This window comes from Mustelus asterias, chromosome 17, assembly GCF_964213995.1.
Source record: "Mustelus asterias chromosome 17, sMusAst1.hap1.1, whole genome shotgun sequence".
Taxonomy (NCBI): Eukaryota; Metazoa; Chordata; class Chondrichthyes; order Carcharhiniformes; family Triakidae; genus Mustelus; species Mustelus asterias.
Window position 1 is genome coordinate 73,158,655 of NC_135817.1, and position 288,358 is coordinate 73,447,012.

At 45.7% G+C, this 288,358-nt stretch overlaps 2 protein-coding genes across 2 annotated transcripts; both read left to right on the forward strand.

Moving 5' to 3' along the window:
• Positions 1-3,725: 3,725 nt before the first annotated feature.
• On the forward strand, positions 3,726-129,509 carry fstl1b (follistatin-like 1b). Its single transcript, XM_078232976.1, has 11 exons — positions 3,726-3,927; positions 4,038-4,094; positions 79,681-79,782; positions 90,282-90,411; positions 91,096-91,131; positions 100,168-100,298; positions 109,548-109,666; positions 111,219-111,331; positions 121,685-121,795; positions 123,621-123,724; positions 126,232-129,509. The coding sequence occupies exons 1-11, from the start codon at positions 3,925-3,927 to the stop codon at positions 126,274-126,276; spliced, it is 951 nt and encodes a 316-aa protein (XP_078089102.1). The 5' UTR covers positions 3,726-3,924; the 3' UTR covers positions 126,277-129,509.
• A 25,988-nt stretch (positions 129,510-155,497) lies between these two features.
• On the forward strand, positions 155,498-218,994 carry lrrc58b (leucine rich repeat containing 58b). Its single transcript, XM_078232975.1, has 4 exons — positions 155,498-156,269; positions 200,353-200,481; positions 211,273-211,550; positions 217,155-218,994. Exons 1-4 carry the CDS (start codon positions 155,794-155,796, stop codon positions 217,346-217,348), a joined length of 1,077 nt encoding a protein of 358 aa, XP_078089101.1. The 5' UTR covers positions 155,498-155,793; the 3' UTR covers positions 217,349-218,994.
• The last annotated feature ends 69,364 nt before the right edge of the window (positions 218,995-288,358 follow it).

The following is a 288,358-nucleotide window of genomic DNA, read 5'->3' on the forward strand; positions in this document are numbered from 1 at the left end:
GTCCGTCTCTCTGTCGTTCCTACCTATCCCTGACTCTCTGTCCTGCTCCATCACCTCCCTCCAACCATAAAATCCATCCCATCTCTACCTCTGTTCAGCTCTGAAGAATCACACAAACGTGAAAGGTTAATTCTGTTTCTCGCTCCACATACTGACTGTCTGTATGGAGTCTGCACATTCTCCCCATGTCTGTGTGGGTTTCCTCCGGGTGCTCCGGTTTCCTCCCACAGTCCAAAGATGTGCAGGTTAGATGGATTGGCCATGCTAAATTGCCCCTTAGTGTCAGGGGGACCAGCTAGGGTAAATGCATGGGGTTATGGAGATGGGGCCTGAGTGGGATTGTGATCGGTGCAGACTCGTTGGGCCGAATGGTCTCCTTCCGCACTGTAGGATTCTATGATTCTATGTTCAGTAATATCGCCTCTCAGTGGGTTATAGCACCGACCTATTCAACTTGTCTTCATAAGATGAACCCTTCATCCCAGGAATGAGTCACGTGAACCTTTTCTGAACTGCTTCTAATTCAATTTTTGTTTGAGAGTAAGACGTCTGAAAAATCTGAGCAAGAGGTGAAGCTAGCCGTTTCACACAGCCACTCTGCAACATGAACGGTATTTCTCACTAACAGCACGCTGCAGCAGTAACTGATAATAAGAATTTCAGTGCTGGTGTGATGTCAGGTGTGTGGGCTGTACATCCCAATGGTTGGGGGATTGTATCAAACAGCAGGTCCCTTCAGCTGTTCACAACACTGACTGTGCTTGCAACACACAGAACATAGGGGGCAATCTTGAGCCCACACTCACCGTCCGCGAGAATGGCAGTGGCAGCTCAAGATCCGGCAAAACCTGGAGGTTACGAGTCTCCCTGGCAAGATCACGACTTCCGATTTTGCCATCCCTCGCTGGCAACGTATGAGATTCACACACACAATGGACACTAACCTGATTTAAATACAATACAATACATTTACATCTTTCTAAATCTGTGCGCCCCCTCGCCCCCTGGATATTAATCTCTTTGCCAAGGGAAATTGACTCTTCCTCTCTATTCCAGCCCATCATAAATTGAATAACCTCCCCTTAGTCTCCTCTGTTCCAAAGACACAACCCCAGCTTTTCCATTCTTTCCTCATATCTAAAATTATCCATTCCTGCCAACTCCCTCATAAACCGTTATTGGTTCCGGTGTGCGATCACATCTAGGGCACACTGTCGCTTAACTAGTGTTTTTCACAGTGCTAGCAGAACCACTATCCCCAGCCAACTCCGCTCCCCCCCCCCCCACTACCAAACCTCCCCAACCCTCTTATATTTCATGCCTTGGCAAATAAAGGCAAATATCATGTATACCTTCTTAACCACTTTATCTATCTATCCTGTTACTTTCAAGGACATACAAGCTCCTTCTGTCCTTCCACAGTTCTCAGTATCCCATCATTGACTGTATATTCCCTTACCTTGTTTGCTCTCCCCAAATGCAAACCTCACAATTCTCCAGACTGAATTTAATTTGCCACATTTCTCCCGAATCTTCATTGAAAAGTCATTTTTTTGGTTTAACATCTCATTCAAAGAATATCAGCTCTGAAAACATGAGCAATCATGTCTATTGTATTCTCTGCACCCAATGCAGTCTCCTCTACATTTTTTATTAGAACCATAGAATCCTCAGAGTGCAGAAAGAGGTCCATTCGGCCCATCAAGTCTGCACTGACACTCTGAAAGCACATCCCACCTAGGCCTTTCCCTCCACCCTATCCCCGTAATCATACAATACTACCATGGCTGATCGCTTTAACCTACACATCTTTGGATACTAAGGGAGAATTTAGCATGGCCAATCCACTTAACCTGCACATCTTTGAACTGTGGGAAGGAAATCGGAGCACCCGGAGGAAACCCACGCAGACACGGGGCAGGGGGAATTTTCCCGTCCGCCACAGGATTCGTAGCAGGTGAGGGCGGGAGGGTCCGTTGACCTCGGGTAGGATTTTACGGTTTTGGGGCAGAAATCCTGCACAGGACAAACTTGCAAACTCTGCACAGACAGTGACACAGACAGTGACCCAAGGCCGGAATTGAGCCCAGGTCCCTAACCCTGTGAGACAGCAGTGGTAACCACTGTGCCACCATGCCAACCAGTGTGTCACTGTGCCTGGAGTGACGCTTAGATTCTACACCCCTCGATATTAAAAAGGTGGTGGGGTGGAGTGGGGAGAGGTGGAGATGCTGACACTGATTTGAATGATATTATGGCCTGTTTCTGTGATTTGTGTGTGGAGGTTGGGACTTCCCATGATTGCAATCAGGGTGATTTCTCTCATTCCAAGCTGACGGTGGTAATCCGGGAACGGTCGAGCTGAATGTCATGTTGTACAAGCTGTGGGGGCAGAGATGTCGAAAGAAACCAACATGCCTAACCAGCTAGGTAAACCACACCATGTCTTATACTAGCCAGTTTAAGAAATAACTGCTTCCAGCTTTACATGAAGCATGCAGAACAGAACCTCGGCTGTCAAAATAATAAATAGGAATGGGGACAATGACAGGAAACAGGTTATTATGTGAATAAAGTGATAAAGGTCAAGTCTTAAACATAACTTAACATTAAATTCGTTTCATGGATTACGTGCAGCAGAAAATGTCGGCACCAGACAAGAGTGAGAATCAACTCAATCCTCAACTAACACTTTCACGGTAACACGGTGGTTAGCACTGCTGCCTCACAGTGCCAGGGACCTGGGTTCGATTCCTGACTTGGGTCACTATCTGTGTGGATTGTGCATGTTCTCCCCATGTCTGCATGGGTTTCCTCCAGGTGCTTCGGTTTCCTCTCACGGTCTGAAAGACGTACTGGTTTGGTGCATTGACCTGAACAGGCGCTGGAGTGTGGCGACTCGGGGAATTTCGCAGTAACTTCATTGCAGTGTTAATGTAAGCCTTACTTGTGACCAATAAATAAACTTTTCCACAATATTTTTTTTAACTAAACATGATGGTGGTGTGTCGGCCTTTCTGCAATTTACTAAAGAATTCTTTCTAGCTATTGGATCTACTCAGAACCAAGACTGGATAAGTTTTCTTTAAATCAGGTTGAACCTTCTCAGAAGGCGGATTGTGTTTTTTTTTACAACTCTGATTTCACTCCAGTAAGCGGGAGTCAAGAAAGAAAATGACAGTGAAATGACATTGATTTCAATTCTAAAAAAGTTGCATTTGAAGCACCGAACACAAGCCTCAAATCCAGCCCAGGGAGAGAGAGAGCAAAGTCGAACTTTTAATTCAGGACAGAGAGAGAATCCCAGGAATGTGGCAACATCCTGAAGGAGAAAGACATTTGCAAAGTAGGGAGGGGGTGGGGGGTAGTTTGTTTGTTCCCTCGTTATATATTGTGAGAAAATAGTGGGGCTGAAAGAGCTCCAAGTGCTTCAGACACCCAAAGCTTCCCGTTAGCTGCCTGGCCTCTTACTGATCTATAAGAGTGAAAAATAATAATAAGAAGCTTGTTCTCGCTTTGATGTTCTCAACTTCAAACCCATCACGTGAGCTCGATTCCTCCAATAACAACTGCAAACTCCTGCAGCCATTCCTTTAATCTGACCTCCCCCCCCCAGTTTGATTTACTCCAAAGAAAAAAATAGATCAGAGGGGTTAAAATTCCCAATCTCTGGGAGGAGGACACTTGCTCAGTTGCCAGCTTTAGGGTTGGGGGGGGTGCTTTGTGACTGGGGCTTGGAAAAAGCTTTGTGTCACTCTGAAATCTTGCTGTTTCTTCCCAGCCACGTCACAGGGGAGTGAAACTGCTTTAAATCCCGGAGTCCTGATCAAATTTCCTGCAATTTCACCCTCTCCCCTCTGAGTGCACTGAATTCCTCTCTCTCTCTCACACACACACAGCTCTTTCAACCAGAATCGCTCCAAGATGGTAAGAAGGTCATTCCTTTCTCTGTCTTTAGCCTCCCCTCCTCCCTCCTTATGCATCCAAGATGTTTTGCTGCATTTACAATGTACGTTTTTCTTATATATTTTGTACAGGTATTCAAAAGTATTCCGATTTTTCTACTCCTGGCCATCGTCTCGATAAATGCTGAAGTAAGTTTGATCTCTTATTCCACCACCCCCCCCCCCCCCATCCTCAAGCTTCTGCCTAAACCAAAAATGGACCGATTTTTTTTTGTGTGTGTGCTTGTTTTGCAGGCTTGGGGCGTTTACAGCACCAATTTCCCAGCACAAACCTGTCCCGGTTTCATTTTTTTATATATAGCGGGACTTTATCGGACAGTTAGATTTCAGAGGGGAGTCATGTTGGTGTTTTTTTTTTGTTGCTCTGTACGTGGCGGATGGCTGGGATGTGGCTGCATCTTTTGTTTCTGGCTGGGGAGGTTTAACATTTCATTTTGCTTGCTGCTTGATTAGTTTGAAAGGAGGTGGGGAAAGGCATGTGGGGAGAGAGTGAGTGAGTGAGAGAGGAGGTGGGGGGAAAAAGGGTTAATGATCTGCTGGGGGGGGGAGAAATAAACTCAGAACCGAACCCCCACTGACAGGTTTTGTTCTGTTTAACCGGGGAGTTGTGTGAAGAAGTGTGATAAGTTGTCCTCATGTCAATAGTTTGAGATGTGGGGGTAATATAAAAATATAACATAAAATAGATCAAATTTAGGAAGCTTTTAAGAATTAATAGGTAGGAAATTTTGTAAGAAAATCTCAGTTAGTTTCTAAGCCATTCGGGAAAAAAACCTGCTCCTGGAAAATAAGGATCACTCTGTAAGTGAGGAGGGTCTAGTTCTTTAAGCGACCCCCCTCCTACCCCAGTTACATGTCCTTCCCTCCCCGAGTTCTGTAGTTTAAATCAGTCCACCCAGCACTGAGTACTTGGCTTGTCGGGGGGGGGGAGGTGGGGAACTGCTTACCTTGTCTCAATATTGCCAGAAGCCCCGTTTCAGATGCTCACGCTTCGGGTTTGTGCTAAATCGATTGAGAGAAGGTGCTGTTTATCCAGCAAAAGGTACAAGACAAAAAAGTTTGGTTAACCGGACTAATATTAAAGTTGGACAGTGTGTGATCATTCTCTAAAGATAGGCCTGTCCTGTTAGACCAATCCTTCAGTTTTGTGGGTTTTTAAGGGAGGGGGAGGCAGATATTTGCCGATTAACTGTAAAATAAATCCCATCATCATCATTATTAGCACGTTGACTATGCTCTAGTTTCACAAGGACAGAATAGTTTCCCTGGTTGCACGACTAATTTCTAATGTAAAAATTCTCCTCTGTCAATTGAATCTGATTAGATTATTAATCCCTTACCATGATTTTACAACATTTGTTAATTTTTTGTTTGTATTAGTGCCTGATAACGCAGATTGGTATATTGCTTGGGGTCATGGATAAAGGGTTCATTCTCTAATTAGTGGGATCTGGCGTGTGGTGTTCCCCAGGGATCAGCACTGGGGCCTCAGCTTTTCATTATATATGTTGACTTGGATAAAAGAATACAGATTTGTGTATCCATTGCAGATGACCTTCTGTTGGGAGGCACGGTAAATTTTGTGTGGGTGGGAGCCGCAAAGGGACATAGTTACAAAGGGACATAGCTCATGGCTCCATGTGAGGGGCAGATGGATTCAGTGTGCAGAAGTGTAGGTCATCTATTCTGGAATTGAGGAAATACTTAATTTTCTTAATGGCGAGAGACTAGATGCCATGGAGAAACAAAAGGTTAAGGGATCTATGTACACAAATCACTAAAGGTTAGTTCATCAGTACAGAAAGTAATCAACATGATGAATAGAATCTCCAGGGGGCTGGAAGTGATGCTTCAGTTGTACAGGGTGTTGGTCATACCAAGGCTCAGTTTGGAAAATCTTTGGCCTTGGGGTAGGTTCAGTGTAGATTCACTGGAATAATATTAGGTCTTAATGAGTTAAATTATGACGCTACGTTTTATAGGCTTGGGTTATCTTTTGTTATCGAATCCATAGAATCCCTACAGTTCAGAAGGAGAGCATTCGGCCCATCGAGTCTGTACTGACCACAGTCCCACCCAGGCCCTATTCCCATAACCCCACACATTTACCCTGCTAATCCTGCTGACACTAGGGTCAATTTTAGTATGGCCAATCAACCTAACCTGCACATCTTTGGAGTGTGGGAGGAAACCGGAGCACCCGGAGGAAACCTACGCTGTACTTAAAAGATTGAGTTGCATTGTTGTATTTAAAAGATTGAGGAATGATCTAATTGAGATGTTTAGAATGGCAAAGTGATTTGAATAGGGATACAGATACTTTGCTGGCAAATAAATCTTGATAAGAAGCACAACCTTCAGCAGCATGTAAGAGTCAAATCAAAAGCAATTTCTGACAACAAAAACTAGTGGATATCTGGAACTCGCTTCCCCAAAAAGCCATGGAGACTGAGTCAACTGAAGTATGCAAGACGGATATTGATATCTAAAATCATAATGACTTTCCGGAGCAGCATAACTGTAATAGACCCACTCAACCGTGGCATTGTTTTTGACAACATTCTTCCCACTGAAAATGGCACACCATTTTTCAATCCCAAATCTGTATATAATTCATTCTAGAATTTGTTTTTGGTAAGTCATTAGTTGTTACATCACATGGACTGTGGTGGATCAGCAAGGCAGCTCGCAATCAGCTTCTTGAGGGCAATTAGAGAAGGGCAATAAATGCTGGCGTTGCCAATGACGTCTGTATCGCATGAATGAATGAATGAATCATGAAGAAAGCACCTCTGGCCATTGAAAGGTTCCTTTGAATTGCCACTTTGCATTAATCTTCACCATAGAAATTGATGCTGAGTTACCAATAATACATTGCCACTATCATCTTTAGCATCAACTCTACATAGTGCATGTGGTAAAGTATTGATCTATTTGGGAAATTGGCTAAGTGGCAAGAGGCAGAGAATAGGGATAATGGACAGGTACGCTAATTGTTAGGATGTGGCTTGTGTGACCTGCAGAGATCTATGTTGGTGCCTCAGTTACTAACTATCAATGTGGATGATGGGATAACATACAGCATAGCTCATGGTTCCATGTGAGGGGAAGATGGATTCAGTGTGCAGAAGTTTAGGCCATCTGTTCTGGATTTGAGAAAATACATATTTTCTTAATGGCGAGAGACTAGATGTCAAGGAGAAACAAAGGGATTTAGGGATCTATGTACACAAATCACGAAAGGTTACTCCATCAATACAGAAAGTAATCTAAGTTTGCCAATGACATAAAATAGGAGAAATTGTAAGCAACATAGAGGCATAAAAATATAAAGCCATATCGATAGACTAATTAAATGGGCAACATTGTGACAACTGGATTTCAACGTATGCAAACCCTTCATCATCCACTTTTAAAAAAATAGTAAAATGGAGGTCAAGTTCTGGAGATACTGGGGGGTCCGGCAACATAGATCATCCGAATGCCAGGAACAGGCACAGATAATACTGTAATCAGCAAAACTAATGGATGTAATGGAATAAAATACAAGGGAGTAGGAATCATGCATCAGCTTTACAGATCCCTAATTAGACCACACGTGGAGTCTGTGAGTGGTCCTGGGGATCACACTCCAGGAAGGATAAATTGAACTTGGAGCGATTGCAACATAGATTTATCAGAATGATGCCCGGGCTCCAAGGGTTAAAGAACAGGGATTCTGCAAACTAGGGTTGCATTCTTTGGAATGTAGAAGGTTAAGGCATAATTGAAGTTTTCAGGATATTAAGGAGAACAGGCAGTCTGGGGAGCCCGTGACGAGGGACATGGCCCAAAAATTAGAGCCCAATCTTTTGGGAGTGAAATTAGGAAGCATTTCTGTCACAAGGGGTGGAATCTAATGCTCTCTTCTGTGGCAGCTTTGGTGTGGAGTGGCATTGGATCAGACAGGGGTGGGGTGACCAGTGGGGGCACATCCACCTTCTCACCCCCTGCCTTGAGTAATGGCAGGAAGACTCGCGGACAGTCTTCCACCTCCAGCACAAGGTGAAGCTCTTAGAGAGGAACTAACTGCTGCTTCAGGGCCTCTTCCCGCTGCTCCTGTCATTCACCCAGCAGCGGGCAATGGACTTACTCTGCAGAAGTCCAGAATTGAACCATGTCTCGGGGAGGGGAGTGCAGGGGTTGGGTGCACATTATGGCATTTAAAGTGCATATTCAAATATATTTTAAATGTGATGTGGGTTTTTGCCTCTTCAGGCAGTGAGCTCCAGAACTCAGCCACCCTCCGGGTGAAAAGGTTTCTCCTAAATGCCTTCTAATCCGACCACTTAGTCTAATCCTATGCCCAGGTTATTGGCCTCTCTGCTAAGGATATACGGGATCTTCCTATCCACTCCAGATACTTCATAATCAATGAAATCTCTCCTCAGCCTCCTCTGTTCCAAAAAACAATTCCCGCTTATCCAATCTTTTCTCATAACTAAAATACTCTGCTACACCTGTGATCACCATCCTTCCTATAACGTGGCAACCAGAAATATACATTGTACTCTTGCTGTGACCTAACTAGTGTTTTATATGGTTCCAGCATAACCTCCTGGCTCTTATGTTCTCTGTCTTGGCTAACGAAGGAAAGGGGGGAGGAAGAACTGCACAGTGATACTGTTAATTTAGAATCATAGAAACCCTACAGCATAGAAAGAGGCCATTCGGCCCATCGAGTCTGCACCGACCACAATGCCACCCAGGCCCTACCCCCATATCCCTACATATTTACCCACTAACCCCTCTAACCTACACATCTCAGGACACTAAGAGCAATTTTAGCATGGCCAATCAACCTAACCTGCACATCTTTGGACTGTGGGAGGAAACCGGAGCACCCGGAGGAAACCCACGCAGACACGAGGAGAATGTGCAAACTCCACACAGACAGTGACCCGAGCTGGGAGTCGAACCCAGGTCCCTGGAGCTGTGAAGCAGCAGTGCTAACCACTGTGCTACCGTGCCGCCCATTTATTGGACTAGTAATCCAGATCTTAGACAAATGAGTTCAAATCCCACCACAACGACTAGGGGATTTTACATTCAATTAATTAATAAATCTGGAATCAAAAGCTAGTCTCAGTCATAATGATTGTGAAACTATTGGATTTCCATAAAAACCTCAACTGATTTATGAATGTTCTTTAGAGAAGGAAGTTTGTTGTCCTTGCCTGGTCTGGCCTATCTGTGATTCCAGACCCACAGCGATGTGGTTGAATGTTAACCACTCTCTGAAATGTCCTAGCAAGCCATTTAGTCATAAGAAGCCGCTACAGAAAATTGGATGGGTCACCTAGTGTCGACCTAGACATCAGAAATGACAAAGGCCAGTCGACCCTGCAACGTCCTCCTCTCTTAACACTGGGACACGGGTCTAAATTGGAAAAGGTTTGTCCCACTGACTGGTCTAACAACAGTTTCACACACTCACTGAATCACATCAGCTAATCGATGATCCAGGCTGCTTCATCGCTACCCTTGAGTGTATCCTGTTCCAAGATGGATGCACCAGAGGTAGCAGCACAAAGGTATGGGACCAGGTGGGAGTGACCCTGGGAGTCCTCAACGTTGACTGCTGCCTCCATAAGGGGTGGCACAGTGGTTAGCACTGCTGCTTCACAGCACCAGGGACACAGGTTCGATTCCCGGCTTGGGTGACTGTCCATGTGGAGTTTCCACGTTTTCCCTGTGTTTGCGTGGGTTTCCTCCGGGTGCTCCGGTTTCCTCCCACATTCTGAAAGATGTGCTGGTTAGGGTGCATTGGCCATGCTAAATTCTCCCTCAGTGTACCCGAACAGACACCAGTGTGTGGCGACGAGGGGAATTTCACAGTAACTTCATTGCAGTGTTAATGTAAGCCTACTTGTGACTAATAAATAAACTTTAGTTTTACTTTGCTTAAATGTCTCCTGGCATCAGGTCAGGCATGGGCAAGAAAACCTCGTGTTGATTACCATCTACTGCCCTCCTTCAGCTGATGAATCCGTTCTCCTCCAGGCTGAAAACCTTTTAGAAGAAGCACTGAGGCTATCAGGGGCACAGAATGTACTCTGGGTGGGGAATTGTAATGCCCATCACCAACAATGGCTTAGTAGCATTATTACTGAGTGCTCTTGCCGAATGCTGAAGGACATTTCTGCCAGACTGGACCTCTGGCAAATGCTGAGAGAACCAACAAGAGAGGTAGAATCATACAGTGCAGAAAGAGGCCATTTGGCCCATCGAGTCTGCACCGACAACAATCCCACCTCAATCCTTTCCCCATCACCCCATGTATTTACTCTAGCTAGTCTCCCTGACACTAAGGGTCAATTTAGCATGGCCAATCCACCCAACCCGCACATCTTTGGAGTGTGGGAGGAAACCGGAGCACCCGGAGGAAACCCACGCTGACACAGGCAGAACATGCAAACTCCATAGAGATAGTGACCCAAGGCTGGAATTGAACCCGGGTCCCTGGCGCTGTGAGGCAGCAATGCTAACCACTGTGCCACCGTGCCGCCCTACAGATGTATCTGCAGATGCAAGCTGAGGTGTTACGGACCTTCAGCAGAAACAGAATTGTTTATCCCTCATTCTACAATTACCATCAAATCAGGGGACCAGTGAAGGAGTGTTCGGAAACATGCCAGGGGTAGCTTCAGGCATACCGTAAAATGAAGGGCCAACCTATAACACAGGACTACATGCATGCTAAACAGTGTGTAAAGGTAAGCAATTCAAAAACCAGCAGGTCAGGTCTAGGCTCTGCCGACTTGTTACATTCCCTCGTGACTGGTCGTAGAAAATTTAAACAACCAACTGGAGGAGGAGGCTTCACAAGTACCCCAACCTCAACTATGGAGGAGCCCAGCATGTCAATGCAAAAGATAAGGCTGAAGCATTTGTACATCTGGAAGTGCTGAGTGGATGGTCCATCTCGGCCTCCTCCTGAGGTCATCAGTATCATAGATGCCAGTCTTCAGCCAATTTGATTCGCTCCACATGATGACAAGGAACAGCTAGCTGATGCACCGGACACAGCAAAGGCCACGAGCCCTGTCAACATCCTGACGGCAGTTCAGAAGACTTGTGCACCCTTAGCCAAGTTGATTCAGTGCAGTTACAAGACTGGCATCTACCATATACTGTGAGAAAATTGCTCATGTCTCTCCTGTCAATACAAATCTAATCCAGTCAATTGCTGCTCCATCAGTCTACGCTGTCTTCAGAAAAACAATGGAAGGTGTTTGTTAACAGTGCTATCAAGCAGCAATTACTCAGCAGTAACCTGCTCACTAATGACCAGTCTGCATCCTGCCAGGGCCACTCAGCTGGTGATCATATGTTTCAGTCCGAACATGGACAAAAGAGCTGAGTAAAAGAGAGGTGAGATGAGAGTGACAGCCCTTGACATCAGGGTAGCATTTGACCGAGTGTGGCATTGTGGAGTCCTTGTAAAATTGAAGCAAATGGTATTTGAGAGGAAAACTTGTTGGAGTCATACCTAACACTCAGGAATATGGTTGCGGTTGTTTAAAATAAAGTTTATTTATTAATCACAAGCTTACATTAACACTGCAATGACGTTACTGTGAAAATCCCCTAGTCGCCACAGTCCGGCACCTGTTCGGGTCAATGTACCTAACCAGCACGTCTTTCAGACTGAGAGGAAACCGGAAGACCCGGAGGAAACCCACGCAGACACGGGGAGAATGTGCAAACTCCACACAGACAGTGACCCAAGCCGGGAATCGAACCCGGGTCCCTGGCACTGTGAAGCAGCAGTGCTAACCACTGTGCCACCGTCTCAGCCCCAGGACATCACTGCAGGTGTTCCACAGGGTACTGTCCTGGGCCCAGCCATCCTCCGCTCCATCATTGGATCATTAGTGATCTTCCCTTCTACATAAGATCAGAAATCAGGATGTTCGCTGCTGATTGCACGATGCTCCGTACCATCTGTGACTCCTCAGATACTGGAGCAGCGAATTCCCAGATGCAGGAAGACCTGGAAAGCATTAGGGCTTGGGCTGATAAGTGGCAAGTAACATTCGCTCCACATAAGTGATGGACAATGGCCGTCTACAACAAGATAATCTAATTACCTCCCAGTGACATTCGGGTGTTATCATTGCTGAATCCCCTGTCCTGAGGGTTACAGGTCAGAAGCTTCCTGCTTTCTGCCTCCTTCCTAAAGGTATTTGCTATTTTTTAATCTGCTGGGCAATTCCAGTATCTAAGGAAGTTTGGAAGATTTTGATCAATGCTTCTGATATCTTTGTAGCCACTTCTCTTCAGACCCTGGAACGCAGGCCATCAGTTTCTGGGGACCTGTCCACCTTTAGGTCTAATAATTTTCCCAATACCTTTTCCCTGGTGAAGGTTTTTAAGTTTCTCCCTCCCTTTCACCTTTTGATTTTGAAGCATCTTTAGGTAGTTTTCTAAATCCTCTGAAGAAAAGGCCAGGACAAAAACCAGGGTGGCACAGTGGTTAGCACTGCTGCCTCACAGTGCCAGGGACCTGGGTTCGATTCCTGGCTCGGGTCACTGTCTGTGCGGAGTCTGCACATCCTCCCTGTATCTGCGTGGGTTTCCTCTGGGTGCTCCGGTTTCCTCCCACAGTCTGAAAGATGTGCTGGTTAGGCCATGCTAAATTCTCCCTCCGTGTACCCGAACAGGCACCGGAGTGTGGCGACTAGGGGATTTTCACAGTAACTTCATTGCAGTGTTAATGTAAGCCTACTTGTGACTAATAAATAATAATATTCAATCCTTCCACAATTTCCTTATTCCGTTATTATTTCTCCGGAGGACTAACACTTGTTTTAGTTACTCTTTCCCTTTTTAAACGCTTGTAGAAACTCTTAAAATCTGTTTCTATATTTCCAGCTGCTTTCTCTCATGCTCTTAATTTCTCTCTCTTTATTATTTTGTCAGTCATTCTTTGCTGGTTCCTAAAATCTGACGTGCCACAGATCTTCATAGAATGGGACAGTGTGTCTTTGATTCTGTGCGAAATAGACCGTAAGAAGTAGGGGCAAAAGTGGGCCAATCGGCCCATCAAGCCTGCTCTAGATGAGTGTAGCTCCAACAGAACTCAAGAGGTTCGATACATCCAGGACAAAGCAGCCCACCTTACACTCCGTCCACCACTGATGCACGGTGGCAGAAGTGTGCACCATCTACAAGATTCACTGCAGCAACTCCCCAAGGCTCATTTTCAGAACCTTCCAAACCCACAACTTCCGAGGAGAACAAGATCAGCAAACACATGGCAATGCCACCAACTGCAAGTTTACCACCAAGTCGCACACCATCCTGACTTGGAATTGTTCCTTTTACTGATGTTGGGTCAAAATTAAGGAGCTCCCGCCCTGTGGGTGTGTCTACACCAGCTGTTCAAGAAGGTGGTTCATCACCACTACCTCCTCTAGGCCTGTTAAGGATGAGCAATAGATGCTGGCCTGGCCAGTGACACTCCCATTCCACAAGGGAATAAAACAACAAATCCCTCCTTGCCCTATCAGCTTTAGGGACTTAGGGACATGGATCCCAAAGTTCCTCTACATTGTCAGTATGTTACTACTTATTGTATATCTTCCTGTTTGTCTTCTCCGAATGCATTGCCTGACACTTCTCCAGGCTGAACTTGATTTGTCACTATCTTCTCACTGTACCAGTTCATTGTTACTTTCCTGTAGTCTACACCTTCCTTCCTCACTATCAATTGCACAGCCAATTTTTGTATCTTCTGCAAGTTTCTTAACATTTAAAACTAAATAATTGATATGTACCATGAAAACCAGTGACCTAGTACTGGAGAGACCCTTCTAGTCACAGAAACACCCATCAATCTAACCTTTTCCTGATGCTGATCATTTTGGCTCCAACTTGTCACCATCTCTTGGGTGACGTGGGCTTTTGCTGTTCTGACCAGTCTACCAAAAGCCTTGCTAAAATCGGCCTAGACTAAACCAAGCACACTGCCTTCATCGATCCTCCTTTTAAAAAGTTCAATCAGTTTTGTCACACACAGCTCTACCTTCTCAAATCCACGGTGCCTTTCTGTGGGACGATTAACGATGTCTCTCAAAAATGATTCCAAAGTTTCCCCGCCACCGAGATTAAGTTGGCCGGCCTGTAATTACACGGTCCATCTCGTTCTGCTTTTTTAAACATCGATACATCTTTAGCTGTCACTAGGTCTACATCCGTAGCCAAGGAGGATTGGCAAATGATGGTCAGGACCTCTCTCTCGTTTCTCTTAACAAGCTGGGATACATTTTGTCTGGGCCTGGACATTTATTCATTTATGCTAAACCCCTTAATATCATAGAATCCTACAGTGCAGGAAAGAGACCATTCAGCCCATCAGGTCTGCACAGGCCCAACTCTCCTCCATAGCAATGGCTTGGTGCACTTGTCCTTAATTGCAAAACTATCATTTTCTAAACCAGGGTTGCCACAGAGCATGTGATGAATTAAAGTGACTGGAAAATTATTTTCATTGTGTGCGATTTAGATCCTTCTCATGGGGGTGTGGGGACAGCATTCTGCAAATCTGTCTATTTTGCTGTTAAAACAATACACCTTGATTATAGGGGATCATTCTATTACTCTTCAAGGCTCTGATGCAAACCTATCTTGTGTCCTAGCAGCTACTGCAGTCAAATTCACTCATTGTTTGGGTTGCAATTGCTGCCTCCACTTCACATCAGTGCTAAAACTGTGCAAATTCAGAATTAGATCCTGATGTGCCTCTATACAGAAACAGTATGATGCTCTCTCAAGCCCACTTCTGCTTGACACCACATGGAGTTCAAACCAAGCATGGTATTAAGCCAGGTATAAAAATAATGTACCTCTTGAACATTGTAGTCATTTTGAGCATCTACTTATAATTTGTTAAAATTATTTAACTGTCCTCGCATTTGCATTGACCAAACACTGAACACCTAATTATTTCAAAAGGAACTCTGTGTGTCATGTGTAGCTTTCCTAGGCAACAGAATTCATTTTCGCCCAGGCTGTGTAAGCAGGGCACTTCCTGGTTGAAACTTGTATTTCACCAATAACTATTCAAAGACCGTAGCTTCAGAATAATGCACCCTTAGTTAATTCCTTCTCAACACAACAGTGCGTATCATGTCAGGCACCCTGCAATCAACTCAACTCCCCTGGCTCCCAGTCCTCAGTAACATTCTGCCCCTCACATAAGAGGGGGGAAGGTCCTGGAGAAGCTTTACGTCAACCCTGGCCTGCTGCTACACAAGGACCTTACTGATCCACCTGTCACTCCCCTCCCATCACCCTGGCCTGTATGGTCAGACCAGGGGAGAGATACAAAAGGGTCCAGAGGGGCAGATTTTTCACACAGAGGGTGGTGAGTGTCTGGAACAAGTTGCCAGAGGTAGCAGTAGAGGCGGGTACAATTTTGTCTTTTAAAAAGCATTTAGACAGTTACATGGGTAAGATGGGTATAGAGGGATATGGGCCAAACATGGACAATTGTGACTAGCTTAGTGGTTTAAAGAAAAAGGGCGGCATGGACAAGTTGGGCTGAAGGGCCTGTTTCCATGTTGTAAACCTCTATGACTCTCTGACCACTGTGCCGGGATATAACAGCAGAGGCCTTATGGCAGCAGGAATAGAACCAACACACCACCACTAAAAACCTCCTCTTCATCACAGATCCCCACAGACCACCCACCTGGCTTCAACCTGCCATGCCAACACTGGGCACTCCCTCAACCATTTCCGCACATGCCAGGGCCTTTGTGCAGTAAATTGGCACAAATGGGGTCTTGCAGGGAACCCGCACTGCACCCCAATCAATGACTCACATCATTAAAGACTATCCCCCTGAGAGAATTCAGTGGCGAGTTCAGAGATGTCCTTTTAGCCACTGCAGAAGCTATTGCCTGGTGATTACAGCACACATGAAAAAACATCCTTCAAATTGTAATCTTGCCTCATGACAGAAAACCAGGATTAATGGTGTACAAGCAAAAGAGAAAATGCTGGAAAATCTCAGCAGGTCTGGCAGCATCTGTAAGGAGAGAAAAGAGCTGATGTTTCGAGTCCAGACGACCCTTTGTCAAAGCTAAAAGGCATAGAAAATGGGCGATATTTATACTGCAGGGTGAGGGAGTGAAAGATGAGTCATAGCCACAGAAACCAGGGAAACCAGTTAATAGCTGTCCACAGAGAGAATAAAGGGTGTGAATGGCCAAACGGCAGAGAAGCTAAAATGAAGATGTTGAGGGAGGGAGGAAAATGGATGGGACAGAGGTAAGATTTAGAAAAGGAGAAGCAAAGGGGGAGAAAAGATAAGGGAAGTAAAGTAGGGGAAAAGAGTGGAAAGAAAAATGAAGAAAGACAATAAAGAAATAAAAGGTAGAGAACAGTAAAAAATTAAATAAAATAGAATGAAAACAAAGGGGTGGAGGTGGGGGAGAGCAAATCATCTGAAGTTGTTGAATTCGATGTTGAGGCCGGAAGGTTGTAAAGTGCCGAGCCGGGAGATGAGATGCTGTTCCTCAAGTTTAATGATGTACATTTGTATATGTAAAACTAAAGTAAAGCAGCAACACCTATGTAACTATAGCAAGGCAATCCAAGAGCAATGTGATTAGTGGCCCGCTGGGAGCACAAATAGCTTAATGTTTGTTGACAGATTATGAGGATTTCACAAGTTTAGTCGGAGGAAAATCTGTTGGTGTTGGTAGAACGAGATGTTGGATTAGTGTGTAATTAACACGATGCCTCTCTGCCCTTCAATCACACTGTTATTGGAGGAGGGTGAGTGTTTCTGAACTATTCTCATCTCTGTGGGAAGAGGAAAGATGAGAGGGGATTTGATGACAGAAAGCGTGATTGAAATTTAACCTTGCTTGCTCTTACCGCTGGATATTTTAACTGCTGAGAACGTACACATTTGGAAGCATGTCACATCTGTAAAGGTTGTAACCAGCACTCAAACATATATAATTGCAGAATATAGGGCACAGAATGTAATGAAACTGTCCTACAATGCAAATCTGTTCCCTTGTTGCTTAGTCCAGTCAGGAAACTGGAGCGTTGTCTGATACCACAACCCCCCAGCGAAAGGCATTCGAAATGTAAAGTTTCAAAAAGGCCAATGCTTTGAACTCATTGCTTTTATCTTCCTGTCAAGTCTCGTGGCTTGAAAGGGTGTAGCGTTATTTTTGATAAAATCATGCCGTCTAATTGAATTTCACAAGCAGCTTCCTCCAGTTTTCAAACAGAATCAGTGCTGAAGTTGCAGAGAAGCAGTAAAATAAGTGGTGAAAATGAGCCATTCGCCCACTAGATTAGATTTCATAGTCAGTATATCACCTGGCAGTAACTGGTGCTACTAAGAGGCAATTTGAAAGGATGAGGTTTGTTCGTGACAGTCTGGTCTGGGATAGCAAATTTCTCAAATAAACATTTCCCTTTTGTCCAGTAAGACTATTTGTTTCACATCTGATGTGTAGATACTTATTTCTTTCACTTTAATATCATCAATTTATTTTAATGTCCAGCGTAGCAGTATACAGTACATTGGATTTATTAATTCAACAGAGAGAAAACAAAATTTGACCTAAAGAAAATATGACTTGCGACTTGAAGCAAAATTGATTAGAGAGATCAAAGGGACTGTAGTAAATGACCCATAATGGGACAAGCCAGATCTTCAGAGAGTTGGACAATCAGGCCAAAGCCTAACTTGCTATTTTCTTTTCAGATCTGGGAAATCATTTTCACCACATTGCTGTTCTCAGTGTGGCTCTACACAGGAAAATGGGCGTTTTGTATATTTACAAACATACCAGAATTGTGCATTTGATTTATTATTGTCACATGTATTAGCATGCAGTGAAAAGTATTGTCTCTTGCACGTTATACAGACAAAGCATACCGTTCATAGAGAAGGAAAGGAGAGGGTGCAGAATGCAGTGTTACAGTCATAGCTAGGGTGCAGAGGAAGATCAACTTAATGCAAAGTAGGTCCATTCAAAAGTCTGACGGCATCAGGGAAGAAGCTGTTCTTGAGTCGGTCGGTACGTGACCTCAGACTTTTGTATCACTTTCCCGACGGAAGAAGGTGGAAGAGAGAATGTCCGGGGTGCGTGGGGTCCTTAATTATGCTGGCTGCTTTGCCAAGGCAGTGGGAAGTGTAGACAGAGTCAACGGATGGGAGGCTGGTTTGCGTGATGGATTGGGCTATATTCACGACCCTTTGTAGTTCCTTGTATTCTTGGGCAGAGCAGGAGTCATACCAAGCTGTGATACAACCAGAAAGAATGTTTTCTATGGTGCATCAGTTGGTGAGAGTTGTAGCGGACGTGCCAAATTTCCTTAGCCATCTGAGAAAGTAGAGGCTTTGGTGGGCTTTCTTAACTATAGTGTCGGCATGGGGGGACCAGGACAGGTTGTTGCTGATCTGGAGACCTAAGAACTTGAGGTCAATGGTGATGAGGATTAGGGGCAAAAGTGAATGCTGAGATCAAAGATCAGCCATGAGCTTACTGCAGGCTGGTGCAGAAGCCACATGGCTTGCTCCAGCTGCTATTTCTTATCTTCAGAGTAGGAGGTCCAATTGACTCTCATAGAACATTACAGCCCAGTACAGGCCCTTCGGCCCTCAATGTTGCGCCGACCAGTGAAACTAATCTAAAGCCCATCTAAACTACACTATTCCAATATCATCCATATGTTTATCCAATGACCATTCAAATGCCCTTAATGTTAGCGAGTCCACTACTGCTGCAGGCAGGGCATTCCACGTCCTTACTACTCTCTGAGTAAGGAACCTACCTCTAACATCTGTCCTATATCTATCACCCCTCAATTTAAAGCTATGTCCCCTCGTGTTAGCTATCACCATCCGAGGAAAAAAGGCTCTCACTATCCACCCTATCTAATCCTCTGATCATCTTGTATACCTCTATTAAGTCACCTCTTAACCTTCTTCTCTCTAACGAAAACAACCTCAGCCTTTCCTCATAAGACCTTCCCACCATACCAGGCAACATCCTAGTAAATCTCCTCTGCACCCTTTCCAATGCTTCCACATCCTTCCTATAATGCGGTGACCAGAACTGTACACAATACTCCAAGTGCGGCCGCACCAGAGTTTTGTACAGCTGCAACATGAACTGAACTGCATTACATCTGAATCAGCCCCTGCAGGTCGTTAATTTGTGAGATGAATTGATTTGAAACCAAGAGCAGAATTCAGCATGTTTACGCAAGCATCGGGTTTAACCTGGATAGTCAGAGGCTTTTTCCCAGGCTGGAAGAGTCAGTTACTCGGGGGCACAGGTTTAAGGTGCGAGGGGCAAGGTTTAAAGGAGATGTACAAAGCAAGTTTTTACACAGAGGGTGGTGGGTGCCTGGAACTCACTGCCGGTGGAGGTAGTACATAAGAACATAAGAAATAGGAGCGGGAGTAGGCCATCTAGCCCCTCGAGCCTGCCCCGCCATTCAATAAGATCATGGCTGATCTGAAGTGGATCAGTTCCACTTACCCGCCTGATCCCTATAACCCCTAATTCCCTTACCGATCAGGAATCCATCTATCTGTGATTTAAACATATTCAACAAGGTAGCCTCCACCACTTCAGTGGGCAGAGAATTCCAGAGATTCACCACCCTCTGAGAGAAGAAGTTCCTCCTCAACTCTGTCCTAAACTGACCCCCCTTTATTTTGAGGCTGTGCCCTCTAGTTCTAGTTTCCTTTCTAAGTGGAAAGAATCTCTCCACCTCTACCCTATCCAGCCCCTTCATTATCTTATAGTTCTCTATAAGATCCCCCCTCAGTTTTCTAAATTCCAAGGTAGTGGAAGCAGATACAATAGTGACTTTTAAGGGGCGTCTCAACAAATACATGAATAGGATGGGAATAGAAGGATATGGTCCCAGGAAGGCGAGGGGATTTTAGCCCAGACAGGAGCATGGTCGGTGCAGGCTTGGAGGGCCAAAGGGCCTGTTCCTGTGATGTAATTTTCTTTGTTCTTTATGTACTGAGTCTGTTCTGATCTCTGATTTGTTGTGTAGATGAAGCCTCCGGTCTGGTATCAGGCTTCTCGCAGTTCATGGATTCTGCAGCAGTGTATAAAAACTCCGAGGGGTTGAAGGGAATAAACTTGGTCAGTGCCACTAGTGCCAGGCAGGCTGGCAGTGAATCGGGAAGCCATTTCCATATTCACCCCTTTGTTTCTCGTGCAATAGAAAGGAAACTAGTTTGCGATACGCGATGGTTTCCTGGTTTGCCGCTGACACATTCCACTCTTGAAGGAAGCTCTTGGTACTTAAAGGGTTAAGATTAAACAAGACTAAGTTGTAAGCAGCTTGGATCGGGAGCTTGCTCCAGGCAAAATGTGCTGTCAGTATACGAACCCAGGTCACTTGATTAAATTGAAGGAACTATGGGCTTGGGCTAAACCCAGGGCTTCTGTGGTGGTTCTTTAATTTCATGTCAGTCCACATCACCATCAAATAAAAACAACAAAATGGGTATGTTCTGGGCGAACAGCAGATAGCTTAGTAATTTCAATAGTGAGGAAGACCCACCAAACCAACTATTATATTAAACTGCTTGCTGTCCCATGGCATTTCACTGAATAAAACAGCGCAGGTCTGTGCGTTTCCTGCTTCCGTGCTTTTTTCCCTCCTTTATGCAGTTCACATTCTGATTCTTGTCTTATTTCCTTTCAAGTGGATGGTGTGGTGTGACATAAAAGGATTTGATTTGATTTATTATTGTCATATGTATTAGCATACAGTGAAAAGTATTGTTTCTTGTGCGCGATACAGCCAGAGCATACCGTTCATAGAGAAGGAAACGAGAGTGCAGAATGTAGTGTTACAGTCATAGCTAGGGTGCAGAGAAAGATCAACTTAATGCAAGGTAGGTTCATTCAAAAGTCTGATAGCAGCTGGGAAGAAGCTGTTCTTGTGTCGGTTGGTACGTGACCTCAGACTTTTGTATCTTTTTCCCGAAGGAAGAAGGTGGAAGAGAGAATGTCCGGGGTGCGTGGGGTCCTTAATTATGCTGGCTGCTTTGCTGAGGCAGCAGGAGTGTTTTCAGAGCCAATGGATGAGAAGCTGGTTTGCATGATGGATTGGGCTACATTCACGACCTTTTGCAGGCTTGGGTAGGGCAGGAGCCATACCAAGCTGTGATACAACCAGAAAGGATGCTTTCTATGGTGCATCTGTAAAAGTTGGTGAGAGTCATAGCTGACATGCCAAATTTCCTTCGTCTTCTGAAAAGTAGAGGTGTTGGTGGGCTTAACTATAGTGTCGGCATGGGGGGACCAGGACAGACCTGCATCTGGAATCCTCCAATTCGAGTTGGAGACTGTGGATGGTTCCAATTTAGTTATCCAAGAATAGTTAGAAGGATTAAAACCAGTTCTAACTATTGGGTCGCTATATTACCACCCCTATCAACCAACAACCACCACCACTGCCCTGACTAGCCCCCCCCCACACCCTCGCCCACATACCTGTCACCCGACCCCCTCATGCACTTACTTACCTTACACACTTACCTACTCTCCAAACTTGTCAAAGAAACACCTTCAGCTTACTGGAATACCGCAGCTGGTGCTGTAAAAAGGAGGCACAGCTTGACTTATTCCTCCTCCAACGATGGGAGGACTCCAGAAGCCTCTCCACATTTCTCACGAGGCCTTATTCAGAGGGCTGGGTGATAAATGTGGAGTTCCTATGCGAGGTAAGTAACGAGGTGACCCAAGGAGTGTGATTGACATTCCTCAGAAGATTCAACCCTTATACACTTTCTTTAAACTCCAGTTTCTCTCACACCTCCCTCTCCCAATCTTAGCTCTATTCCAGCTTAATAAAGTTTTTATAATGAGCAGAAAAGCTGCAGAAAATAACTAGAATCAAACTGCTGTACCTCTCCCCCGCAGTTTGTTATAAAAGGTTTCAATATGAAATTGCCTTATTAAAGTGTTTAAAATTTCACCTTTTTGTTTTTCACAATTATTTGAACAACAGCCAGAAACTCCTGATGGGACAGCTGAGGGGTACTAATGCATGTTAGGAAATTAGATAACGAGATATGCTTTGACCTCGCAATCTCAAGTTTCAGAATCACAGCTCTCAGTAAAGATATTTGAGTCCAAACCAGTCAAAGGCCAGCAGCTGTCCATTGCAAGGAGAGGGCAGCCAGGGACAGGCTTTGGATTGTCAAGGGACCTGGGCCACAGGTGAGGGATGGGGGTATCAGGGTGAAGTTGCTGGAGAGTGGGTGGTGTGGGTTCGGCAGCAGGGGTAGGGAATGGCTCTCAGGAACCACCCCCTCCTTCCCAAAGCTGGGCCCTCGATGGGACACAGATGTCTTTGTAAAAGGGTCCCCGGGATGCCCCACAGGTAACCTTGACAGGGTCGGCTTTTCGGGTTTCCTACCTGGTGACCGCCCCGCCCTCCTGGTTGAATATCAGCGGCAGTGGGATGAGGCACTTCATTCTGCCCCCAAATGACGTTACGATATAATCTGAGTATTAAGTGATGCGCGATAAATCACACGGGAGGCTGGATGTACCCGGGAAATAAAGGCTTTTATTGCCAACAATAACGGAGCTACTATATACAATATGCAATCCCAGACTAAAGGGTCACCAGGCAGAGCAGTGACCTTTATACCTCTCCCGGAAGGCGGAGCCAACTGGGGTGTACCATAAGGACTATATTAACAGGTAGAACAGCCCAACCCTAACCCCAACAGTAACATATCTACAGACTCATAGTGCTGGCCAAACCATGGCTCAGCACTCCTGGTGGTAACCAACAATGGTTCACCACATTAAGCAAAGGAGGAAGAGGAGTCTTCAGTTAGAAAGCAGCTGCATCTTTTCCACAGCTCCCCGCCTTAGTGAATTCGGAAGACTTTACTGCCCCTGTACAGTCTGTGCACATGCGCCAAATTCAATAGCTCCGAATTGGCCAGGTCCCATACTTTTAAAGAATTAGTCGAAAGAAATACGTCTCTTATTTGTGTTTCTACAGAGAGACTGGGAATGTTTCCTGTGTCGTTACGTAGCCCCGGGGAAATGTTAAATGTCTAGACGGCGCTGCTTAGCATTGCATTCTTTCAGGAAAGTGTCTAATTGTTTCACTTAGTGTTTCAGAATAAGGGTTCAAAAATAGTCGTTGGTCCAACTTTTATTTAAGCAGCTTGCAGGTTATAATGTATAATGTAATATATAAACTCATGAAAACCAATTACTTCTCAATCCTTGTGCATTCCTTTGTAAGTGAACCAGGATTGAACATTCAGATTTCAAAACTGCTTTAACAGGGGGAGTACTCTACATTATAGATCTAGTGAGAAGTCTCTCTGCAACCAGAGTCTGAAACTTGGTTTATTCGTGTAAAATAAAGTCCTTTTAAGAGAGATTAGGCTTCTAAAATTGCATGAAATGGGCTTCTGTCGTAGCATGAGCTGGGTGTTGTTAATTATACATCTGTTGAGTTCAATTAAGTATTGTAAGATAAGATTTACTAGGATGCTACCGGAGCTTGATGGCTTGAGTTATAAGGAGAGGCTGGATAGACTGGGACTTTTTTCTCTGGAGCGTAGAAGGCTGAGGGGTGACCTCATAGAGGTCTATAAAATAATGAGGGGCACAGATCAGCCAGATAGTCAATATCTTTTCCCAAAGGTAGGGGAGTCTAAAACTAGAGGGCATAAGTTTAAGGTGAGAGGGGAGAGATACAAAAGTGTCCAGAGGGGCAATTTTTTCACACACAGGGTGGTGAGTGTCTGGAACAAGCTGCCAGAGATAGTAGTAGAGGCGGATACAATTTTGTCTTTTAAAAAACATTTAGACAGTTACATGGGTGAGATGGGTATAGAGGGATATGGGTCAAATGTGGGCAATTGGGACTAGTTTAGGGGTTTAAAAAAAAGGCGGCACGGACAAGTTGGGCCAAAAGACCTGTTTCCATGCTGTAAACCTCTATGACTATGACTCTGAGTCTTACAAAACCAAGTTACATTCCAACAGGTTTATTTGGTATCATGAACTTTCGGGGCGCTGCTCCTTCACCAGGTGAGTGGAGAGTTGGGTTCTTAAATAGGGCATACATAGACAAAGACTCAATTGCAAGATAACGTTTGGAATGTGAGTCTTTACAATTAAGTATTGATGGAGAGCATTAATTGAGGTTTCACTTGAGCCGATATAAAGAGACACTCTGAAACTGGGCTGGTAATTGAATTCGGAGGTATACGCTTGCAATGTTTCACTCTGTAAATAATTGTTAAACTGAGAAAAGATTGGCTCTGTTTAAAGTTTATTTATTAGTGTCACAAGTAGGCTTACATTAACATTGCAATGAAGTTGCTGTGAAAACAACAGTTCGGGTACACTGAGGGAGAATTTAGCATGGCCAATGCACCTAACCAGCGCGTCTTTCAGACTGTGGAAAGAAACTGGAGCATCCAGAGGAAACCCACGCAGACATGGGGAGAACGTGCAGACTCTGCACAGATGGTCACCCAAGCTGGGAATTGAACCTGGATCCCTGGCGCTGTCACAGTAGTGGGGATATAATAGACAATAATGAATCTGCAGCCTGCTTTACACCCACATATGATTTTACTTTGAAGAATATTACTTCAAATCAATCCACAGCACAAGAGGGTCAGGTTCAGGTTAGTGAATGATGAGTGTAAGGCTGATGTTATGAAATTATATCTTTACTCGGTGAGTAATAAACCTTGGAATAGGCCTCGGGTAGGACAGTGGATGCTAAAACTCGAGAATCACTTATGAAACAAATGGAAAGTGAGGCCAGAAGAGTCCCCCCCCCCCCCCCCCCCCCAGCATTCCTCCTGTGTAATCGGAGACGGGACTGAATTGGTGCTGTGTAAATGAGAAAGTGACTGAGTCTACTCTGTTTTAGTGAAAAGATAATTAAATTGCCCCGTGTGTGAATACAAAAGAGGGGCTCTGTTTTGGTATGAATGGAATGGAGACTGAGCTCCTCTTATTTGAATAGACAGGGACATAATTCGATGGTACGTCAATAGAAAGTTGACCGAGATCTTCCTACGTAAATGTTCGGACAGCCGTTGTCCTCCCAACTGGCAACCACCTCGTGCTTTCTTGTTTTCCTGTTGAATTGTACAATGTACTCGACTCCATGTAGGCCTCTTTTGTGGAGCTTTGATATTTCTAAGGTTTCCTCTTTCAGGCAATCTGTCTGTGATACTTGTAATTGAGTGGGCCTGGCAGCCAGATGCTTGAATTTATGGAGAGTGCTTTGAACTGAATTGCAGATAAATCCTGCCTCTTTGTGCTAGTGTCCTTCACTTTTTTTGTTCAGCTCCTCAGTGCTGCTAGCCGTTGAATTGACGGATATAAATAGATCTGAAACATTAGCGTGAGGTTGGAGGTACATCATCATCTGCCATCAATTTAATTTCTCTCTAGGTGCGTCGCCTTTACCCTCCAACTGCTTATTTGCTAATCTTGGCTTACATTAACATCAAATGGAGGAGCCACATCACAGAGACTGCAATACCTTCTCATTGGGTAACAAAGAGCCTTTTACAAAGACGTTGGGGCCGATTCTCTAGCCCTGCTCGCGCAGGCTAAGATCCCATTTTGGCAGGAGACTGGCACTAGAGAGGCCCAGATCGTGATTTGCGCCGGGGGCAGGGGAACTAATTTTGAGATTCTCCTCCCATCCCGCCAGCGATGTGACCTTCTTCACACCCAGTGAGGGTGTGGACCAGATTAGCATATTTAAATCTTCATTTAGATGTGCAGGTTCTGTTGTAAGCCTGATTCACCCGGCTCCTGGAATTCACCCACCCGCCAGCGGCACCCTCTCCTTTTCTTCTCCCCTCTGTACTCTATGAACGGTACGCTTTGTCTGTATAGTGCACAAGAAACAATATTTTTCACTGTATCCCATTACCTGCGACAATAATAAATCATATCAAAAAAATCACTACTGATCTCCACAAACGGGACCAGGCGTGATGACCGCACCGGGGGCTTGGAGGCTGTAGGAGTCCCTAGGTGTTCCAGCACATGGCAGGGCGCTGTACCCTGGCAGTGCCAACCTGATTGCCGTGGGCAGTGCCAGGTTGGGACTTTCACATTAAGTTGATCTTTCTCTACACCCTAACTATGACTGCAACACTACATTCTGCACTCTCTCCTTTCCTTCTCTATGAACGGTATAGGGCGCAAGAAACAATACTTTTCACTAATACATGTGACAATAATAAATCAAATGGCAAGCTCAAAGCATCCTTTATATTAATGCTGTTGTTCTGTCATCACAATCAAAGTACTCAAAGGATTAAAAAGCTCTTTGTTATCTGAAACTTATCCGCTGAAGACAGGGCAGGCTTGCAATTACTGTAGGCCCCGGTTTGTGGAGTTTCAAAATGGTGGTACCAGTAAAATGCATTATTTCATAGCAATTCATGAGACCAATACAGATATTATACATATATTGGTTACACAAGTGAGTCTCTTGTGCTTGCAGCTGATGAGCCTTTTGAGTTTGGGGAGGGTAAGGAGGTTGTTTGGCTTTGCAGGTTTGCATCTTTTGCTTGCACATCAAAGCAAAAAAAAAAGAAAATGGGTAGTCCCGTTCCCCGCATTTCCAGCTGTGATCAGTAGCAGAGATTCAACCTTTTGTCATGTATGGTTGGTTGTGAGGACAGGCGTGTGAGAATATTGCATTTGAAGTAAACCCAGCGCACTGTAACCTGTCACATCAAAAGCTAAACCTCCCCTTTTTTGAGATCTGAACGTTGCTGTGTTTTTCTGAAGCGTATAAATGTATTTATTATACAGACACATCTTCTTGGCACTCTGCACTTCCAATGGTGCCGGGATGTAACAATATTAAAAATCTTCATATCACCCGTATCCGGCAGGAAAGCAGGATTACGGAAGATGTTCGGTCCTGGCAGCTCGCGTGGCACTTTTAACACGACAGGAACAGTTTAATTGCGTCTGGCGCAATTATTGTGATAGACTTTAGTTCAGGTGGAAATTCCGCTTGCTGTTTCCAGGTTAACAGTAATTATTGCATCTACTCTCAACTTGTTGACCTCCTCTGAGCTGGCGTGTGTGTATATGTTCACAACATTTCCGTGAACCCATGTTAAATTGCCCTGTGACAACTGACTTCCAGGAAAGGAAAAGAATCCAGTTATTTGGCTCAAAATTAGCCCAGAAATTAATGCTGGCAACAATGATTAGCTCACTGGCAAACGATGACAGTGCAATAGTAGACACTAAGGTGCGCAGTATTGAACGTGGTTATGCTACTGTTCTTAAGTCACGCATTAAAAAGCAAGAATTTGTATTTATATATTGGGCGGAATTTTCTCAGAAACATTCCATGTGTCGAACGGGTGAGAAAACGGGAGGTTTTCTCGCCCGTTTTTCCAGCAAGTTACATTATGTGAGTTTATGGCACTTTGTGCAATACAGAGGCTGCAATCTAATTCCCGCCAGTAGGTGGAGTGGGCAGAGCCTATTCACACTGGGAAGCCGGCTGCAGACTGCTAGGTGCGCTATTGCGCATGCGCCCTGATCTCCCAGTATACTGTGTACAAGCAGAACAGACTGGCAATATTGCGAGAGGCGAGAGTTTTTACCGCTCACTCATATTTCTCGGTGCGCTACGCTACTCGACCAGCACAGCAGGGTGGAAATATCCCGCCCATAATATTTTTCAATATCTGCAGATGTCCCAAAAACAAGTATTTTTGCCTTGTTACAGAAGCTGTTGCCAGGATAATTATTCATTAAACAAGACTACACTTCAGATATCACACATACGGTGCACTCCAATCACCACAGAAATCGGGCATAGCAGCTGAAGCAGGTTCTCATTGGGATTCTAGAGGAAATGTTTTTTCACAGAATGTCTGCTGACGGAAAGCTCATTAAAATGGATCTTGCTTTTAGTGCTCTCCTGGCATTAAACCAAACTGAAAAATAACAGCAAGAATAGGAATGGACTGTCAAAATGTCAGGGGCTCCACATGAGTCACAGTACAGTACAGGTCGCAAGTTTTTGAAAGATCGCCTTTATTCACTGCTGCCTATAGCTTTGCTCTTACATAGAGGATGAAGCCAATTCAGAAACAATGACAATGCCCAGGAGACATTGGCTCCTGACCCACCAACATTCTCTGATTTAAAATTCCTATCCTTGTGTTCAAATCCCTCTGTGACCTTGCCCTTCCCTAGATCCACAACTTCCAGCCTTATAACCCTTCACATACTCTACATTCCTCCGATTCTGGCCTCGTGTGGATCCCCAACTTCCTTCACCCCACCATTGGTGGTCGTACTGTGAGCTGTCTAATCCTCAAGCTCTGTAATTACCTCTGTAAATCTCTCCATCTCTCCACCAGTTGCCTTTTACGAGATGCTCCTTAAAACTTACCCTTTTTGACCAAGTGCCTGGTCACCTGCTCTAATAGCTCCTTCGTCTTTTGCCCCGTGTCCATTTTTTTGTCTGGTTGCTCTCTTGTGAAGTGCCTTGGGACATTCAATGACATTTAAAGGCACTTTACAAAAACTCTTTTTGCGAAGTCCAAAAGACGCACTCTCCATAGAACCATAGAAAATTACAGCTCAGAAACAGGCCTTTTGGCCCTTCTTGTCTGTGCCGAACCATTTTATGCCTAGTCCCACTGACCTGCACTTGGACCATATCCCTCCACGCCCCTCTCATCCATGAACCCGTCCAAGTTTTTCTTAAATGTTAAAAGTGACCCCGCATTTACCATTTTATCCGGCAGCTCATTCCACACTCCCACCACTCTCTGCGTGAAGAAGCCCCCCCTAATATTCCCTTTAAACTTTTCTCCTTTCACCCTTAACCCATGCCCTCTGGTTTTTTTCTCCCCTAGCCTCAGTGGAAAAAGCCTGCTTGCATTCACTCTATCTATACCCATCAAAATCTTATACACCTCTATCAAATCTCCCCTCAATCTTCTACGCTCCAGGGAATAAAGTCCCAACCTATTCAATCTCTCTCTGTAACTCAGCTTCTCAAGTCCCGGCAACATCCTTGTGAACCTTCTCTGCACTCTTTCAATCTTAATCTCGCCCTTCTTGACCCCACAAAGGAAAAATTGAGTTTTCAAGCTTCCTTTGCCTTCTAATTCTCTTATGCACTGGTTCAGCCTGGCAAGAAACCACAGATATTTACCAACTCAGAACTATGTTAAAATTATAGCAGAGTCTATTGCTGTCATTGGAGCCCCCCCATTTGAGGAAGGATCCTGCTAGCTGTGGGCAAATGGCTGTAAATGTCAGTCCAGTTAAGAATTGGAAATAATAGGATTCCGAATGGACATCAGTGGGTCTTTCCACTGATAGATATTGACTATTTATCTATCTGGTTCCTACTGACTTCATAGGGTTAAAATCCACCCATGGCTTTCTCTCTTCCCCTGGTGTTTCTGCCTTTCCATTCGGCTTTCCTCAATGCCATACCACCTGGTTTCAGGACAACACGGCACCAGTCCTAAAAGGGAACATTCTGATGCAATATGATACATGTGACTGTTGGGTTTACAGATCAAGCCATAAAGCAAGCATCTTACTTCCTCTACTATCATGCCTTTACACATGTGAACCACTTTTTGTTCCACCCTTTGTTACCACACATCTTGGACTGGATTTTCACAGCCTCCAGTCAGGTCTGTTTTTGGCAGCGGGGCATGTAAAAGATGACAGGTGATCAGTTCACCGCCTCCCTCCAACCCACTCCCCATAAAACGATAGGCAAACGGGCGCCAAAATTGGCAGCCTACCCACCATTCTTTAAAAAAAACCTGCCAGGTGATTGAGCTTTTTAACATGTCTGAACATTACGTTGCCCATCTTATAATATGTTTAGCATGGGTAGGGGGCAGGACTTTCTTTTCACTCAGCTGATTAAAAAGGTGTGAAGAAAGGGTGTACGTGTCAGAGGACCCTCCTTCCCCCACCCACCACAAGATGATGCAACCCCTTTGTGTCTCCATGCCTGGTCTCCAAAATGTGGAGATGCCAGCGTTGGACTGGGGTAAACACAGTAAGAAGTCTCTCAACACCAGGTTAAAGTCCAACAGATTTATTTGGTAGCAAACGCCACTAGCTTTCGGAGCGTGCTGCTCCTTCGTCAGGTGGAGTGGGAGAAAGCTAGTGGCGTTTGCTACCAAATAAATCATAGAAAATCATAGAAACCCTACAGTACAGAAAGAGGCCCTTCAGCCCATCGAGTCTGCACCGATCACAATCCCACCCAGACCCTACTCCCATATCCCTACATATTTTACCCACTAATCCCTCTAACCTACGCATCTCAGGACACTAAGGGGCAATTTTAACATGGCCAATCAACCTAACCCGCACATCTTTGGACTGTGGGAGGAAACCGGAGCACCCGGAGGAAACCCACGCAGACACGAGGAGAATGTGCAAACTCCACACAGACAGTGACCCAAGCCGGGAATCGAACCCAGGTCCCTGGAGCTGTGAAGCAGCAGTGCTAACCCACTGTGCTACCGTGCCGCTACAGTCCAAATCTGTTGGACTTTAACCTGATGTTGTTAGACTTCTTACTGTGGTCTCCAAAACCCATCCCCTGACCCTCAACAAACCCCTTCCCACTCTGAGCCCAGGAATGACCTCAGTCAAGGGCCTGCGTATAGTCCCAGCAGCACCCACTGCTGAGATCTGGGGCGGCCAAGATGGCTGGTCGCTCCGGAGAGACACATACCCCCACTCTCTGCCTCTTCACCGTTTTCTGCTGTGACAGCATTTTAAGTCGGTCAATTTGAGACCAACTTTTATAACGGGGGGGTGGTGGGGCGGACGGCGGGGGAGCAGAGTGAGCAATAGGCCCCCCCCCCCCTCCCCTGTAAAATTCAGCCCATTTGGTGAAGTGAGTGTAACCCAGGCAGACAGACTACATGCAACAGAAAAGCGAATGAGACCACACTGAAAATTCAACTAACCCTCAAAGCGGCTGTCATGAGAATTGTGGCCCGGTGAAGTTGTCCAGTTCAGAAGTGGATACTTGGCAGTGACGCATACACGAAGCCAGTGGTCTTCGTGTTTTTTCTATGTTATCCAAAAGTACAAATAAAAACCTTGTGTAATGGGGAAACTGAATCCTATTTGCGTCAAAGCTGGACTGTGTTCAGGAATTTTCCCTTTGTTCTTCATTTTATGAGATTGAGTTTCCACACAGCTTTCAGATCCGCAGGTTGGCCTGATTGACTCTTAACACCACCTGGAAGATGATAAAAATGGATGGAAAATCTTGGGGAGTCCATCTTTATTCTTGAGCATGTTTAGCCTCATTGGGTTGCACCATCTGATGTGGAACTTAGCCAGACAGATCACGACGGTTCCAACCCACAGCGCCAGGGACCGAGGTTCGATTCCCGGCTTGGGTCACTGTCTGCGTGGAGTTTGCACGTTCTCCCCGTGTCTGCCTGGGATTCCTCCGGGTGCTCCTGTTTCCTCCCACATTCTGAAAGACGTGCTGGTTAAGTGCATTGACCCGAACTGGTGCCGGAGTGCGGCGACTGGGGGTATTTCACAGTGACTTCATTGCAGTGTTAATGCAAGTTTGACTTGTGACTAATAAGTAAACTTTAAAAACAAAACTTTTAGTTAGGGTGACAGTCGGGTACATCAGCTCTCCTGGAATCCTGTCAGTTTGCCACTCCAGACTTCTTCTATGTGCTTTTTAAAAATTCATTTGTGGGACATGGGCGTCGCTGGCTGGCCAGCATTTATTGCCCATCCCTAGTTGCCCTTGATCTGAGTGGCTTGCTAGGCCATTTCAGAGGGCAGTTGAGTGTCAACCACATTGCTGTGGCTCTGGAATCACATGTCGGCCAGACCAGGTAAGGACAGCAGATTTCCTTCCCTAAAGGGCATTAGCTTGTTAATGTAGGGTGAGCAGCGGGGTAAGTTTGGCTGTGTTGAAATCTCGGTCCAGCAGCCAAAAAACCCGACTCCCAATTCAATGATAGCTGGGCTACAGGAAGAGCTATATATGGAAACATTCAGGAGGAAAGAAGTGATGAAAGTTGAGAACAAAGAGGCTTTGACCCTGCATGATCGAGCAGAAGGCAGTGTCAGGAAAATGTTTCGAGCTACAAATTACAATGCTCACTTTGACATATCCAGACACACACACAGTTACGAGGGGCCTTGTTTATGAGGATCGCAGTGAGGTGACAGCAGCTGTTGGGCGGGCCTGAAGCTGAATGCTGTTCCAAGTCTACTTTAATATAAATTACACCAGGATTCTGAACAAGCTTCATTTTGTTCAGTGTGTTGCAGATGTATATTTTTTTAAACTCATGTGCACACGTCACAAGCCCATTCAGTCAGTCCATTGACAGCACCCTTTTTTACTCTTGTATATTAAACCGTTTTGTCCTGTGAAGGGTTAGTAGTGAGTCTGTTTCCAATGTCTGTAATCTGAACTCATTGTCATTATATTGGAATGTGCCGTTAAGTTCTGCGTCTGTTTCACATCAGTCTGGCTGGCTAATGCATGTTGAGATTACAGTCCCCAGAGACTCTGGGCTTGAGTGTTGTGTGAGGCATGGTGTAGTGTGGTGTTGTAAGAGGAAAGAAAAAGTGGGGGTGGGGCGAGGCCACTTTAAGCTAGCAGGGCATGCATTTAAAATGCTGCAACTATTTACTTCTGACCATCAAGAACCCAATGCACACAATTTTAGTCTTCTCCCCTGAGGCTTTTCTTTTAGATGCCAACCAAATTAAAGAAGCTTGAGGACCAAGCAAGGACGGCAGTCCCCGAAATGAGGCCCATTAGGCGGCACAGTGGTTAGCACCGCTGCCTCACAGCGCCAAAGACCCGGTTCGATTCCCGGCTTGTGTCACTGTCTGTGTGGAGTCTGCACGTTCTCCCCCGTGTCTGCGTGGGTTTCCTCCGGGTGCTCCGGTTTTCTACCACAGTCCAAAGATGTGCGGGTTAGGATGGATTGGCCATGCTAAATTGCCCCTTAGTGTCAGGGGGACTAGCTAGGGTAAATGCATAGGGTTATGGGGATAGGGGCTGAGTGGGATTGTAGTCGGTGCAGACTCGATGGGCCGAATGGCCTCCTCCTGCACTGTAGGAGTCTATGAAAAAGGGAACTGCCCGAACCAAAAGACAAAGTGGAAAGGAAACTTAAAACATTCAGTCAAAAGGTGATTAATGGGGCCAATAATACACCCCAGTGCCTGCTGTGCCCAACGGGCATGGAAGGCCTTGATGATGTCCGTGGACACCCCATGCTCCCTCTCCGGGGACTCCTGACCGCAAATATAGCCATGGTAGAAGGGCAGACGGTCGGGCTGAACCACTCCCACGGTTGCCCGCTGCCTGGACCTATTTACGGCAAGCTTGGCCATGCCCAAGAGCAGGGTCATTAGGAGGTCCTCTGCCTTGCCCGCCCTCCTACGCACCAGGTGCCCATAAATCAGGAGCGTGGGGCTCAAGTGTAAACAGAACATCAGTAAAAGATTTTTTTTAGATAACTTAAAAGGTCAGGCAGCAAGGAAATCCACTCCAAGCAGGCACGTCCTTATTTACATGTACATATTGGCGCTGATGATGTAATCGGGACCCGTAAAAGATAACTGTAGCAGTGCTTCTGTGAGGAAAGCTTCTGCTTCCCCTACCCTGGACTCTCTCCCCTCAAGAACGTGAAGCCCTTGTCAAATGTTTCTCAACCTGCTTCTCAATATAGAAACCAAATCTGTACAAATAATGAAGTATTCTTTAAACATAAGCCAGCACAAGGCCTTCAAAAAAATGAACTACATTCTTTATTTTATTGCGACACTAACATTTTATGTGAAGGTTTCCTCAACCCCAGGGGAATGGAATTTCAGGAACGCTCGACCAACATAATTCATCCAGTCCCACTACAGTCTCCTTCATTTTAACGCGCCTGAAGGTATAATATTTTTACAGCCATGATTGGAAGATCGATTCCGTGTGTATGTGTGAGAATGGCAAAATCGATGCGACTTACATTGGCAGCTGAGGGTGGCTCACAACTCATTCTACGATAAGAGTGCTTATCTTAACAGTGCCAGCACGCACACACGAGATTTTGGCCCAAGTATATGTGACCGTTGCACATAAAGTGCAGCATGAAGACGTACAAAGGCATGGGCGGCACAGTGGTTAGCACTGCTGCCTCACAGCGCCAGGGACCCGGGTTCAATTCCCAGCTTGGGCCACTGTCTATGTGGAGTCCGCACATTCTCCCCGTGTCTGCGTGGGTTTCCTCCGGGTGCTCCAGTTTCCTTCCACAGTCTGAAAGATGTGCCGGTCAGGTGCATTGGCCATGCTAAATTCTCCAATGTACCTGAACAGAATGTGGCAACTAGGGGATTTTCACAGTAACTTCATTGCAATGTTAATATGAGCCTACTTGCAACACTAATAAGTAAACTTTTAACTTTCACCCCTGCCCCTTGAATGGGGCACGAATGGGTACCATAAGGAAAATGGCATCACTTCCTGCCTCATTCCAGCTGGTGACCAGGTTGGCACCATGTTGTGTCTGTTAGGCAGACAGCAAGCTCAGTGCACCTATACTCTAGCCAGTGGCAGCGTATCTTCAAAATTAATCATATACATTATCCCATTATGATATTATTATGATCATTCCCAATGCAGGCTAGGAACAATATGGCAGGATCTTTATCCCTGTCTCATTTGCTGCTCTTTTGACTGCTCTTATTTTGCTGTTGACTTCACCTCAGTCCCTGATTTGCTCCCTTTCCGGTTTTGAGTCAGTTGCTCTCGGCTAAGGCAGCTGCCGTTTGCCGCAGCTCTCTCGCGTGTCTCTCACTGGCCTAGTGACACGCAGAGTCAGGTGGATTTCCATTTGGCATGGCATTTGAGGGTTGCTGGGGTGGAAATGTGAGTCATCTTTGGAAGCGAAGGAGAGGATATTAGGTTGTGGGGGAGAGGTAGTGTCATAGGGTTGAATGTTCGCCATCCTCCACCATCGCCCCCACCCCATCCACTGCAGTGGGCCTAGTGTAGGCACTTCTGAGGCACCAGTAGAAACAGAAAACACTTCACACATCGGCCATCTTTGTTTCTGATCTAAGTGAGAGTATATGAGCCAATTTCTTCCAAATATACAGTTTTCTAAGATCTTTTCCACTATTTCACTTCATTCTTCCTTGAGTCCCTTTACAGGCAGCAAAAAGAGTGACAGAAAATGCTGGAAAATCTCAGCAGGTCTGACAGCATCTGTGGGGAGAGAATAGAGCCAACATTTCAAGTCTAGATGACCCTTCATCAGAGCTGTTTATCCCTGCTTCAGGAGCTCTGACTAATTTGTTCCTTTTAATTAATTACCTTTAACTAACATCCCTATTTGTTCATAGGATGTGGTGTCACTGACTATGCCAGCATTTCGTGCCCATCAGTTTCCTTTGAGAAGGTGGTAGTGAGCTGCGTTCTCGAACTGCTGTGGTCCATGAAGTGTAGGTACAACATCAGTGCTGTTAGGAAGGGAATTCCAGAACTTTGACTCTGATAAATGAAGGTACCATGATTCATGTCTGAGTCAGGATGGTATGTGACTCGGAGGGGAACTTGCAAGTGGTGGCTTTCCCATGTCTCTGCTGCCCTTGAATTTCTCTAGGTGGTAGAGATTGCGGGTTTGGGAGGTGCTGTGGACAGATTGCTACGCTGCATCTTCAGGATGGTACGCACAGCAGCCATAGTGCTTTGTGGTGGAGTGAGTGAATATTTAGTGTGGATAGGGTGTCAATCAATGGGCTGTTTTTGGCTTGAACGGTGTCAAGCGCGAGTGGTTTTGGAGCTGCACTCCTCCAGGCAAGCGGAGAGAATTGCATCACATTCCTGACATGTGACTTTTAGATGGTGGAGCGTTTGGGGACTTTGGGGCGTTAGGTGGTGGGGTTACATGTCACAGAATACCCAGTCTCTGACCTGCTTTTGCAGCCACTGTATTTACGTGGCTAATTCTGTTAAGAACAAGGCAAGGGTGACATCTGCAAGCAACATATTGATGGTGGGGAATTGGGTAAAGGTAATGTGGTTGGACTGTATTTTGTTGAAGTTGGCTATTGTCTGGCATTTTTTGTGGTGAGATTGCCACTTCATAGCCTAAGGCAAATGTTACCAAGATCTTGCTGCAAGTGGATGCCAACTGCTTCATTGTCTGAGGAATTGTCTGTGGAACTGAATGTGCAATTAGTTGATATCCTTAATTCTACATTTATGATGGAGAGAATGTCATTAACAAAGCAATTGAAGATGGTTCAGTTGCTTCATTCATCCCTGCAGTGATGTCCCGTGGCTGAAATGATTTGGCCTCCAACAATAACAACCCTAACCACCTTCCTTTGAGCAAGATATGATTCCAACCCACAGTGAGTTTTCCCATTGGTGTCAGTTTACAAGGGCTCCTTGATGCCACACTCGGGTCAGTTGCTGTCTTGAAGTCAAAGGGCAGTCACTTTAACCTCATGTCTGGAATCCAGCTCTCTTGTCCATGTTTGGATCAAGGTGATAATGAGGTCTGGAGCCAAGCATCCCTAGCAGAACCCAGATGAGCAGATTATTGCTGAGTAAGAACCTCGTTAATGACACTTTTCTATCACTTTGCTAATTATTTAATTTATTAGTCACAAGTAAGGCTCACATTAACACTGCAATGAAGTTACTGTGAAATTCCCCGAGTCGCCACACTCCGGCGCCTGTTCGGGTCAATGCACCCTAACCAACACGTCTTTCAGAATGTGGGAGGAAACTGGAGCACCCGGAGGAAACCCACGCAGACACGGGGAGAACGTGCAAACTCTACACTGTGATCCAAGCCAGGAATCGAACCCAGGTCCTTTGTGTTGTGAGGCAGCAGTGCTAACCACTGTGCCACCCATACAAAGCCAGTGGCAGGGCATGAGTGGGTGGATTTCTTCACAGGCCTTATCCACCCCACCACCTCAGCCCACATCCCTTTGTCATTCTCTAAGATTCAGCTTTTTGACATTTTATTTCTCACTTCGGATTTTCCTCTCTCTCTCTCCCTACCTAGGGGTCTTGTGTTTAATTCTGGTTTCCAACACAATTTGTGTTCAATGTTCTGAGATTAGAAGGAAACAAATGAAATAGGATTGCGCCGACTGGATTAATACTGCAATTTGGCAGCAACAGTAACCAACGTGATGTGAAACTTGATAGAAGTCCTCAGACAGCCTCTCAGTTCAGTGATATGAATAATTAAATCAGCACCTTTAACTAACAGACAGATTTCTTCATGCATACAGAAAGCTCTGTCTGTCCATCTCGCCTCCAACAGATCTACTTGAACTGAGATGAAATGTCAATAGTTAACTGTTTCAATCTCATGCCATTACTTTCGGTACAAAATGGTCAGAGCTGCACGCTGAACCCTAACACCATTGGCAAACATGTTCAGCACAGTAACAGTCTCAGAGCTGTGATTCGGCCCTGCCAGCCCAGCCTGGATATAGAATCATAGGATCCTACAGTGCAGAAGGAGGCCATTTGGCCCATTGAGTTTGCACTGACCACAATCCCACTCAGGCCCGATCCCCATAACCCCATGAGTTTACCTTAGCTAGTCCCCCGAGGGACAATTTAGCCTGGCCAATCCACCTAACCCACACATCTTTGGGCTGTGGGAGGAAACCGGAGCACCCGGAGGAAACCCACGCAGACACGGGGAGAACATGCAGACTCCGCACAGACAGTGACCCAAGTTGAAAATCGAACCCGGGTCCCTGGCGCATGTGAGGCAGCAGTGCCAGCCACTGTGCCGCCCGCACGCCCCTGTCAGTGAGTTCACTCACCGTCAGTCACGCCAACACTTGAGGTTGTTCAGTACCGAGTGAGGTCAATTATATTGTTTCAGAAATGTGTATCTTTCCCAAGATAATGGAGGGAAACAATCCTGACAGATCCAAGGAAGGGTAAAAGTGGACCCTGCGTCCTTTTAAAATCTCACAGATTGCTTTTAAATATCACCAGCTGATTGATGCCAATTCAGGAGACTCCCAGCTGCTGCATCACAGCGCCTATATTAGCATACAGTGAAAAGTATTGTTTCTTGCGCGCTATACAGACAAAGCATACTGTTCATGGAGAAGGAAATGAGAGTGCAGAATGTACTGTTATAGTCATAGCTAGAGTGTAGAGAAAGATCAACTTAATGCAAGATAAGTCCATTCAAAAGTCTGATGGCAGCAGGGAAGAAGAGATTGAAGTAAAGCCATTGTTAGAGAGTTTAAAAGAGTTACAATGAAGTTTTAGAAGCATGGAAGGAGAGTAAAAGATAGCCATGCTCCGGTTCCATCTTGGAACTATAGATGAGGAATCGGGTAAAAGGCAGCGACCAGTGGGAGAGGAGTTGGGTTACCCACTTGTCCTTGGGTCTATTGAGCCAATTAATGGCTTATCATAACCCACCAGTAGGGGGAGGCCCATGCCATGCAGAATCCTGGCAGCTTTAGCTGTTGCGAGTGAGTGGGTGGGTGGGGGGACCCTCATTTGCAGGCACCCTGGGCGAATCGGAGGCAACCTCCAGAAGGCCATTCCCCTTTTTAACTATCCCTTCAGACTCTTGAACCCAGGTCCCCATCCCTTCACTCCCTCACTGGGACACTTGATCCTGGACTAGCCTAGGCTTCAGGGTGCGGTGACATTCTCTCTCTATTTCTGCAGTGGCCATCACTCCAGGCTGGGGCTCCAGAACTGCTGGCCAACTGAATTGGCCTGAGGAAAGGGTGGAAATCTTAAAGTAATGGACGCTGCTCCCAGTATGAAGTTGCTGTGGGATAGCTGTCAGGGTCATGGGCGATTCTCCCACCACTGCTGACATTATGGTCCTGTATAATCCAGGTTGTGATTTCTGATCGTGTCCCAACCTTTCTAACCTCTGTATTTTATTGATATCACTATACAGAGTGCCACACTGCCCTTCTCAATTCACAGCACAGTTAGATTTAAAATGCTTGTTCTTTCATAAATCCTTCAAAGATCTTGCTCCACTGTTATCAATGCAGTCTCCTCCAGTCCATCAGTAGTCCATACTTCAGACTCTTTGGGAGCGATCTTGCCAAAAAAATTCTAAGTGCCGAATGAGCGTGAAAACAGGAGAGATTCAGACCTGCTTTTTCAGCAAGAGAAAAAAAAATCAAATCTTGTGACACTTGGGAAAGAATGAGGCAAAGTGTGATTCTCGCTCGTAGGGGGAGTGGGCAGAGTCTATTCACGCCAGGAAGCTGGCTTCTGACTGCTAGTAGGCGCTACTGCGCATGCACCCTGATTTCCCACTGCACTGTGTCAAGAGTACGTAGTGCATTAGGAGATTGTGTGTGTGTGTGTGTCCCCCACCCCTCCTCATCCCCTCTCGCCCCACCACACCGATCGCATGACGAGCTGGCAAGACCGTCCCTTTTGCCTTTCCTTCATCCTTGGCTGCTCCGCAATTTCTGATTCAAATTTGAGGGCAAGTCGTGCCTCACAAATTTGATAGAATTTTTTGAGGAGGTAACTAAGTGTGTTGATGAAGGTAGGGCAGTTGATGTCATATACATGGATTTTAGTAAGGCGTTTGATAAGGTCCCCCATGGTCGGCTTATGATGAAAGTGAGGAGGTGTGGGATAGAGGGAAAGTTGGCCGATTGGATAGGTAACTGGCTGTCTGATCGAAGACAGAGGGTGGTGGTCGATGGAAAATTTTCAGACTGGAGGCAGGTTGCTAGCGGAGTGCCGCAGGGATCAGTGCTTGGTCCTCTGCTCTTTGTGACTTTTATTAATGACTTGGAGGAGGGGGCTGAAGGGTGGATCAGTAAATTTGCTGATGACACCAAGATTGGTGGAGTAGTGGATGAGGTGGAGGGGTGTTGTAGGCTGCAAAGAGACATAGATAGGATGCAAAGCTGGGCTGAAAAATGGCAAATGGAGTTTAACCCTGATAAATGTGAGGTGATTCATTTTGGTAGGACTAATTTAAATGTGGATTACAGGGTCAAAGGTAGGGTTCTGAAGACTGTGGAGGAACAGAGAGATCTTGGGGTTCATATCCACAGATCTCTAAAGGTTGCCACTCAAGTGGATAGAACTGTGAAGAAGGCCTATAGTGTGTTAGCTTTTATTAACAGGGGGTTGGAGTTTAAGAGCCGTGGGGTTATGCTGCAACTGTACAGGACCTTGGTGAGACCACATTTGGAATATTGTGTGCAGTTCTGGTCACCTCACTATAAGAAGGATGTGGAAGCGCTGGAAAGAGTGCAGAGGAGATTTACCAGGATGCTGCCTGGTTTGGAGGGTAGGTCTTATGAGGAAAGGTTGAGGGAGCTAGGGCTGTTCTCTCTGGAGCGGAGGAGGCTGAGGGGAGACTTAATAGAGGTTTATAAAATGATGAAGGGGATAGATAGAGTGAACGTTCAAAGACTATTTCCTCGGGTGGATGGAGCTATTACAAGGGGGCATAACTATAGGGTTCGTGGTGGGAGATACAGAAGGATATCAGAGGTAGGTTCTTTACGCAGAGAGTGGTTGGGGTGTGGAATGGACTGCCTGCAGTGATAGTGGAGTCAGACACTTTAGGAACATTTAAGCGGTTATTGGATAGGCACATGGAGCACACCAGGATGATAGGGAGTGGGATAGCTTGATCTTGGTTTCAGATAAAGCTCGGCACAACATCGTGGGCCGAAGGGCCTGTTCTGTGCTGTACTGTTCTATATTCTATAAATTTTTCTCACTCCCTTCTCAAAACTCACCTCACGGCTCCTGCCTCGCCTCTCCCAGTCTGGCTCAGTGTCTCTCTCTACCCATGCAGATTTATATAAATGTGAACTGTTTTGTTGTCCTTGATTTTATGTTAATAATTTACGTGTTAGCATTTTACATTTTGTGGGTTACTTCTACTGTCTTACTTTATTGAAAATCCTTGCTGAACACGACAGCATGAACAAATTAAGGCAGCTGAAAATTCTTGCTCACAGATGTTTCTTTGTAGTGGAGGGTGTATCTACTCTGGTTAAAATACAGAAAAAGAAAGCTTGAGGTGTCAGTTATTTCCTCAGGACTCTCCTGCACCGTGATGTGAGCCTGTTCGACCGAACATCGGCACATGGGCCTCTTCCAGAAAATCTATCTGGCAGCTCCTTATTGGCCATGGCTATTTTCTTTTCCAGTTAGTTGGCTAAACAGTCTGGATTATTTAGTCTCCAAATGTTGAAACTGCAGCTGCACTACATTCTTGTAAGCTGAAAGCTTGCTGTCACGCGAAAAAGATCCTTCTTTGTGATTCCTCTGTTCGAAGGAAACAGTAAATGGAGGGGGAGAAAAACCAGGAAAGTTGAGGAAGCGCAAATCCTGTCCACTCCCACCCCCTTGTTTTTGAAAGTTAGTATCTGAATGTTAGCATTGTATGTCTGTGGGATAACATACCTCACAACTGGATTAAATGTGTTCTGAATGTGGTCATTCATTTACAAAAAAAGGTTTTACTAAGAGATTTTTGGATTTGATTTATTATTGTCACATGTATTAATGCACAGTGAAAAGTATTGTTTCTCGCACGCTATACAGACAAAGCATACTGTTCATAGAGAAGGAAACGAGAGAGTGCAGAATACAGTGTTACAGTCACAGGGTGTAGAGAAAGATCAACTTAATGCGAGGCAAGTCCATTCAAAAGTCTGATTGCAGAAAGGAAGAAGCTGTTCTTGAGTCGGTTGGTACGTGACCTCAGACTTTTAGTATCTTTCTCCCAAAGGAAGAGGTGGAAGAGAGAATGTCCGGGATGCGTGGGGTCCTTAATCATGCTGGCTGCTTTGCCGAGGCAGCGGGAAGTGTAGACCAGAGTCAATGGATGGGAGGCTAGTTTGTGTGATGGATTGGGCTACATTCACAAGAGATACAGTCTTGTGCGGACGTGTTTGACTTCAATGTTAGCCAGAATACAATAGAATATTTTTATCGTAGCTTTAGTTTTCAGCGCAAAAGAAATCCCTTAACTACAAAGTGGTATCAACAAGGTTTCAACGTCAAGTGGTATATTTCTTTGGTGAGTTTTGAAGAGGAGATATTGTGTAAAGAGGTCACTGCAGTGATTGCTGCAATATTGCTCAGTATTTGTGTTTCTGTCATTTCTAATGTGTTCGTACCTCTGGGCGGCACGGTGGCACAGTGGTTAGCACTGCTGTCTCCCAGCGCCAGGGACCCAAGTTCGATTCCTGGCTTGGGTCACTGTCTGTCTGTGCAGTTCTCCCCGTGTCTGCGTGGGTTTCCTCCGGGTGCTCTGGTTTCCTCCCACAGTCCGAAAGATGTGCTGGTTAGGGTGAATTGGCAATGCTAAATTCTCCTCCGTGTACCCGAACAGGCGCCGGAGTGTGGCGACTAGGGGATTTTCACAGTAACTTCATTGCAGTGTTAATGTAAGCCTTACTTGTGACACGAATAAATAAACTTTGAACTGATCGATGTGAAAACATTGCTAAAAGGTTTGTATCAGAAAGTGGTATGAAGGAGGCGACCTGTTTATAGGAGTCATCGATTAAAAGTTACATTGTTTAATGAAGATTAAGTTGATGTGGTTGGAACTGCAGAGGTTTAAGTAGATCGCAAATTACATTTACCCTTGCCCTTTTAACTCAATTGCAGTGTTAATGTCAGCCTTACTTGTAACTAATAAATAAAACTTTTAACTTTTCACTATCTTGAGTTTTGGTGGAAATCCTGGTGGAGGTTCCATCAGACCAAGGAATGGAATTTCTTTTCCAACATCCTGTACTATCTTCTGTAACTTTCTATGCAGTGCACTCCATCAGCTTTGCCTGGAACCAGATTAATTGGAAAATGGTTCACTGCAGAGGGATAATGCATGCTCCATGCTGAGTCAAAGCTTGAATTCCTTTCTTTAAGTAATGGCTGCAGGGATGGTATGACATCGTCAATCTTTTCTGCAGCATTCCTTTTGAGATGGATCTCGGATTGTGGGTAAAGAATGTCTGTGCTGTCACTTGGTATTAGGTGCAATGAGGTTTTTTTTGACCTTTTTTGGACCTGCTCCAAGAGACTGTATTCCATTCTAACGGAACAAACTGAGCTGGGGCAGCATGGTGGCACAGTGGTTAGCACTGCTGCCTCACAGCGCCAGGGACCCGGGTTCGATTCCCGGCGTGGGTCACTGTCTGTGTGGAGTCTGCACGTCCTCTCCATGTCTGCATGGGTTTCCTCCAGGTGTTCCAGTTTCTTCCCACACTCCCAACGATGTGCGAGTTAGGTGGATTGGCCATGCTATATTGCCCCTTTAATGGCAGGGGGACTAGATAGGGTAAATGCATGGGGATTTGGTGTGTGTGGGATTGTGGTCTGTGCAGACTTGATGGGCTGAATGGCTTCTTTCTGTACTGTAGGATTCTGTGATTAAAACCTCGAAGGTCAGCCATTCCCCAGCTCATTCCCCATGGCAGTGCCTGGAGCAATCAGAGTCAAGCCACCTGGTTTGAATTTGAAACAAAAGCTTGGCCGTTAATAATAAACTGTCCTTTGCTGCATTCTTCAAGGCAATGCCTCAACCAATCAGAGTTTGCTTGCCAACCAATCAGCACTCTCTTCTCATGCAGTTTAGATAGTTCCCTTTACTATTGGTTTATCTTGCACAGCTGTCCTGATGCGTGCAAGATAAAAAACTTTGATAGCAAGATTCCACTTTGCAGCCAGATTCCATTTTTCTCCTTGAGCTCCTGTCTCTGTTGGTATTGGCTTTATGGCCAATGGCCTCCACTTGTTTAATGTCTAACATTCCCTTTGATACAGAGCTCCAAAGTCTGTACTCCTGACATGCTCACTTCTCGTGCTTTTGAACAGATTGGTGTTTGGCTTGTTGTTATTTTTCTTCACATCAACTCTATGATAACATGATAGAAATATTTGGATGTTGCTTGGCTGCTGTTGTATTATTCTCCATGTAGTTTAAACATTAATGACCAGAAGAAGAAAGGACAACTGGCACTACTGGTCAAACATCACGTTTGAGAATGCCAGACTTCAGTGTTAGGCAGCTCTATGATGATGAACGGGTGGCCTGGTGGCACAGTGGTTAGCAATGCTGCCCCTCAACGCCAGGGACTCGAGTTTAATTCCCGGCTTGGGTCGCTGCCTGTGCCGTGTCTGCATGTTCTCCCCGTGTCTGCATGGGTTTCTTCCCACAGTCCGAAAGACGTGCTGGTTGGGTGGAGTGGCCAAGCTAAGTTCTCCCTCGGTGTACTCAAACAGGTGTGGCGACTAGGGAGATTTTCACAGTAGCTTCATCACAGTGTTAATGTAAACCCACTTGTGACACTAATAAATAAACTTTAAAAAAAACCCAACAAGATTCTGTGGGTACAATCAGGTCTCTTAATCACCTGAACTGCTGAGCCAGTCATGTCTTGCCCTTTTAAATGGACAAAAGAAAATCTAGTTGTAGTGACCCATTGCCCTTATCAAGTGACTCGTTCTCAGTGGTAGTATTAATACTAGTTTTGGCACAATGAAATTTGTCATTGTAGTTTGTAGCACATTGCTACATGGGAATTTCACAGTAACTTCATTGCAGTGTTAATGTAGGCCTTACTTGTGACTAATAAATAAACTTTAACGCGTGACAGTATTGGGAGACTAAAAGAGCTATATTCTCCAATAATTTTATGGGAAGATGTATAGGTTTAAATCACAATCCATTTATTCTAACGATTGTGTTGTTCATGTTTCCTTTTTGAATTTGAATTTTCGTTTGCTGGAACCATTTTATTCCCAATCGGAGGATAGAGCATTGGCCATAGGCAATAAAATAGTTGAACAGATCGTTTGGATCATTGTGCGGACTCCGACAAATACTCTGACAATAATCATTACCGTCAGTACTCAGCTGTAACATTGTGCAGCTCTCTACAGTTTGGGTTTTATTTATTATTGTTACAAGTAGGCTTACATTAACACTGCAGTGAAGTTACTGTGAAAATCCCCTAGTCGCCACACTCCGGTGCCTGTTCGGGTACACTGAGGGAGAATTTAGCATAGCCAACACACCTAACCAGCACGTCTTTGGAGTGTGGGAGGAAACCAGAGCACCCGGAGGAAACCCATGCAGACACGAAGAGGAAGTGCAAACTCCACACGGACAGTGACCCGAGCTGGGAATCGAACGCAGGTCCCTGGCACTGTGAGGCAGCAGTGTTAACCACTGTGCCGCCGATTTAGCATAACAAAATGGAGAAAGAGCAGGCCCCAAAATTTGTAATTACCTGCGTTGCCAACTAATTTAAAAAAAATTATTCTGTTGCGATCCATTTACAGATGGTCCCGAATAAACTATTTTGCGTAAAAGTTACAGCCTGGTTGAATCTGAATTTCAAAACTGGCTTTAAATGAACAGAACAGGTTGTGTTCCTTGGCCAGTCTTACCCAATGGATTTCAGTATAGCTGTCCTCACCACCATGATGTGATGGATTTCTGTATATCCAGTGATGTTGTTTGGATCCAAAAATGCTGCATTTTAATTAACAGCGAGAATAGGCGGCATAATCCATTAATTTGGATTCTAGAAATTATAATGGATGACTTTTTAACTGTTAGCAGGTCGGGAATGGAACGAGTGCGTTCTATTCCTGCTGCTGGCAGATTGAAACCTGGCTGACTTCTCTGGGGTGAGGAGGGGGGTTGGGGAATGGCCAATAAGTACACACTCCATCAAAAACAAGTGACAGAATCACCTGCCTGACTATCCATTGTCCCAAGGTCAGGAGGGAGGGCAGGTTCACGGTAGGGGAGGCCTGAGCTTTCCTGTGGGGCACAGACATTCTCTCGGCTGGTCCAACTGAAAGGAAATTACAATCTTGTGCCTCTTCTGGTTCGGGTCTTCTTTGGCACTGGGTTGGAGTGCAATCCACAGTGCCATCTTCCTTGGACCACCTGGTACAAACGACAGTCAGCTACTGAGAGAGGGGGGGGTCATCAGGAAACAATATGTAGTGATGACATTGGAGGCAGCCTTTGGGGTGGGGGGATAGGTAAATGGATTTTTAACTGCTTGTTTTGCCAGGCAGGCAAGATTCCCCAGTGTATTTCAGAACTCCAAAGATGTGTGAGTTAGGTTGATTGGTCATGTTAAAATTGCCCCTTAGTGTCAAGGGGACAATGTAGGATAAATGCATGGGGTTACAGGGATAGGGCCTGGGTGGGATTGTGGTCGGCGCAGGCTCGATGGGCCGAATAGCCTCCTTCTGCACAGTAGGGATTCTAAGATGATTCTAACTCATCCAGTTTTGAATTTACGACGGCTGTTTTCAGCGATTTCTCAGCAGTAGAGGGTTAAGAAGTTTGGAATCGGGTGTTTGTGAACAAAATGGCTGCAGGTTCAAATAACTTTCTTAAAAAGGAATCCCGTGGCTGGAGGCGATGCTGTCTGGTTATCAGGCCTCATTACGTGAAGGGCACCTTGAATGTTGTCGTCATGGAAACCAGCAGGAGGTCAAAGAGGTACCACAGAGGGGCAGTTAGATTGTGATAGATTGAAGTTGCCTGCAAAGTAGGAGTCCCGGCTCAAAGAATCTATCCTTAATAAACAATCTCTGGCATTTCCGAGAAAAATTATGTTCACGAGATTTTTCTTTCGGTTGTCATAGCAACTGGCTTGCCGTAATAGAACTTGAAATGAATTACACATGTAGTGGTTGGGCCCCTCTATGTCAATGGGTTAGACCGTATGGGGAATTTTCGACTAGAAAGCTGCCTTGATTGCAAGCAACATTTTCCTAGCCTCGTCCCCGTAGAGGCATGTTCTATCTACATGAACCTTACCATCGAGTAAAATTTTCCACAATCTTTTTATGTTGCTTCTGTTGCTTTTTTGTCTCATGGGCCCAGCCTTTGGAGGAGAGGGCACATGTAGTAACAGTTAGAGCAAAAGGTTTGGCAGGAACCCCAGTAAAAATGCAGTAGGACTCCAAATGTTTCAATAGTTTTGTGCAGGATTTTCCCAGTGGTAGGTATGAATAATAGAGTTATTCACAACAATCAGTATTATTTATTAAAGAGGCATTGTTCACATTATTCGTGGACATATGTCTTCTAATCATTAGTTTTTTTATGACAAGATGCAGTCAAACATGAACAATTATTCTCTTCAAAAGTCCATGGTCCTTGTAAAAATGTTTTGGTAAAACTATTTTATTTTTTATTCATTCGTGGGACATGGGCGTCGCTGGCTGGCCAGCATTTATTGCCCATTCCTAGTTGCCCTTGGAAGGCCGTTGAGAGTCAACCACATTGCTGTGGCTCTGGAGTCACGTAGGCCAGACAGGTAAGGATGGCAAATTTCCTTCCCTCAAGGACATCCTTGAACCAGATGGGTTTTTGCGACAATCAACAATGGTTTCATGGTCACCAGTAGATTCTCAATTCCAGATATTTTTTATTGAGTTCAAATTCCACCATCTGCCGTGGCAGGATTCGAACTCAGGTCCCCAGAACATTAGCTGAGCTTCTGGATTAATAGCCTCGTGATAATATCACTAGACCAACACCTTTCCCACTCCTAACCCAACTACCCACCATGATCATTTAATTTCTGTCAGAACACTTTGTTGTATCGTTTGGGATGGTTTCCTTCCAATCCCTGTGACCCCCACCCCCCCTTCCAAAAGTTTTATTCATCCCTTTTCCCACAAAGATGTTGCACCCTTCCAAAACAGACAAAAGGCGCTTCGCCCCAACCAGCTGCTTCCTCCATTGACACATTCCATTGAAGGAACTGTGTCTGAGAGAATGTGAAACCTTCTAGCTCAATATTACACATTCGTTTGCACTATTATCTCTTTTTACCTGTTGACTTGAAGGGAGAGGTATACTTTCTGAATTTTATACCTGAAGTGACCGAGCTTTCAGGCTGTAGTTACTTGACTGGGTCGGAGCTGACATCCTGGCACTTGTCATGGGCCATATTCAGGAAACATTACTCAGACACATCTGGGGTACAAATTGGAATGTAGTTTTCCCATTTGTTGAGGGGTGTAAAAGTAGAGAGAAGGCTTACAAATTTTCAACTGCACGAGCATGTGTGTAATCTGTGCCAGTGGCATGGCTGCCGCCATATTGGTCCTTATTGTTTTAGATGGCCCTGGTGCCTGCCTCAAATTGGCAATGGATCAATTCGCATTTGCAAAGATTGGGTCCTACACCTATTGCAGCATCTTTCTGCACATTGGGTTGAACCTGGGGGAACGGACATCTTTAACAAGGATCAAATGGGACTTCCACGCCTCACTGGAGAGGAAGCCCCACTGCCCGGAGCTGCCAGCCAATCCAATTGGCTGCAGCTCCATCAGTCCTGGCAGCGCCAAGAGCACGTCAGTGGCAGTTGCCGGAACTGCAGGAGAAGGAAGAAGTCCATGGATCCCCGGGGCAGATTTGGGTCTTGAACAGGGAGAGTTTGGGTAAGTCAGGGAGACGGTAGTGTTTGGAGGAGGGGTTGGGTTTAAGGTTGCAGATGAATAAGAAGGAAGGGAAAATTCAGTCTTGACCCCCCCCCCCCCCCCCCCCCCCCCCCCCCCCGATTGGCAAAGGGCAGCCCCTGATGAGCGAATCTTCCTACCCTTTGAAGAACTTCCTTTAAAATTCAAGTTGCCCATCCCACCCAGCTACCCACACCAAACGTTTTATGGCGTTGTAATAAGTCCTTGGTGGCAGAAGTCCCTTCACCAAAATCCCTTTATTTATAAGTCTGGCAACAGCATACAGAGTGCTTTCAGTTAGCAGTCTACACTAGGAGTCCTAGAGGAATTGACACGCCTGGTTAAGTACAAAGCAAGAGGCTCCCTGACAAGCCCAATTTGGCCCTTAATCAGGGAGTTCATATTCTAACAGGCCCACCTCAATTGCCTGACTAAACTCATTACGGGCGCAGGCAACACATTATCATGGTCAGTTTGGCTTGAAAACAAGCCTAATTGACCCCTGATCATTGATGTCAGTAAGCATAGGAAAGACCACTGTTGAAGGTAATAATGTGAATTCAATACTGAAGCATTCAAATTGAACCTTAGGATTTGAGAATGAGAATTTTCAGATATACATTCAGCTCCTTTCATTTCTTTGACTGAAATGTTCATACCCCTTCGCAGATCCCCCGTCCTGGCACCAGGGACGTGTCTCTTACTTAGACGGGACAGGTGACCCATTCTCGAGACGCCCGCGATTCCGCTGTGGAATCAGGAGCACACGAGAAATGCCGATGAATTGCTTTTTGATTGAATTTTTCTCGCCTGCGGGAGAGTTCCTCATCTTCATGAGGTCAGCAACATGATATTTAGGGATTGCAGGCATGAATTTGGATCCCATCAATTTGTAGTGTAAGCCATTAAAATTCTCCAGTAACCACACCTCGAGGCCATCTCAGACTGTCTCACACTGGGCTGAAAACAGACTGAAGATCAGAGGAACAACAGAGTTGGGCCTCTCAGTGCGAGACACTTGTCTTTATTACAGTGTCGAAGTGCTCAATAGTGTAATGTACGTTGTTCACTTTCCTCTGACATCATTTCCTGAGCATTAAAACGCTCTAAGATTCAACAGACAATAACCATGAAATCCCAGAGTGCAGTGTTATGTTGAAAAGTACCAACGCTGTTGTTCAAGCTTTGAGTCATTTATACCGTGGTTTCAACATATAAACTTTAACAGATGTCTTGACTATTCTGTCTTAGCCTAAAAGCAATGAAGATCCTTTCATCTGGACATTGGCTGTTGAGCAAGATTTCAATCTCCAACCCTTCCAGTAAAACCTGTGACTTCCCCCTCCCTATATCAAGGAACAAGGCTTCAGGCAGGAGAAGCATTTTGGTCGTAAACTCACCCTTTCCCCGCCTGTATAGGCCATGATTCCCCAAGGGGAAAGCAAATGCTGCCGCCAGCGGGAAAACCAGTGTGTTTCCGGCTGACAGCTCCTCCCAGGTGGGATTCATCCACCTTTAGCATGTAAAAATATGCACAGGCCCCCTCCCTCCTACCACAGAAATAGTGACACCCCCCCCCCTACCCCCCAACTGACAAGGGAAGCATCAACAATCCCTCAGGAAATAGGAGCATCCTCCCCACATCTATCTGGCCACATGGAAAATTGCCCTGGTATGTCCTATGCACAAAACAGGCCAAACCCAACCTGGCCCATTATCACCCCATCACTCTACTCTTGATCATCAGTTAAGTGATGGAAGGGGTCATCGCCAGTGCTATCAAGTAGCACTTATTCCACAATAACCTGCTCACTGACACTCAGTTTGGGGTCCACCAAGTCCGCTCAACTCCTGACCCTTTTACAGCTTTGATTCAAACATAGACAAAAGAGCTCAACTCCGAGATGAGGGAAGAGTGATTGCCCTTGACATCAAGGCAGCATTTGACCAGGTGAGGCATCAAGGAGCCCTAGCAAAACAGGAGTCAAATGGGAATTGGAGGAAAACTCTCCACTGGAGTCGTACCAAGCACAAAGGAAGATGGTTGTGGTTACTGGAGGTCAGTCACCTCAGTCCTGGGACATCATAGAATCATAGAAATCATAGAAACCCTACAGTGCAGAAGGAGGCCATTCAGCCCATCGAGTCTGCACCGACCACAATCCCACCCAAGCCCTACCCCCACATATTTACCCGCTAATCCTTCTAACCTACACATCTCAGGACTCTAAGGGACAATTTTTAACCTGGCCAATCAACGTAACCCGCACATTTTGGACTGTGGGAGGAAACCGGAGCACCCGGAGGAAACCCACGCAGACACGAGGAGAATGTGCAAACTCCACACAGACAGTGACCCGAACCGGGAATCGAACCCGGGACCCTGGAGCTGTGAAGCAGCAGTGCTAACCACTGTGCTACCGTGCCGCCCCCATCGCTGCAGAAGTTCCTCAGGCAGTGAACTAGGTCCAATCTTCATAGTAGATGCAGAGTCAAGGGGCATTATTCACAGCATCATAGCTAGTGAACAGAATAATTGAGCTTGTGATGGCGTCTATCTCAATGGAAGTGTTCCAAAAAGACATCTTGGACCAACCCAAAGGTTACACCATGGAAGCACTGGTACAAAGCAGACACACGTACGAAGCCACACTAATAAGCAGAGTCAACATGCAGTGCATAATTCATCCACCATTGACATAATAGCAATGAAACCAAGCCCAGTAAGCCATGCAGGTGGTGTGGCCTCAGACGTGCTCCAGAGGACACTGGCAGAACCAGAGGACACTGGCAGCCCCAGAGGACACTGGCAGCCCCAGAGGATACTGGCAGCACCAATAAAAAAAAGCAAAGACCAAAGCAAGTGGTTCAATGGCCTGCCAAGTCGCAAATGGAAACCAGACTGTTACAACATTCTAACCAACCAAGAGTGTGCACAAAGCAGCATCAAACATAGACTCTACAGTGTAGAAAGAGGTCATTCAGCCCATCGAGCCTGTACTGATCACAATCCCACCCAGGCCTTATCCCCGTAACCCCAGTATTTACCCTCCTAATCCCCCTGACACTATGGGGCAATTTAGCATAGCCAATCAACTTAACCCGCACATCTTTGGACCTTGGGAGGAATGATGTGGAGATGTCGGCGTTGGACTGGGGTAAACACAGTAAGAAGTTTAACAACACCAGGTTAAAGTCCGACAGGTTTATTTGGTAGCAAAAGCCACACAAGCTTTCGGAGCTGCAACCGCACAACCTCAAACAGACCATTGTCCGCAGCAAACTACCCAGCCTTCAGGAGAACAGTGACCATGACACCACACAACCCTGCCACAGCAATCTCTGCAAGACGTGCCGGATCATCGACACAGATGCCATCATCTCACGTGAGAACACCATCCACCAGGTACACGGTACATACTCTTGCAACTCGGCCAACGTTGTCTACCTGATACGCTGCAAGAAAGGATGTCCCGAGGCATGGTGCATTGGGGAGACCATGCAGACGCTGCGACAACGGATGAATGAACACCGCTCGACAATCACCAGGCAAGACTGTTCTCTTCCTGTTGGGGAGCACTTCAGCGGTCACGGGCATTCGGCCTCTGATATTCGGGTAAGCGTTCTCCAAGGCGGCCTTCGTGACACACGACAGCGCAGAGTCGCTGAGCAGAAACTGATAGCCAAGTTCCGCACACACGAGGACGGCCTCAACCGGGATATTGGGTTCATGGCACACTATTTGTAACCCCCACAGAGTTTCACTGGCTGTTTTGTCTGGAGACAATACACATCTTTTTAGCCTGTCTTGATGCTCTCTCCACTCACATTGTTTTGTTTCTTAAAGACTTGATTAGTTGTAAGTATTCGCATTCCAACCATTATTCATGTAAATTGAGTCTGTGTCTTTATATGCTCTGTTTGTGAACAGAATTCCCACTCACCTGAAGAAGGGGCTTGCAGCTCCGAAAGCTTGTGTGGCTTTTGCTACCAAATAAACCTGTTGGACTTTAACCTGGTGTTGTTAAACTTCTTACCTTGGGAGGAAACCAGAGCACCCGGAGGAAAACCACTCAGACAAAGGGAGAATATACAGATTCCACACAGACAGTCATAGAACATAGAACATAGAACATTACAGCGCAGAACAGGCCCTTCGGCCCACGATGTTGCACCGACCAGTTAAAAAAAAAAACTGTGACCCTCCAACCTAAACCAATTTCTTTTCGTCCATGAACCTATCTACGGATCTCTTAAACGCCCCCAAACTAGGCGCATTTACTACTGATGCTGGCAGGGCATTCCAATCCCTCACCACCCTCTGGGTAAAGAACCTACCCCTGACATCGGTTCTATAACTACCCCCCCTCAATTTAAAGCCATGCCCCCTCGTGCTGGATTTCTCCATCAGAGGAAAAAGGCTATCACTATCCACCCTATCTAAACCTCTAATCATCTTATATGTTTCAATAAGATCCCCTCTTAGCCGCCGCCTTTCCAGCGAAAACAATCCCAAATCCCTCAGCCTCTCCTCATAGGATCTCCCCTCCATACCAGGCAACATCCTGGTAAACCTCCTCTGCACCCTCTCCAAAGCCTCCACATCCTTCCTGTAATGTGGGGACCAGAACTGCACACAGTACTCCAAGTGCGGCCGCACCAGAGTTGTGTACAGTTGCAACATAACGCTACGACTCCTAAATTCAATCCCCCTACCAATAAACGCCAAGACACCATATGCCTTCTTAACAACCTTATCTACTTGATTCCCAACTTTCAGGGATCTATGCACACATACACCTAGATCCCTCTGCTCCTCCACACTATTCAAAGTCCTCCCGTTAGCCCTATACTCAACACATCTGTTATTCCTACCAAAGTGAATTACCTCACACTTCTCCGCATTAAACTCCATCCGCCACCTCTCGGCCCAACTTTGCAACCTGTCTAAGTCTTCCTGCAAACTACGACACCCTTCCTCACTGTCTACCACACCACCGACTTTGGTGTCATCAGCAAATTTGCTAATCCACCCAACTATACCCTCATCCAGATCATTAATAAATATTACAAACAGCAGTGGCCCCAAAACAGATCCCTGAGGTACACCACTTGTAACCGCACTCCATGATGAATATTTACTATCAACCACCACCCTCTGTTTCCTATCCGCTAGCCAATTCCTGATCCAATTTCCTAGATCACCCCCAATCCCATACATCTGCATTTTCTGCAGAAGCCTACCATGGTGAACCTTATCAAACGCCTTACTAAAATCCATATATACCACGTCCACTGCCTTGCCCCCATCCACCTCCTTGGTCACTTTCTCAAAAAACTCAATAAGGTTAGTAAGGCACGACCTACCTGCCACAAAACCATGCTGACTATCACCTATCAATTCATTACTCTCCAAATAACTATAAATCCTATCCCTTATAATTTTTTCCAACATCTTGCCGACAACAGAAGTGAGACTCACCGGTCTATAATTCCCGGGGAAGTCTCTGTTCCCCTTCTTAAACAATGGGACAACATTCGCTAACCTCCAATCTTCTGGTACTATACCAGAGGCCAACGACGACCTGAAGATCAGAGCCAGAGGCTCTGCAATCACTTCTCTTGCCTCCCAGAGAATCCTTGGATAAATCCCATCCGGACCAGGGGATTTATCTATTTTCAGACCCTCCAGAATATCCTGCACATCCTCCTTATCAACTGTAATACTGTCTATTCTACTCCCCTGCAACCCAGTGTCCTCCTCAGCTATATTCATGTCCCCTTGCGTGAACACCGAAGAGAAATATTGGTTCAATATAGACAGTCACACAAGGCCGGAATCGAACCGGGGTGTCTGGGCGCTGTGAGGCAACAATGTTTGCCACCATGCCGCCCAAGACAAGATGCCCGACAATGGGATGTACATGAAGGCCCGATTTGCCCCACACCAGATTCTTCGGGGTGCTGGCGGGAGAACACACAGAAATACATCTGGGACAATGTGGCATGCAGATATTGGGACCCATCTGAACAGTGTCTGGAGCTGCCTCCAAAGTTCAGGATGGAAGGTGCCCACAACCCTGGACCCAGCAGTGGGTAGAGGGAGCAGCTGTAGGTGGACCTTCCAGATTAGGAGGGCATTCCAGAGGGGGTCCATCTTCCAGCCTCCGAATGTTCCTGGAGATTCAGCTTCATTCTCAGGAGGTCCACCTTCTCTTTATCAACAGTGAAGCAATGCTGTTGGACGCCTTTTCACTATAGTGGACTATGTTGTTAAGCCCCTCAGTTGCAGTCCAGTAATAAAAAATGTGCAAGTCCAGCTTCTTCACAAACTCAATTATTCTCTTTTACAACTCCACACACTCAACACGCAGTGCCACCTCTAACCCCTTTATATATCCCAGTGAGTACTACTGAACAATTAACATACAAATTTTGAGAGGGTACAGCTTTGGAGAGGGTACAGAAAAAATTTACCAGGATGTTGCCTGGTATAGAGGGCATTAGCTATGAGGAGAGGTTGGAGAAACTTGGGTTTGTTCTCATTGGAACGACAAAGACTGAGGGGCGACCTAATAGAAGTCTACAAGATTATGAGGGGCATGGACAGAGTGGATTGTCGAAAGCTTTTTCCCCAGGGTGGAAGAGTCAATTAGTAGGGGGCACAGGTTTAAGGTACGAGGGGCAAGGTTTAAAGGAGATGTACGAGGCAGATTTTGTTACACAGAGGGTGGTGGGTGCCTTGGAACTCGCTGCTGGGGGAGGTAGTGGAAGCAGATACGATAGTGAGTTTTAAGGGGCGTCTTGACAAATATTTGAATAGGATGGAAATAGAAGGATATGGTCCCCGGAAGGGTAGGGGGTTTTAGTTGGGCAGCATGGTCATTGCAGGTATGGAGGGCCGAAGGGCCTGTTCCTGTGCTGTAATTTTCTTTGTTCCTTTTAAAAAAAAAATTAGGTCTAAAGTGGAAGGTTGCAGTTAACCCATTTCTAACATATGTACCATTCAGGCCTGCCCCACTACGGAGTATGGCCTAAAACATCCGGGTATGTAATTAATTAGGTCGGGCTCGGAATATTCCCGCTCAGAATGCAGCGGGAAATAGTCCACACTCCCGCCCCTCACTACGGCACTTTGTCCCCACCCAATGTCGTCTTGCTTTACTTTCATGTAAATCTTTCGTTAGAAAAGAGGGGGATGTGCTATGATGCGCATAATCCATTTATGGACGACGTAACTTAAACGATTGTCCATCATTACCGCATGACAGGATATGATGCATTCGTCCATGACCTGTAGACAGCGGATGAGGTCACACATGTACCTCACAGCCTCCCGATGCACATTGTCTACATATAGTCTTATCTTCAAATGAAAACAACCCATAATATTGTTCCACCAAGCCTTGTGTATGATTGGTACATTTACAACAAAGAAAGGGACATAACACTCAGCTGCCAAGTTTCCTACATTACGGCAATAATTACCCTTCAAAAGTGCTTTATTGGTTGTTGTGAGGTTGTGAAAAGCACAGTGTAAATGCAAATCTTTTCCCTTTCAGCTCTCTCTTTCCTTTTGTTTTCATGTTAGATTCCTGCACTGTCGATCTTCAGAATGCTGCTGTGACGATGTGACTTGCTTTAAGTAAAATAGTGTCATTTAGAACCGAATCTGCGAATATGTTTATCTCCATCACTGGGACTTGTTTAGCAGACAAAATTCACACGCTTACAACTTTTTAACAGTTAAAACCTTCACCTCCTTTGACTAGGCAGCACTTATAGAATCATCGTAGAACCCCTACTGCGCAGAAGGAGGCCATTCGGCCCATCAAGTCTACACTGACCACAATCCCATCCAGGCCCTATCCCCGTAACCCCATACATTTACCCTGCTAATCCCCTGACACTAGAGTCAATTTATCATGGCCAATCCACCTAACCTGCATATCTTTGGACTGTGGGAGGAAGCCGGGGCACCCGGAGGAAACCCACGCAGACACGAGGAGAATGTGCAAACTCCACACAGACAGTGACCCAAGGTTGGAATTGAACCTGGGTCCCTGGCACTGAGAGGCAGCAGTGCTAACCACTGTGCCACCGTGCTGCCCCAGATTGGAAATGAAAGAATGTTATTTTGACCCGTTGTACCACAGAATAGGCTTCCATCCTATCCGACTATGTGTGGAGTTTACGTTCTCCCCGCGTCTGCGTGGGTTTCCTCCGGGTGCTCCGGTTTCTTCCCACACTCCAAAGATTTGCGGATTGGCCATGCTAAATTTCCCCTTGAAGTCAATGGGATTAGCAGGGTAAATACATGGGGTTACGGGGATAGGGCCAGTGTTGACCAGTGCAGGCTCGATGGGTCGAATGGCCTCCTTGAGCACTGTGTAGGGATTCTGTGATCCATTCCTTAAGCCATGGATATGGTTTAGGTCAGGGTCAAATTGGGTCGCAAGCTTGCACTATGTGGGAATCACCCAGAAGTGATTTTCCTGACATCAATTAGAGACTAGAGGGTGGACTCCACTTTGAATTAAGGGGAGCAGGCAGGTTGTCAAAGCCGGAGAGCCATTAGGAGACCGGCCAGCTCAGGAGGAGCAGCTGGCTGCCTTTGTAGATAAGAGAGCAGAGGGGAGGCCTCCATCTTGAGGAACCCTCTCTCCAACTTCTAAAATGTTAAATGAAAAGATGGAATAATTAGCTCAGTCTCTGCAGGACAGACAGTGAGCAGAGATGAAACCAGATCGATAGGGAGGGCCTCGAAGCCTTCCTGGAGTGCTGGACAACCTCCCTCCCCCTTCCATCTGCTGCACCTCCAGTTGGCTGTACTAGGCCCTGACACCACTAGGGGACACCACTAGAGCAACTGGAAGTCAGACTCGTGACAGTGAGCCTCAATAAGCCTTTAATTCCCTTTAATTGGGCACATGCCGCTAGGGGGGGGGTGGGGGGGGGGGGGGCAGGTAGCCCCGCAGATTCCGATCCTGCCTCTGGGGAAAATAGCCTGGGGTTAGGATGCTGATGGCAAACTGGAACCGCAAAGAGCAGGACTTGACATCCAGACCCTCCATCCTTGCCCTGGGAGCGCTCAGAAACCCAGTCACCATCCCAGGCCCCAGGCTGGAAATACTTTCCACTGTTTACAGTGCTCATAATTAGAGAAGCCGGGGACAGCAGAAACAAAAAGTATGGACTAATTCCAAAGGAATACGAGTGAACGAGCCGTGGAAAGTCAGCTGGGGTACAAAGCAATCACATCTTTCAATTTATTCAGTTAATTTTGTTTGTGCTAAACGTGCTTTTCATTATTGAATTTCCTATTTGCGGATATTCGTCTCAAATCATAATTAAGCACCACTAACATGAAGGGAAATTGAGAATTATTAGTTTACAGGCCTCAAATTCCTGCATGTAAAGGTGGCTGGAGCATATGGCAGCAATAGGGCTTGGAAAGCCAGTCTGACACTGTTGGATTCTAGCCTGACGTGAATTACAAACTACTGAGTAATGTTTGGAAGCTGTACTTTCCCCAGCAGCTTCACACTTAGAAGCAGCTGTCTCCTCCAAGTCTGGATGTGGAGCGGTGATTAGGAATAAATAACCTGGATCCATTTCAAACGCAAAACATTTCCGTCCAGAACTCCCAACAAGAAAGTCAACTCAACAAAGAACAATACAGCACAGGAACAGGCCCTTCGGCCCTCCAAGTCCGCGCCGCTCCTTGGTCCTAACTAGACCATCACAATTGTGATGTGAAATAAATTAGAACTGGGTGAATATGGATCCAGCATTTTGAGGCCATTCAATCCTCATCCCCACCACATCTTTCTCAATAAAACCAGTGCAGCTAAAGGCATCTGCTTCACTTCAGATTGCGCCACCTCTTCACCAGTACCTCTTTTTTTATTCATTCATGGGACATGGGCATCGCTGGCTGGCCAGCATTTATTGCCCATCCCTCGTTGCCCGAGGGCAGTTGAGAATCAACACCAAAAAGTCTACTCATTATTAGTCACAAGTAAGGCTTACATTAACACTGCAATGAAGTCACTGTGAAATTCCCGTAGTCGCCACACTCCGGCGCCTGTTCGGGTCAATGCACCTAACCAGTACATCTTTCAGAATGTGGGAGGAAACCGGAGCACCTGGAGGAAACCCACACAGACACGGGGAGAACATGCAAACTCCACAGTGACCCAAGCCGGGAATCGAACCTGGGTCCCTGGCGCTGCAAAGCAACAGTGCTAACCACTGTGCTATTGTGCTACCCTCAACCACTGTGCTACCGTGCCGTCCACCATTGCTGTGGGTCTGGAGTCACATGTGGGCCAGACCAGGTAAGGACGGCAGATTTCTTTCCCTAAAGGATATTCGTGAACCAGGTGGGTTTTCTGACCATTGACAATGGTTTCAAGGTCATCAGTAGATTCTCAGATTTTTTTTTGAATTCAAATTCCACCATCTGCCGTGGTGGGATTCGAACCCGGGTCCCCAGTTTCTGGATTGACAGTCTAGCGATCATACCACGAGGCCATCTCCTCCCCTCATGGCAGCTGCTAGCTGAGGTTTGCGACCAAAACCAACAACAACAACTTAATGTTTATGTAGTGCCTTTAATGCAATGAAGACTTCACAGGAACATTATAAAACCCACGCGTGACACCGAGCAATATCAGTTCCTATGACCAAAAATCTGGTCAAAATGATGGGTTTTATGGAATGTTTTAAAAGAGGAAGGTGGGGCAAAGAGACAGAGAGGTGTAGGGAAGGTATTCCAGAGCAAGGGGCCTTGGTGATCGAAGCTGCAGCCACCAATAATGGAGCAATTGGCAATGCACAAGTGGCCAGAATTAGAAGAGTGCAGAATTCACAGAGGGTTGTGGGATTAGAGGAGATTACAGCGATAGGAAGGGGCAAGGACACGAAGGGGCATTGTTACAAATGTTATTTTTCTCTCTGCCTCCCCTGAGGGTCAGCGTGTTATGCCTCAATACAGCTGAAAGGATGCTGATAGTTGTCTCATATCTCAACCAAGCAGCGTTTCCTTCAGCTGGGAGAGTACATGTTGACGAGCTATTTAACTATCCGAGAAGGAAGGAACCCTGATCCTTTCCTCTGTTGTGGAGATGCCGGCGTTGGACTGCGATAAGCACAGTAAGAAGTCTCACAACACCAGGTTAAAGTCCAACAGGTTTACCAAATAAACCAAATGCTACCAAATAAACCTGTTGGACTTTAACTTGGTGTTGTGAGACTTCTTACTGTCCTTTCCTCTGTTCCCAGCCGAGTCATAACGAGGCCAACCATCGTGCACAACCTTATTCTTTTCTATCAATGATTAAAAGCTTGACTTGCTCTAATTCAGCCAAGCCTCTCAAAGAACAACAAAGAACAGTACAGCACAGGAAACAGGCCCTTCGGCCCTCCAAGCCTGTGCCACTCATTAGTCCAACTAGACCATTCGTTTGTATCCCTCCATTCCCAGACTGCTCATGTGACTATCCAGGTAAGTCTCGATTACATCAGCTGGGATTTTCCGACCCTTCCCGCCAGTGGAATCTCCTGGGTGAAGGTCCGCCACCCCGCCCCTCCCCTGCACGGCAGGTTCTCAGGCGGTGTGGCAGGCACACAATGGCTGTTGACTTCAGCGGAACCACAAGACCCTGTCGGTGGTCAATGGCGAACCTAACCCACCATGGGGGAGGGAGGGGGGAAAGGGGGTATATTCCCAACATTGTAACTAGCCAACAGATATTGTGGGATATAATAGCGTGAAGAGACCTGCCCAGAGGAATTCCTTGCAGAGATTGAGCTCCAGGAATCTGCCATTGTGGCCATTGACATTATGGGCTGTCTGCTCCTTCCAGGAGATTGCATAATATGACTTAAATCTGGGTGTGAGCAATGGGTGTGATGGCAGGTGAATGTGCCATTCACTTAAAGTGTATGGCAGGTTTTCAATGGAGTGTTAGGCTGTGAGGAATGGAATATTTGCAGCTAATGATGCTGGGAGCCGGGAAGGCTGGTAAAATGTCAGTGTTGCCTCAGGATATTGCAAATGGGCTGCAGCTGGTCGCCCACTGTCCAGGGGCAGGTAGCCAATTAAGATAATTAGCTGCTATATTAAGGTCCATTTTATGCGCATGCTGGTATTTTGCTGGTGTCTGAACAGCCCACTGTGCATGGGGAGAGTGCCAGGTACGTCAGAGAAACTGAGAAATAGGGAACCATGATCCCAGACTTCCAGAGAGGAAACCTTCAGTTATGTATCTGTATTGACTCTGGAGAAGCAGCTCTGGAGCTGCACTGAGCACTGTGTGATGATACAGGCCCGATGTCACTGGAAGTGACGTCACCAGTTGCTAGTGTGGGTAACTGTGCAGAGCAAAGAAGCCGCCTGCACTGAATACACCTCATTGATAAAGCTCCTTTAGTTAGTCAGTCTCTGCACCTCCTACCATCAATCCGTGGATACAATATCTTCCTTCCCAGGGGGCTGTACCCCATGGGGTGGGGGGTCTCTCTGTGGCTCTATCACGCTGTTTGGAGGATTCATCCTATGATCACTGGAGGCTGACAACTTGACCCCAGAACTTAAAGAGAAATTCTCTCTGGCCCTTCGAGTGCACCCAGCTGAACTTGGAGGCCCCTGCAGCCTTGGCAGCGGCCACTCCTATTGGTGGCAGCTGATTGGGCTGTCAGCTCCGAGTGGCCAGCCGCTGTCTATGGTCAGTGGTCCTGGTGACGGCGGATGACATCTTGATAGATTATCACTGGTCAACGCCTCTCTGTGGTCCTGCCCATTCACCCATGAGGCTCACATTTGACCCATGGCGTGTCAGTAAAATTACAGCCAAAGGGCATCTTGAGCACCATGTTACTTCCTGGGTCTTGATGTTATTCCTTCATTCCCTTCAACACAAGAGTGAAGGATAATCATTGTAAGCGACTGGCATAGTGTGGCATTGCCTGATGCTGCTGATTCTTCTTACTCTGCCTGTCCTGATCTGATTGAGCCAAAGGATAAGATAAATCCAGAAAATTATTTCAAATTAAAAATTGCTGGAAGTAGGACAAAATTTCAAACTAGTAAAAGTCCTATTCCAGACTGATGAAGTGGAAATGGTCGAGAGCTTCAAGTTTTCAGGTGTTCAGATCACCAATAACCTGTCCTGGTCCCTCCACACTGACGCTGTAGTTAAGAAAGCCCACCAACGTCTCTACTTTCTCAGAAGACTAAGGAAATTTGGCATGTCCGTTACGACTCTCACCAACTTTTACAGCTGCACCATAGAAAGCATTCTTTCTCGTTGTATCACAGCTTGGTATGGCTCCTGCTCTGCCCAAGACTGCAAGGAACTACAAAGAGTTGTGAATGTAGCCCAATCCATCACGCAAACCAGCCTCCCACCCATTGACTCTGTCTACATTTCCCACTGCCTCGGAAAAGCAGCCAGCATAATTAAGGGCCCCATGCGTCCCACACATACGCTCTTCCATCGGGAAATAGATACAAAAAGTCGGGAGGTCACGTACCAGCCGACTCAAGAACAGCATCTTCCCTGCTGTCATCAGACATTTGAATGGACCTACCTTGCATTAAGTTGATCTTTCTCTACACCCTAGCTATGACTGTAACACTACATTCTGCACTCTCTTCTTTCCTTCTCTATGAATGGTATGCTTTGTCTGTATAGCGCGCAAGGAACAATACTTTTCACGTGACAATGATAAATCAAATCAAATGATATCAGGATGTTCCTCATCATTCAGGCTGTGAAACGGGTAGAATAGGTTTCCAGATAGAATAGTGGAGTCAAAAACTCTGGAATTATTTCAGATAAAATGGGGAGAATTTAGAATCATTCTGATGGAAAATAAGATGGGCCAAATGGCCTTCCTGATTTGTAATTTTCTCTGGTTCAGGATGTATGTGCAACCTCCATGAGGGTGGGCACAGGAGGTGAACTGTGATGGTTAAGAGAAATGCAAGCTCCAAGAGGGGACACAGCACATTTCAAAGCCAACCTTTCCTCATCTCTAAAACCTTTCACATTAGGCATTAACGTTGTGGCTGTTCCTTGGCTCTAATACTTGGGTGTATTGCTTGCCACTTGCTGAGCTGCACACGACAGTCAGAATGTTATCAGTGTAGCCAGCATCTTATTGATGAACCCAGAAGCCAGGGACACCCCCACTTCAGCTGTTTGTGGAATCCGCTGACGTATTTTCGGCCACCTGGAAATAACTGGTTGCAGTCTGAGCTCCCGTCCCTCTAAAGGATGGGCACCCACTCCCAAGAGCTGCCAACCAATCAGAGGACCGGCAGCTCAACAGTGCCCCAGGGTATGGTGGTCACTGCTGGAACTGTGCTTAACTGAGAGTATGCCATGGGAGCAGGCCATCCTCCCATTCAGATAAGTGGGGAAAGGGGTACTTATCTGAGGAGGGTGAGGGAGGGGCTGTCTGGCCATGGGGTCAGCCATGGCTGTCGGGGTCCCGTCAGTGGTGAACAAATAGGAAGGTGCGTTCCCTCTCTGAGCCTGCAAGGTGGTTGCCAATGTTCGCAAAGTGATTGCCACACAGAGCAAGGGACCTACCCACCTGCCATGGGTTAAAGTTCATCACGGTCAGGAAGAGGGCCTTAATTGGCCTGTAAAGGTGGCACAGTTGACATCTGGACATGAGGGTATTTCTCCATCCTCCCTGATATTGCTAAAATGCCAGAACGATGACAGCCACTCCACACCCCCCCGTCTTCATGTGATTTTTATTGGGTCATTAATGATGTTTCACGGCTGCACTCGTTACAATTTAAAGGGCGGCAAAAGTAAGACCCAACTTGGTCAGTTAGCCTCCGCTCTGGCTCACAAAGGGAATCCTGGACTTTTACAGGTCTGTGTGGGGTGGGGGGGCGGGGGGTGCCGAGGTCAGGGCTAATGTGCAATATTTTCAGGGTAGGATATTTGTGTCGGCAATAATGGAAGTGTGGCGGCCCCAGGCTCTGTACGCCTGCGACTGAAGCCTCATTACCTCACCAGTGTCTGAATATGCTGCAAAATAGCAGATGGGCAAATGTGAGAACAGGCTTTGCTGAAATGGTAAAACGAAAAATGGTAAATGAGCTAAAAAAAAAAAAGCATTGTATTACAAAATTAGGCCAAGTACCATTTCTCATCAGTTTGTACCTGGTGTCTGTTTATCTCCCAGGTGCAGTTGAATAGAATATGATTTCCTGTTAATTGGATATGACCCTGCTGGTTACGTCTTCGGATGTTCCCAATAGGGAGAAAGTGTACCTCGTTATCCTGAGTGACGGCTGATGAGAAATAATGCACTTCGTTATTCCGATTGTCAAGAGGCTTGGTGCCTTCTCTAGTACCGCCGCTCTCGTATAGAGCAGGTGCGATAGGCAGCAAGGGAAAGGAGCTTGTGTGAATACTGAATTGCTAACTGTAACAGAGCAGTTTCCACAGTGCAGAACAGGCGCTTCAACCCAGGATAATGAAGCGATGAATTTGGATTCAATGTGGCATTATTTATATTATGAATTTGTTTCTCGAATCTTTGGGCGACCTAACTTTTTTTTTCATTTTAAATATCATTTTGCTATCCGAGAGGCTTATTTGTTCTAATAATTTTAACAATGCTTTTTTTTTAATTCATCCGTGAGACATGGGTGTCACTGGCTGGGCCAACCTTTGTTGTCCATTCCTAACTGCCCTTGAACTGAGTGCCTCGTTCGGCCATTTCAGAGAGCAGTTAAAAGTCAACCACATTGCTGTGGCTCTGGAGTCACGTGTAGGCCAGACCGGGGAAGGACGGCAGATTTCCTTCCCTAAAGGACACGATGGCACAGTGGTTAGCGCTGCTGCCTCACAGCGCCAGGGACCCGGCCCCGGGTCACCGTCTGTGCGGAGTCTGCACGTTCTCCCCGTGTCTGCGTGGGTTTCCTCCGGGTGCTCTGGTTTCCTCCCACGCTTCAAAGATGCGTGGGTTAGGTTGATTGTCCGCAGTGAATTGTCCCGAGTGTCAGGGGGATTAGCAGGGTAAATGTGTGGGGTTACGGGAATAGGGCCTGGGTGGGATTGTGGTCGGTACAGACTCAATGGGCCGAATGGCCTCCTTCTGTACTGTAGGGATTCTATGACATTCGTGAACCAGATGGGTGGACGGCGACCTCTCGACGCTCTTTCATATTCCATTCTCTACATCTCATTAATGGTGCTCAGAGGCTTAAACGCTGCATAAGTAAGGATGGATTACAGATAAACATTTGGGAAGTTACCATCCATTAAAAAGGCACTGCAGGCACCGATAGGTTTGTTCCAAAACTTTATTTAAATCATCATAGAATTATAGAATACTACAGTGCAGAAGGAGGCCATTTGGCCCATCGAGTCTGCACCGACCCACAATCCCACCCAGGCCCTATCCCCATAATCCCATACATTTATCCTAACTAATCCCTCTGACACTAAGGGGCAATTTTAGCATGGCCAATCAACTTAACCTTCACATCTTTGGACTGTGGGAGGAAACCGGAGCACCCGGAGGAAACCCACGCAGCCACAGGGAGAATGTGCAAACTCCACACAGACAGTTACCCGAGGCCAGAATTGAACCCGGCCCCTGGCGTGGTGAGGCAGCAGTGCTAACCGCTGTGCCACTGTGCCGCCCCCAAATTCTTTGGTTTGTTCCCAAACATTAGGCAAAAATTGTGTTCACGATTGCGCGTCACTTGTCCATGACTCCACTCTGAGGGAAATGATGTCTAGCTTTTGATGTTTTTCCATCCATAGCTAGAATAATTGCCAATTTTATAGACTGTGTCCACTTAACACAGTCTGACAGTGGGTGCTGTTACATTCGCTCCGCTGTGAAATCTCATTTGTAAGAGAAGATTAAAAATGTTAAATACCATATAGGGGTGGCACAGTGGTTAGCACTGCTGCCTCACAGCGCCAAGGACCCGGGTTTGATTCCTGGCTTGGGTCACTGTCTGTGTGAAGTCTGCACATTCTCCCCGTGTCTGCGTGGGTTTCCTCCGGGTGCTCCGGTTTCTTCCCGCAGTCCAAAAGATGTGCTGGTAGGTGTATTGGCCATGCTAAATTCTCCCTCAATGTACCCGAACAGGCGCCAGAGTATGGCGACTAGGGGATTTTCACAGTAACTTCATTGCAGTGTTAATGTAAGCCTACTTGTGACAATAATAAATAAACTTTTAAAAAATTCTTGCCATGCTCAACATTGTTTAGCAAGTGTTGTCCAATTGCGAGATTGCAACTAACATTAGGCATTATGTCCTGGGTTTTTGCAGTGGGTTGGTTAAGTACGATCAGTGCTCCACCTACTGCGAACAGCCAAAAGAACGAGTTGTTTCATACGACCTGTTGATCACGCAAAATTCAAACACCAACATTATGTACAGTCAACTCCCGGAATTCGCGACCCCCTCTGTTATGTATTTGTTGACTCATGCGACTGTAGTTGTACGCATAATGTTTGCAGCCCCAAACTTCATTCATCCGTAATTTAGAATATTAAACTCTCTCCTTCACATGTCATTCCCGTGTAGAAAGTGCGCACTGCGCATGTTCAGAGTCAGCAAGTCGGCCATTTGCAATTTTACACCGTGTGAATTTGCGGAACTGGAACCCCCATGAATGGTGTTACATAGTTCAGTGTGTGGGACTTTATACAAAGAAGCCAATATGAAGTGCGCTGGAGACTGGATTGTGGCTTGTAATCGGTCGGTTGATTAAGTGTATCCGAAGTGCATAAATTCAAGCCATTGAACTATAAGTGCAGGTTCTAGCATTTAAGTCTGAGATCTGTGACAGTGATTCCTCTTTTCCTGAATTCTCTTCCTTTACGGAAGACGTTGACTCATGCTAGGATAGACACTCTTCATACTTGGATCTAGACAGTGAATGTTAGCGGGCTTTGATTTGATTTATTTTTGTCACATGTATCAGTATGCTGTGTAAAGTATTGTTTCTTGCGTGCTATACAGACAAAGCAAACCATTCATAGAGTACTTAGGGGAGAAGGAAAGGAGAGGGTGCAGAATGTAGTGTTACAGTCATAGCTAGGGTGTAGAGAAAGATCAACTTATTATAAGGTAGGTCCATTCAAAAGTCTTGATGGCAGCAGGGAAGAAGCTGTTCTTGAGTTGGTTGGTACGCGACCTCAGACTTTTGTATCTTTTTCCCGAAAGAAGAAGGTGGAAGAGAGAATGTCAGGGGTGCGTGGGGTCCTTGATTATGCTGGCTGCTTTGCCGAGGCAGCGGGAAGTGTAGACAGAGTCAATGGGTGGGAGGCTGCTTTGCGTGATGGATTGGGCTACATTCACAACCAGACTGGGCTACGTTCACAACCCTTTGCAGTTTTTTGCGGTCTTGGTCGGAGCAGGAGCCATACCAAGCCATGGTACATCCGGAAAGGATGCTTTCTGTATGGTGCATCTGTAAAGACTGGTCAGATTTGTAGTGGGCATGCTGAATTTCCTTAGCTTCCTGAGAAAATAGAGGCGTTGGAGGGCTTCATAACTATAGCATCAGCATGAAGGGACCAGGACAGATTGTTGGTGATCTGGACACTTCGAAATTTGAAGCTCGACCATTTCCACTTCATCGCTGTTGATGTAGACAGGGGAATGTTGACAGGGGAATGTCCTCCACTGTGCTTCCTGAAGTCGATGACCATCTCCTTCATTTTCAGTCATGAGTGGAATTGCAACTAACCCCTAAACTTGTCCTTTGACCAGTGTCCACCATGTCTGTTTTCAGCAGTGTTTGCTGAACAAAAATCACAAGCAGAAATGCTTGCCAAGGATAAGAATACTGACCTTAATAAAGGTTTTCCAGCCGAGGTTGGCTAACTCGGCAATAGATCAATTAATGAACCCAGAACCATCCAGGTCTGTATGACACCTTCCCAAACTGGGTAGGGCGTTTCGGGTCCCATGAATGTCCATTTAATTAAATTTCATCAAGTGTTGCATATTTGCTTGGAAATGCTGAGGTTATCATTGGATTTTCATTCTGCCATCTCTGTGGGAAAGCTAAATTGTTCTAACCTAGATCTGGGGGCAGCACGATGGCACAGTGGTTAGCACTGCTGTCTCAGAGCGGCAGGGATCCGGGTTCGATTCCGGCCTTGGGTCGCTGTCTGTGTGAAGTTTGCACATTCGCCTCGTGTCTGCGTGGGTTTCCTCCGGGTGCTCCAGTTTCCCCTCTCGTAGTCCAAAGATGTGCGGGTTAGGTTGATTGGCCATGCTAAAAAATTGCCCCTTAGTCTCAGGGGATCAGCAGGGTAAATATCTGGGGTTACGGGGATAGGGCCTGGGTGGGACTGTTGTTGGTGCAGGCTCAATGGGCTGAATGGCCTCCTTCTGCACTGTAGGGATTCTATAACCGTGTGGGTTGTCATCTTTCTGACAGGAGGACAATGCTTCTTTAAATTTAGCACAGTAACGTTTGACAGAATCGAGGAGTTTAAGAGTCAGCACCTCAACTACTGATGAATTTTATTGCAATAAATTGGTACTCTGACTGGGAGAGCCCAAGACTCCTCTCTCAATCAAAAGGGACTGATTCGATGGTCAGTAAAGCCAGCTAAACCCGAAAGCTCGTGCTACCAAATAAATCTGTTGGACTTTAACCTGGTGTTGTGAGACTTCTTACTGTGCCCACCCCAGTCCAACGCCGGCATCTCCACTTCTTTGAATTTATCACATTTGACTCATGCTATTGCTTTGCCGTTCTTGTGCCTGTTATCACTAAGAGGTAAATGATGCGAAACAGAATGCGTGACATGAACCCCACATTTACTTCTCATGAGAGAAAGGACAAGCTTTCTGTCTTACACTCGCCAGAACAGATTGCGAGATTACCAATAGTAAAGAGAGCAACAATTTGTACCGCGTAAGAGAGGGCTGATTGGCAAGTGTACTCTGGCCGAGGCGTTGCCATGGAGAATGCAGCGGAGAACAGTTAATTCGTCCCTCATCCTAATGCCTTGACCAATCCGATTCAATCTGCCTGATTTGAATCTGAACAATTGCTTGGTAGTTAACTGCTCCCTGCTGCATTCTCCATGGCAACACCTCTACTGATCGGATCCACCTGCTGAGCAATCGGCGCTCTCTTATGCTGTGTAAATTGTTGTTCCTTTTACTGTTGGTAATCCTGCAATCTGTCCTGATGAGTGCAAGATGAAAAACTTTGACAGCATGTCTCTTTTTTCAGCAATACTCAGTACTGTACCACAAGTGACTATCGATATTAGATTTTGGGTATGAGCCTTTTCAATATTAAGGGATAAGGGGGAAAAACATGGATGATGTGTTTGAGTATTCAGCAACCCTGAAATGGAAGAGGATCGTAACTAGTAATCACAGGACACACATTATCCATTGATGCTTTCTTTAATTACAGGGCCTCGAAGTTCCAGTCTCCCTGTATTTAGCAGATGCTTATTACAGGCGGATTACCGTCTAGAACTCAAATTCTGGGGCCTTAATTACGACGTAGGAGATTGGAACACTGAAAACACTGCCTCTTTCTGTCTTTGCCCTTGTTAGAACACAAAACTTAGAGATTTTCCAAATATTTGGAGGCTGTTGGTCCTCTAAACACACTCTGCTCAGCCCTGCACTGTTATCAACATGAGAGTGATAACTACCGACTGTCTAACTGGCTACCAACATAGCTGCCCTTTATATTGCCTGTCTCAAAAACAGGATACAACAATGTCGGCTTGCGTATCAAATGCTATAGGAACAGTAATGCCACCTACAGTGGTATTTTTTGTGAAATCTGCTCCCTTTATACACTTGAATCCAATATTTGGTGTTCTGTAAAGGATTGTAGAATCCCTACGGCACAGAAGGAGGCCATTCAGCCCATTGAGTCTGTACCAACCACAATCCCACCCAGGCCCCATTCCCGAAACCCTCATTTACCCTGTTAATCCCCTGACACTAGAGTCAATGGCCAATCAACCTAACCCGCACATCTTTGGATTAGTTTAGTTTATTTACTGTTGTCGCAAGTAGGCTTACAATGAAGTTACTGTGAAAATCCCCTAGTTGCCACACTCCGGCGCCTGTTCGGGTACACAGAGGGAGAATTTGGCATGGCCAATGCACCTAACCAGCACGTCTTTCAGACTGTGAGAGGGAACCGGAGCACCCGGAGGAAACCCATGCAGACACGGGGAGAATGTGCAAACTCCACACAGACAGTGACCCGAGCCAGGAATCGAACCCGGGTCCCTGGTACTGTGGGGCAGCAGTGCTAACCACTGTGCCACCATGCACCATTTCTTATTAGCAATCCTGACTTAAAGTGTAATACTCAAGTTGTTGTTGCAAGCATTTAGTTAGCAGCCTTTTTGTTTTGCTCAGTGAGTTAACACCAGTCCATCCAAACTTACTGTTAAAACGGGTTTTGTTTTCCTTAATACTCCTTCCACCTTCTCAATTCAGAAGTAAGATTTCACTGTCAAGCTATACTTCCTGTGAATAAAAGTGAAGGTTCTGTGTTAAAGTTCAAGGATAATGTAGGAGAAATGTCCTAAGAATTACCTTATTTCATACCCTCAAAATGACGTCTGTAGTCAGACTGAATATATTTTTTTATTCATTCATGGGACATGTGTCGCTGGCTGGCCAGCATTTATTGCCCATCCCTAGTTGCCTTTGAGAAGGTGGTGGTGAGCTGCCTTCTTGAAGCGCTGCAGTCCATGTGCTGTGGGTTGACTCTTATAGTAGACTCTTTGGGTCAATATCTTTTCCCAAAGGTAGGATAGTCTAAATCTGGAGGGCATAGGTTTAAGATGAGAGGGGAGAGACACAAGTGTCCAGAGGGGCAATTTTTTCACACAAAGGGTGGTGAGTGTCTGGAACAAGCTGCCAGAGGTAGTAGTAGAGGGGGGTACAATTTTGTCTTTTAAAAAGCATTTAGATAGTTACATGGGTACGATGGGTATAGAGGGATATGGGCCAAATGGGGGCAATTGGGATTAGCTTACGGGCTTTAAAAAAAAAAGGGCGGCATGGACAAGTTGGGCCGAAGGGCCTGTTTCCATGCTGTAAACCTTTGACTCTATGACTCACAATGCCATTAGGGAGGGAATTTCAGGATTTTGATCCAGCGACTGCAAAGGAACGGCGATATATTTCCAAGTCAGGATGGTGAGAGGCTTGGAGGGGAACTTGCTGGTGGTGGTGTTCCCATGTGTCTGCTGCCCTTGTCCTTCTAGATGGAAGTGGTCGTGGGTTTGGACAAAGTAATACAAACAAAACATTTCTTAGCGGGGATGGAAATCAAGACGTTTCTTAGAAATTGAGGTTATATACGATGGTTTGTGATACTAAACTCAAGTCTTCAGTGCTTAGATCTTGGTTTTCATTCTTGTAGTAGTCTTTATAGTAGGAAGTACAGGAGTTCTTTGGTAACATGTGTAGAAGGGTGTCTGTAAAATCGGAAAGCACATCTTCAGAAGAGAGAATGGATGGTGACACAAGTTAGGATTGTGTGGCTGTACCTGCCAGATACAGACAGGTAGATGTGTGTCACTCGGATGTGACATCAAGCAGGGTGAGATTTAAAGTAAAGTTTATTTATTGGTCACAAGTAGTCTTACATTAACATTGCAATGAAGTCACTGTGAAATTCCCCTAGTCGCCAACACTCCGGCACCTGTTCGGGTCAATGCACCCTAACCAGCACGTCTTTCAGAATGTGGGAGGAATCCGGAGCATCCGGAGGAAACCCACGCAGACACGGGGAGAACATGCAAACTCCACACAGACAGAGACCCAAGGCTGGAATGGAACCAGAGTCCCTGGCGCTGTGAGAACAAAGAACAAAGAAAATTACAGCACAGGAACAGGCCCTTCGGCCCTCCAAGCCTGCACCGACCATGCTGCCCGACTTAACTAAAACCCCTACGCTTCCGGGGACCATACCCGTCTATTCCCATCCTATTCATGTACTTGTCAAGATGCTCCTTAAAAGTCACTACCGTATCCGCTTCCACTACCTCCCCCGGCAACAAGTTCCAGGCACCCACTACACTCTGTGTAAAAAATCTACCTCGTACATCTCCTTTAAACCTTGCTCCTCGCACCTTAAACCTGTGCCCCCTAGTAATTGATCTTCCACCCTGGGAAAAAGCTTCTGACTATCCACTCTGTCCATGCCTCTCATAATCTTGGAGACTTCTATCAGGTCTCCCCTCAGCCTCCGTCGCTCCAGTGAGAACAACCCAAGTTTCTCCAACCTCATAGCTAATGCCCTCCATACCAGGCAACATCCTGATAAATCTTTTCTGTACCCTCTCCAAAGCCTCCCCATCCTTCTGGTAGTGTGGCAGCCAGAATTGAACACTATATTCCAAGTGCAGCCTAATAAGGTTCTATAAAGCTGCAACATGACTTGCCAATTTTTAAACTCAATACCTCGGCCGATGAAGGCAAGCATGCCGTATGCCTTCTTGACTACCTTCTCCACCTGCATTGCCACTTTCAGTGACCTGTACACCCAGATCCCTTTGCCTATCAATACTCTTAAGGGTTCTGCCATTTACTGTATATTTCCTATCTGTATTAGACCTTCCAAAATGCATTACCTCACATTTGTCCGGATTAAACTCCATCTGCCATCTCTCCGCCCAAGTCTCCAACTGATCTGTATCCTCTGATGGTCCTCATCGCTATCCGCAAATCCACCAACCTTTGTGTCATCCGCAAACTTACTAATCAATCCAGTTACATTTTCCTCCAAATCATGTGTGTATATATATATATATATATTACAAACAGCAAAGGTCCCAGCACTGATCCCTGAGGAATGCCACTTGTCACAGCCCTCTATTCAGGAACGCACCCTTCCACTGCTACCCTCTGTCTTCTTTGACCGAGCCAGTTTTGTATCCACCTTGCCAGCTCACCTCTGATCCCATGCGACTTCACCTTCTGCACCAATCTGCCATGAGGAACCTTGTCAAAGGCCTTAGAGAAGTCCATGTAGACAACATCCACTGCCCTATCCTCATCAATCATCTTCGTCACTTCCTCGAAAGTTCGTGAGACATGACCTCCCCTTCACAAAACCATGTTGCCTCTCACTAATACGTCCACTTATTTCCAAGAGGGAATAAATCCTGTCTCGAAGAATCCTCTCCAATAATTTCCCTACCACTGACGTAAGGCTCACCGGCCTGTAATTACCTGGACTATTATTGCTACCCTTCTTAAACAAAGGAACAACATTGGCTATTCTCCAGTCCTCTGGGACCTCGCCTGTAGCCAGTGAGGATACAAAGATTTCTCTCAGGGTCCCAGCTTTATCCTCCCTTGCCTCTCTCAGTATTCTGGCGTATATCCAATCAGGCCCTGGGGACTTGTCTACCTTAATGTTTCTCAAGAACCCCAGTACCTCCTTTTTGATCTCAACATGGCTCAAACTATCTATACATCCTTTCCCAGACTCATCATCCACCAAGTCCTTCTCTTTGGTGAATACTGACGCAAAGTACTCATTTAATACCTCGCCCATTTCCTCTGGCTCCACGCATAGATTCCCTCCCTTGTCCTTGTGAGGCAGCAGTGCTAACTGCTGTAAATTTAAAATCACTGAGCAGCTAATGTTAAATTACTGTAATGTAACTGAACCCTTTTTTTAGTTGCCATTTTCGTTGTCAATTGTTAGATCCGTACAGGGCGTTTAACAATATGGCTGGTTTAAAAACAAATGTTAGTCCATGGCTGCGTCTGACTTCATCGCTAGTTCAATGTGAAAGAATTAATTAATTTTGTTAGTCGCTGTGCAGGCCCCAGACTGAGAGCTAGTAGAATAAATGCCAAGATAATCCAAACAGTTCACAGTGGCACGGTGGTTAGCACTGCTGCCTCACAGCGTCAGGAACCCGGGTTTGATTCCCGGCTTGGGTCGCTGTGTGGAGTTTGCACGTTCTCCCCGTGTCTGCGTGGATTTCCTCCGGGTGCTCCGGTTTCCTCCCACAGTCCGAAAGACGTGCAGGTTAGGTGCATTTGCCGAGCTAAATTCTCCCTCAGTGTACCCGAACAGGCGCCGGAGTGTGGCGACTAGGGGATTTCCACAGTAAACTTCATTGCAGTGTTAATGTAAGCCTACTTGTGATACAAATAAAGGAGCTTTAACATTTTAGTAAGCCAAATCATTAACTCCTTTGAGTGATAAACCCTGGATGCTTCTTCAATGGGGAGTGGAGGCGATGGGTTTAAGGATTTTTCTGCTGATGAGAATTCTTGTCAGGATATTGATCCTAGTGTTCTTACAGTAAGGATGCCACAGGGTGAACTGAGAGCAGCTTGGCTTATTGGAGAATGAACTGGCAATAGAGCCGCTACAGGCTTCTTTCATCTCTCTCCGGGCTGATTAGAAAGTACAGCTCGGAATAAAACCACTAATCTGTGCTCATTAAAACTAAGGGGAAAATAACATCAGTGGAATGAAATCAAACAGGTCCTATAATGGGCAGATAATTCGCCAACCATGCAGTGAATACAGAAATGTAGTCTTTGTCTGCCATCACCAGAATTATTTATCGAGGTTATAAGTCAGATATAGGCTTCGAGGCAGAGTGGAATTCTGGCTCAAAATGTTCAACGTGGAGCAAATTGCTGAACTGTGTGAATTACAGTGGTTGGCAACAGGTCTTGTATTAGTTCCCAGCTTTAAGCTAGTTCTGGCTACAGACCTGTCAGTCAAAATCAGAACAGAAACATAATAGTTGCGTGCGCGCTGATTTAGGAGCAGGAATAGGCCATTCAGCCCCTTCCACCTGCTCCGCCAATGGATCAGATCATGGCCGATCTGTATCAAGTGTTGTTTTTGGTCTTGGCCGATGAGGTTAAACTGAGGCTTCACCTGAAGCAAATTTTTCAAAGCCACCGGGCCTTTTGGCTAAGGTAAAATTCCGATTGAGCCCAGGAGGGGGTGCAATGCCTCATCCGGTCAGTTTGGATCTTGTTTGATCGAGCCCAAGATGGGAGGAATGACCTATCTTGTCAGCTCGGACCTGTTTTGAATTGGACTTTTTAAAAAAATTCAATCATGGGACATGGGCGTCGCTGGCTGGCCAGCATTTATTGCCCATCCCCTAATTGCCCGAGGGCAGTTGAGAGTCAACCACATTGCTGTGGCTCTGGAGTCACATGTAAGCCAGGCCAGGTAAGGACAGCAGAGTTCCTTCCCTAAAGGATATTAGTGAACAAGCTGGGTTTTTCCGACAATCGACAATGGTTTCATAGTCAACAGTAGATTCTTAATTCCAGATTCTTTTATTAAATTCAACCATCTTGCCGTGGTGGGATTCGAACCCGGGTCCCTGGAACTTTAGTTGAGTTTCTGGATTAATAGTCTAGCAATAATACCATTAGGCCATCGCCTCCCCATTTTGATTGAGAATAAAGTACCAAAAGGTACGAAAAACCCCCCCGCTTTCCTGTCAACCCCTGATAACCTTTGTCTCGGTTCTTAATCAAAAATCTTATCTCACTCGGACATAAAAACATTTAATGACTCTGCCACCATCACTCTCTCAGGATGAGAATTGCGTACATTAGCAGCCCTCAGAGGAGAAAGTTCCCCTCGCCTCCATCTTAAACTCGTTGCATTCTGGGGTAGTGCCGGTTGATTGGAAAACGGCTAATGTTACGCCGCTGTTTAAAAAAGGAAGGAGACAAAAGGCGGGTCAGCTTAACGTCTGTAGTAGGGAAAATGCTGGAATCCATTATTAAAGAGGAGATAGCAGGGCATCTGGATAGAAATGGTTCGATCAATCAGACGCAGCATGGATTCATGAGGGGAAAGTCGTGCTTGACGAACATGTTGGATTTTTATGAAGATGTGACTAGGGCGGTTGATGGAGGAGAACCGGTGGATGCGGTGTTTTTGGATTTCCAAAAGGCGTTTGATAAGGTGCCCCATAAAAGGCTGCTGAAGAAGATTAGGGCACACGGAGTTGGGGGTAGTGTGTTAAAGTAGATTGGGGACTGGCTATCCGACAGGAAGCAAAGAGTCGGAATAAATGGGTGTTTTTCTGGTTGGAGGAAGGTAACTAGTGGCGTGCCGCAGGGATCGGTACTCGGGCCGCAACTGTTTACCATTTATATAGATGATCTGGAGGAGGGGACGGAGTGTAGGGTAACGAAGTTTGCAGACGACACAAAGATAAGTGGAAAAGTGAATCGTGTGGAGGACAGAGAAGATCTGCAGAGAGATTTGGACAGGCTGAGTGAGTGGGCGAGGATATGGCAAATGGAGTATAACGTTGAGAAATGCGAGGTTATACACTTTGGAGGAAATAATAACAAATGGGATTACTATCTCAATGGAAACAAATTAAAACATGCTACCGTGCAAAGGGGCCTGGGGGTCCTTGTGCATGAGACGCAAAAGCCCAGTCTGCAGGTACAACAGGTGATCAAGAAGGCAAATGGGATGTTGGCCTATATTGCGAGGGGGATAGAATATAAAAGCAGGGATGTCTTGATGCACCTGTACAGGGCATTGGTGAGGCCGCAGCTGGAATACTGTGTGCAGTATTGGTCCCCTTATATGAGGAAGGATATATTGGCATTGGAGGGAGTGCAGAGAAGGTTCACCAGGTTGATACCGGAGATGAGGGGTTTGGATTATGAGGAGAGGCTGAGGAGATTGGGTTTGTACTCGTTGGAGTTTAGAAGGATGAGGGCGGATCTTATGGAGACTTATAAGATAATGCGGGGGCTGGATAGGGTGGAGGCGGAGAGATTCTTTCCACTTAGTAAGGAAGTTAAAACTAGAGGACACAGCCTCAAAATAAAGGGGGGTCGGTTTAAGACAGAGTTGAGGAGGAACTTCTTCTCCCAGAGGGTGGTGAATCTCTGGAATTCTCTGCCCACTGAGGTGGTGGAGGCTACCTCGCTGAATATGTTTAAAGCGCGGATGGATGGATTCCTGATCGGTAGGGGAATTAAGGGTTATGGGGATCAGGCGGGTAAGTGGTACTGATCCACGTCAGATCAGCCATGATCTTATTGAATGGCGGGGCAGGCTCGAGGGGCTAGATGGCCTACTCCTGCTCCTATTTCTTATGTTCTTATGTTCTTAAACGGGAGGCCTATTTTTAAACAGTGTCCCACAAGGGGAAACATCCTCTCGGCGTCTGCCCTGTCAAGTTGCCTCAGCATCTCTCAATTGACCAAACTCCAATAGATACAGATCCAACCTTTCCCCATAAGATAACCTCGTCATCCCAGGAATCAGGCGAGTAAACCTTCTCTGAACTGCTTCTAATTCAGTTGTATCCTTTCTTAAGGAGACCAAAACTGTCGTCCAGGTGTGGTCACACCTTGCCCCAGCTGGAGCAAGACGTGCCCACTTTTATATATTAGTTCAACTGACTACAGAATTTTGTAATCCTGAAGAACCACCAGTCGAGAGCCTGCATTCAAGTTGCATCTCTTATTTAAGGGAGATTGTGCAATCTAAAACTGTTTCACAGCAACACATTGGCATTGTGTTTGAGATGTATTTTTACGGAAATCGTGCCCAGGCTGCATGCTGTGGTTTGGTAAAGATATTGAGGATTATGAACCAAGCTGTGTCGATGGAGTTAAGATACAGATTAACCACGAGAATCCGAACAGTCTCTCCAGGGTCTGGGTAGGGTCGTCCTGGTCCTATTTTCTTGTTCTCTCGGGTAATAATCATTGTTACACATCTTTTACCATCTATGAAAATATTAAGGGAAACAGGTAAGGAGCAGCTATTTCTGTTGGTTCAGGAGTCTGAGGCTAGGGGGCGCAGTCTTAAAAATAGAGCAGACCTTTCAGGAGTGGACATTGGAAACACGTCTACACACAAGGGGTGGTAGAAGTTTGGCACAGCAATCGGTGTTGGATTATTTCTTCATTTTAAGCTGGAGATGAGTAGATTTTTGATAGCTCCATGGCTACGGTTGGTATGGAGTTAAGATCACAGATCAGATGGGATATTATTGAATGGCAGAAGAAGTTTGAGGGACCAATGGCCTCCTTCTGTCCGTATGTCCCTGTTGTTGGATTGGTTTTCACTGACTTTGAGCCGGATACTACACTTGACGTGCCCCATGTTCCGTTATCAGAGGCGTCCTTGGCTTGAAACATTATGGCCGGAATTTTACCGGCACGCCCATCCCGATTCCAGGGGCGGGCAAGGCTGGGAGAATGGCATTCCCCGTTGGCCTCGGGTGGGAACGTACGAAACTCGGGCGGACATGCCAGTAAAATTCCACCTTATGTTTCTCTCTCCACAAATGCAATCAAATCTGCTGAATATTTCCAGCATTTTCTGTTCTTTTAACAGATTTCCAGCATCCGCAGTGTTTTGCGTTTGCTTTGTTGCTGTACGGTCTATTGCTGCCATCTAGTGCTGAAAACTTAATAATTCAGCCTTGAAAATGACAAAGCCTCCCCTGGCTCTCCCAAATAATGATGTGGAGATGCCGGCGTTGGACTGGGGTAAACACAGTAAGAAGTCTCACAACACCAGGTTAATGTCCAACAGGTTTATTTGGTAGCAAAAGCCACTAGCTTTCGGAGCGCTGCCCCTTCGTCAGGTGATTGGGAGTTCTGTTCACAAGCAGAGTATATAAAGACACAAACTCAATTTACAAAATAATGGTTGGAGTGCAAGTCTTTACAGGGTAATCAAGTCTTAAAGGTACAGACAATGTGAGTGGAGAGAGGGTTAAGCACAGGTTAAAGAGGTGTGTATTGTCTCCAGCCAGGACAGTTAGTGAGATTTGTCATTACAAATCACAAATAATGCCCTCACTAAAGAATGCTGCTTTCAACCACCCCCCAGTCAAGTTGGAATGGGAGTTACAACAAAGTATGGTTTGTGTTTTGCATAGCTGTAGCCTGCCAAGTCAACTTTGGCTGATTTTTGTTGGCACTCTTTCTTCTTTTGTTTCTCACGTGAACTTTATTCCCATCGCTACTTGAGTGGAAAAGGAAATGAGCTGACTGTGGCATAAATATCTCTCCAGTTCATAGGTCACGGCGGGGGAAGCTCATGCGAACATGAACATGTAACAACGAGAAGTAAAACCTCTGACAGCCGAGAGCTGTTCGCTGTCAGCGTAAAGTACATTATGATGCTACTTTTGGCCCTCTTGTGTGGGGGCGAGGGCTCGAATGATAAAAGTAGCCAGCTTCAGTCATTGCGCCTCAGCCTTTGTGTATAAAAAAAAAATCAAACCATGAGGGAAGAGGAGCTACAGCCCAGAATGGACAGGGATCAAACTGGGCACTTCCTGATTCATTCCGTTCAGTGCCACAGCACGGGGTTGGAGTTTCTGCCTGCCATATTTTAACCTGTTTATTTTAATAAACTCGATTAAATAGCTTACACGGGACATGGGCTTTGGCAAGTTATTTTCTTTTGGCAAAAACAGAGGCACAACTCTTCTCTGTGTAGTTTCTAGGCCTGTGATAATCAAGAATCCCCCAGTTTGGTCAGCTCCAGACACTCCGGACAGGGTTCTCCGGCCACGCTCGCCCTGAAACCGGAAAATCCCGCCCGAGGTCAACAGATCTTCCCGTGGTCCGCCCCTCGCCCGCTCCGATTCCCGTGGCGGACGGAAGGGGAAAATTCACCCCGCTATTTTACAAAAGCTTTGCATGAAAATAGGTGGCACGGTGGTTAACACTGCTGCCTCACAGCACCAGGGACCCGGGTTCGATTCCCGGTCTGTGTAGAGTTTGCACATTCTCCTCGTGTCTGCATGGGTTTCCTCCGGGTGCTCCGGTTTCCTCCCACAGTCCGAAAGACGTGCTGGTTAGGGTGCATTGGCTCAAACAGGTACCGGACTGTGGCGACGAGGGGAATTTCACAGTAACTTCATTGCAGCGTTAATGTAAGCCTTACTTGTGAGTAATAAATAAATTAAAATGTTTATGTGATATGATTTCAATTGGACCGATGGAAATGTACGGAAACAAAAATGTAAATGTAATGTGTCAATAATTATTTTTTTGCATGATTATTGTGACTGACTGGATGGTTGATTCTTTTTTTAATCACAGGAAATAAATAGCAAGTCCAAGATTTGTGCCAATGTGTTCTGTGGTGCTGGCAGGGAGTGTGCAGTGACTGAGAAGGGAGTGCCCACATGCCTGTGCATCGCGGTAAGTTGTGTTGCCCAGTTCCCAGAGTGGAAGCAAAATGAATGTCTCCATTGTCAGGTGGCCAGTGCTCGCTTCGATTTTCCATCCGCACCACAATTTCCTCGAGTGTATTCACCACATTCCCCTAAGGACAATATTTTTAAAAATTCATTTGTGGACTGTGGGCATTTTCTGCCCATCCCTAACTGCCACGCTACCCACTTCAGAGGGCAGTTGAGAGTCAACCACGTTGCTGTGGGTCTGGAGTCACATGTAGGCCAGACCGGGTAAGGACGGCAGATTTCCTTCCCTAAAGGACATTAGTGAACAAGATGGGATTTTTCTGACAATCAACAATTCCAGATTTTTTACTGGATTTAAATTTGATTGGGATTTGAAGCCAGGTCTCCAGATCTTGCCCTGGTCTCTAGCTGACTAGTCTAGTGACAATACCACTGTGCCACAACCTCCCCTCGTGTTCAGCTCCGACTGGTTTCACTGACACAGGGGGAAGCCCATATGAACATGTATGCGTAACAACTAGAAGCAAAACCTTTGATGGCCGAGAGCTGTTTGCTCTCAGCGTAAAGTACATTATGATGCTACTATTGGCCCCCTCGTGTGGCGGGGAGAACTCGAATGATAAAAGTAACCAGTTTCAGTCATTGTTTGTGCCTCAGCCTTTGTGTATCCAACATTAGCAAACCATCAGGAAAAGGAGCTATGGCCCAGCTTGGAGCAGGGTTCCATGGGGTAGCACAGTGGTTAGCACCGCTGCCTCACAGCACCAGGGACCTGGGTTCGATTCCCGGCTTGGGTCACTGTCTGTGTGGAGTCTGCACGTTCTCCCCGTGTCTGCGTGGGTTTCCTCCGGGTGCTCCGGTTTCCTCCCACAATCCAAAGATGTGCGGTTTAGGTGGATTGGCCATGCTAAATTGCCCCTTACTGTCAGGGGGACTAGCTAGGGTAAATGCATGGGGTTATGGTGATAGGGCCTGGGTGGGATTGTGGGTCGGTGCAGACTCGATGGGCCGAATGGCCTCCTTCTGCATTGCAGGATTCTATGAAACCTGGGAGCTTATTGATTTGTGCCGTTCTGTGCCACAGCACAGGGTTGAAGTTTCTGCTTTATTTTAACCTGTTTATTTTATGTGAGTTAATATCTTAATCAAATAGCTTACATGGAACTTGACGTCAATGCATTCACCAAGGGGGAGAAATCCGAGGAATTTAAAACCCAGCAGTGTCATGAGGACAGCTCTGGTCATTGTTTGAATCTTATGACCTGGCAGATTTTTCTCAGTAATTAGCTTTGTTTGGCTGTCCACCACCTCCAGGGGATTGCCTGTTTCTGGGTGGGAAGGGGAGGGTCTGTATTATGGTGCATATTCCATCATGGCTATATTATTCAGGCCGAATGGATGGTGAGTCTTTTCTGTCTGTTGTTTCTCGATCTCTGTGTAAATTTATGGAGATTCTGTATTTATAGCAGATGCTATCAAGGAGCCAGTGGCTGGAGTTTTACCGCCCCACGGGGATCGGAGCGGGTGAGGGGCAGACAATGGGAAGGTCCGTTGACCTCGGGCGAGACTTTACAATATCAGGACGAACAAGGTCGTAAAATCCGGCCCAGAGTTCAGACCCTAAGCAACTTAGTTGAGTCTTAACATGCCCTCTGAAGTGGCCTGCAGGCCACACAGTTATACCAAACTGCTTCGAGATAGTAAGAAAATAGGATGGACCATCCGGACCATCAACTTAGCCAGATGTAGTTCTACTCTCAGAATCAAATCTTTCAGCTAATTTCCCAGGCTCCTCTGTCTGAATCCCAGCGTATGCCTTATCCCACTCGCAGAACAGACACAGCAGAGGAGGCAGTGACCCTGATAGGCATCTGACCCCCATGGTCAAGCATGGGCAAGGAAACCTTCTGCTGACCTTACCCTCTTCTCTCAGCTGATGAATCAGTACTCCTCCACTTTGAACTCTTGAGGGTGGCAAGAGTGCAGAATGTATTTTGTGTGGGTGAGATTTCAACAACAGTGGCTCTGTTATAACTAAGGACCCCACGCCCCCCTGACATTCTCTCTTCCAGCTTCTTCTGTCGGGAAAAAGATACAAAAGTCTGAGGTCACGCACCAACCGACTCGAGAACAGCTTCTTCCCTGCTGCTGTCAGACTTTTGAATGGACCTACCTCGCACTAAGTTGATCTTTCTCTACACCCTAGCTATGACTGTAACACTACATTCTGCATTCTCTGCTTTCCTTCTCTATGAATGGTATGCTCGGTCTGTATAGTGCGCAGGAAGCAATACTTTTCACTGTATGCTAATACATGTGACAATAATAAATCAAATCAAAATGTAGCACCACTAACTGAGCTGACCAAGTACTGAAGGACAGAGTTACCTGGCCAGCCCTGCCTGCTGCAAGTAGTGGGATAGCGACCATGAGGAATAAACCAGCTTGACCTCATCATCATCAATCTACCTGTCATGACACATCTATCCATGTTTGGTTTTGATAGGGGTAACTAATCCTCAGTCCTGTTTTCAGAGGACAGTACCGCCATGCTAAATATGGGATAGAATCAGGATGGAACTAGCAGTTTAAAATTTTACATCCATGAAGCCCTGGGGCAGCAAAATTATGTCAATTGCTAACCTCATGGCACAATGTCTCCATGACTCTTGCCATTACCATCAAGCTAGGGTTCAATGAGAAGATTAGAAAAACATGCCAAGAGTTCTTAAAAATGATGTGCCAGGTGTCAACCGGCTGAAGCTAAAATAAAGGACTACGTACATGTTAGAAAGAGGAAGCAGCAAGCAATAGACAAAACACAGTGATCCCATAACCAAAAGCTTGGATCGAAGCTCTGCAGTCCTGCCACATCCAGTCGGGAATGGTGGTGGACAATTAAAGAACTCGCTGGTGGAGCAGTCTACCCAGCTATCCCCATCCTCAATGATGGTGGAGCCCAGCACATCTGTGCAAAAGGCAAGGCCGAAACATTTACAATCAGCTTTAGCCAGAAGTGCCGAGTGGATGATCTAACTCGGCCTCTTCCTGGGGTCCCCAGCATCAGAGAAGCCAATCTTCAGGCAATTCGATTCACTCCACATAATATCAAGAAACGGTTCAGTGTACCGGATGCAATATAGGCTCTGACAATATCCTAGCTGTAGGACTGCAGACCTGTACTCCAGAGCTTGCCGTGCCCCTGGCCAAGTGGTTCCAGCACAGCTACAACATTGGCATCTGCCCAGCAATGTGGAAAATTGCTCAAGCATGTTAATTAAAACAGAATAAATCCAATCTGGCTAATTACCAGCCTGGGGTTTGCTCAGTCACCAGCCAAGTGATGGACGATGTCATCGACAATGCTAACACACAGCACTTTGTTACTAATAACCAGCTCTCAAGAGCTCAGTTTGAATCCCACTGGGGCCATTTAGCTCCAAACCGCGACACAGTCTTGGTCTTGACTTTGGTCCAAACACGGGCAAAAGAGCTTAATTTCAGAGGTGAGATAGGCGCATCAATACTTTGGACATCAGGGATACATTTGACCGAGGGTAGTTGATCCGGAAGGAACTCTTCCAGTGTAGACAATAAAAAATAAAGCAAAACTTACTCCGACTTATAAATCAAAGAAAAGTTGGGCAAGACATCTTTAACAGCATTTTTCAAACCTGTGACCTTTACCGCCTAGAAGAAGGGCTGCAGGTGCACGGGGACACCATTTGTTAGATCCTCTCCAAGCCATCCCAACTTATAACTATATCATTGTTCCTCAATTATCACTAGGTCACAATCCTGGAACTCTCTACTTAACAGCAATGTGGGTGTACCTACACCTCACGACCCTTGGCAGCTTCCCACAACTTTTTTGAGGGTAATTAGGGGAAGGCAATAAATGCCTGCCTTGCCAGCAATGCTCACAAGCCATGAATGAATAAAAGAAAATCTTGTGTCAGGTCCAGTTCAGATTGGAGTGGGTTATTTTCTATCCTCTGACAAGGGATGTTTGAGTCAGTCACGATTGTCACTCGACAGTGTGTTATTGCTGCTATTTCCTTGTCCCTTTCCCATTTAATTAAACAGTTTGACAGTTTCTAGCCTAAGTCATGACTTAATAAGAGTATTTATTCCACTGCCTTCCAGTGTCAAGGAGGATCACTTGAGGCAATGTGATGTAACCAGTAATTAAAAACTGAAGGGAGTCCATGTGATCGCAGCCGGCAAAAGTTTTAGGTTTGATTTCTAGACTTGTTCCAATTGTAACTCGAAGCACACTAATTCACAGGCTCATTCATGGGATTGACCTGAGATGCTGAACCCGAGAAAAATACCGGGGGTAAAAACTCCAAAACAAAACAACTTCACATAGCATTCCTGCTGTGAATCCAACAAAATAAATATTCAGAACTTAAAAAGCTGCGATTAAACCTTGGAGTCTGTGATTAAACTTTTGTAACTCATGTAGTTGGAATAAGACTTTTTTTTAGTCATTCATGGGATGTGGGCATCACTGGCTGGGCCAGCATTTATTACCCATCACTAATTGCCCCTGAACTGAGTGGCTTGGTCGGCCATTTCGGAGGGCATTTAAGAGTCAACCATTTTGTTTGGAGTCACATGTAGGCCAGACCAGGTAAGGACAGCAGATTCCCTTCCCGAACCAAATGGGTTTTTACAATAATCAATGATGGCTTTATTGTCATCATTAGACTGGCCATTCCAGGTTTCTTTTCTTATTGAATTCAAATTCCACCATCTGCTGTAGTGGGATTCGAACCTGGGTTTTGATTTGATTTTATCATTGTCACATGTATTAGTATACAGTGAAACGCATTGTTTCTTGGGCTATATACAGACAAAGCATGCCATTCGTAGAGTACATAGGGGAGAAGGAAACAAGAGAGTGCAGCATGTAGTGTTACCATCATAGCTGGGCGTGTGGAAAAAGATCAACTTAATATAAGATAGGTCCATTCAAAAGTCTAATGGCAGCAGGGAAGAAGCTGTTCTTGAGTCAGTTGGTACAAAAGTCTGAGGTCATGTATCTTTTTCCCGATGGAAGAAGGTGAAAAAGAGAATGTCCAGGGTGTGAGGGGTCCTTGATTATGCTGGCTGTTTTTCTGAGACAGCAGGAAGTGTAGACAAAGTCAATGGATGGGAGGCTGGTTTGTGTGATGGACTGGGCTATATTCACAACCCTTTGTAGTTTCTTGCGGTCTTGGACAGAGCAGGAGTCATACCAAGCTGTGAGAAAGGATGCTTTCTATGGTGCATCTGTAAAGGTTGATGAGACTCATAGCAGACATGCCAAATTTCCTTAGCCTCCTGAGAAAATAGAGACATTGGTGGGCTTTCTTAACTATAGGGTCGGCGTGGAGGGACTAGGACAGTTTATTGGTGATCTGGACACCTAAAAACATGAAGCGTCCCCAGAGCATTACTCTGGGTCTCTGGATCTGTATTGTCCAGTGACAATACCACTGCCTCCCCAGACTGTGAATATTTGTGCGAAAGTTGCAGAGTAACTGGTTCAGTTGGCAGAATAAGGAATGTGCAACAAGGAGAGATGACATCTAAAATAAGTGTCCTGATTTCTCCAAACAGTAATTATCAGGTGACTTGGCTGAACATCAAGGGAAAGAATTGTTTTTAAAAGATTTGAAAATTCAAAATGTAGACAGCTCCCTTTGGAAAGTGTGACCGAAATGAGCTGATAAATATTGTTCCTGACAGCTTTCACTGAACTCCTGAGGAATAGAGCAAGTGAGTCGCCCCTTTGAACATCAGGATGTCCTGTGGAGTGGATTTATTGAAATGTTATTCCTCTGAACTTCAAAGGATTGAAGAAGTAATCATAGGATTAGATATCAGAAAAAAACAAAAAAAGGGTCTGTGCTTCTCAAGAGGACCGGGGCCTGAAAGGTTAGGGCCTATTATTATCCACCCTGAAGATACCGATCCTTGTCAAGGGTTGAAAGCTTCAGTTTCCAAAATAACAAGGAGTGGTTCACACTCGAAGGTTGTGCTAAAAATCTACCCGGGGAAAGGTTAATATGCAATAGACGTTACAGCCATTACTGTGGCCAGTTTGTCTTTATTCTTTCCTGGGATGAGGACATCGCTGGCTTGGCTAGTGTTTCTTTTTGCTCCCTATTTGCCGATGATGGTAAGCTGCCGCCTTGAACTTCTGCTTCCCATGTGGTGTCGATGCACCCACGGTGCTTTTAGGGAGGGAGTTTCAGGATTTTGACCCAGTGACTGTGAAGGAACGGTGATATGTTTCCAAGTCAGGATGGTGAATGAATTGGAGAGGAACTTGGTGGTGTTCCCATGTGTCTGCTGCCCTTTGTGCTTCTGGGTGGCAGAGGTCACATGTTTGGAAGGTGCTGTCAAAGAAGCCTTAGTGAGTTGCTGCAGCATATATTGTGGATGTTTCTATTTATTAGTGTCACAAGTAGGCTTCTATCAACACTGCAATAAAGCGTATGTGAAAATCCGCTCGTCGCCACACTCTGGCGCCGGGTCGGGTACACCGAGGGAGAATTTAGTACAGCCAATACACCTAATCAGCACGTCTTTTGAACTGTGGGAGGAAACCGGAGCACAATGAAGAAACCGGGACAACGTGCAAACTCCACCCAGGTAGTGACCCAAGCCGGGAATCGAACCCAGATCCCTGGCGCTGTGAGGCAGCAGTGCTAACCACTGTGCCACCACGCTGCTGCTAATGTGTGTTGATGATGGGGAGAATTAGTTTTTAAGATGGTATATGGGGTGTCAGTGAAGCGGGCTGCTTCATTCTTGATTGGAGTCGCACTCATCGAACCAAGTGGGAGTATTCCATCATGTTCGTAACTTGTGACTTGTAGACAGATTTTAGGGAGACAGGCGGTGAGTTACTCAACACAGAATTCCCATCCTCTGAACTTTCTTTTGCAACCAAGTATTTATATGGTTTGTCCAGTTCCGTTTCTGGTCCAATGGTAACCTCCCCTGGAAGCTGATAGTTGGGGATTCAGTAATGGTGATGCCGTTGAATGTCAAGTGATGATGGTTAGATTCTCTCTTGTTGGAATGGGTCATTGCCTGGCATTTATGTGGTGCAGATATTACTTTCCAGTTATCAGCCCAAGCCTGCATGTTGAGCAGTTCTTGCTGCACATGAACATGGTCTGCTGTAGTATCTGAGAAGTTGTGAATGGTGCTGAATATTGCACCGTCACCAGTGAACATCCCCACTTATGATGGAGGACAGATCATTGATGAATCGGGGGAGGCGGTGGCCTAGTGGTATTGTCACTGGGCTAGTAATCTGGAGACCCAGGGTAATGCTCTGGGGACACAGGTTTGAATCCCAGATGGTGAAATTTGAATTCAATAAAAAATCTTGAATTAAAAGTTTAATGGTGAACATGAAACCATTTGGTTCACTAATGCCCTTCAGGGAAGGAAATCTGCCGTCCTTACCTGGTCTGGCCTACATATAATTCCAGACTCTCAACAATGTGGTTGACTCTCAAATGCCCTCTGAAATGGAGGGCAGTTAGGGATGGGCAATAATTGCTGGCCCAGCCAGTGATACCCACATCCTGTGAATGAATAATTTTTTAAAAATCAGCTATAGATGGTTGGGCCTGGGATACTCCTAGGGTGATGTCCTGGGACTGAGATAGCTGATCTCCGGGAAGCAGGACCATCCTCATTTGTTCTCGATAGGACTCCAATCAGTGGAAATTTTTTCCCAATCCCCACTGACTTCAGTTTTGCTAGGGCTCCTTGATGCCACACTTGGTCAAGCGGTGTATGATGTCGAGGGCAGCCACCCTCACCTCTTGCGTTCAACTCTTTTGTCCATGTTTGGATCAGGGCTGTAATGAGGCCCAGGACTGAGTGGCCCTGTCGAAACCCAAACTGAGCATAGAACCATACAGTGCAGAAGTGGCCCTTTGGCCCATCGAGTCTGCACTGACAGGTGAGAAACACATGACCTCCCACCGAATCCCATTTACCAGCATTTGGCCCTTGGCGTTGAGTAGCAGTGAGCAGATAGCACTGTCAACAACACCTTCCATTACTTGGCTGATGATTGGGATTGTTGGGATGATAATTGGCCGGGTTGGGTTTATCTGCCTTTTTGTGTACAGGACATACCTGGGCAATTTTCCACATTGCCGGGTACATACCAGTGTTCTTGCTGTACTGGACCAGCTTGGCTGGGGGCACAACTCTTCAGTACCATTGCCAGAATGTTATCAAGGCCCACGGCTTTTGCAATATCCGGTGTCTTCAGCCATTTCTTGATATCACGTGGATTGAGCCAAATTATCTGATTACTGGCATCAGTAATGCTGGGGGCCTAAGGAGGAGGCCGAGATTGACCATCCACTTGGCACTTCTTGGTTGCAAATGTTTCGGCCTTAACTTTTGCAGCAGATATATGTAAAGACATTTAACTGTTTAATGTGTTTGCATGGCATGCTTCTGTGTATTTAAATTAAACCGATTAATGGCTTAGTTAAAATAATGGAAAGAGAAATGGTTGTGTGAACATTCAAGTTATAGTTAACAGTAACTAAACTAAAATTTGCTGCAAGGGTTTTTGAAACGTGTATTTGTTCTGTTAGGTCAGGAGTACTGTAGAGCCATTGTCATATTGTGGGTGGCTGGTAATGTGATGTCCATGTTCAGGGGGCAGCATGGTAGTATAGTGGTTAGCACTGCTGTCTCACAGCACCGGGGACCCGGGTTCAATTCCCGGCTTGGGTCACTGTCTGTGTGGAGTCTACATGCTCTCCCCGTGTCTACGTGGGTTTCCTCCAGGCTCTCCGGTTTCCCCCCACAGTTCAAAGATCTGTGGGTTAGGTGCATTGGCCATGCTTAATTCTGCCTCAATGTCCCCGAACAGGCGTTGGAGTGTGGCGGCAAGAGGAATTTCACAGTAACTTCATTGCAGTGTGAATGTAAGCCTACTTGTGACTAATAAATAAACTTTTTCATACCTTTGGTTTCAGACTAATTCCACATGAAATGATGACCCGACACTAGGGTTGCCAACCCTCCAGTTTGTTCTTAGGGTCTCCTGTGATTTGAAAGTTAATCTCCTACATGTTGCCACTGGCAACCCAGGAAAATAAATCGTCGGGGTGTTGAATGTAACTCCATATATTTTTCATCTTTCTTTGAATCTTTTTATTTCGTGATTATCAAAATATTGAAAATGGGGGAAGAAAGAATCACCAACTGTCACATACTTAAGAATAAGTGCCCATCCACCATTGGTAAAATGCCAGCAGTAGTGGAAGGAGCAACTTAATTGGTCATTGTTCACTCCAGGGCACAGTTGGTCTAAGAGTGGGTGAGCCACCCTCCGACTCCCACACTGTTGGAAAAGTGCCAGTGGAGACCGGTGTGATTCATCCCAGCATCCTCTCTGATTTTACACCCCCCCCTGCCACCTCCTAAACCACTAATTGGGTAAGGGGGGTGGGGGCAAGGGGAGGGTGGCATGAAATTCTGGTCAATGGAAAAATAATGAAAAAACAAAATTGTACATTATAAAATGTGCAAATTTAATCGTGCATTGTCATTTTTATTCTCTCATGGATGTGGGTGTCACTGGTTAGGCCTGCATTTATTGTCCATCCCTAATTTAATGAAAGTTTTAAAGAAAATTTATTTATTCGTCACAAGTAGACGTACATTAACACTGCAATGAAGTTACTGTGAAAATCCCCTAGTCTCCACACTCCGGCGCCTGTTCGGGTACACTGAGGGAGAATTTAGCATGGTCAATCCACTTAACAGGTTCTTGGATAAATTAATAAACTGCTGCCCCACATTGCCAGGGACCCGGGTTCGATTCCGCCTCGGGTCACTGTCTGTGTGGAGTTTGCATGTTCACCCCGTGTCTGTGTGGGTTTCCTCCGGGTGCTCTGGTTTCCTCCCACAGTCCAAAGATGTGCAGGTTAGGTGGATTGGCCATGCTAAATTTCCCCTTAGTGCCAGAGGGATTAGCAGGGTAAATATGTGGATAGGGCCTGGGTGGGATTGTGATCAGCGCAGACTCGATGGGCCAAATGGCCTCCTTCTGTACCGTAGGGATTCTAAATGCGGGTTAGGTGGATTGGCCATGCTAAATTGCCCCTGAGTCCCAGGATGTGTAGGTTAGTGGGGTAAGTATGAGGGATTGTGGCGATAGGGCGGGGATGGCCCTAGGTAAGATGATCTTTCGGAGAGTCGGTGCAGACTCGATGGGCCGAATGGCCTCTTTCTGCACTGTTGGGATTCTATGAAATCTAGGTTGTTGAGCAGATTGAATGGGTATTTCAGAATTATGTTGGCTTATTAAAAAATACGATGGTGCTGTAACCTCAGGTGTGGGTCTTGATTCTGATCTCCATTGTAAAGACTGAAACTGAGCTTGGTGAGCCAGACTACACGCACCCAGATTTCACTAATGCAGCTGTGTGTGTGTGTGTGTGTGTTCTTTCTTAGGAATGCAAACATCACAAGAGGGTGGTGTGCGGAAGCAACGGGAAGACGTACCGCAACCACTGCGAGCTTCACCGCGATGCATGCCTAACTGGCATGAAGATTCAGGTCTCTCACGATGGCCATTGCGAAGGTAAACCAGGAAAGACATTGTTTTCTGAGTTCAGCATCTCACAGGGGGGCAGCAACTCGCTGCCCATTCACTGAGTAAAGGAGGAATCTGGAGCCAGTCTTTGTTTAAGATGGGTATAGTCACAAACCCCCGAGAACGCAGGCACAGACTCTCTCTTTTCCTTCCCCCACACAGGTGGAAATCGGTTCTTCTATATTCTTAAGAATAATGCCCCAACCTTTCCCTGGTTAGTAACAGCTGCTCCCACTTACAACTACAGCATGCACTTCATTGTGAGAGGATTACAACATAAGACTTAGGAGCAGAAGAAGGCCATTCATCCCATCGAACCTGCTCCACCTTTCAATGAGATCATGACCGATCTGATATGATAACCCTCAAATCCACTTTCCCATCTTATTCTCGTAATCTTTGATTCCCTAACTCATTATTCAGTCAATTCAGACTTAAACATATTTAATGACCCAGCCGTCTACAGTAAAGAATTCCACAGATTCACTACCTTCTGGGAGAAGAACTCCCTCCTCATCTGTCTTAAATGGGTGACCCCCTTACTCTGAGATTATACCCTCTGGTCCTAGACTCTCCCACAGAGGGAAACAACCTCTCAGCGTCTTCGTTAGTAGCATGTCCCGTCTCACGATGTACAACTTATTCATGGATTGTTTTCTGTTTCTTTTACAGAAAAGAAGAATGAAAAAATAGCAGCCAGTAGCCCAGGTACAGGATAGCTAAATATGTTCTATTACTGTGAGACTTTACTGTCAGTATGACAGTCTGTGTCTATGGGTTTAACTGAGCCAGCTTATGGCAACATCCTCTATAAGGTTGAGGGTATGTACCATCCAAGCTCTACCACGGGACTATTACGGTACGTGGCAACAATGACAGCTTCATGTTCATATTCACTGCTTGGATTATTACAGTGCAACAATAATATGGATTACAGTTATGTTGTTTGATAGGAAAGTTTAGAATTCAGTTTGGTTCAGTCTGACTGGGAATATTTGGTTGCACTCGAATATTTGGTTGGATAAGTGTGCTCCCAGTTGAAGCAATGTCATGGGAAAAGGTTACGCATGTGCTTATTTAAAAGCCGAGTACACTTGACAGTCCCGTGTCCCATAACTGCTCAAGAAAAAGAATCAAAAACCCATCAGGAACAGCAGATTTCTATTAAGTGATGAACTGGACCTTGCCTTCTGGGAGTGGAGAGAACTGGACCTGCGAGGGACACCGTTATCTCAGGATTACTACCAGTGCCATATGTTAGTCAGAGTGGAAACAGCAGGATAGATAGGGATCAATACGTGGTTGAAAAGATGGTGTGAGGGGCAGGGCTTCAGATTCCTGGGGCATTTGGACTACACTTGATGTGGAGATGCTGGCGTTGGACTGGGATAGGCACTGTAAGAAGTGCAGCACTTCTGGTACATGGGCAGCACGGTGGCACAGTGGTTAGCACTGCTGCCTCACAGCGTCAGGGACCCAGGTTCGATTCCTGGCTTGGGTCACCTCTGGGTTTCCTCCGGGTGCTCCGGTTTCCTCCCACAGTCTGAAAGACGTGCTGGTTAGGTAGGTGCATTGACCCGAACAGGCGCCGGAGTGTGGCGACTAGGGGAATTTCGCAGTAACTTCATTGCAGTGTTAATGTAAGCCTACTTGTGACTAATAAATAAACTTAAAACTTTTACTTTACTTCAAGTCTCACAACACCAGGTTAGAGTCCCAACAGGTTTATTTGGAATCACGAGCTTTCGGAGCGCTGCTCCTTCATCACACTCACCTGATGAAGGAGCATTGCTCCGAAAGCTCGTGATTCCAAATAAACCTGTTGGACTTTAACCTGGTATTGTGAGATTACACCAGGGCAGGACCAGGACTGATGTCCTGCGGGTGGGGGGTGGGTACTTGCGAGAGTGTTTGGGGAGGGTTTAAACTAATATGGCAGGGAGATGGGAACCAATATAAAGATTTAGAACACGGTAATCAATAACAAGAGAGAAACAAACAAGGAGAATAAGAAAAGTGATAGAGAAATCAAGGGCCAGAATCGGAGAAGGACACAGTACAAAATAGTTGGAATGGGGCAAGGAATGTTGAAAGGACAGCCTTAAGGTTTTGTACCTGAACACCCAGAGCATTCAAAATAAAATGGATGAATTAGCTGCGCAGATAGATGTAAAGGAATATGATAGAGTTGGGATGACAGAGACGTGTCTCCAAGGTGAGCAAGGACGGGAACTAAACATTGAGGGCTATTCAGTGTTTAGGAAGGACAAACAGAAAGGAAGAGGTGGTGGAGTTGCATTGTTGAATAAAGTTGATACGATATTGAAGAAAGATATTAGCATAGATGATGTGGAAACTGTATGAGTCGAGTGAAGAAACACCAAGGGGAAAAAGTGTGTATGGGGGTGGTATACAGACCACCAAACTTAGTGGTAATGTTGTAGACAGGAAATCAGAGATGCATGTGATAAAGGAACATCTGTGATTATGGGTGACTTTAATCTGCATATAGATTGAGAGCGTCAAATTAGTCACAGTACAATAGAGGAGGAATTTCTGGAGTGTATACGGGATGGTTTTCTGGAGCAATATGTTGAGGAATCAACAAGGGAGCAGGCCATCTTGGACTGGGTGTTGTGCAATGAGAAAGGATTAGTTGGCAATCTAGTTGTGAGAGAATCCTTGGGGACAAGTGACCATAATATGATAGAATTCTTCAGTAAGGTGCATAGTGAGATAGTTGATTTTGATTTGATTTATTATTGTCACATGTATTAATACAGTGAAAAGTATTATTTCTTGCACGCTATACAGACAAAGCATACCATTCATAGAGAAGGAAACAAGAGAGTGCAGAATGTAGTGTTACAGTCATAGCTAGGGTGTAGAGAAAGATCAACTTAATGCAAGGTAAGTCCATTCAAAAGTCTGATAGCAGCAGGGAAGAAGCTGTTCTTGAGTCGGTTGGTACGTGACCTCAGACTTTTGTATCTTTTTACTGATGGAAGAAGGTAGAAGAGAGAATGTCCGGGGTGTGTGGGGTCCTTAATTATGCTGGCTGCTTTGCTGAGGCAGCGGGAAGTGTAGACAGAGTCAATGGACGGGAGGCTAGTTTGCGTGATGGATTGGGCTACATTCACAACCTTTTATAGTTTCTTGTGGTCTTGGGCAGAGCAGGAGCCATACCAAGCTGTGATACAACCAGAAAGAATGCTTTCTATGGTGCATCTGTAAAAGTTGGTGAGAGTCATAGCTGACATGCCAAATTTCCTTAGTCTTCTGAGAAAGTAGAGGCGTTGGTGGGCTTTCTTAACTATAGTGTCGGCATGGGGGGACCAGGACAGGTTGTTGGTGATCTGGACACCTAAAATCTTGAAGCTCTCGACCCTTTCTACTTTGTCCCCATTGATGTAGACAGGGGCATGTTTTTCTTTACGCTTCCTGAAGTCGATGACAATCTCCTTCGTTTTGTTGACATTGAGGGAGAGATTATTGTTGCCGCACCAGTTCACCAGATTCTCTGTCTCATTTCTGTACTCTGTCTCGTCATTGTTTGAGATCCGACCCACTACGGTGGTGTCATCAGCAAACTTGAAAATCAAGTTGGAGGGGAATTTGGCCACACAGTCATGGGTGTATATGGAGTATAGTAGGGGGCTGAGAACACAGCCTTGTGGGGCACCGGTGTTGAGGATGATCGTGGAGGAGGTGTTGTTGCCTATCCTTACTGATTGCAGTCTGTGAATTAGGAAGTTCAGGATCCAGTCAGTCGCAGATTCTGAGACCAGGGTCCTGAATCTCAATAAATTTAACTTTGATGGTATGAAGCAAGAATTGATTATAATTGAATGGGGAACATTACTGAAAGGAAAGACAGTGGACAGGCAATGGCAGCATTTATGGAACGAATAGGTGAACTCCAAAAGTTGTTTATTCCTATTTAGCGCAGAAGTGGAAAGGGAACTGTGGCCAGACCTGGCTTACAAAGGAAATCCGAGATAATATTAGACTCTAAGAAGAGGCATACAAATTGGCAAGAACATGCAATAGGCTTGGGAAGCAGTTTAAAATTCTACAAATAATGACCAAGGGATTGATTAAGAAGGGAAAATAGAGTATGAAAGTAAGCCAGCGGGGAACATAAAAGCTGACTGTGAAAGTTTCTATAGATATGTAACGAGAAAAAGATTGACAAGAATGGGGGAATTCATAACTCAACAAAGAAATGGCTGCGGAACTAAATTCGTACTCTGTTTCTGTCTTCACAAAGTAAGACATGAATAATGAACCACAAGTTTCAGTGAGGAGCTGAAAGAAATCAGTATTAATAGAGAAATGGTTTTGGAGAAATGAATGGGATTGAAGGCGGATAAATCTCCAGGGGCTGCTAATCTTTAACTTAAGGAAGTGGCCCTCGAAACAGTAGATCCATTGATGATCATTTTCCAAAATTCTTTGATCTCTGGAATAGTTCCTACAGATTGGAGGGTAGCTAATGTAAGCCCGCTGTTCAAAAAGGGAGATAGGGAGAAAACAGGGAACTATAGACCAGTGAGCCTAACGTCGATACTGGGGAAGTTGCTGGAGAAGAGTCCATTATCCATTATCAAGGATTTCATAGCACAGCAATTGGAAAGCAAATCAGACAAAGCCAGCATGGATTTACAACAGGGAAACCATGCTTAACAAATCTGGAATTCTTTGAGGCTGTAACTAGCAGAGTTGGCAAGGGAGAACCGGTGGATGTGGTTTATTTAGACTTTGAGAAGGCTTTCGGCAAGATCTCACATAGCTGACTACTAGGTAAAGATAAAGCACATGCGATTGCAGGTAGTGTCTTGCGATGATTAGAAAGCTGGTTAGCAGATAGGAAGCAAAGAGTTGGAATCAATGGATCTTTTTCTGATTGGCAGGTAATGACTATTGGGGTTCCGCAAGGACCTGCGCTGCGACCCCAACTGTTCACGTTATATATTAATAATTTGGATGAGGGAACTAAATGTATTATTTCCAAATTTGCAGGTGATAAAATGTTGAGTGGGAGTGTGAGCTGTGAGGAGGATGCAGAGATGCTTCAGCATGATTGGGACAAGCTGAGTGAGTGGGCGTGTGCAGTATAATGTGAATAAATGTGAGATTTTCTACTTTGATAGCAAAATAGGAAGGCAGATTATGATTTGAATGTGTGTAAATTGAGAGAGGTGGATACTCAGCGAGACCTTGGTGTCTTCGTGCATCAGGTAGTAGAGAAGGCAAATGGTATGTTGGCCTTCTTGGCAAGAGAATTTAAGTATCGGAATAGGGAAATTTTACTGTAATTGTCCAGGGTGTTGGGGAGGCCTCACCTGGAGTATTGTGTGCAGTTTTGGTGTCCTTGTCTGAGGAAGGATGTTCTTGCTCTTGAGGGAGTACAGCGAAGGTTTACCAGGCTGATTCCTGGGATGGCAGGACTGTCATATAAATCGGTTAGGATTATATTCATTGGAGTTCAGAAACATGAGAGGGATCTCATAGAAACTTATAAAATTCTAACAGGATTAGACAGGGTCGATTCAGGAAGAATGGTGGAGAAGTCCAGAACTAGGTGGTCATAGTTTGAAGATAAGGGGTAAACCTATTAGGACTGAGGTGAGGAGTAATTTCCTCACGCAGAGGGTGGTGAATGTGTGAAATTCACTAGTTGGGGGCAAAACATTGGGCCCGATTTTACCAAACCTTCACATCCGTTTTCGGGCACGAAATGGCAGAAAAGTTGGGCGTCGGGCCTATGCCGCAATCCGCACCCGATTCCTAGCGGATCGCGCCTTTACCAACAGCCGATTCGGGCAACGTTCCGGTGCGGCCCAAATCAGCCGGCGCGACGATTTGAATGCATTTGCATGCATTTAAATCGACTTAATGAAGCTCGCGCCCAACTTTACCATCAATTCCCCCTTTACCAGCATTCGGCCCAATTCACGTCCGCGCCTTTACCAGCCTGATAAATAAAAGTCCAACTTGTACTTTTATTCGGCAGGGGAATCGCCGAGGCCCACCCTTTGCGGACACCCCCGGGATTGGACCCCTCTGAGAGGCAGGCCGCCCCCCCCCGGATCGGACCCCTCTGGGAGGCAGGCCGCACCCCCCCCCCGGATCGGACCCCTCTGGGAGGCAGGGGAATCGCCAAGGCCCACCCTTCGTGGAGGAGGCACTAAGCCTCTGGACCAGCGCCAGAAAAAAGCGTATGGGCGCACTGGAGCGCGGCCTCCGGGCTCTGATCTATTTGACGCCCGCACCTGGCACTTAGTCTCTAAATGGTAAAATCGGGCCCATTGTCTGATTTCAGGAAGAAATTAGATCTAGCTCTTGGGACTAAAGGGATCAAGGGATATGTGGGGAAGGTGGGATCGGGGTATAGAATTCGATGATCAGTCATGATCAGAATGAATGGCGGAGCAGGCTCGAAGGGCCTAATGGCCTAATCCTGCTTCTAGTTTCTATGTTTCTATGTATTAAGCTGAATTTCTTGTTGATTCAGATAGTGTCCTGCTTTTGTTGCTGCTTCTACAATATGTTGCCAGGTTCCAGAACACTTGCAGTTGGAACTTTGGTCTAGGTGGCACATCTGCAGTGCACTGCAGTAGTTTATACAGCAGGGAAGTGCCTCACAAAAATAAACTGCTTATGGCTCTGCGTCGAGACCATATTGCAGTAGTTAGGATTATAGTTGTGTCACTTTGCATTAGCATTTCTAATGCTTGATTGAACCTGGATTGAACTGCACCAGTTGTGTTGGGCAAGAATGGCTCAGATTGCAGCTCAGTATTTCCTATAATCTTAATTAGTGAGAGTTCTGTGACTCTCAGCTGTTTCTATGGAAATGACAGCTAAGTCTTTAGATATTGCTGAAATGTCTTCCTAAGGCGGCCTGTGTGGAAAGCTTGTTATAATAATTGCAGCTTATACTCTGCAAACCTGCCCAATGGCACATGACAACCTTTTGGCTTCAAGCCAGCTTCAAGAAGTTTGTTGTGGATACAAAGTTTAAAAAGTTAAATTATCGCTGCCACTCAGGTAGAGAGGGACTTTGGCATGTTGCTGGCAGCAGTCAGTTTATCGCTTTTCAAAGAAAGATAAAGAGAAACGTGAGAAAGTTTATTTGTTCTGACTTTCAACATTGTAGATTTGTATTGATGTTAGATTTAAAGGACTACAGTATGTCGTTCTATCGTTATTTTTGGGTTCCATCCAACTGAACAAATGTTGAATTAAGAAGCTGATTAGAATTTGGAACAAGTGATAATTTAGTGAAAGAAGTCATCGCAGAACAAAGGGTTCAATTTTTTAATTAATGTTTATTCCTTGTTCATGCTTACACTTATTATTCTCCTAGGATTATCAACATTACCCTCACTGCAGCTCTCCTCCAGACTTCAGGGGTGCAGAGATGAGTAAACCACTCTGCCGGTTATTGGTTTAAGGATCATTTTAAAATAAATCATTCATGGGATGTGGGTGTCACTGGCCAGGTCAGCATTTATTGCCCATCCCTAATTGCCCTTAAGTTGGTGGTGAGCTGCCACCTTGAACCGCTGCAGTGTGTGTGGTGTAGGTACACCCACTGTGCTGTTAGGGAGTGAGTTCCAGGATTTTGGCCCAGCGACTGTGAAGGAAGGGCGATGTATTCCCAAGTCAGGATGCTGAGTAGCTTGCTGGGAAAACTACAGGTAATGGTGTCCCTGTGCATTTCCTGCCCTTGTCCATCTAGCTCTAGATGGCAGTAGTTGTGGGTTGGGAAGGTGCTGTCTAAGGAGGTTTGATGAGTTCTTGTAGTGCACCTTGTAGATGGTACACACTGCTGCCACTGTGAGTCGATGGTGGAGGGACTGGATATCTGTGGATGGGGCGCCAAACAAGTCGGCTGTTTTGCCCTGGAGGGTGCCAAGCTTCTTGAGTGTTGTCGGAACTGTACTCATCCAGGCAACTGGGGAGTATTCCACCTCACTCCTGACCTGTGCCCTGCAGATGGTGGATAGGCTTTGGGGAGCCAGGAGGTGAGTCTCACGCAATGATTCCTAGTGACATATTTGGTACCATTTTTTTTTTTTTTTTTTTTTTAACTGGTCGGTGCAACATCGTGGGCCGAAGGGCCTGTTCTGCGCTGTAATGTTCTATGTTCTATGTTCTATAATATTTATATGGCTGGTCCAGTTCAGTTTCTGGTCAATGGTACCCCGCAGGATGCTGATAGTGGGGGATTCAGCAATGGTCATGCCATTGAATGTTATGGGGCAACGATCAGATTCTCTCTTGTTGGAGATGGTTATTGCTGACACTTATGTGGCACAAATGTTACTTGCCACTTGTCAGCCCAAGCCTGGATATTGTCCAGATCTGGTTGCATTTGAACATGGACTGCTTCAGTTTCTGAGCAGTAATGAGTGGTGCTGAGAATTGTGCAGTCATTGGTGAACATCCCCTCTTCTGATCTTGTGATGGCGGGAAGGTCATTGAAGCAGCTGAAGATTGTTGGGCCTAGGGCACTACCCTGAGGGGCTCCTGCAGAGATGTCCTGGAGCTGAGATGACTGACCCTCCACAACCAGAACCATCTTCCTATGTGCCTGGTATGACTCCAACCAGTGGATAGTTTTCCTCTTGACTCCCATCGACTCCAGTTTTGCTGGAGCTCCTTGATGCCACACTCAGTTAAATGCTGCCTTGATGTCAAGGGCTGTCACTCTCACCTCACCTCTGGACTTCAGCTCTTTTGTCCATGTTTGAATCAAGGCTAGAATGAGGTCAGGAGCTGAATGAACCTGTCAGAACCCAAACTGAGCGTAAGCGAGCAGGTTATTGCTGAGCAGGTGCTGCTTGGTAGCACTGTCGATGACCCCTTCCGTCACTTTACTGATGATCAAGAGTAGACTGATGGGGCGGTAATTGGCTGGGTTGGATTTATCCTGCTTTTTGTGTACAGCACTTTCTTGGCAATTTTCCACATAGCCGAGTAGATGCCAGTGTTGTAGCCGGACTGGAAGAGCTTGGCTAGGGGAGCGGCAAGTTCTGGAGCACAAGTCTTCAGTACTATTGCTGGAATGTTATCAGGGCCCATTGCCTTTGCAGCATCCAGTGGCTTCAACCATTTGTTGCTATCACATGGAGTGAATCGAATTGGCTAAAGACTGACATCTAGGGACCTCTGGAGGAGGTGCCTGAGGTAAAATTATTGTTTGTCCTTTATGGTCTTTAGTTTTAAGTATCAAAGTAATGTAAAGTCCATAATGTAATTTGGTTTATTGTTACACATTAGGCTGTAAATCAATCCCTGTGTATGAACAACCTATATCTGACTGGAATTATAACTAATATTTAATTAAAGTTTATTTATTTATAAGTCACAAGTAGGCTTACGTTAACGCTGCAGTGAAGTTACTGTGAAATTCCTCCAGTCGCTACACTGCGGTGTCTGTTCGGGTCAATGCACCCTAACCGGCACGTCTTTCAGACTGTGGGAGGAAACTGGAGGAAACCCACGCAGACATGGCGAGAATGTGCAGACTCCACACAGACAGTGACCCGAGGCTGTGAATCAAACCCGGGTCCCTGGCGCTGTGAGGCAGCAGTGCTAACCACTGTGCCACCGTGCCGCCATTCTGGATTTGATGGTATTCTCCTATTATAATACTATTGCAATGGGTCAGCGTGCTTCATGCCCGTGACTGAACACAGCTGTTGATTAACATCAAGCCTCTTCTCCTTCTAGTTGTCTGCTACCAGTCCGATCGCGATGAGCTTCGACGCCGCGTCATGGAGTGGCTGGAGACTGAGATCATTCCTGATGGGTGGTTCTCCAAGGGCATCAACTACACAAACATTCTCAACAAATACTTCAAGGTAGGTGAGGGTTTGGGCTTAACAAAATACAAATAAGTGGGCAGAAATGCTTCCTCTAGATGCAGCCACACGGCAACTCCAAGTTCCCTTGCCACCTCCGTACAAGTCAGCCTCGCGTGCACGGATGCACACAAAGCCTTTTAAGGGCCCACGCACTTTAATCAAATCAGCCACGCGCCACTAAACAACTTCTAAAAAGCTTAATACATTAATCGCTGTTTGTTATAGGTTACAATTGAGCACGATTGAACCATCATGCCATTTTATAAATCACGGGGATGAAGGGGTTGATTATGAGGAGAGGTTGAACAGTTTGGGCTTGTACTGGCTGGAGTTTAGAAGGACGAGAGGAGAGCTGATCGGAGTATATAAAATTTTAAAAGGGATTGATAAAGTAAATGTAGACCAAATGTTTCCTGTTGTGGGGCAATCTCGAACAAGAGGTCACGGGTATAGGTAAATTTAAAACTGATGAGGAGGAACTACTTCTCACAGAGGGTGGTGAATTTGAGGAACTCGCTGCCCCCATAGCGCGGTGGAGTCTGAATCATTGAATGGTTTCAAGAAGGAGATAGATATATTTCTAATTTAAAAAAGGGATAAGGGGATATGGGGAACGGGTGGGGAGGTGGATTTGAGACCAGGGAGAGATCAGCCAGGATCTGATTGAATGGCGGAGCAGGCTCGAAGGGCTGGATTTGCCCACTTCTGCTCCCAATTCCTATGTTCTCCGACCTGTTTCTCGCTGGCATGCAGTTCACCGGCAGCGGGATTCTCCAGTCCCGCTGCTGTCAAATGGCATTTCCCATTGATGTTTCCCCCAAGCCGCCAGGAAACCGGCGGGCAAGGTGTGTGCAAGGATCAGAGACTCCTGATGGCCTGAACTGCCAGAGAATTCCGGCCTACATAATTTGTAATTAGTTCAACATGTGAGTATTTCTTTATTCCCATTTTGCAGTATTGAGCACAGAGCAGTATAGGTGGCATGAAATAAGATGAAAGAGGTGCAGGAGCTAAATGTATGTGGCATCATGTGATGCAGCATAGTGAGAATCATAAAAATTAGACAGCGGAAGGAGGTTATTTGAACCCTGATGTCTCTGGCAGTGCTGGCTCCTACACTGCAGCCAACTACCACAGTGCTCTTTCCCAATATCCTTTTCTGTTCTTTCTCTTTAAATATTTGTTCAATTCCATTGAAACTTATGCCTTAATGACCACTTGCGATATAGCATTTCATTCTTTGACAGCTCTGTGTTAAGCTCACACAAATGTGTCTAAGTATCAGTTATTACAGAGTCCAATCTGTGGCCCCAGTGTTGATTTGGGCTGCAGAGTGAACAGAGTGGAGGATTTCCAGATGGGAAATGGAGGTTTATCCGGGGGTCCTGTTGAAATTCAACGCTTTTCCATCTTTTTCAGCAAATCCTGCACCTGGCAGCCAGGTGGAAAAACAGCCGTGGATTAAAATGTTTAAAAAATCATGTTTACATTGGACGCACACATCCTCTTTTTTTTTTTTATTGACCAACCTGCCTTCCTTTAGCAGATTGGCTTACCATCTCACCTTCATCAAAACCAAATGTGGGATCCAGTTTGAGATATTAAACATTTTTTACTTTCCACCCACCCATCCCTGGAGGTTAAAATTCCCTCCTCTGAATTTGTATTCCAGGCACGGTGGCACAGTGGTTAGCACTGCTCCCTCACAACGCCAGGGTCCCGGGTTCGATTCCCAGCTTGGGTCACTGTCTGTGCGGAGTCTGCATGTTCTCCCCGTGTCTGCGTGGGTTTCGTCCGGGTGTTCTGGTTTCCCCCCACAGTCCGAAAGACGTGCTGGTTAGGTGAAATGGCCATACTAAATCCTCTCTCAGTGTACCCGAACAGGCGCCAGAGTGTGGCGACTAAGGGATTTCCAAAGTAACTTCTTGCAGTGTTAATGTAAGCCTCCTTGTGACTAATAAATAAGCCTTAAATTGTTTTGGGAGTGAGTATTGATAATTGAGGTGTGCCCTGCCTGATTTTCTGTCCATTAATTCCATCAGTTAAATTGATAGGGCGGCACGGTGGCACAGTGGTTAGCACAGTACCAGGGACCCAGATTCAATTCCAGCCTGTCTGTGGGAGTTTGCATGTTCTCCCCATGTCTGTGTGGCTTTCCTCCGGGTGCTCTAGTTTCCTCCCACAGGCCAAAGGTGTGCAGGTTAGGTGGGTTGGCCAAGCTAAATTGTCCCTTAGTATCAGGGGAATTAGCAGGTTAAATATGCAGACTTATGGGGATAGGGCCTGTTGGGATTGTTGTTGGTGCAGACTCATAAGAACATAAGATCTAGGTGCAGGAGTAGGAGACTGGCCCTTCGAGCCTGCTCCACCATTCAATAAGATCATAGCTGATCTTTTTGTGGACTCAGCTCCACTTACCCTCCCGCTCACCATAACCCTTAATTCCTTTACTGTTCAAAAATGTATCTATCCTTGCCTTAAAAACATTCAATGAGGTAGCCTCAACTGCTGGGCAGGGAATTCCACAGATTCACAAACCTTTGTGTGAAGAAGTTCCTCCTCAACTCAGACCTAAATCTGCTCCCCCTTATTTTGAGGCTATGCTCCCTAGTTCTAGTTTCGCCAGCCAGTGGAAACTACTTTCCTGTTTCTATCTTATCTATTCCCTTCATAATCTTATATCTTTCTATAAGATCTCCCCTCATTCTTCTGAATTCCAATGAGTATAACCCCAGTCTACTCAGTCTCTCCTCATAAGCCAACCCTCTCAACTCCAGAATCAACCTAGTGAATCTTCTCTGTACCCCCCCCCCCCCCCCCCCCAGTGTCAGTATATCCTTTCTCAAGTAAGGAGACCAAAACTGTGCACAGTACTCCAGGTGTGGCCTCACCAGCACCTTATACAGCTGCAACATAACCTCACTGTTTTAAAACTCCATCCCTCTAGCAATGAAGGACAAAATTCCATTTGCCTTCTTAATTACCTGCTGCACCTGCAAACCAACTCCTTGTGATTCCTGCACAAGGACACCCAGGTCCCTCTGCACAGCAGCATGCTGCAATTTTTTACCATTTAAATAATAGTCCATTTTGCTGTAATTCCTACCAAAATGGATGACCTCACATTTACCAACATTGTACTCCATCTGCCAGACTCTCACTTAGACGATCTACATCCTTTTGCAGACTTTCAACATCCTCTGCACACTTTGCTCTGCCACTCATCTTAGTGTCATCTACGAATTTTGACACACTACACTTGGTCCTCAACTCCAAATCATCTATGTAAATCGTAAACAATTGCGGTCCCTGAGGCACACCACTAGTCACTGATCTCCAACCAGAAAAACAACCATTTACCCCCACTCTTTGCTCGATGGGCTGAATGGCCTCTTTCTGCACTGTAGCTATTCTATGGTTCTGAATCAGATGAAATGCACACTCGTTCATGTCCCAGTCCACAGAATTTGCGCCCTCCATAACAAGGTCTGCACTCGGAATGCTAATTCGTAAAATTTACCTCTGCATTTTTCTTTTGTGGAGCAAAGCAGTAGCTCAGCCAAGGCAAGTTTCAGGTTTTGGAGAATCTTTTTGTAAATGCTAAATCCCACACACCCATTTGTGGTTTCCTGAAAATACCCACCTTTTCCAGCATTTTTCCGTTCAGCATGGTGCAGACTGACCCTGTCCTGTTCCTTCTCCCCGCCACTTGGCATTTTTCCTTTCCTTGTGTTTTTTTTTCGAAGCTTGCGCACATGTACATTGAATTAGCATTGAAGAGGATTCATTTCATTATTGGCTCAGAGTCTGTCTGTACTGGAGTACTTTATCAGTGCTATTGATTGAGCTATGGTGAAGGAGTCAGGCTTTGTGAAACCTACAATGAGATATTGTCATCCGAAAAGCAATATTGATCATTATCGCAGTGCACAGACACCCGCTATTACACTAAATTATACAGCATCATGCAGTAAAGGGCCCCCTGCAAGCAAAGGATTGAAATGGTTATTGGCAAGGTTTTAGCTATAAACATCTGACAGAGCTGGTTTTGTGCTTACAGGACCTGATAACTTTGATCTCCCATTGTAATAATGCAGCATCATTGTACTCACAACATTAAATTTTAAAGGCAAGAGTTCAGGAGTTTTTTTTTACATGGATTATATATATTGATGGAATTTAACCCTGAAAAGTGTGAGGTGATGCACTTTGGAAGGAGTAATTTGACAAGGAAGTATATACTATGAAAGGTCTGACACTGGGAAGTTCCGAAGAACAAAGGGATCTTGGCGTGTTTGTCCAGAGATCGCTGAAGGTGGAAAGGCAGGTTAATAGGATGGTGAAAAAGACACACGGCACACTCGCCTTTATCAGTCGGGGTGTAGATTACAAAAGCAGAGAGCTCATGATGGAGTTGTATAGAACTTTGGTGAGGCCACAGTCGGAGTATTGTGTGCAGTTCTGGTCGCCACACTATAGGGAGGATGTGAACGCACTGGAGGGGATGCTGAAATGGTGCTACATCAGCTGAATCCCCCCCCTGGGCATGCTTGCTGCCAGTCACCTCTGGTGTGGCCCACACAATGCACCATCTTGAGACGGGCACTCACGCAGGCCACCCCTGCGCACATCCGAAGCAACTGGATGAATTCTAACAAGATCATAGAATCCGTACGGTGCAGAAGGAGGCCATGTGGCCCAGCAAGTCTGCACCGACTCCCCGACAGTGTATCCTACCCAGACCGCACCTCCCCCCAATCCCAGTGCTCGCAGAATGTTTTCTATTTATTCATTCATGGGACATGGGTGTCGCTGGCTGGGCCAGCATTTATTGCCCATTCCTAGTTGCCCTTGAACTGAGTGGCTTGCTGGGCCATTTCAGAGGGCAGTTGAAAGTCAACCACGTTGCTGTGGATCTGGAGTCACATGGAGGCCAGACCAGGTAAGGACGGCAGATTTCCTTCCCTAAAGGACATTAGTGAACCAGATGGGGTTTTCCAACAATGGTCATCAGCAGATACTTAATTCCATTTTTTAAAATTGAATTCAAATTCCACCATTTGCCATGGTGCGATTTGAACTCCGGTCCCCAGAACATTAACTGAGTTTCTGGATTAATCCCCTAGCGATAATACCACTAATACAAGGATATTATTAAACCAGAAAGAGTACAGAAAAGATTTACTAGGATGCTACCGGGACTTGATGGTTTGAGTTACAAGGTGAGGCTGGACAGACTGGGACTTTTTTCCCTGGAGCACCTGACCAAAGTTATCAGGTCCAAACAAAAAGTTAAAGTTTTATTTGTTAGTCACAAGTAAGGCTCGCATTAACACTGCAATGAAGTTACTGTGAAATTCCCCTAATCGCCACAGTCCAGCGCCTGTTCGGGCCAATGCACCCAACCAGCATGTCTTTCGGACTGTGGGAGGAAACCGGAGCACCTGGAGGAAACCCACGCAGACACGGGGAGAATGTGCAAACTCCAGCGACCCAAGCTGGGAATCAAACTAGGGTCCCTGGTGCTGTGAGGCAGCAATGCTAACCACTGTGTCACCCATTCAGGATCTGAAATTGTTGAACTCAGTGTTGAGTCCAGAAGGCGGTAAAATGCTTAATCGAAAGATGAAGCGCTATCCTTTGCATTGATGTTAAGCTTCGTTTTGAGCAGTGTGAGAAGTTGAGGACAGAGTGGTCAGAGTAGGAGTGGGAAGGATAATTAAGATGACAAGCAATCGGAAACTCAAGGTCACACTTGCAGTCTGAACAAAGCTTCTCCATAGACCAGTGTTTGGTCTCCCCGTTGTACAGGAGAGCGCATTGTGAGCAGCGAATACAGTACACTGCATTGAAAGCAATCCTCCTCAATCACTGTTTCACATAGAGGGAGCGTTTGGGGCCCTAGAGAACGGGAAGGGAGGAGGTAAAGAGTGGATGGTACATCTCCTGCAGCAGGGGTCGTGGGAAGGTGAGAAGTGTGTTGGGGTGAACCAGGGCATCATGGAGTGAATGGTTCCTTCAGAATTCTGAAAGGGGAGGAGAGGGGTAACTGTTTGGTGGTATCACACTGTGGGGTATTGGCGGAGGATGTTCTGACGAATGTGGAAGCTGATGAGGTGAATGATGAGGACAGGGAAATCCTACCCTTCTAGAAGGGAGTGAGAGCAGAAGTGTGAGAAATGAAACGGACTCCATTAAAGGCCATGTCGACCCTGGAGCAATGCATCCTTGGCTGAGGAAAAAGGAGGCATATAGGTTATTCTCAATTTTTCATGACACTGGGACATTGAAAGACATGAATGATCCAAACTCTTTTCTTATTTTGCATCTTGAAGGTGACATCCTGGAGCATGTGTGAGATATAAAACACAAGTTTTCATATGAGAGCTAAAATGGATGAGGTGTACGATGGGGATAGTCAACAGTGTGGCAGTAACATTTGGATGGTGAATAAGATATAGGATTATAGTTAGGTAAAGCACATTACTGCGGATGCTGGAATCTAAAACAAAACGGAAAATGCTGGAAAATCTCAGCAGGTCTGACAGCACCTGTGGAGAGAGAATAGAGCCAACGTTTCGAGTCTGGGTGACCCTTCATCAAAGGATTGTAGTTGGGTGCTGTTTTCTTTCAGATTCCTTGGAGCGCTGTCTTCTACACCATTTGGCCCAAGGTTGTGCAGATCATGTACAGAGAGCACTGTTTGCTGCTTTGTTTTCATCGGTGTTGCACTGCACTTTGTCCATGGTCCTTACTTTTTATGTCTTGGTCTTAGAATTTCAGCCATCCAACAAATGGGATTGGGAATTCTGAAATGGTTAATGAGGTAGAAGCACTTTGTTGTGAAGGAACCTCTTATATTAAATCATTAACAGTAAGAAGTCGGTGCCAGGGAATATTGCTGGAATCTGGAGCAGTTTCACAGAACCATAGAATCCCTACACTACAGAAGGAGGCACAGTGGCATAGTGGTTGGCACTGCTGCCTCACAGCACCATTGGCCGTGCTAAATTCTCCCTCAGTGTACCCAAACAGAATTCCCACTCACCTGAAAAAGGGGCTTGGAGCTCCGAAAGCTTGTGTGGCTTTTGCTACCAAATAAACCTGTTGGACTTTAACCTGGTGTTGTTAAACTTCTTACTGTGTTTACCCCAGTCCAACGCCGGCATCTCCACATCATACCCAAACAGGTGCCAGAGTGTGGCAACTAGGGGATTTTCACAGTAACTTCATTGCAGTGTTAATGTAAGCCGACTTGTGACTTAAAAAATAAATTTTAAAACTTTTTTCGGCCCATCGAATCTGCACCCACAACATTTTCCAGCTTTGCTGCTATTTGTGGGATATTGGGAAGGGGAATGATTTTAGTTGTGTACCCACAGTCACCAGCAAGCAATCTGAGGTGAGGAGTTAACACAGCCACATGCTGAATAATCTCTCCTCTGACCCCACATCATTGAAAAAGTTCAGAAACTGGGCAGTATTCACTTGCAAAGAAAGGGAAATTGGGGAGTATTTCACACAGACAGGGCTTCTTTTTGAAGATGGGTGAATCGTTGAAGCAAATGATACAAATACAGATGGGGGGAACTGGAGGTTTTAATGAGATAAGAGAGTTAATGAGGTAGGATTTCCACAGAGGCTGTTCCAATTGCCTTCTGAATCCAGCGGCGGCATTTTATAGCCTTGCTCGACCCGAGACCGGAAAGTCCCGCCTGAGGTCAATTGACCTTTCCATTGTCCGGCCCTCGCCTGCTCCGATTCCCGTGATGGACAGGGCGGTAGAAATCCGCCGTAGGGGTTCCTGCGGATCTTTTACTGCTAATCCCACTGCTGTCATAGCCCCTCCTTTAAGCAGAAGGAGTTTTTACGTTCTGCCATTCCATCAAAGTACATATTTTCCAACCACTACTTCCTCCGCTGCCCCTCCACCTCATTCACCTACCAGCCCTCCACATCCCTGTTTCTCATTTCCCACTTATATTTAAGTGGGTGGCACGGTGGCACAGTAGTTAGCGCTGCTGCCTCACAGCGCCAGAGACCCGGGTTCGATTCCGGCCTTGGGGCACTATCTGTGTGGAGTTTGCAAATTCTCCCCGTGCCTGCGTGGGTTTCCTCCGGGTGCTCTGGTTTTCTCCCACAGTCCGAAAGACGTGCTGGTTAGGTGGATCGGCCATGCTAAATTGCCCCTTCGTGTCCCAAAATGTGGAGGTTAGGGGGATTAGTGGGATAAATATGTGGGGTTACGGGTCTGGGTAAGATGCTCTGTCGGAGAGTCGTTGCAGACTCGATGGGCTGAATGGCCTCCTTCTGCACTGTAGGGATTCTATGAGTGCTGGATACCAGGAACATCAGACCATCACAGGAAACCAGTTGCTGGGCCAGACTCCTCACATGAAGTGCTTCAGATGCATGAGGTGGAGGGTCAGTGTGCATCGATCCACACTGGCAGATTTTAGGGGTTTCTCTAAGCCAGCAAACTTGTTAAATTGTCAAGCCCCTTTTAAGCTGCTGCAGCATTCCCCGTGCCTTCAGTGGCGGGTGATTTAGTCCAGTCACTCAGAAATATTATTGTGCCGGAAAATCCGAGCTGCCCAAGCACAGAATTTACAATTTGAAAAGCTGATCATGCTGAGCATTATATCTTGAGGTCAGCCAAGGTTCTGTGCAGTGGAGCCTAGAAAATCAGGACAATTTGAAGCCACATGCTTCCTGACTCAAAGTGCTGTCTGAGCAAATTATGGTCCGCTGCCTAGTTTGTGGATGTTCATCTAAATGTCTTGAAAACCACATTCTACTACCATCCATTTCCACAGGGCTCCTCCCGATTCTCCACTTTAACTTCAGCAGATCCATGGGAGACTCTCTCTTCTAGAGTTACAGATGCTTAGTGATGTTCATCTGGCAGTAAGGATATTCCATAGCAAGCAATAGAAGAACATACTTCAAAGTAAACCAAAGAAAAGATTTAATAAAGAAACTTCATAACACCGCCCCTACACCCTGGGCCACAAGCGCTCGCCGCCATCCCCATCTGCTTTCTAGTTGTACCGGGTCAGCTGATCACCACATCATGTTGCCATTGGTTACATTATCGACCAGGTCAGCTGACCCTCACAGCATGTTATCATTGGTTACATTATAAGCCAGGGAAATATTTCCTTGACGTACTTAAGTTCCAAGGGTTTGTGCCTCATAATTTGACACTTGGACATTCACGGCAAAGTTTAATTTTCTCTCTGACAGAATTACGATGATGGTGACTCCTTCCTGGATTCTAATGAGTTCCTGAAATTCGTAGAACACAACGAGACTGTTATCAACATTACCTCGTACACTGAGCAGGATGACACCAAACTTCTTCGGTGAGACATGAAACAAGGGCAGTGTTGCTGGGCTATCTGGCGAGGTTGTGGAGCTAAATGACTCGACTGGAGTTACGGGAGAGTCGGACAACTGAAAAGATTTTAAGGCATTAAGTCATGTAGCGGCAGGTGGCACGAGGGAAGAAAATAATGCGGGTGAATTTGTTTACATAATGTCACTTGAAGCGGCGCTAGGCTGATTTCCCGGGAGCAGAGGATACATGGCCACCATTTTTTTTTAATGTACTCATTTATGGGCTGTGGGTTTCGCTGGCCAGGCTAGCATTCTGGGCAGCTTGCATGGCGTTCCACATTGATATCATTGATGAAAGCCACACGTGCCACGCAAGGACTGGCCTGTGGAGCACTCTGCCCTTGGAGAATCATCTCCATGGGTTGGCACGGTGGCACAGTGTTTAGCACTGCTGCCTCACGGCGCCAGGGACCCAGCTTCGATTCCTGGCTTGGGTCACTGTCTGCGCGGAGTCTGTACATTCTCCCCGTGTCTGCGTGGGTTTCCTCCGGGTGCTCCGGTTTCCCCTCTCAGTCTGAAAGACATGCCAGTTAGGGTGCATTGACCCGAACAGGCGCCGGATTGTGGCGACTAGGGGAATTCCACAGTAACTTCATTGCAGTGTTAATGAAAACCTTACTTGTGACTAATAAATAAACTTTAAACATCATCGTAGCCTGCTTCACTTGAAGTGGCGCTATGCAAATGAACATTCCCCTTTGGAAGTTTTCGAACTGTCAGCTAGACAGGAATCCATTTATCCAGAAAATGTTAGAACCAAGGCTTTTATAAATTCATTTATAAAAATAAAATTGGACAATTCTGCAGATCATCCAGATTTACATAGCTGTGCTAATTGGCCTTGAAAAACTGTAAATCAGGTGTAATGCAGCAGGGCTTAGACAGGAACCCAGAAGCAGAGGTTTGGATCTTCACAGGGACTTGTTTGAGACGGACCACATACCCTCCGGAAACATAGTCCCCAATATCTGAAAGAGCATTAGCTGGGAAGGGGAGCTTCCGGCTCCAGAGTTGGCTCAGCCTTTGATCCACAGGTGGCCCCTGGTCAGGCACACCAGCCATTGGAATTGGGGCCCCTGTGCACCAATATCTAGAAAGAAAAAGCAGGCTGAGTTAAGGATCTCCTCCTTCACAAGGCATTTACCGACTGAAGTCTGTTTTAGTGGCAGGCCTTTGCTGCAATACCAATCCTTATTTTCCCTCCCTAACCCCTGATCCGGCCCACCACCCCATCCAACTGGCAGGTGGTACAGCTGTGCCAGCTTTCTATAAAAGAGAAACCTCCTCCTTGCTCCAGACGCTGACATGGCGAGGAGCAACCAGTCTCAGCGGGCCCACCCTGCAACTTCTCTCGGGATTAAAGACTCATCAGACGTTTGGTTCCTTCGTACACGCTTTTCTTTATTTGGGAAATTTAAATTTTAAAATTAGACATTGTGGGTGAGCTTTTAAATTGATGTGGTTGGATACAATCGGCAGTATTGCTCAGATAGACTGACCAATGCACTCTTTGTGTAGGGGTCTCTGTGTGGATGCACTGATTGAGCTTTCCGATGAGAATGCTGACTGGAAACTCAGCTTCAATGAGTTCTTGAACTGCCTGAATCCTGGTTTCGTCCCTCCTGAGAAAAGTGAGTACAAACTGACACCTTTAATGTACAGAATCACATTTGGTGTTTATTCTCTCTCCATCATTGATTTGATTTATTATTGTCACATGTATTAGTATACAGTAAAAAGTATTGTTTCTTGCGCGCTACACAGACAAAGCATACCGTTCATAGAGAAGGAAACGAGAGGGTGCAGAATGTAGTGTTACAGTCATAGCTAGGGTGTAGAGAACGATCAACTTAATGCAAGGTAGGTCCATTCAGAAGTCTGACAGCAGCAGGGAAGAAGCTGTTCTTGAGTCAGTTGGTACGTGACCTCAGACATTTGTATCTTTTTCCCGACGGAAGAAGGTGGAAGAGAGAATGTCCGGGGTGCGTGGGATCCTTAATTATGCTGGCTGCTTTTCTAAAGCAGCGGGAAATGTAGACAGAGTCAATGGACGGGAGGCTGGTTTGCGTGATGGATTGGGCTACATCACGACCTTTTGTAGTTCCTTGCGTTCTTGGGCAGAGCAGGAGCCATACCAAGCTGTGATACAACCAGAAAGAATGCTTTCTATTATGCATCTGCAAAAGTTGGTGAGAGTCGTGGCTGACATGCCAAATTTCCTTAGTCTTCTGAGAAAGTAGAGGCATTAGCAGGCTTTCTTAACTATAGTGTCGGCATGGGGGGACCAGGACAGGTTGTTGGTGATCTGGACATCTAAAAGCTTGAAGCTCTCGACCCTTTCTACTTTGTTCCCGTTGATGTAGACAGGGGCATGTTCTCCTTTACGCTTCCTGAAGTCGATGACAATCTCCTTCATTTTGTTGACATTGAGGGAGAGATTATTGTTGCAGCACCAGTTCACCAGATTCTCTATCTCATTCCTGTACTCTGCCTCATCATTGTTTGAGATCCGATCCACTACAGTGGGTTTGCTTAGACAGGAACCCAGAAGCAGAGATTTGGACCGTCACTGGGACTTGTTTGAGACTCAACTCTTGAAAATCGAATTGATGGGGATCTGTCATTGAGATTCCTCACTTTTTTCCCCCTGTATTGTGTAATGCCTGCTGGAAGTTTGGACATTGAGTTTGTCCTTTCCCTAAACCAAGTGCTAACTTAGCACTAGTGCTTGCCACTGTGTGGGCAGCACATTGGCACAGTGGTTAGCACTGCTGCCTCACAGCGCCAGGGACCCAGGTTCGATTCCCAGTTTGGGTCACTGTCTGTGCGGAGTTTGCATGTTCTCCCCGTGTCTGTGTGGGTTTCCTCCAGTTTCCTCCCACAGTCTGAAAGATGTGCTGGTTGGTGCATTGACCCAAACAGGTGCTGGAGTGTGACGACTAGGGGAATTTCACGGTAACTTCATTGCAGTGTTAATGTAAACCTTACTTGTGACTAATAAATAAACTTTACTTTAACCCGGAACTTGTGCTGACCTTATAGAAGTTAAAATGTTCAGATTGAAGTTTGATAGTTTGGAAGTTAAATTGTGTGGAAGTTAAAGTGTTCAAATTAAAATGTCATGCCTTCTCTGTACAGCAGTGGAAAATGTTTATCAGTTTACTGACCTTCAGTCTCTGCTATTTGCGTCAGCCCCATAACATTTTGCTTTTCGGCCTTCACCGGAGGGTGAACAAGACCAGATTTTTTCCATAACAAATGCCAAAGGCAAGATGTGGGGATATGCTATGCAAATGAAGGATTAGCAGAAGTCAATTTTTTATCGAATGAGGGCGGCATGGTAGCACAGTGGTTAGCACTGCTGCTTCACAGCTCCAGGGACGTGGGTTCGATTCCCGGTTTGGGTCACTGTCTGTGTGGAGTTTGCACATTCTCCTCGTGTCTGCGTGGGTTTCCTCAGGGTGCTCCGGTTTCCTCCCACAGTCCAAAGATGTGCGGGTTAGGTTGATTGGCCATGATAAAATTGCCCTTAGTGTCCTGGGATGCGTAGGTTAGAGGGATTAGTGGGTAAAATATGTAGGGATATGGGGGTAGGGTCTGGGTGGGATTGTGGTCGGTGCAGACTCGATGGGCCGAATGGCCTCTTTCTGTGCTGTAGGGTTTCTAAGATTTATTCTAAGATTTATAAGAGAAAGGGCAAAAACCTGGTATTTAATTGGCAAATATGTACATCAATAAAAGATGTGAAAAACCTCTTGTTCCTGATTTGCTGCGACTGACTATAACAGCTGAGCCGTTTCTCTAACTTCAGAACTGCTCCGACCATTTCATTGGACAGAGGGATGTTCTCCTTGTGCACAAGTAATTAAAGACCTTGCATTGGATGCATGGTGTCCAGCGCTGTTTGTGTTAAGAGTTGACTGAGTGCCTTTAGATTGCTGTTACCCAGAGAACTCTGACAAGCTGACATTTATCGGGGGACGGTGTGTAGGTGTGAGGAGCAGCAATGCTGCCTATTTCAGCCTATTGCTAACCTGAGCTTTGAGTGCAATTGGAGGCAAGTTCCCACCGCCTATGTTGTTACCTGGTAAGATGCTCTTTCGATGGCCTCCTTCTGCACTGGATTTTGTGATTCTGTTAATTTTATGAGGTGAGGGGGGAATCGATGCATATTGCTCATCCCCTTTCTCCCCCTCCCCCCATTATAAATGGGGGTTTGCAAATCCACTGACTTTTTCTTTTAGCGTGTCGTCACACCCAGACCTTTCTTGTATTCTTTGGGGTATAATGGGTGGAAGGATTCCTGAGCTGATTTATCAGCCTGTTGAAATGCGTTGAATGCTCCTTCCGTGGCCAACAAGTCCTGGTGTTGGACTCGATCCCGGATCATCTGGTCCTGAGGTAGGGACACGGGCACTGCACCACAAGGCCTCCCCATCAACTGACTTAATAAAGGTCACTCCACAGTGATGAGGTGCGGCTGGTGTAAACGGGGAGAGAGCGGGACTTCGACCCTCAGCAGAACAAAGCAGCACCTTTGAGCTGCCAGTGAATCTTACTGGCCGGCAACTCCTAGCCGCACCAGGACTCGGTTCTGGATGTTGCCGGGACTGTAGGCAGGTTCCGGGGACGAGTGCGGTGAATCATGGGCTCAGGTACATCCCGGGCTTTTCAGGAATGGTGGGATCAGGCACCCTTGGGAGGACAGCACGGGAGACAGATTTTAGAGGTCATGTGGGAGACCATGAAGCAATCATCTTGGGGAGGGGGTTTGGACATTGGGGAGAATGGGGGCGATGGTTGTTGGGGGGATTGGGAGTGGGGGTGCCCCTGATGGGCACAGGGCATCCTCATAAGATGCACATCCCCTTCCTTCCATCTGAGGTGTAAAAGCAAAATTCCCCACTCTTGCCCGCCTGCTCACACCAAACATATTACGGGCACGGGCAACGTAACACTTGGGTCAGTTGGCTTATTTGAAAGCTCAATTGCCTGTTAAACGCCAAGCAAGCTACCAATTCTGGCCATGGCCAACCTTGTCTTTTATGGTGAGCGGGTTAGGGGTGGGGGAGAAGGTGGTGGGCTAGCCACCCATCAGATCTTACGCGGCCCTGCCCCGCCAAAAACCATCCCAAGGTGGGCCATAAAACCTGGCACAGGAGAGCTACACCAATCACCTCCAGCCCTGTTCTTGAAAAGAAAAGTTCCGTTGCAAAATGTGAAGGAAGGATGTCTCATTTCTATTGGTGAGGAGTCAAAAGGCTAAAGAATTAAACATTTACCTTTGGCCACATTACAAAAAGTTAGTTGTGTTACCATGCAGTGACGCGCACACATACTACTCACCAACTATCACCATATACATCCCCCCACATTGCCCTGTGCATACATATACATCTCCCCACTGCCCTGTGCATACATATACATCTCCCCACTGCCCTGTGCATACATATACATCTCCCCACTGCCCTGTGCATACATATACATCCCCCCACTGCTCTGTGCATACATATACATCCCCCCCACTGCCCTGTGCATACATATACATCCCCCCACTGCCCTGTGCATACATATACATCCCCCCACTGTCGGTGCATACATATACATCCCCCCACTGCTCTGTGCATACATATACATCCCCCCCACTGCCCTGTGCATACATATACATCCCCCCACTGCCCTATGCATACATATACATCCCCCCACTGTCGGTGCATACATATACATCCCCCCACTGCTCTGTGCATACATATACATCCCCCCACTGCCCTATGCATACATATACATCCCCCCACTGTTGGTGCATACATATACATCCCCCCACTGTCGGTGCATACATATACATCCCCCCACTGCCCTGTGCATACATATACATCCCCCCACTGTCGGTGCATACATATACATCCCCCCACTGTCGGTGCATACATATACATCCCCCCACTGTCGGTGCATACATATACATCCCCCCACTGCTCTGTGCATACATATACATCCCCCCACTGTCGGTGCATACATATACATCCCCCCACTGTCGGTGCATACATATACATCCCCCCACTGTCGGTGCATACATATACATCCCCCCACTGCTCTGTGCATACATATACATCCCCCCACTGTCGGTGCATACATATACATCCCCCCACTGCTCTGTGCATACATATACATCCCCCCACTGTCGGTGCATACATATACATCCCCCCACTGCTCTGTGCATACATATACATCTCCCCACTGTCCTGTGCATACATATACATCCCCCCACTGTCGGTGCATACATATACATCCCCCCACTGCTCTGTGCATACATATACATCCCCCCACTGTCGGTGCATACATATACATCCCCCCACTGCTCTGTGCATACGTATACATCTCCCCACTGTCCTGTGCATACATATACATCCCCCCACTGCTCTGTGCATACATATACATCCCCCCACTGCTCTGTGCATACATATACATCCCCCCACTGCTCTGTGCATACATATACATCCCCCCACTGCTCTGTGCATACATATACATCCCCCCACTGCTCTGTGCATACATATACATCCCCCCACTGTCCTGTGCATACATATACATCCCCCCACTGTCCTGTGCATACATATACATTCCCCCACAGCCCTGTGCATACATATACATCCCCCCACTGCTCTGTGCATACATATACATCTCCCCACTGTCCTGTGCATACATATACATCCCCCCACTGTCCTGTGCATACATATACATCCCCCCACTGTCCTTTGCATACATATACATCCCCCCACTGCTCTGTGCATACATATACATCCCCCCACTGCTCTGTGCATACATATACATCCCCCCACTGCTCTGTGCATACATATACATCCCCCCACTGCTCTGTGCATACATATACATCCCCCCACTGCTCTGTGCATACATATACATCCCCCCACTGCCCTGTGCATACATATACATCCCCCCACTGTCCTGTGCATACATATACATCCCCCCACTGCTCTGTGCATACATATACATCCCCCCACTGCCCTGTGCATACATATACATCCCCCCACTGCTCTGTGCATACATATACATCCCCCCACTGTCCTGTGCATACATATACATCCCCCCACTGCCCTGTGCATACATATACATCCCCCCACTGTCCTGTGCATACATATACATCCTCCCACTGCCCTGTGCATACATATACATCCCCCCCACTGCCCTGAGCACACATATACATCCCCCCCCATTGCTCTGTGCATACATGTTTGCTGCTCAAAAGACTAGTTGGACAAGTTGTTGTCCATAACTGAGTATAGCCCTTTTTCCTCTCACCTGTGGGGAGATATTTGGCCCCGAACACCTAGGTACTGGGGAGGTGATGGCCTAGTGGTATTATCATTGGACTGTTAATCCAGAAACTCAGCTAATGCTCCGAGGACCTGGGTTTGAATCCCGCCACGGCAGATGGTGGAATTTGAATTCAATAAAAAATATCTGGAATTGAGAATCTACTGATGACCTTGAAACCATTGTCGATTGTCGGAAAAACCCATTTCACCAATGTCATTCAGGGAAGGAAATCTGCCACCCTGACCTGGTCTGGCCTGCATGTGACTTCCGAGCCACAGCAATGTGGCTGACTCTCAACTGCCCTCAGTTAACTAGGGATGGGCTGTTAACTAGGGATGTTAACTAGGGATAAATGCTGGCCAGCCAACGATGCCCATGTCCCACAAATGAATATTTTAAAAGTACAGTGCATCTAACGTTATGGAGTCAGTAAGCACTGGAAATTAGGAAACTCTACTCTGTAACATAATCTAGCGCCCACAATGAGGGCGGCACGGTGGCACAATGGTTAACACTGCTGCTTCACAGCGCCAGAGACCTGGGTTCGATTCCTGGCTTGGGTCACTGTCTGTGTGGAGTTTGCACGTTCTCCCAGTGTCTGCGTGGGTTTCCTCCGGGTGCTCTGGTTTCCTCCCACATTCTGAAAGACGTGATGGTTAGGGTGCATTGACCCGAACAGGTGCCGGAGTGAGGCGACTGGGGGAATTTCACAGTAACTTCATTGCAATGTAAGCCTTACTTGTGACTAATAAAATAAACTTTAACTTTATATAAAAAAAAGGAAGCTTTTGCGGAAAATGTCATTCAAGCCTGCTCAAATTCAATGCCATTTGCCGCCCCGTCACTCAGCTGATGTTTCTCTGGGTGACGTTCCACGGTTTATAGATTGGCACGGCCTGTCAATAGAACTGGCTTGTTTCAAATCTTTCACAGCAGCCAAGCAGCTGGGATCATTCCAGATGTAAAACGTCACAAAGCATTGTGTTTCGGGTCAATCCACTTTGCCCCAATGCAGTAATGTCTCTGCCGTCCGCTGATCGCGTGGCATCATGGCCACAGTCATCTGCGGTGTGTGCTGAAGAGCATCCCTGCCTCAGAGAGATAGAGTGAAGAGGGAAAGATGGAGGGAGTGGGAAAATGGAGAGATTGGAGGAAGGTGGGAAAAGAAAACAATATATTGGTAGAATTCCTCTTTGGCAGTGATGCAGGTTTGCATTTGTCCAAAGCTACGTACGTCTCAGCCTCTAGATGGTGCTAGATAAGAATATATGAATTCTGGCGTTCAGTTTGTTAGTAAAACATCAACTTTAAACTTGTTTGTACCTGTTGAAAGGAGTGGCTTGATAGCAAAGTGTCAGATTTAGTAATGTCATTGGCAAGGCTGCAAGCAGTCAAGTTGCGCCACTCACGATGAATTGAAGTAAACAGATTGCACAATATCGCAACAGAAGCAGTCACCCAATCCCTCGAGAGAATTAATGCAACACCTGGTATCCCAGTCATCCTTGTCTCTGTCAATGGGCCGCAATTTGCTAATTAACTAATCCACAATTTCACAATCAAATATGGCTTTGTTCATGGAACCAGTTCATCTCGCTATCCCCAAGCGAATGGAGAAGGTGACAGAGAGGTATTTTTATTCATTCAAGGGACATGGGCATCGCTGGCTGGCCCAGCATTTATTGCCCATCCGACTTGTCCTTGAGAAGGAGGTGGTGAGCTGCCTTCTTGAATCGCTGCAGTCCATGTGCTGTGGGTTGACCCACAATGCAGTTAGGGAGGGAATTCCAGGATTTTGAGGAGGAGGAGGAAGAACTCTGTGCTGAGGCGGAGGAGGAACTCTGTGCTGAGGCGGAGGAGGAACTCTGTGCTGAGGCGGAGGAGGAACTCTGTGCTGAGGCGGAGGAGGAACTCTGTGCTGAGGCGGAGGAGGAACTCTGTGCTGAGGCGGAGGAGGAACTCTGTGCTGAGGCGGAGGAGGAACTCTGTGCTGAGGCGGAGGAGGAACTCTGTGCTGAGGCGGAGGAGGAACTCTGTGCTGAGGCGGAGGAGGAACTCTGTGCTGAGGCGGAGGAGGAACTCTGTGCTGAGGCGGAGGAGGAACTCTGTGCTGAGGCGGAGGAGGAACTCTGTGCTGAGGCGGAGGAGGAACTCTGTGCTGAGGCGGAGGAGGAACTCTGTGCTGAGGAGGAGGAGGAACTCTGTGCTGAGGAGGAGCGTGAGGATGAAGCCCAAGAAGAAGGACCCCAGAGATGAGGGAGGTGATGTCACCATAGAGGCTCTGGGGTGTCCATGCAGGATGCCATTGTGGCCACAGACCTCCTGATACAATGGTGTGTCGCATGCTCGGAACAAAGGCTGGCGTGGAGTCTGATGTTTGAGACAAGGGGAAGGACCAAGGGGAAGGACATTGGAAGCATTTTGCAAGCACACGTGAAAGAGGATTGATCAAGGCTGACTGGAAGCTTTGGTCAGGTGCAGGGTGAGACATTAAGAGATTTGATTACATGGAAAGTCCAACAGTCTGCAGTTAAATTGTAAATAGTTAACATTTTGCACAGATAAAGGTTTTTGTTTAACTTTGCATGTGTTTGTTATCTCACTCTACACAACTTATTTAAATACCGCAGTGACAAAATTATTGCAGCAACCAACGTGATGTCCTCTGCCCTGGGCAGCTCCTATGTATTGTTCCCCTTGTCAGCTCAGAGGAGGTGGAACTAGGCCATGGTTCCATGGCTGTGGTGGTCAGCCTTGGCATGCAGGAATCTGCTGGGACGCTCCCTGCTACTGGATCTACCTGCATCTCTGTGGGTGCAGCCACGCTTGTCTGGATCCAACTGGCAGATGGTGCAACCAGAAGAGAAAATGATGGAAAACCTCAGCGGGTCTGGCAGCATCTGTAAGGAGAGAAAAGAGCTGACGTTTTAAGTCCAAATTACCCTTTGTCAAAGCGAGAGGGCATAGAAAGTGGGAGATGTTTACACTGCAGGGTGAGGGGATGAAAGATGAGTCATAGCCACAGAAACCAGAGGAAAGGCTGCTAATGGCAGCCCATAGAGAGAATAGAAGGTGTGAATAGCCAAGAGAAGCTGAAATCAGAGGGTAAACTGTGACAGATATGGGGGGGGGGGGGGTAAGATGGGTGGGAGAGAGGTAAAATTGGGGGAAGCAAAGAAGGAGAAAGGGTAAGGAAAGGGGGGATAAAATAGAGGGAAGGAGTGTGGAGGGAAAGAAAAATAAAGAAAGACAGTAAAGAAATAAAAGGTAGAGAAAGGTTTAAAAATTAAACGAAATGAAAACAAAGGGGTCGAGGTGAAGTGGAGCTAATCATCTGAGGTTGTTGAATTCGATGTTGAGACCGGAAGGCTGTAAAGTGCCCAGCCGGAAGATGAGATGCTGTTCCTCCAGTTTGCGTTGAGCTTCACTGGAACATTGCAGCAAGCCCAGGACAGACATGTGGGCATGGGAGTAGGACCGTGTGTTAAAATGGCATGCAACGGGAAGGTCGGGGTCAACAACCTTGAGCTAGTCTGCCTAGGTGGTACAGGGAGGCAGCCGGGGCCCTAGAGGAAACAGAATGTCCCTGTGAACCTGCAGCAGTCTGTCCAGATTGGTACAACCTGGGTACAAATCCCTCCCAAGAACCCTGGCTCCTCTGGGTGTGGGCCATCCCAGAATAAGGGAAGAGGTGGTACATGAGTCAGCATGTGAGATTGTCATGGCGATTCCGTGACCTGAACTTCATGGGATTTACTGGTCAGAAGGGGAAAGTGCTATCTGTGTGTGGCACGAGAGGGAAGGGTTTGGCTGGAATAGCCTTGGTGGCCTGTGCACTGCATTGCGAGTGTCGATGCGCTATGGTTCTGAAGGGGAATGCATTAAGATGGGTGTTGTAGGTGAGAGAGGGTCAGAGTTGGAGTGAGGGATGTAGCAGGGTGAACAGTGGTGTTGTGGCAACATGCAGAGCTATATCAGCGATGTTTCTGAACAAGTCACGCATTTTCCAGGGTGGGCAACAAACGACAGGCACAGCGGGATTCTCCGAGAGGAGAACAGAGTGGCAACATTAGCTTCGAAGAATGAACACATCAATAGATGTTGCTTTAACTAAGGGTGTGCAATCAATGGGCCAACATTACACTGCACCATACGAACCATGCAAGGGTCACAGGACAGTTCCATTGACGGGGCAGGGCTGTTCCTGGGCAGATATTTGCTCTTGATGACTTTTATTGGGCGGAGGATGGGAACTACCCCGCCCCTCCACACAGCTCTTCCGTCCCCATTCATGGTGCCCCACCCAATGAAAACACGCAAATCCCAGGCAAAGTCAGTCATGATTTGGGCGTGCATTTCTGCAAATCACTAAAATGCCTCCCATTTTGCGAGCCTAAGCGTAAAATCTTCAGCCTCCTATCCTCAGCAGGACAACCACAGGGATGATGACCACACTCAATGCAGAACATTGAAAACTGTTCATAGGTTTCCTTCCTTGACCCACAGTGTGGTGATTTAATTTTACACCCCAATTATAGCTCGTGTCCAGTGGATTTCTACAGCCATTGATGGGCAAATCAGACAAGCTTAGGATTCCTTTACATTGAGTTGTCCGGATATTGAAGTAAAAGTGACCTTCCTTTATTGTTTCCCAGAATGTGCCTTGGAAGATGAGACCTATGGGGATGGAGCTGAAACTACGGTTGAGTGTAACCGATGTGTCTGCGCCTGCGGCAACTGGGTGTGCACTGCTATGACCTGTGATGGTGAGTCGAAATATTAACCCAGAAATAATGCCCATACTGTTCTCTTCCAGGATTCTCGGCTGAGGGAGAGGTGGTGTCAGCTTCCCTTCTTCCTTCTCACGTACATTTGCATACAGAACCAACATGTGTCTGTGGTTAGATAGCTTCAGGTGCAGTAGGGAACAATGGGTTGCTTTGGAGGAGGTAAAAAAAATAAGATTTTTTTTGTGCAGATATTGAGGACTAATGAGTGCAGATGTGTTACAAATGTTTCTATTCATTTACGGGACGTGTGTGTCGCTGGAAAAGTCTTAAACAGGCTAGAAAAGCTGCCGTATTTCCCACATAACATAGATTACGCTTCAAAAGTACAGCATTGGCTGGCATTGGAGCGGCACGGTGGTTAACACTGCTGCCTCACAGCACCAGGGACCCGGGTTAGAATCCCGGCTTGTGTCACTGTCTGTGTGGAGTCTGCACGTTCTCCCCGTGTCTGCGTGGGTTTCCTCCAGGTGCTCCGGTTTCCTCCCACAGTCTGGTTAGGTGCATTGGCCACGCTAAATTCTCCCTCAGTGTACCCGAACAGGTGCCGGAGTGTGGCAACTAGGGGACTTTCACAGTAACTTCATTGCAGTGTGAATGTAAGCCTTACTTGTGACTAATAAATAAACTTTAAACTTTTACTTGGTTGTAAAGGGCCGCAACTTTCTTTCTCTCATTCCTACATAGTTAGCCACCTACTTGACGCCATAAAATGACCCAAGGTGAGACCTGACTAATGTGGCAGTTGTTTGGGACTAGCTGTGGCACAGACTTGCCATTATGTAACCAAGAGGTACTAGATATTGCATTGCAACTTTAAACCCCATGCAGCCATTCAGACTGTTACATTGGATCATCTTACATTGAAAAGGAAAAGTAGAAGAATTCTCCCCGCCCCCCTCCCCCCCCCCCCCCCCCTCCGCTTCCCCTCCATCCAAGTCACACACTGTTCCAGCCTGGAAACATTTGCTGTTCCTTCACAATCACTGGATGAAATCCTGGAACTCCCTACCCAAGAACACTGTGGGCGGGATTTTCCAGTCCTTCCCACCTGCTGTTCCCTTCAATGACGACCCAACTGTACAAAACGCCATAGACTTTGGCAGGCTGAATAGTCAGAACAGGAGTGTGAAGGATTGATCCGTGCATTTTGGGGGAATCTCACCATTCCCTCATTCATTGGCCCCCTCAGTCGGATCTGCTAGCTGGGTCCAAGCCAAGGCCAGCTGCCCCTGCAGAGATGCAGCTAGTCCAGTACCAGGGAGGGACCCAGTGGGTCCCTGCACAATTAAACAGTGGAAGTTTATAAATGTAATCTCTGGTCTCACAACACCAGGTTAATTAGGAATCACCAATCTATGCGTGGCACGGTGGCACAATGGTTAGCACTGCTGCCTCACAGCGCCAGGGGCCTGGGTTCAATTCCCAGTTTGGGTCACTGTCTCTGCAGAGTCTGCACATTCTCCCCGTGTCTGCATGGGTTTTCTCCAGGTACTCCGGTTTCCTCCCACAGTCTGAAAGACATGCTGGTTAGGTCTTATGCTGGCATTGACCTGAACAGGCACCAGAGTGTGGTGACTAGGGGAATTTCACAGTAACTTCATTGCAGTGTTAATGTAAGCCTTACTTGTGACTAATAAATAAAGTTAAGTTGTATTACCATTTCTCTATTAGTGCATTTTTATCTTTCCTTTCCGATTATTGATGCACTCTATTGCTCTTTCTCTGTGTCGCTTTTTCCTCTGTCTTGTACAGTCTCTTTCTCGGGTGACCATTACTTTCTTCTTTGACTTTTTCATTGAAGGTAAAAACAAGGATGTTCCTGAGGAACAGACACAATCTATTGCAGCTGATGAGTTGACTGAGGAGGATTGGACAAAATACGTTCATGAACTCAACAAGCACCAGGTTAGTACAACAGCTGCCTGAGAATTATTTTTAATTCCTACATGGGACCTTGGCATTGCTGGTTCGGCCAGCTTTTATTATCAATCCTCAATTGTCCTTGAGCGGGTGGTAGTGCACTCCCAGCTTAAACTGCTGCCGGTCATGTGGTATAGGTACGTACACCCACAGTGCTGTCAGGAAGGGAGTCCCCAGGATCTTGACCCAGGAACGAAAGAATGGCTTAAGGGCAGGCTTAGTAGTGGCGGGCGGTTACCTTTGACCCGGATGTGGAGGTGCTGGGGTGGGCACAGTAAGAAGTCTCACAACACCAGGTTAAAGTCCAACAGCTTTACTTGGTGATTCCAAATAAATCTGTTGAACTTTAACCTGCTGTTGTGAGACTTCCTACTGTACCTTTGACCCATTCAGGAAAGATTGGTCCCCCCTTCTTGTATTTCAAGTCCTATTCCCACTAAATGCATGGCTGACTTATATCCCAGTCAGATCATTCCAGGTCTGTCTATAAATTGTCCTTACGAGTGACAATTCCCAATTAATACTAATCAATGTGAGAAATTAATATCAAATATGGAAATTCTACTTTGAGTAGCTCAAAATTTGTTTTCATCGGAATATTAATTACTTCAAATATTCAGTAGTAACAGCCTTCTTCTTCAAAGTCTTATACTGATGGATATCTAATAGTCAAAGACAATGTAAGTGGGTGCTAAATACTTCAATTTAATATTATTAGCTCGTAAAACCAGACAGCTATTACTTTCATGACCTGGACAAAATGGAGAATCCAGGGAAGTCATAGAATCACAGTGCAGAAGGAGGCCATTCAGCCCATCAGGCCTGCACCGACAACAATCCCACTCAGGCCCCGTCCCCGTAACCTCACGTATTTACCCTGCTAATCCCCCCAACACTCGGGAGCAATTGAGCATGGCCAGCGCACTTAACCCACACATCTTTGGACTGTGGGAGGAAACTGGAGCACCCGGAGGAAACGCACGCAGACACAGGGAGAACTTGCAGACTCCACACAGACAGTGACCCAAGCTGGGAATCGAACCAGGGTCTCTGGCGCTGTGAGGCAGTAGTGCTAACCACTGTGCCACCTTGCCGTTTTCTATGAACACCCACTGGTCAAAATAACTTTGATGTAACATAGGCATAAGCATCAATTGAAATCTTCTCTAAATCGCACTTGGTGAAAGCTGCGTGTCACCATTAACTGTGTTCGGGCAATATACTAACATGAATAGAGGATTGGCTAACTGACAGGAAACAGAGAGTCAGAATAAATGGGATATTTTCAGATTAGAAAACTGGAGGGGATGTTGGGGCTCAGCTAATGTCATGGATGAAAGGAATGAATGTATTGTAGCCAAATTTGCTGACAATACAAAGTGAGGAAGGAAAGCAAGTTGTGAGGAGGTCACAAAGTGTCCACAAATGGATATTCAACCATGATTGAATGGTGGAGTGGACTCGATGGGCCGAATGGCCTTACTTCCGCTCTTATGGTCTTATGGTCTTATGATATAGACCGATAGAGGGGCAAACGTTTGGCAAATGGAGTGTAATATGGGAAATTGTGAAGTTGTCCACTTGGGGGTGGGAAGGGGGGAGAGCGGGGTCATTGAATACATTCTAAAGCTGAGTTAGACAGATCTGTAAGGGAGTTGAGTATGGGCGTGGGGTTGGCGGGCGTGGGGTTGGCGGGGGGGGGTGCGCAGTGGTGGTGGAGGAGTGGTTGGGGCAGGCAGGAACATGGAGTTAAAGCCACAGTCCAGTCAGGTGTGATCATGTTGAATAGCGAAGCAGGCTGAAGGGATAAAAAGCCTATTCCTGATCCTGCATCTTATGAATTTATATTTTAATGTTCTTTATATCACGCCATTAGAGACTGAGTATTGTACAGTTGCAGTCGCAATTCCAATCTCCTTTTGTTGTGGTGATCTCCTTTGTGATGTTTTAAATTGCCAGAGGTTGTTCAAACTGAAAAGACACTATCATTGCCTGCAGCAACTATCATTGAACAGTTCAGCTCTGAAATTTACAATGACTTTGCTACCTTATGGGTGGCGCAGTGGTTAGCACTGTTGTCTCACAGCGCCAGGGACCTGGGTTCGATTCCCGGCTTGGGTCACTGTCAGTGCGGAGTCTGTACGTTCTCCCCGTGTCTGCGTGGGTTTCCTCCCACGGTCCAAAAGATGTGCTGGTTATGTGCATTGGCCATGCTAAATTCTCCCTCCGTGTACCTGAACAGGCGCCGAAGTGTGGCGACTCGGGGATTTTCACAGTAACTTCATTGCGGTGTTAATGTAAGCCTACTTGTGACACTAATAAATAAACTTTAAGAAACTTAAACTTAATTTCAAATGTAACTTGTCTACTTTGGCTAGACATCATGCAAATTGACTTATTTAAGGCTTTAGAACGTTGTAAATTTATCTCTGACGTTGCCAGACTTGCTGCTTAGGAAAGCGCTAATGAGCTTATTTTTCTATTTTGTTTAGGAGACTGCTGAGAAGGCTAAGAAAGCGAACGTAAAGGACATCTAAAAATATAGGGTTTGGAGGAGAAACGAAGTTGATCATTTTTCAAACCTGTTTCTCTCCATTCAGCCTACCAGTAAACACTTGGAACTTCAACAATCACTACTAAATATATATACACATTATAAACAGTATTTTTTGGGCTTTGTGTTGGGGATGAAGGGAGTCCTTGGTTTTATTCAAACAGACTTTTTGTCACGTACTGTAATGTTGAACAAGAGTTTAGTAAAAGAGCTAGCCATAAATGGTAAACTGTTGGTTAGAATTGCAGCAGCTACGTAATCCTGTGATGGAAGATGGTGGGAAACATATCCCCCCTCCCCCCCCACACCCGTCCTTTCTTATTATCCATATCCCTCTGAATTACACACACAACCAGAAGTGGAGCTTCCTCAGACAGTATTCCTGGACCAGAATTCTAGATTAAAGTTTCCCAGTGAGTCCTAAACTTCAGAGTGCAACTTTGAATAGAGTGATGGAGTAAGAATTGCTGGAAAGATCATTTTTTTTATTTGAACACACAGAGAAATGTGGATATGGAGTGACCTCCAGCTGACAAAGTTCAGTGACATGGGGCCAAAATTGTGGTCTAATTTACTGTTGCCCGTTGACCACCAAATCCTGCAATGAATCCAGAATTTTGACGCCAAAAGACCTTTAATGATAGAAGCAAGTTAACACGAGAAAAATTATATCATTGAAATAACTTTTTTTTGTATGAATAACTATCCAAAATACTAACTCATCATTATAACGTCCTTATTATTCATTTATAAAGTGATTCAAAAGTTTATAATCACTTCATTATAAAGTGTCGCACTTTGGATCCCTTCAGTATAAATACTCAAGGCACTGGCTGGAATTTACCAGCCCGTCATGCTGGCGGGATCTTCCAGTCCCGCCGATGTGAATGCAGATTTCAATGGCTCACCAGCAAGGGTTCTCCTGTGGGAGGGGTAGGAGTTGCTGGCAAATTTCAGCCTACGTCTTCTTTGTTGGTGCTCATAAATATAGTGAAATTGGAGTTCCGTCTGCCTGAGTTTGCACTGCTACCCCCCACCCCCCCCCCCAGGCAAATTCCTCAGGCCAGCATTACTTTTGGAGGGGTTTCAGCTTCTGCACAGAACACACTGAAGAGGAGGTGAACAATATTCTGCTACATTGCAAGTTCCTGGATCCTACAGCAGCTTAATGAGACTATGCCAGAGAAAAACAATTGCCTAGTTCATGCGCAAAGTGCCAATCGAACAACCCCACTCCCTGGGCAAGCCTCTTTTTTTTTTCAAAAGATCTCTTGAGCAAAGCTGGAATGATGGAACGTCCTGTCACTGCTAAACTGTTAGTATTGCCATGTTAATAAAGACAGAAAGTGTAATGTGTGATGCTGCATTTTTAATCTTGTCTTTTTTTGGTTTCCCACCCATATCTTTCTGGGATTTTTGTATTCAGCAGGAGTAACACCAGAAAGAAGGTCACTACAAGGGCAGAAATGGGTAGGTACCAAACTGTCCCTGCTGATTTTTCCATTGCTGCCAGTTTGGCTGATGCCAGGAGATATAGCTCAGAGCAGATTTCCCCCTCCCCCACAACGGTCTGTCGGTCATGCAGAGGATTATGGGAAATGTAACTATAGCCATCTTCTCCAAAGGATTACAAGCACTCTTTTGACATTTCACAGAGGTGCTACCACATTCCCTCTTTCCTTTTATATAATATATGTATAATTTTTATGTTATTTACAGGGTTTTTTTCAATAATCTCTGGAGTGTCCAAAATTTTATTTAAACCCTTGTGCGTTATGTCGAGATCCACAATGTTCAACTCAGAAGCTTGAGCGCCGACGCGTAGATTGGAAATCCTGTAGAAGTTGGCTGTGACGGGATATGATGAGGGAGCACCAGGATGGCAAATTGCCATGGGTGTAGACAAAAAGGGGGTAACTAACTGCCTTACGCCATTATACTCTGGAGCTGCTGAGATCTGTTTGTAACCTGCCAAAGGCAAGCTGTATGCCAGAAGGTGCTGAGGTTTCAAAATGCTTCCTCTGCATTTGGAAGAGAGCATTCAGCCTTGCCGTCTGAAACCCCAACCAGATTTTTGCAATAGTTAAACATTTTGATCGACTTTTCCAATACTTGCATTCCATCTCAAGCTAATGGTGGGTGTGGGGAGATCAGAATCACCTATTGCAGGTAGAAGCCATTTGATGCAATGTTTGAGGTGACCCCATATAAGGTGATAATCAGAAGGATGCTTCAGCTGGGAATATCATAATTTCAGGAATGGGGGGGGGTCGCAAGCCAAGGTTAAGATGGGAAGAGAATCAGTTTAAATGCCTTTGGGCTACTTTGTTAAAGGTGAGATCATCCAGGCATTATCCTAATAACAATTTGAGTTGATTGCTTGGGGAAAACAGTATTGTATCGCAGTTCGCTTTTCACCTTATTCTCTGAAACTGGTTTGCTGACAGTGTGGTTAATGAATCTGATTGAATATGAACAAGAACAAACCCCCCTCCAACTCCCTTGCAGATAAAGAAAGAAGACCATGCCTGAAAGATTGGTATTTAATCAGTTTCTTCATCCCAATATCAGTGTCAGAACTTCATGGAAGTGTCAGCTTGCACATATTTGCACCATGTATCTCTCTATTTCAATGTTGTTAATGGTTATCCGCTCTAAGACTGTGTTTCTGTGACCTTGTTTTGAACTGCTACCTTATTGAACCATAAGAGGAACCTTGTATACTCTGTGACCAAACTATGGTAAGAGGATTTCATGTATTGTAGTTTCTTTTTGTACTTACTGGCATTTTTGGGCTTAATGCCAATAAATTTTCTTACAAAAATGTTTTAAAAATCATGATTTCCGTTATTGAAAAGCAAAATGACTCTTTTGATCTTAAAATTTATTATTCATATACAATATATTTAGGGTAGAAATTTGTCTTGGGCAGTAGGCAGTGGGGGCCATGCGCTGTACACACTACCTGATATTCAGTTGCAGTAGGAGTTTCTATCCGGCACTGAGTATAGATATGACCAAACCCCCCAATCCTGCCCAATTTGCATCACCACCTGACACAAATTTCTACCCTAAAGTCTCTGTTTCACTTGCTGCGTATGGAGCAGTCAACATCGGCATAGCTACATTGGTAAAACTAGAAAATGTGTCCATTCTGTCTTGGTTACTCCTCTAAGCTCTGTATCATATGTTGAAGAGAGTAAAATCTGAGCTTTATGTCCCAGACATGGTTATGTCTTTTTTTCTTTAACTTTGTATCTTGGATTATTGTCAGAGGAATTCAATCCAGACTCTCCTGTGCATGTCCTTCACCAAAGATCCCACATAGTGCCAAAAGTCGTGGAAATACTGAGATCTAATAAATGGCAACAGAGAGAGAGACATTAAACTAATCATTAATGCACTCAGCAATAAACTGATGCATAGATAATCATCTATTGAGTAAAAGAAAGGGAGAGAAGACTTAAGGTCCAAAGTTACTAAAGTACATTTTGAGATCAGCGTGCCCTAAAGAAAGATTAAAAGGTCTACCTGATAAAATCAGGGTAATTTCACAAGGTCATTCCTGTACTCACTGTATACATTAACTCTTGGTCTGATTCCTGTATTCATTGGCTCTGATTCTCATTCCTGTACTCACGGTATACACTGGCTCTGGGTCTCATTCCTGTACTGACTATATACACTGGCTCTGATTCTCATTCCTGTGCTCACTGTATACACTCGCTCTGGGTCTCATTTCTGTACTCACTGTATACACTGGCTCCTGGCTGTTTAATTAAACAGACCAAATCTCAGGATGCTATCTTCCCTAAATGTGAAAATCTAGGTAGCTGCTGGCAATAGTTTGCAAAATGTGCACACGGGAAACTCCCATTAGGAAGAAAATGTCCCAAGTTCTCGTCACTGTGGGATCTTTCGATGATAATGTGGAGCATTTTGTGCCAACAAACAAAATAGCGGTGGATATCAGGGTTCCCACATTCCCGTGCACGATGGGGTGTGGAAGGGATGGGTGTTGTTCAGTGCAACCAGAGAAACATGGCAGTAAAACATGTGAACAAATTGTGGATATTCTGCAAGGAGACTATTTGCAAAGTCTTTGGCAATTGCAGCATGCTTCAGATTCCACACAAGAAATCAAGAAGAGGAAAATCAATTTGCACAATTCATGGCTGTATTAAGAACACTTGCAGAGTAAGAACAATACAGCACAGGAACAGGCCCTTCGGCCCTCCAAGCCCGCGCCAATCATGGTGTCTGCCTAAACTAAAACCGTACGCACTTACAGAGTCAGTATCCTTCCATTCCCATCCTATTCATGTATTTGTCTAGTTGCCCCTTAAATGCCGCTTTCGTACCTGCTCCCACTACCTCTCCAGGCAGTGCATTCCAGACATTCACCACCCTCTCTGTACATAAAACTTGCCTCACACATCTCCTCTAAATGTTTCCCCATGCACCTTAAACCTATGTTCCCAAGTACTTGACTTTTCTAGCCTAGAAAAGAGCATCTGACTATCTACTCTGTCCATTAACAATGGCACTCACTTGATGAAAGAGCAGCGCTCCGGAAGCTCATGCTACCGAATAAACCTGTTGGACTTTAACCTGGTGTTGTGAGACTACTTACTGTGCCCACCTCAGTCCAATGCCGGCAACTCCACATCATCACTTTGTCCAGGCCACTCATGATCTTGTAACCCTCTATCAGGTCGCCCCTCAACCTCCACCGTTCCAGTGAGAACAAACCAAGTTTATCCAACCTCATCTCATAGCTAATACCCTCCAGAACAGGCAATATCATGGTAAACCTCTGCTGTCTCATAGAATCATAGAATCCCTACAGTGCAGTAGGAGGCCATTCGGCCCATCAAGTCTGCACCGACCACAATCCCACCCAGGCCCTACTCCCACATATTTTACCCGCTAATCCCTCTAACCTACGCATCTCAGGACTCTAAGGGGCAATTTTTAACCTGGCCAATCAACCTAACCCGCACATCTTTGGACTGTGGGAGGAAACCGGAGCACCCGGAGGAAACCCACGCAGACACGAGGAGAATGTGCAAACTCCACACAGACAGTGACCCAAGCCGGGAATCGAACCCAGGTCCCTGGAGCTGTGAAGCAGCAGTGCTAACCACTGTGCTACCGTGCCGCCCCGCTGTACCCTCTCCAAAGCATCCATATCCTTCTGGGAGTACGGCGACCAGAATTGTACACAATATTCCAAATGAGGCCTAACTAAGATTCTGTACAGCTGCAGCATGACCTGCCAACTTCTATTCTCAATGCCCCGACCGATGAAGGCAAGCATGCTATATGCCTTCTTGACTACCTTATCCACCTGTGTTGCCACTGTACACTGAGAGTTTGGTGATGTGCTGAATGATACAGTTAGGGACAGGTTGGTCTGTGGTCTGCGAAGTGAGGCAATACAGAAACAATTGCTAACCCAGAAGAAGGTTACACTGAAAAAGGTCATGGAAATTGCTGTTTCAACGGAGCTGGCTGCAAAAGAAGCTCTGCAACTGATTTTGAATACTCGGATACACAAAATGTCAAGATGATCGACATCTAAGAGTTTTGAAACTTGTATGTGTCGCTGATAAGTGAAGCCAGGGTATTCAGTTGCAGAATGCTAGTGCAAGGATATGTAGACACTGTGGGGGAAAAAAAAGTCACATATAGCATGCCTGCTAGAAGAGAAAGCAAGCAACGATCAAAAATAGCAAGGAAAAGCAAATCAAAACAGCATGTAAACAGAATAAAAGAAGTGTTCATGCTGTGTAAAAGGGTCGAGAGGAATGAGGTGACTCGCAGTCACTGAATGTGCTCGTCATTGCTGGTGCCACGAATAGATACTGGGTCACTCCAGTGCTGCGTGGACAGCCAGTAAGGAGGGAAGTCGATACTGGGACAGCAATCTCTCTGATGCCAGAAACCGCATGTAAGGCAAACATGTTCCCTCAGGTATAGTGTTGAAGACAGACACAGATACAGTGGTTCCACTGAAGGGCCACATTGAAGTAGCAGTGCAACTTAACGGGCAAACTGCAGATTTGTCTTCACATGCATTAAAAGGCAATTGTCCAATGTTGGTGGCTTGAACATGGTTCGGGAAGATTCCACTGAACTGGGCCAAAGCCAACCTGATGATCAATGCAGAATCAGGTCTAAAGAGACACACAATTGTGTTTGATGGGGAATTGGGGAGTATGGAAGCAGCTGAAGAGGTGGGACACCTTTCATAAAAATGCCAAACTTGTGGGTTTTGGCACTGGAATCAATCAACTTGAAATTGATAAAAATATCTTGGGGATTTAAACTTTAAATCCTTCCATTGCCACCATAGCATACTCATGTTCCTAACGCTGTTGCTATGGTACTAATGTTGGTTAGGATCCTACAGTGCTGAAGGAGGCCATTTGGCCCATCGAGACTGCACCGACCACAATCCCACCCAGGCCCTATCCCCACAGCCCCATGCATTTACCCTAGCTAGTCCCCCTGATACTAAGTGGCAATTTAGCATGGCCAATTCACCTAACCTGCACATCTTTGGACTGTGGGAGGAAACCCACATAGACAATGACCCAAGCCGGGAATTGAGCCCGGATCCCTGGCACTGTGAGGGAGCAATGCTAACCACTGTGCCGCCCTGTGGTGAACCACTGTTACGACATGTATGTACCTGGACACACCCATGCTGCACCTGGCCCGAGACTCCTCCCTTTCCACCTGAGACCCCTCCCTTTCCACCCAGAGTGGGGTATAAAGGTGATGGTCCCTCCTCCTTGCCTCAGTTCAGACCAGGTCAGCTACAAGGGTGTGCTCCTGTTCTCAGTGAATAAAAGCCTATTAGTTTTCCCTCACTCTCAGAAGTCTCCGCGTCGTAATTGATAGTGCATCACGCCCTTTATGTGATATGTGATTACACTTTGCTCTTGGCGTGCTATTTAAATGTTCTGAGCCATATTTGGGCAGATATATTTAACTGCCGCTATAATTTTGCTCAACTAACAGAGTGCTGGTGGAGAAAGGTCCTCACTGATCTTCCACCATCGCCCATCAGAGGGATCACCTGAAACTGGACAGTAATGAACAGAAAAATCCAGAGCTTGCCAGGAAAGTTTCGCACATTCAAAGTGTCATTTATCATTTTGAGAACAAGGCAGAGAAAAGGAGCAAATTTATGGTCAGTTGGAAGGAGATTAAGACTGAGAGGTCTGGATAGACTGGAGGTGGAGAGGATGTTTCCATCAGTGGGAGAGACGAGAACTCGAGGGACACAACTTCGGAGTGAAGGGATGCTCCTTTAAAACTGAGATGAGGAGGAATTTCTTCAGCCAGAGAGTGGTGAATCTGTGGAACTCATTGCCACAGAACAGCAATGGAGGCCAGGTCATTGAGTGTCTTTAAGACAGAGATAGATAGGTTCTTGATTAATAAGGGGATCAAGGTTGATGGGGAGAAGGCAGGAGAATGGGGATGAGAATCATATCAGCCATGTTTGAATGGTGGAGCAGACTCAATGGGCTGAATGGCCTAATTCAGCTCCTATATCTTATGGTTTTATGGAAAGTGGAAGAGAGAATGTCCGGGGTGCATGGGATACGTGACACTCTAACACTACATTCTGCACTCTCTCGTTTCCCTCTCTATGAACAGTATGCTTTGTCTGTTGAGCGCACAAAAAACAATACTTTTCACTGTATACTAATACATGTGACAATAATAAATCAAATCAAATCAAATATTCACTCTTGCCTTTTAACCAGTTGGGTTTAGAAAACAGCTTCCTCACTCCCACCTGCCTAGTCATGCCAAGAGTGTGGCCTGGGTAATATTCGGGTCAATTGGGTTTTTAACATGCTTATTTTAATAATAAATTGCCCATTTATTATTTTTATTAAATGGTGGCTGGGCTATTAATTTCAGCCACTGTCCACCTATCTTTTTGTTTTAACATAGAAACATAGAACATAGAAAACTACAGCACAAAACAGGCCCTTCGGCCTCACAAGTTGTGCCGAACATATCCCTACCTTTTAGGCCTGCCTATAATCCTCCATCCTATTAAGTCCCATGTGCTCATCCAGGAGTCTCTCAAAAGACCCTATTGAGTTTGCCTCCACCACCACTGACGGCAGCCGATTCCACTCGCCCACCGCCCTCTGTGTGAAAAGCTTCCCCCTAACATTTCCCCTGTACCTACCCCCCAGCACCTTAAACCTGTGTCCTCTCGTAGCAGCCATTTCCACCCTGGGAAAAAGCCTCTGAGAGTCCACCCGATCTATGCCTCTCAATGTCTTATATACCTCTATTAGGTCTCCTCTCATCCTACGTCTCTCCAAGGAGAAAAGACCGAGCTCCCTCAACCTATCCTCATAAGGCATGCCACTCAATCCAGGCAACATCCTTGTAAATCTCCTCTGCACCCTTTCAATCTTTTCCACATCCTTCCTGTAATGAGACAACCAGAACTGAGCACAGTACTCCAAGTGGGGTCTGACGAGGGTCTTATATAGCTGCATCATTATCCCCGGACTTCTAAACTCAATCCCTCGATTGATAAAGGCCAGCACACCATACGCCTTCTTAACCACCTCCTCCACCTGCGGGGCCGATTTTAGAGTCCTATGGACCCGGACCTCAAGGTCCTTCTGATCCTCTACAGTACTAAGAGTCTATTATTGAAGAGGATATTATTGAAAATTATTAAAAGATATAAGGTGGCATTTTATGGCCTTGCTCGTATTGAGACAATAAAATCCCGTCCAAGGTCAAGGGACCTTTCCATTGTCCGCCCCTTTCCCGCTCCGATTCCCATGGCGACAGGATGGTAAATTTCCAGCCACTGAGCAGCAAACTCCCCACAGGTCACTGTCTGTGTGGAGTTTGCACATTCTCCCCGTGTCTGCGTGGGTTTCCTTCGGGTGCTCTGCTTTCCTCCCACAGTTCGAAAGGTGTGCTGGTTCGGTGCATTGGCCATGCTAAATTCTCCTTCAGTTAAAGTTTACTTATTAGTCACAAATAAGGCTTACATTAACACTGCAATGAAGTTACTGTGAAATTCCCCAAGTTGCCACATTCCAGCGCCTGTTCGGGTCAATGCACCTAACCAGCGTGTCTTTTGGATTGTGGGAGGAAACCAGAGCACCCGGAGGAAACCCACGCAGACACAGGGAGAACGTGCAAACTCCACACAGACAGTGACGCAAGCCAGGAATCGAACCCAGGTCTCTGGCGCTGTGAGGCAGCAGTGCTAACCACTGTGCCACCGTGCCCGAACAGGCGCCAGAGTGTGGCGACTCGAGGATTATCACAGTAACTTCATTGCAGTGTTAATGTAAGCCTACTTGTGACAATAATAAATAAATTTTCTCCAGCCTTTCCTGCTGGTGGGATCTTCTGGCCCTGCTGAAGGCATTCCAGCCGCACCCCCCACCAGCGACGGGACCAGCAAGCCATGCAAACCCCCATAGGTTTCAGCGGGACTGGAAGATTCTACCGGCAACTAATGGCAAGCCGCCTCCACCGCCAGAAACTGTGCTGCGGCAGGACTGGAAAATGCCACCCGGGTGGGTAAATAATAGATCTTTCTGGGTTCGTTGGGAGATCATTACATTTTCTCCATTATGAGATATACACCCCAGTTTTAGTGATTTATTGAGCTGTAAACATCAACACAGTTCAAGCTGCCTCATGAATATTCTAACAAAGGAAATGTTTGCTTAAAGAAACCAGGTTTGCTCCCCACAATTTGAGCTAGAAAATGTTCTGGTTTATCGCAACATTTCAAAAGGATTTGAAGCCCATTGCCCAGCTCTCAGCCCCGAGCTCAGTCATTGCCAAGTGTAGAGGGAGACATCCGGCATGTATCAGTCAAAAAGAAAATTCCAGAACCTGCAGTGAGCTTCAAGTTACGGACAGGAGATGTCAGACGCGATCCCATTTGCCTGTGTCCCTTTAATTATGTAATTCCACCTTGCTGAAAAGGTCTAGGCAAGCTGAACCTTTCAAATGGTGGACAAAAGTGGACAATACTAGTGATATATTCTCTATGTTTGGCTGGGAGCGGGAGAAGGAATGCTTCAGTTTGAGTGACTTTATATTTTCTGATAGCTGTGTTTACATCATAATCTGAGCCATTACCCTTGGGCTTTGACCATACGGGACCCCGAGAGGAAATCAAATTGCGTGATGCCATTAGTGACAAACCATTAGTTTAATATTCCATTAACATAAGTTATATTAAGAGGTCTTCTTGCACAAGAAAACCCCCTAAAAGCATGAAAAAGGGGAGGAGTTCCACACAAAATGTGTTTGAAACCACGCAGGTTTTGTTACAGTGTATGTTTCACTGAAATTCATTTACTTAATCACAAACGTTATGTCTTCCATAAACTTGAGCAATCAGGCAGTGTAATAATGTACTGTATAAACATAAGAAATAGGAGCAGGAGTAGGCCATATGGCCCCTTGAGCCTGCAGAAGTAGGCCATTTGGCCCCTCGAGTCTACAGGAATAGGCCATATGGCCCCTCGAGCCTGCAGTAGTAGGCCATATGGCCCCCGAGCCTACAGGAGTAGGCCATATGGCCCCTTGAGCCTACAGGAGTAGGCCATATGGCCCCTTGAGCCTGCAGAAGAAGGCCTGATGGTCCCCTGAGCCTGCAGCCTCCATTCTACTAGTTTATGTTCTTTCCATTAAAAATCTTCCTTTTCTATTTAAGATTGGTAATTAACCTGGTGCCATTTTATGAAAACAGCTGAAAATTGGTTTATCTCCAAAATAAGCGTTTTTAATGAGTGTCCAGTCCACCTCCATCTTTGAGTAACCTGATTTAAAATCATTGGAAATTACATCCAAAAATTATACTGAACCCAGAAGAAACAGAAGAAATTGTGAAATTCCCCCAGTCGCCACATTTCGGCACCTGTTCGGATCAATGCGCCTAACCAGCACGTCTTTCAGAATGTGGGAGGAAACCGGAGCACCCGGAGGAAACCCACGCAAACATGGGGAGAACGTGCAGACTCCGCACAGACAATGACCCAAGCTGGGAATCAAACCCAGAGTCCCTGGCGCTGTGAGACAGCAGTGCTAACCACTGTACCACCATGCCGCCCACGTAAATGATCACAGAAAGCACCTCTGTTAAGTGGTTTTGCTGGAACTTACGTTTCAAATTCCCTTATCTCTTGCAATGATTCAGCTGATTCTCCTCGGATTGGAGCTGGCCATCTTGCTATGTATTATTGCCCTTATTCTTTTTTGTTTATTCATTCGTGGGACATGGGCGTCGCTGGCTGGGCCAGCATTTATTGCCCATCCCCAAAGACAGTTGAAAGTCAACCACATTGCTGTGGCTCTGGAGTCACATGTAGGCCAGACCAGGTAAGGATGGCAGATTTTCTTCCCTAAAGGACACGAGTGAACCAGATGGTTTTTTCTGACAATTGACAATTGTTTCATGATCATCAGTAGATTCTTAATTCCAGATACTTTTTATTGAATTCAAATTCTATCATCTGCTGTGTCGGGATTCGAACCCGGGTCCCCAGAATATTAGCTGAGCTTCTGGATTGATAGTCTGGCGATAATACCACTAGGCCATCGCCTTCCCTCATCCTAATTCCATGAAAATCCAGGCTGTTTTATTGATATGGATTTAGGGAAACACGACGTAGGGGTTTTTGTTGCATCCCCGTTTGGAGTCAAGGGTTGCACTTGTCACAGTCCAGGCAGCTGGATGCTTAGATGTCAATGGTGGAGTGATTAAAATAGGGGGATGTACAAAAGGCCAAAATGTGAGGAGCGTGAGATCGGGAGGGGGGAGGTGAGGCAATGAAGGGGTGCTCTCTTTGGCATTCCCAGAACCCCCCCTCAAAAAGGAGTTATACAAAACTCCTGACAGCAGATATAGCACATGGTGATTGCCATCTGCAACACCCACAGGACATTTAAATAAGAAATAAAAGAACTGTTCTGCTGGTTTCCGAGTCTCCACTGCCATTACTGGGATTTCCCACTGGAAATCGCAATGGGTTCTGGACACCCAAATGAAATGTTCAATGATGTTTTTCTCTATCCTTTAATGCTTTAAGCGATTGTGTTGTACGAAAAACACTGACACCCAGCATTGCCACGGTAACACCAGGAAGAATTACATTTACAAGGAACTGTAGACTTCTCTAGAAATAACTCAGCCGCTGAAGATTGATTAGATCAGTGGTTCTCAAATTGGGAGTTTCTAGAGACCTTCCAAATCATAGAATCCCTACAGTGCAGAAGGAGGCCATTTGGCCCATTGAATCTGCACCGACCACAATCCCACCCAGGCCCTATCCCCGTAACCCCACATATTTACCCTGTTAGTCTCCCTGACACTAAAGACAATTTAACATGGCCAACCTACCTAACCTGCACATCTTTGGACTGTGGGAGGAAACTGGAGCACCCGGAGGAAACCCAGACAGACACGGGGAGAAAGTGCAAACTCCACACAGTCACCCGAGGCCGAAATTGAACCTGGGTCCCTGGTGCTGTGAGGCAACAGTGCTAACCACTGTGCCACCATGCCGCCCCGAATACTCTACAAACTCCTGTGAAGAGGACCTGTTACTGTGATGACATATAGCGGGCACAGGGTCTTGTATTTTAATGGTTTTCCTTTATTGCAGCTGTTTGCTGCTGCCTTTCTAGGGCAGCCTATGGGAGACTGGGCCTGGGAGTCTCAGTGAGGTGATTTGGTCGAGGTTGCAAGTCTATGAGTTGGCCAGCAGACAGATGATAACATTATGACTGCACAAGGCAAGTTGCAAGTCTTGGTTGCATTCCCTCATTCTCTCTGCTCTTCTGGCGACCAGCAACTGCCTCCCCCGCCCCTAGCCTGCTCAGTTGATGTCCCCTCCCCCAACTTCCCCATGGTCCCACAGTTGAGTTGGTCACCCTGGATAGGTGTGTGATATTGGCTGTGATTTTGATTGGCTGAATCCACTCAAGCAGTTCAGCTAGGAGCTCACACACCTGGGAACCTGATATCAGTCTCAGGGGTTTGGTACATTGACACAGAGAGACAGTGGTAAGTGGTCACCTGGCAGGCAGTAGGGGGCCAAGGCAGCTCTCAAATTGGACCAGTATTTAGCTTAGTTGGCCCTCAGACTAACTGAGATAGGGGGAGGTGATGGCCTAATGGTATTATCACTAGACTATTAGTCCAGAAACTCAGCTAATGTTCCGAGGACCTGGGTTTGAATCCCGCCATGGCAGACGGTGGAATTTGAATTCAATTTTTAAAATCTGGAATTAAGAATCTACTGATGACCATGAAACCATTGTCGATTGTCGGAAAGAACCAACTGGTTCACTAACGTCCTTTAGGGAAGGAAATCTGCCATCCTTATCCGGTCTGGCCGACTTGTGACTCCAGAGCCACAGCAATGTGGTTGACTCTCAACTGCCCTCGGGCAACTAGGGATGGGCAATAAATGCTGGCCAGCTTGATCAGGCTGAGCATTAGGCCTGTGACTGGATGCAGAATAAAGTTGTGCTCCTGTTACTGGCAACGTCCTGATAGCAAAGATGTCATACATCAGGCTGCGTGCCAACAATGTTCCAGCAAAGACAAGCCAGTAAACTGCAGATAGGGATGCAAATCACCCTCATCAAACCCTCAGGAATTGTGCAGTTTGTTTCTGGGCAGTGGAAGGTCAAAACCTGAACTGCCAGTATTCCACACAGGAAGTATGGTGCCTAATCCCACTGCAGGAAGAGACTGTTAGGGTGAAGCATTCCACCAACGCCTCTACTTTCTCAGAAGACTAAGGAAATTTGGCATGTCTGCTACGACTCTCACCAACTTTTACAGATGCACCATAGAAAGCACTCTTTCAGGTTGTATCACAGCTTGGTATGTCTCTTTCTCTGCCCAAGACTGCAAGAAACTACAAAAGGTCGTGAATGTAGCCCAATCCATCAGGCAAACCAGCCTCCCATCCATTGACTTTGTCTACACTTCCTGCTGCCTCGGCAAAGCAGCCAGCATAATTAAGGACCCTACACACCTCAGACATTCTTTCTTCCACCTTTTTAAAAAATCTAATTCATTTATATCAAGTCCAATTTAGAGTCTCAACAAGTGAGACATTCCTGGTCCAAGCTGACAATAAGCTGACAAGACAGGGCTCTCACCTCCTGTCTTGGGCTTGATCTACATGATCCAAGCTGATTGGAGTAGGCATTGCACCTCCTCCAAGGCTTGATCTCATTTGCATCTTAGCCAAAAGGCCGAGATACCACTTTTAAAAATTGCTTCAAATGAAGCTAAAATGTAACCTAATGACTTCAACTAAGTACAGCATGTCAACACTACACTTGATCTTAGCCCCATCTTTTTTTTAAATACTTTTCCAATTCAATCAAATCAAATCCAATTCAGAGTCTCAACAAGTTGAGACATTTCAGATCCAGGCTGACAAGACAGGGCGAGCGACCAAACCACCCTGTCCTGGGCCTGATCTACATGAGCCAAGCTGATTGGAGAAGGGGGAGGTTCCTCCTCCAAGACTTGAGCTCATTTGCATCTTAGCCAAAAGGCCGAGATGCCGCTTTTAAAAATTGCTTCATATGAAACATGAAGCTTCAGTGCAACCCAATGACCTCAACCAAGTGCAGCCGACCATGGGCTGCCGACCATACTACACTTGATCCTAGCCAAAAGGCCGAGAAGCCCCTTCTTCCATCGGGAAAAAGATACAAAAGTCTGAGGTCATGTACCAACCAACTCAAGAACAGCTTCTTCCCTGCTGCCATCAGACTTTTAAGTGGACCTACCTTGCATTAAGTTGATCTTTCTCTACACCTTAGCCATAACTAACACTACATTCTGCACTCTCTCATTTCCTTCTCTATGAACAGTATGCTTTGTCTGTATAGCGCGCAAGAAATAATACTTTTCACTGTGCGCTAATGCATGTGACAATAATAAATCAAATCAATCAATTATTCCAAAGGCACATTACTGAATCTGGAGGGTCACCTTTCAATTGAAGGAAAGATAAATGTTTTCAGATCACATCAATGTTTACCATATCAGACAGAATGTAAAATTCCATGCAAGGCACTAATGAATATAAATGTGCAAGGAGTTTATAGAATTATAATTTAGATGAGGGGTCCATGATGACTTATCCAGTTGAAAAGTGGCCCTTCAACCAAATAGTTTTGAGAACCACGGCACTAGGTCAGGGTGAATGAAACAGGAAGACACAAAGTCCTCCCGATCCTGCCAATTTTAGTCAGCTTCCTGCCAGAGTGGAAAATCCAGGCCATTAAACAAACAGAACCTTCTGACAACAAATAACACCAAGTACTGTTACAAAGGAAGTAAAGATGCAAATGCACCAGCAAGCCAGTGAGAATCCATTATGTATCAAATGAATGGGAAGCATGTGCACAAATGGTAGTGTAGAAAATAATGTTTCAGAAGTGGGGAGAAGGTTGTATCATGCAACAACAAGGCACAATAGAGTAATTCATTGTTTGGCTAATTCTACAATCCTGTGCCTCAACAGGGAACTTGGCTGGAAAACCGGATGCACTCACAGCTTTAGCTCCTGCTGCTTGTCCGGGTATGTTTCTGACTGCAATCCACCAAATTAATCCTTGCAGGAGGAGGGCTTGAGGGTTTGATGGGGCATTGTAAATATATAAATGTGTCGCGTAGTAATTTTTTTTAAGAAGATACTGGAGAAAGTGGCCAATCCTGACGACAGGACAAAGACACATTAAGAATTCTGTGAAAAGGTGTGACATTTTGGAATAAATTCCCTGAGTCAGTGATGTGGGAATGTTGCTGGATCTGCGTTGGCGGTGGGCTCTGGGTTATTGGCTGATTCTCTGTGCGTAACTGTGTGAGGCTTTTGCTTGCCTCAGACTAAAGGGACGATCCTTTAAAACAGAGATGAGGAGGAATTTCTTCAGCCACAGAGTGGTGAATCTGTGGAACTCTTTGCTGCAGAAGGCTGTGGAGGCCGGGTCATTGAGTGTCTTTAAGACAGAGATAGATAGGTTCTTGATTAATAAGGGGATCAGGAGTTATGGGGAAAAGGCAGGAGAATGGGGATGAGAAAAATATCAGCCATGATTGAATGGCAGAGCAGACTCAATGGGCCGAGTGGCCTAATTCTGCTCCTATGTCTTATGGTTTTGACCAGATTGTGGGACTGTTCTTCTAATGTTGGCACCAGTTCCCAGATGTTAGTGAAGAGGGCTTTGCAATCACCAGTCCCTGCGGCCAATTGCAAGCCCCACAATGCATAGGCATATAGCCCTTACCATCCCATCCTCCCGCCTCCCAGACCAATTTCCCCCCCCCCGGTGTTGATCCGATCACAACTGCAGAGTGGCAGCGAGCCCCCCTCCCCCCCTCGATTGGGCCGCCCCTTCATGCCCCACCCCAATAGGCCCCACCCACCATAGGCCCCTGCCCACCGGGCAGTGCCAAGGTGCCCACTGGACATTGCCTGGGTGCCAGGCTGGCAATGCTAAGGTGCCAGGCTGGCACTGTCTGGTTGGCACTGCCCAAGAGGCACCCCCCTTGCTCTTTACCTCCTGGGGGGCCTCAATGGCCTCTGATTCCATTGGCAAGGCCAACACAACTGTTCCCCATTTGTGGGGAGCAGGTGTTTTCCTCGCCGGAGAGAACCCCTCCCGGTGAGGCCATAAAGGCAAGAGAGCCTGGACGACTGAGCATCGACCTCACTAAACACATGCAAATCAGAATTCCAATATATTTAAATAAATTATTCAGCATTTTGCCCATTTCCACTGGGAGGTTGTTCTCGCTGGAAATCCGCCTCTCGTAAAATCGTGAGCTGAGAAATCGGGCGAGATCCTGATTTTTGGGCTTTCGCGCGATTGTACCGGCTCGCTCTGCCCATCGATGGGTGGGGCAAACCGGTAAAATTCCGCCCAATATGTCTACTGCCTCACAATTTATGGCATTGAAATATTCCTGTTCACAGTGTCAGATTCAATGAGGTGCAGACTTCAAGAGGTGACGCAGGGGAAGGGGACACAATATTGTCGGTGGAATAGAGATTCACTTTGGAGGAGTTAGTAATTGAATGTGATGTAATGTATCCCATGTTCAGGAATCTGGTATTGAAAGTCTAAGGGAGAATGTGGAAAAGAGGGAAATAGTTCTCGTTGTTTCCAGCCACTGTTTGTTCCATGCAGTTGGGAAAATGTACTATGTAAGATTTTGTGCAATACAACATATCGATGTTGGTGTCAAGTATTTAGTGGTCAGGGTCTCAGAAATTTAGAGGTCAGGGGGTAATAATCATAGCAGGCCAGCAGGATCCCAATGCATGCACCTCTTGTTCCACGTGGGAACTCCCAGGACACTCCATGCATCCTGAAGAACCATGTGTTCAAGGTGTGTTGCCCAAGATCAACTTTTGAGTTTCAAATCTGGACCTGAAGTTGCTATGGTGCCTCCGAGAGCCTGAGAGTTCCCTGGCTCATGTGTTCTAGGAGGTGGTCACCCCCAATGCCGGCAAGAATGTTGTTTCCCAACTTTCTCAGGATTTTGCGCCTTTGTCAATGTTTATGCTTGCAGTGAACTTGTGCTCAAAACTCTCTCCGCTCACCCCAGTAAAGGAAAATAGCAAACGTTACAAAGGAGATAGTAAGTTGCAATGAAGAATTAAGAAATTTACAAATAGGTTAGTAGAGTGGGCCAAAAGATGGCAGATGGAGTTTAACGTAGGTAAGTGTAAGGTTATCCATTTTGGTTGGAAAATTGAAAAGCCAACGTGTTATCTAAACGGGGTGCTTAGGTGGTGCAGAGATTTTTTTAGGTGTCCTTGTGCATGAGTTGCAGAAAATTGGTACGCGGGTACAGTAGAAAGTAAGGAAGGCAAATGGAATTTTGGCATTTATAGCGAAAGGAATATAGTATGAAAATAAGCAAGGTGCGGTGGCACAGCGGTTAGCACTGCTGCCTCACACTGCCAGGGACCCAGGCTCAATTCGGGCCTCGGGTCATTGTCTGTGCGGAGTCTGCACATTCTCCCCATGTCTGAGTGGGTTTCCTCCGGGTGCTCCGGTTTCCTCCCACAGTCCAAAGATGTGCTGGTTAAGTTGATTGGCCATGCTAAATTGACCCTAGTGACAGGATTAGCAGGGTAAGTAACAGGAATAGGGCCTGGTTGGGATTGTGGTCAGTGCAGACTCGATGGGCCAAATGGCCTCCTTCTGCACTGTAGGGATTCTATGATTCTACGAACTATACAAGGCATTGGTGGGACTGCACCTGGAGTACTGTGCACAGTTCTGGTCCCCTTATTTGAGGAAGGATATAATAGCATTAGAGGCAGTTCAGAGGAGGTTCACTAGATTGATTCCAGAGATGAGGGGTTTGTCTTTTGAAGAGAGATTGAACAGTTTAGGCCTATACTCTCTTCTTAAGAGTTTAGGAGAATGAGAATTGTCCTAATTGAGGTATATAAGACGACAAAAGGTGTTGACAAAGTAGACATAGAGAGGATGTTTCCTCTTGTGGGAAAATCTAGAACAAGAGGTCATAGTTTTAGGATAAGGGGTAGCAGATTTAAAACAGAGATTAGGAGAAACTACTTCTCAAAGGGTCGTCAATCTGTGGAATTCACTACCCCAGAATGCGGTGGATGCTGAAACATTGAGTAAATTTAAGGGGGAGATAGACAGATTTTTAATTGGTAATGGATTGAAAGGTTTTGGAGAAGGGTAGAAAAATGGAGTTGAGGCCAAGAGGAGATCAGCCAGCATCATATTGAATGGTTTTGATTTGATTTGATTTGATTTATTATTGTCACATGTATTAACATACAGTGAAAAATATTGTTTCTTGCGCGTTATACAGACAAAACATACCGTTCATAGAGAAGGAAATGAGAGAGTGCAGAATGTAGTGTTACAGTCATAGCTAGGGCAGAGAGAAAGATCAGCTTAATGCAAGATAAGTCCAATTCAAAAGTCTGATGGCAGCAGGGAAGAAGCTGTTCTTGGGTTGGTTGGTATGTGACCTCAGACATTTGTATCTTTTTCCTGAAGGAGGAAGGTGGAAGAGAGAATGTCCGGGGTGTGTGGGGTCCTTAATTATGCTGGCTGCTTTGCCGAGGCAGCGGGAAGTGTAGACAGAGTCAATGGATGGGAGACTGGTTTGCGTGATGGCAGAGCAGGCTCAAGGGGCTGAAATACCTACTCTTTCTTCTAGTCTCATTTTCCTATTAGGATGTCACCTGAACATTTATGGAACTGGTTGTTAAATTGTACAGTATGCCACTCCTTTCGTACAAGAAGTAGAAAAATCAGTGATGATAGGCTGATAACATATTTTAAACATTGCAATTTTGAAGTGGATGATCTACAAGGAATAGCAGACTGATTTAGGAATTCTGCTGTTCTTCAAATAATGCCAATGAATTCACCTACTTGATCAGCTCTTATCAAAGCACAACACTGCTGACAATGCAACACTCCCTCAGGACTGCACACCAGTGTCAAGCTGGACATTGTGCTGACTCTCTGGTGTAGGACCCCGAGCACACAAGCTTTTGACTCAGAGGCAGGACCACCACTGAGCTGAGGTCGACACTCTAGAAACTCTCCTCAGGCCACTGAATCGGATCAACGTGGGATATATCGCATGTCTGAACTAAAGGAACAACCATTTCTGGGGCGGCACAGTGGTTAGCTGGCGCCTCACAGCGCCAGCGACCTGAGTTCAATTCCCGGCTTGGGTCACTGTCTGTGTGGAGTTTGCACGTTCTCCCTGTGTCTGCGTGGGTTTCCTCCGGGTGCTCTGGTTTCCTCCCACAGTCTGAAAGATGTGCTGGCTAGGTGCGTTGACTCGAACAGGCGCCGGAGTGTGGCGACTAGGGGAATTTCACAGTAACTTCATTGCAGTGTTAATGTAAGCCTTACTTGTGACTCATAAATAAACTTTACTTTACTTTTACTTCCATGTTTCTTTGTGATCCCTTTGTCAGCCAAGGAAATAAGTCCTGGTATTACTTCTAGCCAAGAGATATGAGATCTGTCCCTTTATTGATGTCCAGTGGTACTTCCACGACCGGACAATGAAAAGAGGAAACTGGACAATAATAAAGAATGTGTTTGTTGCCAACTCTGGAACATGTGGCGTTCTGGTGTTTTATTCCGGTACATCATTCTGGCTGACAGAGTAGACAATGGCCCAGGAGCAAATTTGGTGCTTCTTATATCACCATGGCTGTGTTTTAGGCGGCACTCTTCAATTTCTAGAGGAGCAGATTGCCGGAGCACCTATCATTCACCGAGAGGGAGTCATTTTCTGGGCCGGAGTCCTAGCTAGACTCAGGCCTAAAATAGTCATTTGTTGAGTTTGACTTCTGCACAAATGTAACAGTAATGTACTGATCCAGATGTTAAAATGAGCACAATTATTAAAAAGTTGTGTGCGCTGTTACAGATGTTTTTGGGGCCAGGTCACATGCAACCCCACATTAAAACACCGGTCAGTGATCTTGCAATGCAGACATAAAACAATGCAAATACACAGTAGATCACTCAGCATCTGGTCACTGATTGTCACAGCAAAGATTGCTGCTTGCTTCTAATGGACGGAACAGCATATTCTGGAAACTTTACAAATATTTTATCTTTCAGTGCCAATCTTAATGCTTTTGGATTTATTTCCTTTTTCTTTTGGATTTTCCACCATTCGCACTTATTTAACTTTGTATCGGGTTGCTCGGAAAGGAAAATGTCATCTTATCCTCCCCTTGAGGTTGTGCAGAGAACTTCATAACTCGATTTGCAGAATGTTTGGGTTACATGGTTTTCAGCATGTTTTGTTGGGTAAGATTGGTTGGGTAAATAGGGCGGCATGGCGGCACAGTGGTTAGCACTGCTGCCTCACAGCGCCAGGGACCCGGGTTCGATTCCCAGCCTTGGGTCACTGTGCGGAGTCGGCACATTCTCCCCATGTCTGCGTGGGTTTCCTCCGGGTGCTCCGGTTTCCTCCCACAGTCTGAAAGATGTGCTGGTTAGGTGCATTGACCGTGCTAAAGTTGCCCTCAGTGTTACCCGAACAGGTGCTGGACTGTGGCGACTAGGGGCTTTTCACAGTAACTTCATTGCAGTGTTAATGTAAGCCTACTTTTGACATCAACAAATGAATAAAATTTTAAATAAATAAATAAGGTTGAATACATTTGGAAAAAATACCCCCTTGGTATTTTAGAGAAAAATACCAACAGTACAAAATCTTCACCAGAGTTGGGCAGATTGTAGGGCAGATTGACAGGCATTTGTCATTAAAACAGTCAGTAGAGGAGTCAGCGGTGGGGGTGTTACAGCTGTACATACTCATTTGGAGTTCACCCTTCAGACCTTGTATAATATCGTATTCCTACATTAATAAAACAAATTCAAATCGAAGTCTAACTTACAGATGTTGGTGTCACAATGTGGTGATAATAAGATGCAGCCTGAATATGCTGGGGATTTTATTCTGACATATTGCTTTGTGATTTCAGCACATTAGCTGCAGTGTTGGTGTACAGTGTGTTTTACTCCTTATTGTTGCGGTTCATTAAATGCAGCTCGAAGCTTCCACCCAAACCTAACCTGACAGCAGAATGACAGGGACGTGGGTGTCTCGCTCACCATCACACTTGATAAACTCTTCCGTTTTTAGCATCGGTGCACAGAGGCTCTGACGTTATGCTAATGGCAAACTAGCAACAGGGCAATTGACTAAAAATACTTCCATTTATATAATGTCTAAAGAGTTAATTATGAGGGGTGACTAAACATCACCTCATTCCGTGAATGGATAGAAAATCTTTCTATGCGAGGATATTAATGCACCATTTCATTACGGTAACAATTTCCCCAGAAGCAGTGCGTAAACAGGCAGATGGTGTATGTGCGCAGTGAGGTCACTGACGCATGTACACAGGGTACTCGCGCAGGCTGGACGCAGCAGAGTGATGTCAGTGGGTCTTTGCTTTGGCACGATTTTTGAACAAAAAAACAAAGAAAATTACAGCACAGGAACAGGCCCTTTGGCCCATCAAGCCTGCACCGACCATGCTGCCCGACTGAACTAAAACCCCCTACCTTTCTGGGGACGATATCCCTCTATTCCCATCCTATTCACGTATTTGTCCAGACGCCCCTTAAAAGTCACTATCGCATCTGCTTCCACTATCTCCCCCAGCAGCGAGTTCCAGGCACCCACCACCCTCTGTGTAAAAAACTTGCCTCGTACATCTCCTTTAAACTTTGCCCCTCGCACCTTAAACTTATGCTCCCTAGTAATTGACTCTTCCACCCTGGGAAAACGCTTCTGACTATCCACTCTGTCCATGCCACTCATAATCTTGTAGACTCCTATCAGGTCCCCCCTCAACCTCCGTCGTTCCAGTGAGAACAAACCAAGTTTCTCCAACCTCCCCTCATAGCTAATGCCCTCCAGACCAGGCAACATCCATTTGATTTGATTTGATTTATTGTCACATATATTGGAATACAGTGAAACGCATTTTTCTTGCACACTATACAGACAAAGCATACCGTACATAGCGAAAGAAAGATGGTGCCGATATAGTGTTACAGTCATAGCTAGGGTGTAGAGAAAGATCAACTTAATATAAGGTAGGTCCATTCAAAAGTCTGATGGCAGCAGGGAGGAAGTTGTTCTTGAGTTGGTTGGTATGTGATCTCAGAAATTGTATCTTTCTCCCGACGGAAGAAGGTGGAAGAGAGAATGTCTGGGGTGCGTGGGGTCCTTGATTATACTGCTGCTTTGCCGAGGCAGCGGGAAGTGTAGACAGAATGCATCACCTCAGCCTGAGCTGTTGTAGCCTCTGCTCATTGGATATGATTTGATTTATTATTGCCACATGTATTGGTATACAGTGAAAAGTATTGTTTATTTTACTCTATACAAAGTATACCATTCATAGAGTACACAGGGGAGAAGGAATGGAGATGGTGCAGAATGTAGTGTTACAGTCATAGCTAGGGTGTAGAGAAAGATTAACTTATCTAAGGTAGGTCCGTCCAAAAGTCTGATGGCAGCAGGGAAGAAGCTGTTCTTGACTCGGTTGGTATACAGTCATAGAGGATTACAGCATGGAATCAGGCCCTTCGGCCCAACTTGTCCATGCCGCCTTTTTTATTAAACCCCTAAGCGAGTCCCAATTGCCCACATTTGGCCCATATCCCTCTATACCCATCTTACCCATGTAACTGTCTAAATGCTCTTTAAAAGACAAAATTGTACCCGCCCCTTCTACTACCTCTGGCACCTTGTTCCAGACACTCACCACCCTCTGTGTGAAGAAAATGCCCCTCTGGACCCTTTTGAATCTCTCCCCTCTCACCTTAAACCTATGCCCTCTAGTTTTAGACTGCCCTACCTTTGGGAAAAGATATTGACTATCTAGCTGATTTATGCCCCTCATTATTTTATAGACCTCTATAAGGTCACCCCTCAGCCTTCTACACTCCAGAGAAAAAGTCCCATTCTATCCAGCCTCTCCTTATAACTCAAACCATCAAGTCCCGGTAGCATCCTAGTAAATCTTTTCTGCACTCTTTCTAGTTAAATAATATCCTTTCTATAATAGGGTGACCAGAACTATACACAGTATTCCAAATGTGGCCTTACCAATGTCTTGTACAACTTCAGTAAGACATCCCAACTCCTGTATTCGATGTTCTGACCAATGAAACCAAGCATGCTGAATGCCTTCTTCACCACTCTGTCCACCTGTGACTCCACTTTCAGGAGCTATGAACCTGTACCCCTAGATTTCTTTGTTCTGTAACTCTCCCCAACACCCTACTATTAACTGAGTAAGTCCTGCCCTGGTTCAATCTACCAAAATGCATCACCTCGCATTTGTCTAAATTAAACTCCATCTGCCATTCTTCAGCCCACTGGCCCAATTGATCAAGATCTCGTTGCAATCCGAGATAACCTCCTTCACAGTATGTGACCTCAGACTTTCGTATCTTTTTCCTGACGGAGGAAGGTGGAAGAGAGAATGTCCGGGGTGTGTGTGGTCCTTGATTATGCAGGCTGCTTTTCCAAGGCAGTGGGAAGTGTAGACAGATACTGGAATTTTACCATCTCGCCCGCCCGAGGCTTATAAGATCCCACCCGAGGCCAACGGAAAATGCTGTACTGCAGGCCTCACCCGCCCGGAATCGGGGCGAGCGTGCCGGTAAAATTCTGGTCAGAGTCAATGGATGGGAGGCTGGTTTGCGTGATGGATTGGGTTTTGTTCATGACCCTTTGTAGTTTCTTGCAGTCTTGGTCAGAGCAAGAGCCATACCAAACCGTGATACAACCAGAATGGATGCTTTCTAAAAGCTGGTGAGAGTCATAGGGGTCATGCCAAATTTCCTTAGAAAGTAGAGGCCATAGTTGGGCTTTCTTAACTATAGCGTCAGTGTGGAGTGCGCAAGTGCAGTGCGCATGCGGAGACAGGTATTGGCGACCATCTTACATTGGCAAGAGATACAGTGAATAATAAATTGCAGTATTTTTGTTCACGATAAACATTCATCAACAATAATAATTTGCATTTATATGTGCCTTTACATTGAAAATATCTCACGGTGCTTCTCAAAGAAAAGGTAAAAGTTAAATAAAAGAAGGTGCTATTAAAAGCAGTGATAACAATCCAGGTAACAGAAGCAAATTTTAAGAAACATCTTGAAAGGAAGAGAGGGAGGCAGGGAAACAGCCATTCTTGCAATATATAAACACCAACCTTTATTTGAAGGAAATAGTTTCCCACAGGAAAATATAAATTTGTTGCACCAAATTGAAATTTTAGTTTTTAGTGACATTAGAAAAGTATTATGGTTCACTGGCAGGTGTGCGGGTTAGGTGGAATGGTCATGCTAAATTGCCGCTTAATGTCAGGGGGATCAGCCAGGTAAAGATGTGGGGTTACGGGGATACGGCCTGAGTGGGATTGTTGTTGGTGCAGACTCGATGGGCCGGATAGCCTCTTTCTGCACTATAGGGATTATTTGTCCCTGTTGCACATTCGGATCTTTCTAGAATTCCTGGCCCACGCACATATATGGTAATTGCCCAAAAAGTTTAAACTTTGGATAGGCATATTTGCAGTGCTCGGAACACTATGGGTTCAATTCTTCCCCCCAAAAATTTCTAAGTGCTGAATTCGCCGGAAAAATGCTGTAATTCACGATTGTTTTTTCAGTGGGAGTTCAGACTCGAATCTCCTACACTCTGTGCAATGCAGAGGTCACAATCGTGAATATCATTAAAAGCTCAGGGGGAGCGGGGCCTATTCGCACCGGAGTCTGACAGTTCCAGAACTCTGCGCATGCGCACTGGCCCCGATCTGTCAGCCTCCCCTTTGCTGGCCAGCTCGATCGCTGACCAGCCCGGGACCCTTGCAATGCTGCCCCTCCCAATCCTCCCATGGCCTGATTGCGGCCCCCATGACCATTCCAACCTCCCCCCGTCCCGGAGCACCTTGATCTCCAACCCTGCCACCCCCCCCCCCCCCCCCCAGCAGTAATGATCCCCCCCCCCGGCAGATGCTACCCCACTCTGGCAGACACCCGCCCCCCCCCCCCAACTCGGCAGGCCCCCCCATCCCCCTGGGAGGCAGACCCCCCCCAACCCAGCAGACCACCCTGCCTCCCCCAGCCCGCCCCGATCACCGGCCTCCCTCCAGCTCTGACCAAATCTCAATGCAGAGCGGCAGCGGGACCCCCACACACCTACTGATCGCACCTAGGCCCCACCCACATTACACCCCACTCCTTGGCATTATTGCCCCATGCCTGGTGGGCAGTGCCAAGGTGCCCCCTGGGCATGGGCACTTTGCCCCTTGGGCAATGCCGGGGGCATAGGCTGGCACTGCCACGGTGCCCATGCCCAGGGGGCACCACCCCCCCCCGGTGCTTAAACCCTGGGGGGGGGCACCGATTGCCCCCCTTGACTCCAGTTGGGTCTCCCGCTAGTTCCCCGAATGTGGGGAGCTACTCTAAACCCCGGAGTGAAATACTCCTGGCGGGGTGGGAGATGCTATCGGACCCGGAGAGTCAGTTCCAGGCCCGATACTCACATTTTAAGTACATTAAGAATGGATTTAAATCACTTACCTGTCTTTCCGCCGGTTTCCAGCATGGTCTCGACTGTGCCTGCTCTCCGGCAGCTGGGGACGTGCATGCATCATGAACGCTTGCACATATCCCGCAAAATGGCCGACACGCGCATCTTCCAACCTGATGCGCCAAAAACCTAGCACATCGTGTTGGGAGAACCGGGCCCTATGAGAATATCTCCAATGCTGATCTCAATTTTGGAGACTTTGGCCTGTTTTGCACAATACTTACCCAAGTATTTTCCCACTGTGAATTTCTGGAGCAGGGAGCCCATCCTTCCACACTTCCCACAGATCCCACCACCCACCCGAATACCCCTCAATCTTACAGTTTCCCAGACCCAAATATTCCCCTCTCCTTCCCAATTATTTTTTGAATATTAATTCATGGGACATGGGTGTCACTGGCTGGCCAGCATTTATTGCCCACCCTGAGGGCAGTTGAGAGTCAACCACATTGCTGTGGCTCTGGAGTCACATGTAGGCCAGACAAGGATGGCAGATTTACTTCCCTAAAGGATATCAGTGAACCAGATGGGTTTTCCCGACAATCAACAATGGTTTCATCAGTAGATTCTTAATTGTAGGTTTTTTTTATTGAACCCAAATTCCACCACCTGCCATGGTGGGATTCGAACCCGGGTCACCAGAACATCAGCTGAGTTTCTGGATTAATAGTCTAGTGATAATACCACTAGGCAATCGCCTTTCCCACTCTTAACCCACCTACCCACCTCCCATCACTGCTGACCAGAAGATCTGGGCCAGAATTTGACACTCCACACAACCCCCCCCTCCACTTGCCCTCCCCACCCTGGTGGGTTCTGAGGTGGCATGGATGAGATTCCCACCAGGATCCTGCTCTCCCTGACCTGGCTGCAATGTTACACTGGGGCAGGCAGGACCTCAAACAGAAAGCCCACCCTAGCCCCACTTAAGACCCTTTTCTCACCCAGCCTCAACTTTTAGGCTGGCAGGCGGCGGATAATAGATCTGGAAGGAGTTGGGTAAGCGGAAATAGAACAAATTTCTATCATGAGTGGGGAGATGCATCTCCATCAGAAGTTCCTTTCTGACATGTGATGCCCTCCCAATAGGGTCTGGTGACGTCAGGACTTGCTCCCTCCCCACCCCCGCGATATTTCCCGAGACCCTGATATCCCTCTTCATGACCCTACTAGGCCTTTGACCTTTTCTCCAGTTCCCAGCATATAGTTCCAGGCAGCTAGATGCAGTGCCTCTTCTGGCCACTGCAGCACTGTTCCTGGAATGACTGTCTCTAAGGTGGGACTTCCTCCTCATGACGAGTGTAAGCCCCACCTTCTGCCAATCAACACTTATTAAAGCATGAAATGGCATTGAGCCTGCTGGAGTGGATGGGATGTGCTTCCCGAGGATGTCTCCACCATCCGGAAAATCCTGGCCCTAGTCTTTATTCCTTGAATAACACTGAGTCCATCAGATGTAAACTTGCCTTTTCAAGTTAGGGGAAAACAGTTCCTAATTAGACATTCATATTCGATAACTATAAATACTTCACAAGGCCAGACTCTTGACAAAAATTGTATTTATATTTGTAGGCCTGTTTTTACACAGGAGCAGCTTTATGTGGAGTACTGTGTACAGTGTTGGTTTTCTTATTTAAGGAAAGATGTAAATGTGTTAGAAGCAATTCGGAGAAGGTTTACTAGCCTAATACCAGGTGTCTTATGAGGAAAAGTTGGAGAGGCACAGTGGTTAGCATTGCTGCCTCATAGCACAAGGGACCCAGGTTCGATTCCCAGCTTGGGTCACTGTCTGTGTGGACTTTGCACATTCTGCCCGTGTCCGCATGGGTTTCATCCGGGTTCTCCGGTTTCCTCTCGCAGTCTGAAAGACGTGCTGGTTAGGCGCATTGGCCATGCTAAATTCTCCCTCAGTGTAACCGAATGGGTGCCGGAATGTGGCGACTAGGGGATTTTCACAGTAACTTCATTACTGGGTGAATGTAAGCCTACTTGTGACACTAGTAAATAAACTTTAAAGGTTATGTTTGTAGCCGCTATCAGAGGGATTAGCAGGATAAATAGGTAGGGTGATGGGGATAGGGCTTGGGTAGGACGGTTGTTGGTGCTGGAATGATGGGCCGAATGGCCTCCTACTGTACTGTAGGGATTTTAAGTTTATTTATTAGTGTCACAAGTAGGCTAACATTCACACTGCAATGAAGTTACTGTGAAAATCAAGTCTGGGACCCCCTGCAATACAAGATTCATGGTTAGTCATGGAAAACCATGATAACAGATCTCCTGGTAGGGGTAGCTACACGCAACAAGTGAAAGTAAGATAGAGGGGAGTGGAAGAGAGGTTTGTGTCAATCTTGAAATCTGCCTGGAAAGAACGGATGGTTAGCATTGCTGCCTCACAGCGCTGGGGACCTGGGTTCAATTCCCGGCTTGGGTCACTGTGTGGAGTTTGCACATTCTCCCCGTGTCTGTGTGGGTTTCCTCCGGTTTCCTCCCACAGTCTGAAAGACGTGCTGGTTAGGGTGCATTGACCCGAACAGGCGCCTGACTGTGGCGACTAGGGGAATTTCACAGTAACTTCATTGCAGTGTTAATGTACACCTTACTTGTGACTGATAAGTGAACTTTAAAAAATAAGGGTGTGGATGGAAAAAAACTTGAACTTGAAGGACGCAAGATAAAAGGGCTGGAAGGTGGGGTTTGGGGCTGGCAAGGGCAATGGGGGGGGGGGGGTGGTCTCCTTCTAGAACAATAATTTAATTTCTCACTGAGACTGTTCCTGTAGATTGGGAGGGGGGCACAGTTTTGTCAAGTTGTTGAATGTTTGCAAAGGAAGCAGCACCAAGTTGTTTTCGCAAGGTTTGCTTTGAGTCTTTTGGGTGTCTTTCCTGATCCACTCCCATTCGGCTGCAGTTGCAGGAAGGGCTGGTGTAGATTTCACTTTGTGGGTGGATTCACCCTCAGTCTGTGCGTCAGTGCGCAGAGACTGCCCGTCACTGCGAGCTTGTTACACTGTGTGTGTGTGTGTGTGTGTGATTGACAGTGCCTGCCCAGCCCCGGAACCTGGAGCTCTCACACTCACCGCCAGCAGTCAGCGGCGCCGCTCTGCGCCATTCAGATTCCGGGGCGCCGCCCCAGCTCGGGGAAGCGAGTGTTCCATTGAAATTCCGCGAGCAACTTGTATCACTTTTCCAGATCGGGATCGCTGCGCTGCTGCGGCCAGCGTCTGACTCCCACCACCATCCTCTTCCTTCCCCATTCCACCCCTATACCCCCCCCCACCAATCAACCATGTTCGCTCTGCCTGGCTCAGCCATGGACGTGTTGGAGAATATGGAAGGAGACAATGTGCTGAACTTGTCCAGAATGGACCTGGACACGGTGCCCCTGGAAGACATCAGCCAGGAGAAGCAGAAGGAGACCCAGCAGTTGCTGCTGACACACAACAGACTGACCGTCTTCCCGGGAAGTGTCGCCTGCTTCAGGAACCTGCTGTTCCTGGACATCAGCTCCAACGGACTCAACTTCATTTGCGATGAAATCCTGGGGCTGGTCAAGCTGAAGACTTTGATAGCCAAAAATAACCGAATGGACGAGTCCTCTCTGCCCAAAGACCTGGGCAAGATGGGGTTGGAAGTTGTCAATTTCAGTGGCAACCGTTTCGAAGAGGTTCCTTCTCAGCTTCTGGAATTGCAAAGACTCAAATCTCTTTCACTTGGGGGAAACAGACTTAGAACTATTCCACCAAAGATCGAAAACTTAATCAGGTAAACTGTGGCAAGACTTCCTTTTGGCAATAACTTTACATATAGTCTATGTTCAATCACTTTGAAAGCCATCTATTCGAGAACTAAAAGTTTAAAGTTTATTTATTAGTCACAAGTAAGGCTTACATTAACACTGCAATGAAGTTACTGTGAAATTCCCCACATTCCGGCACCTGTTTGGGTCAATGCACCTAATCAGTGCGTCTTTCAGACTGTGGGAGGAAACTGGAGCACCCGGAGGAAACCCACGCAGTCACGGGGAGAACGTGCAAACTCCACACAGACCGTGACCCAAGCCGGGAATCGAACCTGGGTCCCTGGCGCTGTGAGGTAGCAGTGCTAACCACTGTGCCACCATGCCGCCCGCATACTGGTTTATAATTTGCTTTGCACACTGGAAGAGTTTGTTTTAATTATATAAAGTTTGTGTTTTCAATCATTTACTTCACTGATCAGGGCAGCTGTGTTGAAATTTGCAAGGTCACTCACGAGTTACATTTTAAAACAAATATAATCAACAGTTACGAGGTGTTCTGGGAGGTGGCATTAGCCATTTTCAGTAACATACTGTTATCTAGTGTCCAAAATAACAGTGCCTTGGAATAAATCGTAAGCATGTATTATGCTGGCTGCATGTTATTGAGTAACAACTTGGGACATCTTACAGTTCTGTAATTTGCCCATTAGTCAAGTTTAATAATGTTACTACTAATTATTCTCCCAATAGTGACTTCACAGAAATATATTAGCCTCTTGTGACCTTGCTGCCGTGACTGTGAATAATTAACAAGCAGATCTCCTCAATTTAATGTATGTACACCATGAAGTAGAGGTGTTGAGGTGCAGTGGTATCGTCCCTACCTCTGGGCCACAAGTTCTGGGTTCAAGTCCCTTTCCCGGACTTGTTAACGATGGAAGGTCCAGTCATGATGTGGCCAGACTGAACATCAGCCTGTATACCTTTCCAATGTGTCTGATGGCAAGTGATTTGATTTGATTTATTATTGTCACATGTATTTAGCATACAGTGAAGAGTATTGTTTCTTGCGCACTGTACAGCCAGAGCATACCGTTCATAGAGAAGGAAAGGAGAGAGTGCAGAATGTAGTGTTACAGTCATAGCTAGGGTGTAGAGAAAGATCAACTTGATGCAAGGTAGGTCCATTCAAAAGTCTGACAGCAGCAGGGGAGAAGCTGTTCTTGAGTCAGTTGGTACGTGACCTCAGACTTTTGTATCTTTTTCCCGACGGAAGAAGGTGGAAGAGAGAATGTCTGGGGTGCGTGGGATCCTTAACTATGCTGGCTGCTTTGTCGAGGCAGCGGCTGGTTTGCGTGATGGATTGGGCTACATTCACGACCTTTTGTAGTTTCTTGCAGTCTTGGGCAGAGCAGGAGCCATACCAAACTGTGATACAGCCAGAAAGAATGCTTTCTATGGTGCACCTGTAAAAGTTGGTGAGAGTCGTAGCTGACATGCCAAATTTCCTCAGTCTTCTGAGAAAGTAGAGGCGTAGGTGGGCTTTCTTAGCTATAGTGTCGGCATGGGGAGAGACCAGAACAGGTTGTTGGTGATCTGGACACCTAAAAACTTGAAGTGGAGTTTCCTGGTCAGCTATCCTGCAGAGCATAATGACAAACCATTGCAGGTACTTTGTCAAGCATAAAAATGGACCAATCCAATGGAAGTCCATGGTCACCAACACCCTCTTGGGACATGGTACCTAAAGGAGCAGGTTTACAAATTACGTTCTGTAATTTGCTTTTTTAAAAATTAAGGTGTGTGTCAGATGAGCTAACAGTCTTTAAGCTATAGACTTTTAACTTATTCCCATGTAGTTGACATTGATAACATAATGTAAAGTGACCACATGCGACTATATTTCTCACTCCTGTACTTTTATTTCTGTTGTCCCCCAAGGATCTATCCTTAACAGCCACCTATTTCTCTACTGCATGCTGTCCCTTGACAACACCATCCAAAAATACAGCATGCGTTTCCAAAAGCATCTGGCCCATTGCCTCCTAACGTTCAGTCTTGGCTGAGTCAACTATTGGAAAGACCAGAGCCATTGTTTTGTTCACTCCCACAAACTCCATTCCCTAGCCACCCATTTCATTTCTCTTCCTGGCCACTTAAGCCAGACTGCTTCAACTTTGTTATTTTTTCCCTCAAGACAAGCTTCTGACTACACACCCCCACCACTAACACCACTTACTTTCACTTCCATGAACATTTCCCAATTCTATCCCTGCTTCAGTTCATTTGCTGCTAAAGCTCTTCTCCATGCCTGTGTTACCTCTGGATTTAACTTTCCCGATGCAGATTTGGCCTGTCTCTCGTCCCTCATCCTCCATAAACATGCGGACATCTTAAAACACTGCTGTCCGTACCCTAATTCTCACCGTCCCTTTCACCCAGCCTCGCTGCACTCACTGTCCTGCATTGAGTTCTCATTGAACCAGGCCTCAATTTTAAAAATCTAATCTGTGTTTTCAAATCCCTCCAAGGTCTGTGCCCCTCTAACTCTGTAAGCTGCTCTTGCTCCACAATCCTCCGAGATAGCTATGCTCTTCCAATTCTGGCATCTTCCCCATTCCCAATTTTAATCGCTCAACCGTTGATGGACATGCCATCAGCTGCCTAGACTGTAAACCCAGGCATTCTCTCCCTGAACCTCTCCATCTCCACCTCTCTTTTTTCCTACCAGGACACTCTATGTCTTCGACCAATCCTTTGGTCACGTTCGCTAAAATTGCACTGTGTGACTCGTGTCAAATCCCGTTCTGTAACACTCCTGTCAATTGCCTCGGAGTGTTTTATTACCTTAAAGATGCGATATTAATGAAAGTTGTTCCTGTTTTTATGCCTCTTTTGTAGCAAGATATATTCCAAGAGTAATTAGTAACATTCTCCGACCAAAATTGTGTTTAAAGGATCTTTACTTCAGTAAAGTGTGAGTTTACAGGGGCAGCACAGTGGTTAGCACTGCTGCCTCACAGCACCAGGGACCCGGGTTTGATTCCTGCCTTGGGCCACTGTCTGCGCAGAGTTTTCACATTCTCTGCGTGGGTTTCCTCCGGGTGCTCCGGTTTCCTCCCACAGTCCGAAAGACGTGTTGTTTAGGTGCACTGGCCATGTTAAATTCTCCCTCGGTGTATCTGAACAGGTGCCGGAGTGTGGCGACTGGGGGATTTTCACAGTAACTTCATTGCAGTGTTAAATGAAAGCCTACTTGTGACTACTAAATAAACTTAAAGATCGTTAATCTATTTACAAAAATGGTTAATGTAGGCACTTTTGGGTTGATTAAGATGCTGACAGGAATGCTTTTTTCAAGGTTCGCAGAGGAACCATGTTGTTATTTTCCTCTATAAGCCTTCAATTCGCTTTAATCAGATTGCATCTAAATGGATACAAAATTGACTTCTTGACAGAAGCCAGAGGGTGGTTGTAGAAAGTTGTTTTTCAAACTGGAGGCCTGTGACCAGCGATGTGCCTCAGGGATCAGTGCTGGGTCCACTGTTATTTGTCATTTATATTAATGATTCGGATGAGAATATAGGAGGCATGGTTAGTAGGTTTGCTGATGACACCAAGATTGGTGGCATAGTGGACAGTGAAGAAAGGTATCTCCAATTGTAACAGGATCTTGATCAATTGGGCCAGTGGACTGACGAATGGCAGATGGAGTTTAATTTAGACAAATGCGAGGTGATGCATTTTGGTAGATTGAACCAGGGCAGGACTTACTCAGTTAATGGTAGGGCGTTGGGGAGAGTTACAGAACAAAGAGATCTAGGGATACATGTTCATAGCTCCTTGAAAATGGAGTCACAGGTGGACAGAGTGGTGAAGAAGGCATTCAGCATTCTTGGTTTCATTGGTCAGAACATTGAATACAGGAGTTGGAACATCTTGTTGAACTTGTACAAGACATTGGTAAGGCCACACTTGGAATACTGTCTGCAATTCTGGTCACCCTATTATAGAAGGGATATTATTAAACTAGAAAGAGTGCAGAAAAGATTTACTAGGATGCTACCGGGACTTGATGGATTGAGTTATAAGGAGAGACTGTGACTTTTTGCTCTGTAGCGTAGGAGGTTGAGGGGTGACCTTATAGAGGTCTATAAAATAATGAGGGGCATAGACAAGGTAGATAGTCAATATCTTTTCCCAAAGGTAGGGGAGTCTAAAACTAGAGGGCATAGGTTTAAGGTGAGAGGGGAGAGATACAAAAGTGTCCAGAGGGGCAATTTTTTTCTCACACAGGCTGGTGAGTGTCTGGAACAAGCTGCCAGAGGTAGTAGTAGAGGCGGGTACAATTTTGTCTTTTTAAAAGCATTTAGATAGTTACATGGGTACGATGGGTATAAAGGGATATGGGCCAAATGTGGGCAATTGGGATTAGCTTAGGGGTTTAAAAAAAAAGGGCGGCATGGACAAGTTGGGCCGAAGGGCCTGTTTTCATGCTGTAAACCTCTATAACTATGAGTTCGTTAAGCGGGTCACTTCTGCCCTGGTTCTTGTTAAGCAAGGCCTCAATTTTAAAATTTTAATCAGTTTTTTAAAATAGATAGCAGATTATGGCCAACTTTTTTCTAACTATGTTGTGACATTTGCTGCGTATCAGTTTTGTGTTTTGAAGCAACGTAACCGTATCCCATTGCTGGTATCTTGCAAGAGGGGGGTGTATATCAGATTTCACTTCCTTCTGATTCAAAGTGAGTTTGGATAAATTGTGTAGATTTTGGAAAGCGGGGGAATGAGAAAGATGTATTTCTTGTTGAAGCTGAAAGCAATCTATATTTTGTTTGTTTCAGCGTGGCTTGTGTCTGTTCAGTTGAAAGTTACAGGCACTTTCCTGCCTCAATGTAAATAGTGTTAAGGCTAAGAGGACACTAGATTTGCTCAGAATCGCGATAGGGCCCTAAAGCTGTGAGATCTGCTCAGTTTAAAACTCCATTGTAACCCATAACGGCGGAATTGTATTTTACGGAAGGAAAACCACATTATTGGAATTGGATTCAAAGCACTTCCCCCTCCCTTCTTTGTCAAACAGGGCTTTCTTAGTGTCAAGATGGTCCCGAGATGTCAACGGTAGTTCAGAACCACATCAATTCACTGACAGATTCAAAAATCCAATACTTTAGCCGCACAGCTCAGTGATAGTCACTCTTCCCAAGTGACCAATCAGCTTGGTGCAAAGTAGATCCATCACTGAGATTGGAATTCTCCCCACTGAGCTCGTCATAACCAGCAAGCAGATGTTCTAACTTGCTTGGTGGTCTTGGCCGAACAACAGCTGGAAGCTTGCCTGTGCTGTGTGCTGGTAAGTTGCATGGCTTAGTGGTTAGATTGTATCAGCACGCCTCTGCACACTGGGAGCAATTTTTGTTTTTATTTCTTCACGGCTACCTATCCCCAATTGTACTAGAGAAGGTGGCAGAAAACCACCTTGAACTGCTGCGGTCTGTGCAGGTCAACCCATAGTGCTGTTAGGGAGGGAGTTCCAGCACTTGAACCAGTGTTGGTGAAGGAATGGTGATGTATCCAAGTCAGGATGGTGTGTGACTTGGAGGGGAACTTTCAGGCGGTGGTGTTCCCACGCATTTGCCTGTCTTTGTTCTCCTAAAGTTTAAATTTTATTTATTAGTGTCACAAGTAAGGCTTACGTTAACACTGCAATGAAGTTGCTGTGAAATTCCCCTAGTCACCACACTCTGGCGCCCGTTCGAGTCAATGCATCTAACCAGCACGTCTTTCAGACTATGGGAGAAACTGGAGCACCCGGAGGAAACACGGAGGCACGGGGAGAACGTGCAGACTCCACACAGACAGTGACCCAAGGCCGGAATCAAACCCGGGTCCCTGTGAAGCAGCAGCACTAACCACTGTAGGTGGAGATCTTGGGTTTGGAAAGTGCTGTTGAAAGATGCCTAAGCTCTGCCAACTGCAAGTATACTGTCTGGACTTAAATTGTATATATACTACAGGGAGACCGTGCATTCAGTATCAGACAATTAAAAGTGCTGCCAGTGTGGATTCTCTCAATCTTGCTTCGGAAACTTGTGGATTTCTGTCTACACGGGCCAAAAAAAACCAGTTGGTGTAGCATGAACCCTCATGTCTCGCACATTTTGTGAGTGTTGTGCATTTGGAGGCAATTAATTGTATCAATTTTATTGAAAGAAAGATTTTTTTTGTTTTGGGAGGAGATGAAAACCTCGTGCCATTTTTTTCTTAAGAACTCCATGCAGTGATTTATGACTTTGTGACTGTTCATTTGTTTGGAAGTACTTTTGCAAGAAGATAGTCCAGAGGAGGTAAAGCTAATGCAGGTTCTTGAGAATATTGCAGCAAGCAGGCATGCTGATGTGATCATCCTCTTTGATTTATTATTGTCACATGTATTAGCATACAGTGAAAAATATTGTTTCTTGCGCGCTATACAGAACCTACCGTTCATAGAGAAGGACACGAGAGAGTGCAGAATGTAATGTTACAGTCATAGCTAGGGTGTGGAGAAAGATCAACTTAATGCAAGGTAGGTCCATTCAAAAGTCTGACAGCAGCAGGGAAGAAGCTGTTCTTGAGTCGGTTGGTACGTGACCGTAGACTTTTGTATCTTTTTCCCGACGGAAGAAGGTGGAAGAGAGAATGCCCAGCGTGTGTGGGCCCCTTAATTATGCTGGCTGCTTTATGGAGGCAGCGGGAAGTGTAGACAGAGTCAATGGATGGGAAGCTGATTTGTGTGATGGATTGGGCTACATTCACAACCTTTTGTAGTTCCTTGCGGTCTTGGGCAGAGCAGGGTCCATACCAAGATGTGATACAGCCAGAAAGAATGCTTTCTATGGTGCGTCTATAAACTTTGGTGAGTGTTGTAGCTGTGATGCCAAATTTCCTTAGTCTTCTGAGAAAGTAGAGGCGTTGGTGGGCTTTCTTCACTATAGTGTCGGCATGGGGGGGACCAGGACATGTTGTTGGTGATCTGGACACCTAAAAACCTGAAGCTCTCGACCCTTTCTACTTTGTCCCTGTTGATGTAGACAGGGGCATGTTCTCTACGCTTCCTGAAGTCGATGACAATCTCCTCCATTTTGTTGACATTGAGGGAGAGATTATTGTCATCGCACCAGTTCACCAGATTCTCTATCTCATTCCTGTACTCTGTCTCGTCATTGTTTGAGATCTGACAAAACTTTGAATTTATTCTGATACCGCTAGATGAACGGACCAAAATGATGATTTGGCTCAATTGTTTGATGATAAGGTATGGATTGCTGATATTTGAAAGGTAAAATTATCATTTTGTTATGTAAAAAGTGCAGGTCCTGATACCTCATTCACTTGTGTCAAAAGATTCTTCAATCATCCTAAGCAATGATTAGGGGAGGTAATGGCCTCGTGGTATTAATTGCTAGACCACTAATCCAGAAACTCAGCGAATGTTCTGGGGACCCAGGTTCGAATCCTGCCACGGCAGATGGTGGAATTTGAAGTCAATAAAAAATATTTGAATCAGGGATCTACTGATGACCATGAAATCATTGTTGTTGTTGGAGCAACCCACCTGATTCACTCACGTCCTTGCCCGGTCTAGCCTACATGTGGCTCCAGAGCCACAGCAATGTGGTTGACTCTCAACCGCCCTCTGAAATGGCGTAGCAAGCCTTCAGTTCAAGGGCAACTAAGAATGGGCAACAAATGCTGGCCAGCCAACAATGCCCATGTCCCACAAATGAATAAGAAAAATTTCACTTAACCGCATATTCCAATTCAGGATCACAGGGGCCTACTCGATGGACACTGGGCGTTAGGCAGGATGCACCCGGCGGGGAATGCCAATCCATCACTGGGCACATGGGTAAACATGTACACTCGTGTACAATAGGAGAGTGTGCAAACTCCATATAGATGCCCGAGACCGGAATCAACTCTGGATCCCTGGAGCTGTGCAGCAGCAGGACTAACCACTGCGCCACCGTGCCACCCCATGCTAAATAACTGTCATCAGTAGCTTTTTTTTCCAGAACGTTGTTTAATTGCAGAGCCGGAAATTCAAATAGAGGAAAGTAAAGATCGCAGGATATGTAGTAATTACTGAGGGTGTTAATAACAAGCTAACCCAGGATATGGGAAAACACATGGTAGGTGCAGTAGCACATTGTGAATGAATGTGAAGTGATGCACTTTGGGAGAAACATCATGGAGAGACAATATACTCCGCAAGTTTTGAGGGTGACACAAGGACAGAGTCGAGGAGGAGGTGAATAATCACCAATATTTGAAGGTGATTGGGCAAGTTGGCATGCTGGTTGAAGAAGGAATCTGGGGATTACTTAACTTTGTAAATATGGATAAAGGCAAAATACTGCGGATGCTGGAATCTGAAACAAAAACTGAAAATGCTGGAGAAACTCAGCAGATCTGACAGCATCCGTGGAGAAAGAATAGAGCCAACGTTTCGAGTCAGGATGACCCCATGTAAATATGGACATTGAATACAACATTAAAGAAGTTATTCTAATTCTTTACAAATCTCAATTGAGTCTCAGATGGAAAATTGTATGGAATTCTGGGAACACACAAATATATGAACATGCAAATTAGGGGCAGGAGTAAGGCCACTCAGCCCCTCAAGCCTGCTCCACCATTCAATAAGATCATGGTCGATATGATTTCTCCACATTGCCGCATACCCCCCCCTAACCATACTTTAGGAAGGATGTTGAGTACTTGGAGAGGTTTACTGCTATGACACCTGGCATTGAGTGAAATGGAGAGTTCAGAGAAGCTCTTAAAGCAGAGATTGATGAAGGGGAGACCAAAAAGAGATTCAAAATGGGGAGGAGCGGGTGGGTTCGTTGAGAAACTCGGGAGAAATCATTTCCTCTGGCAGTAACCACAAGACTGAAAAATAATTGGCAAAAGAACGGGAGAAGCAATGAGGAGTAATATCTCCATGCTCAGTGTTAATAAGGTCTGGAACACACTGTCTGAAAGGATGGTGAAATCAAATTCCACAGTAACTTTCAGAAAGACAATTGGACATGTACGTGCAGAGGGTTGTGGAAGATGTGGGACAACACTTTCAAAGAGCCATCACTGACGTGATGGGCCGAATAACCACCTTCTGTGCAGTAAAACTCTACAGTGTACACTACAAAATGAGACTTAGCATGGAAATATGCTCCTCCCTGTTCTTTTGCCAATTATTTTTCAGTCTTGTGGTTACTGCCAGAGGAAATAATTTCTCAATGGAAACCCCCCCCCCAATCATTTTGAATATTTCTTTTTGGTCTCCCCTCATCAAAAGGTACTTTTCAAATGTCGCTTATATGCTGAAGGATTTAGAGTGAATAGGATGAGACTGTTTGAGAATCTGTGACAAAGAGGTTATCAATTTATGATATCATTAAAAAGTGGGATGTTCGGAGAAATTTCTTTTTGCGGTGGGGCTGCTTGGCTGAGGGCAGCAGTTGAGACGGAGAAAATTAGATACATGTTTGACGCAGAGATGATACAGGGCTATGTGGAGAGAGAGAGCATGTTTTGGACTGTTGAAAGAGTTGGCAAAGATAAGTAAAATAGCCTCGTTCTGTGCTGTGAAATTCTATGATTCGATGAGTCTTAAGTAGTGATAGGATAAGGAGTGAAATATGAATTTGGTTTGACTTGTGCATTCAAAGTATTCGAACCTACACAGTGAACGGAATAGTACAGGACACCAGTTCGAATACAGCATTGATGGGCCAGTAAGTAAAGGGCGATGTGAATAGAATCACCTCATTCTTGTCGTCAAATGCCACCCTTTGCTTCACAAGAGTTCACCGAGGGAAACAAAGCAACTTTCAGAATGTTAAACCGGGATATGAGCTGCTTGCTAGTAAAATCTCAGCGCTCGCTAGCGTGTGATGGCAGGCAAACCCTTTTGAGTCCCACATGTTTGTTTTTGAGATGATGCAGCTGTGGCATGGTATTGCATCATCCTTGTGGTAGCCCCTGTACTCGGGGCCAGCACTGGATCCCTTCAAGGTCTGTGTTCATGTCATGTGGTGCTCGCATTGGATTTGTTCTTCGGTAAAGGTCATGATGATCAAAGAAACTGTCCTCCTTCTAGAAGGCACATTTGAGCAAGTTTACTGTGTGCATTGCTATACAATTACATTACCCAATGGCAGTGAAAGCACTCTCAGTTTTTAGTTCCAGTTCCTTATTTTCAATTCCTTGTGTGGCAGTCCATGTTAATTTAAGAGTCGCATAAAATAAACACAAAATACTGCGGATGCTGGAATCTGAAACAAAAACAGAAAAATGCTGGAAAATCTCAGCAGGCCTGGCAGCATCTGTGGAGAGAGAATAGAGCCAATGTTTCCAGTCCAGATGACCCTTTGTCAGAGCTGTGTTGTTAATTTGGAGTCACCCATTCTCCATTTGTACCCAAGCACCTTTCCTGTCCTGAGCACCTGTATACTGAACATCCCACCTTGTGTCCTGGTATTAGTCAGATCTCTTCCTTTTTATTGCTGTGGATGCTGGAATCTGAAACAAAAATAGAAAATGCTGGAAAATCTCAGCTGATCTGGCTCCGCGTCTGCGGAGAGAGAATAGAGCCAACGTTTCGAGTCTGGGTGACCCTTCGTCTCTGACAGTGCCCTAGTCGTTTTATCACTAGACTATTAATCCAGAAACTCAGCTAATGTTCTGGGAACCCGGGTTCGAATCCAGCCACGGCAGATGGTGGAATTTGAATTCAATAAAAAAAATCTAGAATTAAGGATCTACTGATGACCATGAAACCATTGTGGATTGTCGGAAAAACCCATCTGGTTCACTAATGTCCTTTAGGGAAGGAAATGTGCCGACCTTACCTGGTCTGGCCTACATGTGACTCCAGAGCCACAGCAATGTGGTTGACTCGCAACTGCCCTCGGGCAACTAGGAATGGGCAATAAATGCTGGCCAGCCCATGTCAGACAAATGAATAAAATAAATTGGCTCTATTCTCTCTCCCCGGATGCTGTCAGACCTGCTGAGTTTTTCAAGCATTTTCTGCTTTTGTCTCCTCTTTTGTCATGTCCAACTGCTTTTATTTATTCTGTCAGTCGGATTTTCAGTTAACAGGAGAGTTGTATTCAGCTCGAAACACTGGGGGCGATTTTACCATTTTTTGTCTAAGTGCTGGGTGGATTTGAAACTGGAAGGGTTTCAGATCTGACTTTTGGGCCTGTTTTCAGGCCCCCCCCATACGCACTCTGCCATGCAAAGTTCTGAGCAAGTCCGTTGCTCGCTGCAGAAGCCTGTGGGCGGGGCCTAACACGCCCGAAAGCCTGCAGAGGGCACGTTAATGCGCATGTGCAGGCCTCTGATGCTACACATGCGTATTAGCAGTAGCAGGGGCCTGACACAAATGAGAGAGCTGTCAGACTCCTGATAGTGCAGGCAGCCTGAAGCAGCCCCCCACTCCCCTGAGACCCGAGATGCCGGCCTTCCCCCCGCCCCCCCACAATCCCTGCAGAGTGGCAGTGGGCCCCCATCTCCCTCGCTCCCTCCCCCTCACCGATCCATGTAGAGTGGCAGCGGGCCCCCTCCCCATTAACTGCTTCCTCCACCGACCCTGCCCCCATTAGCCCCTCCCCCGGCACTGCCTGGGTGGCATTGCTCAGGTGCCAGGGTGGCACTGCCACTGCCCAAGGTGCACCCCTCCTTGCCCTCAGCCTCCCTGGGGGCCTCAGTGGCGAGGCCAAGTCGACTGCTCCCCGTTCATGGGAAGCTTGTCTACTCCTCGCCGGTGAGAACCTTTCTCGGTGTGGCCATAAAGGGGGCGCGAGCCTGGACAATTGTGCGCTGGGCTCGCTAAGCAGATGTAAAACAGCATTAAAATAAATTTACATAAATTAACCTGCCTCTTGCCCGGTGAAAAACTGACCGCGCTGGAAATCCGGTGCTCGTAAAATGGCGCCAGGCGCGAAAACTGGCACCAATCGCGCTAACCACTTTATGCCCCACTTTACCACTGCGTCGCACCCGAAAACAGGCCCCCACTAACTCTGGTTTTCTCCCACAGATGCTGCCAGGCCTGATGACTATTTCCAACACTCCCTCCAGCACCCAAAGTATTTTGCCTTTATTCTTTTGGCTTCCAACTTTGTTTTTGTTTTATAACTTTACCCCTGTAACCCTCCTGCTGATTCTCTCTCCTGACTCTGTATCTGTGTACTTTGGTTCATTTCATTAACCTAGATGTTTTTAGTCATTAATTTTATTGTAACTTCTAATAGGTGACTGAATCCTACTGCAAATAAGGTACTTTGCACTTTGCTCCATGAATTTAATGAAAGTGACTGAGAACCACCTGTTCAGTACACGTTCTACACTTTTGAAGGATTATTTACCAGATATAAATTATTTGAAGTTTAGAATTTCTTTTGCTGTTTGAGAATATAGTCATGCAAGCAACTTGTTTTTGCTATTTCTTTACCACCCCTAAAATTGGGCGCTCATCCTTAACTGGTTCCCCCACCCCACCCACTCTTCCTGTTTCCAGGGTTTCTGGGGAGATTCTTTCCAGTTGCTGATTTCCTGACCGGTTCAGTTTGGACCAAGTGGTCCAGGTGGATTTGATAACCAGTTGGGACAACAACAACTTGCATTTATCTATTTTTATCTAAACAACCCCCCAGCCACTTCACAAGAACCTCCGAACCACATGGGGGAACCACATGGTGACCAAAAGCTTGGTCAAAGAGCAAATCACCCATAGAATCCCTACAGTGCACAAGGAGGGTATTTAGCCCATGGAGTCTGTACTGACTCTCTGAAAGAGCATCTTACCCAGGCCCACCCCCCTCACCCAATTCCCGCACACTTACCAAGGCCTAATTCACCTATCCTGCACTTATCCTCCGGTGGGAGGAAACCGGAGCACCCGGAGGAAACCCACACAGACACGGGGAGAACGTGCAAACTCCACTCAGACAGGCAGTCACCCGAGGCCGGAATTGAACCCGGCTCTCTGGCGCTGTGAGACAGCAGTGCTAGCCACTGCGCTGCCCATTTGATTTGATTTATTATTGTCACATGTATTAGCGCACAGTGAAAAGTATTGTTTCTTGCACGCTATACAGACAGAACATACCGTTCATAGAGAAGGAAATGAGAGAGTACAGAATGTAGTGTGACAGTCATTGTTAGGGTGTAGAGAAAGATCAACTTAATGCAAGGTAGGCCCATTCAAAAGTCTGATGGCAGCAGGGAAGAAGCTGTTCTTGAGTCGGTTGGTCCGTAACCTCAGACTTTTGTATCTTTTTCCCGACGGAAGAAGGTGGAAGAGGGAATGTCCAGGGTGCGTGGGGCCCTTAATTATGCTGGCTGCTTTGCTGAGGCAGCGGGAAGTGAAGACAGAGTCAATGGATGGGAGGTTGGTTTGCTGTAAAAGTTGGTGAGGGTTATAGCTGACATGCCAAATTTCCTTAGTCCTCTGAGAAAGTAGAAGCGTCAGCGGACTTTCTTCAATGTTGTTTCAGTGTGGAAACATTATTGATTCGCTGTAAGACTTTTGTTTTTTTAATCACCAGCAAAGATTTGGCATGATCTCACTCGGTGTCCTGCTTTCACCTTATTACTGTTTAGCTTTGTACTTGGCAAAAGTCAGCAGCTTTAGTCGGCTAGAGTGCCACTGGATAACAAGGCAGCAAATACATTCCAGCACTGACTTATTGCATTGCTTTCTCTGTTGAAAGTTGGGGGGGGGGGGGTGTCTTGTTCGGTCGTAGAAATCACTTTCAATAAAAACCTGTCTATATAAACGCATTTCCTGAAGTGCATCTTTGCATTAAAAACAAACCAGTCATTTGTCAACTGCCTACGCACTACATTGAAACCTGATTTGTGTAAAAAAAAGGCAAGTTCCAGAATTAAAGTTAAATTAAGTACAAGTACAAAAGGAAAAAGGAATAGATAGGGTTTGGTGAAGTAGGGTGGAAGAAGGTTTGTGTAGAGCAAAATGACAGCATTAGTCTGTTGGGTTTGCTGCTTTAAACTTCTGCATAAGTGTATGTAATCAGTATTGACTACTGTTGCTTTTTTTTATTGCTGATTTGGCTTCACCAGCACAGTTTCTGCAGAATCATTAAACAGCAGTGTCACACAGTAAGAGGAATGCACAGAGCCATGGTTACAGACATTACGTGGTTACAGATTCATTAGTTGAACCAGTGTAACTGAAGTTTATTTATTAGTCACAAGTAAGGCTTACATTAACACTGCAATGAAGTTGCTGTGAAAATCCCCTAGTCGCCACACTCCAGTGCCTGTTCAGATACACTGAGGGAGAGTTTAGCATGGCCAATGCACCTAACCTGCACATCTTTTGGACTGTGGGAGGAAACCGGAGGAAACACATGCAGACATGGGGAGAATGTGCAAACTCCACACAGACAGTGACCCAAGCCAGGAATCCGAACCCAGGTCCCTGGCGCTGTGAGGCAGCAGTGCTAACCACTGTGCTACTGTGCCACCCGTGCGGGACTTATCTTAGCGTAATGATAAAATAATGACCATGTTGCATTATCCCATCTGCAGTAGCCCATCCTACTTCACCTGAATAGAAGGATTTTTCAGCATTTTGTCCTATAGCCTTGTACAAGACCATCTTCTCCCTGCAGATTCCTACCCTTTTTCCTTTTGTGGCTTAGCTCCCTGCACACTATCCTTTTTTAAAAAATATATATATACCCCGCTCCAGTGCCAGCTTTTTTGTCAAACTAATGATTCCCTTGCTCAACACCAGAGTAGAATCCGTCAGCCTGACTTGGTAAGCATCTCAGCATAAAAGCAAATTACTGCGGATGCTGGAATTCAAGCTTTGTCAAAGGGTCATCTGGGCTCGAAACGTCAGCTCTTTTCTCCCCTTACAGATGCTGCCAGACCTGCTGAGATTTTGCAGCGTTTTCCCTTTTGGTTTTGGTGAGGATCTCTCCTGATTTCAGTTGAACAGGACCAAACCGTGAGAGCGTTTTACCGTTCAGTTAGATGGCTGATTGCTACTTCAGTGTTATTTGCCCTCCGATCCCATGACTGCCTTGTCCCACCAAAAATGCATCGTTCTCAGTTTTTAAAAAGAATTAATTGATCCCACGTCCATTAATTTCCTTCACTATTAGTGCAAAGAAATGATTTCTCATTGCACTCCGAAACAGCACAGCACTGATGTTAAGATGATCATGATGTAGAGATGATGGTGTTGGACTGGGATGGACAAGATGAGAGGTCACACGACACTAGGTTATAGTCTAACAAGTTTGTCGGAAATCACAGTTTTAAGATCGTGACTCCTCTTGTTCTCGATTCCCCATCAGAGGAAATAAAACTATCAAATCCCTTCATCAGTCTGATACCTTGATTAGATCACTCCTCAACCTTTAAAACACAAGGCAGGTTTATGTAACCGGTTCACATCATTTAGTCCTTTAACCCATGGCATTATTCTAGTGAAACTGCACTATTCCCCATGCAAGGCCTTTATATCATTCCTAGTAAGAAGTCTCACAACACCAGGTTAAAGTCCAACAGGTTTATTTGGAATCAAGTGCTTTCGAAGCGCTGCTCCTTCATCAGGTGTGTGACACTCACCTGATGAAGGAGCAGCACTCCGACAGCTCGTGCTACCAAATAAAGCTGTTCGGCCTTTTGGCTAAGATCAAGTGTAGTATGGTCGGCAGCCCATGGTCGGCCGCACTTGGTTGAGGTCATTAGGTTACACTGAAGCTTCATATGTTTCATATGAAGCCATTTTTTAAAGCGGCATCTCGGCCTTTTGGCTAAGATGCAAATGAGCTCAAGTCTTGGAGGAGGAACCTCCCCCTTCTCCAATCAGCTTGGCTCATGTAGATCAGGCCCAGGACAGGGTGGTTTGGTCGCTCGCCCTGTCTTGTCAGCCTGGATCTGAAATGTCTCAACTTGTTGAGACTCTGAATTGGATTTGATTTGATTGAATTGGAAAAGTATTTTTTTTTTAAATAAACGTGTTGGGCTTTAACCTGGTGTTGTGGGACTTCTTACTGTTCCCACCCCAATCCAATGCCGGCATCTCCATATCATGTATATTATTCCTGTTATTCAGTGGTCAAAACTGACGGCAGTGCACCAGATGCAATCAACCAAGGCTCTGTACACCTGAATCTTCACTTCCTTACTTGAGTTTCAATCCTCTTGAGGTAAAAGCCAATATTCCATTAGACTTCTCGGCCAGCACGGTGACACAGTGGTTAACACTGCTGCCTCACGGCACCAGGTACCTCGGTTCGATTCCTGGCTTGGGCCACTGTCTGTCTGGGGTCTGCAGGAGAAAGTGCTAGAGAAACTAAAAGGTCTGAAAATTGATAAATCTCCGGGCCCAGATGGACTACATCCTAGAGTTCTAAAGGAGATAGCTGAAGAAATAGTGGAGGCGTTAGTTATGATCTTTCAAAGTCACTGGAGTCAGGGAAAGTCCCAGAGGATTGGAAAATCGCTGTTGTAACCCCACTGTTCAAGAAGGGAACAAGAAAAAAGATGGAAAATTATAGGCCAATTAGCCTAACCTCAGTTGTTGGCAAAATTCTAGAATCCATCGTTAAGGATGAGATTTCCAAATTCTTGGAAGTGCAGGGTCGGATTAGGATAAGTCAGCACGGATTTAGTAAGGGGAGGTCGTGCCTGACAAACCTGTTAGAGTTCTTTGAAGAGATAACAAATAGGTTAGACCAAGGAGAGCCAATGGATGTTATCTATCTTGACTTCCAAAAGGCCTTTGACAAGGTGCCTCACGGGAGACTGCTGAGTAAAATAAGGGCCCATGGTATTCGAGGCAAGGTACTAACATGGATTGACGATTGGCTGTCAGACAGAAGGCAGAGAGTTGGGATAAAAGGTTCTTTCTCAGAATGGCAACCGGTGACAAGTGGTGTCCCGCAGGGTTCAGTGTTGGGGCCACAGCTGTTCTCTTTATATATTAACGATCTAGATGACGGGACTGGGGGCATTCTGGCCAAGTTTGCCGATGATACAAAGATAGGTGGAGGGGCAGGTAGTATTGAGGAGGTGGGGAGGCTGCAGAAAGATTTAGACAGTTTAGGAGAGTGGTCCAAGAAGTGGCTGATGAAATTCAACGTGGGCAAGTGCGAGGTCGTACACTTTGGAAAAAAGAATAGAGGCATGGACTATTTTCTAAATGGTGACAAAATTCATAATGCTAAAGTGCAAAGGGACTTGGGAGTCCTAGTCCAGGATTCTCTAAAGGTAAACTTGCAGGTTGAGTCCGTAATTAAGAAAGCAAATGTAATGTTGTCATTTATCTCAAGAGGCTTGGAATACAAAAGCAGGGATGTACTTCTGAGGCTTTATAAAGCACTGGTTAGGCCCCATTTGGAGTACTGTGAGCAATTTTGGGCCCCACACCTCAGGAAGGACATACTGGCACTGGAGCGGGTCCAGCGGAGATTCACACGGATGATCCCAGGAATGGTAGGCCTGACATACGATGAACGTCTGAGGATCGTGGGATTATATTCATTGGAGTTTAGGAGGTTGAGGGGAGATCTGATAGAAACTTACAAGATAATGAACAGCTTAGATAGGATGGACGTAGGGAAGTTGTTTCCATTAACAGGGGAGACTAGGACGCGGGGGCACAGCCTTAGAATAAAAGGGAGTCACTTTAGAACAGAGATGAGGAGAAATTTCTTCAGCCAGAGAGTGGTAGGTCTGTGGAATTCATTGCCACAGAGGGCTGTGGAGGCCGAGACGTTGAGCGTCTTCAAGACAGAAATTGATAAATTCTTGATTTCTCGAGGAATTAAGGGTTATGGGGAGAGAGTGGGTAAATGGAGTTGAAATCAACCATGATTGAATGGTGGAGTGGACTCGATGGGCCGAATGGCCTTACTTCCGCTCCTATGTCTTATGGTCTTATGCATGTTCTCCCTGTGGGTTTCCTCCAGGTGCCCCGGTTTCCTCTCGCAGACTGAAAGACGTGCTATTTAGGTGCATTGGCCATGCTAATTTCTTCCTCAGTGTTACCCGAACAGGCGCCGGAGTGTGGCGACTAGGGGATTTTCACAGTAACTTCATTGCAGTGTTAATGTAAGCCTACTTGTGACATTAATAAATAAACTTTAAAGAAAAATTTAAACTCTGAAATGCAAGATGCGATGCTTAAGGTAGTTCTAAAGTGAATGTTGACCTTTTAATGACTTCAAGGAAGGCCTGAAAGAAGCAGCTTCTTTATCAGTCCTGGCACTATTCAGCACGGCCTGGCTTCAACAGCACGGCCTGGCTTCAACAGCACGGCCTGGCTTCAACAGCACGGCCTGGCTTCAACAGCACGGCCTGGCTTCAACAGCACGGCCTGGCTTCAACAGCACAACGTGGCAGCCTCGTGCTGTGTTAGTTCCTTCACTTCTGTGCCCTTTTCCATTCTTCAAGGCACCAGTGTTCAGGCAGGAGGGACAGGCATCACAATAAGTGTTCCAGATGCCATCGAGTGGTTAGTTACATTATGCTGCATTCTCATATCTCATTTTGCTGCCACCAGGACTACTGTGAATTGAGAAATGTTTTGCGATTCTGGGCTGTACATTTTTAATGAACTGGTTTATTATTTAAAAAAGAAAGTACATTTAAGTGTGCATGTTGCTGTGCTTCTGTTGCATATCAAGAGGATTAATGATTGCTTTCTGAATGGAGGGGAGCTTGTGCTGCAGAATACTTCACCCCCGTGTAATGTTGACTCTGTCCCACGCACTTAACGATTTCTTAAATACTTGGCCATGATTGCCTAGTGGGTGAGAAAAACAATTTATTTTTTAGGAAACAATAATCTGTTTGTGGTATGTGCAAAGAACAGTTATTCAGAGTAGCTGTGAATAATTGCAGAGGCATTTTAATGAACTCCGCTCAGGTAATAAAATATTATAAGCGACACAGATAATGGGCAGGGTTTTCACAGTTGGGGAGACTCCCTGGGCCTTTAAAACCAGTGGCTGGGACCTGATTCTGGGATTTCCAGTACCGATGTGCTCGACAATCACCAGGCAAGACTGTTCTCTTCCTGTTGGGGAGCACTTCAGCGGTCACGGGCATTCGGCCTCTGATATTCGGGTAAGCGTTCTCCAAGGCGGCCTTCGCGACACACGACAGCGCAGAGTCGCGGAGCAGAAACTGATAGCCAGGTTCCGCACACACAAGGACGGCCTCAACCGGGATATTGGGTTTATGTCACACTATTTCACATAAATATTTCTGCTTTTTTCCTCCTGAGTCTTTATCATGCGATCCTAGAATCAGAATTTATGTCACACTATTTGTAACTCCCACAGTTGCGTGGACCTGCAGAGTTTCACTGGCTGTCTTGTCTGGAGACAATACACATCTTTTTAGCCTGTCTTGATGCTCTCTCCACTCCCATTGTTTTGTTTCTTAAAGACTGGATTAGTTGTAAGTATTCGCATTCCAACCATTATTCATGTAAATTGAGTCTGTGTCTTATAAGTTCTGTTTGTGAACAGAATTCCCACTCACCTGAAGAAGGGGCTCAGAGCCTCGAAAGCTTGTGTGGCTTTTGCTACCAAATAAACCTGTTGGACTTTAACCTGGTGTTGTTAAACTTCTTACTGTATTTCCAGTACCCCCAGTTTTAACAAAGCAGGTTAAAGGTGTGGGCTGCAGTGGATCACGAACCCTCGCCTTGCACTCCTTTGGTTTGGTTTGATTTATTATTGTCACATGTATTAGCATACAAGTGAGAATCATTGCTTCTTGCGCGTTATACAGACAGAGCATATCGTTCATAGAGAAGGAAAGGAGAGAGTGCAGAATGTAGTGTTACTGTCATAGCTAGGATGTAGAGGAAGATCAACTTAGTGCGAGGTAGGTCCATTCAAAAGTCTGATGGCAGCAGGGAAGGAGCTGTTCTTGAGTCAGTTGGTACATGACCTCAGACTTTTGTATCTTTTTCCCGACGGAAGAAGGTGAAAGAGAGATTGTCCACGGTGCGTGGGGTCTTTGATTGTGCTGGCTGCTTTGCTGAGGCAGTGGGAAGTGTAGACAGAGTCGGCGGTCGGAGTCCTGGCCTCGCTGGCTCCATTGCAGTGAGAAGCATCGCCTAACATTCCGCAGTTTTAGAATCATAGAATCTCTGCAGTGCAGAAGAGGCTGTTCAGCCCATCAATCATAGAATCATAGAAACCCTACAGTGCAGAAGGAGGCCATTCGGCCCATCGAGTCTGCACCGACCACAATCCCTCCCAGGCCCTACCCCCACATATTTACCCACTAATCCCTCTAACCTACGCATCTCAGGACTCTAAGGGGCAATTTTTAACCTGGCCAATCAACCTAACCCGCACATCTTTGGACTGTGGGAGGAAACCGGAGCACCCGGAGGAAACCCACGCAGACACGAGGAGAATGTGCAAACTCCACACAGACAGTGACCCGAGCCGGGAATCGAACCCGGGACCCTGGAGCTGTGAAGCAGCAGTGCTAACCACTGTGCTACCGTGCCGCCCCTGCACCATAGCAAAACTCTAAATGGAAGACAGAGTACATTGTCTGAAGTTGTTGAACTCAGTTGTGAGCCCAGGATACTGCAAAGTGCCTATTCAGAAGATATATACAAACACAAGAATTTGGAGCTGAAGTAGGCCATTCGGCCCTTCAAGCCTCCTCTACCATTCAATAAGATCATGAGCGATCAGACTGTAACCTCCACATTCCCACTTACCCCACTGACCTTTCACCCCCTTGCTTATCAAGAATCCACTTATCTCTGCCTTGAAAATATTCAAAACCTCCACTGCCGTCACTCTTTTTGGAAGATTTCCAAGACCAAGCCTGCACCGACTCTCCGACAGAGCCTCTTACCCAGGCCCATACCCGGAGACCCAGCCAATCCATTTAACTGACATATCTTGGGACACTAAGGGCCATTTAGCCTGGCCAACCCACCTAACCCGCACATCTTTGGACCGTGGGAGGAAAACAGAGCACCCGGAGGAGAATGTGCAAACTCCACACAGACAGGGACCCAAGCCGGGAATTGAACCTGGGCCCCTGGTGCTGTGAGGCAGCAGTGCTAACCACTGTGCCACCCCTTTTCATGCAGTCAGGCCAGCTTTAAACACAGTTGTGGTACACAGTCCCTCAGATGTTGGCGATCTATAGTCTGGATGGTGGACCGTTTGAAAGGCACGTTCAAAAGGTCTCACCCATGCCAACCTATGCCCTCCACCCCATCACTTGTAGAGCTCTGAGATGCAGAGGGACCTGGATGTCCTTGTGCATGGAGCGCAAAAGGTTAGTGTGCGGATACAGCAGCATAACTAGGAATGTTAATAGAATTTAATCATTTATTGCAAGGGTAACTGAATATAAAAGTAATGAGGTTATATTTCAGTTATACAGGGCGTTGGTGAGATTAAAGCTGCAGTACTATGTACAATATTGGTGTCCTTATTTAAGGAAGGATGCAGATGTGTTGAAGTGTTTCAGAGAAGGATTGTTTTATGAGAACACTGGACAGGCTAGGCTGCTTTCCACTGGAGTTCAGAAAAGTAAGAGGTAACTTGATTGAAACATGTAAGTTGCTGAGGGGACTTAACAGGGTGGATGTGGAAAGGATGTTTCCTGTTGTGGGAGAACTTCGAACAAGGGGTCACTAATTAAAATTAAAAAGGATCTCCCATTTATGAGAGAGATGAGGAGAAATGTTTCTCTCTCAAAGGGTTGTGAGTCTTGGAAATCTTCCAAAAAGAGTGACGGCAGTGGAGGTTTTGAATATTTTCAAGGCAGAGATAAGTGGATTCTTGATAAGCAAGGGGGTGAAAGGTCAGTGGGGTAAGTGGGAATGTGGAGGTTACAGTCTGATCGCTCATGATCTTATTGAATGGTAGAGGAGGCTTGAAGGGCCGAATGGCCTACTTCAGCTCCAAATTCTTATGTTTGTATATATCTTCTGAATAGGCACTTCGCAGTATCCTGGGCTCACAACTGAGTTCAACAACTTCAGACAATGTACTCTGTCTTCCATTTAGAATTTTGCTATGGTGGCACAGTGGTTAGCACTGATATCTCACAAGGCCGGGGACCCCTGGTTCAATTCCCGGCTTGGGTCACTGTCTGCTTGGAGTCTGCACGTCCTCCCCGTGTCTGCGCTGCTTTCCTCCGGGTGCTCCGGTTTCCTCCCACAGTCCAAAAGATGGTTAGGTGCATTGGCCGTGCTAAATTCTCCCTCAGTGTACCCGAACAGGCACCCGAGTGTGGTGACGAGTCACTTCATTGCAGTGTTAATGTAAGCCTACTTGTGACACTAATAAGTAAGCTTAAACTTACGTTACCCCAAGTTCCAGTCTGGATCTTATTCTCAAGTTTTTGCTTTCAGGCAGTGCTGGCCTTGATATTGCTATAAACACCTACTCTGGACTGATGCTTTGTGTCTTTAACACTATCATTACCAGTCCCTTTGCTTGGTGCTCCATGACATCTTGTGTCATTAATTGCTAAAACCCCGAGCAATATCTAAAAATCAGTTGGAATAAACATCATTGGTCACGCAGGTAGAGGAGGTGGTTAAGAAGGCGTATGGTGTGCTGGCCTTTATCAATCGAGGGATTGAGTTTAGGAGTCCGGGGATAATGATGCAGCTATATAAGACCCTCGTCAGACCCCATTTGGAGTACTGTGCTCAGTTCTGGTCGCCTCATTACAGGAAGGATGTGGAAAAGATTGAAAGGGTGCAGAGGAGATTTACAAGGATGTTGCCTGGATTGAGTGGCATGCCTTATGAGGATAGGCTGAGGGAGCTCGGTCTTTTCTCCTTGGAGAGATGTAGGATGAGAGGAGACCTAATAGAGGTATATAAGATGTTGAGAGGCATAGATCGGGTGGACTCTCAGAGACTTTTTCCCAGGATGGAAATGGCTGCTACGAGAGGACACAGGCTTAGGGTGCTGGGGGTAGGTACAGGGGAGATGTTAGGGGGAAGTTTTTCACACAGAGGGTGGTGGGCGAGTGGAATTGGCTGCCGTCAGTGGTGGTGGAGGCAAACTCAATAGGGTCTTTTAAGAGACTCCTGGATGAGTACATGGGACTTAATAGGATGGAAGGTTATAGGTAGGCCTAAAAGGTAGGGATATGTTCGGCACCACTTGTGGGGCCAAAGGGCCTGTTTTGTGCTGTAGTTTTTCTATGTTTTTTCTATGTTTCTAACCAGGGCAAATAATTCTATGCAATGTGGAGGGGTGGGAAGGTTACCTGTACGTGGTTTTTAAATGAGATTTATTTAAAGCTACTCATTACTAGACAACCCTCATCTATTACTCCATATTAGTTTTTATTTTCAATTTATTTATTAGTCACAAGTAAGGCTTACATTGACACTGCAATGAAGTTACTGTGAAATTCCCCTAGTCGCCACACTCCGGCACCTGTTCGGGTCAATGCACCTAACCAGCACGTCTTTCAGAATGTGGGAGGAAACCGGAGCACCCGGAGGAAACCCACGCAGACACGGGGAGAACGTGCAAACTCCGCACAGACAGTGACCCAAGTCGGGAATCGAACCCGGGTCCCTGGCCCTGTGAGGCAGCAGTGCTAACCACTGTGCCACCGTGCCGCCCATTTAAGAAAAAAAAAATTTTTTTGAGTTTTTATTACCGTTTTTTATTACCGTTTACAGTTGTTCATAGTCATCCCGTGTGAAGTTTTGTATTTACTCCAATATATTAAGTAGTTATTTTTCAGTTCCTGTCTCATGTTCTTCAGTAATTGACAGGAGCACCTTCTAGATCTTTGCCATTTGCATATTGTGTTCCACATTGGTTTTTATTCTGTACAATTGATCATGATTTATTTTCGCATTTGTTCCACCATTTTGGTTATACAATTTAACATCCTGTTGATTTTTGTCAAATGCTGCTGTGTCCTTGATTACTTGGAACTGGATCTCTAACTAGGGGAAAATGAACAAAACTATTTATAAATTTTAGAATAATTTAATGTCCTTTTGGTTTTCTCCTTGGTTATTTTAAAACTATTTATGGAGTGTGCATGTTGTGCAATTTTCCTTTGTGTAGTCGCTTCTACTAGTCTCTATTTTAGCTGTTCATTTAACATGGAACCATAGAATCCCTACAGTGCCATCAAGTCTGCACTGGCTCCCCAAAAGAGCATCTTACCCAGCAACCACCCCCCCATTTTCCATGGCTAATTCACCTAACCTGCACCTCTTTGGAGTGTGGGAGAAAACCGGAGCTCCCGGAGGAAACCCACGCAGACACGGGGAGAATGTGCGACACACAGTCACTCAAGGCTGGAATTGAGCCCAGGCGCTATGAGGCAGCAGTGATTTGAATTGATTTGATTTATTATTGTCACATGTATTAGCATACAGTGAAAAGTATTGTTTCCTGCGCGCATACCGTTCATAGAGAAGGAGAGAATTCAAAATGTAGTGTTACAGTCATACCTAGGGCGTAGAGAAAGATCAACTTAATGCAAGGGAGGTCCATTCAAATGTCTGACGGCAGCAGGGAAGAAGCTGTTCTTGTGTCGGTTGGTACGTGACCTCAGACTTTTGTATCTTTTTCCCGACGAGGGTGGAAGAGAGAATGTCCGGGGTGCGTGAGGTGCTTAATTATGCTGGCTGCGTTGCCGAGGCAGCGGGAAGTGTAGACAGAGTCAATGGATGGGAGGCTGGTTTGCGTGATGTATTGGGCTACACTCGCGACCTTTTGTAGTTTCTTGCGGTCTTGGGCTAGCGACTATGCCACCGTGTTTGAGTCTGTAATTTCTAAGCTTCCAATTCCACTGTCCATCTAGATTGCAATTGCAAATTTGAATAATTTGATTTGGATCATTGTAGATTGGGAGCGTGGGATGTTCCCAACACTGATGTCAGGGGCACCCCCATTCAGTGTTTCTCCCCATACCAACTCCTTGCTTCTAATCTATTAGAAGGTAAATCTTGAGCTTCTCCCTACTGTTGTCCTGTGAGAGCACAGTTCTCAGTAAGGGAAACCAGTGAAAGAAGGAAGTCTTGCTGTTAAATGCCTTTTATTTGCTCCGAATCAAGCCAAAGTTCACTGAATTATTTTGAAGTACTGTCACTGTTTCTTATCAAAGCCGATGTGGTGGCCTATTTTCATACAGTAAGATCTCACTAACAACAGCAAGATGAATGATCTGAATCCAGGAGGAATAGTGTTTTGTTTAAAGTGCTTCCCCAACTTATAATCAGGAAGAAAAAGGCACTTGTATTTGTTAAGTATTTTTAAAATGTCAAGAGTTTAGCTCCATGGAGACCTACCAGATATATCTTCCACTTCCTGCTAACCTGCTGTGGATGTGTCTCAAAACAGCTTTATTGAACACAGTTGGGGTTGTGTTTGGGTGGAGAACTTGCTACCTGCTCATTAATATCTGTCTGTGAAGGTGGTATTGTTCATCCCACGTTTTCTGCTTTGAAAACATGAATAACTGATACATTAATAGAAATGTGTTTAAAAGAGGAATTATTTTCTCGAAGGGTACCGTGTCTTCCATTCTCTTCACATGAAGTTGCATCAAATATACAGCACAGAAACAGGCCATTCAGCCCAGCCAGTCCAAGCCCGCATTTAGGCTCCACTCGAGCCTCCTTCCGTCTTTGTCCTCCTTCATGTGCTCACACTCTTTGCTTCAACCGCTCTCTGTGATAAAGAGGAGTAGGCGGTAGTCACGATGTGGAGATGCCGGCGTTGGACTGGGGTAGGCACAGTGGTTAGCACAGCTGCCTCGCAGCGCCAGGGACCCGGTTCAATTCTCGGTTTGGGTCACTATCTGTGTGGAGTTTGCACGTTCTCCCCATGTCTGCGTGGGTTTCCTCCGGGTGCTCCGGTTTCCTCCCACAGTCTGAAAGATGTGCTGGTTAGGTACATTGGCCATAGTAAATTCTCCCTCAGTGTACCTGAACAGGCACCGGAGTGTGGCAACTAGGGGATTTTCACAGTAACTTCATTTGGTGTTGTGAGACTTCTTACTTTGATAAAGAGTTCCACATTCACACAACTGTTTGGCTGGAAAACTTGGTTTTGAATTCCCTGATTTGTGGCACAGTGATTAATTGGTTAATTTTCACTTTGGCTACGGAGAGTCAAGTGGCAGCGGTGGAACAGTAAGATTACATGTTATACACCCTGCTCCATTCTCCTTTTCCATGAACTTCATTAGTGTCACAAGTAGGTTTACATTAACACTGCAATGAAGTTACTGTGAAAATCCCCTAGTTGCCACACTCTGGCGTCTGTTCGGGTACACTGAGGTAGAATTTAGCATGGCCGATCCACCTAACCAGCACATCTTTCAGACTGTGGAAGGAAACAGGAGCACCTGGAGGAAGCCCACGCAGACATGGGGAGAACGTGCAAACTCCACACAGACAGTGACCCAAGCCGGGAGTCGAACCTGGTCTCTGGCGCTGTGAGGCAGCAGTGCTAACCACTGTGCCGCCCTGTTTGGCTTACTCGGTAGATTTCTTGTGCTTCATTAACGGATTATGTACTGCTGCTCCAAAAATGCTAGTTCAGAGAAAACGTTTGTGAATCAATTAGACCGTTTCACCAAAAAGCTACTGTTTTTCTAACATCTTTAGTGTCACGATTTCCAGAGCGTTCAAGTGCATTAGATCTGTATTAAATTCCAAGTGAGATTTTGGTCCCAGCTCCTTAAAACCCGTTCCAAGTTTGGAGAACTTTTCCAAAATGCGTTTTTTAAATTCCCCTTGTGCTCATAGAACTTACCCAATCAAGAGCTTGAGTATGCTGCGGGCTGCTTCTTTGTGCTGACTGGTGCAGAGTCCATTCCAGTCAGCAGACCTGTAGGCCAACACCCCTGCTGTCAGTTTGAACTTAACTCTTCCCCTGGAATTCTCCCCACATTAACTGAAGTTGCTGTGAAGTAAGATAACTCTCTACCACCAATTACCTTCTGAATCTACCTCACCATTTGCTGAATTTGATTTTGTTTTATGCAGCCTGTTGACTTGAGTTTCGTATCAGTGGAGTGGCAATAAAACAACTCTCCTTCTTTGTCTTCGGGTGAGCGAGGACCTTTGACCCAGAAGCAATACAGTGAGGGAAATTTGGTAATTACTTTCAAGTGTCTGTGGAATCTGTAATTGGTCTGGAGAATGAGTTTACATCAATTGTAAAGGCTTCAGTGGTAATTTTCTTGAATAAGAAGAAATGATGGTCCATGCGATCTGGCGATCCTTAAGTTTGGAAGAATGGCAACAGGAACAAAAGCCATGTGGCCAGATAAAGGTGCGCTGCAAAGAAAAACGAGCAGCAGCAGAGGGGAGAACAGAGGGGGCACATTTACAAGGAGCTATGTGTGTGTAATACAGTTAAATAGGACAGAAAGCCGATGACAGGATCAGTGCAGGGATTGTGAATTGTACAATGCTGCTTCAAGTTTTTGTCAGAGCTGACAAGACCATTTAACAGGGTTTATGAAAGCAGTTGGATAAAGGAGTCTCTTGGGCATCGGTGCCATCATGAACCTAACTAAGGAGGTTCAGCAGTTTGTCATTGGTGTGATGACCATCTGCCAGGGTCTTAGATGGAATATGGCTAGTCAGTGAAAGTGACTGGAGGACTGAGTGGGAAAATGAAAGATCCTACATATCAGAGCTGTGTTAGAGAACTTTGGAACTGTGTGTGGTGCCACATGTCTGTCGGGATCGATGCTTGTGGTTGTGTAAGAGTATGTTGTATTGACTATGTCAAGTCTCTCTCGCTATCCGAATATCATTTGCCTGTTACCTCATATTCACATTGGTTCCGATTTGCGTTAAAGTCGAAGTCACAATAAATGAAATCCTGTTGGTCATTTTGTCATTTGGGGGTAGTGTGGTAAATTCGGTTATTTTGGCTGACGGTTCCCTCCGCGAACAGCTGCCCCTCACTCACTAAGTACTGGAAATGAAATGGTGGAGAAATGGGTTTCGGCAGGCCTACAATTCTGGGCAGCACGGTGGCAGAGTGGTTAGCACTGCTGCTTCACAGTGCCAGGGATTCGGTTTCGATTCCCATCTTGTCCGTGCGGAGACTGCACATTCTCCCCGTGTCTGCGTGGGTTTCCTCCGGGTGCTCCGGTTTCCTCCCACATTCTGAAAGACGTGTTGGTTAGGGCGCATTGACCCGAACAGGCGCCGGACTGTGGCGACTAGGGGGAATTTCACAGTAACTTCATTGCAGTGTTAATGTAAGCCTTACTTGTGACTAAAAAATAAACTTTTAATTTTTGGATCGCGGGCTAGCAGACAAAATGTTCCTTATTTCAGTTGAAACATTTTCCCTTTCTGCATTAACTTGCCGTGCGGTAATAATTGATGATTATGCCAGACGGTCGATGAGTGCATGGAATGAAATGTGTTTGCATTTGATATAACCTGGAAGGTCCAAGAATTCAGCTCCTCAGCCACGATTGACAAAGCATAATCCATTGAGGGAGGCCAGTTTGAATGCTTTCCGAGATGGTGGTGTTAAATTGTGAAAATTAGATTGGGGCTGAGGGTTTGTGATGAACCCACAGCTCTTCATGGTGACACAGGCAGCATGTTACACCGCACGCTGTTTTCAATCGGAGCTAGTATTATCTGCGCTCTTCATGGGTCCCTTAGTGATGCGTTAGCCAGAGTGGCCAGTCCTACTTAAAAAATGGCTCATTTGGAGAGCTGGTGCAGACACGATGGGCTGAATGGCCTCTTCCGATGCTGTGATTCCATTGGATGTGTGCGCGTGCATCTGGGATCACGTTTCCAATCCTTTTGTGTTCATGTGACGCCTGAAAAAGCATGGGTGCTACACCAGCTAATTTATGGTTAGGCAGCCGTCCGTGTTTGCGAGGCCTTGTCGGCAATGATTGGTGTTGCAAAATTGTTGTGATTGGAATGGAACCGAGAACAAAACTCAAGGTTGTGTTTGGGAAGAAATCTTGTGATGATGATGTTGAATAATTCGACACATCAAGGAATGATCTGTACTGCTATATACAGCTTGTGTACCTCAAATCGAATAGATAAGATCTTTGTTGTGCCTTTTGAGTATATTTATGCTTAGCTGCATACTTCCAGAAACTGAAAAGGCCTTGTCTGTCTTTGGAAAGAGCAGTTCATGCAATTGGAAATGGTTGGGCTCATGTCCAGTGCATCTGGCATGTCTGGAGCTGCGAACTCACTTGACTCCTGGCACCTTGGCAATATTTGCCTCAACAGCTGCTCATGAGCCCCTGACTTCATCCGTCCAATACCTTGAAATGTTAACTGACACTAGGAGGTTCCGAATGCTGGAGTTAAAAATAACCATTTTGTGTTGTATGCTGAGCTGCATACAATTTTGAAACTGCTCTTCCCAGTAATTACCGTGGAACCCTTTGTACGTTCGATACCGTTTTTATTTTAAAGTTCAGCTTTCTTCAGCCAGTGTTAAGCTTTTGTGTGTCGGCTGCAACACCGCGGCGTCAACAGCAAACACGTTGCTGAGTTTTTTAAAAAATGGGTTAAAGGGAACAAGTAGGAAGGTGGATTTGAAACCAGGGAGAGATCACCCATGATCTGATTGAATGGCGGAACAGACTCGAGGGGCTGAATGGCAGAACAGGCTGGAAGGACTGAATTTGCCTGCTTCTGCTCCTAATCCAACACCCGCTTCTGCTCCTAATCCAACACCCGCTTCTGCTCCTAATCCAACACCCATTGCAGCATTTATTTTTTTTAAACATGGAACCACATGTACCACCTGGGAAGACGAATCTTATAGTATGGGCAATGTGACTGATTTCTGATTTTTCACAGAAGAACGGAGGGTGTAATTTAAGCTGCAAAGTAATGGTAAGAATCCCAGTTGTAAGTTTTTTTTTAAAAAAGCAAAAATTTGGCTTATTCAGTTGGTGCAAACCAGCCACATTTACGTGTGGATTTATGTGAGTACATTTACTAATAGCTTAAACTGCCCTTTAAGCTCTGGTCAAGGTGCTGATTGATTCTGTTGTGTAGTCTACAAATAACTGCCGGTGTTCCTAGATCCTAACTTTGTGCAACAGCTGATGCTGAGTTACTTGGAATTTCATGGAATAAAATGTAACGAATCAGGGCATTCGATCTAACTAGCTTGGGTTGCTGTTTATACTCAGTCTCCACCCATTCCATCCGCCCCATCTTAGCCTTTCAAGCCTACCTTTCTGTTCACATTTCCCTCCTTACTCGTCAAGTTTTCTTTTGAAAGCATCCTAAGTTATTTAGGCTGTAAAGTGCCCAATCGGAAGATGAGGAGCTGTTCCTCCAGTTTGTGTTGGGTTTCACTGGAACATTGCAACAGGCCGAGGACGGACATCTGGGCAAGATGGTGATTCGACACAGTAAGCGGCAGGAAGGTTGGGGCCATACTCGTGGACTAAATAAAGGTGTTCCACAAAGCTTTTATCTCTACTACTGCACACTTATTTTTTATTGCCGAGAATCTGCTAAGCACATTTTCTATGGTATATATGCATACCTTCCAGTATTGGCACGTCCAGAACATGGCCCACATCAGGAATCCCAAAGTGCTTTACGGTCAATAAAGTATTTTTTGAAGTGTAATCGCTATTGTAGGAAAAACGGGAACCAGCCTGGGAAAATAAATTTGATTTTGAAATAAGGATTGATAGTTAGGATTGATGGTAAGTTGCTTGTTTCTGCCTTTCTTGTGGTAGTGTTTACATGGTAAAATCTGACTCTCTACGCCGCTTGTACAATGTACAGCTAATGTTTGAATTATTTCCCACTGATTTCAGCTCTGCGATAGACTACACACAACATGGTCAAGTTCTCAGTTCCAGCTTTTTGCTAGCTGGATGTCTGAACCCACCAACGCCTCTACTTTCTCAGAAGACACGTTTTTTGGTGTCCAGATCACCAACAACCTATCCTGGCCTCCCCCCATGCCGACACTATAGTTAAGAAAGCCCCACCAATGCCTCTACTTTCTCAGAAGACTAAGGAAATTTGGCACGTCCACTACGACTCTCTCAAACTTTTACAGATGCACCATAGAAAGCATTCTTACTGGTTGTATCACAGCTTGGTATGGCTCCTGCTCTGCCCAAGATCACAAGAAAATACAAAGGGTCGTGAATGTAGCCCAATCCATCACGCAAACCGGCCTCCCATCCATTGACTCTGTCTACACTTCCCACTGCCTCAGCAAAGCAGCCAGCATAATTAAGGACCCCATGTACCCCGGACATTCTCTCTCCCACCTTCTTCCTTCAGGAAAAAGATACAAAAGTCTGAGGTCACGTACCAATTGACTCAAGAACAGCTTTTTCCCTTCTGCTGTCAGACTTTTGAATGGACCTACCTCGCATTAAGTTGATCTTTCTCTACACTCTAGCTATGACTGTAACACTACATTCTGCACTCTCTCACTTGCTTCTCTATGAATGGTATGCTTTGTCTGTATAGCGCGCAACAAACAATACTTTTCACTGTATACTAATACATGTGACAATAATAAATCAAATCAAATCAAAACTTGATTCTGCAAACCATTGAGACCACAAGCTACTGGAAAATTCATGTAGGAACCCTCAACACTTCTCGTGAATCTTCAGCACATTCGTGAATCTTGCTGGCGGTCATTGAGCACAATGTTGCATTAACCATGTAACTTAACCACTGTTACTAGCCCACTGCCAAATAAATACTAGACATTCAAGAGTTAGCCAACCATGCCCAGGCCACTTGGGGAGGTGGTGGTATTGTCGCTAGACCAGCAACCCAGAGGCCCAGGGTAGTGGGTTTTGAATCCCCCCACAGCAGATGGTGAAATTTGAATTTGATAAAAATCTGGAATTATGCGTCTAATGATGGCCATGAAATCATTGCCGATTGTCATAAATAAAAAACCCATCTGGTTCACTAATGTCCTTCAGGGAAGGAAATCTGCCGTCCTTACTCAGTCTGGCCTACATGTGACTTCAGACCCAAGCAATGTGGTTGACAATTAAATGCCCTCAGGGTTGGGTAATAAATGCTGGCCCAGCCAGTGACGCCCACATCCCATGAATAAATAAGAAACAAAAAAAGGCATGCACCAGTATATATTTACCCCTATTCTAACAACACCAAAGGCGCCATTGACAGAAAAGGAAAGAACCCAGTCTTTTCCAGGATACATGATCTGTATGTGCCTTCATAGGAGGCAAATGAGGATTCAAGAACAAAGAAAATTACAGCTCAGAACAGGCCCTTCGGCCCTCCAATCCTGCACCGACCATGCTGCCTGACTGAACTAAAACCTCCTACCCTTCAAGGGTCCGTATCCCTCTATTCCCATCCTATTCATATATTTGTCCAGCTGCCCCTTAAAATTCACTATCGTATCTGCTTCCACTACCTCCGCCGGCAGCGAGTTCCAGGCACCCCCCCACTTACTGTGTAAAAACATCTGCCTCGTACATCTCCTTTAAACCTTGCCCCTCACACCTTAAACCTGTGCCCCCTAATAATTGACTCTTCCACCCTGGGAAAAAGCGTCTGACTATCTATTCTGTCCATGCCCCTCATAATCTTGTAGACTTCTATCAGGTCACCCCTCAATCTCTGTCGTTCCAGTGAAAACAAACCAAGTTTCTCCAACCTCTTCTCATAACTAATGCCCTCGATACCAGGCAACATCCTGGTAAATCTTTTCTGCACCTTCTCCAAAGCCTCCACATCCTTCTGGTAGTGTGGCGAACAGAATTGAACACTATATTCCAAGTGCGGCCTAACTAAGGTTCGATAAAGCTGCAACATGACTTGCCAATTTTTAAACTCAATGCCCCAGCCGATGAAGGCAAGCATGTTCTTTGTTCTTTGAATACAAATGATAATATGCATTAAAATAAGGTCTCCTTTGTTCCATCATTGTCGCCGGGACATGAATACCATCAAACGGAAAAAAATGGACAACCCTGATGTTCACAGGGTACCAGGTGACAAATGCCTCTGCTCTCATATATCATACAACCTTGTCAGAATGGAAGACAATATCATGAAATCAGGCGATCATCACATTGGATCAAAGTTCAGGATTAACGATGAACTGCAGGACAATATAACCATTCATGGAGCTTGAAAAGGCCAAAGACAAAACAGGGTCATTGAGCAACATCCAGGATCCGTCCTGAGTTTCATCAAAGCCTTTGCACCTCCGCCATGTCCCGAAGCCCCAGCAAAGGAAAGCCGAGGTCCTGACATGTCCGGCCGCCTCCAGTCCTTCTTGACGAACCGAGGACAAGACAACACAAGACTAGTGGTTGGACTGACCCCAGGCCTCGAAGGCTGGATACGACGTGCTCCATCGAACTCCAAACACCCAGTCTCCAAATTGAGATTGTGAAACTATGGCAGCCAGTTCTCAAATTCGGCTGGGAATTCATCCCCCATTCCCCTAGGCCGACCCTATGCACAGACATCTTTCTCCGGCCCCCATCTCCCTGAATCAACCAGGATGTTCGACACGCCATGCAACAGGATTTCCGAGGATTAAAGGCGAGCTCCCACTGAGGAAACTGTCCTCTGGACCGACAGGATTCTCTTCTCTGCTTCATCCATTCTCTCATCAGTGTGAGCACCAATAATCTGTGCCGGCGAGCTGGGACCGTCATCCACAACTGCACTCACAATGGCAATCATAATCCCGATGCCAATGACACCCCGGATGTGTAGGCCTGCTCACCAGCGAAACCGCCACTGCAAACTCGGCCCACCCAGGCCATCTCCCACCACAAAGAACAATACAGCACAGGAACAGGCCCTTCGGCCCTCCAAGCCTGCGCCGCTCATGTGCCCACTAGACCATTCGTTTGTATCCCTCTATTCCCAGTCTGTTCATGTGGCTATCTAGATAAGTCTTAAACGATCCCAGCGTGTCCACCTCAATCACCTTGCTTGGCAGTGCATTCCAGGCCCCCACCACCCTCTGTGTAAAATACGTCCCCCTGACATCTATGTTAAACCTTGCCCCCTTCACCTTGAACCCGTGACCCCTTGTGTTCGTCACCTCCGACCTGGGAAAAAGCTTCCCACTGTTCACTCTATCTATGCCCTTCAGAATTTTATACACCTCTATTAGGTCGCCCCTCATCCTCCGTCTTTCCAGGGAGAATAACCTCAGTTTACCTAATCTCTCCTCATAGCTAAGACCCTCCATACCAGGCAACATCCTGGTAAACCTTCTCTGTACTCTCTCCAAAGCCTCCACGTCCTTCTGGTAGTGTGGCGATCAGAACTGGACGCAGTATTCCAAATGTGGCCTAACCATCGTTCTATACAGCTGCAACATCATATGCCAACTTCTTTATTCTATGCCCCGTCCAATAAAGGCAAGCATGCCATATGCCTTCCTCACCACCCTCTCCACCTGTGCTGCCACCTTTAAGGATCTGTGGACTTGTACACCCTCTGTGTGTCTATACTCCTGATGGTTCTGCCATTTATTGTATAGCTCCCCCTTACATTAGATCTACCGAAATGCATCACTTTGCATTTATCTGGATTAAATTCCATCTGCCATTTCTCCACCCAATGTTCCAGCCTATCTATATCCTGCTGTATTCTCTGACAATGACACCTCCACAAACGAGAATTTTCTTGGCTTAACTCAGTTCCCCATCACCAAACTTCAGCCAGAATCTTCCGGGAACGTAGCACAGACTATACACATCAGGGTCAAATAGTTATACATGTTGCATCAGGATAGAAAAAAGGATTAAAAGATGAGTAGCGCTAGAGTTCGTGGAAATGCAACTGTTCTCACGCTAACATCATTTTGTTTTGATTAAGTTTCAGAGGCTGTGTTTGATTATCCCAAAGGTTAGGATTTTGGAGGTTTATAGATTTGTGCCCAGTTATATGTGTATTTTGGCACATTGGTATTGTATTCCATTGCTGGATCTCAAATGTTATTTTATGTTGTGAATTCTTATCTCATTTTCCTCGTCCCTTGTGGACTTGTCTGAGTTTGTGTTTTGGTTTATTGGGCAATTGTACATCTGGGTTTTTGTTCAGATTTAAAGCTGTTAAGTCCTGTCTTTGCTGTCCCTTTCACCTGTTATGCTTCCAGGCAAAGTATCAGGGAAGAGCACAAACCTGCTTCTTCACCATATCATGTAAATTAGTACTTGTGGATATTAATGTCCAAGCCATTATCTTCTGTACGGTTTATGTTAATGTCAGCTGTAGTATTTGCAGCAGTGGTTTTTTTTGTTGTTGTTTATTTTCCCCACTTATTTAGGTTGAATTACAGACGTGGTTTTGATGTCACCTTTGTTAATGAAAAGCACAATATCTAATTCGCGTTAAACCCCAACGCGACTCAGAAGGCGGTGAGACCTCCTTGAAGCAAGCAGCCCCTTTACATCTTAGTTTCAAACCAAGCTGTGAAAGGGCACAGTGAGTGTGTTTGAATTTGTCAGCTGGGAGTAGACCTTTGCACGTCCACGTGGAGGTGTCTCATCAACCTCCGAAATAGACTGCGAAACAAGGCGATGCAAAAGCAACATGCTACTGACAGAGTGTGTGTGTGTGTGTGTGTGTGTGACCTTCATGTTCAGTGTACGTTTGGCAACTGTAAGATCCAAAGTCTGTTGCTAATCTGGAAAATGTATTTTGCGCAAAATTTAGCAATTATTTTGCAAGGCCGGGCTCCTGTTGCGATTCCCCGGAGTGAGGCTAGATGTCACTATTTCTACTGATGCACGCCCCATTGGAAGTGTGGTACAGCATTACCAGCTCTTTAATATAATGGTGCAGTTTAAATTTCACTATTCTGTAATACAATTATTAGGTTGGTTCACATTTCAGGTTCCCCTTTGCCATATTTTGCATCATATTTTTCCATTCTAAATTTCCCTAATCGCACTGAACCTGCTGTGTAAAGAAACTCCAGAAACACATTTCTGCTTCCCATATTGCTCCATCCTTCTGAATTGTAGAACAACAATAAGTCTTGTATGCGGGAGCACCTTTTAATGTTGATAGCAAAACTGGAATCAATAGGTATCGGGGAGGGCAAACTGTCCGCTGGTTAGAGTCATACCTGTACATAGGAAGATTGTGTGAGATTGTCATCTCGGCTCCAGGACATCTCTGCAGGAGTCCCTCAGGGTTAGTGTCCTCGGCCCAACATTCTTCAGCTGCTTCAAGGACCTTCCTTCCATCATAAGGTCAGAAGTGGGGATGTTCGCCGATGATTGCACAATGTTCAGCACCAATCGCAACTCCTCAGATACTGAAGCAGTCCATATTCAAATGCAACGAGATCTGGACAATATCCAGGCTCGGGCTGACAAGTGGCAAGTAACATTCACGCCACACAAATGCCAGGCAATGACCATCACCAATAAGAGACACTCTATCCATCACCCCTTGACATTCAATGGTGTAACCATCACTGAATCCCCCACTGCCAACATCCTTGGGGTTACCATTGACCAGAAACTCAACTGGACTCACCACATAAACACAGTGGCTACAAGAGCAGGTCACAGGCTAGGAATACTGCGGCGAGTAACTCACCGCCTGACTCCCCAAAGCCCTATCTACCATTTACAAGTCAGGAGTGTGATGGAATGCTCCCCACTTGCCTGGATGGGTGCAGCTCCAACAACACTCAAGAAGCTTGACACCATCCAGGACAAAGCAGCCCGCTTAATTGGCACCACATCTACAAACATTCAATCCCTCCACCACCGACGCTCTGTAGCAGCAGTGTGAACTATCTACAAGATGCATTGCAACAAGTCACCAAAAATCCTTAGACAGTACCTTCCAAACCCACGACCATCTAGAAGGACAAGGGCAGCAGACATATGGAAACACTTGGAGTTCCCCTCCAAGCCTCTCATCATCCTGACTTGGAAATATATGGATCAAACTCCTGGAATTCCCTCCCTAACAGCATTGTGGGTCAACCCACAGCACGTGGACTGCAACGGTTCAAGAAGGCAGCTCACCACCACCTTCTCCAGGGCAACTAGGGATGGGCAATAAATGCTGGCCAGCCAGCGACGCCCATGTCCCACGAATGAATAAAATAAAATGGCCCGGTGCACTTTGCAGCAATTTACTTTGACAAAGTGGAGAATGTTAACCAAGGAAGGTTCAGTGGCCTCATCCAGCAGGTGGATCCTTATGTGTGATAAGCTCATGCCTGTTACTTCCAATGCAGGCCTCACACAAGCTTCATGCTACCTGTTAATGATAGTGGCTTTCAGCCCAGTGCTGAATGCACTGTTGAGTGGCTGCACATTTCAGTGGAAGGCCCAATTTAGCCGAGGTTAGCCTCACTTAGTTAGCACAAAGCCATCCATTGAGGCCATGGCCACAGGCAGGGCAAAAACAGTGACGGTGCTAAATAACAGGACAAACTTTCAAACAGACTCAGTACTAGCCAGTGGAAACTACTCAACGGCTAACCAGAAACCAGTTGCTGATCTCTTTTTTAGTACCTTCTCAAGGGCAACTAGGGATGGGCAATAAACACTGGCCAGCCAGCGATGCCCATGTCCCACGAATGAATACAAAAAGAAGGAATGTTGATGGTGGGGGATAGGATCCTTCCTGCTGCTGAAGGTGAGCTGGAGGTTTGAGAAATATCATCGCTGGAACACACTGATTTCACAATCTGTTTATTCTCCATGGCACAGAAACATAGAAGCAGGAGTAGGCCATTCGGCCCTTCGAGTCTGCTCCACCATTCATTATGAGCAGGGAGCATGTCCCAGGAGTAAAGGTCTATCCAAGATGGCATCTGGCGCAGGCTGCACCTTAACTCTGCACTCACGGTGCAAACGCCATTTCAGGGGAATGGCACCAGTGCTGTAAAAACATGTAGTACTGTAATAAGTCCACGGAGGCGAAAGTCCCGTCACCAAAGTTCCTTTATTTACAAGATCCCACCATACCGTACAGGGTGCTCACAGTGTGCTATCTGCATCAGGAGTGCAGCGGGACTGACACTCCTGCTTAAATGTTCCTAAAGTGTCTGACTCCACTATCACTGCAGGCAGTCCATTCCACACCCCAACCACTCTCTGCGTAAAGAACCTACCTCTGATATCCTTCCTACATCTCCCACCACGAACCCTATAGTTATGCCCCCTTGTAATAGCTCCATCCACCCGAGGAAATAGTCTTTGAACGTTCACTCTATCTATCCCCTTCATCATTTTATAAACCTCTATTAAGTCTCCCCTCAGTCTCCTCCGCTCCAGAGAGAACAGCCCTAGCTCCCTCAACCTTTCCTCATAAGACCCACCCTACCCTACAGGACACTAACCCTGAGGGACCCCTGCAGAGATGTCCTGGAGTTGAGATGACAATCTCACACAATCTTCCTATGTACCAGGTATGACTCTAACCAGTGGACAGTTTACCCTCCCCGATACCTATTGATTCCAGTTTTGCTACCAACATCCCGGGATTGGGCCGTCAATTAGCTCAGCAATCAGGGAGTTCGTACTCCAGCAGGTCAACCGCAATTGCCCGATTGAAGTCATCACAACTACACAATTGAGCTAAGAGCGGCGGCCAAACACTGGGGGGTTTTAAAGAGAGTCTTAAAGGATGAGAAGGAAGAGGAGAAGATGAGGGGTTTAGGGAGGGAATCCCACGGTCTAAGCCCAAGATGTTTAAAGGCATTTCAGCCAATGGTGGCACAGGATGTCAGAGCTGTCAGAGAAAGACTGAATCCTTGCCGGATCAAGGATAGTGAGTGTATTTATGCAGCAGCTGTTGCGATGTCCAGACTTCCCAAACCACTCTAAGACTGATTCCTTTTTTAAAAAGTCTCTGTTTCATCTCTATTGCTTTCCCCTTCAACTTGGTCACCAATCCCAACTTTGATTTGATTTATTATTGTCACATGTATTAGCATACAGTGAAAAGTATTGTTTCTTGCGCGCTACACAGACAAAGCATATCGTTCATAGAGAAGGAAACGAGAGAGTGCAGAATGTAGTGTTACAATCATAGCTAGGATGTAGAGGAAGATCAACTTAATGCAAGGTAGGTCCATTCAAAAGTCTGACGGCAGCAGGGAAGAAGCTGTTCTTGAGTCGGTTGGTACATGACCTCAGACTTTTGTATCTTTTTCCCGACGGAAGAAGGTGGGAGAGAGAATGTCCGGGGTGCGTGGGGTCCTTAATTATGCTGGCTGCTTTTCCGAGGCAGCGGGAAGTATAGACAGAGTCAATGGATGGGAGGCTGGTTTGCGTGATAGATTGGGCTACATTCACGACCTTTTGTAGTTCCTTGCGGTCTTGGGCAGAGCAGGAGCCATACCAAGCTGTGATCCAACCAGAAAGAATGCTTTGTATGGTACATCTGTAAAAGTTGGTGAGACGGTTTTATAATCCAAGAAATTCTTTTGAAGTATGGTCACTGATGTAGGTGGATACGATAGTGACTTTTAAGGGGCGTCTTGACAAATACATGAATGAGATGGGAATAGAGGGATATGGTCCCTGGAAGGTAGGGGGTTTTAGTTCAGTCGAACAGCATGGCTGGTGCAGGCTTGGAGGGCCGAAGGGCCTGTTGCGGTGCTGTAATTTTCTTTGTTCTTTGATCTTTGTAATTTTGGAAAGGTAGCAGCCAAATTGTACACAGCAGGTCCCACAGATGGCAAAGAAATAACTTATCAGACGATCTGTTTTCGGTCTTGGTTGATGGATCAATGTTGGCCATAGCAACAGGAGAAAGTCCCATGCTTTATTTGAATGGTGCCACATGATTGTTTTATATCCACCTATAAGGACCAGGCAGGGCAGCAGTTTAATGTCTAACCTGATAAAACAGTACTTCAAACAGTCCAGCATCCCCTACACCAGCTCGCATTGGAGCCAGGAAGGGAAGTAGAAAGGGTCGAGAGCTTCATGTTTTTAGGTGTCCAGATCACCAACAACCTGTCCTGGTCCCCCCCATGCCGACACTATAGTTAAGAAAGCCCACCAACACCTCTACTTTCTCAGAAGACTAAGGAAATTTGGCATGTCAACTTTTACAGATGCACCATAGAAAGCATTCTTTCTGGTTGTATCACAGCTTGGTATGGCTCCTGCTCTGCCCAAGACCGCAAGGAACTACAAAAGGTCGTGAATGTAGCCCAATCCATCACGCAAACCAGCCTCCCGTCCATTGACTCTGTCTACATTTCCCGCTGCCTCGGAAAAGCAGCCAGCATAATTAAGGACCCCACGCACCCCGGACATTCTCTTCCATCTTCTTCCGTCGGGGAAAAAGATACAAAAGTCTGAGGTCACGTACCAACTGACTCAAGAACAGCTTCTTCCCTGCTGCTGTCAGACTTTTGAATGGACCTACCTTGCATTAAGTCGATCTTTCTCTACACCCTAGCTATGACTGTAACACTACATTCTGCACTCTCTCGTTTCCTTCTCTGTGAACGGTATGCTTTGTCTGTGTAGCGCGCAAGAAACAATACTTTTCACTTTATGCTAATACATGTGACAACAATAAATCAAATCAAAGTTGGGATTGGTGACCAAGTTAAAGGGGAAAGCAATAGAGATGAAATAGAGACTTTTAAAACAAGGAATCAGTCTTCGAGTGGTTTGAACTCCTTGCACAAGCTGGAGGTGGGGATAGAAGGAGCAATAAGGAAGTATTAGTCATGTAGAAAAGAAACCAAAGGTTATCTTTACATTCTAGGATGATTGTGGAATAGAACAAGTTGTATTAGCAGGAGGACAGCAAGTTCAGATTAGCACATTTAACACCAGTTAATGTTTACATTGTGGTTGCTAATATTAGACACGTTTCATCATTTTTATTGTTCTAAGGCACATTGCCGTGTGATGACATGTCCTCAGTGTGACCTCTCAACTAAATACCTTTAACCCAGTGATCATTTAATTTGATAAATAAAGATTCCGTCAGGCCAAGATTATCTCAGTACTGTGGAGCAATGCCAGGATAGAGTCATAGAGGTTTACAGCATGGAAACAGACCCTTCGGCCCAACTTGTACATGCCGCCCCTTTTTTTTAAAACCCCTAAGCTAATCCCAATTGCCCGCATTTGGCCCATATCCCTCTATATCCCTCTATACCCATGTAACTATCTAAATGCTTTTTAAAAAACAACATTGTACCCGCCTCTACTACTACCTCTGGCAGCTTGTTCCAGACACTCCCCACCCTGTGTGTGAAAAAATTGCCCCTCTGGACACTTTTGTATCTCTCCCCTCTCACCTTAAACCGATGCCCTCTAGTTTTAGACTCCCCTACTTTTGGGAAAAGATATTGACTAGCTAGCTGATCTGAGCCCCTCATTATTTTATAGACCTCTATAAGATCACCCCTCAGCCTCCTACGCTCCAGAGGAAATAGTCCCAGTCTATCCAGCCTCTCCTTATAACTCAAACCATCAAGTCCCGGTAGCATCCTAGTAAATATTTTCTGCACTCTTTCTAGTTTAATAATATCCTTTCTATAATAGGGTGACCAGAACTGCACTCAGTATTCCAAGTGTGGCCTTACCAATGTCTTGTACGACTTCAACAAGACGTCCCAACTCCTGTATTCAATGTTCTGACCGATGAAACCAAGCATGCCGAATGCCTTCTTCACCACTCTGTCCACCTGTGACTCCACTTTCGAGGAGCTATGAACATGTACCCATGGATCTCTTTGTTCTGTAACTCTCCCCAACGCCCTACCGTTAACTGAGTAAGTCCTGCCCTGGTTCAATCTACCAAAATGCATCACCTCGCATTTGTCCAAATTAAACTCCATCTGCCATTCGTCAGCCCACTGGCCCAATTGATCAAGATTCCGTTGCAATCGAAGATAACTTTCTTCACTGTCCACTATGCCACCATTTGGATAGACCTTTCCAGATGTTGCATTAGAAATTCTTAAAGGATTTGAGCAACCTTTGAAGTAAGCATTGGACTTAATTTTGCCCAGTTTTCTGTCATCCATAATCATGGTTGTAGTGGACAGAGGCTGAAGACTCGGGAGATTGCTGTTATCAGCAGCTATGACTGCCACCTTGCTTGGAAGCACCTCATTTAACAACTGTTAATAAATGTGTGGAGTGACTCTCATCATCTCCACAGCCTCAGGCACGAGGGCAGACAACATGCCATTATTGTTGATGTTTTGTTCACGTTGTTTAGGGTGGCACGGTAGCACAGTGGTTAGCACTGCTGCCTCACAGCAGAAGGGACCCGGGTTCGATTCCCGGCTTGGGTCACTGTCTGTGTGGAGTTTGCACGTTCTCCCCGTGTCTGCGTGGGTTTCCTCCGGGTGCTCCGGTTCCCTCCCACAGTCTGAAAGACCTGCCGGTTAGATGCATTGACCATGCTAAATTCGCCCTCAGTGTACCCGAACAGGCACCGGAGTGTGGCGACTGGGGATTTTCACAGTAACTTCATCGCAGTGTGAATGTAAGCCTACTTGTGACGAATAAATAAACTTTAACTTTTACATTGGTTCTTGTCTGTCGCTGGCTTAGCCAGAATTTATTGCCCATCCCTAATTGCCTTTGGGAAGGTGGTGGCGGTGGGCCACCTTTTTGAACCGCTGCAGGCCATGCATTGGTGCACCCGCAATGCTGTTAGGAAGGGAGTTTCAGGATTTTGACCCAGTGACAATGAACGAACAGTGATGCCAGTTCCAAGTCATCTTGGTGACTTGGAGGCAAACTTGCAAGTGGAGTTGTTCCCATGTGCCTGCTGCCCTTTTACTTCTAGGGGGAAGGTGGCTGAGTTTTGCTTGGTGCTATGGGGGGAGTTTTGGTGAGTTGCTACAATGCACCTCTTGTCTGTCATTGTTTAGGTCGGGCCAGTTTTGCGTTGTAAGGCGTAAACCCACCGAAGGTTTAATTGAAAATCACCCAAATTCTCCCTCCATTTGAGAATCTTCCAGCTGACAGGGAGAAAGTAGTTTCCATTTGCTATCAGTTCTTCATTTCTGTAAAAGTGAGGAGAATTTGATTTATTATTGTCACATGTATTAGTATACAGTGAAAAGTATTGTTTCTTGCGCGCTACACAAGACAAAGCATACTGTTCATAAAGAAGGAAAGAGAGTGCAGGATGTAGTGTTACAGTCATAGCTAGGGTGTAGAGAAAGATCAACTTGGTGCGAGGTAGGTCCATTCAAAAATCTGATGGCAGCAGGGAAGAAGCTGTTCTTGAGTCGGTCGGTACGTGACCTCAGACTTTTGTATCTTTTTCTCGACGGAAGAAGGTGGAAGAGAGAATTTCCGGGGTGCGTGGGGTCCTTAATTATGCTGGCTGCTTTTCCGAGGCAGCGGGAAGTGTAGACAGTCAAGTGTAGACGGGAGGCTGGGAGAAAGATCAACTTCATGAATTAAAGTATTATTGGAGAGTCTAAAAGAGTTAGAGTGAAGTTTTAGAAGCGTAGAACGAGAGTAAAAGATAGAATTAGAAGGTATGCTGGGCACGGCTTGCAAGAAGTCACTTCACTCCGGCGCCATCTTGGATGAAGGCACATTCATTTTTTTAAAAAAGATGCACAAGAATGCTCAGTGCTGTTCTTTGTGCTTACTACATTGCATCAGCTTACCACGTTGGACAGGTATTAATCACTCCATTCTCATGTAGTTCAGCAGTGTTACCTCGGGCTAGGCCGAGCTTTAAATAATTCACTCAACATTTCTGCCAGGAAATAAGTGCTGGACTGCCCTCCAGGTGTAGTATTCTTTGCTAAATAGTACACCATCAAAAAATGCAATGACTCCCCAACCAGCACACTACCAAGGAGCAGGTGCGTCTCGGAACATTTGTACAATTCCATTTCAATTGTTTTTAATTTATCGCGGGGGGGAGAGGGGGAGCATTCTTGGACAGGTGGTAAAACAGTAAAATTTAGCGAGAGTCTCCCCTGTGATCCTATTGTAATTCTCCCGTGCTTAATGCAAATTAGAAACTTGTGTATATAGCTGTACTAATTGTTAACCGTGTCTCTTTCTGCCCCTCCGCAGTTTAGAGCTGCTGTATCTAGGTGGGAATGGAATCATCTCGATCCCTCCGGAACTCGCTAACCTGCCGTACCTCAGCTATCTGGGACTATGTGACAATCGAATCCAGGGTCTCCCACCACAGCTTGCACAGTAAGTTACCAGAGGCCCCATTTAAAAAATACAAACATTGCTGCTTTAGCTGGGCAGGATGCGTGTAGTTTGTGTGTTTCATGTGTGTTCTGCCTGAAGTCAGGTCCGTGGCTCATTCTCTGCTGGTGCTTCATTTGTGAGCCATGTACATGGCAGTTTTTGTCAGTGGTGGTTTACCATTGCATTGGGGCATTGGGACGAGTTCGGGGAGGGAGATGGGTCCTGTACAAACTGGATGGGTTACGCCTGGGCAGGACTAGGACTGATGTCCTGGGGGAGGAGGGTTACTTGCCAGAGTGGTTGGGGAGGGTTTGAACTAATATGGCAGAGGCATGGGAACCTACGTAAGGATTCGGAGCAACAGGAATCAAGAAGCAGAGAAAAAGGCAGCAAGGAGAATAAGAAAAGCGATAGGCCGAGAAATCAAGGACCAGAATCAGATAAGGACAGAGTTTAAAAATAGGAACAGGACAAGGAACGTTAAAAGGACCAGCTTTTTAAGATTTTGTACCCGAACGCTCGAAGCATTCAAAATAAATTGGGTGAATTAGTTGTGCAGATGGATGTAAAGGGATACGATATAGTTGGGATTACGGAGACGTGGCTCCAATATGACCAAAGATGGGGGCTAAACATTGAGGGGTATTCATTGTGGGGGTAGGGCCTGGGTGGGATTGTGGTCGGTGCAGACTCGATGGGCCGAATGGCCTCCTTCTGCACTGTAGGGTTTCTATGATTTCTATGATATTTCAGTGTTTAAGAAGGTCAGACAGAAAGGACAAGGTGGTGGAGTTGCATTGTTGGTTCAAGAAGATATTGATATGATATTGAGGAAAGATATTAGCACAGACAATATGGAATCTGTATGGATCGAGTTAAACACCAAGGGACAAAAAACATTCATGGAGTTGGTTTAAAAACCACCAAACTGTAGTGGTAATGTTGGGAAAAGTATTAGACAGGAAATCAGAGGTGCATGTGTTAAAGGAACATCTGTGATTATGGATGACTTTAATCTGCATTTAGGTTGGGGGAGTCAAATTAGTCACAGTGCAATAGAGGAGGAATTTCTGGAGTGCGGGATGGTTTTCTGGAGCAATGTGTTGAGGAACCAACAAGGGAACAGGCCACATTGGACTGGGTATTGTGCAATGAGAAAGGATTAGTTGGCACCCTAGTTGTGAAAGAATCCTTGGGGATTTATATATATATAATATATATATATTACAAACAACAAGGATCCCAGCACAGATCCCTGCGGAACAGCACTGATCACAGATCTCCAGTCAGAAAAATACCTTTCCACCGCTACTCTGTCTTCTATGACCAAGCCAGTTCTGTATCCATCTTACCAGCTCAGAGTAGATCCTATGTGACTTCACCTTCTGTATCAGCTTGTCATGAGGAACCTTGTCATAGGTCTTGCTAAAGTCCATGTCAACAACATCCATTTTCCTGCCTTCAATCATCTTTGTTACTTCCTCAAAAAATGCAATCAAATTTGTGAGATACGACCTTTCCCGCACAAAGCCATGCTGCATATCACTAATGAGTTCATGTTTTTTCAAATGTAAATAAATCCTGTCCCTAAGAATCTTCTCCAATAATTTCCCTACCACTGACATGAGGCTCACTGGCCTGTAATTTTCCGAATTAACCCCTATTACCCTTCTTAGGAACAGCATTGGCTATTCTCCAGTCCCCTAGGACCTCTCCTGTGACTAAAGAGGATATTTATTTCGACTTTCAGAAGGTCTCAAATAGCAGATTACTAAAGTTAAAGCGCATGGACCTGTGGATAGTGCCTTGAGATGGATAGATAGACAAACAGGAAGCAAAGAGTTGGAATAAATGAGTCTTTTTCCAATTGGCAGGCAGTGACTGTTGGGGTACCGCAGGGATCTGTGCGAGGACCCCAACTGTTCACATTATTATATTAATGATTTGGAAGAGGGAACTGAATGCATTATTTCCAAATTTGCAGATGATATAAAGTTGGGTGGGAGGGTGAGCTGTGATGAGGATGCAGAGGTGCTTCAGTGTGATTTGGACAGGCTGAGTGTGTGGATATCAGCATGGCAGATGCAGTATAATGTGGATAAATCTGAGGTTATCCATTTCGGTAGCAAAAATAAGAAGGCAGATTATTATTTGTATGGGTGTAAATTGAGAGAGGTGGATACGCAGTGAGACCTTGATGCCTTCATGCATCAGTCGCTGAAAGTAAGCGCGCGGGTACAGCAGGCAGTAAAGAAGGCAAATGGTATGTTGGCCTTCATAGCGAGAGGATTTGAGTACAGGGATAGAGATGTTTTACTGCAATTGTATTGGACATTGGTGAGGCTACACTTGAAGTTTTAAATGCAGTTTTGATGTCCTTATCTGAGGAAGGATGTCCTTGCTAGAGAGGGAGTGCAGCAAAGGTTTACCAAACTGATTCCTGGGATGACGGGTCTGTCATTTGATGAGAGACTAAATTGGTTAGGATTATATTCATTGGAGTTTAGAAGAGTGAGGGGGGGATCTTGTAGAAGGTTATAAAATTCTAACAGGGTTGGACAGGCTAGATTCAGAAAGAATGTTCCCAATGGTGGGGGAGTCCAGAACGAGGGGGTCATAGTTTGAGGATCAGGGATAACCTTTTAGGACTGAGGTGAGGAGAAATTTCTTCACCCAGAAAGTGGTGAATGCGTGGCATTCACTACCACAGAAAGTAGTTGTGTGATTTCAGGAAGGAATTAGATGTAGCTCTTGGGGCTAAAATGATCAAGGAATATGAGAGGGGAGTGGGGGGAGGAGGAGACAGGATCAGGGTATTGAATTTGATGATCAGCCATGATAATGAATGGCGGAGCGGGCTTGTTGTAGGTAAAATAATACCTCTGAGACTAGTCGTGAGTCAAAGCACAGTGGTTTATTTTCACAATTGTGGAAGAAGTCCGATCCCTAACATGGTCTCAGACTTCTTACTGAATACAGGTCAAGAGCAATATTTATACATATATTTTCGCCCCTGGTCACGTCCGCATCTTCCCACGATTATTGCTGCCTCAACGATTCCATCCTTCGCGTAGTCCATGTAACCGTGGCCATCTCAAGGCTGTCTGTCTGTCGCCTCTATGTGGACTCCTGTGGGTTATTTAGATTGTAAGTTTGCACAAACAAGTTAACTGACGTGCAGGGGCCTATATAACACTTCATATTGGTGAGGATGAATAGTATATAATGAATATATACGAATCTATTAGTATATGATCACAGAAGATATACAAGTAAGTTCCACCATGTTAAACAAAGGTACATAATATAACATAAAATGGAGTCTAGCCGATTCTGCTTAGCTTATACTAGCTGGGAAAATCATACCGCAGCAAGGACAGCTGTTTCTCTTATCTGGTTTGGATGCACGAAAACAAGTTCCACAGACATGAACACACCGAGCTCTAATGAAAACATGAGCTCTACACTGCTTCTCACACAATCTCTAAGTATCACAGAGTTCACTCTAAGTCTTACAGAGTTCATTGACCCATTCCCGTCTTCACTCCCCCCTGTTGGTCGAGCCAGGTCCAAACATGGCCCCATGACCAATTCAGAACCACATGTTATCGGCGAATGGGCCTAGCTCCTTTGTCAAGAGGTCTGCCCCATCTGCCTGTTCGCTTGCACCCGGCATAATCCGCGCTGTTACTGTTTTGCAACAGGCGTTCAATAATGCCATACAAACACAGCACGTAATTACAATTACAATTAATACAATCAACCCATGCATCAGGTCTGCACCCCACGACCCAAACCATTGCTCCAGCCAGCCCGGAGGGTTATAATTGTGATATTGGTTTCCCTCATCCTGTATTGTTTTCGCCACGTGTTTAATATGATCTGCTAAGCGAGTTATATTCTCCGAAGCATCGGGAATATACGTACAGCATTCGGAGCCAACTATGGCACATGTTCCTCCTTGGGAGGCTAGCACATAATCGAGTGCCAATCGGTTCTGGAACGCCACAGTCCAATAGCTATGACCGCTGCTGATATTTCAGAGACGGCCGTGCTCACCTCCTCGAACCCATCCTTCGTCTCATTTGCAATTCTCTCTAGGGTCGAGGCCTTCCGTATAAGTTCTTGTGCTGCCTTTGCCGTCCCATAAAGTGGGTAGGCTATCATGAAGAACCGTTCTGTCTCACTAATGGCTCGCTTTTTAGACCTAAGCAGGTGTATCTCGGGGTGGTCCCGTAAGTCAGCGTAATGGTGAATATAGGGCACCACATATGCCAAATAACACGATCCTGCCCAATTCCAGGGAAGCCACGGATAGGCATTGTTTCCACAGACAAAATAGGTACCATTATATGCAGTCATCGCGCTTACATAAGCGGCGGAGAGGCTAACCGGGACGGTGGCGTGGGGCACTGGATTGTGACCTGTACCATGGCCCAAGCGTCATTAGTGACGTTAATCTGCTGTATACAGTAGCTACGGCCAACAGGTATGGTTCCATTTCTTCTCAGGCAGATAGATCCCCTTTGTTGATTTTTCACAATGAAGTAGGGTGGGGAATCTGATCTGTTGTAGCTGGGTTGGTAATGTTTCTTAAAGGTTGATAAAGTGCACCACCCTCCACCCCTAAGCCCTAAAACAACATCACTGTTGCTGATATTAAACGTACCCTTCATGGTGGTACCCGATGGGGTTTTAAATGTCAGTTTCCTTGTCCCTTCCTGGGTTCCATTCTGATTTAAAATCCATTCTATCATTTCCGGAGCTGATAAAGGGATAGGGAATAAAGGAATTCCTCCCTTTCCTCCATGCGTGGGAATGTGTGAACAGACCCAGCACTTGCTCAGATTCGATTGTGATGCATACAGATAAGACATATACACAAAGGTGTTCATACAATAGACAGAGTCATCATTACAGAGATGATCACTGTGCTTTACCCCTAAATCCTCATAATTCCATCAATACTTTCCCACTATGGCTAACAGGGCCAGGGTCGTGAGAAGCAGCATGAAAAGCATCTTATCACTTATTAATAACCCGCGCGACCATTATACAATGGTCCAAAGGCTATACCAACCGTGCGCAACTTCCCGTGAACCCGTTCAGCTTGCTTGGAGGTCAGTCGTTGTCTGTACACACCTGCAATGGGTTTATATCACATATTTTTCCAAGTAGTTCCAGCATATTTTTTCAACTGAGTTTAATGTTTCCATATACCTTTCCCTCTTATGTCTATACAGGCACAGGTGTCTCCACTAATTATAGCTTCATACGGTCCATTCCATTTTGGTGCAAACCCTGGTTTGTCAGGTAGTGTTTTCACTCGGACGTCCCGCTGTTGGGACGTCAGGGAGCATTTCAAGCTCTCTCCGCGTCTCTTATTTCCTGATTGTCTTTTACCAATCACTTTTAGTTGGGTGCTTAGTTCCAAAACATATCTCCCGATTTTATCTTTTAGTGGACCTACATCGGTCCCACCTGTCATGATGCTTTCGGGTAATTGACTTCACCCGTCCTGTCATTAGTTCATAAGGGGTTAATCCGGTTGTCCGGTTTGTGGTCGCCCTTAATCTCATTAGTATGGTGGGCAATACCTTTGTCCACATTTTTCCCGATGTCTGTATGGCTTTAGCCAGTGCATTATACATTTAATTACATGTCCCCCTTCCATAGAAAGCTTAGTGTGAATCAGATAACACTTTGCACTGGCTGCAGCTGGACATCCATTCATTTGTATATAATCCTATCAAAAGACATCGCTTTCCCCATTAAAATCACATGCCATACAGCTCTGAGTTTTATATGATGTATCCTTACATTATATCTAATTTGATCATTTGGTTGCGCGTAAGCATTATAGTACTTCACAAAGTACCACTAAAACACCAACATTTAGCTTGGAATAAATAGCCTTTTCTCCTACAGAATTATGTTTTTATCAATACACAATATATATTATAAAACTGGTTAAGGCTTTTCAGGATTTGATTTTATTCTCGGGTCTATATGGCAGTGCTTATACTGTATAATAATAGAGTGGCAGTTGTATTATGCCACTTTACATGTCATAACTGTGATATCCAAACCCTTTTAATTTAAGCCGTTTCTATTTTTAAACTGAGTTCCAGATCAAAACCTCCGCACTCTAGGAAAATAACAGGCGCCAAATCAAAATCAAAGTAGGTACAATACATATTACAATAACAATAGTTAATTGATTAGAAACGCTTTGGTTTGATTCTTAACTGGCTAGGCTTTAAGCTTTGCAGTGTTTTTATATTTAGACAACCTTGAACAATAGATGGCACATGAAATTCCAACGGCAGTACATAATTTTAACCAGTTACAGAATACTAAACTATCAGACGTTCGAAATCACTTTATTCTGTGGACCTTAATACTGCATTCTAACTGGGCAATTTGCATTGGTGTTGGTCTCCAGAAGTAGTACTGTAGTCAGGTTTTCCTTTGGATGGGCTAATCAGAACTATCATCAATGTTAGACGATGTAATTTGTTGCATGTTAACGAAACAGCATAATACAAGCCTTGAATTTCCAAATTCCTAGAACTAGTAAAAGGACTGATGGCAACATAAGTTCCAACAATTCATGACGTTACAAAGTTTAGTAATGTTTGGCAACAAATACAGATTAAAAATACTTAATGACAACATCCTTATCTGCATTGACAACTGAGGTTTTAACTGATTAATCTCCTGCTGGAACTTGGAGTCATCAGAACTACGATTCATTTCACTAATCTGATATACTTTAAACTGACTCATAGACAGTGTATTCACCTCATTCTTTTGATCCTGCTTTTCTACTTCTCCACAAAATTACTTATTTTCTTCTCTCAACTAACTCTTTTATAATTTCAACTTCAAGACAAAGGAAAGAGCACATGGTCCTTCCAAGGTTTAACTCCTTTCTTAACATTAAAGCAAACAACAACAAAACATCCACTTTGTTAAATGTGGACACACATGGAAGCTTCCAATATTCATTCAATCTTAACATCTTAAACTGGGATGAAAGTAAAACATTTAAAGAGAATACAGAACGTTGATTAACAGTCGATTTTATTCTTCTGTCTTCCAAACTGTAATTAAACTCAAAACAGAAGTAAATTCAAGAAATCTTATCACTTTAATCTCTAACAGTTTGTAACGAACAAGTTGAAATTATAAAAGAGTTAGTTGAGAGAAGAAAATAAGTAATTTATTAAACTCGCACACAGAGAAGCAATTCACTTTGATCTGCTATATCCTGTTCCACCACATGAAGCTCTCGATCACACAATTACATCCTCTCTCTCTCTCTCTCTCTCTGTGCCATACACAGCCTGCTTGTTTTCTTTTAACCCTTTACTCCCCTCTTTGGTCTATCACGCTTCAAACTAACCAATTTAACCTGATTTGAGTCCCTTCTGTCTTTGCAGCGGCCCTGGCGCTGGTGTCTGTTATATTCATCGGGGCAATGACGGCTACCTTAGATTTCTGGTGATTATCTACACTGGGTCAATTCCACCAATCCTCCTCCTGTTCATCCATATCGGTATTTTGGAACAACATTGGCAAGCCAGATGCCTCCGGTTTTTTATCTTTCCTTTGTTCGGCTTGCCGTACTAATCCTTTTTTTCTCGGTCTCGTCTTTCCTTTGCAGTCTCTCTTGTTCTACTCTATCTCTCTTATCCTTCTCATACTTCTCACATTCCCACTTCAACCTTACCCAAGTCTTAGGGTTTCCCTCATTATCACATACATTGATCCCTCTTCTGCGTGCATTCTTCCCCCTCTTAACTGTTTTGTTGTGGTAATTCTGCTCCAATAAGTGGGAGCATTCCCTCTGAATCTCTGTTTTAAAGTGGGTGAAGGGTTTATAATTTGCTTTTGGCTGCGCATCTGTTCCCCTTCGGGTTACTGGCGCTACGTTGTGTTCTAGCGCTTCCCACTCCTCTGGAGGAGTGGTTGGTCCCTGTTGTGTGGACTCATTAGGAGGTAGAGGAACAGTCTCCCCTCTCCATTGCTTGTCTTCTAACACGTGGTTTTGTTTCTCCAGTTCCCTTACTCTGGATTCTAACTCTTCAATTTTTTCTTTATCTTGCTCAATTAGTCCAGCTAACTGATGTATTAACAATACTCCTATCTTCTTTGTCTTGTTTCTTTTCAGTAGGCAGGGGTCTTCTGTCCGTTAATTCCTTTTACATAGATCATTTTATTCGCTATGGGTAAGGGTAGGTCAGTGATAGATATGGAGGCTCCCCAACTAGTGCAGACATGTAGATTCTACCCTCCTTCTTACCCTAACTCGCGGGGGCCCCTTATTGCCCCTCTGCATGGCCCCCCTTATTGCAAAACTGGCAGGTAGGGGCCTTCCTTTGACCTCCCTTTGGAGCCCCACAGTCTCTGGGAAAGTGACCCAGTTTCCCACAATTATAGCGTGCACCCTTTGGTTTAGCTCCTCCACTGTTTGCAGTAACATTTTCCTGGTTTATTCATGGGTATGGTTTCTCATCTGGTCCGCCTCTAATTCCAGATGCCCATTCTGCTAATTCATCAGAGCTCTGGGTATTGAGACCTCCCATTTTAAGGATTTTTTGGTGAGCTGGCGACAGCCCGTCTTTAAATGCTTGTAAAAAAGGCTCTATCTGTTCGGGCAGTTTCAGGCATCCCTGAACATTCTTGGTATACTCTAAAGAGTCGCTCCCCAAATTAGTTTGTTGTTTAATATGGGTAATTCTGGACCAATTGGTTGGCGCGTTACCCGCTCCGTCACTCAGTCTCCACTTATCCTGTGGGCAAGCAGCCCGTACCAACTGGTGTATATCCTGCAAACGTAAATGGAGTCTTCCCAGGGATGCCAAAACTTGTTGTCTTTCTCCTGGGGTGAAGGGTTTGTATCGGGCAGTTGGACTCTGTCATGTCCCGACCCGAGTTATGGGAGCGAGATCATGGACCTCTTCCTCATCGGGGTCTCCCACTGGTGCCGTGGGTTGTATGGCCGGCTCATAGGGAGGCAAGGATCCCCAGCCGGGGTCCTCTAAACATTGATTTCTCTTTTCTAATTCTCTTTTCGCTTTGTCATCAGCCCATTTCTTACGCAAGAATGAGAGCTGTTCAACTATTCCGGCCAATTGGTGAACTAAGAGAACTCCAATTTTCTTAGTTCTGTCTTCCTTTTCCTTTTTCAACCATTTTTGTTGTTGGTCGAGTGGGTGGTGTAAATCCCACCCCCCTTTGTTCATCTGTTTAATGAGTTTGTCCCTCTTAGTCATATATCTGTTTATCAGGGACCCCGGGGGCCCCCACTGTCCTTGTCCCACCATAACACCGATAAATTTATACTCACCACCTGGAGTCTTCTATTCTCCTTTCCTGCTCTCCCCCTCCTAGGTTGCTGTTGTCCGAGATCGGTGATACCTGTCAGAGGTGATCAGATCCCCCCGTACCATCACTTGTACAATATTTTTATTAAGCCGGCTTTTACATGAAGGCTTTTCCGTCAACTCACTCACGTCTGAACACCACACCTCAGGCAACCTTTTTCCAGACTCTACACCCATTTCAATTTCCTGACCATCGCGTGGGGGATTTCCCCTCTTAACAGCCGGTCTAAGGCTGGGTGTTAGAGTCAATTGCCTCCTTGTCTGTAAGTGCTCAGTTCAAGATGCCTTTCATTAGTTCAGACACCCTCTCGTCACAGATGATCACCCACTGTATTTTGACCCACTCTATTAAGTTCGGTAATCTATTCCAGTGTCCCGGTCGTGGCCATCCGACTGGACCCGTAAACAGATCCTGGGTTTCGGCACCAATTGTTGTCGGTAAAATAATACCTCTGAGACTAGTCGTGAGTCAAAGCACATTGGTTTATTTTCGCAATTGTGGAATAAGTCCGATCCCTAACACGGTCTCAGACGTCTTACTGAGTACAGGTCAAGAGCAATATTTATACATATATTTTCGCCCCTGGTCACGTCTGCATCTTCCCACGATTATTGCTGCCTCAACGATTCCATCCTTCGCGTAGTCCATGTAACCGTGGCCATCTCAAGGCTGTCTGTTTGTCGCCTCTATGTGGACTCCTGTGGGTTGTTTAGATTATAAGTTTGCACAAACAAGTTAACTGACGTACAGCGGCCTATATAACACTTTTTATATCGGTACGGATGAATAGTATATAATGAATATATATGAATCTATTAGTATATGATCACAGAAGGTATACATGTAAGTTCCACCATGTTAAACAAAGGTACATAATATAACATAAAATGGAGTCTAGCCGATTCTGCTTAGCTTATACTAGCTGGGAAAATCATACCGCAGCAAGGACAGCTGTTTCTCTTATCTGGTTTGGATGCACGAAAACAAATTCCACAGACACACCGAGCTCTAATGAAAACATGAGCTCTACACTGCTTCTCACACAATCTCTAAGTATCACAGAGTTCATTGACCCATTCCCATCTTCAAGGCTCAAAGGACCGAATGGCCTATTCCTGTTTCTAATTTCTATGTATGTTTCTATGTATTGCCTGCCACACTCAGGCAGGTTGAGGAGGCAGGTTTCAAGTCTACCTCAGCTGGAATAGGAATTGAAGTCACGTTGTTGGGATTATTCTGAATGCCGTGCCAGCCATCTGGCCAACTGAGCAAACTGGCCCCATTTTCATCGAATAACTGCAGAAAATATTTTTGCTTCGGTTTACTCTGCGCGGATAGCTTTTTAACCACTCGTCTCTGTAAACCACTCGCTGCACTGTTTATTTCTCTCTGTTTCAGGCTGAATTCACTGCGGTCACTCAGTCTTCATAATAACCTCCTCACCTACCTTCCTCGAGAGATCCTCAACCTGGTCCACCTACAGGAACTCAGTCTACGGGGCAATCCACTGGTTGTGCGATTTGTAAAAGATCTCGTCTACAACCCACCGTCGTTACTCGAGCTGGCTGGCCGGATGGTGAAATCCCGTAACTTGTGCTACACACTGAAAGACATGCCCGGGAACTTGGTCAGCTACTTGGATTCGGCCAGCAAATGCCCAAATCCCAAGTGCGCAGGTAAGAAAGCGGCCCTTCTTCAGGCTTTTCTTGAATCCTTTAACCCACAATCTGTTCCCTGCAAACACTTCTTCACAAGGTAGATAGTGGGAGTAAAAGTAAAAAGTAAAGTTTATTTAGTAGTCACAAGTAAGGCTTACATTAACATTGCAATGAAGTTACTGTGGAATTCCCCTAGTCGCCACACTCAGGCGCCCTAACCAGCACGTCTTTCGGACTGTGGGAGGAAACCGGAGCACCCGGAGGAAACCCAGGCAGACACAGGGAGAACATGCAAACTCCACACAGACAGTGACCCAAGGTGGGAATCGAACCCGAGTCCCTGGCGTTGTGAGGCAGCAGTGCCAACCACTGTGCCACCGTGCCACCCCACCTCAAATGTCCTCTTACCTCAGCTAAAGAAATCATTGAGGCCAGGTCTTCTTTGAGATTGGTAGATTTTTTTGAAACAAGGCTATTAAGGTTTATGGAACCAAGCCAGGTCGATGGAGCGAAGACACCAATCAGCCATGATCTAATTTGGTGTTGGAACAGGTTTGGGGAGCTGAGTGGCCTACTCTTTTTCTGTGAAACTGCTGAATGCTGTAGGTTCAGATAGCCTAGGGAATGACAGAAGGAGTCACATGTTGAATTCATTCAAATCTAAAATCTTTCTGTATTTGATTTGATTTATTATTGTCACATGTATTAGCATACAGTGAAAAGTATTGTTTTTTGCACGCTGTACAGACAAAGCATACTGTTCATAGAGAAGGAAACGAGAGAGTGCAGAATGTAGTGTTACAGTCATAGCTAGGGTGTAGAGAAAGATCAACTTAATGCAAGGTAGGTCCATTCAAAAGTCTGACAGCAGCAGGGAAGAAGCTGTTGTTGAATTGGTTGATACGTGACCTCAGGCTTTTGTATCTTTTTCCTGACGGAAGAAGGTGGAAGAGAGAATGTCCGGGGTGTGTGGGGTCCTTAATTATGCAGGCTGCTTTTCCGAGGCAGCGGGAAGTGTAGACAGAGTCAATGGATGGGAGGCTGGTTTGTGCGGTGGTTTATCTTTGGATGAGAATGGCCATCGTACAAATGGAAACATTATGAACTCTCTGTTCACAATACTCCAGCACAGAGAGCATTATTTAGATGTAGTATAGATTTCCTTTACCATCTTCTTGACAAGCCTCATAATTCAGCCCATCTTGCCTCTGCATGCTGAAAAAAAAAGAGCTGTCGGGACCTGGATCGCAACCGCTTCGGTTTCAGCAATTCCAATGCATATCAAGTGCATCATCTTTTATCCGTTCATTGGACACAGATGGCACCTTGGCACAGTAGTTAGCGCTGCTGCCTCACAACGCCAGGGACTCGGGTTCAATTCCCAGCTTGGGTCACTGTCTGTGTGGAGTTTGCACGTTCTCCCCGTGTCTGCGTGGGTTTCCTCCGGGTGCTCTGATTTTCTCCCACAGTCCAAAGATGTGCAGGTTAGGTGGATTGGCCATGCTAAATTGCCCCTTAGTGTCAGGGGGACTAGTTGGGTAAATGCATGGGGTTATGGGGATAGGGTCTGGGTGGGATTGTGGTCAGTGCTGACTCGATGGGCCGAATGGCCTCCGTCTGCACTGTAGGATTCTATGATTCCATGATTGTATAACATGTGGACATCGCTGACTGGGCTAGCGTGTATTGCCCATCTTTAATTGCTCTTGAGAAGGTGGTGGTGAGCTGCCTTCTTGAACCACAGCAGCCCATGTGGTATAGGTGCACTCACAGTGCTGTTAGACAGGGAGTTCCAGGATTTTGACCCAGTGGCAGTGAAGGAACAGATATATTTCCAAGTCAGGATGGTGAGTAGTTCAGAGTGAAACCTTCAGGTGGTGGTGTTCCCATGTATCTGCTGCCCTTGTCTTGTTAGATGGTAGTGGACGTTATTTTGGAAGGTGCTGTCTGGGGAGGCTTGGTGAGTTGCTGCAGTGCGTCTTGTAGCTGGTACACATCGCTGCCACTGTGCTTTGATAGGTTCGTGGATGCAGTGCGAGTCAAGTGGGCTGCTTTGTCCTGGATGGTGTCGAGCTTCTTGAGTGTTGTTGGAGCTGCACCCATCCAGGCAAGTGGGGAGCATTCCATCACACTCCCGACTTGTGCACTGTAGTTGGCGGGCAGGGTTTGGGAGTCAGGAGTACTCGGCAGAGGATTCCTAGTCTCTGACCTGCTGTGGTAGCCACTGGAGTATTGTGCGCAATTTTGGTGTCCTTATCTGGGGAAGGATGTCCTTGCTATAGAGGGAGCACACCGAAAGTTTACCAGACTGATTCCTGGAATGACAGTTCTGTCATATGGGAAGAGACCAAGTCAGTTAAGATTGTATTCATTGAAGTTTGGAAGAATGAGAGGGGATCTCCCAAAACCTATAAAATTGTAACCGGATTAGACAAGGTAGATTCCGAGGCCTGGATATATGGGGGCGTGCTGACATAACCTGGCTTCCAGGTAACCGCTTCTAGCAATTATCGTAAACCTCAGGATCATCATTAGCTTTTTAACAGGTAATCTAGTGGATGGGCAAGCTGTCCACATGTACAAAAAGATTAGTGTGCTTATAAGGTGACTTCCAATCCAGGGTAGCAGTGATGTGGACTTGAGTTAGAATCATAGAATCCTACAGTGCAGAAGGAGGCCATTCGGCCCATCGCATCTTCACTGACCACAATCCCATCCTGTCCCCGTAACCCCACATATTTACCCTAGCTGGTCTCCCTGACACTAAGGGGCAATTTAGCATGGCCAATCCACCTAACCCGCACATCTTCGGAGTGTGGGAGGAAACTGGAGCACTCGGAGGAAACCCACACAGACACGGGGAGAACGTGCAAACTCCACACAGACAGTGACCCAAGCCAGGAATCGAACCCGGATCCCTGGCGCTGTGAGGCAGCAGTGCTAACCACTGTGCCACCGGGCCGTTCCCTCACTGGAACCATTTCCTCTAGTCTACCTCATTGGGAATGAATCTTACACTGTATGTAATCAAGGTGACATGTGAGAAACTATTTATGCCATGAGTGGTTAGAATCGAGATTGTGGTGGAGAGAAAATATTAGCAGGTCTCTGGGGGAAGGCAGGTGAGTGAGACCAGCTGAGGTCCTCTTGCTGATCCAGCTGACTAAATGGCCCCTTCTTGTGCTGGAACCATTTGATGATTCCATGCGGGATTCTGAAACTTACAGGAAAACTGTTTGGACTCATCATGAAAGTTACAAGCCTCACCTGTATTGGGACTTTGTCTACGGCTGAGTGAGAGAAATTGAAGTCCCATTGCCCTTTCTCAGTACAGCCCTAGTAAAACTACATCCAGCTGAATCATAGAATCCTACAGTGCCGACGGAGGCCATTCGGCCCATTGAGTCTGCGCTGACCACAATCCCACCCAGGCTCTATCCCCATAACCCCATGCATTTACCCTAGCTAGTCCCCCTGACAGACAGTGGCAGGACCTCTGCATTGCACAGAGTGTGGGCGATTCGAGACTGAACTCCTAATGAAAAAACAATTGTAAATTACATCATTTTTCTCGCCAATTCAGCACTTAGAATCTTTTGGGGAGAATCAGAATGTAGGATCGGATAAGAGGGGAGAAAAAAAAAGATAAAAAGGAATATAATATAATTTGCAAAAATACATTTTTAAATCTCCCAACAGTTAAAACCTAGGGAATGATTCTCCACACTCATTTTCAAGGCTAGAGGGGTTGATTGGCAATGATTAATATTTATGATATTGTTAGAATCATAGAATCCTACAGTGCAGAAGGAGGCCATTCGGCCCATCGAGTCTGCACCGTCTAAAGTTTTAAGTTTATTTATTAGTCACAAGTAAGGCTTGCATTAATACTGCAATGAAGTTACTGTGAAATTCCCCTAGTCTACAATCCCACCCAGGCCCTATCCCCATAACCCCATGCATTTACCCTAGCTAGTCCCCCGACACTAAGGGGCAATTTAGCATCACCAATCCACCTAATCTGCACATCTTTGGAGTGTGGGAGGAAACCGGAGCACCCGGAGGAAACCCACGCAAACACGGGGAGAACGTGCAAACTCCACACAGACAATGACCCAAGCCAGGAAGAATCTTTGGATCCCTTTACAACTCATCTGTTCAGACATGTGCCCCCTGCGTCTTCCAGTCCATGCCTTTGAAATTCCCTCTGGAGCCTCCCAAATCCACACCAATTCACTTGGGGCATAGACTACCATATCTCACTAGTTAGTTGTCTGTGGGATAAAGGAAGACTATTTAGTACCATTGTCTATGTAGTGTCTAATGAATGTCACTCACTCACACCTCTACAAACAGGCGTTACACATGCAGCCAAATGACATAATCGTACATACATAGAATTGTCCAGTGCAGAAGAGACCCTTCAGCCCATTGAGTTTAGAGTATTGTGAGCAGTTTTGGGCCCTGTATCTAAGGAAGGATGTGCTGGCCTTGGAAAGGGTCCAGAGGTGGTTTACAAGAATGATCCCTGGAATGAAGAGCTTGTCGTATAAGAAACGGTTGAGGATTCTGGGTCTATACTCATTGGAATTTAGAAGGATGAGGGGAGAATCTTATTGAAACTTAACGGATACTGCGAGGCCTGGGCAGAGTGGCCGTGGAGAGGATGTTTCCACTAGTAGGAAAAACTGGAACCAGAGGGCACAACCTCAGGCTAAAGGGACGATCCTTTAAAACAGAGATGAGGAGGAATTTCTTCAGCCAGAGAGTGGTGAATCTGTGGAACTCTTTGCCGCAGAAGGCTGTGGAGGCCAGGTCACTGAGTGTCTTTAAGACAGAGATAGATAGGTTCTTGATTAATAAGGGGATCAGGGGTTATGGGGAAAAGGCAGGAGAATGGGGTTGAGAAAAATATCAGCCATGATTGAATGGCGGAGCAGACTCGATGGGCCGAGTGGCCTAATTCTGCTCCTATGTATTATGGAGTCTGCACTGACTTTTCTTGGAGCTTTTCATCTAAAAGTTCCAAGAATTGTTATTTTTAATCGTAAAATAACGCATTGTTCAAACCACAGGGAGGTCTAGTATTACATTCTCACTCAGATTCACGTTTCAGCTCACTTGCTTTATTTAATACCTCCTGCACCTCTGATAAAGATCAGACCAATAGGATGAGTCTCAAGCCTGTCAGTTTCAGGCTGGTATTCTCAGTGATCATTCCAAAAATTTACAACTGCGATCTGAATAGAACATAGAACATAGAACAGTACAGCACAGAACAGGCCCTTCGGCCCACGATGTTGTGCCGAGCTTTATCTGAAACCAAGATCAAGCTATCCCACTCCCTATCATCCTGGTGTGCTCCATGTGCCTATCCAATAACCGCTTAAATGTTTCTAAAGTGTCTGACTCCACTATCACTGCAGGCAGTCCATTCCACACCCCAACCACTCTCTGCGTAAAGAACCTACCTCTGATATCCGTCCTGTATCTCCCACCACGAACCCTATAGTTATGCCCCCTTGTAATAGCTCCATCCACCCGAGGAAATAGTCTTTGATCTGGCAGAAATAAACATGGTCTGACTTGAATTACACTCTGCTTTTCATTCCTGCTTCCTAGGAGTTTACTTCGACTCGTGTGTTCGTCACATCAAGTTTGTCGACTTCTGTGGCAAGTATCGCCTCCCACTCATGCACTACCTGTGCTCTCCACAATGCTTCTCTCCGTGCGGTTCAAATTCACAGAGCGACTGTGACTCTGAAGATGAATTCAACGTTCCACAGCACCGGATGCAAAAAGTGCTCCTCGGTTAGATGTTTATGGAAGTGAACAAACCCATTGTAAAGACTGGATCACTGTAGTCCTGGAACACTTGAACTTACCTAATCCAACAAACCAGTGTCTTGTTGACTCCAATCCTTACTGCTATTACAATAATATTCAGACCTCCACATCCGTTTTGTGTATAATGGATTGTACAGTGTTCATAATCTTTTGAGTATAATCATGGACTCTTAAATATTTGTACTAAAGCACTATATTTTTATGCCAGTAACTGTGAAGTGTTCTGGTATTTATTAATATTGGACGTGCAAAGAGCTATTTTGAATAACCGTACTTTTAAAATGTTATACAAAGCACTTGCTTTAACGTGTAATAATTACCAAGTCTGTAATCTTCCATTTGAAAGGCTAATCTTTGCATAGATTTTTTTTTGTAAAGGAATCTTGGATGTAAAGTTGAAATTCGCTAAGCAGGATGGTAACTTTAGACTTATGACAGATGGATTAAAGAATGGGAGTCTTGTTCTCTACACGTCAATGATGAGAATTCTAGTTGAGAACTGCTTCCTGTGGATTTCAAGTGGCAGATTATGGGGCGGATTTTCCCATTCCGCCTGCCACGGGAATCTTAGCGGGCGAGGGGGCGGGCCATAGAATGGTCTGTTGACCTCGGGTGGGACTTTCCGGTTTCGGCGCGAGCCTGGCAGCAAAATCCCGCCCCGTATAAATGGGCAGTGGACCAATGTTTGGGGTGATTCTCCCTCCCCACCCCGTCCTTGCGATCCCACTTTGCCAGCGAGGTTATTGTTCAGAGTTGTGACATTGAGCACAGACAATGAAAAGGTAGGGAATGCAACCAAGTTAGAAAATGGACTGGGAGGGAACGAGATAAAGCAGGTAATCACCTGCAGCCAAGACATTAGAGCAAAGGATATGGTTGTACGGCGACAAACTGCTTAAGAGGCATTGGACAGTCGTCATTTTTTCTGATTTTAAACTTCTCGCCACAAGATTTATTAGGGTTTGAAAGGATTTGGGTTTCTTTGTAGTTTAGGTATGTTATGAATAGCAGGGATGCTTTACAGATTCAAAGAATTACATTTATGTTTTTAAACAAGTCTGTCAGGCACCTGAAACATGGGAGATTGAGCAAAGAGACAAAATCCCCATCAGCTGAATACCATTGGAAGAGTGTCTCTTGTTGTGAAATAAATAAGTATTTTCTGGAACTTCTGGTAAAACACAAAACTTTGTTCTGAGCTTTTAATTTTTATTTTTTTTCATTTCATCCAATGCTGTTAAATTGAATGGGTGGCGGGGGAGGGGGGGAGGGGTGGGGTGAAGGAGGAGTGGTGTTGGGTGGTGCTGCCTTCTGGTCTCTAGCTGGGCTGGTGTTTGGTTTCGCTATGCCCGCATTTAGTTGCTTACGAGAGTGAATGCGATTGTGTGACGGAATTCCTCCAAACAAGATACGAATGAGATTCCAACCACTATTGGAAAGTGGACCTGTTGAGCCACAACGGATACTTAGGCAAAGCTAATAATAGGATGGAAATTTTAGGAGAGTGAATACGGGCGTGTACAATGTTGTTAGGGATTCAGAGCTTCTTTGTGCTGTCAGAGGTTCACTTATTCTGTTTGGTTCAAAATACATACCAATAAACAGGTAACTAACTAAACACGTTTGTTCATAGCGTGGGTGATTCTTGTTTTTGAATGGCCAGTTGAGACGGGATTTTTCCATCAGTCTTCTGAACCCTGCTGTCAAGTTCACAGGGGGTCAGAGGTCCGTGGGGGGGGTCAGAGGTCCGTGGGGGGGGTCAGAGGTCTGTGGGAGGTCAGAGGTCCGTGGGGGGGTCAGACGTCCACACAGTTACTCAATGTAATTTTCCCCGGAGAGGACAATTAATTCCCCAGAGGACGGATTGACTGTCCAACTGCATGGGCTCTGGAAGTTGGAGGCCAGAGACCTTCCATGTTGAAAGTAGCAGCAGAATGGAATGGAAGGTAAGTGAGAGAGAGTGTGTTTTAGCATAATAAGACATCTCTCCAAACTTTTGAAAAATAGATTTGAAAATTGGCTTTTACAGCCAATCCACTGTTCTGGGGGTGGGCCGTGGGTGTCCTAGCGACAGAGTGGCCTGGGGTTGCTGCTGCACCCAGGCAGGCAGGGAAGGGCCTATTAGCCTATCCAGAGTGCTTCCATCTGGAGGCCACCTCTGTGCAATGAAACCGGCCGCCGCCACCTGCTGGAACTTAGAGGCTGAAGAAAATCCCAATTTGCCTCCTTTAAGTGGCCTTAAACACGCCTGTTCTGTTTGCTGCCATGTGTGGCCAGTTAGCCCTGCTTCCCAACTCGCTTCATCTCCAGGCAAATAGCTCAGGAGCAAGGTGGGGCCAAGGGCTGGAACTGGTTATTATTAGTGCCCACCCGCTTCTGCTGCCTGCTCCAGAGAGAGAGCTAGAAACCAAGCACTTGGACTAAAACACTGAGTAGTACTTAATCCAAGTAACGCAGCTCTCGCCTGCCACTTAGGAAGCCGACAAGAGCCTTGCAACTCTTCCTGCGGGGCAGGCCCACCATATTACATGCCGGTCAGGATCAAGGACCCCAGGGTGGAAATCGCAACCCCTGAGAGCTGCAAGCTACTCCGAGGCCAGCCGTTTCTGTAGCAGTCAGCTCCAGTGGCAACTGCTGGCAGTGTACCCGAAAGCTAGTGGCTTTTGCTACCAAATAAACCTGTTGTTGTGAGACTTCTTACTGTGTTTACCCCAGTCCAACGCTGGCATCTCCACATCATGGCAGTGTACCCACCAGGGGCAGCATAGGCACCCAAGCCACAAGTGAGTGATGCCAGGATGGGGTTGAAGGGTGGGAGGTGCCAGGAATGGGGGTCGGCAGCAAGAACAGAAGGGTGGCTCTCAGCATGCAAACCCCCACCTCCCTCCTTCCTGGTGCTGGGTCACTTTGAGTGCCTTTGAAGCAGGGAAGCCGTCAACAAGCCTGCTCACCCTGGACTCATTGAGCCAGAGGTGGGAAGCTGATAGGGTCTCCACCTGGCATCCTCCCATCCAAATAAATGTCACCTCGGGTGAAGGGCATTGAACCCTGCCCACTAAAATTACTATTGACAATGAAGCAGCAGAAAACAGTCCCACAGGAATCAGTTTGTCTACCAATTCTTTTGGGTAATTGGAGCCATGGTTAAATAGAAACATAGAAAAACTACAGCACAAAAACAGGCCCTTTGGCCCCACAAGTTGTGCCGAACATATCCCTACCTTTTAGGCCTACCTATAACCCTCCATCCTATTAAGTCCCATGTACTCATCCAGGAGTCTCTTAAAAGACCCTATTGAGTTTGCCTCCACCATCACTGATGGCAGCCGATTCCACTCGCCCACCACACTCTGTGTGAAAAACTTCCCCCTAACATTTCCCCTGTATCTATCCCCCAGCACATTAAACCTATGTCCTCTCGTAGCAGCCATTTCCACCCTGGGAAAAAGCCTCTGAGAGTCCACCCGATCTATGCCTCTCAACATCTTATATACCTCTATTAGGTCTCCTCATCCTACGTCTCTCCGCGGAGAAAAGACCGAGCTCCCTCAGCCTATCCTCATAAGGCATGCCACTCAATCCAGGCAACATCCTCGTAAATCTCCTCTGCACCCTTTCAATCTTTTCCACATCATTCCTGTAATGAGGCGACCAGAACAGAGTACAGTACTCCAAGTGGGGTCTGACGAGGGTCTTATATAGCTGCATCATTATCCCCGGACTCCTAAACTCAATCCCTCGATTGATAAAGGCCAGTACACCATGCGCCTTCTTAACCACCTCCTCCACCTGCAAGGCTGATTTTAGAGTCCTATGGACCCGGACCCCAAGGTCCTGCTGATCTTCTACAGTACTAAGAGTCTTTCCCTTTATATTGTACTCCTTCATCCCATTTGACCTGCCAAAATGGACCACTACGCATTTATCTGGGTTGAAGTCCATCTGCCACTTCTCCGCCCAGTCTTGCATCCTATCTATGTCCTCTGTAACTTCTGACATCCCTCCAGACTATCCATGGGACATGAGCGTCGTTGGCTGGCCAGCATTTATTGCTCATCCCTAGTTGTCCTTGGAGGGCAGTTGAGAGTCAACCACATTGCTGTCATCTAGAGTCATATGCAGGCCAGACCAGGTAAGGACGGCAGATTTCCTTCCCTAAAGGAAATAAGTGAACCAGATGGATTTTTACAACAATTGACAATTGTTTCATGGTCATCAGTAGAATCATAGAATCCCTATAGTGCAGAAGAAGGCCATTTGACGCATTGAGCCTGCACTGACAACAATCCCACCCAAGTCCTATCCCTGTAACCCCACATACTTACCATGTTAGTCCCCCTAACAGTAAGGGACAATTTATCAAGGCCAATCAACCTAACCCGCACATCTTTGGACTGTGGGAGGAAACTGGAACACCCAGAGGAAACCTGCACAAACATGAGGAGAACATGCAGACTCCGCACAGACAGTGACCTGAGGTTGGAATTGAACCGGGGTCCCTGGCGCTGTGAGGCAGCAGTGCTAACCGCTGTGCCACCGTGCTGCCCAAAGTAGATTCCAGATATCTTTTATTGAATTGAAATTCTACCATCTGCTGTGGCGGGATTCGAATCCGGGGACCCAAAACATTTGCTGAGCTTCAGGATTCTAGTGACAATACCAGTAGGTCATCACCTCCCTGGTGCTGTTCGCTGCAAGGCTGAATAAAAACCCTGGCGTTCAGGTTATTGATGAGCCCACGATTTGTGATGGTGAGTGAAGTCTTCTGGTTTTAGTCTCAACAACCGAGGGAAACATCTTACCTGCATCGACCCTGTCTATTCCTTTGTGTATTCTGTAGGTTTCAATGAGATCACCTCTCATTCTTCTAAACTCTAGGGAATACAGGCCCAATTTGCTCAATCTCCCTTCATAAGACAGTCCCACCATCCCTGGAATAAGTCTGGTGAACCTTCGTTACACCCTCTGTGGCAATAATATCCCTTCTGAGGACTCCAGGTGAAGCTTCTATACAACTGAAGAAAGACTTCACTATTCCTGCACTCCAATCTTCTTGCAATAAAGGTTAACATTCCATTAGCATCCCTAATAGCTTGCTGCACCTACATGTTAGCCTTCAGTGACTTACGACTTGTATAAACTTATTTTGTTCCTAAACTATCGTGCACACTAGAAAAACGGGACATTACGTATACTTTTAAGGTTGGTCATCACAACATAATTTTAATATTGGTTGCATGTGTATCATTAATAACCACTTACATTTACACATGATGATTGGCCATGCTGCCTACAACATTATACCCAAATCAGCACCTTCAGGAATGGAGAAAAATGTGATTTCTATGTCTGTGTCCATATCCATTTCTGGGCAGCACGGTGGCACAGTGGTTAGCACTGCTGCCTCACAGCGCCAGGGTCCCAGGTTCGATTCCCGGCTCGGGTCACTGTCTGTGTGGAGTTTGCACGTTCTCCCCGTGTCTGCGTGGGTTTCCTCCAGGTGCTCCGGTTTCCTCCCACAGTCCGAAAGAGGTGCTGGTTAGGGTGTATTGGCCCCATCAGGCGCCGGACTGTGGCAACATGGAAACATAGAATCCCTACAGTACAAAAAGAGGCCATTCGGCCCATCGAGTCTGCACCGACCACAAACCCACCCAGGCCCTACCCCCATATCCCTACATATTTACCCACTAATCCCTTGAACCTACGCATCTCAGGATTCTAAGGGGCAATTTTTAGCATAGCCAATCAACCTAACCCGCACATCTTTGGACTGTGGGAGGAAACCGGAGCACCCAGAGGAAACCCACGCAGACACGAGGAGAATGTGCAAACTCCACACAGACAGTGACCCAAGCCGGGAATCGAACCCAGGTCCCTGGAGCTGTGAAGCAGCAGTGCTAACCACTGTGCTACCGTGCCGCCCCCACTGTGCTACCGTGCCGCAACTAGGGGGAATTTCACAGTAACTTCATTGCAGTGTTAATGTAAGCCTTACTTGTGACTAATAAATAAAACTTAACTGTGTCGGTCCATCAAACATCATAGGAAGTATTGTTGCTTATTCTGTTAACTTCTTATTCTGTTTCTGGTGATGCGTGGAGTCAGGTAAGCTGGGGTTTTTTCACTGATTCAAGTTTGTATCATGATTAGACAATATTTATGCTAGATTGAAATAAATCAAAAACATGGTTTTGGGTTACTCTGATCATGTTTTCACATATCCAGTTTGAAAGGTGCATGAGACTCTGTGAATGAAATCAAACTACATGTGAAAGGGAGTCGCAGCTTAAGACAGGATCCAATTTCATTTAAATATAGATTGTGTTTGAAGCAGAAGCTATCGCCAGAATTCTACCGCCCCGCCCGGCACAGGAATCGGAGCAGGCGAGGGGCGGACAACGGGAATGTGCGTTGACCTCGGGTGGGATTTTCCGGTCTCGGGTCAAACGAGGCCATAAAATCCCACCCAATACGTCACTGTTAGGCCGCCCTCTTCCTGCTCACTTTCTAATACATCATCTTTTGCCTCCCAGGTTGCACTGTAATGTGGTACGCACATTGCTAAAGTGCAGCTGTCAAAACGTGTGTGCATTGGACGGAATCTGATGGCCCGGTCGAGGCGGGAGGCGTAATTTGTGGCGAACCCTTCAAAAGCGCATTGACTTCAGCGGGACTGGAAAATCCCAGCGGCACGAAGGGCCAGGATATTCCACCCGTTACATGGAATAGATTATACTTCGAGAGTTCTTATTGATTTCACGTTGACAATAACATTGGAGGTCAGCAACGTTCATCTGAAAAGGGTACATTTTTCAGGGAATTAAGCCTGGCCAGTCCTCCCTAACCAGCACGTCTTTGGAGTGTGGGAGGAAACCGGAGCACCCGCAGGAAACCCACGCACGGGGAAAGTGTGTAAACTCCACACAGACAGTGACCCAAGCCAGGAATCGAACCCAGGTCCTTGGCGCTTGAAGCAGCAGTGCTAACCACTGTGCCACCTTTCTGGATAGATCTGTGAAAATTAGTTTTAAATATGCTTTAATTTACTTTCTCAAACCATCATCGGATGTAACAATACAGAAAGTAACTGATTTAAAGAATTACACCAGCATGAAACAAACAATGAAAATAACACTGCCTCTGCATCTGAAAATGTAGATTTTCCTTTTAATTTTACTCCTCTGACTCCAACTGTGCAGTAGCCATGCGTGGAGTTAAAAATCTGTCAGTCTCAAAGAACAAAGAACAAAGAACAATACAGCACAGGAACAGGCCCTTCGGCCCTCCAAGCCCGCGCCGCTCCCCAGTCCAGGATTGAATCCTGAATCCAGGATCCCCGCCCAATTTTCCAGCCTATCTACATCCTAATATCCTATCCACCGAGCTGTCCCTCACAGCTACGATGCTTTGTTCATCACAACCTATTTACTCACCCCCACCCCCCCATTTCAGACCATGTGATCTCCAGGGAGAGGCGAAAACCCAGAGCGAAAACCCCAGGGCCAATGTGGGGAAAAAAAATCTGGGAAATTCCTCTCCGACCCCCTGAGGCGATCGAAACGAGTCCAGGAGATCACACTGGCCCTGATCGGAAAATGCTTCCCAACCCTAGTCATTTCCACTTCCACGAACACCATATGAATTCCCTGCCCCCGAGACAGGTTCTCTTGCTGACTTCCTCACTTGACTATTTGTCCCTGATGTTAAGTAGACCATTTTCCTTAGAGAAATGTAAAATGGCTTGCCAATGCACTATCATTCATTTTTCACCAGGTTTAAGTTTAAAGTTTATTTATTAGTCACAAGCAGGCTTACATTAACACTGCAATGAAGTTACTGTGAAATCCCCCTAGTCGCCACACTCCGGCGCCTGTTCGGGTCAATGCACCCTAACCAGCACGTCTTTCAGACTGTGGGAGGAAACCGGAGCATCCAGACAAAACCCACGCAGACACGGGGAGCACGTGCAAACTCCACACAGACAGTGACCCAAGCCAGGAATTGAACCCAGATCCCTGGCGCTGTGAGGCAGCAGTGCTAACCACCGTGCCGCTCTGTTACAAGAAATGCATGATGACAATCCCTCAGCGGGAACCTCATTCCTTCCGAAAGTGCAACATCTCAAGATAGACAGCCATGGGCCATTGCAATTAATCCAGGCCAAAATCAACAGTCATCTGGAGAAATGTGGATAAATTCGAGAATGCCAGCATGGACTTGCTAAAGGCAAATCACTGACTTGATTGAACTTTTTGATAAGGGTACAGCCAAGTGTTGATGAGAAGAATATGGTTGGTTTATCCATAGAATCGCTACAGTGCAGGAGGTGGCCTTTCGGTCTGGCCCTGCTGGAGGGAAGAGAGGCCATTGAGGCCCCCGCAGGAGGTCAGGGGTAAGGGGCAGTACCAGCCTGGCACCCTTTGCCCACGGGGCAAACTGACAATGTCCAAGGGGCTGGAGCCAGAGGTGGCGGGATCTATTGGGGGTGCAATCAGTGGGGGTGGGATGACCGAGAGAGGGAGGGAGGAGGTGATTTGGGGCTGGCTATCCGGGTAGGGGGTGGGATTGGGAGATGGGGGCTGCCCGGGGGAGAGGATGGGGAGATCGGGGCTGGGTGGGGGGCAGGGGAGATCGGGGTTGGTGGGGGAGGAGATGGGGGGGGGGGGAACATCAGGGCTGGCCCGGGGAGGTGCAGGAGGCCAGCAATTGGGGATGGGGGGGGCAGTAGGTCAGCTTGCGGGGCCGGCCAGCGATCTGGAGGTTGAAAATGGTGGGCCAGTGCACCTCGTTGACAGATCGGCGTATGCGCAGTGGCCCGCTCGGCGCTATGCTGCTGGTCTCTAGGGGGGGGAATAGGCCCACTCTCTGATTTACAGAGCGTGATACACAGCGTGATACACAGCATGTCAGAGATTCATTCTGGAAATCTCGCTAAAAAAAACTAGCGGGATTTACTCCCATTTTCCCGCAAATTGGGGACGTAGAATTTTTTGGGGAGAATCCCGGCCTTCATCTTAGAAGCTGGGATATGACTGTTCTACATTAGATCCGCCATTTATAAGAGGACTATAGCTTAAAATGAAAATAGATTACACACATTTTTTAGAAAGGCTGCAATAAAAAAGTAAAAGGGATAAAGGATGAGAAAATGGAGGTTGACATTTCTTCCCCCTGAGAAGGCAGGATATTCCCGGGATGGCTTTACGGCTGGAATTGGGAAAGGGCAGTCTTCCTGCTGACTGGCTGCCCCACTCTGCTGTGGCCACGACCCAGTTTATTGGGCCAGGCCTGGTTAAACAATGCTGAGGCTTATCTTCAGCAGCGCAGGAATGGGATGAAGCACAGTCAAAGCTGTGGGAGAAGAATGTCCTGAAGACTCCAAAAAGAATTTGAGGAAAGCTTTTGACTGAGCCGTGACCCCCCCCCGCTATCGCAGGTATGTTCACAGAAAATATGATCACACAATCCCATGGGGAAAAAGAAGGCCGTTCGGCCCATCGAGTCTGCATCGACAACAACCCCACCCAAACCCTTTCTCTGTAATCCCAGGTATTTATCTTGCTAATCCCCCTGACACTCAGGGTCAGTTTAGCATGGCCAGTCAACCTAACCCACATACCTTTGGACTGTGGGAGCAAACTGGCGCACCTGGAGGAAACCCACGCAGACACGAGGAGAACAGGTGGCCATTGTTGCGCTTGCTCCTTCCAACAGCAGACTCCTAGCCTTTGCCCACTCTTTACCATTACCCCTCTTCGCTAGTTATTTGGGTTGGCAGTAATTCAGCTGGAAGTGATTTAATGTCTCACTTCATAGCCGCACAACATGCCTTCATAAGGATTTATGGTAGTCGTTCCTATGAATATTATTGTGGACATTTGTATCTGCAACAGCCAGAGTGGTGAGCGTGAGGCCAAATAGGATACTCCCTCGTATTGATTCCCGTACCATCTAACATAGGTTCAGCCTTTCCTTTATTCTTTCATGGGATGTGGGCATCGCTGGCAAGGCCCGCATTGTCGGTGTTTGCTGAATGACTTGCCCAGCCGTTTCAGAGGGCAGTTAAGTGTCAGCCACATTGCTGTGGATCTGGAGTCACATGTAAGCCAGACCAGAAAAGAATGGCAGATTTCCTTCCCTAAAGGACATGAGTGAACTAGATAGGTTCTTAAGATAATCAATGATGGCTTCATGGTTACCATCCTTGATACCAACTTTTCAATTCCAGATAGGCGGGGATGGGGCCTGGGTGGGATTGTGGTCAGTGCAGACTTGATGGGCTGAATGGCCTCCTTCTGCACTGTAGGGTTTCTATGATTCTATGACTTATTTATGAATTCAAAGTCCACCAGCTGCCATGGTGGGATTTGAACGCCTATCCACAGCAAATTCACCTGAGCCTCTAGATTACTAGTCCAGTGACATTACCATGACTCCACCATCTCTCTGTGCCTGGCAGCTTTGGACTTAGATGTAGAAGTACGTCGAGCATCTTGTGATGGTGGCAATTGAAGCTTCTCACCTGGACTACATTACATGTTACAGGGCGGCACGGTAGCACAGTGGTTAGCACTGCTGCTTCACAGCTCCAGGGTCCTGGGTTCGATTCCCGGCTCGGGTCACTGTCTGTGTGGAGTTTGCACATTCTCCTCGTGTCTGCGTGGGTTTCCTCCGGGTGCTCCGGTTTCCTCCCACAGTCCAAAGATGTGCAGGTTAGGTTGATTGGCCAGGTTAAAAATTGCCCCTTAGAGTCCTGAGATGCGTAGGTTAGAGGGATTAGTGGGTAAATATGTGGGGGTAGGGCCTGGGTGGGATTGTGGTCGGTGCAGACTCGATGGGCTGAATGGCCTCCTTCTGCACTGTAGGGTTTCTATGTCTTTCTTGTTTCCCTCAGAACTTCCTTCAAGTGAATTTTAACTTTGAAGAGTATTTGATAACCTAATGAAATGATATAAAATGCTTCCCATTAGTTGCATCCTATTTGCAAATTAATGAAATGTACCCCGTCAGCTGCAACAGGTGTGCTGGAGTTCGAGCCATGTTCTTCCCTGGAGATGAAAGCTAAGTGAGGCAGAACAGAACAGAAATCACCAATTATCTTGATTGAATCTGACTCAAATGTTCACCCTCTGTAGATTCTTTTGATCCTGTGTGTGCGGAATTGAGACTGAGTGGGAGGATGAAAGGCAACGCAGAATTATTAGAGACCGGAAGAAGGGATTAAACGATAAAGTGTTTTGTTTATATAAAAAATAAACTTAAAGTAACTTCTGAAACAAGCTGTTCCTTTAATAACTGTTACAACACTTAAAACATACATTTTATTTGAGGGGGTAGTTTTTATTTTAGGAATTGCTTTTCCATTGAAAGTCGATATGAATCTTTTTACCTCGAGCACCCATATTTAATTCTTGTTCAAGCGACGGAAAGTTTTCCCTGCCTAGTCTCTTATCTGAAATGTGTTTGGACAGTCTTCATCCACTTCCTGGTTATCCTACAAAATAATCATCCCCAGTTGACCTTAATTTGGCATTTCAGTCAATGAAGCCGTACGAATATAAGAAAATTGGAAATGGAAATGGCAGATATGTGCAAATTGATAAATGTTTAAAAGGTTAGGACTGAGGTAAACTGCGAAGCAGTTCGAACTGTGTCCGACCTCAAAGGATTTCTGTAATCCCTGGTGATACAGGGGGGAGCATTCATTTTCCAACACTGTCACCTCTTGTGTTCAGAAAGACAAATGCTTCAAACATTTTCTATCCTCTCTGAAATGATGGAAGACTTCAATAGAAGTAAATAGGAAAAAAAATATTGGATAACAGCAAATGACTGCGGATGCTGGAATCCGAAACCAAAATAGAAAATGCTGGAAAATCTCAGCAGGTCTGGCAGCATCTGTAAGGAGAGAAAAGAGCTGATGTTTCGAGTCCAGATGACCCTTTGGCAAAGCTGGAAAAAAAAGAGGAAAAAAATATTTCCTCTGATTGGGGAGCCAGTGATGATTTGATTTGATTTGGTTTATAGTGAAAAGTATTGTTTCTTGTGTACTATACAGACAAAGCAGACCGTACATAGGAAAGGAGAGAGTGCAGAATATGGTGTTACAGTCATAGCTGGGGGGTAGAGAAAGATCAACTTAATGCGAGGTAAGTCTATTCAAAAGTCTGACAGCAGCAGGGAAGGAGCTGTTCTTGAGTCGGTTGGTACCTGACCTCGGACTTTTGTATCTTTTTCCCGACGGAAGAAGGTGGAAGAGAGAATGTCCGGGCCCTTAATTACGCTGGCTGCTTTGCCGAGGCAGCGGGAAGTGTAGACAGAGTCAATGGATGGGAGTCATTAATTTAAAACTGTCACCTGAAAAATGAGGAGGAGGTGCTTTGGACGGAAAGCTGTTCAAACTCTGAATGCTTTGCCACAGTAATTGAAGTAGATACCAGTGCAGTTTTTAAAAATGCACATAGATTTGAAACAAAAGAATTTAGAGGGCTGGCTGGGGAGAGTAGGACAACAGGATTAGGTTTTAATTGTTGAGGAAAGTGCCAACACTGTCAGAAAGTTCCAAATGACCTCATTCACTTGCCCTTCTCTCATATCCACAACACATTGAATGGCACGTTGCAGAAAAATATATTTAGAATTCGCATTTGCAAGTGTACCTGATGTTAGCCACCTATGAGGACGGCCTAAACCGGGATATTGGGTTCATGTCACACTATCTGTAATCCCCACAGTTTGCCTGGACCTGCAGAGTCTCACTGGCTGTCCTGTCTGGAGACAATACACATCTCTTTAGCCTGTCTTGATGCTCTCTCCACTCACATTGTTTGTATCTTAAAGACTTGATTAGCTGTAAGTATTCGCATTCCAACCATTATTCATGTAAATTGAGTCTGTGTCTTTATATGCCCCTGTTTGTGGACAGAATTCCCACTCACCTGAAGAAGGGGCTTGGGGCTCCGAAAGCTTCTGTGGCTTTTGCTACCAAATAAACCTGTTGGACTTTAACCTGGTGTTGTTAAACTTCTTACTGTGTTAGCCACCGAGGCAGAACAAATAGTATTCCCTGAGGCAACTGTAAATATACAGGAAGCCCCTCAACTACAAGTAAAAGCTGCTCATTGTCAGCTGAATGTAATAACTTAAAAAGAGAACTGAGTAACATATTAGAATTTTGTACTTGGATCAGAATCAAAGCAACCTGCAAGTGGAAAATCACATGAAATAGGGCAATTCTGATTAATTTATTGTTAGATTTATGCCCAGATCATTTGGAGTTAAGGTTGACCACTGCATTTTAGAAAATAATGGCAATACAAATTAATTGTATTTACACAAGTTTATTTAGTAGTGTCAGAGGCAGGCTTACATTAACACTGCAAAGAAGTTACTGTGAAAATCCCCTAGTCGACACACTTCAGTGCATGTTCGGGTACACTGAGGGAGAATTTAGCACGGTCAACTTACCTAACCAGCACATTTTTCAGACTGTGGGAGGAAACCAGAGCACCCGGAGGAAATTCACACAGACACAGGGAGAACATGCAGATTCTGCACAGACAGCGACCCAAGCCAGGAATCGAACCCGGGTCCCTGGTGCTGTGAGGCAGCAGTGCTAACCACTGTGCCACCGTGCCACCTAGTTGATCTTCTGTGCACTCAGACTTGCATTTTTCTCAACCTACTGGAGGCTTGGTTGCTGGTATTTATCATTCCTACCTGAAGTTTTTACTTGAGCTCTTCAGTCTGGGTAGTAATGGCAATATTGCATCCAAACGTTTTGAAATTTTCCTAATAGCGCAAAGATGTGTCCACATTTCCTGAGAGGAACTTCAAAGATCGAATCCTTACCATTACTGGTTAAAGAAAATTTATATTACATATGGTTACTGACAATCTTTTGAGAGGACTAGTCATTCTAAATTCAAATTATCTAAACTGAATGCATTTGAGAATAGTTTTGACTTTGGGGGGATAGTATAAAATGGACAATATTGATTGAGCTGCCCGTTTTACATCTCTCCTGACTTTCATTACATGTTGCAGTCAATGGAAATGAAACTCAGCTGGAATCTACAGCGGTGGTTCAATCAATATTTCAATTTGTCACTAATGCCCAAAGTCAAAATTACTCCCAGACTGCGTTTGATTCTCAGTTCTGATCCAAACATCAAATCTGACTCCACAAAATTAACTCTGAAATTAGATATGGACAGGTAATGTGAAAAGTAACTTGCGTGTACTTAGAAAGTTTGGGGCTTAACTTGTGGTATTTTCCATGAAATATGACTGGTTAAATAGATCATTCTTCTTTATAATATTAAATTTACAAAACTGCTGTAATCGATCTGCTCAGGCTGTGCGTTCGAGTAGAATCTGCCACTGTGGGAGGTTTAAGTGAGCCATTGTCCTCACAGGAGATAAGTGCCTCATTAAATGACAGGTGTACGAGGTAAGTAACACAAAATAGCAGGTTGTAGTTGTTGCCAAAAAAACCTCAAGAAATTAACTCAAAAGGTGGAGTCAAAAATTAATATGATAAAAGACAATAATATTTTGATTCAGTCAAGAGGCAGGATTAGATGAATAGGGTAACACTGTATGCCAAAAAAAGAGGTTGTGGTATTATTAGACAACTTGCTTTGTACTGTGTGTTCAAGTACCAAGCCTGTGGTGGGGATGGTTACTAAAACGCTTGTAAATTGCCTCAATAGCTCAAAGAATGGGGAGCTGAATATAGAGGGAGAAGACATTGTGTTACAGTGAGGAGAATACTCCTGGATCCTTCCCTAAAAGGTCAGTCATGTGAAGGAACGGGGGATAATTTCTGCTATTCTATGTTTGTAAAAATAATTGTTACAGCAAATGTGAAGCCAATTTCCAGCGACAATCTTTGGTTAGTTTCCAAGCTTTTAAGTTTCGATCGATTGTCTACAAGTTGAAATTTCAAATCTGTACTTATCCTTGTTGTCCTGGTCGCTTTTAAAACCAGCCCCGCAGCACATTAAACTGTGCACGCATTAAACGCGGTTAATTTTCTTCAGGTAAAGGTGAGGAGTGAATTCACATTTGGCGACTGACTTCAAAGGTCTTTAATCTCATCGGGTGTATTTTTTGTATGTGCATTTCCAACTTTATATCTGCGTAAAGGGAACTGTGGCTCAGGGTGACTTGCAACTTTTAATAAACCTCGACTTGTGTAAGGTGACAGTGAGGGGGATTTTAAGTTTTTGTAATATTGACTGACGGCCCTGAATTTTTCATCGGTCGGACGCGGACACTTGGTGGAAGTGGACCTGAGGCACGCTGCCGGCCGCACTCAGTCCCAGAACGCGCTTTCACATTGGCTGGCCAATTAACGGTCAACCCGGCGTGAAACGCGTGCTGGGAAAGTCTTGCCTCTTCCAGGAATGGCAGGGAGAGAGCGGACGCTGAGGAAGTGGCGGATACAGGCTGGCACTTAGCGGGGGGGGACAGCCACTGCAGAACTGTCTCAAATGGCTGAAAATCTGTCAAAAAAAACCCAAATTGCAATTAAAAAATCATGTAGAGTGTTTAGTCAGCACATTCAAACACAAACCGCAGTCACCAGACACTTTATTAAAAAACTTTATTTCAGCCTGGACAATTCACCCTGCCCCGGATCAAGGGTGAAGCTAAAACAAAGGCCACCTGACCAGCGCACCTGCCCACCAAATATAGAAACAGACAGGATAAATTGCCTGCTTAATTATCAGCGGGCGTGCGTCCCATTCTCACTCACCGCTGACCAAAATATTACACGAGTGCGCGATGATGTTGTGACACTCACTACATATATAGGGGCGGCACGGTAGCACAGTGGTTAGCACTGCTGCTTCGCAGCTCCAGGGACCTGGGTTCGATTCCCGGCTTGGGTCACTGTCTGTGTGGAGTTTGCACATTCTCCTCGTGTCTGCGTGGGTTTCCTCCGGGTGCTCCGGTTTCCTCCCACAGTCCAAAGATGTGCGGGTTAGGTTGATTGGCCATGCCCTTAATGTCCTGAGATGCGTAGGTTAGAGGGATTAGTGGGTAAATATGTAGGGATATGGGGGGTAGGGCCTGGGTGGGATTGTGGTGGGTGCAGACTCGATGGACCGAATGGCCTCTTTCTGTGCTGTAGGGTTTCTATGATTCTATGATATGTCCATTGACATGATTTCATGTGTCTCTGGGTCAGATATAGCAATTATATTAGACTAACACATTTACTACTTTCTAGGTGCTGGTCTGTAATTGTCACTTGCCTCCCAGCATGTCACCCGAATGTCTGTTCTTCATGTTTAAGACTCGACAGTGACAGCGGACAGGCTCTTCAATACTGGGGCTGAGGGGGGGTGGGCCTGCATCATGGCAATTTTGATCTTAATCTCACCTGTCATCCATACTTGCATGGGGTTACGGGGATAGCGCAGGGGGGGGGTGTGTCTGGGTAAGCTGCCCCTCTGTAGAGTGGGTGCAGACTCGATGGGCACTGAAGGGATTCCATGGTTCTGATCATCAAAACGCAAGGACACAAGAACTAGGAGCAGAAGTAGGCAATTTAGCCCCCCAGGGCCGCTCCCCCTTTTAATACGATCATTGCTGATCTCACCTCAGCCTCAACTCCCCTTTCCTGCCTGTTCACCGCAGCCCCTCAAACCCACAACTAATTCAGAATCTGTCCACCTCTCCCTTAAATTTACTCAATGTCCCGACATCCACCACCCTCTGGGCAGTAAATTTCACAGACTCACGACCCCCCCCCTGAGAGAAGTAGTTTCTCCTCATCTCAGTGGGGAGCTACTGTAAACCCCGCTGGAGTGAACCACTCTGGCGGCAGGGGGAGGAGACGCTAGTGGGCCGGGAGACTTCAGTCCCGGGGCCCACCAATCATATTGAAATCATATTCAAATGACTGTGTAAATGGTCTGTGCGCCTCCCCGCCGATCTCCGGCACGGATCTGGCGTCGCCGGTGATTTGGCGCTGGGAGACGCTAGCAGGGCGCGAACACGAGCACGAACGCCACGAATTGGCCAAGGTGAGAGTCTCCCGGCCCGCTGTGCTGATGGGAGAATCACGGCCATAGAATCCCTACAGCGCAGAAGGAGACCATTTGACCCATCAAGTCAACACCAACAACCATCCCACCCAGGCCCTATCACATATATTTACCCTGTTAGTCCCCCTGATACTAAGGGGTGATTTAGCACGGCCAATCCACCTAACGTACACATCTTTGGACTTTGGAAGGAAACAAGAGCTCCCGGAGGAAACCCATGCAGACACAGGTGGAGCGTGCAAACTCCACACAGACAGTCATCCAAGGTCGGAATTGAGCCCGGGTCCCTGGCGTTGTGAGGCAGCAGTGCTAACCACTGTATAGACTGTGTACCCTATATAGACTGTCTACATAGACTGTAACGAGAATTATCTTTTCGACAGACAGGAGAGCAATACATTTTTATTAAACCAGACTGAGTGACACCACCACAACAACGTGACATGCTTCGGTAGCACAGTGGTTAGCACTGCTGCTTTAGAGCATCAGAGACCCAGGTTCGATTCCCGGCTTGGGTCACTGTCTGTGTGGAGTTTGCATGTTCTCCCTGTATCTGCGCGGGTTTCCTCCGGGTGCTCTGGTTTCCTCCCACAGTCTGAAAAACGTGCTGGTTAGGGTGCATTGACCCAAATGGGTGCTGGACTGTGGCGACTGGGGGAATTTCACAGTAACTTTATCGCAGTGTTAATAATGTAAGCCTTACTTGTGACTAATAAATAAACTTTTACTTTTTTTAGCGCTAACATATAAAAGTTTGCTTTAATTCCACTGAACTAAGCCAGATTTCTGTTCATTGCAACATGCTGAGCAAATCAGGTGTATTCATGGGGATGGAACCAAGTCCACATTTCCACATTTATATAAACAGCTCTATCATTACCACCAGATTATTGCAAGGTTTACTTTGGAAACAAAAGTCCAGTCAGATCTCATTTTAAGGGATGGAATAACTTTAACCCCTCAAGTTCCACAGAGCATTTCATAATCAAAGTTTGTTAGATTGAGATAAGGCTTTGAACTAAACTGGATTTTGGATCATTTACATTCACCTGAGTGGGATTGAACCCAGAGTTCCCTTACTGGGTATGGCTGACTTATTCGATGTTTAAAGTTTATTTATCACAAGTAGGCTTACATTAACGCTGCAATGAAGTTACTGTGAAAATCCTTTGGCCGCCACACTCCGGCGCCTGTTCAGGTACTCCGAGGGAGAATTTAGCATGGCCGATGCACCTAACCAGCATGTCTTTCAGGCTGTGGGAGGAAACCGGAGCACCCGGAGGAGACTCACGCAGACACGGGGAGAATGTGCAAACTCCACACAGACAGTGACCCGAGGCCGGAATTGAACCCAGGTCCCTGGCACTGTGAGTGCTAGTCACTGTGCCACTGTGGATAATTACAGAGAGCCACCACAGGATTTATTTTTAACAAATGTAAAACTAGACCACTTGGAAATAAAAAGGAAAGCTTAAAATTTGATTCTAAGCAATTTTAATCTTATGTAAATTACAAATTCCCTTTCTAACGCAACAGTGAAACTGAATTAGTTGATCACTTACTAAAATCTTCAGATATATTTTATTTGAATAATGTTATGCATTAAAAAGATGTCTATTAAGTAATATAACAATAGAAATTCTCAGAGTATCTTACTAGATAACCTGTGGAAGAAATATATTTGCATGTTGTGCAGACTGAAATGATTTTTTCCCCAAGATTCATTAATGTTAAATACTTTGGCTGTCGGGAAGTATTCCAGACTTAACACATTGTCACCCCCTACTGGTCATCTCCAATATGTCATATAAATAAAGTCAGTAATTCACTGCTTGACTCAAACAATGGACTTTAACCTGGTGTTGTTAAAACTCTTACTGACTCAAACAATACCAAGCAGTGCTGTAATATGACATTAGCTTGTGAGAAAAGACTTGTTCTAAAAACTATTCCTTGAGTAAACAGTTATGATTGCAACTAATGGACAGTTTATTCTGTAACCATTATATTGATTTACTTTTGGAGCCTTTTAAAGCCTTATCACTTTATTCATAGACGGTAGACATAGAATCCCTACAGTGCAGGAGGAGACCATTCGGCCCATCAAGCTGCACCGACAACAATTCCACTCAGGCCCTATCCACGAACCCTACATATTTACCCTGCTAACTCCCCTGACATTAAGGGACAATTTATCATGGCCAATCAACCTAACCCGCACATCTTTGTAGTGTGGGAGGAAACCGGAGCACCCGGAGGAAACCCACGCAGACACAGGGAGAATGTGCAAATTCCGCACAGTCACCGTGGCTGGAATTGAACCTGGGTCCCTGGTGCTCTGAGGCAGCAGTGCAAAGCACTGTGCCTCCGTGCCACAGATCATGCCACCCACATTATATATTAGATCATTCTCACTGTTATGCATTAACTCCCCAAACCTTTAAAATGTCTATTCCTGCCTGAAAATGTCAGAGGGGTTTCACTAAAGTGCCTTAGTAAATGAACAGTAATTCCTCTTTGGTATTGTGATCAGATACAGGGCTATCTTTTGCCTCTGTAACAATTGCTCTCAGTTTTTTAAGTGTTAAAGTGTTAAAGCCTCACAACTGATCTAAAAATGCAGACATGAAACAAACTTATCAAACAAGTAAATGACTGAGCAACAATATAATATTGCTGAAAAAGAGACATTGGGCCATATTTTACCATGTTGATTCGAAGTGCTGGGCGGACTTGAAACTGGGAGTGTTTCAGATCCGATCTTTAGACCCGTTCTCAGGCGCCCCCATACGCACTCTTCCTGAAAAAATATCAGCGATTCCGAATCGCGCTGCAGAAGCCTGTGGGCGGGGCTTAACGCACCTGAAATCCTGCAGCTCCGATCGGCGCCTCCAACGGCACATGCGCAAAAAAACGATAGCATGTGGCTCCCCTGCCACATCACTTCCAGGCCAGATAATGCCATCCCCTGGCCCCCACAGACATTGCCCCACCCCCACAACATTACTGACCCCCTTATCCCCCCACACCCTTCACCACCCAGACCGATCGCAGGCTCCTTCCCCTCTTCCCCCTCACTGATCACAGGCAAAGTGGCAGTGGACCCCTCTTCCCCCTCACTGACCTCAGGCAGAGAGGCAGCGGACACCCACTTCCTCCCCCTCCCACACCGATCTCAAGCAGAGAGCTGTCAGACACTCGGCACTTACTTCCTCACTAACTGGAGCGCCCGAATTGGTCTTTTATGGAGCATGTCTGTTTTGCGTCGATTCTGGATGGGCGAATGCAAATGTGGTAAAGGGGGGAAGTGCCGGTAAGGTTGGGCATGCAGCCCATTAAGTCAATTTAAATGCATGCAAATGCATTTAAACGGCTGTCGCACCCGTTTTGGGCGCAGTCCCAATTGCTATTTTCGGGCCTTGGTAAAGGGGGAACTGGCACGGAGGCGGGCGAGGATCGCGCTACTCGCCTCACACCCGACTTTACCAAGTTTTTGTGACCATAAATGGGCGCAACCTGATGGTAAAATCGAGCCCATCCTGTCAAAGTTTTTCATCATGCACTCATCAGTGCGGATGCAAGAATATAAAATTTTAACTTCCTCCTAAAATTCCTCAGATTGTAGAAGTTTCCCAGCAGGTTGGAAAGTACAAAATGTAGCACCTTTATTCAAGAAAAGAGGGAGACAGAAAGCAGGAAACTACAGGCCAGTTAGCCTAATATCTCTCATAGGAATCCATTATTAAGGACTTTATAGCAGGCTACTTAGAAAATCACAATGGGATCAAACAGAGTCAACATGGCTATATGGCAGGCAAATCATGTATGGCTCATTTATTGGAGTTCTCTGAAGAAGTGACAAGCAAGGTGGACAAAGGGGAACGAAAGGCTTATGATAAGGTAGCACATCAAAAGTTGCTGCTTAAAATAAAAACTCATGGTATAGGGGGTAACATATTAGCATGTATAGGGGATTGGTTAGCCAACAGGAAGTAGAGAGTAGGGAAAAAATGGGTCATTTTTGGGTTGGAAGCTGGAACTTGTGAAGTGCCACAGGGATCAGTGCTTGGGCCTCAACTACTTACGATCTATATCAATGACTCTGATGAGGACATTGAATGTATAGTATCTAAATTTGCCAATAGCACCAAGAAAGGCGGGAAAGTAAATTGTCAACAGAAGGTAAAGAGTCTGCAAAGGGTTAAAGATAGGGTAAATGAATGGGCAAAAAATTGGCAGATGGAGCATAATGTAGGAAAATGTGAACTTGTCCACTTTGGCAGGGAGAATAGAAAAGCAGCATTTTATAACGGAGAGAGATTACAGAATTTGGTGGGCACATGAATCACAGAAGAAAGTTGGTATGCAGGAACAGCAAGTGATTATGAAGACAAGTGAAATGTTGGTGTTTGCTACAAAGGGAATGGAATATAAAAGTCGGGAAATTGACTGCAGCTGTATATGGCCTTTGTGAGACCACATCTGGAGTACTGTGTACAGTGTTGGTTTCCTTATTTGAAGAAGGATATAAATGCCATTTGAAAGAGTTCAGAAAAGGTTCACTCAGCTCATTCCTGGGATGAAGGGCTTATCTTATGAAGAAATGTTAGACAGGTTGGGCCTGTAGCCACTGAAATTTGGATGAACGAGAGGTGATCTTATTGAAGCAAAAAATTATTTGAGGGGACTTGGTAGATTCACTAGGTTGATTCCGGAGTTGAGAGGGTTGGCTTATGAGGAGAGACTGAGTAGACTGGGGCTATACTCATTGGAATTCAGAAGAATGAGGGAAGATCTTATAGAAACATATAAGATTATGAAGGGAATAGATAAGATAGAAGCAGGGAAGTTGTTTCCACTGGCGGGTGAAACTAGAATTAGGGGGCATAGCCTCAAAATAAGGGGAAGCAGATTTAGGACTGAGTTGAGGAGGAACTCCTTCACACAAAGGGTTGTGAATCTGTGGAATTCCCTGCCCAGTGAAGCAGTTGAGGCTACCTCATTGAATGTTTTTAAGGCAAGGATAGATAAATTTCTGAACAGTAAAGGAATTAAGGGTTATGGTGAGCGGGCGGGTAAGTGGAGCTGAGTCCACAAAAAGATCAGCCATGATCTTATTGAATGGCAGAGCAGGCCCGAGGGGCCAGATGGCCTACTCCTGCTCTTAGTTCTTATGTTAGATACCAGCAGGATATTTCCTCTTTAAGTTTATTTATTAGTGTCACAAGTCAGCTTACATTAACACTGCAATGAAGTTACTGTGAAAATCCCCTAGTCGCCACACTCCGGCACCTGTTTGGGTACACTGCGGGAGAATTTAGCATGACCAATCCACCTAACCCCAGCACGTCTTTCGGACTGTGGGAGGAAACCAGAGCACCTAGAGAAAACCCACCCAGATTCAGGGAGAACGTGCAGATGCCGCAGAGGCAATCACCCAAGCCGGGAATCGAACCCGGGTCCCTGGCACTGTGAGGCAGCAGTGCTAACCTCTGCGCCACCATACCGAGGAGACACAGTTTAAACATTAGAGGTCTCCCTTTTAAGGTGGAGATGGAGAGATTATTTTTTCTCTGACGATTGTTAATCTGTGGAGTTTTCTTCCACAGAAAGCAATGGAGGCTGGGTCATTGCGTTTATTCAAGGCTGAATTGGATAGATTTTTGATAAACAAGGAAATCAAGGGTAACGGGAGGCAGACACGAAAGTGGAGTTGAGATCATCGTCAGATCAGTGTGTGGTGGGTGGAGCTTTGGTTGTGGACATTGGAAGGAGTTGAAAATGTCAATGTTCATCAGTTCTGTGGGTGAGATCCATGAACACATGTTCTCATATGGCACCAGTGTCTGCCTTGCACTGTCTCTCTTCTTCATACTGTTCAATTTGCTGGAGCACTGGGCCCTGTACACCCAATATTCCTGTAACCTCAGGAGCAGGAGTAAAGGAGGGCTCTTGTCTGCCGACAGTAGAGGCTGCAACACCAGCAGCAGTGGGGGAGGTTGGTCAAGATGGAACCATCCACGGAAGGCATTGTAGAAGACGGGGACTGGTGCGGAGGCAGTTGCATGGGAGTTAAGGTTTCACTTTCAAAGCCACTGACAAAGTAGTTCAGAAGGCATCACATATATTTGGAGAAGATTGCAGAGATATGGGGCAGCCCGTCTGAGAAGAGATCCAAGGAGGTTTGGCCTCCTGTGAGCAGCTCCACCTTCTGGTAGGTGCAGTTGCTGCTCGTGTGAGTTTCTGTGGCTGTTACAGTTGCTGCTCAGCATTCTGTAACTGTTCCTCCTTCCAAAGGGTACAGGCTAGAACAGCAGCCATGCACAGAAATGACCAAGGATGGAAAAAGTGAAATCTGGATGTTGAAAACTTGCAAGGACAACAGCAAAGAGATCCCATGATCCAATTACAGCAGAGTGCCCCTTCAAACAATGCTTCAAATTTTAAACGTTAGGAGTGGGGCTTCCATCATCTTTGGCTAAAATGACGTCAGCGTCCTAATTATTAAACTCAGCTAATGTTCTGGGGACCCGGGTTTGAATCCCGCCACGGCAGAGGGTGGAATTTGTACTCAATAAAAATATCTGGAATTAGGAATCAACTGGTGACCATCGAAACCATTGTCAATTGTCGGAAAAGCCCATCTGGTTCACTAATGTCCTTTAAGGAAGGAAATCTGCCGTCCTTACCTGGTCTGGCCTACATGTGACTCCAGAGCCACTGCAATGTGGTTGACTCTCAACTGCCCTCAGGCAACTTAGGATGGGCAATAAATGCTGGCCAGCCAGGGACGCCAATGTCCGACGAATGAATAAAAAAGAAAGTAGGACCTCCGTTTATAACTCCCCTACAGCCAGTAGGGTAGGCACCTGTCCCAAATCCATGGTTAAAGAGAAGGTGCCCAGAACTGAGTGGGAATGCAGTAGTGAGAATGCGAACATAAACTCTCACCTTGTTCTTGTTGGCTGGGCAGGGTTATAATCAGGATATGTAACTAAATTAACTAACTACCTTTCAGCAATATCAACTTTGTCAATTTCCTGACCATCTGTTGGAACTTTCAACTGTATTTTTTTACCGATTATCCAGTTTCCCATGAGATTCTCCATTCCCAAGCTAAAATTCAAAGGAAATAGTCTAATTTTAAACCCCTCCCCCAAAAAAAGTATACTGGATTTTGAATCCTTGAGCTATCAAAATTCTGTAAGGGTTACCAAAGCAGAGATAGATAGGTTCTTGATTAATAAGGGGTTCATAGTTCATAGAATCCCCACAGTGCAGAAGAAGGCCCTCCTGCCCATCGAGTCTGCACCAACAACAATACCACCCCAGGCCCGATCCCCACAACCCCACACATTTACCCTGCTAACCCCTCTAATCTACACATCACGGGACACTATGGGTAATTTAGCATGGCCAATCAACCTAACCTGCACATCTTTGGACTGTGGGAGGAAACCGGAGCACCCGGAGGAAACCCACGCAGACACGGGGAGAACGTGCAAACTCCGCACAGACAGTGACCCAAGGTGAGAATCGAACCCGGGTGCCTGGCGCTGTGAGGCAGTAGTGCTAACCACTGTGCCACCGTGCCGCCCCAAGGGTTATGGGGAAAAGGCAGGAGAATGGGGTGAGAAAAATATCAGCCATGATTGAATGGCGGAGCAGACTCGATGGGCCGAATGGCCTAATTCTGCTCCTCTGTCTTATGGTCTTATGGTCTAAAACTAAGCACAAAATCAGTGTATGTTTTTAAGGTGCGTATCAGATTTCCTTCCAAACATGTTACCAAGGTCCATGGCAATGGACATCTTGCAACATCACATCAGCCTGGGTGTAGCTGACTGGTAAATTGCCTTTGCCTAAGTTTGAGTCTCAGTTCCCAAGGCCGGAATTTTCCGCTCCCACCCTTGGCTGGTTTAAGGGCAGGAAGAGGTAAAAAATATCGCGGGAGGAAAAATTCACACCGGAATAAAAAGAGGTTGTGATTGTCTACTCCTAAAGTTTAAAGTTTATTTATTAGTGTCACAAGTAGGCTTACATTTACACTGCAATGAAGTTACTGTGAAAATCCCCTAGTCACCACACTCTGGCACCTGTTTGGGTACACTGAGGGAGAACTTATCATGGCCAATAGAACCATAGAACCATAGACAATTACAGCTCAGAAACAGGCCTTTTGGCCCTTCTTGTCTGTGCCGAACCATTTTATGCCTAGTCCCACTGACCTGCACTTGGACCATATCCCTCCACGCCCCTCTCATCCATGAACCCGTCCAAGTTTTTCTTAAATGTTACCACTTTATCCGGCAGCTCATTCCACACTCCCACCACTCTCTGCGTGAAGAAGCCCCCCCTAATATTCCCTTTAAACTTTTCTCCTTTCACCCTTAACCCATGCCCTCTGGTTTTTTTCTCCCCTAGCCTCAGCGGGAAAAGCCTGCTTGCATTCACTCTATCTATACCCATCAAAATCTTATACACCTCTATCAAATCTCCCCTCAATCTTCTACGCTCCAGGGAATAAAGTCCCAACCTATTCAATCTCTCTCTGTAACTCAGCTTCTCAAGTCCCGGCAACATCCTTGTGAACCTTCTCTGCACTCTTTCAATCTTATTTACATCCTTCCTGTAACTAGGTGACCAAAACTGTACACAATACTCCAAATTTGGCCTCACCAATGCCTTATATAACCTTACCATAACACTCCAACTTTTATACTCGATACTCCGATTTATAAAGGCCAATGTACCAAAGGCACTCTTTACGACCCTATCCACCTGTGACGTCACTTTTAGGGAATTCTGTACCTGTATTCCCAGATCCCTCTGTTCAACTGCACTCTTCAGAGTCCTACCATTTACCCTGTACGTTCTTCTTTGGTTTGTCCTTCCAAAGTGCAATATCTCACACTTGTCTGCGTTAAATTCCATTTGCCATTTTTCAGCCCATTTTTCTAGTTGGTCCAAATCCCTCTGCAAGCTTTGAAAACATTCCTCACTGTCCACTACACCTCCAATCTTTGTATCATCAGCAAACTTGCTGATCCAATTTACCACATTATCATCCAGATCATTGATATAGATGACAAACAACAATGGACCCCACACCGATCCCTGCGGCACACCACTAGTCACAGGCCTCCACTCAGAGAAGCAATCCTCCACAACCACTCTCTGGCTTCTTCCATTGAGCCAGTGTCGTATCCAATTTACTACCTCCCCATGTATACCTAGCAACTGAACCTTCCTAACTAACCTCCCATGAGGGACCTTGTCAAAGGCCTTGCTGAAATCCAGGTAGACAACATCCACCGCCTTCCCTTCATCCACTTTCCTGGTAACCTCCTCGAAAAACTCTAATAGATTGGTCAAACATGACCTACCACGCACAAAGCCATGTTGACTCTCCCTAATAAGTCCCTGTCTATCCAAATATTTGTAGATCCTATCCCTTATCACACCTTCCAATAACTTGCCCACCACCGACGTCAAACTTACTGGCCGATAATTTCCCGGATTTCTTTTGGAACCTTTTTTAAACAACGGAACAACATGAGCCACCCTCCAATCATCCGGCACCTCCCCCGTGAATACCGACATTTTAAATATGTCTGCCAGGGCCCCTGCAAGTTCAACACTAGCTTCCCTCAAGGTCCGTGGGAATACCCTGTCCGGTCCTGGGGATTTATCCACTCTGATTTGCCTCAAGACAGCGAGCACCTCCTCCCCTTTAATCTGTAAAGGTTCCATGGCCTCCCTACCAGTTTGCCCTATTTCCGTAGACTCCATTCCTGTTTCCTCAGTAAATACGGATGCAAAAAAACCATTTAGCATCTCCCCCATCTCTTTTGGTTCCATACACAGTGTACTACTCTGGTCTTCAAGAGGACCAATTTTATCCCTCACTATCCTTTTGCTCCTAACATACCTATAGAAGCTCTTTGGATTTTCCTTCACTCTGTCTGCCAAAGAGTGAATGTAACTAACCAACTTTTGGACTCAACCTGCCTCAACGCTGGTGTGGTTTTCCTACAGCATCATGTCGAGAATGCCATTTGAATACATTAGAATATCATGAATAGTCAGCCTTTTGGCTAAGATCAAACATAGGATCAAGCCTGGGATCAGTTGTGATGCCTCTTCCTGTCAGCTTGGATCTAGTGTTCTATTTTGTGGGAACCATGAATTGGATTCAATTTGAGTTGGTTTTTTTGGAGCAAGGAGGTAGATTAGGGGTTTGTCCCCGTCTGCTCTGCGCATTGGCTTTGTAATTCTGAGAGTGGAATCATTTTTATTTAAATCAAGGCAACTTGCCAGAATCACGCCCCCATGCTGGATCGAAAAGCCATGGCAGACTGGCGTGATTCACGACTGCATATGAACGGTGTGCAACTGGTGACCTGCACTTGGCTCATGGCTTTGAGATTTATTCACCGACCTTGCATCGGGCAATGCTCATGGCACCTCAGACTCCACAGGAAACACCACTGGGCCTTCAAAAGGGGTTACAGAGGCAAGGCTCTATACACCAATGGGAAGGCAAGGGGTGGTGGGGTTGTAATGTGCTGCAAGGTAAGGACTCGACTGGGGTGGGGGGAAGTACAGGAAGACAAGACAGAGAGAGGCAAGGGAAGGGGTTGCAGGGTAAGGGCTTGACTAGGGGAAGAGGAAGGCTGGGGAAGCTTGCAATCAGAGACATGACTGTGCGGCGGGGAGGGGAGGTGGAGACTAGGGATGGTTGCATTCAGACATATGACTGCGGTGGAGTGTGGAGCAACCACTGGCCGTAAGGGGGGGGAGTCTCTTAGAGAAAGACAAATAAGTTGGGATTAAAGGCCCACCCATCTGGAATCTGTATTTCCACATGTGGAGGAATGCATAGCTGAGAGATGTTAGGAGAATCTCAATAATTGTAGAGGGAATCTGGAGCTTTCAATGAAATTTTGCATTCATGTGAAATTAATTCCAACGTGTTCCAATCATTGATCTCTCTGCAATTATCCATTGAATCCGTCGTGGTAATTCCCCAGTGTGATAACTCCAGAAACAAGTGGGCACCTGCACAAACAGGAGAAGCCTCTTGGGAACTCCACCTCAGAACCTGGCGGCTGCCACATTCAGAGACAGGAACTCCCAAACCCCCCCCGAAAGGAATCTCATCCCCTCACAGAGAATGTGTCCTCACATGTATTCCAAAGGATGTAGTCATAGACTCACCGAGTGTGTCATTTATTACCTCAAATAAATGAAGCACATCCAAGCGCCTGGCCAAAGTTTACGAAAGTAAAGTTTATTTATTAGTCACAAGTAAGGCTTACATTAACACTGCAATGAAGTTACTGTGAAATTCCCCTAGTCGCCACACTCCGGCGTCTGTTCGGGTCAATGCACCCTAACCAGCACGTCTTTCAGAATGTGGGAGGAAACAGGAGCACTGGGAGGAAACCCATGCAGATACGGGGAGAACGTGCAAACTCCACACAGACAGTGACCCAAGCCAGGAATCGAACCCGGGTCCCTGGCGCTGGCAAGCAGCAGTGCTAACCACTGTGCCACCGTGCTACCCCAATTCCACCTCATAGCAGTGGGGGGTTTGGGGAAAGAATACTGTGACACTGAGAGCCATCATTGCAATGGCCAGGGTTGTATTGGCTAATAGGTGCCTCAACTGTAACAAACACCTTGAAGCCACAGTCACTAAGGAATCAGAGACAGAAAGAGACCTTTTAGAGGTTGGTGCTCAATCATGCCTTTCTTTCAACATTCCTTCAGAGAGGAAACTTTCAGGACCCAGAGTATGTGGCTCACAGAAGCACTGAAAGTAGATATCTCTCAAGACTCAGGGTGTACAGAAGATGCATGTCTTCTCTGCAGATGAGCAAGAGGCAATTCCGCATCTCCAAGATCTGGTGGCTTCCATCTGCCACATTCTCCACAACTTAATGTCATGTGCACTGGGAGGATGCCCTTTGCCACTGGCTCTGAAAGTCACTGCCGCTCTTAGCTTCTATGTGAGTGGCTTTTTCCAGGGCTCCACTGGGGACCTCTGCGGGATCTCTCAAACTACCACCCATAAGACCATTTTGTGCTTAGTTTTAGACCATAAAACCATAAGACATAGGATCAGAATTAGGCCACTCGGCCCATCGAGTCTGCTCCGCCATTCAATCGTGGCTGATATTTTTCTCATCCCCATTCTCCTGCCTTTTCCCCATAACCCCTGATCCCCTTATTAATAAAGAACCTATCTATCTCTGTCTTAGATACTCAATGACCTGGCCTCCACAGCCTTCTGCGGCAAAGAGTTCCGCAGATTCACCACTCTCTGGCTGAAGAAATTCCTCCTCATCTCTGTTTTAAAGGATCGTCCCTTTAGCCTGAGGTTGTGCCCTCTGGTTCTAGTTTTTCCTACCAGTGGAAACATCCTCTCCACGTCCACTCTATCCAGGCCTTGCAGTATCCTGTAAGTTTCAATAAGATCCCCCCTCATCCTGCTAAACTCCGACGAGTACAGACCCAGAGTCCTCAACCGTTCCTCATACGACAAGATATTTATTCCAGGGATCATTCTTGTGCTTACAAGATGTGACGGATGCCAAGGCCCACAATTACATACACTTCACTAGAGGTTAAACTAGCCAGGCAGCCGGAACACTTGGATTTGCTGCTATTTCCAGATTCCCACAGGTGCAGGTGCCATCGATGGCATTCAAGTCATAGAAACCCTACAGTGCAGAAGGAGGCCATTCGGCCCATCGAGTCTGCACCGACCACAATCCCACCCAGGCCCTACCCCCACATATTTACCCACTAATCCCTCTAACCTACGCATCCCAGGACTCTAAGGGGCAATTTTTAACCTGGCCAATCAACCTAACCCGCACATCTTTGGACTGTGGGAGGAAACCGGAGCACCCGGAGGAAACCCACGCAGACACGAGGAGAATGTGCAAACTCCACACAGACAGTGACCCGAGCCGGGAATCGAACCCGGGACCCTGGAGCTGTGAAGCAGCAGTGCTAACCACTGTGCTACCGTGCCGCCCTGGTTATAAGTGGTCATAAGATCGCCCTGACAACCTTTATATTGTAGTGAACCCAAAACAGTTAGCAGAAATTCTTTTTGCTTCATAGAAGCGTAAGGAAAAAAATGGGAACTGAGCAAAAGGAGGATATCAAGAGTAGTGAACAAAAGTTTGGTAAAAGAAGTGGGTTTAAAGGAGATTCTTCACAATAAAGGTGAGTGAGGTGGGAAGGAAAGGAATTTCAGAGCATGGCAATTGGAAAAGTCAAAATATGGACAACAATGGTTGGGAAAAAGTGGGGTATTTCCAAGAGGGTAGGGTTGAAGAATTTGTTTAAAAATATTCATTCATAGGACATGGGTGTTACTGGCTGGCCAGCATTTATTGCCTGTCCCTACTTGTCCTTGGAGGGCAGCTGAGAATCAACTACATTGCTGTGGCTCTGGAGTCACATGTTGGCCAGACCAGGTAAGGACAGCAGATTTCCTTCCCCTAAAGGACATACGTGAACCAGATGGGTTTTTCTGACAATGGTTTCATGGTCATCAGTGGATTCCTAATTCCAGATATTTTTTATTGAATTCAAATTTCACCATCTGTTGTAGTGGGATTCGAACCCCGGTCCCCAGAACATTAGCTGAGTTTCAGGATCAATAGTCTAGCGATAATACCACCGGGCCATCGCCACCCCATATGAAATCGACAATGTGGGAAGTTTCAGCACTGCAGGAGGTTATGGAAATGGGAAATGTGAGGGAAAGAAAAACCTAAACACGGGGATAACGTCTTATTGAAGAACGGCAGAAGGTAATAATATGTCAGTGAGAGTATGGGTGATGGATTAGTGAGATAGAGTGGGATAGGATATGGTCAGGGTTTAGATCTGAAATTTACAGAAGACGGGAGGGTGGTAAGCTGGAATTGTCAAGTCTGGAGAGGTCAAAGGTGTAGATGAGGCAGGTGGGCCACAGGCAGGTGATATTACAAGACTGGAAGGAGGTGTTCTTTGTGGTCGAAAGGTTATAAAGTAAATAAAATTTATTTTTTCGTCACAAGTAAGGCTTACATTAACACTGCAACGGAAGTTACTGTGAAATTCCCCTAGTCGCCACACTCCAGTTCCTGTTCGGGTCAATGCTACTGACCGGAACATCTTTCGGACTGTGGGAGGAAACCAGAGCACCCAAAGTAAACTCACGCAAACACGGGGAGAACGTGCAAACTCCACACAGACAGTGACCCAAGCCAGGAATCGAACTCGTGTCCCTGGCGCTGTGAGGCAGCAGTGCTAACCACTGTGCCACCATACCACCCCATGGGTTCAGACCTTATGGGTTCAGACTCTCAGCTTAGAAATAGAATGCCAATGTTCCGAGTAATATAGTAAAATCTGAGACAGTGAGCAGGAAAGAGTTGAATTGTGAGTTAGTCTGAAAAGAGCTTCCTTGTGTGAATGAAGCACTAAGGAAGGTCGAAGTTGCAGCAGCGTTGACTTGACTTTAAACCACCTGTGTGCAGCACAACATTACACAAACTGGACTGCGCCAACTCGTATGTCTATCATGCATCATCAGCCCCTGCTGTGTTTCCTCTCTTGTTTTTGGTCAACTTTCATTTACATGAAGTAGAAATGGGCTCTAAAAGGAATGTTCAACTGCTCCCAGCATAATCCATTGGATTTGGCACAAAATGTACCAGTAGGGAAGCAGATGATCCCACTGTTCAGAAAATGCTTGGAATTCGTGAAGGTGAGAATCCAGACATGAAAACATTCTGCATTCGTACAACCTGAGCACTAATTCCACCCACGATAGCAGGGTGGTGGCGGGGGTGAGGTGAAGACAGCGATCGTATTTCTCTAAATTACAAACTAACTCCCGAGATTTTTTAAAAAGACCACTATGTTGTGGTTAAATTTCCTTACCTTTTAATTATTCCAGTCTCTCCAAGTCTTACATTATTATTGTTGCTTTTGTGTGGTTTAGTGTAGGGTAGCGCAGTCTCGTTTCCTTTGTGCAGTGCCTCTCGGAGTTGCTGTTGCCCGTGTGAGTGTCTTCACATAATAGTGAGTTATTATCCTGTTGGAATGAAAAAGATTGCTGCATCTCAGTGGGTTTGAACAGTTGGAAACTCTCTTCAATCTTATGGCCTGCTTGTTGTAAATCATTACAAAATGTAGTCAAGTTTAAAAAGGGCTGATTTTAGCACCTGGCAAGAGTGGACAGCCTTTCGGTGGAGGACTACAAGTCAGAGAGCCTGTAGATTTTAATTTCTGGGCCGCATTTGAATCCCATTGGAAAGTTGCTTAGACATCCCCAGCAGAAAACAGCAGCTGGCCACTGAGGAGGGATGAAAAATGGGCAGCCCCCAAAGGCTAACCTCCAGCGGCCTGCTGATGGCAAGGTAAGTCTGAGGGAGCTGTGGGCAGATGGGGTTTATGAGGGCTTCGAGACTAGGCAGTGGCTCAGGGCAGCCCAGGCCCAGCCTTTCCTAACAGGGCCCAACTGGAGGAGTTGAGCAAAAGCCTCATTTGCCGCCAAAACCAGCAGTGTTAAAATTGCAGATCGATAATAATGGAACAGGAAATGAATCACTTCATCTTCAAAGGTTCAACCAACAAATATTACCAAAACCTTTTGTCGAGTCATATGCAATGTTTAGGGTGGCACAGTGGGTTAGCACTGCTGCCTCACAGCGCCAGGGACCCGGGTTTGATTCCGGCCTTGGGTGACTGTCTGTGTGGAGCTTGCACGTTCTCCCCGTGTCTGCGTGGGTTTCCTCCCACAGTCCAAAGATGTGCAGATTAGGTGGATTGGCCATGCTAAGTTGCCCCTTAGTGTCAGGGGGATTAGTGGGATAAATACGTGGGGTTATGGAGATAGGGCCTGGGTGAGATTGCTATCAGTGCAGGCTCGATGGGCCGACGGGGAGAATGTGCAAACTCCACACAGTCACGCGAGGCCAAAATTGAACCCGGGTCCCCGGCGCTGTGAGGTAGCAGTGCTAACCGCTGCGCCACCCTAAACATTATGCCTGACTCAACAAAAGGTTCCTTCTGCACTGTAGGGATTCTATGATTTATTTTGTTATTTTCAGGAATTTCTAAAGAAAGCCAATAATTGAATGAATCCCTCTCAGGAGCCAAATCATCTTTAGTAATGTATTTCTAAGTTTGTTACAAGTGGACTATGGGGTTTTCCTCACTTACAAAGTAAATTGCCCATCATCCTACACTTATCTGTGTATCCCATTCATCAGGAATGCAGTCACATCTCTCCCCATCATTAGCATGTCCTTTGATGTTCTTGACAGTAGTGAGAAACTGTGATTTCCAACTCCTTTGTACAATAGACAGTGTTTCAGGAGACAATAGTTACACAGGAATGTGAAACTTTGCGACTGCTATTCCAAGCTGAATGACCCCTCGGCAGGGCAATATCAACCTGCGAAGAGCTTTGAAGATAAGGCCAACTGTCTTTTTTAAATCTAATGGATTGCAATTGTACATTTAATGCAATTGGCCTACCCCAGCTCCTAACCCACACGTTATTGCATAGTCTGATATACATTACAATGCAATCACATTTGTAGATAGTAGATCAAGCTGGGAAGTCCAGCGGATTCCGAGGAGGTGGTTCAGCAAATGCAACAGTGTGTTGGAAAGATTATGCATTTTGGCAGAAGAATGACAGATAAAACTTAATGTAAAGAATTGTAAACTACGACACAAAGCAACAACAGTGATAGCCATTCCATGAATGATGTTGGAATGGCTGAAGGATAAAGCTGGAAGAGATCTATAAGACTCGAGATTCAACAGTTTCAAACAATGCAGCCCAATAGTCAACGAGATCATCAGAATATAAGAGGATGTAATGATCAGCATCTCATCTTCCGGCTGGGCACGTCACAGCCTTCCGGCCTCAACATCAAATTCAACAACTTCAGTTGATTTGCTCTACCCCATCTTGACCCCTTTGTTTTCCTTTTATTTAATTTTTACTATTCTCTACCTTTTATTTCTTTATTGTCTCTTTTTTATTTTTCTTCCCTCCCCCCCAACTCTTCCCCCTATTTTATCCCCCCCTTTCCATACCTTTCTTCCCCCTCTGCATCCCTTCCCCCCCCCCCTTTTCTCCATTTTACCTCTCTCCCACCCATCCCCCTCCCTCCCCCCACATCTTCATCTGTCACAGTTTTATCTCTGATTTCAGTTTCTCTTCCGGTTGGCCATTCACACCGTTTATTTTCTCTATGGACTGACAACCATTAGCAGCCTTTCCCCTAGTTTTTGTGTCTATGGCTCATCTTTCATTCCCTCACCCTGCAGTTTAAATATTTCCCCTTTCTCTGCCTTTTGGCTTTGACAAAGAGTCATCTGGACTCGAAACGTCAGCTCTTTTCTCTCCTTACAGACGCTGCCAAACCTGCTGAGATTTTCCACCATTTTCTCTTTTGGTTTCAGATTCCAGCATCCGCAGTAATTTGCTTTTATTTTAATGATTTGATTTGATTTGATTTATTATTGTCACCTGTATTAGCATACAGTTTCTTGTATGCTATACAGACAAAGCATACCGTTCATAGAGAAGGAAAGGAGAGAGTGCAGAATGTAGTGTTACAGTTACTGCTAGGATGTAGAGAAAGATCAACTTAATGCAGGGTAGGTTCATTCAAAAGTCTGATGGCAGCAGGGGAGAAGCTGTTCTTGTGTCGGTTGTTATGTGACCACAGACTTTTGTATCCTTTTCCCAACGGAAGAGAGAATGTCCGGGGTGCATGGGGTCCTTAATTATGCTGGCTGCTTTGCTGAGGCAGCGGGAAGCGTAGACAGAGTCAATGGATGGGAGGTTGGTTTGAGTGATGGATTGGGCTGCATTCACAAACTTTTGTAGTTCCTTGCGGTCTTGGGCAGAGCAGTAGCCATACCAAGCTGTGATACAACCAGAAAGAATGCTTTCTATGGTGCATCTGTAAAGGTTGGTGAGAGTCGTAGCTGACATGCCAAATTTCCTTAGTCTTCTGAGAAAGTAGAGGTGTTGGTGGGATTTCGTAACTATAGTGTCGGCATGGGGGGTCCAGGACAGGTTGTTGGTGATCTGGACACCTAAAACATTGAGGCAAACCAGCCTCCCATCCGTTGACTCTGTTTACACTTCTCGCTGCCTCGGCAAAGCAATCAGCATAATTAAGGACCCCGCGCACCCCGGACATTCCCTCTTCCACCATCTTCCGTTGGGAAAAAGATACAAAAGTCTGAGGTCACGTGTCAACCGACTCAAGAACAGCTTCTTCCCTGCTGCTATCAGACTTTTAAATGGACCTACCCTTTCTACCAATGATCATATAGTATTGTGTCATGTCGGACCACACCTTATGAATGCTTCAAGTCTGGTTGACAAAACACAAGAGAGACATTGAAATGTGGGGATCAATGCAACATAATATCATGAGCCTGGAGCCTTGTGTTTAAATTCTGATTTTAAAGGAAAGATTGGAGAAATTTGAGCCTTATAGCCTGGAAAGGCAGCATCTGACAGGACTCCAAGGTAGTTAGAGGAATGGATAAGATAAACTCTGAATGTCACTTTACGTTAACTATCAAAAATAGGAGAAGGGAACACAGATTAAAAATGGTAAAAGTAAATTTAGTCCTGATATCAAAAAATTCTACATAAAGAATGATCAATGCATGTTTCTAAGAAGGGTATAAAAACAAAAAAATCCAGATATATTCTCAGAATCAGTTGGATGTTGACTTGTCATGGCTTTGGGATCTTTCTACATCTTTATTCAGTAAATATGGAACTCATCTATGAGAGTAAATTTAAAACAAAATAACATGTCAAAATAAAATAGTAAAGTTTTAAAAATACACTACATTGCAAGTACATACTATAATGAATACTATAATAAAATGAACCTGATAGAAGTCTACAAAATTATGAGAGGCATGGATCGGGTGGATAGTCAGAGGCTTATTCCCAGGGTGGAAGGTTCGACGACAAGAGGGCATTGGTTTAAGGTGAAAGGTGATAAGTTTAGAGGAGACGTGAGGGGAAGTTTTTCACACAGAGGGTGGTGGGTGCCTGGAGCGTACTGCCTGTGGAGGTGGTGGAAGCAGGCACGTTAGCAACGTTCAAGGGTGGCATGGTAGCACAGTGGTTAGGGGCGGCACGGTGGTACAGTAGTTAGCACTGCTGCCTCACAGCGCCAGGGACCTGTATTCAATTCAATTCCCGGCTTGGGTCACTGTCTGTGTGGAGTTTGCACATTCTCCCTGTGTCTGCGTGGGTTTCCTCTGGGGGTTCCGGTTTCCTCCCACATTTTGAAAGACGTGCTGGTTAGGTGCACTGACCCGAACAGGCTGTAGCGCTAGGGGGAAATTCACAGTAACTTCATTGCACTGTTAATGTAAGCCTTACTTGTGACTAATAAATAAACTTTAAAAACTTAAGTTGTACCTTGATAGACACATGAATGGGTGGCGAACAGAGTGATAGAAAGCGCGTATTGGCACATGCTTAGTGGGCCGAAGGGCCTGTTCCTGTGCTGTACTGTTCTTTGTTCTTTGAATTGCAATCTCTTTCTTCTGCCAATAACTGTCAATCCAAATGAGAAAGTAAAGAAAGAGGTGTAGTTACAGAGCACTTGATGCACCAAAGGGCTTTACAGCTAATAAAGACTTCAAGGTGCACTTACTGAAGAGACCCCCTTTATTTCTGTCCCACTGCGTTTTGACCTTACGGAGTACACGTTCTTCAGTTTGAATGGGTTTTACAAACTTGAATGTATGTCCTCTAGGCCTAATTAAATAACGGTAATCCCAAGGGCAGAATTTTCACCGCAATTTGAGGGGCAAGAACAGAAGCAGGCGAGCATATAATTTTGTACCACTGGCCAGTGTACTAATTTGCTGTCACCATCCTGACCCTGAGATATTCGTAGAATCATGGAATCCCTACAGTGTCAAAGGAGGCCATTTGGCCCATCGAGTCTGCACCGACCACAATCCCACCCAGGCCCTACTCCCATAACCCCACATATTTACTCTGCTAATCCCCCTGATACTAGGGTCAATTTAGCATGGCCAATCAACCTAACCCGCACATCTTTGACTGTGGGAGGAAACCGGAGCACCCGGAGGAAACCCACGCAGACGTGAAGAGAACATGCAGACTCCACACAGACAGTGACCCGAGGCCAGAATTGAACTCGGGTCCCTGGTGCTGTGAGGCAGCAGTGCTAACCACTGTGCCACCGCGCCGCCCCACGCTGTGTAAGAATCAATTGGATGTTGATCCAATTGGTGGGTATATTTTGTAGAACTGGATCAGAGGTAGAAGGGCACAAGCTTTGGGTAGCCAATTGAGATAAGTTAACAGGCAAGGAACTGAGGGCAAATGAATGTTTCCATTCTGCATTAGCCATGGCCCAGTTGGGAGCACGCTCATCTCTGAAACACAAGATTCCAATTCAAGTCTCACTTCGGGGTTTGAGCACCAGAATGAAAGCTAACACTCCTGTGCAGTATTGAGGGATCACTGTTGGAGGTGTCATCTTTTGGGCAAGATGTGAAATGGAGGCACCGTCTGCCTGCTTGGAGAGATGTTGAATATTCCATGGCACTATTTTGAAGAATTTGAGAGGAGTTGACCCCAGCATCCTAGCCACAGTAATCCCTCAATCGACATCACAAAAGACAAATTGCCTGGCACTAACACATTGCTATTTGTGAGAATTTGCAGTGCCCATTTTGGCTGCCATGTTTCCTACAATACAACACTTCGGGTAAAAATAAGTACCGAATTGGCTTTAAAATGCTTTGAAACATTCAATGGTCTTGAAAGGAGCAATATAATTTTTTTCCCAGCTTTGAGAAACCCTTGCCATCCTTAATTGGACGGCAAGCATGCCATCTTGCCACTGACTGGCCTATCAAAGAAAATCACTGCTGGGTCGCAGTTCCCGAGACAGTGAGGGGTTAGAACCCCATTTGACCCTAGTTTGGGGGTCCTGACCCAAGACACAAAATCCTACTCTATCTTTCATATTTTGTTGAATCTGACAGTTTAAACGTAGCTCCTTTTTAAAAAAAAAGTGGCATTCAGGTGAGTGAAACCCCACAGAGGGCCAACGGGATAAATGATGACATTGAACTTTCAACATAATACCATTAGGAAAAAAAAAATATTTTTATTATCCAGTCTCAGTTACCAAATACTTCTAAATCGTCCTTCATTCCCACACCTCTGGATTTTACCCATTTGAGTGGATTACTTGAAATTCAGCTTTGGAACCCCTAGAATTTACATAATTTACCATTGGGTGGCATGGTGGCACAGTGGTTAGCACTGCTGCCTCATAGTGCCAGGGATTCAGGTTCAATTGCCAGCTTGGGTCACTGTCTGTGTGGAGTTTGTACATTCTCCCTGTGTCTGGGTGGGTTTCCTCCGGGTGCTCCAGTTTCCTCCCGCAGTCCAAAGATGTGCTGGTTAGGTGAATTGGCCATGATAAATTCACCCTCAGTGGACCTGAAGAGGCGCCGGAGTGTGATGACTAGGGGATTTTCATGGTAACTTCATTGCAGTGTTAATGCAAGCCTACTTATGATTAATAAATGAAATTAACTTACTGAAATGAATCCTCTTTGATGGCTATTTTCCAAGTCAAAAATCAGAATTTTTAGAATTCTTGAGTCTTTGGAATAGACCCAAAATAATGAAAGGGAATTTTGTGTTTATTTCCAATATTGCAGCACAAATGGTAACATTCTTACACTCAAATGGTTATTTTGTTGAACATTTCTGAATCGTTTCTTTAAATGTATCCTACAGTTTATTTACCACCGTATCTTTCAGTCTATTTACCTTATCAACCGTAGCCAGTTGTCCCCATTGCTGCTGCTGCTTGTAGCTACTCCTATTGGGAAATCTACTGTCATTGTATGTCACACTCATCTGTCTTCTCATGCATTCATTGTAGCTTGTCTGTAACCACTCTCTGATGTCTGTCATCCAACTATGTCTGAGGTCAACCTTTCTTTCTGCTGTCCTCATATCTATGTACTAGGCTTTAAGATTCTTGCTGGTGATTGGAGTATATCACTTTCAAAATTAATATGGAATTCAATTGTATTGTGATCACTATTTCCCAGTGGATATTCTACCAAAACTTTCTGAATTAACCCTGCCTCATTACACAATACTAGATATAAAATAACTTTATCCACAGATGGTTTTACAATATAATGCTGCAGGAAACTACCATGAAAACCCTGGGGTTTTCACTCTGGGTTTTCGCCTCTCCCTGGAGATCACATGGTCTGGAATGGGGGGGTGGGGGTGAGTTAATAGGTTGTGATGAACAAAGCATCGTAGCTGTGAGGGACAGCTCGGTGGATAGGATATTAGTATGTAGATAGGCTGGCAAATTGGGCGGGGATCCTGGATTCAGGATTCAATCCTGGACCGGGGAGCGGCGCAGGCTTGGAGGGCCGAAGGGCCTGTTCCTGTGCTGTATTGTTCTTTGTTCTTTGTTCTTTGTTGAAAGCATTCACCAAACTCATCCTCCAGATCACATTGCCAATTTGATTTGTCCAATGTTGATGAAGATTAATGTCCCCATAACATTGCTTTTGTTACAAGTTCCGATAATCTCTTGTTTAATTCTCTGACAATGCTGTAACTACTGTTACTAAGGGATCTATAAACTACGTCCCCTGGTGTTTTCTGGCCCTTGCTTTTCTTTAATCTCCACCCACATTGATTCTATTTGCTGATTCTCTGAGCCGAGATCCTTTCTCACGAATGTGCTTTTGTCATCTCTTATTATCAGGGTTACCTCTCTTTCTTTTCCATTCTGGCTGTCTTTTTGAACTGTTATGTGCCCTGCAATATTTATCTTCCAACCTCAGTCACCATCTAATAATGGTTATGTAATGGCAATTAGATCCACATCATTTATCTCTATTTGTGCCACTAATTAACTAGTTAATTAACCGGAACAAAAGAAGTTTGCTCCCAGGCTGGGAGCCTGGGGGAAGTATCTTATCTGGTTGCCACAACAGTGTCTATGATGTTCTCTGCTATCACAGTTCTGTAACAAGATTCAAGGATAAAATTGAACCATATTTGCAATGGTGAAGGACTTAAAGCCTGCAGCACACTGCAGGAGAAGGAATATTGTGTTCCTGTTAAGAACACATATAAGCAGCTTTTTCACAATTTGTTATCCACTCAACTATGACATGGCTATAGCAACCTTTTATTCTGTGTCTGAAAAAAAAGACCCATTTATTTACGATCATAAGAGAATTTAGAGCTAGTTAGAGATGGGGTTATATTTATTCTGGCTAGACTCAAGCATGAGTAATTACTCACAAATGAATAATTACTATCTGACATTGTTTATGCAACTAATCACATTGACAATGTGTTGCTTATCAATATAATAATTTCTCAAAAGTGATCTGTGCAACGCCATCCTGAGATATTGCAAAATGAAATTAATTAAATGTAAAACTGCCTTTGTGGTGATTTTGCCTACATAGTTGGCCATTGGATAAAATACTTCCTCCAAGTTGCCTGTCAAAGGGTTTCCTTTGTCCAATATTGTAAGTTTTAAAGAAAGTATGTATGGAAGTAATAACGTAAGAACCTTAACACTGATGCCTTAGGACAATGCTTACGCGGAGGAACTTCTGTATATTGAATATGCATTTGGACCGCACAACAACAATCCAAGGCCGTGCTGAGCGGTAAAGTTGGGTGGTGCTAGATATGGAAATTTAGCAAGCTTACAGCTAATGTGGTCAAGTAGGGTCATGTATGTGGGAAATAGGACCAACCAAGGATGGAATCTTAAAGCGCACTGTTAGATGTGACTGCCAGACAACAAAAAGAGAAGGAAATATGCAGGTTGTGTTTGGAATGTGGAGATGGTGCCATGAAAGGACAATGCCAAAGATGCAGCACATAGGAGAGGGAGAAGGAGGCAAAAGTGCCAATTGTTTCAAAATCTATAGAGGCAAATGATGGATTAGAATTTTACTGGTGATTTCAACTAAAATAATCTCACTGCTGTGTGCAGCTTGTCTACAACTTCGACACTTCCGTCATAACTCATAGGGATGGCCTGGCTTTGAAAATAAGTTTTTTGTATTTATTTGTCGACATGGGCGTCACTGGCTGGCCAACATTTATTGCCCATCCCTAGTTGCCCTGGGAGGGCAGTTGAGAGTCAACCACATTGCTGTGGCTCTGGAGTCACATGTAGGCCAGACGAGGTAAGGATAGCAGATTTCTTTCCCTAAAGGACATTAGTGAAACAGATGGGTTTTTCCAACAATGATTTCACGGTCATCAGTCGATTCTTAATTCCAGCCATTTTTTTATTGAATTCAAATTCCACCAGCTGCCATGTCGGGATTCTAACCTGGATCCCCAGAACATTAGCTGGATTTCTGGCTGAATAGTTCAGCGATAATACCGCTAGTCCATCACCTCCCCTTCTGCTGAAGTAAAACAGAGTCATCTAGACCAAGACTGTGATGTCTTGGTAAAATGCATACAAACAGGTAGCATCATGCCGAGTTTATAACCCCGGCTTTAAACATAAAAAAATTAAAATGAACCATAATTAAATATACAAAGAGCTCGGCTATTTAGATAAACAGGGTGAGGTTTTTTTTGGTATTTTAATTCTTTGAATCCGCCTGTTTGAAGTTCTCCAAGAAAGTAATTATTTTCTCCAACCTTATGTAATATTACACCCTCATAGACAGCAGTTAAATACTCAAAACTGATCATTAGAAAAGCTTACTGTTCAGTGATTTCGAGAGAATATGTGATGTGTTTGAATGTAATGCACTTCAGGTCAAAAACACTTGACTTGTCATCAAAAGCACTTCAATTTATAATTGCATTTCTTCCTTCACCAAGTCATTTAGTCTTTTGGAGCAAATTGTAATTTCAGTACCTGCCCAATGGCCTTTTTCTCCATATAGTGAAAAGCCCAGTAGTTTAATAGTGGGCAACTCTTCAACTTTGAAAATTAAGCAGTGTGACTAAATGGATTCCCTGTGAAATGCCTTCAAATGTTAATAAATCAATTAACCTATTTAGTTGAAACTGTCATCATCTCTATTCAAATAGCAGGTGGAGGAATTTGATTCTTTTGATTCACTTACAGGATGTAAGCTTCATTGACAATTCCAGCAACTGTTTCCCCTCCCTTCAGAAGGTGATAATGAGGTACCTTCTTGAAACACGTACTCCCACAGTGTGGGTGGCACAGTGGTTAGCACTGCTGCCTCACAGCTTGAGGGACCTGGATTTAATTCCCGGCTTGGGTCACTGTCTGTGTGGAGTCTGCACGTTCTCCCCGTGTCTCTGTGGGTTTCCTCCGGGTGCTCTGGTTGCCTGCCACAATCCGAAAGACGTGCTGGTTAGGGTGCATTGGCCATGCTAAATTCTCCCTCAGTGTACCCGGAAAGGTGCCGGAGTGTGGCGACTGGAGGATTTTCACCGTAACTTTATTACAGTGTTAATGAAAACCTACTTGTGACACTGGTAAATAAACTAATAAATAAAGTTTAAAGGGAGGGAGTTCTATGATTTTAATCCAGCGAAGAAGAAACAAAAGCAATATATTTCCAAGTTATGATCGTGTTTAACTTGAGAGGGAAGCTTGGAAATGGAGGTGTCCCTTTGTCCTTCTAGGTGATAGTGGTCACGGGTTTTGAAGGAGCCTTGGTCTTTGCTGCACTGCATCTTGTAGATGGTACACACTGCTGCCACTTTGTACGGGTGTTGGAAGGAGGAATGTTTAAACTGGTGAATGGGACGTTGATCAAGACAGCTGTTTTGTTCTATGTGAATCTTATTGAGTATTGTTGGAGGAGGGAGTGCACTCATCCAGGCAAGTGGGGAGCATTCAATCATATTCCGGACCTGTAGATGTTGGAAAGACTATGGGGAATCAGGAGATGGGTCGATGACCACAGAATTTCCAGCCTATGATCTACTCTTACAGCCACAAGATTTAGACCGAGTTATGTTTCTAGTCAACAATGCAACCAAGGATGTAGATGGTGTGAATTTGGATGGTAAAAATACTATTGAACGTCAAGGGGTGGAGGTTAGAATCTCTCTTGCTGAAGATGGATTGGCAGGACTGTCATATGAGGAGAGACTAAGTCGGTTACGATTGTATTCATTGGAGTTGAGAAGAATGAAAGGGAAACGCATAAAATATTAACAGGATTAGACAGGGTAGATTCAGAAAGAATGTTCCTGATGATGGGAGAATCAAAAACTAGGGGTCATAGTTTGAGGATAAGAGGTAAACCTTTTAGGACTGAGGTGAGGAGAAATTTCTTCACCCAGAGAGTGGTGAATCTTAGAATCAGAATCCTACAGTGCAGAAGGAGGTCATTTGGCCCATCGAGTCTGCACCGACCACATTCCTACTCAGGCCCTATCCCCAGAACCAAATGCATTTGCCCTAGCTAGTCCCCCTGACACTAAGGGGCAATTTGGCATAGCCAATCCACCTAACCAGAGCACCCGGAGGAAACCCACGCAGAGACGGGGAGAATGTGCAAACTCCACACAGATAGTGGCCCAAGCTGGGAATCGAACCCGGGTCCCTGGCGCTGTGAGGCAGCAGTGCTAACCACTGCACCACCCTAAATCTGTGGAATTCAGTACCAGAGAAAGCAGTTGAAGCCAAAATATTGTCTGATTTCAAGAATAAATTAGATATAGCTCTTGGGGCTAAAGGGATCAAGGGATATGGGAGGGAAGGTGGGATCAGGATATTGAATTTGATGATTATCCGTGATCAAAATGAATGGTGGAGCAGGCTTAATGGGCTGAATGGCCTCCTCCTGCTTCTATGTTTTTATGGTCTAGTTTGATTTTAAAACCAAGGTTTTCTAAGATGCTTTTGAAGATCCTTATGGAATTTCCAGCTTCAAGAATGAACAGAGCAGTTTCCCTTGTGCTGATGAGTTCTAGGTGTGTGTTATCTGCCAGATAGTCAGTGATACATAGCTTGCTTGTGTCTGCAGCACTCCTTAAATGCTGATGAAAGCACTCCTTGTTTTGTGAAAATGTACTCATAACATGTGGGAGTTGCTGGCAAGGCCAGCGGTTATCACCCATCACTAACTGCCCTACGAAAGGTGTTTCTTCAGAAGGAACTCTTCAAATGCAGAAAATGAAATATAACAAAACTTACTCCAACTTATAAATCAAAGAAAGGGTTTAATAAAGAAACTTCATTACTCCAAACTTGGGGCCTCGCCCTGGGCCACTCCAAGCTCCCCACAATTCCAAACAGGTCCTTATTTATAGTGAGTCAACTGGTCAGCTGACTATTACATCGATCTGTAATTGGTTCCATGGTTTACTGCGTCAACTGACCATTACAGCTTGTTACTATTGGTCCATTACATCCAATTCAAAGTTGTCACTGGTTACATTGTAGCAAGAGGTGATGGTGAGTCGCTTTTTTGAACCAATGCAGTCTGTGTGGCAAAGGTTTTCCAATGGTGCTGCTAGAAGGGAGTTTGAGAATATCGGTCGCCTGCCGTTGTGCTGGGGTCAGGTGCATGCCGAGTCACGGGGTTACAGATTGTGGTGAGATACAATTTTTCTGTTACTGATGGCCCACGGCGCCTCATGGATGCCCAAATTTGAGCTGTTAGACCAGTTCTGAATCTATTCCGTTTTGCACCCTAGTAGCGGTGGCACGGTGCCACAGCGGTTAGAACTGCTGCCTCGCAGCTCCAGAGACCTGGGTTCAATTCCAGCCTAGGGACACTGTCTGTCTGGAGTTTGCACGTTCTCCCTGTGTCTGTGTGGGTTTCCTTCGGGTGCTCCAGTTTCCTCCCACAGTCCAAACATGTGCGGTTTAGGAGCCATGCTAAATTGCCCCTTAGTGTCCCAGAGTATGTAGGTTAGATGGATTAGCCATAAACCTAACCCGCACATCTTTGGAGTGGGAAACCGGAGCACCCGGAGGAAACCCGCGCAGACACGGGGAGGAAGTGCAAACTCCGCACAGACAGTCACCCGAGGCCAGGTCCCTGGCGCTGTGAGGCAGCAGTGCTAATCACTGTGCCACTGTGCCGCCCAACCTGCCTCAGCGGCATCCACCTCTTTCAGTGGGACTGCTGAGGCTTCAGCACTGTTGGCCCTCTGAGCAGACCGACAGCATCAGAAGTCTATCTGCCATCCTTCAAAGGACAGCAAACCCATGGGCAGACAATTAGGGGGCGGCACGGTGCCACAGTGGTTAGCACAGCTGCCTCACAGAGCCAGAGACCCAGGTTCGATTCCTGACTTGGGTCACTGTCTGCGTGGGGTTTGCACATTCTCCCCGTGTCTGTGTGGGTTTCCTCCACAGTAAGGAGTCTAACAACAGCAGGTTAAAGTCCAACAGGTTTATTTGGTAGCAAACGCCACTAGCTTTCGGAGCGCTGCTCCTTCGTCAGATGGAGTGGAAATCTGCCGTTGTGCTGGAGTCAGGTGCATGCCGAGTCATGGGGTTACAGACTGTGGTGGGATACAATCTTTCTGTTACTGATGGCCCACGGCAGATTTCCACTCCATCTGACGAAGGAGCAGCGCTCCGAAAGCTAGTGGCGTTTGCTACCAAATAAACCTGTTGGACCTTAACCTGGTGTTGTCAGACTTCTTACTGTGTTTACCCCAGTCCAACGCCGGCATCTCCACATCATGGGTTTCCTCCCACAGTCCAAAGACGTGCTGGTTAGGTGCACTGGCCATGCTAAATTCTCCCTCATTGTACTCAAACAGGTGCCGGAGTGTGGTGACCAGGGGATTTTCACAGTAACTTCATTGCAGTGTTAATGTAAGCCTACTTGCGACTATTAAATAAAGCTTAAAAATTAGGAAGTCACCTTCGGGAAGATTGTACCACTGGTCTTGCTGCCGCGGAGTGTGGACTCCAGATCCCTACGGGTGAAAACTGCGTTTAGTTTTTAATTGAGGACAATTGAATCCTTTAGTAGGCTGATGGTTTTGGCACAGTTATGGTATATTAGGATTTGTTTAAAAACAGTGCTTGAACGGTTATGAAACGCAACAAGAATAACAAGTTAGAACATAGAATCCTACAGTGCAGAAAGAGGCCATTCAGGTCATCGAGTCTGCGCTGACCATAATCTCACCTCGGCCCTATCCCCATAGCCCATACATTTACCCTGCATTAAGGGGCAATTCAGCATGGCCAATCCACCTAACCTGCACATCTTTTGGACTGTGGGAAGAAACCCACGCAGACACAGGGAGAACATGCAAACTCCACACAGACAGTGAACCCAAGCCAGGAATCAAACCTGGATCTCTGGAGCTGTGAGGCAACAGTGTTAACCACTGTGCCACCGTACCGCACCAATGGGGCTTGTCTGGGATTTGAACCCAGGATCTCTTGTACCTGAAGCAAAACAATCATACCCCTAGACCAACAAGCCAGCTTAAGTTAAAAATGTTAATGTGCATCATGTCAACTGTCCTCATTAAGATTAACAGACGAACTTCTACCAATCATCAATCCACTATTGAGAAGTGATCATTCCCATGCATTAAATTTAAAATCCTTTAAAACCATCTTTTCTTGCTTTAAAATGGTGGTTACATTGAAAAAGCAATGACTCGAATGTAGTCCTGTTGAACCTTATTGTGTGGCAAGGGTGCTGTCATTTTAAGGTTTATCATCTAATTAATTACTCAATTATTTAAGAGTATCATTTTACACAATTGTCTGAGATGCATGACTCCAGATATCGTCAGATTGACCCGCTCTCGGTGAAAAAGGTCCTGACAATGTAAATGTTATTAAATATTTATGAAACACCAGACTCTGTGCACAATTCCAGACAATGCCGTATACATTCATTTAGAATTGACGATTCTCATTACCCAAGAATTGTGTTTTAGTGTCATACAAGAGCAGGTTGTGCCTGCTTCAACTCTTCCCTCTGCACATTTATTGCCAAAACCCACAAATTTGTCATTTATAAACTTGACTCTTCCAATGTTTTTTTAAATATATTTTTATTAAAGGTTTTTCATTATTAACAAGCAACACAACAAACTTTCAAAGATTGATACAGTACAGCAAAATCATTTTCAAACAAGTCCATGTAGGAAGGGATGGGGAAAAAAGACCAACACAGTTGGTTCAGATATTCATTGATACACAATGGGGAATATCAGGATAAAACCATGAGTATATGGCACAATGGGGCACATCCTCAGCCACGGAAAACAAAGACAGAGCTACATGTCATAGCGGGTCCCTTATGGGGTCAGATACAACCAAACAAGACCTAAGACAACACCCAATGACCCTTCAACTGAGGACAACATTCAAGCCCTAGTATCAACAGGACACCACCCATTTTCCCTCAAAGAAGCCCTAGCAACAAAAGAATACACTCACACTACATTCCCAGAGCCAAATTACCAAGTAACCAATGTTACTATTCATGCAGCTGAGAAAATATGGGAAACCAACTCAAGAAAGCAGGATGACCAAGGATTCACGGACCACACTCAGGTGTGCACTAATATATATTTCCCCAGCTCGAGCCAGGCAAGAGGTGCCAATAACAATAAAACCCAGTCTTTTCCAGGATACATGATCTGTCTGCACCTTAACAAGAGACCATCAAGGATTCTTTAATCCCAAAACTTCCAACGAGCAACTCCCTCATTAGTGTAGTGGTTAGTATCCCCACCTGTCACGTGGGAGACCGGGGTTCAATTCCCCCACGGGGAGCTGCCAGGTTCCATGACAGCGTGGCCGCAGTATGGGCAGCACGGTGGCACAGTGGTTAGCACTGCTGCCTCACAGCGCCAGGGACCCGGGTTCAATTCCTGCCTCGGGTTACTGTGTGGAGTTTGCATGGTCTCCCTGTGTCTGCGTGGGTTTCCTCCGGGTGCTCCGATTTCCTCCCACGTTCCAAAGATACGCAGGTTGGGCGGATTGGTCATGATAAATAGACCCTTAGTACCCAGGGAATTAGCAGGGTAAATACTTTGGGTTATGGGAAAAGGGACTGGGTGGGATTGTGATTGGTGCAGACTCGATGGGCCAAATGTTCTCCATCTGCACTGTAGGGATTCTAAAATAAGAAATGTATAAAAGAAATAGGCGATACCATAAGTTCCAACAGGAGGCTTTCCTCACCCATTATCAGGACTTATAAGGCCATACACACCACCTCTGTACCATAAGGGTGGCACAGTGGTAAGCGTTGCTGCCTCACAGCCATGATGTGGAGATGCCGGCGTTGGACTGGGGTAAACACAGTAAGAAGTCTCACAACACCAGGTTAAAGTCCAACAGGTTTATTTGGTAGCACAAGCCACTAGCTTTCGGAGCGCTGCCCCTTCATCAGGTAAGTGGGAGTTCTGTTCACAAACAGGGCATATAAAGACACAAACTCAATTTACAAAATAATGGTTGGAATGCGAGTCTTTACAGGTAATCAATTCTTAAAGGTACAGATAATGTGAGTGGAGAGAGGGTTAAGCACAGGTTAAAGAGATGTGTATTGTCTCCAGACAGGACAGTTAGTGAGATTTTGCAAGCCCAGGCAAGTCGTGGGGGTTACAGATAGTGTGACATGAACCCAAGATCCCGGTTGAGGCCGTCCTCATGTGTGCGGAACTTGTCTCTGCTCAGCGACTCTGCGTTGTCGTGTGTCGTGAAGGCCACCTTGGAGAACGCTTACCCGAAGATCAGAGGCCGAATGCCCATGACCGCTGAAGTGTTCCCCAACAGGAAGAGAACACGCTTGCCTGGTGATTGTCGAGCGGTGTTCATTCATCCGTTGTCATAGCGTCTGCATGATCTCCCCAACGTACCATGCCTCGGGACATCCTTTCCTGCAGTGTGTCAAGTAGACAACGTTGGTAGAGTTGCAAGTGTATGTACCGTGTACCTGGTAGATGGTGTTCTCACGTGAGATGATGGCATCCGTGTCGATGATCCGGCATGTCTTGCAGAGGTTGCTGTGGCAGGGTTGTGTGGTGTCGTGGTCACTGTTCTCCTGAAGGCTGGGTAGTTTGCTACGGACAATGGTCTGTTTGAGGTTGCGCGGTTGTTTGAAGACAAGAAGTGGGGGTGTGGGGATGGCCTTGGCCTCACAGCGTCAGAGACCCGGGTTCAATTCCTGCCTCGGGTGACTGTCTGTGTGGAGTTTGCACATTCTCCCCATGTCTGCGTAGGTTTCGTCCCACAGTCCAAAGGTGTGCAGGTTAGGTTGATTGGCCGTGCTAAATTGCCCCTTAATGCCCCAGGGTTGTAGGTTAGGGGGATTAGCGCGGTAAATACATGGGGTTACGGGAAAAGGGCCTGGGTAGGATGCTCTGCCAGAGAGCCAATGCGGACCTGATGGGCAAATGGCCTCCTTCTGCACTGTAGAGATTCTATGATTCTAAATCACTTGCTTATCACCCTGCTGTGGCGCTACTCATTTTACCCATAAAGTGAAGAGTACCAAAAGGTATACTCTTTCACTGTAAATGCAAGCATTACAGCACAAAATAGACTAAATATCGCATAACTCTAATGTCATACAACCAACCCAGCACTATCCCCATTAGACCAGAGACCCATTATCAGTCCACAATCAAGCAAATATCTCCACACTGCAGACACTGAATCCCAAGGATTTATATTTGACACAGGGCCAGAAGCAAGACCCCTTTACTCATTCTGTTCTCCCGCACCATCCAGACCAAAATTGAATGCAAATGGTATTGTATTCAAAACCAAAGTCTCGCACGCACCACTGCCAGGTCACACTGATGGATAAATTCCATCATAAATAAATTAACATCCCTGATTTTCAAAGGATAACAGAGCAACAGGTGATATACGCCTCAGAGCTCATATACCACATGCCCGTGTCAGGATAAAGGACATCAGAATTACAATCACAAGGGAAAAATGAACAGGATTAATGATAAGCTGCAGGATAATAATCCACAGAGCTTGAAAAGGGCAAAGCCATGAGAGGCTTGTCCAGGAACATCAAGGATCCATCAAGGATCCATCCAGAAACTCCAGCAAAGTTGAAAAGCCCAGTCTTCATCCCGATTGTGAAAGCAAGGCAGCCAATTCTCAAATTCAGCCGGATATTCACCCCCAGCTCCAGTCGAGAGACTGGGTGTATGGACACTCCTTCTCCGGTCCCATCTCCCCAGGATGTCCGACATACTATGCAGCAGGATTTCCGAGGGCTGAAGGTACTGAGGAAACTGCCCTCTTGACTGGCAGGATTCTTTTCTCCGCTTCATCCATTCCCTCTCGGATATTTTGCTGTTTATCAATGTGGGCACTGATGATCTGTAGCAGGGAGCCGAGACCTTCGTCCACAACTTTACCCCCAAAGGCAGCCATTGTCTCAATATCTGTGACACCACCATAGCGTCAGTTCACCAGCAAATCCACCCCTGTGCACAAGACCCCATCCCAGCCACCCCTGACCGCCTTAATCAAAGTTAATCAACTTTGCTTGGTTCCCCCGTCACCAAAGATTTAACCAGGATCTTCCAGGAGCATAGCATTGAGTATACTTCCCAAAATTGAGTGATAATGGATTGTGCATCAAAGTAGGGCAACACGGTGGCACAGTGGTTAGCACTGCTGCCTCACAGCGCCAGGGACCCAGGTTCAATTCCAGCCTTGGGTGACTGACATGTGTGGAGTTTGCACGTTGTCTTCTTGTCTGCGTGGGTTTCCTCCGGGTGCTCTGGTTTCCTCCCATAGTCCAAAGATGTGCGGATTAGGTAGATTGGCCATGCTAAGTTGCCCCTTAGTGTGGCAGGATGTGGGGGATTAGCAGGGTAAATACTTGGTGTTGGGGGGATAGGGCCTGGGTAGATGCTCTGTCAAAGAATCAGTGCAGGCTCTTTGGTCTGAATGGCCTCCTTCTGCATTGTTGGGATTCCATGATTCAATAAAAGGTGAGAAGCGCCACAGCTCGAGAAAACAGCCATTCCCGCCCTTACGTCACGTGACACCCTCCAACCTTTTTCTGACTGGCTTCCCAACCTTCACCAATAATAGATTTCAGCTCACAAAAACACTACAGCACGTATCCCATTGTGGATCGAACCCTACCCATCTACCACCTTCATGTTCACTGACCAACACTGGTTTTCAGTCTATTTCTCATCCTCAAGTTTCAGTCCCTCCACGGCCTCACCTACTCCTTTTCTCTGTAACCCTCTCCAGCCCAAAAACTCTATGCTCCAGTTGTTTGCGATGCCTTCAGTCATCAAACCTGGAATTCTAGGGAGAGATGCAGCATGGTGGTAATATCACTAGACAGGTGATCCAGAGTTAGACTTAAAGTTTATTTATTAGTAAGGCTTAAATTAACACTGCAATGAAGCTTCTGCAAAATTTCCCTAGTCACCACAGTCCGGCTGGCGCCTGTTTGGGTCAATGCATCTAACCAGCACGTCTTTCAGAATGTGGGGGGAAACCGGAGCACCCAGGAGGAAATCCACGCAGACACGGGGAGAACGTGCAAACTCCACACAGACAGTGACCCAAGCCAGGAATTGAACCCTTCCCCAATTGCATTTGAATTGAATGGCTTACGCGGCCATTTCAGAGAGCAGTTAAGAGTCAACTATGTTGCTGTGGGTCTGGGTCACACATAGGCCAGACCAGGTAAGGATGGCAGATTTCCTTCCCTAAAGGGCATTAGTGAACCAGATGAGTTTTTACAACAATAAGATGATTATTCCATTACTAAGATCAGCTTTCAATTCCAGCTACTGTGGTGGGATTTGAACCCATTCCCCATTAACCAGGGCGGGGCAGCATGGTAGCACAGTGGTTAGCACTGCTGCTTCACAGCGCCAGGGACCCAGGTTCAATTCCAACCTCAGGTCACTGTCTGCGTGGAGTTTGCACATTCTCCGCGTGTCTGCATGGGTTTTCTCCTGAAATAATTCCAAAGAACAAAATTCACCTTAAGTAACTCCTTCATGATTAATAATGGTTGGGAGTGAAGCTTGAATGTACTTGAAAGGATAGACTATGGTGATCAAGTGCTGTCCAGCACATAGTGGTTCCTTGCTGCTTGATTAGGAATGAGGGGTTATCTCTAGAAGGCAGAATATCAGACTGAAATAATATAGATATGAGGATGAATTAATATTCTTAAATTTTATTCTATTATGTGGGGATGAATACTTAGAATCATAGAATCCCCACAGTGCAGAAGGACGCCAATCGGCCCATTGCACTTAGAGCAATCCCACCCAGGCCCTAACCCCTTAACCCCACATATTTACCCTGCTAGTCCTCCTGACAGTAAGGGGCAACTTACCATGGCCAATCAATCTAATCCGCACATTTTTCGGACTGTGGGAGGAAACCGGAGCACCCGGAGGAAACCCATGCAGAAACGGGGAGAATGTGCAAACTTCACACAGACAGTCACCCATGGTAAGCGCTTACCCGAAGATCAGAGGCTGAGTGCCCTTAACTGCTGAAGTGTTGCCTGACAGAAAGGGAACACTCCTACCTGGTGATTGTCGAGCGGTGTCCATTCATCCGTTGTCGCAGCGTCTGCACGGTCTCCCCAATGTACCGTGCCTCGGGACATCTTTTCCTGCAGCGTATCAGGTAGACAATGTTGGCCGAATCGCAAGAGCATGTACCGTGTACCTGGTAGATGGTGTTCTCACGTGAGATGATGGCATCCGTGTCGATGATCTGGCATGTCTTGCAGAGGTTGCTGTGGCAGGGTTGTGTGGTGTCATGGTCACTGTTCTCCTGAAAGCTGGGTAGTTTGTTGCGGACAATGGTCTGTTTGAGGTTGTGCGGTTGTTTGAAGGCAAGAAGCGGGGGTGTGGGGATGGCCTTGGCGAGATGTTCGTCTTCACCGATGACATGTTGAAGGCTCTGGGGAAGGTGTCATAGCTTCTCCGCTCTGGGGAAGTACTGGATGACAAAGGGTCACCATGTCCTGTGTTTGTCTTCTGAGGAGGTCTGTGCGGTTTTTCACTGTGGCGCGTCGGAACTGTCGATCGATGAGTTGAGCGCCATATCCTGTTCTTACATGGGCATCTTTCAGCGTCTGGAGGTGTCTGTTGTGATCCTCCTCATCTGAGCAGATCCTGTGTATACGGAGGGCTTGTCCGTAGGGGATGGCTTCTTGAATGTGTTTAGGGTGGAAGCTGGAGAAGTGGAACATCGAGAGGTTATCCGTGGGCTTGCGGTACAGTGAAGTGCTGAGGTGACCATCCTTGATTGAGATGCGTGTGTCCAAGAATGCAACTGATTCTGGAGAGTAGTCCATGGTGAGTCTGATGGTGGGATGGAACTTGTTGATGTCATCATAGAGTTGTTTCAGTGATTGTTCGCCATGAGTCCAAAGGAGGAAAATGTCATCGATGTATCTAGTGTATGGCATCGGTTGAAGGTCCCGTGCAGTGAAGAAGTCTTGTTCGAACCTGTGCATGAAGATGTTGACATATTGAGGTGCGAATTTGGTCCCTAAGGCTGTTCCGTGTGTCTAGATGAAGAACTGGTTGTTGAAGGTGAAGACATCGTGGCCAGGATGAAGCGAATGAGCTGTGATACAACCAGAAAGAATGCTTTCTATGGTGCATCTGTAAAGGTTGGTGAGAGTCATAGCTGACATGCCAAATTTCCTTAGTCTTCTGAGAAAGTAGAGGCGTTGGTGGGCTTTCTTAACTATAGTGTCGGCATGGAGGGACCAGGACAGGTTATTCTTGATCTGGACACCTAAAAACACGAAGCTCTCGACCATTTCTACTTCATCCCCATTGATGTAGACAGGGGCATGTTCTCCTTTACGCTTCCTGAAGTCGATGACAATCTCCTTCGTTTTGTTGACATTGAGGGAGAGATTATTGCCGGCGCACCAGTTCACCAGATTCTCTATCTCAAAAGCTCTAATTCTAGAGGAATCTCAGACCTCTTTTTACTCAGATGCTACCACTGATTCAAATTAGCTAATTAAAGGTCACTTTGAAGGGAGGTTGTGGGAAAGAAAACAATCATTTTTGTGTCACCATTTTGTACTCCAGGTGGCAGACAAATCCTTTTAAATGCTTTAAGAAAGAGAGATTTCTGATCTTAAATATGGGGCGGCATCATTCTAGGAAAATAATTATAACTATGCTCTCTCAACTATGAAACGCTATAAACAATTCAAAATAATTATCAGGCATAGTCTAAGTTTCCACTAATTAGTGTCATTAGAAAATAATCATTCACAATGATCTTTGGGCTCTTTTCAAACAAAGGGAATATTGAACCAACTAGAATATGATTAGGTATGATTAACGTGTCTCCAAATTTGAGACATATTTCCTGTGTTAGATACCTTCCTGTGATAGGAATGACTTTACAATAAGACCACAAGACACAGGAGCAGAATTGGGCCACTCGGCCCATTCAATCATGGCTGATATTTTTCTCATCCCCATTCTCCTGCCTTTTCCCCATAACCCCTGATCCCCTTATTAATAAAGAACCTATCTATCTCTGTCTTAGATACTCAATGACCTGGCCTCCACAACCTTCTGCGGCAAAGAGTTCCACAGATTCACCACTCTCTGGCTGAAGAAATTCCTCCTCATCTCTGTTTTAAAGGATCGTCCCTTTAGCCTGTGGTTGTGCCCTCTGGTTCTGGTTTTTCCTACTAGTGGAAACATCCTCTCCATGCCCACTCTATCCAGGTCTTGCAGTATCCTGTAAGTTTCAATAAGATCCCCCCTCATCCTTCTAAACTCCAACAAGTATAGACCCAGAGTCTTCAACCATTCCTCATACGACAAGCTCTTCATTCCAGGGATCATTCTTGTGATCATCCTCTGGACACTTTCCAATATACAACAAGTACTTCACATCATACTTTGGAGTCAGGACATATTTGATAAAGTACAATAGCCATTACTTTAAATTAACAAATATTAAAGTAATAAATCTTGATAACACCCAACTCTGCTGTCAATAAGTTTAATGCTGAGAAATCTAGAGTGGAATAATTTTCTAATTTCAGTGCAAAAATCACCATGTGGGAGGATGCAGTACAGTTTAGCAGGAAGGCAAGATGTATTGGGCATGAATGAGGAACTTGAGAAAAAAAGATGATTCATAAGTTCTGCTGAAGGTTAATTAAGAAAGTAATGCCAGGAGTGTTGATGGATGAAGTTGACTGAAAGGTCGGGGCTGATTTTCTTTAGGTGCTGATCTGCTTCTAGAAATGTGGTTGGGCATGACTTCCAGCCACCCCTAGGCTGCTCCCTTGCCCTCGGTCCATTTTCTAGTGTCAAAGATCATTTAGGTTGCTCCTGGAAAGTTTATTGCGTTGCGAGGATACTTTGCTCCCAATGGTGGGGGAATCCAGAACTAGGGTTCATAGTTTGAGGATAAGGACTTTTAGGACCCGAGGTGAGGAGAAATTTCTTCACCCAGAGGGTGGTGAATGTGTGGAGTTCACCACCACAGAAAGCAGTTGAGGCCAAAATGTTGTCAGATTTCAGGAAGAAATTAGCTCTTGAGGCTAAAGGGATCAAGGGATATGGAGCAAAGGGGTGGGGGGGGGGGGGGGGGGTGGGGGGGGGTGGGGATCAGGATATTGAATTCAATGATCACCCATGATCAAAATGAATAGCGGAGCAGGCTCGAAGGACTGAATAGCCTACTCCTGCTTCTAGTTTCTATGTTTCATTCAGGTAGAATAGAGGGAGGGAAAATACTGGGCATATGCTAGCAATGGAGATTGGCCTGATATGTTGCCTCAATATTTTGAAAATCAAAGTTACACTTGGAAATATTAATCATAGAATCAGGAATCATAGGATCCCTACAGTGCAGAAGGAGGCCATTCGGCCCATCGAGCTTGCACTGACAACAATCCCACCCAGGCCCTATCCCCATAACCCCACGTATTTACTCTGCTAATCCCCCTAACACTAAGGGACATTTTAGCACGGCTAATCAACCTAACCGGACTGTGGGACTGTGGGAGGAAACCAGAGCACCCGGAGGAAACCCACGCAGACATGGGGAGAGCGTACAAACTCCAAACAGCCAATCATCCAAAGCTGGAATTGAACCCGGATCCCTGGAGCTGTGAGGCAGCAGTGCTAACCACTGAGCCCCCCCTAAAATCATGTCTATTTCCCCAATGCAGTTCCACAAACCATTTTATAAGGAAACTTGTGTATTTAAAATGTGCCTCTCCATTTGTTAAGGCTTTCGTATCACTGGATTGAACATGCAGCCCTTACAACCAGTGTAACTGGGTTCAATGGCAATTCTCACTGCCACTTTACCTGGGTTATGGTAGTCTTGCAGCAAAAAACATGCAGGAAAAAATGTACCTCAAAAAAATGTAGCTTTACCTTGGAAGAATTGATGAAACAGGATTTCTATTTCCCACTGAAGGCAAGGAGGTGACCAAGAATGGAGAGGCACATTTCTGGTGTCCAAAATGGAATGGTGTGAGCACAAACTGACACAAGATGATGAATGTAGACTGGGATCATCAGGTAAACAATGACTATGACTGGATAACAAGTGGAAGATGATGTTAATGAGGGAAAGCAAGAGATTAAGAGTAGATTCAGAAAAACCTTTGAATTAATGGGAAAAACCTCCAAAGGTCCCTTAACCTCAACAAAAAGAAGGTGGCTTTGGTGGGTATCTTATTTATTTCCAGTAAGAAGTCTCACAACACCAGATTAAAGTTCAACAGGTTTATTTGGTAGCATGAGCTTTCAGAGCGCTGCCCTTCATCAGGTGAGTGGAGAGTTGGGTTCACAAACAGGGCATTTATAGACAGAGACTCAATTACAAGATAATGGTTGGAATGCGGGTCTTAACAGGTAATTAAGTCTTTACAGGTGCAGACAATGCGAGTGGAGATCAGAGGTGAATGCTCTTGACTACTGAAGTGTTCCCCAACAGGAAGGGAACACTCCTGCCTGGTGATTGTCGAGCGGTGTCCATTCATCCATTGTCGTAGCATCTGCATGGTCTTGCCTATGTACCATGCCTCGGGACATCCTTTCCTGCAGCGTATCAGGTAGACAACATTGGCCGAGTTGCAAGAGTATGTACCGTGTACCTGGTGGATGGTGTTCTCACGTGAGATGATGGCATCTGTGGCGATGATCCGGCACATCTTGCAGAGGTTGCTGTGGCAGGGTTGTGTGGTGTCGGGGTCACAGTTCTCCTGAAGGCTGGGTAGTTTGCTGCGTCCTGGCTTGAAACAATTCACACCTCTTTAACCTGTGCTTAACCCTCTCTCCACTCGCATTGTCTGCACCTGGAAAGACTTGATTACCTGTTAAGACTCGCATTCCAACCATTATCTTGTAAATTGAGTTTGTGTCTATATATGCCCTGTTTGTGAACCAAATCCTGCACTCACCTGAAGAAGGGGCAGCGCTCCGAAAGCTCGTGCTACCAAATAAACCTGTTGGACTTTAACCTGGTGTTGTTAGACTTCTGCCCACCCCAATCCAATACCGGCATCTCCACATCTTATTTATTTCCATAATTGTAAACCCTGCCTTGCAGATTAGTGTTACATAGAGGGAACATTCACAGCTGACTAATAATCTGACATGTCATGACACGAATGTTCCTTTCATGGCCAGAACCATCTTTATATATAGCGGAGAGCCTTTTGGGGGAGTTACCAACCCAGAAACTCCTGAATGCAGCAGCAGTGCCTCAGTCCATTTACCCAGCACATGGGCTTGAATCAAAATCGTCTAGAAGTAGCATTGGCAAGAACAAGGGGAGGTGGAGGCAGAGTGGTATTGTTACTGGTTTAGTAATCCAGAGACCCAGGGTGAAACGCTGGGCTAAAAGCAAAATACTGCCGATGCTGGAATCTGAAACAAAAGCAGAAAATGCTGGAGAAATGCTGACACTATAGTTAAGAAAGCCCACTAACTCCTCTATTTTCTCAGGAGGCTGAGGAAATTCCGCTACCACAACTTTTACAGATGCACCATAGAAAGCATCCTTTCTGGTTGTATCCCAGCTTGGTCTGGGCTCCTGCTCTGCCCAAGGCCACAAGAAACTACAAAGGGTTGTGAATGTAGCCCAATCCACCACGCAAACCAGCCTCCCATCCATTGACTCTGTCTACATTTCCCACTGCCTCGGCAAAGCATAATTAAGGACCCCACACACCCTGGACATTCTCTCTTCCACCTTCTTCTGTCAGAAAAAAGGCACAAAAGTCTGAGATCACATACCAACCGACTCAAGAACAGCTTCTTCCCTGCTGCTGTCAGACTTTTGAATGGACCTACCTCACATTAAGTTAATCTTTCTCTACACCCTAACTTCGACTGTAACACTATATTCTGCACCCCCTCCTTTCTTTCTCTATGAATGGTATGCTTTGTCTGTATAGAGTGTAAGAAACAATACTTTTCACAGTATGTTAATACATGTGACAATAATAAATCAAATCAAATCAGGGCAGATGGCGAAATTCAAATTCTCAAAGACAAAAATCAGCTTGGACATGAGATGAGAGCATTGTATGATGGTCAAAAGTAAATCAGAACATGGATGGAAGGACAAAGACTAAATTCCCGCTGGATGTCGATCCTGAATCCGGAGCTGAGGGTCACCACTTGCCGGCACTGTTTAAAGTGTGGGCTTCAGACCCTGCATCTCCCGGTGGGAGTGTCGCCGCTGAACTGGAAGAATCGTCCTAAAGCCTTGTCTGAAAGTGCAAAATAATAGAAGCCGTCAAAACCTTCGGCGTTGACAGATGCGCTTTCAAAGCCGGAATTCCGGAGCTGTGTAACATTGGCAACCGCTCATTAATGGAAGGGAAATGCTGAAAAAAGAACATCTTGACAATTAAGCTAGATTTTGTTTGAGCTTTAAGATTTTGGGAGCAGAAACAGCAGCTGCCATAACTTTCAACGTAGGTGCAATGTTGATCGCTGGTTGCAGAAAATGCAGAAATACAACAAGTTTCCTGAGCAGATCAAGATCAAGTGTTGGAGGAGCCCAAGTTTCTGGAGGAAAGTGGTAACCATGGTTTTGATTGGAGGCATGTTTTTTATTCTAGTGCAAAATATTTTGATTTGGTTATTGAGAATCAATATAGTAAGCATGTGGCAAATGAACACCAAGCAACAGAGACTAACATCTAACCTGATTCTGAACCGTGTTTGTCTTTGGGATGTTAGCTGACGACTCCAGGTAGAATTACAGCATTTCTAACCCTTTCACCTGCGGGGAGTTTAAACTTTAATTCCAGCTCAGATGGATTGAAATCCGATTCTCTGCCAACTGTCAGGAAGTGAAGTTGAGCAATTTCACCTGGGGTGCAGTTGATATGCTAATTTATTTGTTACAGTCTCGCCTCTTTCTCTTTATTCAGGTTAACTTTTGGGTGGTCCAGCCGCCTGTTTTATTTAAATCGTGACCGACAAAACAAAACAAAGTTACCAGAACGAGTAGGTCCTCCCCTTTAACGAATGCGCTTCCCTTTCCTATGGAGATCTCAAGGTGTTGGAGCATTTCTATCCGGAGAGGTCCAGTTGCAATGGTCCAACTAACTCCCTGTTGACAACCTGGCGGGAGGCTTTCATTAATCTCAGCACGAAAACTCTCTGCATGGAATCCATTCTAAATCTCAAGCAGCAGCAGTATGGAGTGGAACTGTGTAGGTAGGTCCGTCTGAAAGTCAAATGTGTAAAAGTACAAGTTTATTTATTAGTCACAGGTCAGGCTTGCATTAACACTGCAATGAAGTTACAGTGAAATTCCCCGAGTCACCACACTCTGGCGCCTGTTCGGGTCAATGTACCTAACCAGCACGTCTTTCAGAATGTGGGAGGAAACTGGAGCACCCGAAGGAAACCCATGCAGACACGGGGAGAACACGCAGACTCCACACAGACAGTGAACCAAGCTAGGAATTGAACCCGGGTCCCTGGTGCTGTGAGGCAGCAGTGCTAACCACTGTGCCGCCGTGCCACCCCCAATCACTGTGCCAAATGTGCCTTAGTTTAATGCGGCAGTTTAATTCTGAAATCCCTGCTGGGGACCTGGGTTCGATTCCCGGCTTGGGTCACTGTCTGTGTAGAGTTTGCACGTTCTCCCCGTGTCTGCGTGGGTTTCCTCCGGGTGCTCCGGTTTCCTCCCACAGTCTGAAAGACGTGCTGGTTGGGTGCATTGACCCGAACAGGCGCTGGATTGTGGCAACTAGGGGAATTTCACAGTAACTTCATTCCAGTGTTAATGTTAGCCTTTCTTGTGATTATTAAATAAACTTTAAAATGCCTTGGTCGTTACAGTTTCATTCTCTGTTTATATTAGTGGAGCATTTTTTTTGCTACAGTTGTTAAGTTTCTGAATCTTCTATTGTCCATTTAACTTCAACTCTTAAAAAAAACCTCTAACTTTAAAACGTTAAAAAAAAGACAGGCTGGCATTGGTGCTGCTGCAGTATTTGTATTGATTGAATCCTGAATAAGGGGCTGAATTGTATCAGGGTCATTTGATGTGGTTCATTCTCAACTCAACATGAAGCTGACAGCTTCAGTGTAATAGTTTCACAGTGGGGGGTCTGTCAGGCAATTTGCTGAAATGCAGTTTTCAGACACTCTGCCCTGGAGTATCTCTATATCTATCTGCCTCTGATTTCAAATGTAAGCTCTGGGAGGGATAATCTGGTCGCAAACATGGGTTGCGGAATTTTGGACGTGATTTCTGCACTTAATAAACATTCACAGGAGTCTCCTCAGCCTTGTTCCAATAAAACCACCAGTTTGACAAACTCGCCCTACTCTCAGACAGGGCAGGGGGTGTGGGCCTGGGTGGGATGCTCTGTCAGAGAATGGGTGCAGACTTGATGGGCCGAATGGCTTCCTTCTGCACTGTTGGGATTCTGTGAGAATCTATTCTATAATCTATGTGAGTTTTCTCCAATTCCAACTCGTGGCACAGTGGGTTAGCACTGCTGCCTCACAGCGCCAGGGTTTGATTCCCGGCTTGGGTCACTGTCTGTGTGGAGTCTGCACATTCTCTCCATGTCTGCATGGGTTTCCTCCGGTGCTCCAATTTCCTCCCACAGTCTGAAAGACGTGCTGGTTAGGCGCCGGAGTGTGGCGACTAGGGGATTTTCACAGTAACTTAATTACAGTGTGAATGTAAGCCGACTTGTGACACTAATAAATGAACCATCGCTCAATTAAAAATTCCACTCGTTTGGAGAGTTTCACAGGAACAGGAGGAGGCCATTCAACCCCTTCAGCCTGCTTCACTGTTCAGTTGGATCATGACTGGCATGTACCTCAACACCATTGACTAGCCTTGGCTTCACACCTCTTGATGCTCTAACCCAACGAAATATCCATCGGTCTTTAAAGCTCCAATTGTTCCAGCCTCCTCTTGGGGAATGGAATTCCAGTTTTCCACTACCCTTTAAAAACTGCTTCCCATCTTCTCTCCGAAAGTGGCCTGGATCTGATTTTAAGATTGTAAAGAAAAAAAATGTTTATTTATATAGCACCTTTCACAACCACTCTATCTCAAAGAGAGAACAGTTGATTAATTAGGGTGGCACAGTGGTTAGCATTGCAGCCTCACAGCGCCAGGCACCCGGGTTCGATTCCCAGCTTGGGTCTGTGCGGAGACTGCACATTCTCCCCGTGTCTGCGTGGGTTTCCTCCGGGTGCTCTGGTTTCCACCCACAGTCTGAAAGTCGTGCTGGTTAGATGCATTGGCCATGCTAAATTCTCCCTCAATGTACCCAAACAGGTGCCTGAGTGTGGCGACTAGGGGATTTTCACAGTAACTTCATTGCAGTGTTAATGTAAGCCTTACTTGTGACACTATTAAATTTTTAAAAACTTTTGAAATGCAGCCACTAGGGTAATGTAGGAAAAGCAGCAGCCAATTTACACATAGCTAGCTCCCAAACTGCAACATGACATGGCCAGATAATTTTGTGATTTTGATTCAAGGTAAACTTGTCCAGGACATCAGGGATAACTTCTCTCCTCTTCTTTGAAACAGTACCATCAGATCATTTACATCTAATGAGAGAGCAGGTCGTGCCTCGGTATAATGCCTCATCCAAAATATGGCACTTCCCATAAGGACTTAAGGGCCAAAACCCCCCATCTCGCCCTCCTGGGAATCATCACAGGCGAGATAGAAATTTTGGCGGACCATTTAAAGCTCCGTTGAGCTCGTGTGGGAATTTCTGGTCTTGGGGCGCGCGTGGTCGGAGAATCCCATCCAAGGAGACTGCAAAGAGACATAGGCCAGAATTCTCCGGCCTCACCCGTGGTTGGGATTCTCTGGTCCCGCTGCAGTGAATGGAGTTTTGGCAGAGCACCAAATTTTCCATTCTCGCTGGCAGTGTTGGCGGGGCAAATGGGATTGGAGAATCCCTGCCTTAGATAGGCTAAGTGAGTGGGCAGAAATTTGGAGTATAATATGGGAAAATGTGAATCATAGAATAGAATCCCTACAGTGCAGAAGGAGGCCATTTGACCCATCGAGCCTACAGCAACAACAATCCTACCCAGGCCCTATCCCCGTAGGCCCACGTATTTACCCTGCTAGTCCCCTTGACACTAAGGGGCAATTTTAACATGGCCAATCAACCTAACCTACACATCTTTGGACTGTGGGAGGAAACCGGAGCATCCGGAGGAAACCCACGCAGACACGGGGGAGAACGTGCAAACTCCACACAGACAGTGACACAAGCCGGGAATCGAACTCGGGTCCTTGGCACTGTGAGGCAGCAGTGCTGACCACTGTGCCACCCCAAGTGAACTTGTCCACTTTGGCAGGAAGAATAAAAAAACAGAGTATTATTTAAATGGAGAGAGATTGCACAACTCCGAGAGATCTGGGTGTCCTGGTTCGCGAATCAGGAAAAAGTTAGTATGAAGGTACGGCAAGTGATTAGGAAGGCAAATGGAATGTTGTTGTTCATTGTAATGGAATATAAAACAGGGATGTTGTGCTACAGTTGTGCAGGGCATTGGTGAGACCACGTCTGGAGTACTGTGCACAGTTTTGGTCTCCTTATTTAAGAAAGGATATTAGAAGTTCAGAGAAGGTAAATTTGACTGATACCTGGGATGGTGGGGAAAGGGGGTTATCTTATCAAAAAGGTTTAGACAGGCTAGGCCTGTATCCACTGGCTTTTAGAAGAATAATAGGTGATCTTATTGAAACATATAGGATACTGAAAGAATTTGACAGGGTGAATGCTGAAAAGATGTTTCCCCTTGTGGGAGAGACGAGAAGGACTCAGTTTAAAACTAAGGGGTCGCCCATTTAAATGGAGGTGAGAAGAAATGTTTTCTCTCGAAGGGGGTCATGAATCTTTGAAGATCTGTTCTGCAGACATTGTTGGAGGCGTGGTTCTTGAATATTTTAAAGGCAGAGGTAGATAGATTCTTGATAAAGGCAAAATACTGCGGATGCTGAAATCTGAAACAAAAACAGAGAATGCTAGAGAAACTCAGCAGGTCTGACAGCATCTGTGGAGAGAGAATAGAGCCAACATTTCGAGTCAGGATGACCCTTCGTCAGATGTCAGCGTAGATAGATTCTTGACTACAAGGGAGTCTAAAGTTATCATAAATAATAATGTCACCATACTCCCAGATGACCATAGGCTGCTGTCCCCTTTGAGGGGGAGAGCTGACTGGTGGTGATTTAACCTGAGGACCAGCACACCTCAGGCGAGGGACAAGGTTGAAAAGGCAGGCCTTTCATGAATAACCTTTAAGGTTAAGGGGTTAAGGTTATCACGGGTAGGCAAAATATGGAGTTCAATCCACAATCAGATCAACCATGCTCTTATTGAATAGCAGAGCAGGCTCAAGGGGCCAAATGGCCTTCTGCTCCTAATTCGTATGTCCCTTCAATGCTGCACTGGAATGTCAGCCTGGATTCTTAATGCTCAAATTCTAGAGTGGGGCGTCAACTCAATGACTTGACTCAGCGTTAAGAGTACTACCAACTGAGCCACAGCTGACACGGATTCTTGATTTTCCCCATCAGCGGAAACAGTTCATTTATCAAATACTTTTAGCATTTTACACACCTCAATCAGATCAATTTCTATACGCCAGGAAATGCAAATAAAGTTACCTCCTAATTTAACCCTTTGAGCCCCAGTCTCATTCCATTGGATCTGTGCTGTATCTCCTCCAAGATAAATACATCTTTTAAGGTGCATTGGCCTGAACTTTAAGCAGTACTCTTGAAAGCTTTGTACATTGAAGCATAACTTCTGTGTCACAGTGACAGTCTGAGGATCCAGGGTAGACCATTTAGAATGGAGATGAGGAGACATTTCTTCACCTGAAGAGTGAGTGGGCCTGTGGAATTCATTACCACAGGAAGTAGATGATACCAAAACATTGAATGTATTCAAGAGGCGGCTGGATATAGCACTTGGGGAGAATGGGATTAAAGTTATGTGGAAAAAGTAGGATTAGGCTATTGAGATGGATGATAAGCCATGATTGTAATGCATGACGGTGCAGACTTGAAGGGCCAAATGGCCTCCTCCTATTCCTATCTTCTATGTTTCTAAGTCTTTGTAATCCAGTCCAAATGAGATAATGACAAACATTCCATCAGCCCTTTAGATTTGTTTTTACACCTGGTTTTGAAGCATTCATTCAATAAATCTGCCAGGACATTGTTATCTTTCTGCATTTGTCCATGTTGAACCAACATTTCCCTTAGCTATGCTCTTACCTAATATATTGATATGAATGTTTTTCCTCGCCTCTTTCAAACCTGGCATTGTCGTACAATCTCCCTTTCCAAACACATGCTTAATCCCTTGTACACGACTGCCCCATCTCCAACCTCTCTTTCCCATGCCAAGTCATTGAGCGTTATGGACAACGTATATCCTCAAAAATGTTGACCTTATTTTGAATATCCTTTAAATGATAACCTTCTCTGATTAGAATTCATTGTAGGCACTTGAGTTGATCACCTCCATTTGTTCAGTTTTCAAAGTATAACTTTGAACATTCAAATCTACTCAACTCTTTGTATCTCTTAAAGCTACCAAAAAACCAGATGGGTGACACAAGACGAATGGTAATGTTCGTGGTCTGGTAATCTATAGGACTGGACTAATGCTCTGGTGACATGAGTTTAAATCCCTCCATGGTCAACGGGGGAATTTAAATTGAATTCATAAAAAATGGAATGAAGAGCTAAATCTCATCAGTGATGGTCATTAAACTACCAGAACATCATCAAACCCCACCTGGGTCACCAATGCCCTTTCAGGGGAGGAAATCTGTTGTCCCTACCTGGTCTGGTCTACATGTGACCCCAGAGCCGCAGCAATGTGTGGTTGACTCTCAATTATGTCTTGAACAATACATGAATAGGCTGGGAATAGAGGGATATGGTACCCGGAAGGGTAGGGGGTTTTAGTTCAGTCGGGCAGCATGGTCGGTGCAGGCTTGGAGGGCTAAAGGGCCTGTTCCTGTGCTGTAATTTTCTTTGTTCTTTGTACCATTGGGCAACTAGGGATGGGCAATAAATGCTGGCCAGCCAGCGACGCCCATGTCCCACGAATGAATTTTTAAAAAATCTGCTGTTCTTATGAAGTCTGGCTTATATGTTGCTGCAGAGCCACAGTAGTGTGGCTGAGTTTTAATTGTCCTCTGAAATGTCGTAACAAGCTACTCAGTTGTATCAAGTTGCTGCAGGGGAAAAAAAAACTATTGCTGGAACCTCTGACCCCCTCATGCTCCTTCATACCACCTCATTCACCCTCCCTCTCATTCACCCTCCCTCTGGCTCCCTCATTCCTCCCTCTCTCCCTGCACCTGCACCATGTGGACTGCAGTGGTACAAGAAGATGGCTTCCCACCACCTTTTCAAAAGTAATTAGGGGGTGGGCAATGAGTGCTGGCCTTGCCTGTGCAAAGAATGAATTGAAAACAAAGTGCTTCTCATTACAGAGTGCAGCTGCCTAGATGAACGGTTCAGCTCCTTGCCCCGACAGTGGCATTACAGCTAAGGTGCATTAATATTGCACCTTTCACAATGTCCAGACGTATCAGACCACTTTACAGCTAATGAACGGTAGTCATTGTTGTAATATCGGAAACACAAAAAAAAGCAAAGCAACTTGTAACTGGCCAAAAACATTGACCAACAGTGAGGAGAATATATAGGAGGAGATTATAGGACGGGGTATAGAGTATAAAAGCTGGAGTCTGATGATGCAGCTGTATAGAACGCTGGTTAGGCCACATTTGGAGTACTGCGTCCAGTTCTGGTCGCCGCACTACCAGAAGGACGTGGAGGCATTGGAGAGAGTGCAGAGAAGGTTTACCAGGATGTTGCCTGGTATGGAGGGTCTTAGCTATGAGGAGAGATTGGGTAGACTGGGGTTGTTCTCCTTGGAAAGACGGAGAATGAGGGGAGATCTAATAGAGGTGTACAAGATTATGAAGGGTATAGATAGGGTGAACAGTGGGAAGCTTTTTCCCAGGTCGGAGGTGACGATCACGAGGGGTCACGGGCTCAAGCTGAGAGGGGCGAGGTATAACTCAGATATCAGAGGGACGTTTTTTACACAGAGGGTGGTGGGGGCCTGGAATGCGCTGCCAAGTAGGGTGGTGGAGGCAGGCACGCTGACATCGTTTAAGACTTACCTGGATAGTCACATGAGCAGCCTGGGAATGGAGGGATACAAACGATTGGTCTAGTTGGACCAAGGAGCGGCACAGGCTTGGAGGGCCGAAGGGCCTGTTTCCTGTGCTGTACTGTTCTTTGTTCTTTGAGAATAACTAAAATATTCCCACCTGCTGATTCACGCAGGCTTGCAAAACAGTTTCACAGTTTGTGAAATAGTTGTGAGCTTTGGGATAATAGGAATGGAAACTTGGTGCATTCATCTGAAATTGCTCTCTTTGCTTGTTAACAATTATTTTATGTGAATTAATATCTATGTTAAGGTAATAAAGAGAGACATTCCAGCTAAAGTTGTTGCACAATATGACATAAATGTATTAAGGTACTGGTCTGAGGTTTATAACAGTTGCCTAAACCTGTGCTGCTTAAACTAATGCTCAGTATGAACAGGGCCATTTCCACAACAAAAGAACTAAGAGTCTGTGCTGGAGACCTGCTACGTGAATTGGTTCTCTAGCACAAACACAATAGTTAGTGCTAAGGAGGCTGGAGTATTTAGAATCTGATGGTAGATAATTGCGGTACTCAATCGAAAAACCCTTCGGAACTGGTTAAAAAAAAGTATTTGCAGAACAGAAGGGTGCATTAAAAGTGATCTGCGCACAGAATTGATCAACTGGTAGATGATTAAGCTGTTTCTAAATTAAATAATATGCATTATTTTAATATGACTGAATGTGTTCTTACTGAAGCACATACATAATAGAATCTGACGAAAGGTCATTGATCTGAAATATTGCCCGCAATTCTCCCATCGCGACCCGCAACTTTTCTGGCGGATTGAGGTGGGAGAGGCGCATCGCCGGCCTTGTACCAGGATTTGCCGGGAACGCATGCACATCTCCCAGAGCCGGCGAACAGTCGCCGGGTCAGACCACGCTGGAAACCAGCGGGAAGGCAGGTAAGCCATTTGAATCTTTTAAGGATGTATCTTAAATATGTTTAGCAGGTCATTACCAGGAACTTTCAGGTCCCGATCGAATCTCCCACCTCGCCAGGAGTACTTCATTCTGTCATGGTTCAGACTAGCTCCCCATTTTCGGGGAATTAGTGGGAGACCCCGCCGGAATGAAGGGGGAGCAATCAGGGCCCTCCAGGGGGTTGGGTGGTGGTGGGGGGTGGTGCCCCCTGGGCATGGGCACCCTGGCAGTACCAGCTTGTGCCCCCTGGCACTGCCCAAGGGGCAAAGTGCCCATGCCCAGGGGGCACCTTGGCACTGCCCATCAGGCAGTGCCAAGGGGGCAGGGCCTATTGTGGGCAGGGCCTAGGTGCACTCGGTGGGGATGGGGGGTCCCGCTGCCACTCTGCAGACAGGATCGGTCTGGGCTCAAGGGAGACCAGCGATTGAGGCGGGGCTGGGGGTTGGTCTGCCAGGGTGGGTGGGGGGAGGGGGGGGCTGCCTCCCAGAGGGGGGTCTGACCCCAGGGGGGTCAGCGGTGGGGGGGGGGGGGTCTGCCGGGGTGAGGGGGGTGGGGGCATCCCCACTGCTGGGGTGGGGGTGGGGGGGGGGGGGGGTGTGCATCGGGCGCTCCGGGACTGGTGGGGGTAGGGGGTCAGTGCTGGCCCAGGAATTGCCATGGGGGCATGATCGGCCATGGGGGGAGGGGGGGGGGGAGGCTGGAGGGGTAGCACTGTGGGGGTCCCAGGCTGGCCAGCGATCGAGCTGGCCAGCAAACGGGGAGTCTGACAGATTGGGACCACTGCGGATGCGCAGAGTTCCAGAACTGTCAGACTCCGGCACCAATAGGCTCCGTCCCCCTGGGTTTTTAATGAGATTCACGACTGGGACTTCTTCAGTGCACAGAGTGCGGAGATTTCGGCCGCGATTCTCCCAAAAGCGCTGAATTGACGGGAAAACTGTTCTAAATCCCAACTGTTTTGTCAGTTCAGCTTCTCACCTGAATCTCTGCTCTATTGCTGGCCAGCCTGGGAAATGGCTGTGAGCTTTGGGATAATAGGAATGAAAACTTGGTGCACAAGCAGCCCGAGCCATATGGACAAGGAAGGGTCCAGATGGGTCATAATGCAACTATTTTGTTATTTGGTGAAAGTGATAAATTTAAGGTTCTCTTTTTAGTGAGCCAGTTAATCCAGTGAAACTCACACAGTTGATTGCAATTGCCACAGTTTCTGGTCCTTTGATCGGGGGGTGGGGGAGGGGGGGAATTGTAAATGTCTGTTTGGCGCAATGTTTGCACTCTTGTTTCTCTACCAGAAGGCACAGTAAGAAGTCTCACAACACCAGGTTAAAGTCCAACGGGTTTATTTGGTAGCACGAGCTTTCAGAGCGCTGCTTCTTCATTGGGTGAGTTCTGTACCAGAAGGTTAGGGGGCCAAGTCCCACTCCAGTCCCTGTCTCTTTGCATCTGTATTTATGCCTCCCTCTCTCTCGCGCTCCACCTCGTCCAATGATGATTTGTGGGAGCCAGAAGAAAACCACAGTTGAAAATCATTCAGTTGGCGAGGCTTAAATGAAAGATTGTTAATTTTAGGGTTAGAGAAGGAGTTGAAGTTTTAAAAATTATATCCTAATGGTGCTGAGATTTGACATTATGTGGTAATGTATTAAATCGTGGGTTCATGCCTGGTGACAGTATGAGCTGCCAAGGGGAATGCTGTTTTGTAAGTAGCATCAAAGATTTAATAGAGCTGTTTTCATTCTAATTGGAGACTTTGACAGTAATAAAGGGAAGCATGTTTCATTTTGCGGATGCGATGTATCAGTACTTTGGCCCCATACCAAGCAGACGGCTTGCATAAACATCACTGTGTTGTATTTAGGATCACGTACAATATTGAAGTACATCATCAAACAAGGATTTGCCCTCAGCTGCATGGGTGGCACAATGGCACTGTGGTTAGCACTGCTGCCTCACAGTGCCAGGGACCCGGGTTCAATTCCTGGCTTGGGTCACTGTCTGTGTGGAGTTTGCACATTGTCTGCGTGGGTTTCCTCCGGGTGCTCTGGTTTCCTGCCACAGTCTGAGAGAAGTGCTGGTTAGGTGCATTGGCCGCGCTAAATTCTCCCTCAGTGTGCCCAAATAGGTGCTGGAGTGTGGTGACTTGGGGATTTTCACAGTAACTTCGCTGCAGTGTTAATGTAAGCCTACCTGAGACACGAATAAATAAACTTTACTTTAAGCTGAACTTTTAGTTACTGTCTTTTAAATGTGTCAAACTTTGAAGCGTGGGAATAGTTCCAACAGAATTTCTACTGGCTCCCCAGGCTGATTGAACCAATAAACCACTTTGTTGATCTGCAGTTAACATTTGGAATCACTTCAGGGCCTCGGAACAACCTTTCGAAGGTCTGCTGGAATTTTGGATCTAGAAATGAGTCAAAGAAACATTTAAAATTTGTGAGCAAGAAAACATTTATCTGGGAAAATACTTTATTTAACCACAGCTTCCACATTGGTCAGTTTCTTTTTAAATTGAAGAAAATGCTTGTTATTTTTAGAATCACAGAATCCCTACAGTGCAGACGGAGGCCATTCGGCCCATCAAGTCTGCACCGACCACAATCCCACACAAGCCCTATTTCCGCAGCCCCACGTATTTACCCTGACATCAGAGTCAATTTAGCATGGCCAATCAACCCAACCCGCACATCTTTGGACTGTGGGAGGAAACCAGAGCACCCAGAGGAAACCCACGCAGACGCGGGGGAGAACGGGCAAACTCCACACAGACAGTGACCCGAAGCCGGAATTGGTAGGGTAAATTTGTGGGGTTACGGGGATAGGGCCTGGGTGGGATTGTGGTTGGTGCAGACTCGATGGGCCAAGTGGCCTCCTTCTGCACTGTAGGGATCCTATGTGCCGCTACCCATCAGACTACCTTCGCCTCCGAAGATGGATGAAGGCGTCATGACTGAACTTCATGCACACGCTGCCAGTATCCGCCAATCAGACCCAGACATGGACCCAATAAGACCTTACATTGGTGAAACGATGTCACATTGTCCTAAGTTGCAGAACTCGAGGGCGTGCTACGGAGGATTTAAAATCTTACCTCTCAAAATATCAGGAGTTGAGTGTAGAAGATGGCATCATCTTGTGGGGAGCCCAGGTGAATGTCCCGTGTTCAGGCCATT

What these genes read in the sequence shown, in the direction of transcription:
- fstl1b (XM_078232976.1), top strand. An exon ending in TCGTCTCGATAAATGCTGAA is followed by an intron (nt 4,095 to 79,680) that starts GTAAGTTTGATC and finishes TTTTAATCACAG; the next exon opens with GAAATAAATAGCAAGTCCAA. An exon ending in TTTCGTCCCTCCTGAGAAAA is followed by an intron (nt 111,332 to 121,684) that starts GTGAGTACAAAC and finishes ATTGTTTCCCAG; the next exon opens with AATGTGCCTTGGAAGATGAG.
- lrrc58b (XM_078232975.1), top strand. Translation starts at nt 155,794, where the DNA reads ATGTTCGCTCTGCCTGGCTCAGCCATGGACGTGTTGGAGAATATGGAA. An exon ending in CTCCCACCACAGCTTGCACA is followed by an intron (nt 200,482 to 211,272) that starts GTAAGTTACCAG and finishes TCTCTGTTTCAG; the next exon opens with GCTGAATTCACTGCGGTCAC. An exon ending in CCCAAATCCCAAGTGCGCAG is followed by an intron (nt 211,551 to 217,154) that starts GTAAGAAAGCGG and finishes CCTGCTTCCTAG; the next exon opens with GAGTTTACTTCGACTCGTGT.